The following is a 288,358-nucleotide window of genomic DNA, read 5'->3' as shown; positions in this document are numbered from 1 at the left end:
TAACAGTAGGGGAAGAGGTAGTTGTTTGGGCTAAATTATACATGGGCTATGTACAGGTGCAGTAATCTGTGAGCTGCTCTGACAGCTGGTGCTTAAAGCTTGTGAGGGAGATAAGTGTTTCCAGTTTCAGAGATTTTTTGTAGTTCGTTCCAGTCATTGGCAGCAGAGAACTGGAAGGAGAGACGGGTCCAAAGGAGGAATTGGAGGATATAAAGGAGGATATACCTGCTGGAGCGCGTGCTACAGGTGAGTGCTGCTATGATGACCAGCGAGCTGAGATAAGGGGGGACTTTACCAGGCAGGGTCTTTTAGATGACCTGGAGCCAGTGGGTTTGGCGACGAGTATGAAGCGAGGGCCAGCCAACGAGAGCGTACAGGTCGCAATGGTGGATAGTATATGGGGCTTTGGTGACAAAACGGATGGCACTGTGATAGACTACATCCAATTTATTGAGTAGGGTATTGGAGGCTATTTTGTAAATAACATCGTCAAAGTCGAGGATCGGTAGGATGGTCAGTTTTATGAGGGTATGTTTGGCAGCATGAGTGAAGGATGCTTTGTTGCGAAATAGGAAGCCAATTCTAGATTTAACTTTGGATTGGAGATGTTTGATGTGAGTCTGGAAGGAGAGTTTACAGTCTAACCAGACACCTAGGTATTTGTCGTTGTCCACATATTCTAAGTCAGAACCGTACAGAGTAGTGATGCTGGACGGGCGGGCAGGTGCAGGCAGCGATCGGTTGAAGAGCATGCATTTAGTTTTACTAGCATTTAAGAGCAGTTGGAGGCCACGGAAGGAGAGTTGTATGGCATTGAGGCTAGTCTGGAGGGTTGTTAACGCAGTCTCCAAAGAAGGGCCAGAAGCATACAGAATGGTGTCGTCTGCGTAGAGGTAGATCAGAGACTCACCAGCAGCAAGAGCAATATCATTAATGTATACCGAGGAGAGTCGGCCCAAGAATTTAACCCTGTGGCACCCCCATAGAGACTGCCAGATGCCCGGACAACAGGCCCTCCGATTTGACACACTGAACTCTATCTGAGAAGTAGTTGGTGAATCAGGCGAGGCCATCATTTGAGAAACCAAGGCTATCGAGTCTGCCGATAAGGATGTGGTGATTGACAGAGTCAAAAGCCTTGGCCAGGTCAATGAATATGGCTCCACAGTATTGTTTCTTATCGATGGCGGTTAAGATATTGTTTAGGACCTTGAGCGTGGCTGAGGTGCACCCATGACCAGCTCTGAAACCAGATTGCATAGCAGAGAAGGTGCGATGGGATTCGAAATGGTCGGTAATCTGTTAGTTGAAATGGCTTTCGAAGACCTTAGAAAAGGCAGGGTAGGATAGATATAGGTCTGTAGCAGTTTGGGTCAAGAGTGTCCCCCCCTTTGAAGAGGGGGATGACCGCAGCTGCTTTCCAATCTTTGGGAATCTCAGACGACACGAAAGAGAGGTTGAACAGGGGTTCAATAGGGGTTGCAACAATTTCAGCAGATAATTTTAGAAAGAAAGGGTCCAGATTTTCCAGCCCGGCTGATTTGTAGGGGTCCAGATTTTGCAGCTCTTTCAGAACATCAGCTGACTGGATTTGGGTGAAGGAGAAATGGGGAAGGCTTGGGCGAGTTGCTGTGGGGGTGCAGAGCTGTTGACCGGGGTAGGGGTAGCCAGGTGGAAAGCATGGCCAGCCGTAGAAAAATGCTTTTTGAAATTCTCAATTATAGTGGATTTATCGGTGGTGAAATAGTTTCCTATCCTCAGTGCAGTGGGCAGCTGGGAGGAGGTGCTCTTATTCTCCATGGACTTTACAGTGTCCCAGAACTTTTTTGAGTTTGTGTTGCAGGAAGCAAATTTCTGCTTGAAAAAGCTAGCCTTGGCTTTTCTAACTCTGTGTATATTGGTTTCTAACTTCCCTGACAAAAAGTTGCATATCATGGGGGCTGTTCGATGCTAATGCAGAATGCCATAGGATGTTTTTGTGTTGGTTAAGGGCAGTCAGGTCTGGAGAGAACCAAGGGCTATATCTGTTCCTGGTTATACATTTATTGAATGGGGCATGCTTATTTAAGATGGTGAGGAAGGCATTTAAAAAAAAATAACCAGGCATCCTCTACCGACAGGATGAGATCAATATCCTTTCAGGATATCTGGGCCTGGTCGATTAGAATGGCCTGCTCACTGAAGTGTTTCAGGGGGCATTTGACAGTGATGAGTGGCGGTCGCTTTACCGCAGGCCCATTACGGATGCAGGGACTGAGGCAGTGATTGCTGAGATCTTGGTTGAAAACAGCAGAGGTGTATTTAGAGGGCAAGTTGGTTAGGATGATATCTATGAGGGTGCCCATGTTTACGGCTTTGGGGTGGTACCTGGTAGGTTCATTGATAATTTGTGTGAGATTGAGGGCATCAAGCTTAGATTGTAGGATGGCTGGGGTGTTAAGCATGTTCCAGTTTAGGTCACCTAGCAGCACAAGCTCTGAAAATAGATGGGGGGCAATCAGTTCACATATGGTGTCCAGAGCACAGCTGAGGGCAGAGGGTGGTCTATAGCAGGCGGCAACGTTGAGAGACTTGTTTTTAGAGAGGGATTTTTAAAAGTGGAAGTTCAAATAGTTTGGGTACAGTCCTGGATAGTAGGACAGTAGGACAGATAACACTGCAAGTTATCTCTGCAGTAGATTGCAACACCGCCCCCTTTGGCCGTTCTATCTTGTCTGAAAATGTTGTAGTTAGGGATGGAGATTTCAGAGTTTTTGGTGGTGTTCCTAAGCCAGGATTCAGACACGGCTAAGACATCCGGGTTGGCAGAGTGTGCTAAAGCAGTGAATAAAACAAACTTAGGGAGGAGCCTTCTAATGTTAACATGCATGAAACCAAGGCTATTACGGTTACAGAAGTCATCAAAAGAGAGCGCCTGGGGAATAGGAGTGGAGCTAGGCACTGCAGGGCCTGGATTCACCTCTACATCACCAGAGGAACAGAGGAGGAGTAGGATAAGGGTACGGCTAAAAGCTATGAGAATTGGTCGTCTAGGACGTCCGGAACAGAGAGTAAAGGGAGGTTTCTGGGGGATATAAAATAGCTTCAAGGTACAATGTACAGACAAAGGTATTGTAGGATGTGAATACAGTGGAGGTAAACCTAGGCATTGAGTGATGATGAGAGAGATATTGTCTCTAGAAACATAATTGAAACCAGGTAATGTCATCGCATGTGTGGGTGGTGGAACTGAAAGGTTGGATAAGGTATAATGAGTAGGGCTAGAGGCTCTACAGTGAAATAAGCCAATAAACACCAACCAGAACAGCAATGGACAAGGCATGCTTAGTTGAGTGATTATAAGGGTCCAGTGAGTAGTGAGGTTGGTTGGGGTCACGGCGATTCAGACAGCTAGCCGGGCCATCAGTAGCAAGCTGGCAGAGGATGGAGGTCTGTTTTTAGCCACCTCATGCGTTTCCGTCAGTAGATTAGTGGGGTTCCGTGTGGTAGAGATAAAAAAATAAAAAAATAGATATAGTTATAGTGACCCAAGAAAACTGTCAGATAGACCTATTCAGATAGCAGCCGATAAGACAGCTAACGATTAGCGGGCCGCAGATGGGTGTTCAGGTAACGTCGCGGCGGAGGGGCCAGTTGAATAACTCCCTCGGGCAGACAACGTCGGTAGTCCAGTCGTGAAGGCCCGGTGGGGCTCCGCGTCGGCAGTAAAACGGGTCCGGATAGGTGATTGTAGCCCAGGAGTGGCTGATGGAACTCTTCAGCTGGCTAGCTCCGGAATAACTGATGTTTGATCCAGGACCAACGTAAGCCAGTAGTCACTCGGATAGCAGTTAGCTAGCTGCAAGATCCAGGTGTAAATGTCCAGAGCTTGCGGTAGAAATCCGGGGATATGGAGAGAAAATAGGTCCTGTATGCTCTGGTCTGAGTCTCGTTGTACAAAACTGGCGACAGCTTTTCGAGCTAAAGGATAGCTGATGACCACCAACCGTGGTTAGCTGAATACTAATGTTAGCCAGTAAACAGGCTAGCTTCAGGCTTGCTTCTTTCTAGCTTCTATTGTGGATTTCAGATTTGAGGTGAATAATACTTTTTCTTTTTATTGGTGAGGCGGGTTGCAGGAGAGTGTTTAAGTTTTTTAGAAAGAAAAAATATAAAAAGATATGCGAAGAAAAGATGTAAATATTATATACATGGGACACGACAAGACGAGGACAAAGGACGTCAGACTGCTATGCCATCTTGGGAATCCAATTGTAATAACTTGTTTATTTTATGGATGCTCCATTTTATTTTTGGAAAATATATGCAATAAAGTACATTCACAGTTAATGCAATATCTTTAGTTTATTGGATCTCTCTCTGAATACAATGTATAACCAAAAGGAAGTCGGCAGACCTGCAACTCTTGGAGTGTGTTTTGTCACCTGGAGCTGAGAAATAGAGAGATGGGGAGAGCTAGGGAGGGAGGGAGGGAGGAGTGCACTTAAAAGGTTTATCATTAATAACTGACACAATTATATAATGAATACATATTATAATAATAATAATACATAATTGAGTGACCAATAGTTACTGTGTTATGATTATTTAGTTTTTTATTTACTCAAAAAGTAGTGACCCAAGGAGGGATCAAACCGTGTCTCAAAAGCAGCAGAAAAGGTCAAATAAGCCAACATTTCTGCTACTGCTATACACAACTGGCTGACTGAAACGTGCTGCTTATAGTGTTCGACTTCCCATTCTCATACCGAGTAGAACAGTTCTTTGGATAGTACCCTATAGAAATGTATATCTTTACCAAATAGGGCTATCTTCTGTATACCACCACTACCTTGTCACAACACAACTGATTAGTTCAAATGAAATTCCACAATTGAAATGCATTCCAGGTGACTTCCTCATGAAGCTGGTTGAGAGAATGCCAAGTAATGCCAGAAATACAGTGTGGACATTGTTAATGTTGTAAATGACTATTGTAGCTGGAAATGGCTGATATTTAATGGAATATCTACATAGGCGTACAGAGGCCGACAGAAACGAACATCTTTCTGGTAAGAAGAGGGGCGGGGGCGTATGCCTTATGGCCAACGTGACATGGTGTGATGAAAGAAACATACAGGAACTCAAATCCTTCTGTTCACCTGATTTAGAATTCCTCACAATCAAATGTAGACCGCATTATCTACCAAGAGAATTCCCTTCGATTATAATCACAGCCGTATATATCCCCCCCCAAGCAGACACATCGATGGCTCTGAACGAACTTTATTTAACTCTCTGCAAACTGGAAACGATTTATCCGGAGGCTGCATTCATTGTAGCTGGGGATTTTAACAAGGCTAATCTGAAAACAAGACTCCCTAAATTTTATCAGCATATCGATTGCGCAACCAGGGGTGGAAAGACCCTGGATCATTGTTACTCTAACTTCCGCGACGCATATAAGGCCCTGCCCCGCCCCCTTTCGGAAAAGCTGACCACGACTCCATTTTGTTGATCCCTGCCTACAGACAGAAACTAAAACAAGAAGCTCCCACGCTGAGGTCTGTCCAACGCTGGTCCGACCAAGCTGACTCCACACTCCAAGACTGCTTCCATCACGTGGACTGGGAGATGTTTCGTATTGCGTCAGACAACAACATTGACGAATACGCTGATTCGGTGTGCGAGTTAATTAGAACGTGCGTTGAAGATGTCGTTCCCATAGCAACGATTAAAACATTCCCTAACCAGAAACCGTGGATTGATGGCAGCATTCGTGTGGAACTGAAGGAGCGAACCACTGCTTTTAATCAGGGCAAGGTGTCTGGTGACATGACTGAATACAAACAGTGCAGCTATTCCCTCCGCAAGGCTATCAAACAAGCTAAGCGCCAGTACAGAGACAAAGTAGAATCTCAATTCAACGGCTCAGACACAAGAGGCATGTGGCAGGGTCTACAGTCAATCACGGACTACAGGAAGAAACCCAGCCCAGTCACGGACCAGGATGTCTTGCTCCCAGGCAGACTAAATAACTTTTTTGCCCGCTTTGAGGACAATACAGTGACTGTATTGACACGGCCTGCAACGAAAACATGCGGTCTCTCCTTCACTGCAGCCGAAGTGAGTAAGACATTTAGACGTGTTAACCCTCGCAAGGCTGCAGGCCCAGACGGCATCCCCAGCCGCGCCCTCAGAGCATGCGCAGACCAGCTGGCCGGTGTGTTTACGGACATATTCAATCAATCCCTATACCAGTCTGCTGTTCCCACATGCTTCAAGAGGGCCACCATTGTTCCTGTTCCCAAGAAAGCTAAGGTAACTGAGCTAAACGACTACCGCCCGTAGCACTCACATCCGTCATCATGAAGTGCTTTGAGAGACTAGTCAAGGACCATATCACCTCCACCCTACCTGACACCCTTGACCCACTCCAATTTGCTTACCGCCCAAATAGGTCCACAGACGATGCAATCTCAACCACACTGCACACTGCCCTAACCCATCTGGACAAGAGGAATACCTATGTGAGAATGCTGTTCATCGACTACAGCTCGGCATTCAACACCATAGTACCCTCCAAGCTCGTCATCAAGCTCGAGACCCTGGGTCTCGACCCCGCCCTGTGCAACTGGGTACTGGACTTCCTGACGGGCCGCCCCCAGGTGGTGAGGGTAGGCAACAACATCTCCTCCCCGCTGATCCTCAACACTGGGGCCCCACAAGGGTGCGTTCTGAGCCCTCTCCTGTACTCCCTGTTCACCCACGACTGCGTGGCCATGCACGCCTCCAACTCAATCATCAAGTTTGCGGACGACACAACAGTGGTAGGCTTGATTACCAACAACGACGAGACGGCCTACAGGGAGGAGGTGAGGGCCCTCGGAGTGTGGTGTCAGGAAAATAACCTCACACTCAACGTCAACAAAACTAAGGAGATGATTGTGGACTTCAGGAAACAGCAGAGGGAACACCCCCATCCACATCGATGGAACAGTAGTGGAGAGGGTAGCAAGTTTTAAGTTCCTCGGCATACACATCACAGACAAACTGAATTGGTCCACTCACACAGACAGCATCGTGAGGAAGGCGCAGCAGCGCCTCTTCAACCTCAGGAGGCTGAAGAAATTCGGCTTGTCACCAAAAGCACTCACAAACTTCTACAGATGCACAATCGAGAGCATCCTGGCGGGCTGTATCACCGCCTGGTATGGCAACTGCACCGCCCTCAACCGTAAGGCTCTCCAGAGGGTAGTGAGGTCTGCACAACGCATCACCGGGGGCAAACTACCTGCCCTCCAGGACACCTACACCACCCGATGCTACAGGAAGGCCATAAAGATCATCAAGGACATCAACCACCCGAGCCACTGCCTGTTCACCCCGCTGTCATCCAGAAGGCGAGGTCAGTACAGGTGCATCAAAGCTGGAACCGAGAGACTGAAAAACAGCTTCTATCTCAAGGCCATCAGACTGTTAAACAGCCACCACTAACATTGAGTGGCTACTGCCAACACACTGTCAATGACACTGACTCTACTCCAGCCACTTTAATCATGGGAATTGATGGGAAATGATGTAAATATATCACTAGCCACTTTAAACAATGCTACCTTATATAATGTTACTTACCCTACATTATTCATCTCATATGCATACGTAGATACTGTACTCTATATCATCGACTGCATACTTATGTAATACATGTATCACTAGCCACTTTAACTACGCCACTTGGTTTACATACTCATCTCATATGTATATACTGTACTCGATATCATCTACTGTATCTTGCCTATGCTGCTCTGTACCATCACTCATTCATATATAATCATGTACATATTCTTTATCCCCTTACACTGTGTATAAGACAGTAGTTTTTTTGGAATTGTTAGTTAGATTACTTGTTCGTTATTACTGCATTGTCGGAACTAGAAGCACAAGCATTTCGATACACTCGCATTAACATCTGCTAACCATGTGTATGTGACAAATAAAATTTGATTTGATTTGATTTGCTTCCGCCATCACAACTTCTCCCGATAAGATAGCCAACTTACCTCTATTTTTGTCAGCCACCTTTCACAGTCCCCTTTCATCTCTATGGCCAAGAATCTGGTTAGAGAGCAGTCGAGCCGTGATTGGTCCAAAAACCTGACCAATTGTGTTTCAGTAGACTGCTACAGGCTATGTTCATTGGCTAGAATTTCCCCGTTATAAAATTATAGTAAGCAGTTGCGAGAGCAAAATGGATTTTGATTAGCAAACTGGAAAATTGGTGTGAGAGGGAGAAAGATACATTTGTGCTCACAGCTCCCATCCTCTGCTTGCTCGACCACAGTTCTTCTCTCTTGACTCAAGTGTTTCTTCTCACAATTAAGTTTAATCTTGCTCGAGCCAAAATCAGAATTCACACCACAAAGAATATTTGTTTATCAAATGGCAGTCAAGCATCAATCATGTCAGCAGAATAAGACCTTCGATATTTATCAGAAAAGGCAGCATCAAGCTCATCACACTGCACTTTTACCACCCTGTAAAGTTCATAATTTATTTAATCTGTAGCCTAATAAACTGCATCCTACTGAGCACAGATGTCAATTCAACATTGGTTCTTCAATGTAATTTCATGTAAAAAAAAATATTTTAGTCATTTTGCAGATGCTCTTGTCTAGAGCGACTTACATGAGCAATTGCTCAAGGGCACATTGATAGATTTCGGTTATTGTTGTTACTTGTTTCCCAAGTCGTTATGGGCGGACCACACACCATATTATCGCTTTACTCCAAGTTTACTTCAATATGATGGTTATTATATCAATATTTCAGTATAAAGATGTTTCCACCGCCCTTTCTCGCTTAATGCATTTTACCGACATAAAAAGATCCCGCCATGTCTAACAAACAAATGATCTGTTTGCATTTATAAAATGTACCGACACGTCCTGTTTCCCTCACAGGTGTTTTTTTTTGTATATACGGTACGACTTTACTCACATAAGTGTGGATAGAAAAGTGGTTAGTAACAGACATAATAGATATTTAAACGGGACAATCTGACAGGGCATAGAGAACAATGGAGAAATACTCTGGGGGGAATATCGCATCACTAAAAGTGTCAGGATGCTTCTGTCACGGCTGTCGGCTAGCTGAGCCAAAGAGTACACTCGCATACTCCCTTAAAATACCTTTGCTTGAAAAACAATTGAAATGCAGCATAGGGTATGGTTTGTCAATTTTGAGAAGCCATAGACGGAATGAATCTAACTCAAGAAATCTGTCATTAATTTTAACATTTTTCCCGAGATCTTAGTCGCGCAACTTTACATCCAAGATGTTTGGTGCAGTGTTTCTCAATGAAAAAACATGCATGAAAATGAGTCGTCTCTTGTGGAATGAGAACAAAGACTTTATTGAATATTGAAGAATCCCAACTGTTGGTCAATTACTGACAAAGGGGCATAGACTTCGGCTCCGAACTTCGGAATAAATGTGCGCCCAAACAGCCAATAAAACCCTCACAGAAGTCTGAAACAGCACAAAATGTAGTCATAATATATGCACAAACTCTTCTGAACTGTTTTGGCTGGAAGCTTATGGACACTTTAAGCCTCGACACATTTCTACTTTCTTAAGAAGACATTCCTATCTACATGAGAACATATTCCATTTCACCATTTCCGAATAATTCTCTAAGAAAACATAAGGTAACCTCCCTCTGAAGTTTTCTGTGGAACTTCCAAGTTAGTGAGATGGTAACTTGATTGTTTTCTCCCATACATCAGTCCCAAAATACCAGAACAGTAAACATAGATATCCAAAACCACTATTTGGTCTGATAGCAATGCCGTGGAGTGCAACAGTGCCGGCCTTCACTGGAATAGAACAGGCCTCTTCCATGGAAATGAGAACTGAGATGACAAATAATATCGCCAGCACTTAGAGCAGTAACACACAAATTCTTATCATACTCAAACATCAGTGGTAAGACATTTTGTCACATGTGATAACCATCAGAGAATCTGGGTTGAGGACTCTGGTGGTTGACAAAATGTATTTCCGATTGCTGTTCCTCTGAACTCCAATTAGTGGCTACGTGAGATTTAATTTTGGTAGTAATAGCTTAACAGTGAAAATGTGACAGTGCTGTCAACAGGCCTCTTCCATGCATAATCAGAACAGATGTTGATAGTAACACTAATATAATTCTCCAGAACAGAAGGATGATGGCGACAAATAGGCAGGTTACGTACATATTTTAATCACTGTCCATATGGGCATTCAAGAAGCCATTTTTTCCTACTGCCATTTAAAATCTCCAAGTGGAAGATCTTGTATCTTAATACTAGGATTTGTCAATTATGTTTAAAACACATGGTTATAATGTATGCAGTGGCCACACTTGTGACTTACCTGGCTGCTGGCCTCTGACATGCAAAATGTGTTTGGGTAAGAGTAGGGTACAGTTTCCCCTAGACACTAGGGAAAACTTTACCCTGCAGCAAAGTTTGGAATGACTTCAAATGCTTGACTTGCAGAATTCCATCTGGTAAACAACCCAAAATACAATATTTGTAAACAATGACAAAGACATTTAAATCAGGAAATGGCTTTTATATAACATTTGAACATCAGATACAGAGGATTATGTTTTTCTATATGTATAAAAAAACATACATACAATAAAGGAAGTAAATAAATTAGAAAAAAATTAAAGAGCGAGAGCAGGTGTTCAAGATGGTAGTTGAAATACAAAAGGCACTAAATGTACTACATTCCAGTTAAGACATCGAACAGAAGAAGAAAAATAAAATCATATAGTGCTTGTGGTCTTTGATATGCGGGATATAGTGCAGGTTTTGCAACATACAATATTATATAAACAAGCACCAAATGACACACACTATATTGCTACTTAACAGCTAAAAGTACGACTTCACACTTAAGACACGTAACAGTGGAATGGGTTTTGTAAACTGTACTTATCCAAACTTTGACACCGTCATTTTTTGAGAATCTGAGCGTACTGTAAACAAAACGCTTTTTCATAATGCATAATCAAGGACAATACTACCTTAACTATTACCACACACACACACACGCACTAATACTGCATAAGCACAAGATAAGCTACAGTATTTGATGTATTTTTTTGGAATGTAAATTGTCAATTACTTTTGCTATATTTTGCAGGACTAGTGGATAAGGCAGTTTTGGAATAAAGAAATGACGCTTCCTCTAGCACTCTTACGGTGATCAAAACCATTTTGTCAACAGCGAAAACATAGTTAAAAACACTAAAGACAGATTTTAAGACATGACAGTGGAGGGCTCAGCATCAAGACAGAGCATTTAATAAAAAATGATACACAATTTTAAATTGGAATTCTGAAACACATAATTGATTATTTTGTTAAAACACCAAGAGATACTACCATTGAGCAGAAAGGAATGGATTACAGTAAGGAGCACTATATTTTACGTACATTAAACTATCCATATACATAAATGTTGGTCAGGGTAAGACAACTGCATTTAGAAATCAAGGAAAACATTAAGAGGGGTTGAATGTCCTGATTTAGACTTGGTTTCAATTCTCCTCATTAGGAAATGCGACTGAAAACGAGATTTGGGTTTTGGGGGTGTGTTTCATAAGGATGTATAATGTCAAACCAAATTCAACATGAATAAACATCAATAAAAGCAATGTCAAAAAAAAATGGTCATTGTCCATGTTTCCATTTAACAGTTCAGTTTCTAAGCCAGTGGCAGGTAGGGTTTTAGTCATGGATATATCAATGCAATGTGCCAACCTATAGGACAATACACCAAAGTAATTTCACTATGAGGCTTTCCATGGCTGTGTACCGGCGTGATATATGGAGTTAATCTAAATATGTTACAAGGTAACAATTTTGTTAAGGCAACATGATTGCAGACAAAACACCAATGCATTTCAGTTATCCTATATCTAAACCATTAATTTAACATCCAATGTGTTGGACTGAGCTGATGGTTAACATGTTGTTATCATGGTCCCTGGATTGTAAAACAAAATAACAACCAAAGCCTATGTATTTTATGCTTCCTACGCATGCAGTTAATGCACAGTGCCTTCAGAAAGTATTCACAGCCTGAATTTAAAAAATATTATATTGAGATTTTGTGTCATTGGCCTACACACAATGTCAAAGTGGAATTATGTTGTCATAAATTTTTACAATGAGTTTACTCAACCCCTTTGTTGTGGCAAGCCTAAATAAGTTCAGGTGTAAATAATAAACAGAATAAACAGAATAAACAGAATAGAGCCAAGCACAGGCACAAATCGTAGAGGAAATCCTGGTTCAGTCTGCTTTCCAACAGACACTAGGAGTCAAATTCACTTTTCAGTAGGACAACAACCTAAAACACAAGGCCAAATATACACTGGAGTTGCTTACCAAGACGACATTGAATATTCCTGATTGGCCTAGTTACAGTTTGGACTTAAATGGGCTTGGAAATCTATGGTAAAACTTAGAAATGGCTGTCTAGCAAAGATCAACAACCAACTTGACAGAAATTGAAGAATTTTCAAATAATACATGTGCAAATACTGTACAATTCAGGTGTGTAAAGCTCTTAGAGGCTTACCCAGAACGACTCACAGCTGTGATAACTGCCAAAGGTGATTCTAACATGTATTGACAGAGGGGTGTGAAAACTTTCTGTAACTTTCTCTATTTCTGTATTTCATTTTCAATAAATTTGCTAACAAAAACATGTTTTCACTGTCATGTGGTATTGTGGGTAGCTGGGTAAAACAAAAAAAGCATATCCATTTAGAATTCAGGCTGTAACAGAATAAAATGTGGAGGACATCAAGGGGTATGAATACTTTCTGAAGGCAGTGTTTCTCTAATATCTGTGTTGTATTATTGTATTGAAATCCTTGGTAGCGTAACTGTTTTACCACACACATGAACATGCAATGAATGCTTTCAGCAGACAAAAGGACAAATTAATGACAAAAAAACAATCTTTCAAAACAGCATAAATTCTAACCTTGTATTTAAACAACCCCCACCCACCCATCCCAAAGCAGCGAGCTATGGTGGCCTGTCCATTTTGGTCTCCAGTTCTCTTCAGTTTTTCCTTATGTCAGCGTAGACCACTGGCTCCATCTTGTGGAATGAGTTGGGGTTCTTGGTGCCTGTGTGATCCAACTGGGCGTATATCACCGGTCCCTGTTGTGATGAGCATATGGATGGGTGGGGAGATCAGGAAAAGGGGAGGGGGGAAGGCTGTGTTAGTAAAAATACATGTCAGACTGGTTCAGCTGTTAAGTTCAAATGGCCGACTGCAGATGGAAGCCCCCCCCCCCCGGGGACTAAATCTGGGCTGCTCTTGTCATCTTCAAGGTGAAATTTCTAACTCCCACTGAGCACTAACCTAAGAATCACACACACAAAAACAAAATCATAGGAAACATACAGTGCCTTCAGAAAATAACCATACCCCTTGACTTACAGTATTCAAAATGTTGTTGCGTTAGAGCCTGAATTCAAAATTCTCACCCATCTACACACAATACCCCATAATGGCAACGTGAAACCAATTACATAAGTATTCACACCCGAGTCAATACTTTGTAGAATCACCTTTTGCAGCGATTACAGCTGTGAGTCTTCCTGGGTAAATCTAAGAGCTGTGGCTCCTGAGTGGTGCAGCGGTCTAAGGCACTGCATCAAGTGCTAAAGACTTCACTACAGACAACCTGGTTCGATTCCAGGCTGTATCACAACTGGCCATGATTGGAAGTCCCATAGGGCGGAGCACAATTGGCCCACCGGTGTAGACCGTCATTGTAAATAAGAATTTGTTTTTAACTGACTTGCCTAGTTAAATAAAGGTTAAATGGAGAAAAAAAAAGATTAAAAAAAAGAAGCTTTTTGCCAAGTGTTACGGATACCAGTATCCTGTGTGTGTATCCTGTGTGTGTGTGTATCCTGTGTTCTTTTCTCTCCTTCTCCCCTCACAGGTGAAAATCATCACTCCCCAATCAGTCACCAATCAGAAGACACACCTCCTCCTGTTTCCTACCCAATCACAGTTCCTTTCCCTTGGTTTAAAAACCTTGTCAGTTGTTTGCTCTAGAGCTCAATCTCGCTGTAAATGCCATGTCTGTAGGTCTCTGTGTTTCACTCTATCGTTGTGTATTAACCTCTCTTTTGTTTGAGCACCTCCATAGAACTTTGTCATCACCTGTGAGTATTGTTTTGGTTATGGTGTTTGTTTGATTGCTGGTGGGAAAAGGGGAAACCAAGACAAGTCGCCCATGGGCATACACTACCCGTAGGTAGACTTTGTTAAATACACTAGTTAGAACTGGGCGGACCACCCACTGTATTTTTGTTTAGTTAGTTAGCTGTTAAAGTAGGCTAGTCTAGCTTAAGTTTTTTTTTGAATACTTGTTTCTTTCCTTGGGTCCAGCTCAGCCCCTTTTCCAGCTCCCCCCATTACTGTGTGTTTACAAATAAACCTTGAGTTTGACGGTAGATTTCAGTTGTCCTGGTTATTTCGTTCACACTATTATAATTTGCATGAGTTGTTACGGGTCTCATTACCATCCCCCCCTAGACTGTCGGTCCAAAAGGGATTCGTAACACCAAGTATTTTCTAAATTCTTCAAGCCCTGTCAAATTGGTTGTTGCTCATTGCTAGACAACTATTTAAGTCTTGCCACAGATATAAGTCAAAACCGTAACTCTGCCACATTCACCGTCTTCTTGGTAAGCAATTCCAGTGTATATTTCACCTTGTGTTTTAGGTTATTGTCCTGCTGAAAGGTGAATTTGTGTCTGGTGGAATGCAGACTGAACCATGTTTTCCTCTAGGATTTTGCCTGTGGTTAGCTCCATTTACTTTTTAGCCTAAAAAAAAAAAAAAAAAAAAAAAACTTGGCAGGTCCTTAATGATTACTAGTGTCATGACTCTCCTGGTCAAGGATCCAAGGCCTCAGATTAGCTTGGCAAATGGCTGACAGATAGCCAGACCCCTCTCTCTTACATGAGAGGAGGGCTGAGCCCGTTTTATGACACCTTACGCCAATCGTAAATTGTATGCAGCAGACGACTCCTTTTGGTCTCTAGTATCAAGATTGGAATGTCTTTGTTAAAGACATTTTGCTACCCAAAAACACTAACGACCAAAGAGTGAACTTTGAAACAATATTTCTAAGCTACGAATGTTAAGAATGGTCAGTGAGGATCTAAAGAATAATCATGTCATATTGCTTATTTTGTGATGCTATTAAAAATTGTATAAACTAAAATACTGTAACTTGAGTCAGGTTTACATACTTTACATTGTGTAGGAAATATCAAGAACAATTAAACTATTTTTGTTAAGATTTGAATGTGATTTTAGTTTTCTAACGAGATCATAGTTAACTTCATTGGGATAGTGGGCAGCATTGGGAAGTTTGGATGAAAAGCATGCCCATAGTAAATTGCTTGTTACTCAGGCCCAGAAGCTAGGATATGCATAATTGGTAAATTTGGATAGAAAAACTTAAATAATGTCTTTCTATATCAGAACTCATATGGCAGGCAAAAACCTGAAATCCAACCAGGAAGTGGGAAATCTGATTGTAGTTTAAGTGGTTGTCTGTGGGGTCAGATTGCACTTCCTAACGCTTCCAGTAGATGTCAGTCTTTAGAAGTTGTTTCAGGCTTCTATTGTGAAAGGGGAGAGAATAAGAGCGGTTTCAACAAGCGGTCAAGCTGAAAGACATTAGTTTAGTCTTGCGTGAGGTTCGTTCCCTTTCTAATTAAAACAGTATTGTCCGGTTGAAACATTATTGAATATTTATGATAAACATCCTAAAGATTGATTATATATCATTTGACATGTTTCTATGAACTTTAATGGAACTTGTTTTACTTTTCGTTAGTGCATTTGGATTACTGGACTAAACGCGCGAACAAAACAAACATTTATTGTATAACATGGAGACCTGGGAGTGCCTTCAGATGAAGATTAAAGGTAAGTGATTAACACTATTTCTGACTTGTGACACCTCTCCTTGGTTGGAAAATGGCTGTATGGTTTTCTGTGGCTAGGCGCAGACCTAACATAATCGCATGTTGTGCTTTCGCCGTAAATCCTTTTGAAAATCGGACGCAGCGGCTGGATTAACAAGTTTCTTTAATCCTATGTGTAACACTTGTATCTTTCATCAATGTTTGAGTATTTCTGTTATTTGATGTGGCTCTCTGCAATTTCACCCGGATGTTTGTTTGAGACAATGCATTTCTGAACATAAAGATACTTTATCGAACAAAACGCACATTGTCTAACCTGAAGTCCTGGGAGTGCCATCTGGTGAAGATCATCAAAGGTTTGTGATTCATTTTAACGCTATTTCTGACTTGTGACACCTCTCCTTCTTTGGAAAATGGCTATATGGTTTTCTGTGGCTAGGCGCTGACCTAACACAATCGCATGGTGTGCTTTTGCCGTAAAGCCTTTTTGAAATCTGACACTGGCTGGATTAACAAGAAGTTTCTTTAAAATGGTGTATATGTTTAAGGAATTTTAATTAGATTTTTGTTATTTGAATTTGGCGCCCTGCAATTTCACTGGCTGTTGGCGAGGTGGGACGCTCACGTCCCGAACGACCCCAGAGGTTAATGTGCAACGGACAAACTAAGCCACGCCCAGAATGAGGTCAGTGTGATGAACCGCCCTTTTCGACCAGAGTGCTCTAAAGGACTCGCTAAGGATTAACGGACCAGCAGAAGTGAAGCATGAGCTAAATGTTGAAATGGTTGAAACTCTAAATCCAGAAAACGTGTAGCCAGGCTGAAAATGGTTAGAACTTTAAATCTCCACATGAGGTGAAAAACATTTGACAGCCTGAATCTTTGCATGTAAAAGTGGTCCTAGAACTTTGACTATCTACCCGAGGAAAAGAAGCTCACCTCAGACAATCACTGGTGAATCATTGAAGCGACAGACAACTAAGGACATTGTGACCTCTGATGGACAATCAGAGCCTTACACCCACGGGAGAGCCCACATTCTTCTGACAGGGCTTGGTTCTGACCGAGATAGACGAAAGAAGGCATTCACCACATGAATACATTTGTTACTTGTTCATGTGCAAGGCATATGATTAATGTGAGAATAGTTAAAGGGACATTTATCGTGGATACATATCTATCTCCCTCTGTGTAATAAGCAGTCATCTTGTCAGTCCACTACGGACTTTTGTATGTGTATTCTGTTTTATTTCATTAATTAGTAAGAATACATTTGTGCAGTACTGAATAATCAAAAGGCTGGGGTTCTTGCGGATTCAAGAGGTCTGCGACGTTCAGAATGAGACTGAGGTAATGATTAAGTGACTTGTCAATAAATAACTGATTTATCGTCCGAATTAAACTCAAGATTATAACTCGTTAAACGACTTATTCCGTGGTGCCCTAGTGAGTACATTTTTACACAAGTATTTTAAAATCGAGCAACAATTGATTCGATACATAAATCGGATGAATAGCAGTCACGACACAAGCATAACCAAAACATAATTCAGCCACCACTACACTTATGTACAGTGGTACTCAGTAATATTTATTTTGTATTTACATCAAAAAGTTAATTGCTTTGCCACATTTTAGTTACTTTAGTGCCTTTTGTTGCAAACAGGATGCATGTTTTGGAATATTTTTTTAAATTCTGTACAGGCTTCGTTCTTTTCACAACTCATTTAGGTTAGTATTGTGGAGTAACTAATGTTGATCCATTCTCAGTTATCCTATCACAGCCATTAAACTAACTGCTTTAATATCATAATTGACCTCATGGTGAAATCCCTGAGTTGTTTCCTTCCTCTCCTGCAACTGAGTTAGGAAGGACGCCTGTATCTTTTAATGAATGTGTGTATTGATACACCATGCAAAATGTTATTAATAACTTCACCATGCTCAAGGGGAATTTCAATGTCTGCTTTATTCATTTTTACCAATAGGTGTCCTTTGCGAAGCGTTTGAAAACCTCCTTGGTCTTTGTGGTTGAACGTGTGTTTGAAATTCACTGCTCGACTGATGGACCTTACAGACAATTGTACGTGTGGGGTACAGAGATGAGGTAGTCTTTCAAAAATGATGTTAAACACTATTGCACAAAGAGTGAGTCCATGCAACTTATTATTTGACTTGTTAAGCTCCTGAAGTTATTTAGGCTTGCCATAACAAAAGGGTTGAACATTTCAGCTTTACATAAAAATAGTCTACATTTCTGAAAACATAATTCCACTTCGAACTTATGGGGTATTGTGTGTAGGCCAGTGACAAAAAAAATCTAAATTTAATCAATTTTAAATTCAGGCTGTAACTAAATGTGGACAAAGTCAAGGGGTGTGAATACTTTCTGAAGGCACTGTAGATGGTGAGGAAACAACACCCAAACAACTGAAAAGTACAGTACAGTACACAGGAATGTAGCCACCACAGATCTGCCCCGACACGTCTCTTAATGTAATAAGGGAGAGGCGCCTCATGACGTCCCTCACAAGATCAGCAAACGAAACCAGTCGACTGGCAACGTTGACCGCAAACAAACGCCTCTCAGAGAGACAAAGCATATAAGGTTATTTTTTTCCCCAGGCATAATCCTTCAATATCAGTTTAAATCAGAGGACTCCTATGAACGTTCATAAGCAATGCATAACACCTTCGTAGGCACTAAATGAACATCTATGCATGCTTATGGCAGCAACAGCAGCTTCGCAAAAGGATATGCCGTGACACTCCGGCCTGCTGTTGTTGACATAAGCATTTCGAGTTTAACCTAAATGAGAGGTCTCATAGTACATGAACAAGTATTGTATCTTGTTAATCACCAATCATAGTACTGGAAAGCTACAGGATGTGTGGGCTTTTGTTTCAGTCCAGCACCAAAACACCTCATCAATTCAATAATAATTGATGACTATTTGGATCAGGTGGGTTACTGCTGGGATAGAACAAAAGCCTGCTCCAGGCTCAGGGTTGGTGACCACTGAAGTCAGTCTGTAGTGAAGGGGTATTTACCTACAGTACTTAAAGGCTGCAATGTCTACAGGCCTCCATCTTAGACTTAAAGGGACATTACACTTCAAAATCAAAGCTTTCAAATGTTTTCAGACCTTAAGTAATCCAACTTCAAAATAATCCAAATTAGGGCTGGGCAGTATACCGTATTTTACTATATACACCGGTATTGATGCACGGACCGGTTTGGGTTTTTACTGTACCTTCTATAACGGTATTTGAATGTTTGGTTTGTTAAATGTGAGAGACTGTGTGCAACGTCCATTTTTCTAGTTTACACTGCTACTTGAGTCATCTCTCTCTGCTATATCTCCATGACACATTCCACACTGTGTGCATGGGCTCAGTCTGCATGGTAAATGCAGCACAAGCAGCAATGTTGATGACAATGACACCCTAGGGTAACACACTACTCATAAAGCAAAACTTTTATAGTCATACTGTCAACTTAAAGAAAATACTGTGATTATTATATTTTGTCCACATCCAATGCCAATTGTGTAAATCCATCTACGTGTCAACCCCAAATCAATGGAAAAGATGAGCACCATTTTGCATTGCTTATCTTTTCCATTGATTTTAGTTTGAGGCATATACAGTGGCAAGAAAACGTATGTGAACCCTATGGAATTACCTGGATTTCTGCATAAACTAAACAAGTTCTGATCTTCATCTAAGTCACAACAATAGACAAACATTGTGACCTAGATGAAGATCAGATCAAATGTTATGACCAATTTATGCAGAAATCCATGTATTTTCAAAGGGTTCACACCTTTTCTTGCCACTGTAGCTGGATCTACACAACACAGCCTGGATCATGGATTCATCTCGACATTAGACTACTTTCTGAGGCCTGAAGACAAATTACATTTGAGTGTATTAATACCTGTGATTGGTTAGGGAGTGTGTCCACCTGGGTTGTGTTCAGTAGATAGAATAGTCAACATTGTTACAATGTTCCTGTACAGTGCCTTGCGAAAGTATTCGGCCCCCTTGAACTTTCCGACCCGTTGCCACATTTCAGGCTTCAAACATAAAGATATAAAACTATTTTTTTGTGAAGAATCAACAAGTGGGATGACATTTATTGGATATTTCAACATTTTTTAACAAATCAAAAACTGAAAAATTGTGTGTGCAAAATTATTCAGCCCCTTTACTTTCAGTGCAGCAAACTCTCTCCAGAAGTTCAGTGAGGATCTCTGAATGATCCAATGTTGACCTAAATGACTAATGATGATAAATACAATCCACCTGTGTGTAATCAAGTCTCCGTATAAATGCACCTGCACTGTGATAGTCTCAGAGGTCCGTTAAAAGCGCAGAGAGCATCATGAAGAACAAGGAACACACCAGGCAGGTCCGAGATACTGTTGTGAAGAAGTTTAAAGCCGGATTTGGATACAAAAAGATTTCCCAAGCTTTAAACATCCCAAGGAGCACTGCAAGCGATAATATTGCAATGGAAGGAGTGTCAGACCACTGCAAATCTACCAAGACCTGGCCGTCCCTCAACTTTCAGCTCATACAAGGAGAAGACTGATCAGAGATGCAGCCAAGAGGCCCATGATCACTCTGGATGAACTGCAGAGATCTACAGCTGAGGTGGGAGACTCTGTCCATAGGACAACAATCAGTCGTATATTGCACAAATCTGGCCTTTATGGAAGAGTGGCAAGAAGAAAGCCATTTCTTAAAGATATCCATAAAAAGTGTCATTTAAAGTTTGCCACAAGCCACCTGGGAGACACACCAAACATGTGGAAGAAGGTGCTCTGGTCAGATGAAACCAAAATTGAACTTTTTGGCAACAATGCAAAACGTTATGTTTGGCGTAACAGCAACACAGCTCATCACCCTGAACACACCATCCCCACTGTCAAACATGGTGGTGGCAGCATCATGGTTTGGGCCTGCTTTTCTTCAGCAGGGACAGGGAAGATGGTTAAAATTGATGGGAAGATGGATGGAGCCAAATACAGGACCATTCTGGAAAACCTGATGGAGTCTACCTGAGACTGGGATGGAGATTTGTCTTCCAACAAGACAATGATCCAAAACATAAAGCAAAATCTACAATGGAATGGTTCAAAAATAAACATATCCAGGTGTTAGAATGGCCAAGTCAAAGTCCAGACCTGAATCCAATCGAGAATCTGTGGAAAGAACTGAAAACTGCTGTTCACAAATGCTCTCCATCCAACCTCACTGAGCTCGAGCTGTTTTGCAAGGAGGAATGGGAAAAAATGTCAGTCTCTCGATGTGCAAAACTGATAGAGACATACCCCAAGCGACTTACAGCTGCAATCGCAGCAAAAGGTGGCGCTACAAAGTATTAACTTAAGGGGGCTGAATAATTTTGCACGCCCAATTTTTCAGTTTTTGATTTGTTAAAAAAGTTTGAAATATCCAATAAATGTCGTTCCACTTCATGATTGTGTCCCACTTGTTGTTGATTCTTCACAAAAAAATAGTTTTTATATCTTTATGTTTGAAGCCTGAAATGTGCAAAAGGTCGCAAAGTTCAAGGGGGCCGAATACTTTCGCAAGGCACTGTATTTAACATGACCCTGGTTTTCCAGGTCTGAAATCCGATGTATGAAAAACTAAAGAATAAGCAGACACAGAAGACATCAAGGAGATCAGCTTGAAACACTATGCTGTAGTAGTCAAATGTTGGCTTGACGATAATAGAGTTGGCAAGAGCACAAATAGATCTGGGTGAGGGTAATGTTGTAGTGCAGATGAAATCCTGTGACTAGAGGTTTGGCTGCCAGACAACCTGCCCGCTCGACCCCATTCCCTCCTCCAGACGATCTCTGGAGACCTTCCCATTCCTCATCAACTCATCCCGGGCCGCTGGCTGCATCCCCTCTGACTTCAAAATGGCCCGAGTCACTTTCCTTCTCAAGAAACCAACACTCGACTCATCTGACATCAAACTGTATCAATTCTTTCTAAAACACTTTAGCAGGCGATCTTCTTGACCCAAACCAGTCAGGCATCAAGATGGGTCACTCAACAGACTGCTCTTCTCTGTCACAGAGGCTCTCTGTACTGCCAAAGCCGACTCTCTCTCCTCTGTTCTCATCCTCCTAGATCAATCTGTTGCTTTCGACCTTACCTAAAAACAAGAAGTGGTGCAGGTTCTAATCCAGGCACTTCCAGTCATCTTCCATCTGGACTACTGAAATTTGCTGTTGGCTGGGCTCTGCGCTAGTGCCAATGTCACCCCCCTACTCCAATGTCACCCCACTCCTCCGCACACTCCACTGGCTGCCAGTCAAAGCTTGCATCAACTACAAGACCATGGTGCTTGCCTACGGAGCAGCAAGAGGAACTGCCTCTCCCTACCTTCAGGCTATGCTCAAACCCTACACCCCAACCTGAGCACTCCGTACTGCAACCTCTGGTCTCTTGGCATTCCCACCCCTACGGGAGGCCAGCTCCTAGTCCAAGCTCATACGAAACTTACTATGCCTGTAATATGTGGTTGTCCCACCTAACCATCTTAAGATGGATGCACTAACTGTAAGTTGCTCTGGATAAGCGTGTCGGCTAAATTACAAAACATGTCAAATGTATTGCATCTCAGCTCTAGTTAGTTAGAGAATCCCTCTCCACCCTGTAAGTGTCCCCTGGGCGACAGTGGGTGTGGATGGTTGGTTTGTCACTCACTGTAGCTCCTACCTGGACCGGGGTGGAGTGGCTGCTACACCTGGAGCCCTCCAAGCTGGACTCTGGTTTCTTCCCCCCCGGGCGTGTGGCGTTGGAGCTCACACTCTCCACTGACGTGCAGCTAGTTTTTGCGCCGGGTGAGGGGTTTGCAAACCAGAGGTTTGTGCAGTTCGGGAAGCGTTGGCGCACAGAGAAATAGGCGACATGGACACATACAGACACAGACACACACAGGAGAAGGCTTACGGGACAAAAATGAAAATGAGAAATGGGCAGATTCTGCATGGGTTATGTGGCACATTTTTAAATGACTGCTTCTAGTGGTTGGGAGGAGAGGTTTGCAGGAGTGACAGACATTGGGTAGAGATTAACAAAGCATTTGTATGGGCACCAGGAGCACATTCAAATAAAGATCGTCGTTCATCCTATGGAAGACAATAACTGATCAACTAAGAAAAAGCATCAACTTAATAAAAAAAATGACTTGGAAAAAGAATTAGTTTACATAATAGCCTATACTACAATCAATTGGTCAATAAGATAAGAGAATAAATAAAGTGGATTAGAGAAAAACATTCCCCACCCCAAAGATGTGGTCACCCACTTGAGAGATTATTTGTGTGTACATTCAGATGTGTACATACCAATGTCAATCAGTCGTCCACTAAACACTGAAGAGCAAACATGGCACTCTAAAAGAAACACACATACCATGTATATGTCCCAAATGGCACCCTATGCCCTAAATAGTGCACTGTTTGACAAGAGCCCTATAGGCCCTGGTCAATAGTAGTGCACACAATATAGAAAATAGGGTGCCAATTGAGACGCAACCCCATATCCTCCATTTTGAATAATATGATCAGTTTGTTCACTCTACAAGATCTCTCAGCGCACATCTAACCATGGGATGTATTAAGCGTCTTAGAGTAGGATAAACTATGTACATTTGATTTAAAATACATAAAATATAATATACAGTTAAATGATTCTAGAAATTAATCTGAGGTGGCAGGTAGTCTAGCGATTAGAGTGTTGGTCCTGTAACCGGAAGGTCGCTGGATCGAACCCCTGAGCCGACAAGTTGAAAAATCTTGTGCCCTTGAGCAAGTCACTTAATCCTAATTGCTCCTGTAAGCTAAATGACTAAAAGGTCATCTTGAAACTGTTAGCATTTAGTTTGTGAGACTTGAACATATGCATGTCGTTCAGAAGGTATGTTAGAGGAAACATATCACAGTGAGACAGAAGAGGGAGGGATTAGTGGTTAGTAGTGGATGAGTGACATGTGAGTGGCAGACAACATGAACGTTAGATGACAAGCCAAGCTTAACAATGCACTTTTTATCCTTCACATTGGGCACTGACAGACATGATATCTCATCTTTCTACATCGTTCCACACTCATTACAATTAGGGAGGGGCAACTTTGATGGCAGTGGGGGCCACAAAATCTGAACTTATGAGGAGCCGTAGTTGCTTGCGGGTTTGTGTACCCACATCCATGCATGCAGTCAGAGCTGGCCCTAGCATTTTGGGGGCATTATTGCAATTCTACACATTTTGCCATGGGGCGTAGAGAAAATATTGCAGTTTTAAAGCAAGTTTGCTGAAATTCTACACATTTTACCATGGGGCTGAGGAAAGATTTTGCAATTTGTATAATTAATTTCATACAATTATACGGATTTTTCCATGGGGCGTAGATTTTTTTTCTAGTTTTACAGTGAACTTCCTGAATTCTACAAATTCTGCCATAGGGTGGAGAGCAATGTTTGCAGTTTTTAATATGATGTGAGAGTGACTAACAAAATCAAAAATTTGGTCCCCCTTGAGTAATTTGACCATGATTACTACAAGTTTAGATAGCTGGCAAGACAAACTTACCAATCTTAAAAATATAAGCTGACATGGGCTAATTGAGTGACTGCAAGTGACTGACATGAGAAAACCGCTGATGCACAATCAAATTTTGAACTTGCACCTACTATTCTAACTCTCAACATTAAGTTGAGACCCCTACTGAGTTAGGGGGAAATTGATTCGCGGGCCTACAAAAGGGGAGCTGCCGCCAAATGCCCATTCCGGCATTAAATCATCAGGAGTCCATCTTAGTCTACAACTTTCGCTAAGTTTACGATTCCGTTAGTCAGCACTTGCCCTACTGATTTGGATGTGCGTCAACGAATGCTTTATATTAGGCCTAAGTCATGAAAAAACCTTGACACCAATCATGTGATGCAGAGAGAAAAGAGAAGCGTCTAAACATCTAGACAGAAGTAGCGTGACGTCCTCTACTCATGTCTCTCATCCAGCCGCATCCTTCGAATTAGTTTTCATTTACGTTATGTCGGGCACAAACATTTTTAATCAAACAAACATGTTACTGTATTATTCCAAGAGAGGGCACAAGCGACAATCTACCATAACCCAACCCCCATATCCCATGCAGAGTTAAGGTCTGCTGACTAAGAACGTGCGTGTACTGGGAAGTAGAGAGAAGAGATATTCATGGCATGCCCCACAACCCAACGGGCCATTAAAACATCAGTTTGAAAGTAGACCTCCATTCAATGCAAGGGCCGCTTCCAGAAAAAAAGACAACTATGAACATCTGATGCATAATTTCTGGAGAGATTAAGTTCCTTTAACATGGGCCAGCATCCCTGTGGAATGCCTTTGACACCATGTAGAGTCCATGCCCTGACGAATTGAGGCTGTTCTGAGGGAAAAAGAAGGGGTGCAACTCAATATGAGAAAGGTGTTCCCGAATGTTTGGTATTCTCAGTGTATATCACCAAGCTAAGAGTCCTCTGTGTGATTTCATTTGTTTGATAAAATATTTCATATTTCATTTTTAGATACCTCCTAAAATACTCTACAGATACTGACGGTCAGGTGCAATGATTGATACTGACCAAAGTAAAGTTATTCAAGCTATCTACTACCTTGATGGTAATACAAGGGAGAATGCCTTACCCTTCGTATTCATGGGTGGTTTGATGCCTCTTGATGATCAGGCAGGTAACCACAGAGATGAGAATAAGCCCGATGACGGCGCCACACACGGCGGCCACTACGACGGCCGTGTTGTCTTGAGGGAGAGACTCTGCAAAACAAGACAACGTAAGCATCATCATACAACAACACTTACGTTACAAAGTCACAGCTGTGTAAATACTACTAGGACCCTACACATTTTTTTTAAATTGAACTTAGTAGGGAATCAATTAAATGGATTGAAGTCTATCATAATACATTAACATAATGCATCAGTGAAAATGGAATTTGGGAGAAAAAAAATCAGATTTTAGAAAAACAAATTATAACCATTTTATAGGGCCCTATACTACCAGTTCAATGTTTGAGACGTTAAAAATCAGTGTTCGTGTTAAAATTGTGAATCTCCTGTACGAGTGTTTCTCAGTCCCTGGTTAGTAAGATATGATTAATCGCTCAGTTGGTTTGTTTAGGTGAAATGTATTTTCTGGCTGTTTTATTCCAAGTCATCCTTCAACGTGAGAGACATTGGTCAGGTCCTATTTAAAAGTGAGTTGAGTTTTGCTGTACTGTTGTGAATCTATTTGCAAGTTTACCTTTGATGACGACCTTGAGCTGTGTCTGAGCGGCGGTGCCAGATATGTCAGGCGGGTTAATCACGGCACATGAGTAGGTGCCATTGTCGTTGAACTGCGCCTCAATTAAATGGACTGAGGCATCTTTTTTGTTCAGGTCTCCCGCCCATTTCACCCTGTCTTTGAATTGAGCCACACTCCCTGGGTAGTGGTTTGCAGAAGTGTAATAGAAAATCTAAAAAAACAAATTAAAAAAAGATTTTTTTTTTTATAAGAATGACTGAAGAGAAATAGATTGCGCAAGAATTGCACACAATGTTAGCGTCCCATATGACACCCTATTCCCTTTTGTGCACTTCTGAGTATGCCCATGGGGCTCTGGTCAAAATTAATACACTAGGCTATATAGGGAATAGGTTGCCATTTGAGACAGCCAATGACTAAGGACTCATAACAGGAAATGGGAAAGACAAGCAAACAGGTTTAACCGTTGGGATGCTTATGGCTTACCTACATGACTGGGCACTTTTGCCAAGAAACAGCTAAACTTCCCCTGATACTGTGTGTTATGTTCGTATCTGCTACTGTACCAAACTGTTGGGCAATTTGTTTAGCATTTACATGACAGACAAATATCCTTAATAGTCATTTTGTTTAAAAGTTGAGTGGACAAATAGCCGTTTGCATTAGTGTGGGTGTTGGTGACTCCCTCTCCAACTGCACTCTTACGAGGCCGGATACAAGCACAGCATTATGGGCAAGATGAGCCAGCTAGCTAGATCTCTAGGGGAGGGAAATGGGAATAGGGGGACTAGTTACGCTTGTTCCTGCCATTTCCATTCAAATCCCAGCATTGCAAATGTTAATTAACCTTCAGAAACTACCCTGTCAGGCTGAACACACTTTCCGCATAAACAAGTCAAAGTTACTGCCTCACTCAATGAGTTGTGGGTCGTGTTCATTTGGCCACGCAATATATTTTTTTGAAAGAGGAAACAAAAATCTATATACATATTGCCCTGAACCAGAGGAGGGAAGGAGCACTGAATTCAATGCTTAAGTTTGGAGAAACAAGAAAGGGAAGGACGCAGATGGTCAGGAAGAAGTGGCCTAGAACATAACACAACCCTCCTCAGGCTCCTTTCCTTTCATTGGACCAGTCACAAACACACACGCAAACTGCCTCACTCTTTTCTGTGGCAGTGGGCCTAAATAATAGCAGGAAACATGTTGTGCTAGAACACCCATTGGTGGAAGATCAGAGGAAGCTCTTGGGAGTTTCATGGACCTCAGAAAAAGAAAGGACTCACGGAAACAGCGCTTCCGGCATCGGATCCCGCCGGGGAAAACGACCAGATGACTGTGGCTGCACTGCTGATCACTTCCCTGGACTTGAAGGAACACTTGAGGATCCCCGTGGTGCCATTCTCAACCAGCACTTCCGCCGGGGCGTACAACTCTATAGCGAATGTTAGATTTATACCTGTTGATAAAGAACAAACATTACATTTCTTGCTTAATGTATTCAACGTTGAGAAGCTTGGAGGGATTGGGACTCTATAGGCACTTAAGCTTTGATGCTTTATAGCTGCTTGGCCTAAGTTTGCCTAATACATCAAACTGTTACCTTGGTTACCCCATGTATATTCAGTCTGAAAGTGGTCACAAGAGTCTCAAACCAGAATGTTGAATAAAATTGTTAAAATATACTTCACCGGTTGCCTGTGCTGTTGGTCATTTTGACAGTAGTAAGTGAAGATAAAATGTCCACAAGAAAGTATTATTAACCTGACTTTTTGGGGAGCCGGTCTGTATATGGCTCTGTCGGCTTGTATTTTCAATCTCCTGAAGCATTGCACGCGATGCACAATATGTAAACAATAGCCAAACGTTGTCGACCGAAGCACATTTCCTCACATTCAGCTGGAAGTACCTGCATCTCACTGCAAATTCAAAGTCAGCAACGTTCGATCAGTGGTTTGGTTTCTCTCAGCCATTGTTAACATACTTTGCAAGTGTTTACGTTGTGTGCAAATTGCGCCAGTATTGAAAATACAAACCGACAGAACCATATACAGACCAGCATACTGAAAGTCGGGCTAATAACACTTCCCTGTGGAAATTTTGTCTCAGATGACCTCCAACAAAGACAAAATCAGCAGACAGGTCAAATAAAATCAAATGAAGTTTATTCAACATTCTGACTTGTAATGGGACTGTTTGGAAATGTTGAGCCAACAATGTAAGAGAAGAAAGTGTAAGTCTTCCACTCTTGGATTCTAAAAGGCACTAGGCATAAGTCATTTCCAGCTATCTGGTAAAGAGGATATAAAGACATTCGCTTTGTGTTCTTACAACAATCTGTGTTAGTGTTTTGATACCAGTATCGCGATACTAGGAAGTAAGGAAGCAAAGGAAACAAAACATGAAGTAAAACAGTCCTAATATTTATAAAAAATTAAATAATAAACTGCCTTGTCACCCAGAGTCATATTTGTTTATTTTGCAAGCTATAGCACACAATATTTTACAAGAGTAGGTTTTAAAAGGACCATAGATTTAAGTCTACTTCTGGGTTTTTGCCAAAGAAAATCTGGTATCGCTATACTGCTATTGTAACAACACTAATCTGTGTTTACTAGTTTTTCATAGCTTAAAGCCTATACAGCGAGTTGTTCAACAGATTTCTGTACATATGACATCTTCTCCAGTTAGAGAGAGCCAGGTCAGAGAGGAAGGCATGCAGTGACAAAAACATGCTGACAGTGCAGAATGCAAAAATAAAACAGCTGGACACTTTCCCTGCAAGCCTTTGAATTTCAACCCAACAGACTGTGTGCAAACAACACACATAGAAACCAAATCCATTGGAAGTGATATGATATGGCATCTCAAAAGTGCAGTAGACAACAAATGATGCACTAAAATAACCATGACATTTTTTACACCCCAAAAAAAAAAGCCAGATGTTTCACCGGATGTATAAATCTGAAGCATCCAGTTGGAATTTCCACTACCCACCAAATATGACGAGGAGAGGAAGCCAGTGGCCGAGTACGGAGCGATATGGAGTTGGGCCAACATTCTGCAGATTTTCTCATCGAAGAAAAGCCTGATCTCAATTAGGGACGGACGATAACAATATTGCAATACTCATTAGTATCGTGGCAAGGAAACAATTTTCTGACCATTTTTTGGGCCTTCCTCTGACACCGCCTAGTATATGGATGTCAGGAAGCTTGGCCCCAGTGATGTACTGGGCTGTACGCACTACCCTCTGTAGCACCCTACGGTCAGATGCAGCGCAGTTGCCACACCAGGCAGTGATGCAACCGGTCAGGATGCTCTCGATGGTGCAGCTGTAGAACTTTTTGAGGATCTGGGGACCCATGACAAATCTTTTCAGTCTCCTAGGGGGAAAGGTGTTGTCATGCCTCCTTCACAACTTTCTTGGGGTGTTTGGACCATGATAGTGTGTTGGTGATGTGGACACCAAGGAACTTGAAACTCTCAACCCGCTCCACTTCAGTACTGTCGATGTTAATGGGGGCCTGTTCGGCCCTCCTTTTCCTATAGTCCACGATCAGCTCCTTTTGTCTTGCTCACATTGAGAGAGGTTGTTGTCCTGGCACCACACTGCCAGGTCTGACCCTCCTCCCTATTGGCTGTCTCATCTTTGTCTGTGATCAGGCCTACCACCGTTGTGTTGTCAGCAAACGTAATGGTGTTGGAGTCGTGTGTTTACAAGGAGTTCAAGTGTTTAATGTAGTTATTGCACATGCACACATGCTCCCTGACAGAAATATGCAAATGCATGTTAGAATGCGCCAATAGGATCTCGCTAGTTCGTGCATGGCTTTGCCCACCTCCTTGCTTGTTCTGCCCACTATAATTATTTTTTTTCCCCCATTGAAAAATAAACAAATTAACTATCATAGTTATGAATATCGTTGCTAAAAATGACATGAACTAAGTTAAATCTTTTTAACTTGCTGTAATTTGAATCCGTCATATTTAGTCAATAAGTTGGTAAATTATTAGTTAACACGCCAAAACAATAGATTCAGAAATATTTAGAGGTCATTAAGTCAACAACATGTGTCAAGTGTCACACCAACCGCCACACTCGCGTATCTTGAGATATTATTTGGTTTTGTGCCAACTAGTTACATTACCTAGCAAACAAGTTAAGCTAATCAGACCCCATAAATTAGGAATCTAACCAGCTGGCAAGTACTCTAGTTAAGATCTGCGTCACATGCCTTAATTAGAAATACGACTATCGTACCAAGTCACGCACTAACGTTACTAAATAAAGCCAACTAGTATCGTCGTTTAGCTAGGTACAGTAGCCAGCTAACTAAAGCATATTATGTTAGCGATTATCTAGCATGCAAACTACTGTACTGGCTAGCTCACTAGCTAGCTATCAACTATTGCGATCATATTGTTATCAGCTTAGCTAGAGCAGTACTTACCGAAAATAAGACATAAGGTTATTCCACATAGTAAAACACAATTGCACGCTGGGTTTGTCCGTCTTAACTCCATAATTTAGAATGCATCAATATTGCCCTCCCTGTTTTTATGTCTAACGTTAACCAGCGTCCAGCTGCTCATCCACTGCACCCTCTTCCTGTAAGCAATGTTCGTGGGGCGTATAAGCCCTAAACAGCGCTTGACTGGCGGCACGGTCTCCCAGGCTGCGTGCCGCTCTCCAGACCAGAGCCAACCGATACAAGTATCAACGAGCAACAGAACCAGAAAGCTAACGCCTAATGATGTGGAAACCAAGGATTTCTGAAGCCTTTTGGGCTTTCACCAAATTGTGCTGAAAAATAGTTCATTACTCAAGAGTTTTTAACACAATGACCATTAGGGACCTCTGCTGGTCAACAATGAAAAGCAGCGTTTGATCATATAGAAGGTTATTCCACAATATATCACATATCGTGGTTAGTCGTGGGTCTTAGTGCTATTGTCACTTACAGGTTCCCACCTTCCATCATGCTTCCCTGTTTTGCTGTGAATCCCTATTTTTTTGCTGTCAAAAACGGTGAATCTATGGCATTATTTAGGATAGAAGCTTGGGATGAACGAGTGACGAATTTACGGACAAGGGTGGTCCAATTAAAAATCATTCCTTACGGACATAATTCACATGCTCCTAATAAGACCCTTTTACCCAATTTACCAGGAAAGTACAGGATTTAAGCAACAAATACTCAGAGGGTTTTCTAATTATTTCAGGGGATTTTAATGAAACACCTGATGCATCTGCTGATCGTTTTCCACCTAGAACGAGGCAAAACCCTCAAAATAGTAACTATCATTACACTACGCAAGGATCTCTGTGTTGAGGATGCCTGGCGTTATTTCAATCCGGATGCTAAGGGTTATACCTGGACCAACAAAACTATGTCACGTAAATCTAGAATAGATTTATTCCTAATTTCCCCTTTTTTTGTTACAATTTGTTATAGATGTAGATTATCAGTTGGCTCCCTTTTCTGGTCATCACTTGATTTCCCTGAATTTACAAGCTACTAAAAAATCAAAAGGTACTCGAGGATATTGGAAATTAAAAAACACACTTCTTAAAGATACTACTCTCATTGAAAACATCAAATCATTAGTTAAATATATTTTTGCAAGAAAAGACTTGGGTCAGGGAAGTAGATGGGAATTGTTCAAATATAAAGTCAGAGTGGTAGCCATTAAATGCGCCAAAGAGCTGATGCAATTAAAGAAACTTAGAGAAAAGGAGATGATGAGCAAGCTTGACAGTTTTCTAAAGAAAGATAATTTATCTGAAGAAGAGGAGTCTGTGTTCAAGTCTTTACAACTAGAATTAGAACAGCTTTACACGGATCTGGCAAAGGACGCCTTTGTAAGGTCAAGAGCAAAATGGATTGAAGAGGGGGAACACTAGTTACTATTTTGCACTTGAAAAGAAAAACTACAAAAGAAAACCTATAACTGCACTCAATTAACATGTTTTATGCAAAGATCCCATTACAATATCATAATTTGTCAATTCCTTTCATGAAAACCTTTACAGCTCTTTGACACAATTGAACATTAATTTCACTTTAGGTCTCTTAAACTTTTTTGGGTTTGGTGAAATTTTATTAAAGTAATTTGCATGTTTTACAAAGATAAACAGTTCTGTGCTACTAAACCTTAATAATTCCAAAAGATTCAGTATCAACAGAAGTGTACGACAGGGATGCCCAATTTCGCCATTTTGATTCATTTTGGTTGTGGAACTTCTATCTCCAGATATTCTGAATAATGCAAATTTGTATGGCTTAACCATGTTTAACAAAGAAATCCACATCTCCCAACTGGCTGATGATACTACTCTTTTCTTAAGAGACAAAGACCAGGTCGCCCATGCCCTTAATGCTATAACTGCATTGTCTATTGCATCAGGATTAATGCTGAATGTTTCTAAATGTGAAATCTTATGTTTATTTGACTCTGATGATAAATAAATAGAAAATATTCCTGTAAAGGACTGTGTTAAATATTTAGGAATTCATCTGTCAAAAAAACACTTGTGGACACCAAGGAACTTGAAAATCTCAGCCCCGTCGATGAGAATGGGGGCGTGCTCGGTCCTCCTTTTCCTGTAGTCCACAATCATCTCCTTAGTCTTGGTTACGTTGAGGGATAGGTTGTTATTCTGGCACCACCCGGCCAGGTCTCTGACCTCCTTCCTATAGGCTGTCTCGTCGTTGTCAGTGATCAGGCCTGCCATTGTTGTCATCTGCAAACATAATGATGGTGTTGGAGTCGTGCCTGGCCATGCAGTCATGGGTGAACAGGGAGTACAGGAGGTGACTGAGCACGCACCCCTGGGGGGCTCCAGTGTTGAAGATCAGCGTGGCAGATGTTTTGCTACCTACCCTCACCACTTGGGGGCGGCCCGTCAGGAAGTCCAAGATCCGGTTGCAGAGGGAGGTGTTTAGTCCCAGGACCCTCAGCTTAGTGATGAGCTTTGAGGGTACTATGGTGTTGAACGCTGAGCTGTAGTCAATGAATAGCATTCTCACATAGGTGTTCCTTTTGTTCAGGTGGAAAAGGAAAGTGTGGAGTGCAATAGAGATTGCATCAACAGTGAATCTGTTTGGGTGGTATGCAAATTTGAGTGGGTCTAGGGTTTCTGGGATAATGGTGTTGATGTGAGCCATCACCAGCCTTTCAAAGCACTTCATGGCTACGGACGTGAGTGCTATGGTCTGTAGTCATTTAGGCAGGTTGCCTTTGTGTTCTTGGGCACAGGGACTATGGTGGTCTGCTTGAAACATGTTGGTATTACAGACTCAATCAGGGACATGTTGAAAATGTCAGTGACGACACCTGCCAGTTGGTCAGCACATGCCCGGAGCACACGTCCTGGTAATCCATCTGGCCCCTCAGCCTTGTGAATGTTGACCGTTTAAAGGTCTTACTCACGTTGGCTACGGAGAGCGTGATCACACAGTCATCCAGTACAGGTGATGTTCTCATGCATGCCTCAGTGTTGCTTGCCTCGAAGCGAGCATAGAAGTGATTTCACTCGTCTGGTAGGCTTGTGTCACTGGGCAGCTCGCGGCTGTGCTTCCCTTTGTAGTCTGTAATAGTTTGCAAGCCCTGCCACATAAGGCGAGCATTGGAGCCGGTGTTGTACGATTCAATCTTAGCCCTGTATTGATGCTTTGCCTGATGGATGGTTCGTCGGAGGGCATAGCAGGATTTCTTATAAGCTTCGGGGTTAGAGTCCCGCACCTTGAAAGCGGCAGCTCTACCCTTTAGCTCAGTGCGAATGTTGCCTGTAATCCATGGCTTCTGGTTGGGGTATGTATGTACTAGAGTTCGACCGATTAATCAGAATGGCCAATCAATTAGGGCCGATTTCAAGTTTTCATAACAATCGAAAATCGGCACCATTTGGGCGCCAATTTCCAATTATTATTATACCTTTATTTAACTAGGCAAGTCAGTTAAGAACACATTCTTATTTTCAATGACGGCCTTGGAACGGTGGGTTAATGTAACGGCTCTCTTCTATCTCCTCCTCTGACGAAGAGGTAGAACAAGGATCGGACCAAAATGCAGCGTGATGATGATTCAGGATATATTTTAATGAAGGAAAACCTATACATACAGAAACTACAAAACTAACGAAATGAAATAATGAAAACCGAAACAGCCTATCTGGTGAAATACAAAACACTAAGACAGGAACAATCACCCACGAAAACACTCACAGAATATGGCTGCCTAAATATGGCTCCCAATCAGAGACAACGATAATCACCTGACTCTGATTGAGAACTGCCTCAGGCATCCATAGACTACGTAGACACCCCACAAAACCCCTAAGACAAAAACACACCACAATAACCCATGTCACACCCTGGCCTGACCAAATAATTAAAGAAAACACAAAATACTAAGACCAAGGCGTGACAGTTAACTGCCTTGTTCAGGGGAAGAACGACAGATTTTCACCTTGTCAGCGCAGGGGACCCAATCTTGCAACCATACAGTTAACTAGTCGCTCTAACCATTGCACTCCATGAGGAGCCTGCCTGTTACGCGAATGCAGTAGAAGCCAAGGTAAATTACTAGCTAGCATTAAACTTATCTTATAAAATACAATCAATCATAATCACTTGTTCTAACTACTAATCCAGTTTAGCAGGCAATATTAACCAGGTGAAATTGTGTCATTTCTCTAGCGTTCATTGCACGCAGAGTCAGGGTATATGCAACAGTTTGGGCTACCTGGCTCATTGCGAACTAATTTGACATAACATTGAAGGTTGTGCAATGTAACAAAAATATTTAGACTTAGGGATGCCACCCGGATGCCACCCGTTAGATAAAATACCGAACGGTTCCGTATTTCACTGAAATAATAAACGTTTTGTTTTTCGAAATGATAGTTTCCGGATTCGACCATATTAATGACCAAAGGCTCGTATTTCTGTGTGTTATTATGTTATAATTAAGTCTGATTTGATAGAGCAGTCTGACTGAGCAGCAGCAGGCCCGTAATCATTCATTCAAACAGCACTTTCGTGCATTTTGCCAGGAGCTCTTCGCAAGCACAGCGCTGTTTATGACTTCAAGCCTATCAGCCTAATGGCTGGTGTAACCAATGTGAAATGGCTAGCTAGTTAGTTTGGTGTGCGCTAATACCGTTTCAAAGGTCACTCGCTTTTAGATTTGGAGTAGTTATTCCCCTTGCGTTGCAAGGGCCCCAGCTTTTGTGGAGCGATGGGTAACGCTGCTTCGAGTGTGGCTGCTGTCGATGTCTTCCAGGTTCGAGCCCAGGTAGGGGCGAGGAGAGGGATGGAAGCTATACTGTTACACTGGCAATACTAAAGTGCCTATATGAACATCCAATAGTCAAAGGTATATGAAATACAAATGGTATAGAGAGAACTAGTCCTATAAATACTATATTAACTACAACCTAAAACCTCTTACCTTGGAATATTGAAGTCTCATGTTAAAAGGAACCACCAACTTTCATATGTTCTCATGTTCTGAGCAAGGAACTTAAACGTGAGCTTTTTTACATGGCACATATTTTACATGGCACACATTTTTACATGGCACATATTGCATATTGGCACATATGACTTTCTTCTTCAACACTTAGTTTTTACATTATTTAAACCAAATTGAACATGTTTCATTATTTATTTGAGGCTAAATTGATTTTATTGATGTATTATATTAAGTTAAAATAAGTGTTAATTCAGTATTGTTGTAATTGTCATTATTACAAATACATTTTTTTTTTTAAATCGTCCGATTAATCGGGATCGGCTTTTTTGGGCCTCCAATAATCGGTATCGATGTTGAAAAATCATAATCGGTCGACCTCTAGTACGTACAGTCACTGTGAGGATGACGTCCTCGATGCACTTATTGATAAAGCCAGTGACTGATGTGGTGTACTCCTCAATGCCATCGGAAGAATCCCGAAACATATTCCAGTCTGTGATAGCAAAACTAGTTTTGCATCTGCTTCATCTGACCACTTTTTTATAGACCGAGTCACTGGTGCTTCCTGCTTTAATTTTTGCTTGTAAGCAGAAATCAGCAGAATAGAATTGTAGTCGGATTTACCAAATGGAGGGCGAGGGAGAGCTTTGTACGTGTCCCTGTGTGTCTGTGTCTTTGGTCACAGATAAAATGACAACAAATCACGTTTTATCTACCGTAGCTTTGATTGGACTGATCATGTCAACATCATACTTTCAAAATCTTAGCTTGCAAGCTAGACAAGCAGTCAGCATCATGAATCAAGTCAAAAATCTGCAGCAAATCCTTTTCAATCCTTGTCAAATGAAGAGAAATTATAGGTAAAACGTATCTTTGCTCATCGGCCATTGGACAAAAACATTACTCAACAAGTTGAAAATGGCAAATTGAACAATGAGTGGTTTGGAAGGAATCAGTGGCTACCTGCAAGTGTTGCAAAGCAATCACTTGCCTGTTATTCAGTGGAGTGGGTGTGTGGTCCAAGTCTGGGTTTAAGGGTCTTATTTCCAAGCTTAAATGGATAAACATTCACATGCAACACCATGGACCAGAAAGAGTTGAATACATTGTCCAAGCTGTCAATCCAACATGACATCTGCCACGTTTAAAACCCAGAACTGGTAAATCTCAGACTTAAGTGAGTTCAAGACAACTTGGAACTCAAAAAAAAATTAGCTAGAACGGTCATCCAACTCGGAATTCCAAGTCAGGAACTCGGCCTCTTTCTTGAGCTCCGACCTGAAGATGACTGACGTCATGAATGAATGACAGACGTTAGTGCTACAGGGAAATAGTAATTTGGTTCAGTTACCTTCGCTTTCTTGGGTACAGGAACAATGGTGGAAATCTTGAAACAACTGGGATAGGGAGAGATTCAATAAGTCACACTCCAGCCAGCTGGTTTGCACATACTCTGAGGATGCGGACAGGGATGCAGTGAGCGGTTAACATGCTTAAACGTCTGCATTGTGTTTTCCTCGAAGGGGCAGAGGTGTTTAGCCTGTCCGAGAACAAGGTGTCGGTGTGCGCCATGTGGCTGGTTTTCCCTTTATAATCCGTGATTGCCTGGAGTCCCTGCCACATACATCTAGTGTCTGAGCAGTTGAATTGCGATTCCACTTTTTCTGTACTGATGTTTTGCCTGTTTGCTTGCCTTACAGAGGGCATTGCTGTACTGTTTGTACTCATCCATGTTTGCAGCAGTGGCTCCTCAGAGGAGGAAGGGGAGGACCATCCTCCTCAGTGAAATAAATAGAAATAGTGAAACAATAAAAAAGTTATCCTTTTTAGATAAAACTATACTAAATATATATTCATATGTCACCAAATAATTAATTAAAACACACTGTTTTGCAATGTAGGTCTATAGTAACTTCAACAGCACTCTCTGGGGTAGCACCATGGCGTAGCTGGAGGACAGCTAGCTAATGTCCTCCTCTGGGTACGTTGACTTCAATACAAAACCTTGGAGGCTCACAGACCTCACCCACTTCCATAGACCTACATGGTAATTATGACCACTTCCGGAGGATGACCTCCAACCAATCAAAGCTTTTGCAATATGGTGTCCATCCAATCATAGGATTAGGATCAGAGAATGAACCTAGTGTGTTGTATTGGGGTTGTGCCACAGAGCATTATGGGGGGTGGTGGTTCTATGTGTTGAGAAGCTTGGTAAATTAGTGACATTATTGGATGGAGATTGAAAAGTGATAGTTTAGCATTTTGTTGATATTCAATTCAAATGAGTTTCTTCAAACTACAGGAGAAGAAGGAGGTAGATAAATTGTTTTATTCATTTTAGAACTTAATCTTTGTGTCCAGTTAGTGCAATTTATTTCAATTTGCCTTGCTAACCTCAGTAGCAAGTAGCAGTAGCTCCCATGTGCAATTTTTACCGCCAATGCACCCGCAAATTTAGTTGACTTTTTGTTTAAGAACCCCTTTCATTCTCTGCAGTACATGGAAAAGGTATGAATTAAAACCAAGGAAAATCGCAAATTCTCAGGCAGAGGGTTAACCTCTGCCTGAGATCAGTTTCACGGAAGAAGGATGGAAAGGTGTGGGCATTCAATACCAACTGGTATCGAAAGATTAGCTGGTTAACAGGGAGCCTTTCATCAAGCCGCCTGTATTGCTGGCCTTGCCTGCTTTTTTTTTTTTTCCAAGTTTGAGCCTTGGTCGAAAGGTGGGTACAGTGACCTGAAGAACATTGAGGAGCAGGGAGCATATAATTGCCCACATCAAATTCAAGCATCTGGAAAAAAAGTCGCAGCGATCATGACGACGGTCTGGGTATTAGTGATGGGTCGTTAGCAAACGAGTTGGCTGTCACGATCGTTTGAAGCATACTCAGACCAACGTGCAGTGTGATTTGGGTTCCACATCTTTATTTAGTGAAACACACAAAACAATAAAGAATAACAAAACGTGATGACAATGGAGTGCTGACATACAACTACCCATAAAGAATATCCCACAAAACACAGGTGGAAAAATGCTACTTAAATATAATCCCCAATTAGAGACAATGATAGCCAGCTGCCTCTAATTGGGAATCATACCAAACACCAACATAGAAAATATAAACTAGACGAACCCCCCAGTCAAGCCCTGACCTACTCCACCATAGAAAATAAGGACTCTCTATGGTCAGGACGTGACATTGGCTCTAAGAGCCGGCTCTTGTAGGTGAACGTTGGAAGCTGGGTCGCATATCAGAAGAGTCTAATCTATTTCTAAAAATAAAAAAAATTAAGATATGAATAATCAAAAGATTTAAATTAATAGAATGAACTAATTCAAAGAAGATTTTTTTTTAAATAATATAGGCCTAAATGCTCAAGCGCACACACAATCATTCTAACTGTCTGTTCAGACTAACAGCCTCACCTGTTGTTCAATCAGACACGCAGTGTCAACCAATGAACCAAAGTTGCATAAGGGAGGGCCGAGCCAACTCACTCACAGTCACACACTTAGCAGCTGAGGAGAGAGAGGAAGGACAGCTGTGAAAACAACAGCTGGGAAATTAGTTGGAAGCACAGTAGCATTTGGATGCATTTTAATAATGTAGACAATCTTAGAGCACAGTGTAGAATTTGCAAAACAAAATCTCATATAAAGCCGGTTCTACGCACTTCCTACACCGGCCTATGCGAAATGTGCACCCAACGTGAAGCTAGCTGTAGCGGAGCTTCGAGAAACTAGCGGGCCCGCTAGTGATAGTGGTGGAGCCAGCACCTCCACACGTGGAGATGTATCCACTCAGTCAAGTATGCCTACTCCACGACCCACAGCAACGCAGTCTTCTATGGACCAGTTCTATGGACCAGTCTATGTCTGTAGCAAAACAAGGCCAAATTTATATTGCGTTGGCTAAAATGATTGCCACCGATTTTACAGCCATTTTCGATCGTGGAGGACAGAGGTTTTAGAAATTATAGCAATAGTCTATATCCAATGTACACAATTTCAAGCAGGAAACCCCTTTCAAAATCACTTATTCCACAACTGTACGAGAGCACACAGGCTTCAGTGCATGAAAGAGTCCAAAAACCTACTGCAATTTGCCTTACCACTGACTGCTGGACATCAAGGGTAACCACATCTTACATGTCAGTTATGTCACTTCATTGAAGATTTTTCGATGTCTAGCTGTCTTCTGGACTGCTTTGAGTTCAGCAACAGATACACCTCAGAGAACTTGGCAGAGGAACTGTTGAGAGTGGCCAGAGAATGGCAAGTAGATGGAAAAGTGGTCTGTTGTGTTAGCGACAATGGAGCTAACAACCAAAGTCATGAAAATTTTAAAATGGACTCAATGTCCATGTCTTGCCCACACAATACACCTGATTGTAAGAGATGCTCTGAAGGTGATGAAGCCCATTGTGGACTAAGTGAAAGCAGCTGTGGAACACTTCCACAGGAGCTCAGTAGGTGCTGAAAAACTAAATTCTACACAATGCCAGATGGGGATGCCTGAGCTGAGGCCTAAACAAGACTGCACTACAAGGTGGAATTCAACATTTTATATGTTGAAGCGGTTTCTTGAGTCAAAGGATGCCATCATCACTACCCTGGCCATTGTCAATGCACCTGTTGATGCTCTGACCCAAGAGGAATGGGAGGTGGTGGAGGAGTTGTGCAGGGTCCTAGAACCCTTTGAGCAGGTCACTGTGGAGATCAGTGGAGAGAGGTACAGTAAGCAGTTATTACTACATCATTATTTAATACAGTATTATATATGTATATGAGCAGTAGATGAGAATGTAGTATCAGTAGACAAAACATGAACCTGAACTAATAAGTTACTGTTCTCTCTTTTCAGCTATGTGACAGCCTCAAAAATGATACTCCTGTGTAAGGGTCTGCAGCAAATCCCAGCCAGCAGCCAGAGAGAAGCAAATGTAACCACAGGACATGTGACAGAGTTGATGGACACCCTATGTTCATCAATGGACAGAAAGTTCTACAGAATGGAATATAATCACCTGCTATCAGAAACCGCTTCACTTGACCCCAGGTTTAAGAAGTTAGCCTTCAGTGATGCCAGAGCGATTGATGAGGCTCTTCAAAGAATAACCTCAGCAGCAGGGAGGGACAGCCCCAGCAGTCAGCTGGCTCAGGTACCAGGACAACAGGAAGAAGAGGGATCAGATGGAGGAGAAACACCAGCAGTAGTGCCACAAACGTCTGCTGTTTGGATGCTGTTTGACTAGAGAGCAACTGAGGATGGAGCACGAAGGAATCCCTTAGCAGATGCCATAATGGAGGTCCAATCCTATTTGGAAGAGCCCCTCCTCCAAAGATCTGCAGATCCTCTGAGCAGATGGAAGAACAAGGCCTCGGTCTACCCACGGCGTACTAAAGTCATGACAGGGAGCCTCTGCATAGTGGGCACATCCGTTCCCTCTGAGATGGTCTTCTCGAAAACGGGACAAATAATTACTGAGAGAGGAAACCGCATCAGCCCCTCAAGTAAGTTAGCTTGCATTTCTGAATGCAAATCTCTCATAAAAGAAAAATATGGTCAGCATTGTTGTGTGCTGCTGGTTATAACATGGCAATAAAGAAGAGAGAGAAAAGAGGGACCAGTTTAATGTTTTAAGTGGGATGCTGCAGTTTTGTACATTGTTATTTATTTTTCTTTGATATGGTGCAACATTCTATTATTTTGTTCAGATTGTATTAGTTTTGAATTGTAACATTTATATGCACTTTGTTTATGTACATTACAAAGTTATCCATAATGTATTTAAAAATGTATTGGTTTGTTATGAAAAAGATTGCTATTTGCGTTTAAAGGTTAAGGTAGAGTATGATTTCATTGAATAATTTAATTCTAATTGTTTTAACACCAATCATAGTCAAACTATCGCAAACTGTTTGACTTGAAAAAATACAAAACATTTTTTTTTTTAAAGAGACGTTTTGGAGCCAAAAGAGTCGCTTCTTTTTGGTGAGCTGAGCCGAACGAGCTGGCTCACTGAAAAGAGCCGAATGCCCATCACTACTATTCAAACTGCGCAACACAGTGAGAAAGTTACAGCCTGACCAACGTGACGCGAGCATTGCAAAATACATTTTGAAATCTATGTTATTCAATTATTGCACCCACACTGCTCACGCTCGCCAACGAGCGTCTGCGTTGCCAAGGGCTAAAATAGAATTTCTATTTCTGATGCAGATCGCGCTGCAAGTCCTGCCTCTCTGGTTTATAGAAGCAGGTACCCACGAGCCATCTCATTCGTTATACCCACGTGGGTCACTGAAAGACGAACGAGGTCAGTGACGGTAATGCACCTAATTTATGAAAGTTGCCAATCGCAATATAAAGTCAAGAGAAGAAAAAGCTTGGAAGGAAGAGAGATGACTAGAAACTTTGGTTGAACTTATTATGTGTGGAATTATTGGAGGAGTAGAGGACCTTGTGTATTTCAGGTAAAATAAATCAATGATTATATCCCAGGACAAATGAGCTAGCAACAGCAAGCTTGCTAAATAGGAGAAATGAGCTAGTAAGTGCAAGATAACTAGCTAAATTGCCATACATGTTTAATGCTTTTTGACCTGTCCCCAAATTAATATAATTGGATCAGAGTTTGTTTTGAAATTTCAACCTGCATGTCATGATCGTGTTTGTTGTGGGGGACAAAATAAATGTGTGCACGATGGCGCATGCATCTTTTGTCCAGGTGGGATAGGGCAGTATGCAGTGCAATGGCGATTGCATCGTTTGTGGATTTATTGGGGCGGTAAGCAAATTAAAGTGGGTCTAGGGTGTCAGGTAAGGTAGAGGTGATATGATCCTTAACTAGCCTCTCAAACCACTTAATGATGACAGAAGTGAATGCTATGGGGCGATAGTCATTTAGTTCGGTTACCTTTGCTTTCTTGGGTACAGGAACAATGGGGGACATCTTGAAGAAAGTGGGGACAGCAGACTGGGATAGGGAGAGATTGAATATGTCCGTAAACACTCCAGCCAGCTGGTCTGCACATTCTATGAGGACGCTGCTAGGGATGCCGTCTGGGCCGGCATCCTTGCGTGGGTTTACACTCTTAAATGTCTTACTCACACCGGCCACGGAGAAGGAGAGCCCACAGTCCTTGGGAGTGGGCCGCGTCAATGACCCAACACACCTCCAGGCTGTGTAAGGGCTATTTGACCAAGAAGGAGAGTGATGGAGTGCTTCATCAGATGACCTGGCCCCGAGAATCATCTGACCTCAAACAAATGAGATGGTTTGGGATGAGTTGGATCGCAGAGTGAAGGGAAAGCAGCCAACAAGTGCTCAGCATATGTGGGAAACTCCTTCAAGGTTGTTGGAAAATCATTCCAGGTGAAGCTGGTTGAGAAAATGCCAAGTTTGCAAAGCTGTCATTAAGGCAAACGGTGGCTACTGTGAAGCATCTAAAATATAAAATAGATTTCGATTAGTTTAACACTTTTTTTTGGTTACTACATGATTCTATATGTGTTATTTCATAGTTTTGATGTCTTCACTATTATTCTACAATGTAGAAAATAGTAAAAATAAAGAAAAACCATGGAATGAGTTGGCGTCCAAACTTTTGACTGGTATTGTATATACAATGCATTCGGAAAGTATTCAGAGCCCTTTTCCCACATTTTGTTACGTTACAGCATTATTCTAAAATGGATAAATGTTTTTAAAAATCCTCATCAATCTACACACAATACTCCTAATGATGAAGCGAAAACAGGTTTTTGGGAATGTTTGCAAAGTTATTACAAGTAAAAAACTGAAATACCTTATTTATGTAAGTATTCAGACCCTTTGCTATGAGACTTGAAATTGATCTCAGTTGCATCCTGTTTCAATTGATCATACTTAAGATGCATCTACAACTTGATTGAAGTCCACCTGTGGTAAATTAAATTGATTGGGCATGATTTGGAAAAGCACACACCTGTCTATATAAGGTCCCACAGTTGACAGTGCATGTCAGAGCAAAAACCAAGCCATGAGGTTGAAGGAATTGTCTGTAGAGCTCCGAGACAGGATTGTGTCAATGCACAAATCTGGGGAAGGATACCAAAGAATGCTTGCAGCATTGAAGGTCCCCAAGAACACAGTGGCCTCAATCATTCTTAAATGGAAGACGTTTGGAATCACCAAGACGCTTCCTAGAGCTGGCCACCTGGCCAAACTGAGCAATCGAGGGGGATCGACTTCCTTTGTGGAGATGGGAGAACCTTCCAGAAGAACAACCATCTCTGCAGCACTCCACCATTCAGGCCTTTATGGTAGAGTGGCAAGAAGGAAGCCACTCCTCAGTAAAAAGGCACATGACAGCCCACTTGGAGTTTGCCAAAAGGCACCTAAAGGCACCATCCCTACTGTGAAGCATGGTGGTGGCAGCATCATTCTGTGGGGAGATTTGTCAGGAACTGAGATACTAATCAGGTTTGAGGGAAAGTTGAACGGAGCAAAGTACAGAGCGATCCTTGATGAAAACCTGCCTCGAGCGCTCAGAACCTCAGACTTGGGAGAATTTTCATTTTCGAACAGGACAGCGACCCTAAGCACACAGCCAAGACAACACAGGAGTGACTTCAAAACAAGTCTCTGAATGTCCTAGAGTGACCCAGCCAGAGCCCAGATTTGAGCCCGATCGAACATCTCTGAAGAGACCTGAAATTTGCTGTGCAGCGATGCTCCCCATCCAACCTGAGAGCTTGAGAGGATATGCAGAGAAGAATGGGAGAAATTCCCCAAATACAGGTGTGTCAAGCTTGTAGCATCATACCCAAGAAGACTCGAGGCTGTAATCACTGCCAAAGGTGCTTCAACAAAGTACTGAGTTAAGGGTCTGAATACTTAAGTAAATGTAATATTTCTGTTTTTATTTTTTTAAATAAATGAGCTTTGTCATTATGGGGTATTGTGTGTAGATTGATGAGGGGGAAAAAACAATTTATTCCATTTTAGAATAAGGCTGTAACCTAACAATATGTGGAAAAGTGAAGGCGTCTGAATACTTTCCGAATGTAATTATTATTCATTATACTTTCCGAATTCAATTCTTCTTATTATTTACATGTTTAAGATGTATATCTTTAAGGATACTTTCAGGACTGTTTTCAGTGACTGCATTGGTACTGGCTGGGTATACTGGTTCCCGTAATGTGTTTTTGTCATAGGCAAGGTTCTCCTTTCCGCAAAGATTTGCCAGAAAAATATTTCCCTCTGTTTTGATATGACTTCCAGTTATTTTCTTCTTCTGTACTCTGCTCCAGGGGCACTCTGGAATCTCTGCGCCTGCACCTCCGAGATGAGATGTTTTCATCCTTTTCCTTTTAACTGGAGACTCAACAGTTTTTCAAAGCTTTTTTTAGTACATTAAATAATAACCTTTATTGGATTATATGTGGTAAAATGCTTGGTCTTAATCCTGATTAATTCATTCTATATTATGTGGTTGATTTGTTGCATTATAATATGTGCCCCTTAGCAGATGCTTTTATCCAAAGCAATTTACAGAACAGAGTGCATTTTGAGACGCAGCCCATATCTGTACTGTAAGGTCAGCCTCTAGATGACACCCACTTCCCTATGCGGGCCCTGGTCAAATGTAGTACACTATATAGAGAATAGGGTGCCATTTCAGACACATACACTATCGGCACGGAATGGTGGTGGTGCATGCAGTTTGGGACTGCCCCAAAATGTGTACCACACACAGCTTAAGTTTAACATATTTATTCTTAATCAGAATCGGAAAACATTATTTTAGCCAGAAATTGTCTCTGGGGTATTTTTCTCGGTATCACGCACAAGTGATAAAAAAAAAATTAATACGGAATACATAATGTTTATTTTGCAAGTGTTACATGTGGCGATCACACAATGCACGCAAACTAATTTGATCACCCTGCTGTTGCAGGACATTTCCACGTTAAAATGTCCTGTCCGATTTAATTTGCCCTAACAAAAAAAATTATCAACCACTGCAAAAATGTCAATTAATTATAATTCTCACAATAATTCACATTTCCTGTTGCTGCAGGATTATTTTCCTGCTGTGAGAAACTGCTCATATTAAGATCATACACCACTGCTGCCTGTCAGTGGTAGCACCGATAAGTACAGGGTCTGTATTCATAGTGTTTCAGAGTCTTGATCTTGGTTCAGGTCTGACCTATTCATGCAATGTTATTCATTATGATCTAAAAGGCAGAAGTGATCCTAAATCAGCACTCACACTGACACATTTTATGAATATGGGCCTAGATTAATTGTCTGATTTGTTCTCTACCATCTCTCTCTTTATCTCTCCACATGTAGGGTGTCAATGAGCTGAATCAGTGGCTCCTGGCCCTGAGGAAAGCCTGCAGCCACAACAGACACTCCTTCCACCCAGGGGTTTACACAGGAGAATGATGGAGCTGCTGCCACCAGAAGGACAAAGCAGGTACTGCAGTTTGGCATGCCAATGCAATGCATTAATACAGTAAAGGGGGATACCAAGTCAATTGTACAACTGAATGCATTCAACTGAAATGTGTCTTCTGCATTTAACTCAACCCCCCTGAATCAGAGAGGTGCGGGGGGCTGCCATAATCGACATCAACGGCGCTCGGGGAACAGTGGGTTAACAGCCTTGCTCAGGGGCAGAACGACAGATTTTTACCTTGTCAGTAAGGGGATTCGATCCAGCAACCTTTTGTTTACTGGCCCAATGCTCAAACCACTAGGCTACCTGCCACACAAGGTGCCAGCCCTCCTGGGCAGCTACTTGGTGTGCAGGTTTTTGTACCAGCCCTACTCTTAACACCGACACCAATTTCAGCAAATCGAGCTCCCGGTAACCAGCTGATTACTTAAATCGGGTGTGTTGGAGTAGGGTTGGAACAAAATCCTGCACACATCTTAGTTCAGTTAGGATCACCACTTTTATTTTAAGAATGTGAAATGTCAGAATAATAGTAGAGAATTATTTATTTCAGCTTTTATTTCATTCATCACATTCCCAGAGGGTCAGAAGTTTACATATACTAATTGAGTGTTTGGTAGCATTGCCTTTAAATTGTTTAACTTGGATCAAACATTTTGGGTAGCCTTCCACAAGCTTCCCACAATAAGTTGGGTGAATTTTGGCCCATTCCTCATGACAGAGCTGGGTAGGTTTGTAACTAGGTCAGGTTTGTATGCCTCCTTGCTCGCATATGCTTTTTCAGTTCTGCCCACACATGTTCTATAGGATTGAGGCCAGGGCTTTGTGATGGCCACTATTAAACCTTGACTTTGTTGTCCTTAAGCCATTTTGCCACAACTTTGGAAGTATGCTTAGGGTCATTGTCCATTTGGAAGACCCATTTGAAACCAAGCTTTAACTTCCTGACTGATGTCTTGAGATGTTGCTTCAATATATCCACATCATTTTCCTACCTCATGATGCCATCTATTTTGTGAAGTGCACCAGTCCCTCCTGCAGCAAAGCAAACCCACAACATGTTGCTGCCACACCCATGCTTCACAGGATGGTGTTCTTTGGCTTGCAGGCCTCCCCCTTTTTCCTCCAAACATAACCATGGTCATTATGGCCAAAAAGTTATATTTTTGTTTCATCAGACCAGAGGACATTTCTCCAAAAAGTACGATCTTTGTCCCCATGTGCAGTTGCAAACCGTAGTCTGGCTTTTTTTATGGCGGTTTTGGAGCAGTGGATTCTTCCTTGCTGAGTGGCCTTTCAGGTTATATCGATATAGGACTTGTTTTACTGTGGATATACAGTGGGGCAAAAAAGTATTTAGTCAGCCACCAATTGTGCAAGTTCTCCCACTTAAAAAGATGCGAGAGGCCTGTAATTTTCATCATAGGTACACTTCAACTATAACAGACAAAATGATATTTTTTTTTCCCAGAAAATCACATTGTAGGATTTTTTATGAATTTATTTGCAAATTATGGTGGAAAATAAGTATTTGTTCACCTACAAACAAGCAAGATTTCTGGCTCTCACAGACCTGTAACTTCTTCTTTAAGAGGCTCCTCTGTCCTCCACTCGATACCTGTATTAATGGCACCTGTTTGAACTTGTTATCAGTATTAAAGACACCTGTCCACAACCTCAAACAGTCACACTCCAAACTCCACTATGGCCAAGACCAAAGAGCTGTCAAAGGACACCAGAAACAAAATTGTAGACCTGCACCAGGCTGGGAAGACTGAATCTGCAATAGGTAAGCAGCTTGGTTTGAAGAAATCAACTGTGGGAGCAATTATTAGGAAATGGAAGACATACAAGACCACTGATAATCTCCCTCGATCTGGGGCTCCACGCAAGATCTCACCTTGTGGGGTCAAAATGATCACAAGAACGGTGAGCAAAAATCCCAGAACCACACGGGGGGACCTAGTGAATGACCTGCAGAGAGCTGGGACCAAAGTAACAAAGCCTACTATCAGTAACACACTAAAAAATATAACTTTTTGGTAAACTCAACTCGTTGTGTTTGGAGGACAAAGAATGCTGAGTTGCATCCAAAGAACATCATACCTACTGTGAAGCATGGGGGTGGAAACATCATGCTTTGGGGCTGTTTTTCTGCAAAAGGACCAGGACGACTGATCCGTGTAAAGGAAAGAATGAATGGGGCCATGTATCGTGAGATTTTGAGTGAAAACCCCCTTCCATCAGCAAGGGCATTGAAGATGAAACGTGGCTGGGTCTTTCAGCATGACAATGATCCCAAACACACCGCCCGGGCAACGAAGGAGTGGCTTCGTAAGAAGCATTTCAAGGTCCTGGAGTGGCCTAGCCAGTCTCCAGATCTCAACCCCATAGAAAATCTTTGGAGGGAGTTGAAAGTCCATGTTGCCCAGCAACAGCCCCAAAACATCACTGTTCTAGAGGAGATCTGCATGGAGGAATGGGCCAAAATACCAGCAACAATGTGTGAAAACCTTGTGAAGACTTACAGAAAACGTTTGAACTCTGTCATTGCCAACAAAGGGTATATAAGAAAGTATTGATACACTTTTGTTATTGACCAAATACTTATTTTCCACCATAATTTGCAAATAAATTCATTAAAAATCCTACAATGTGATTTTCTCGATTTTTTTTCTTTTCTTTTTTTTTCTCATTTTGTCTGTCATAGTTGAAGTGTACCTATGATGAAAATTACAGGCCTCATCTTTTTAAGTGGGAGAACTTGCACAATTGGTGGCTGACTAAATACTTTTTTGCCCCACTGTAGATACTTTTGTACCTGATTCCTCCAGCATCTTCACAATGTCCTTTGCTGCTGTTCTGGGATTGATTTGCACTCTTCGCACCAAAGTACATTTGAACTCTAGGAGACAGAACGTGTCTCCTTCCTGAGTGGTATGACGGATGCGTGGTCCCATGGTGTTTATACTTGCGTACTATTGTTTATACAGATGAATGTGGTACCTTCAGGCGCTTGGAAATTGCTCCCAAGGAAGAACCAGACTTGTGGAGGTCTACAATTTTTTTCTGAGGTATTGGCTGATTTCTTTTGATTTTCCCATGATGTCAAGCAAAGAGGCACTGAGTTTGAAGGTTGGCCTTGAAATACATCCACAGGTACACCTCCAATTGACTCAAATTATGTCAATTAGCCTATCACAAGCTTCTAAAGCCATGGCATCATTTTCTGGAATTTTCCAAGCTGTTTAAAGGCACAGTTAACTTAGTGTATGTAAACTTCTGACCCACTGGAATTGTGATACAGTGAATTATAAATGAAAAAATCTGTCTGTAAACAATTGCTGGAAAAATGACTTGTGTCATGCACAAAGTAGATGTCCTAACCGACTTGCCAAAACTATAGTTTGTTAACAAGAAATTTGTGGAGTGGTTGAAAATGAGTTTTAATGACTCCTACCTAAGTGCATGTAAACCTCCGACTTCAGCTGTAGATGGCTATGTAGCCAGCTAGCTTTGTAGCCATGGATTGTGCACCTAACATTGTTTAGCTAAGTAGCCAGCTAGCTATACACCTAGCTCAACCTAGCTCAACCCTCAACCTTTTACCGAAACAGTGACTTTGAGAAAGATTTATTATTGTTTTAACTGTGGATCGCCGCTTTAATACCTAAAAAAAAAAATGCATTGTGCTCCTACATTTCTTTGTGTGCCCCTACATTTTTCAACTTAGGAGCACAAATTCTGAAGGTAGGGTCCTTAAAACTTTTAATGATATACAGTATATAATCAAGTTGCTGGTTATTATTTGTTTGAATGCATATGATTGTAATGAAAGACAACAGGCCAAATTCTGTGTTCTATACCAGTGGTTCCCAACCTTTTTTGGTTACTTTACCACCAACTGAATTTTGCTCTGCCCGGAGTACCCCTGAAGTACCCCTTTTATATGCATTTTACCAGTAGGCCTATGGTCTCATGAGTCTTCTCAAGTACTCCCTGTTGATAGACCTAGTACCCCTGGTTGGGAACCACTGTTCTATACTATCTGCCCTTCTATACCGTTCTACGTGCCTTCCTAGACATTAGAGGGCACGCATTTGTCATGGTAATGATTGCTGTTATGGTTGTGGGCCTGCAGCTATCACGTTGTAGCTTTTTAAGTGCACGTGCAAATACTCTGAGTGCATTGTCGTACATCATGTTCATCTGCAACATCTCCGGTGCTGCTTGTGGCTAAAGTGCGTTTGAAAGATATGTCTCTGTGTATCTCTTGTGCTGGTTGATCCCAGTCTGTAATTTGTTATCTGGCCTCCTGTCCCAGGTGAGAAGAAACTGGACGGGGTCACAAGGTTGTTCAGTGTCCTGCAGGACTCCCACACTGCAGTGGAGGAGGGGAGGTCAAAGAATAGAAACTTTCTCCTGGAGCTGCAAACGTAACAGAACGTCAACTCAACAGGCAGTTTTCAGGCCTAGGATGTCCCAAATGATACTCCCTCATCCCCTCTATAGTGCATACAAAGATATCCCAAAAATGCATACAAAGACAACCCAAACCCAGTCCCCACCTTTATCTTTGGAATGTTTTAGCATTCAGGTCCAAAAAGTAACTTTCTGAGCACTTCTACAATGGGCAAATATGAATGGAAGGTTTCGTTCAAATCAAAAGGTGTACTGTCAGTGATTAAATTCAAATGGATACTATACCCTAGACTTTTTACATGCACTTGTGAATATGATGCTCTGGAACAGTATAAACAATTGTACAGACGAGGAGAAAAATGCATTTCAGAGGACAGATTGTCTGTATATGTATGCAAATTAATTTTTCAAGTATTAAACTTGAGAATGAATGGACCCATGAAAGATTATTCTCAGAAATGTGAAGTGGAAGATATTGTCATCCCTTTATTAATGTTGCCATTCTGTGTAAATTCTAACCTTTTTATGCGTTAGGTTTTTATTATATGTGTGCATATGTTCTTATAAATCTTATACATTTATATTGTACATTTTTATATGCTATTTTCTTTCTGTTTCACCACGTGAATGTAAAATGTTGGACATTGTTATTAACCACTAGGTGGCTCAGTTGCATAAGTATGCTTGTGAAGTGCTGTACAGCCATGCTATACAGTATGGTGTAAAGTGAAGTTTCACCTAGATGCTGATCTTGGGTCAGTTTAGCATTTTCCCCAATAATGGTCAAGGATTGGGGGAGGAGAAGCTGATCCTAGATCTGTACCTAGGCAAAACTACCCTGGAGCTGTACAGTATACAGGGTTGGTGTACTTTCTATTGTATCTTTCCAGGAAGAACCAAATGGTTAACTACTTCCATGTTGCATATAAACACATTTTGTGTAAAGCACCTGCAAGTACAGTTTGAAATTCCAGTTCTCTCTAATAATTTGAGAATTATCTAAATGCAATTCAAACCAGCTATACAGTCGACACCAATATGGTGCTGGCTTGTATAGTGACTGTGTGGATATAGATAGGAAATACTTTATAAAGTTCTTTACACACAAAATGCATTCATTTCAGATTTAATCAAGTGCAATGTATATTACATTATACAAATGGAAAATGTGTTGCTTTACATGTGACCAGAGTACATGCCTAATTAACCGTGTGCAAGGTCATTAAAAATGACTTTTAGTGTATGAAAAAAAAACTCTAAACATCTAGCCAACATTGATATAAAGACATTTGCTTATCAAAAGTTTCAGTCTACACTCTTAGTTCTGTATAGTGCTTTCAGCATGCCTATTTTATTACTCAAATGTGGGTTGACTCACAGTATTACAGTTGACTTACAGTGGCATATCAATATCTGTGTCACTCCTCGTTGAAGGACACAATGCAGTATCCCAAGTCAGACAATTGTTAGCGAAATATTACAGAAACATGCATTTAATAATGGTAATCAAGGCTCATGTAGTATCTGTTTGCATAGTTTGGCTTAAGTCCAGATCTTCAGCAAATACAGAAAGAATGTATTTCCTGTTGTGGCTTCAACCTCTCATGGAAACAAGAAACATCCAAGCCCCTTTGCTCCCCCTCTCCTGACTCAATTTTAAGCAGAGGCGGCTCCAGAGAGGGCCTTGCCGGTTCTGACACACCCTCACTAGACCTAGCACCACCATGAAACAATTGATAAGTACATACATGTACACCATTGATGGCAAGCATCCCTACGCAACGACCAAGCTACCCCAGTGACAATTATTGGCCACTGATTTTAAGACATAACATTCGTTTTTGCCACAACCAACTATGAGTAGGTTGTCCACTTTCCACTTCTGTAAACCTGTGATCTGGATGTTACATTCATTTTGAATTGTTTATATCAATAATGCAGCTTTAGGAATGAGAAAATGTAATTGTATCTTTTCTGTCCATAAGCTTTTTTTTTTATTAATCTGGTTATCAACTATATATCAGCTATATATCAACATTTTTACACTCAGTACAGGGACCTAAGTTAGTGAGACATTTTCATACCGCAAGAGTAATCTAATGTGGAATTATTTCAATGTTTACAATTAGAAAGACCTTCAGATTTTTCATCATGCATGTATAGGGGGGTCTACACCATCTATGGTATGGATTTTAATATGGATTTAGCTCAATTTACCTAATCTACCCATTTGACCTGCTACATTCACAACTCATCATTTACCACCGCTAAGTCTATGTTAATTTGTTGACTAAACATTACTAACCATGAGACATCACGTCAACAATATCTTTCGCCACCCATTGCATCACACCCTATTGGAAATTAGCATTTTTATATAAGCATGTAATAGGCTAATCTCATCCTTGACACTCAGGGCCACAATATAGCTTAGACACTGACAAATTGCCTCAATTTATCAATGTTGTGCCACAGCCATTGAGATGCCTGACGTTGTCACGGCCGTTGAAAGAAGAGGACCAAGGTGCAGCATGGTGAGCGTACATATTCCTTTTATTATTATGACGCCGACAAAAACAAACAATCCAAAAACCACCCGTGAAGGTATAGTGCCAACAAACAAAGACAACTACCCACAAAGACAGGTGGGAAAAAGGGCTACCTAAGTAGGGTTCCCAATCAGAGACAACAATAGACAGCTGTCCCTGATTGAGAACCATACCCGGCCAAAACAAAGAAATACAAAACATAGAAAAATGAACATAGAATGACCACCCAAATCACGCCCTGACCAAACCAAAATAGAGACATAAAAAGCTCTAAGGTCAGGGCGTGCTTGAAGTGATGATTGTTGAGTGCTTCAAAGGGTATTGATGATGGACCAGTGCACATTTAACTTTATTTTTTATTTAATCTTTATTTAACTAGGCAAGTCAGTTAAGAACAAATGCTTATTTACAATGGCGGCCTACCACGACGCTGGGCCAATTGTGCGCCGCCCTATGGGACTCCCAATCACGACCGATATGACCGACTAATCACAATGGCACTAAATCACATTCCATTTATAGGTGTAACTGATTGAGAGTTGTTCAAATGTCTCTGCTTAATATACTTTTTATTTTACCATAAATATTGCAAAATATAAAATAGGGCAAGGCTACTTATAGTTGTCATTTAAAAATATCCAGTAAACTTTCTTTTCAATAAGTTTCCCTTATACAGGTCTGTGTATTTAGCCTGTATGGTATTATAACAGTAGGCAGTGTAATTACAATGTTATTATATTGTCAGTTCATTATCTCAATTGTATGTATATTTGGGAACCCTTAAGTGTCAGTTGCAAAAAAAAGTATATTGTAATTATTGTAAATCGTATTAGGGACAGTGCTATAGCCTATTGCAAAGTGGGATCTAATTTAATGAATTTTCAGGAAGGATAACAATTTCCCAGTGATTCAGCACCAGGTGCACAGAAATTCCTGTAAGCAAGTTGAACAGCTGGAACAAAGAATAATCAGGATAAATTATTATAGTCAATACTACTTTCTCCTACATCTTAAATATACAAAATAGGGAACTATTTATGAATGTCTTCCAAGCCCGCCACAACATTGTTGGCCTTCTTCTATTCACAACTCTCTCAGCAACAGCGTCCACTTCCTTAGCTCTTTGTTTGGTTGAGCCAGCGAAGGGGGAGGCTACAGAGGCCGAAAATCCATTGCGCCCCCAAGCGAAACATTGAAAACCTCCTCACCTTCTGTGTTCAGTACGCCACATGTGCGACTGACTACGTACTGGTCAACGTTTTTAAGAGTCAATTTATGCTTGATCCGAAAATGTGTTCGGATGCGCCGTATGGATGGTGTGACGCACTTGCGGAGGCCAATTTGAGCTCTGTTCCGCATCACGGTGTGCCTCTCATATTGTGTAACAATGTGTAGGGCTCCATATAGCTCCGTATTTACATGATTGGTGGACGGTAAGTGAGAGCGGGAGGTCCTGTATAAACACAAACTCACTTCCTTGACAACATCTCTGCGCTGCTCCGCGAAGCGCAAGAACCATGAATGCCATGACTTCTGTAGAGGCTATCACCGTACCGTAAACGCTGCACGACCAATGCAGACTATAGGTTGACCATACAGCGCCTTTAATAGTCGTGGACGGGGATCGAAGCTGCATGATTGAATGCGAGTTGCTGATGCTGCGTTGCACAACAAAACCGCAAACAAGAAGGGAGACCGAGGACTTGGCATATAGTTACGTTGTTGTTTCTGTTTGCTATGAGAAAACAATCTCATTTTGTTCCTGAAAGTCGCATTTTGAAATTAAACCGGCATCTCAGTCGCATGAAATAGCCAAATGCGGCTCGCATCCTATCACACTCTCCCTTTCAGCTCCAGCTCAGCATCCATATTTTTTGTGCATCCCTGTGTTGGTGTATAGGGAGTGGCAACCTTCTGATAAATCAACCGATCAGCGCACCCCTCTCCTCTAGGAAAAACAAATACGTCTATGCGTAAATTGTACATTTAAAGGTAAGCGTTTCTTTCATGCATATTTATCGGGATTTGTTGAGTTGAAGTAGAAATGCACACCACGCTGTAGTTGGTATAACAATAGGTCAATAGGTTGTATGTGATTGGATGCGCATTCTTTTTCCCTATCACAGAAATATCAATTCGCAATATAATTGTGTAAACAATGTATCCAACAAGCTTAGCAAAGACAATGTGTCACTCAATAGCCTAATGGTCCTTGATGCTTAGAACATCAAATTGTAATATTGTAGCCAAGCCTAGCCCTACTGCACTGTCATATATATATATATATACAAAAGTATGTGGACACACCTTCAAATGAGTGGATTCGGCTATTTCAGTCACACTCTTGCTGTCAGGTGTATAAAATCGAGCACACAGCCATGCAATCTCCATATCTAAACATTGGTAGTAGAATGGCCTTATTGAAGCGCTCAAATCAAATCAAATTGTAATGGTCACATACACATGGTTAGCAGATGTTAATGCGAGTGTTGCGAAATGCTTGTGCTTCCAGTTCCGACCATGCAGTAATATCTAACAAGTAATCTAACAATTTCACAACAACTACCTTATACACACAAGTCTAAAGGAATGAATAAGAATATGTACATATAAATATATGGATGAGCGATGGCCGAACGGCATAGGCAAGAAGCAGTAGATGGTATAGAGTACAGTATATACATATGAGATGAGTAATGTAGGGTATGTAAACATTATATAAAGTGGCATTGTTTAAAGTGACTAGTGATACATTTATTGCATCCAATTTTTTATTATTAAAGTGGCTAGAGATTTGAGTCCGGATGTTGGCAGCAGCTACTCAATGTTAGTGATGGCTGTTTAACAGTCTGATGGCCTTGAGACAGAAGCTGGTTTTCAGTCTCTCGGTCCCAGCTTTGATGCACCTGTACTGACCTCGCCTTTTGGATGATAGTGGGGTGAACAGGCAGTGACTAGGGTAGTTATTGTCCTTGAAGAGGACAACAATGGGGCAGTTGCTGTACCAGGCGGTGATACAGCCCGACAGGATTCTTTCGATTGTGCATCTGTAAAAGTTTGTGAGTGTTTTTGGTGACAAGCCAAATGTCTTCAGCCTCATGAGGTTGAAGAGGCGCTGTTGTGCTGTCTGTGTGGGTGGACCATTTCAGTTTGTCCGTGATGTGTACGCCGAGGAACTTAACTTTCCACCTTATCCACTACTGTCCCATCAATGTGGATAGGGGGGTGCTCCCTCTGCTATTTCCTGAAGTCCACAATCATCTCCTTTGTTTTGTTGACGTTGAGTGTGAGGTTATTTTCCTGACACCACACTCCGAGGGCCCTCACCTCCCCCATGTAGGCTGTCTCGTTGTTGTTGGTAATCAAGCCTACCACTGTAGTGTCGTCTGCAAACTTGATGATTGAGTAGGAGGTGTGCATGGCCACGCAGTCATGGGTGAACAGGGAGTACAGGAGAGGGCTGAGAATGCACCCTTGTGGGGCCCCAGTGTTGAGGATCAGCGGGGTGGAGATGTTGTTTTCTACCCTCACCACCTGGGGGCGTCCCGTCAGAAAGTCCAGGACCCAGTTGCACAGGGCGGGGTTGAGACCCAGGGTCTCGAGCTTAATGACGAGTTTGGAGGGTACTATGGTGCTGATGCTGAGCTGTAATCGATGAACAGCATTCTTACATAGGTATACCTCTTGTCCAGATGGGTTAGGGTAGTGTGCAGTGTGATTGCGATTACATCGTCTGTGGACTTACTGCGGGCGGTAAGCAAATTGGAGTGGGTCTAGGGTGTCGGGTAGGGTGGAGGTGATGTGATCCTTAACTAGTTTCTCAAAGCACTTCATGATGACGGAAGTGAGTGCTACGGGGCGATAGTCATTAATCTCAGTTACCTTAGCTTTCTTGGGAACAGGAACAATGGTGGCTATCTTGAAGCATGTGGGAACAACAGACTGGGATAGGGATTGATTGAATATGTCCGTAAACACACCAGCCAGCTGGTCTGTGCATGCTCTGAGGTAGAGGCTAGGGATGCCGTCTGGGCCGGCAGCCTTGCGGGGGTTAACACGTTCAAATGTTTTATTCATGTTGGCTGCGGTGAAGGAGAGCCCGCAGGGTTTGGTAGCGGGCCGTGTCCGTGGCACTGTATTGTCCTCAAAGCGAGCAAAGAAGATTTTTAGTTTGTCTGGGAGCAAGACGTCAGTGTCCTTGACAGGGCTAGTTTTCTTTTTGTAATCCGTGATTGACTGTAGACCCTGCCACATACGTCTCGTGTCTGAGCCGTTGAATTGCGACTCTACTTTGTCCCTATACTGACGCTTAGCTTGTTTGATTGCCATGCAGAGAGAATAGCTACACTGTTTGTATTCGGTCATTTTTTCCGGTCACCTTGCCATGATTAAAAGCAGTGGTTTGCGCTTTCACTTTTGTGCGAATGCTGCCATCAATCCACGGTTTCTGGTTGGGGAAGGTTTTAATAGTCACCTTGGGTACAACATCACCAATGCACTTGCTCACCGAATCAGCGTATACATCAATGTTGTTGTCTGATGCTATCTGGGAACATATCCCAGTCCACATGATCGAAGCAATCTTGAAGCATGGAGTCAAATTGGTCGGACCAGCATTGAACAGACCTGAGCACGGGCGTTTCCTGTTTTAGTTTCTGTCTATATGCTGGGAGCAACAACATGGAGTCATGGTCAGATTTGCCAAAAGGAGGGCGGGGGAGGGCTTTGTATGCGTTGCGGAAGTTAGAGTAGCAATGATCCAGAATTTTGCCAGCCCGGGTCGCGCATTCGATATGCTGATGAAATTTAGGGAGCCTTGTTTTCAGATTAGCCTTCTTCAAATACCCAGCTACAATAAATGCAGCCTCAGGATATGTGGTTTCCAGTTTACATAGAGTCCAATGAAGATCTTTCAGGGCCGTCGAGGTGTCTGCTTGGCGGGAAATACACGCTTGTGATTATAATCGAAGAGAATTCTCTTGGTAGATAATGTGATCGGCATTTGTTTGTAAGGAACTCTAGGTCAGGTGAACAAAAGGACTTGAGTAACTGTATGTTGTTATGATCACACCACAACTCGTTAATCATAAGGCATACACCCCTGCCCTTCTTCTTACCAGAGAGATGTTTGTTTCTGTCGGCGCGATGCGTGAAGAAACCGGGTGGCTGTACCGACTCTGATAACGTATCCCGAGTGAGAATTGTTTCCGTCAAACAGAGAATGTTACAATCTCTGATGTCTCTCTGGAAGGCAACCCTTGCTCGAATTTCGTCTACCCTGTTGTCAAAAGACTGGACATTGGCGAGTAGTATACTCGGGAGCGGTGAGGGATGTGCCCGTCTACGGAGCCTGAAAAGAAGACCACTCCGTCTGCCCCTTTTGTGGCGCTGTTGTTTTGGGTCGTCTACTGGGATCCGATCCATTTTCCTGGATGGTGGTCCAAACAGAGGATCCGCTTCGGGAAAGTAATTTTCCTGGTTGTAATGTTGGTAAGTTGACGTTGCTCTTCTATCCAATAGTTCTTCCCGGCTGTATGTAATAAGACTTAAGATTTCCTGGGGTAACAGTGTAAGAAATAATTCATAAAAAAACAAAATACTGCATAGTTTCCTAAGAACGCAAAGCGAGGTGACCATCTCTAGTGGCTTTCAACGTGGCACCGTCATAGGATGCCACCTTTCCGACAAGTCAGTTCATCAAATTTCTGCTAGATCTTCCCCGGTCAACTGTGCTGTTATTGTGAAGTGGAAACGGTCAGCACAAAGTGGTAGGCCACACCAGCTCACAGAATGGAATGACAAGCGCTGAAGCATGTTGCGGGTAAAAATAGTCTATCCCCAGTTACAACACTCACTACCGAGTTCCAAACTGCCTCTGGAAGCAACGTCAGCACAAGAACTGTCCTTCGGGAGCTTCATGAAATTAGCTTACATGGCTGAGCAGCCGCACACAAGCCTAAGATCACCATGTGCAATGCCAAGCGTTGGCTGCAGTGGTGTAAAGCTCGCCACCATTAGACTCTGGAGCAGTGGAAACGCGTTCTCAGGATCACACTTCACCATATGGTAATCACACTTCGCCATATGGCAGCACGACGGACGAATCTGGTTTTGGCGGATGCCAGGAGCACGCTACCTGCCCGAATGCATAGTGCCAACTGTAAAGTTTGGTAGAGGAGGGAATAAAGGTCTGAGGCTGTTTTTCATGGTTCGGGCTAGGCCCCTTAGTTTCAGTAATGGGAAATCTTAATGCTACAGCTTACAATGACATTCTAGACGATTCTGTGCTTCGAACTTTGTGGCAAAAGTTTGGGGAAGGCCCGTTCCTGTTTCAGCATGACAATGCCCCCATGCACAAAGCGAAGTCTATACAGAAATGGTTTGTCGAGATCATTTTGGAAGAATTTGACTGGCCTGCACAGAGCCCTGACCTCAACCCCATCAAACACCATTGTGATGAATTGGGACTGCGAGCCAGGCCTAATCGCCCAACGTCAGTGCCCGACCTCACTAATGCTCTTGTGACTTAATGGAAGCAAATCCCCGCAGCAATGTTCCAACATCTAGTGGATAGCTTTCTCAGAAGAGTGGAATCTGTTATAGCAGCAAAGGGGGACTAACTCCATATTAATGCCCATGATTTTGGAATGAGATGCTTGACGAGCATGTGTATGTGTATGTGTATGTGTCCACATACTTTTGGTCATGTAGTGTATATAGGCTACAAAGTTGCTACTTTGTATTGTCAAGAATATAGCCCCCTAGCAGAGCTGTCATAAAACTGCCCCGAGGAAATATTCTGAAAGCATATACAGGACTATTGCATAAAATAACCTATGAAATGATGTTGATACATGAGTCGACTGAATGGTGCTGATGATACTGTAAAAGCATCTTTGCATTTTGTCAGTCGTCTTATCTCGAAACCTGCATAAGTGCGACGTGGTGCTAGAACAGTGATGTAACGCTGTCATGAATTGCATATTATGGTTGGAGAGATGTTGTCTTGTAGGCCATGCATGCAATTGGGAATACAGCTGATCAGATCTCAGAGTGTGTGGGCAGGGCCTAGAGTGCAATGAAGTCTTCTCATAGACATGTGATGCTATGGCACTGGCATAAGGCCACCCTAACCCTAACAGAAGTCTAATAACTACTATTATAACCACAATTCTATAAATAGCCCTAGTATACTCATTTGGAATGAATGCACAACCAAAAACAAGACCAAATGTCTCTTTTTCTGTCAGTGAATATTCTTGAAATACACATTTTAGCATTGAGGCAAAACAGGAAGCTCTTTTTGTGAAAGTGAACACATCTAAGTCCCTGTGCATTAATTCACCAACAACACACTTGAAACTATACATTTAACTTACTAAGGCCCATTGGCCAGAGTTCAGGAGAATCAACAACGATGATTAATAACCCAAATCAGAAATAGAGCCTATTGTTTTCTTATCTATAGTTCATTTTTTATCCAATTGAAAAGGAACCACTCAATTATTTAAATGTGTAGGCCTTTACAGTAGTACAGTATAGGCTATACTTGCTACACCTTGACATGGCTTAAGTTTTTAAATGGCTGGAGTTCTCAACAAGAAACCCAGCTAGCACAGAACGTTCCTGTAATGTTTCTATGAACCAAATTGTCCTTTACAGATGGATAATGCTAGCGTCGTCACTAATACACTTTGATGCTTCCACTCATCTCCACAGCTAAAATGGAGAGAGATTGCCACCATTCCGATTCCTAGTGCCTCAAACCGAAAGCCTTGATAGGGACTTTCTCATCCCTGCACATCTCCCCTGTACATGATGAACATGCTGAAGTCCAGTGGACTGAAGATCCCTGGCAGGGGCCCAAAGCACTCCCCTGGCCCCGTGGGACGAACCTCTGCTGGGGGATCTGCTTCCGGCACTGTGGGCCATAAAGACAGTAAGTCACTTCTTCACACTTCAAGACCTTAAGACTCTCAGGAAGAGAGCAGATTTCCTATTGCTTAGTTATTTATTTTACTAGGCAAGTCAGTTAAGAACAAATTCTTATTTTCAATGACAGCCTAGGAACAGTGGGTTAACTGCCTGTTCAGGGGCAGAATGACAGATTTGTACCATGTCAGCTCAGGGATTTGAACTTGCAACCTTTCAGTAACTAGTCCAACACTCTAACCACTAGGCTAACCTGTCGCCCTAGTTAGCCTATCAATCATTGTGGCATTTCATCATTGGAAGTGACCAGCGATTCCTTGATTGTTGTAATTGTTTGTTTGTTGTCAGGGCCCTGAGTTTTTCCTGGTCAGCTCATGTTGTCAGAAAAAAATCAGGGCACTAGGTACAGTATTATGCTTTAGGTCAGAGTTTAACATGTTTTTTTGGTTACTGTAGTCCCAATCACATTTTCCTTTGTCCGAAGTACCCCTTCATGTGCAACTGATCATTAGGCCTGTGTTCTTATGAGTCTTCTCAAGTACCCCTTGTGGATATGCCAGGTACCCTTAGGGGTATTGGCACCCCAGGTTGAGAATAACTGTTGTAGGTGACTTTGTTGTGATTCACAGAGATGACATCTTAGTACTAAACCATATGTGTCTACCACCATGACAAATCCGAAACTTCTCCATCTACCCAGGTGTTGACAGTGTGCAAAGCCAACAGAAATAGGACACTTACGTTATTCACGGTTTTAGATCACATAACAAGCCCAGACCCTAGGCAGGATGTTGTTTATTGTCATGAGTCTTGTCCTGGGCAGAACTGAGCAATTTCTCCTTAAATAGCCCAGCTGTAAAGTCAAAATTTGCTATGTTGTAAAAATTAGCCGTTTAAAAAAAAAGCTTTTTAGTCTTATTTTAAGGTTAGGGTTAGCCGTGTGGTTAAGGTTAGGGTTAGGTTTACAGTTAGATTTTATGGACTTTGTGGCTGTGCGAGCTACTGACCACTCTGCAGAACTGCCTCCAGAACAAGAGTCATGACGAAAAACGCTAACCTGTGACCCTAACGCCACAGATGCGTATGTAACACTGGCGCAGCTTTCTGCAAAATTACAGCTAGACTCTGCCTCCGAGCTGCACTCGGCTGATATTAGCCTACAGGAGGCCAAACACTGTCTGGGGGAGTCTGGGCTGCTTCTGCTGTCTTGTTATTTGCATTAGCCTGTATGGGAGAGTTCAATCAGAGGCAGCCGTGTCATGGTTTAAGTTGACGGTGGAATGTTGTGAGCAAAGGAAAGGAAAGAGAAAAACACAGGAAGTACAGTCGTGGGTAAATGAGAATCATGCATAGCAGTAAATGCCTTTGACAGTGCATATGTTTTTTATTTATTTTTTGTTCCTCCTTCAAAATGACTATTTTGCAGTGCAGTGTAAGTAGTGTATGTTGTAAGTATAACTACCAATAGATGATGCATAATTACATATCAATAAATAGTTGTTTTAAGGGATATAGGACTAACATTGTTTCAAATTACTAATAGTGTTATTTGAATTCCTTCTCAATTATCCAAATTCACAAAGTCGTGTGAATTATCTTCGTTATTGAATGTTGGTAAAATGCCTCTCTCCATGCACAGTTTTGTAACACAATATGAATATATCTTGTAAGCAATATTAACAATTCTTTATTTATGTAAAAAGGAAGTAAATTTAATCGGTAGAGGTAGGACTTATTATATCGGCCTACTTCAAGTCCCTCTCAGTTACCAGAACGAACAAAACAATGCCACTGAATTATCTTATTTATTGAATGTATTTTTCAAGCCCCCTTACGGAGGAGGCCCCCTTACGCATGCATCCATAAGCCAACATTATAACATCTACAACAGCTACATAGGCCGCAATGTCACCGATTTATCTTTAAGACAGTTTTCAACACCCGGAACCATGGCTCCACAGCAAAAAAAATCCAAACTTAGCCTCTATAATATTTTTCTAGATCAGGGTCATTTCAGGAACAGCTGGTAGTCATAGTAATTTACCTAATCCTACTAACTGACTGTCATCCTTTCCCACATCAGTGTTCATCAACTGCCTGCCTGCAGTGCACACAGAGAATCAGGTTAGGGATATTGTGTGAATAGCTGTTTGGTCATCAAATTTCCATTTGTGTACTAAATGCCCTGCTCTAATTTCCTTTTTAGTTCAAGATCATTGCCATTTTTTTCTGTCGTTGATTGGTGATATAATACATTACATACTCTTCCCTTTGAGGTCCAATTGATTTGATAATAAGTAGGCAGGCCTAGATAATGTCCTCTTGTTGTCCTGTCCCTATGTTCATCCTCCTTGGATTTCAGTACCAAAAGGCTACTTTTTCCATTTAGAAATATATTGTGATTATATATAATGGTGCACCAACATACAGTTGAAGTCGGAAGTTCACATACACCCTAGTCAAATACATTTAAACTCAGTTTAAAAAAAATAATTCCTGACATTTAATCCTAGTAAAAATTCCCTGTCTTAGGTCAGTTAGGATCACTACTTTATTTTAAGAATGTGAAATGTCAGAATAATAGTAGAGTTAATAATTTATTTCAGCTTTTATTTCTTTCATCACATTCCCAGTGGTTCGGAAGTTTACATACACTCAATTAGTATTTGGTAGCATTGCCTTTAAATTGTTTAACTTGGGTCAAACAGTTCGGATAGCCTTCCACAAGCTTCCCACAATATGTTGGGTGAATTTTGGCCCATTCCTCATGACAGAGCTGGTGTACCTGAGTCAGGTTTGTAGGCCTCCTTGCTCACACATGCTTTTTCAGTTCTGCCCACAAATTTTCTATAGGATTGAGGTCAGGGCTTTGTGATGACCACTCCAATACCTTGACTTTGTTGTCCTTAAGCCATTTTGCCACAACTTTGGAAGTATGCTTGGGGTCATTGTCTATTTGGAAGACCCATTTGCGACCAAGCTTTAACTTCCTGACTGATGTCTTGAGATGTTGCTTCAATATATCCACATCATTTTCCTACCTCATGATGCCATCTATTTTGTGAAGTGCACCAGTCCCTCCTGCAGCATAGCACCCCCACAATATGATGCTGCCACCCCCGTGCCTCATTGTTGGGATGGTGTTCTTCGGCTTGCAAGCCTCCCCCTTTTTCCTCCAAACATAACGATGGTGATTATGGCCAGTTTAAACAGTTCTATTTTTGTTTCATCAGACCAGAGGACATTTCTCCAAAAAGTACAATATTTGTCCATATGTTTTATTATTATTATTTTTTTCACCTTTATTTAACCAGGTAGGCTAGTTGAGAACAAGTTCTCATTTGCAACTGCGACCTGGCCAAGATAAAGCATAGCAGTGTGAACAGACAACAGAGTTACACATGGAGTAAACAATTAACAAGTCAATAACACAGTAGGAAAAAAAGAAGGGGAGTCTATATACATTGTGTGCAAAAGGCATGAGGAGGTAGGCGAATAATTACAATTTTGCAGATTAACACTGGAGTGATAAATGATCAGATGGTCATGTACAGGTAGAGATATTGGTGTGCAAAAGAGCAGAAAAGTAAATAAATAAAAACAGTATGGGGATGAGGTAGGTAAAAATGGGTGGGCTATTTACCGATAGACTATGTACAGCTGCAGCGATCGGTTAGCTGCTCAGATAGCAGATGTTTAAAATTGGTGAGGGAGATAAAAGTCTCCAGCTTCAGCAATTTTTGCAATTCGTTCCAGTCACAGGCAGCAGAGAACTGGAACGAAAGGCGGCCAAATGAGGTGTTGGCTTTAGGGATGAAGTGCAGTTGCAAACCGTAGTCTGGCTTTTTTATGGAGGTTTTGGAGCGGTGGCTTCTTCCTTGCTGAGCGGCCTTTCAGGTTATGTCGATATAGGACAAATTTTACTGTGGATAAAGATACATTTGTACCTGTTTCCTCCAGCATCTTCACAAGGTCCTTTGCTGTTCTGGAATTGATTTGCACTTTTCACACCAAAGTACGTTAATCTCTAGGAGACAGAACAAATCTCCTTCCAGAGCAGTATGACAGCTGCGTGGTCCCATGGTGTTTATAATTGCGTACTATTGTTTGTACAGATGAACGTGGTACCTTCAGGCATTTGGAAATTGCTACCAAGGATAGACCAGACTTGTGGAGGTCTACAACCTTTTTCTGAGATCTTGGCTGATTTATTTTGATTTTTCCACTGTTATCAAGCAAAGAGGCACTGAGTTTGAAGGTAGGCCATGAAATATTTCCACAAGTACACCTCCAATTCACTCAATTTATGTCAATTAGCCTATCAGAAGCTTCTAAAGCCATGACATAATTTTCTGGAATTTTCCAAGCTGGTTATTAACGGCACAGTCAACTTAGTGTATGTAAACTTCTGACCCACTGGAATTGTGAAATAATCTGTCTGTAAACAATTTTGGGAAAAATGACTTGTTTCATGCACAAAGTAGATGTCCTAAACGACTTGCCAAAACTATAGTTTGTTAACAATAAATTTGTGGAGTGGTTGAAAAACAAGTTTTAATGACTCCAACCTAAGTGTACTGTATGTAAACTTCCGACTTCAACTGTATTAGGGACAACACATCTGGGTTGTGGTAAATTCAATTTAAATTCAGTCAATTCAGGAAGTAGACTGAAATTCCAATTCAAAAGCTAGGTTTCCATCCAATTGGTGACAGCTTTTATATGAATATTCTAAAATCTGCATAAAAACTATATGCGCATTTTCCCACCAGACATGTGTTTCCATCAAATTAACTTGTTGCAGATAAAAGGCTGTGTGTGATAACATAGTGAACATAAAAATAACTGTGGCGTTTAAATTACCAACTACATATAATAAAATACAAGTTAAATGGGTTTCCATCGCATGTTCAACTCTACTGGAGGTTTTGTCAGCAACAAAAAAAGCATTACGTAGCGAAATTTGTGCCCACTCTGGTCTTGGCAAGTGCGGTCTAGCCAACAACTCGCAGATACAGTGCGGGTAGGATACCTACATGATGAGATTATGGATAAGAGCAAGATTCTTTTTATTTGTCAAACGGCAGCCAAGCATCTATCATCATGTCACCAAAATAAGACCCTCAATATTTATTGGAAAGCAGCATCAAGCTCATAACCTTGCACTTTCACCACCCTTTCAAGTTCATCATTACTTATTTTACTGCATGCTTTCCCGAGTCGTAGTGGGAGGACCACACAACATATCATTGTGCCACTCCAAGTTTACTTCAATATGATGGTTATACTATAAATATTTGCACATAAAGGCATGTCCACCTCCATTTCTTGCATAATATATTTAACAGAAACAAAAAGATCCCTGATTGTCTAGTGTATTTTGTTTTGTCGACATTTGGAAAGTTACAGACAAATTTGCTCTTTCCAACAGGCCTGTCGTGACATTTTACATCCAACGTGTACTTTACAGGATGGAATCTTGGTTATAGAGAAGCATTTAGGAGAATTTCCTTGAAAATGAAATTGACTGAATTGAAATGGAATGACCCAACCCTGCTAAAAATATTTTGTCAATCTCATAAAAGCTTACATGGTATTACCTCATAACTGCTCCCAATGGTTCTATCTTTGGAGGTCATGTCCTTGTAACTGTCGAAACAAAGAATCATAACAGAGAGAAAAGTGTTTAGGTATCGCCCCTAAAAGCGTAGTCCTAGTCTCTCCTTCTCTCACTGTCCTTAAAATCAGCACCACAATCGTGAATGCTACACATTAGCTATAGTATTTTTATGAGGAATAAACATCAGTTTATTATTAGGGAAGCCAAAGAAATGTTCAACTTCACTTATTGGACTTAAGTCTCTCTGAAAGCTTTCAGTTCTCAGTCAGAGAGAGAGAAAGAGAGAGATGAAGAGAAAGAGGCAGAGAGAGAGGGGCAGAGAGAGATAGAGAGGGAAAGAGCAAGGGGAGAGAGAGTGAGTGTGAGGGAGGGAGAGGGAGGGGGTGTTCTAAGGAGTTGTGGTGGGGTGATTGTGTAGGGCTGGTTTGAATAGTTGGATTCAGATGATGGTGGGAGGTGGCTAGGCACAATAGTGAAAGTGAGGCCTGTGTTCTTGCTCTTCCTCCTGCCCGCCTCATTTTCCCCTCGATCTTCCGTTGCCCCGGCAACCCAGCCACTTGGACTAGCACTGCGCCTGTCTTTTTTTGGTGCATGCTTGTTTGTCTGGTGGGACTTGTAGAGGGAGAAGGGGGTGGGTAGGGTTCTTCTCTGTGTTGGCCCAGTGATGTGGCACAGGGCCATGGTGTTGACAAAGCTCACACATGTGATACACACAACATGCCAAGCAGGAGCATGCTCACACACCCATACCCCCTGCTACTGCACATGATATTACATACAGCACCTGCTACTGCACACACTTTATTACTTCACACACATACACATACACACCAACACAAACATACTGCATAGTACACACACATTACCTACGCAAGCACAACACACATGACCTCACAGGACATTGTCCTCATTGTCATGTGGCCGATGTGCAAAGCTTTGTTTGGTAAAAAAAAGTATCTGTTTTGGAGGTATAATAACTTGAAATATGAAGGGTACAAGTGACTTTCATCATGTCATTATAAATCACTTTATTTGGGGTTAAAATTACATTTTAATGTACACTAGCAACTGAAAATCATAGGCTATGCCCTTTTCTATAAGAGTCCCAAATATAGTGGAAGTTCAGATTTAATAGGCCTTTTCAAACACACATTAGTTATGGCCAGAAAGAGTAGCTGTTGGAAGCAGGAGCAGTGTCCCAAATGGCTCCAAATTCTCAAAATAGTGCATTACTTTTGACCAGACCCTATGGGTCCTTGTCAAAAGTAGCACTGCACTACATAGGGAATAGGTTGCCATTTGGGACGTAGACAGAGTTTCATCCAGCATATTCTAGTCTTTGTCAAGAAAGACTAGAGTTTATCAGTGCTGCTTGAATCTCCACACAAGCTAGATACTGACGTTTTTCCTACTTAGGTACCTGCTGAAACACCCATTCCACTTATGATTGACACCCATTACACTTAAAAGTGTGTATTTTGTGTTGGCATCAAAATACAGTTGCCTTAATGACATTGTTTGATTTTGTTTTGTTTAATGTACGACATTATTGTATTCTGTAACCCATCAAGATTTACGTTATAATCACTCTTCATTCATGCAATTACAGTGTATAGATTTCTAATGAATTAACGTAAAACACATTGTACAAAACAAAATGTATTCTAAGTGGTGAATGTTACATTCCTGCGGGGAACATACACTACAGTGCCTTCAGAAAGTATTCACACCCCTTGACTTTTTCCACATTTGACAAAACACTCTAATGTCAAAGTGGAAGAAACATTGTAAAAAAGAAAATAAAAAAAATACTAATATATCTTGATGACATAAGTATTCAACCCCCTGAGTCAATACATGTTAGAATCACCTATGGCAGCGATTATAGCTGTGAGTCTTTCTGTGTCAGTCTCTTAAGAGCTTTGCACACCTGGGTTGTACAATATTTGCACATTATTATTTTTTAACTCTTCAAGATCTGTCAACTTTGTTGTTGATCATTGCTAGACAGCCATTTTCAAGTATTGCCATAGATTTTCAAGCCAATTTAAGTCCAAACTGTAACTAGGCCACTCAGAAACATTCAATGTTGTCTTTGTAAGCAACTTCAGTGTATATTTAGCCTTGTGTTTTAGGTTATTGTCTTGCTGAAAGGTGAATTTGTCTCCCAGTGTCTGTTGGAAAGCAGATTGAACAAGGTTTTTCTCTAGGATGTGCCTGTGCTTGGCTTTATTCTGTTTTATTTTTTTGTGATTTTTTTTACTCCCTAGTCCTTGCCGATGACAAGCATACCCATAACATGATGCAGCCACCACCATGCTTGAAAATATGAAGTGGTACTCAGTGATGTGTTGTGTTGGATATGCCACGATCAAAACATTTTGTATTCAGGACATAAAGTGAATTTCTTTGCATAATGTTTTGCAGTTTTACTTTAGTGCCTTATTGCAAACAGGATGCATGTTTTGGAATATTTAGGTTAGTATTGTGAAGTAACTAAAATGTTGGTCCATCCTCCGTTTTCTATCATAGTAACTGTTTTTTGAGCCGTGTCCTTCCTCTCCGGCAGCTGAGTTAGGAAGGACACCTGTATCTTTGTAGTGACTCCGTGTATTGATACACAATCCAAAGTGTAATTAATATTTTCACCATGCTCAAAGGGAATTTCAATGTCTGCTTTAAAATGTTTTACCCATGTACCAATAGATGCATTGGAAATCCTCCCTGGTCTTTGTGGTTGAATCTGTGTTTGAAATACACATCTCGACTGAGGGACCTTACAGCTAATCATATGTGTGGGGTACAGAGATGAGGTAGTCATTCAAAGTCACGTTAAACATTATTATTGCACTATTATGTCCATGCAACTTATTATGTGACTTGTTAAGTACATTTTTACTCCTGAATTTATTTAGGCTTGCCATAACAAAGGGGTTGAATACTTATTTACTTAAAACATTTCAGATTTATTAATTGGTAAAAATGTATAAAAACATAAATTCCACTTTGACATTATGGGGTATTGTGTGTAGGCCAGTAACACAACATTGAAATGTAATAACTTTAAATTCAGGCAATAACACAACAAAATGTGGAAAAAGTCAAGGGGTGTTAATACTTTCTGAAGGCACTGTACCTTCATAAATGCCATTGTAAGACCCCATTAAGTTTCAAAACTGAATTATCATGCTAAAACCCACATTCTTTTGTTCAATGTAGTACCCATTTTGCAACCAAGTCTATCGGTCTCACAACATATGGGAGCAATTGAGGCATAAAAACAGCCATTGGGCCCCCTCCCCCACTGTTTGGGTTTCAGAGAGACAGTCCACACACCAACCACACACACACACACACACACACACACACACACACACACACACACACACACACACACACACACACACACACACACACAGCTTCTTAGCTTCCTTGCTACAGTTAACAGCTTGTGTCTCTCTCACCAGAATGGATAGTGCTCATCTAAAACATCATGTGTCAAACAGCAAACCACCGGTCAAGTCATCATTACATGAGAGATAATCTCACAGACACAGTTTTCATTATGAAGTAGACTAATGGCCATACTCGCATAAACGCCGTTTTGTGATGTGATATGACGAAATTGGATAAGTAGATGCTTGAGTGACTGGATTTTGAATGCATTGTGTTCTCTTTATTCAACGTGCCCGCCACCCACCCGCTCTTCATCCATTCAATATTTCATGACCCTAAACCCGTCAAACCCACGCATCACTATTATAGATCTTCTACATTTGTATTATGACTGAATTCCTTATTTCAGCAGTTTGTGTCCATGCATGAGAACTGGACTGTAACCTGCATACATCACAATATATTAATCCTATAGACAAGCTACATTGTTTAGTTGATTATTTTTCACATAATTTGTTTGTAGACCTGTATGTATCGCCTTTTCTCTCCCCTCTTCAGCACTTTTGTTCCTATGGCATGCACTGCTCTTCATCATTGTAATTAAAGCCATACTGTAGATCAATGTCTATTTGAATGAATATAGGAATTATCTGATTGTAACCTATACTCTGTCTACAATAGTAATGAATGTAAATAGGAATTCCATGATTGTAGCCAACATGATCTCATACTCTCTCTCTCTACCTCCATAGACTCCCCACACAAGCAGACCTCCCCACTCCCCAGCAGCAATGCCTCGGAGAAGTCGTGCTCCAAAACATCCGAGGTGGGGGACGATGTCCTGGGGGACTACGTAGTTGGCGAATGTGTCTGGGTCAACGGGGTCAAACCGGGCGTCATCGCCTACCTGGGCGAGACCCAGTTCGCCCCGGGACAGTGGGCTGGGGTGGTCCTCAACGACCTGTTGGGCAAAAATGACGGCTCTGTGGGCGGCGTGCGCTACTTTGAGTGCCAGCCACACCAGGGCATCTTCACGCGCCCCTCCAAGCTCACCAGGCAACCGGTGGGCGAAGGGAGCGAAGGCCACTCTGCTGATTCCCTGACGGCTCAGAACCTGACGCTTCATGGCGTCAACGGGGCTTCGCCCGCTGGTCAGCGCGTGGTTATGCCACTCAGGGAAGGCATGCTCAACAGTTCGGTGAAGACGGGTAACGAGTCAGGTTCCAACATGTCCGACAGCGGCTCGGTCAAGAAAGGCGGGGATAAGGACCTTCGAGTGGGAGACCGCGTGCTGGTGAGTCCATGTCACACACACACACACACACACACACACACACACACACACACACACACACAGAGTGTTGGGTTACCAGTATGGTTCAGACATAGTTTCTAGGTCAAGTATACTGAACACAAATATAAACGGAACATGTACATGTTTGTTCCCATGTTTGATGAACTGAAATAAAATTCTCAGACGAGAGTGCTCTGAAATCGGAGTAGATGGCCAGACCGAATTTACGAATGCACCCAAAATGGTTACTTGCATAGTGGAGTCTTTTGTTAAGACATGTAGCTAGTTAGCTAAACAATGAACCATAATCAAAACTTATGACATTACTACCCTGCATGAATCTGTAGGTAGCTATCCAGCATCTATCAACAGTTGTCGTAGTGACATTCTATTGAAATGGATACTTGCATAGTGGAGTCTTTTGTTAAGACATGTAGCTAGCCAGCTAAACAATGAACCAGAATCACAACTCATGACATTACTACCCTGTATGAATCTGCAGATAGCTAACCAATATCTGAAAATGTAGCTAGCTAGACTATCTTACCGTATACATCATGGATGGACGCATCTTTTTGAAAAGAGAGAACTTCTGTGGCCAAATATACATGAGTAATGTCTCATGTTGCTCTAGCTTTGATCTATGTTAAAGGACCACCCAGAGCCTGCATGGGATCGTTTTCTTGTTGTCAGCCATGTTATGTTAGCTTCACTGGAGGGCAGTTCTACAGCTGTAGATTAGGAAGGAGTTCTTTGATTAATTTAGTCTTGACAAGAGTTGTTTGACTTGTATGAAGTACATATTTCAGAAGCATTTTGTGACTTTTAGGGTTGAAGGATTAACATGGTTGTATAAGTTTTGCTCACTGTCACACCCTGACTTAGTTCACCTGTCCTTGTGATTGTCTCCAACCCCTCCAGGTGTTGCTTATTATCCCCAGTGTATATATCCCTGCGTTTTCCGTCTCTCTGTGCCAGTTCGTCTTGTTTGCCAAGTCAACCAGCGTTTTTCCTTGCTCCTATTTTTCTCAGTTTCTGTTTGTTTCTAGTCCTCCTGGTTTTGACCCTTGCCTGTCCTGACTCCAAACTCGCCTGCCTGACCACTCTGTCTGTTCTGACTACCAGCCTGCCTATCCCCTTGTAATATGTTTGGACTCAGATCTGGTTTCTAACTCCTGCCTGACTATAAAGACTGCCTATCGTCTGGTACTGTTTGGACTCTGACCTGGCAATGATTAAAGAATGCAATGGCGTTAAGTAAATTGCGGCTGTCACAGCTTTTGAGAGTCATGATGGCTCTCAGTGATGACATGAAAAATTAACTGATTGAATTAACTATTGATGAACTCAGAAGTAATCAAATTTACTCTCACCATTTGATAATGTATTGCTAAATAAATAACATTAAATATATGAGTTACACAAAGTAGGGAACTTTATTTTGAGAGGGGATGGATTGTGATTCTGTTCAAAGAGAGAGATGAAGGAATATAATGTTACTTTATATAATGTTAATGAACAAAGCATGATAATGATTAGGGTTAATATTATAACTTCCATTAGCACAAGACAAATCATTGTAACTACTTAACGTTAGTAAATGACTGTATAAAGCAACAATATTAATATTAAAAAGAAGTATAACAACTAACAACAGTTGTAACACGAACTTCCATGTGTAATGAATACAATGGGAGACAGACTGGTTTCAAGCGCAGGGCGCAGCAGGTGTTTATTAGTAGAGGACGACAGGAGGAGGCAGGTAGCTGGGTCCAGGGACAGGCAGAAGGTCATACGCAGGGAGTCCAAACAGGTAACAGTACAGGCAGGGGAAAGGCTAATCACGTAGTCCGGGAGATCAGGCAAGAGGTTGATGATAGGAAATCAGATTGGCAAAAGTACAGGCAGGGAATAGGCAAAAATTCATCGTAGGTGAGGATGGCCAAAAACTATGATACACAGGAGGGCTAATACGGAAAAATGATCAGCACTCTGAATAAACCATGTAACAAAAACAAACAATACCTCACGATGATGGAGTGCAAGGAACTGAACTAAATAGTGTGTGTAAATGACCTACAGGTGTGTGAACAGGTGATCAGAATTCCGGTGATTGGGATCTGTAGAGTGAGCAGCGTTCAGGGGATCTGTGTGTTTGTGAGCTGGAAAGTGGTCTGGAAAGTTATCTACGTGTTTGAGAGTGTGAGTTGGAAGCAGATGTTACACCATGAAATATGCAATAACGTTATGTTGGATTATATGGAAATGATATCCACATTTGTGAGTCCATTTCCTATCTTAATAAATTATGTTGCATGAATAAACAATTTTTTTGAAAAACTGCATTTTGACAGGAAAAGCCCAACAACTGCCCAAGAAACGGCGTCGTTTACACTCCCGAAAACAGCTACAGGCTGCTAACGAGGAGGTGATGGCTGAGCGGAGCCTGAGGGAGGTGGCTCATGCCTCCTGTCAGTACCTGTTTAAAGGGAAGCCAATGGTCCAGAAACATTCCACATAGTTAATGACTATTGCAGTATGGTGACATGCTGTAAAAGATCACCGAACTGAGCACCGAACTAGGGAGTCCCGTTCATTTTCTTTACCTGTTGACAATCAAAAGTAGAAAGAGAGGCACGCAGGAATGTCACATTTCAATTTGGGTTAGAGCATGTCATTTGCAAACAAGTTTAATAGATAGCACACGTAAGTTATTTAGGATATGCGTAATTGCCATGCATTATTGTACACATGAGATTTCACAATGATTGAACACATAGCATTCGTGAACAGGTTGGCACAGCAAATAGAGTTGAAGTCGGAAGTTTGCATACACTTAGGTTGGAGTCATTAAAACTAGTTTTTCAACCACTCCACAAATTTCTTGTTAACAAGCTATAGTTTTGGCAAGTCGGTTAGGACATCTACTTTGTGCATGACACAAGTAATTGAAGGTACCACGTTCATCTGCACAAACAATAGTACGCAAGTATTAATACCATGGGAACATGCAGCCGTCATACCGCTCAGGAAGGAGACGCGTTCTGTCTCCTAGAGATGAATGTACTTTGGTGCGAAAGGTGCAAATCAATCCCAGAACAACAGCAAAGGACCTTGTGAAGGTGCTGGAGGAAACAGGTACAAAAGTATCTATATCAACAGTAAAACGAGTCCTATATCAACATAACCTGAAAGGCCGCTCAGCAAGGAAGAAGCTACTGCTCCAAAACCGCCATAAAAAAGCCAGGCTACGGTTTGCAACTGCACATGGGGACAAAGATTGTACATTTTGGAGAAATGTCCTCTGGTCTGATGAAACAAAAATAGAACTGTTTGGCCATAATGACCATTGTTATGCTTGGAGGAAGAAAGGGGAGGCTTGCAAGCCAAGGAACACCATCCCAACTGTGAAGCACGGGGGTGGCAGCATCAAGTTGTGGGAATGCTTTGCTACAGGAGGGACTGGTGCACTTCACAAAATAGATGGCATCATGAGGTAGGAAAATCATGTGGATATATTGAAGCAACATCTCAAAACATCAGTCAGGAAGTTAAAGCTTGGTCACAAATGGGTCTTCCAAATAGACAATGACCCCAAGCATACTTCCAAAGTTGTGGCAAAATGGTTTAAGGACAACAAAGTCAAGGTATTGGAGTGGCCATCACAAGCCCTAACCTCAATCCTATAAAAATGTGTGGGCAGAACTGAAAAAGCGTGTGCGAGCAAGGAGGCCTACAAACCTGACTCAGTTACACCAGCTCTGTCAGAAGGAATGGGCCAAAATTCACCCAACATATTGTGGGGAGCTTGTGGAAGGCTAACCGAAACGTTTGACCCAAGTGAAACAATTTAAAGGCAGTGCTACCAAATACTAATTGAGTGTACGTAAACTTCTGACCCACTGGGAATGTGATAATAGAAATGAAAGCTGAAATAAATCATTCTCTCTACTCTAATTCTGACATTTCACATTCTTAAAATAAAGTGGTGATCCTAACTGGCCTAAGACAGGGATTTTTTTACTAGGATTAAATGTCAGGAATTTTGAAAAACTGAGTTTGAATGTATTTGGCTAAGGTGTATGTAAACTTCCGACTTCAACTGTATACTTCAAAATATGTGAACACAGCAAACGTGAGAGCAAAAAAAAGAAATCTCTTTGTCAGCAGGTGACAGATCAGAGGTTGGCGCGGTGGTATTCTTTTTATGATTCTGCACATCAGTCTTATGCAATTAATTATTTATTGATTCAGTGTGTGTTATTGATGACCACTGCTATTAGCACCATTCTCATGAAAAATGAGTTTAATATTAGCCATTATAGTATTAATACTAAAGCTCATTTAAACAAAAATCATAAATAATTTACATCATTTAGCAGACACTCTTATCCAGAACAACTTACTTATTGGTCTCCCGTGGGAATGAAACCCACAACCCTGGCGTTGAAAGCACCATGCTCTACCAATTGAGCCACACTGGACCATAATAATGAATGTTTCTTACAAGTGTATATGGTTACGCTTGTTTTTAATCTGTGAGAAACACGCTACCCCTGGTGGAAAGAGGCTGTATGGTACACAATGAGTTGCATAATGCATGCTTTACGTTACAGCATCAGAGGGGTCCGTTTTTTTCATATTTTCTCAAATACTATTGGTTTATTTCCATGTCAATCAACGCTTGAATAGAAACGTAGCTAACACCCCGGATTTTGATGCTAACACAGTCGCTACAGTCCCATTAGTTTTCATTGCAGCCTCATTCGAATGCTGCGGTTACGCAGAATGTGAACGCAATACCGTTAGGTAGCAGTAGCCAACTAAAAATATCAAAAGTTTTAGACTTTATTCTCAAAATACTTTATTCTCGAAATTGTATTTCGATTTTATTATGGAAATATTGCGACTTTCACCAAATTTAATTTGGACATTATTCTCAAAATTTCAACTCTCTCAAAGTATTTCGAGTTTAAGTACTATCCGTGCAACAACAAAAAAATCCAAGCATCACCACGCATCACCGTTTATTTTTTATGCATCACCGTTTATTTATTTTATCTTCACTTGGCCTTAATACTCTTCTGTAATACAGTGTATATGTGCAAAATAACCCGTAAAGAACATTTAACCATCTCTATTAATTGTGTTTTATTGATGTATATTTCACTATCTGCATAGCACAATAACACAGTTGCTGGAAGTTATATATTTTTTGAATGCAAGGCAAACTAACGGACTCATAGGACTGGTCTTACACATCCTCAATATGATGTCTTAAAAGAGAGACTAGCCTATGGGTTACACTTCATATCACCTTACTGTATCTTATAGTGCATCTGTCTGACCTCCATTTGAAATCATAGACAAAGATATCACAGCCTAGTGCCCTGGTGTAGCTCTCTGTGTCTTGGCACTAAAACGGAGTTGCTTTGAGTCCCATCTCAGGCTAACTTTCAGATAAACGGGAAGTTAGAGGGGCAGTAGCCAAGAGGAGTCTTACAGAATGTTGCTGACTCGCTGTCTCTGCACTGCCGGCAGGCACACTCAGGCTTTAATCTGTGAATCCTTATGCAGTCATCCATCCAACTGGCATCACAAGCAGCCCACAACTGTGTTTTGCCTCATGGCTTTCACACTACTCCATCACACTTCTCTCTTCCCAGCCCATGAAAATGGACAGGTTAGGGATGGAGGGGAACACTCAGTGAAATAGCAAGATCTCCTATTTTGTCAACCCAGGTCGATGTCTTCTCCTTATGTTTTGACAAGCTAGGTTGTGGTCTATTTCACACAGTATGTTTTCCTTGGTGTGAAAGCTGTTTTGGACATGGTGTGTCATGCTGTGCAGGTTTAAGGAAAGGGGAATACCTAGTTAGTTGTACAACTGAATGAATTCAGCCAAAATGTGTTTTACTTATTTAACCCAACCCCTCTGAATCAGAGAGGTGTGGGGGGCTACCTTAATTGACATCCACATCATTGACACCAGGGGATAAACTGCCTTGCTCAGTGGCAGAATGACAGACAGATTTTGACCTTGTCAGCTCGGGGATTTGATCTCGCAACCTTGAGGTTACTAGTCCAACGCTCTAACCACTAGGCTACCTTCTGTCCCTATAAGTAAACAAAGTGAGTTAGGAAGAGAGGACTCAACATTCTTTGGGAGTGTTTTTGTTATCTCTATGTAGATTCACGGGTGATGAATGTGTCTGACTGTTACGTCAAGCTGGAGCTTCTCTTCTCAGAGGAAGTGAGGATGTGACAGTACTCGTATTTCACGTACAAATGTGCACCATATGTGGATGAGAAGGAGTGGAAGTCGAGATATTTAGCCTTTTTTGACTCACATTGACATTGATGATGACTCATTATTATGATTTATTAATCATTATTATTAATAAATAATTATATAATAAATATTATATTATAATATTTATAATTATTTATATTTATTATAAGAAATAACGTTTATTATTTATTATAAACATGTATTAATCGATCAATTCAATCGATCAATTAATCAATCAACCCTCAACATTCATTGTGCAGTTTTTATCCTCAAACATCAGCAGTAAGTTCTTAAAACACGTCATGACAAGACAACCTACAGCACAACTGATTTGTATGAATTTGTTGAGTACAACATAATAATTCACTGGAAACTGCTCTGTGCTGACAATGCCATGCTATCCATAAGGGCAGTGTGCTGTAAGTAAGTTATGCTCTTTTCTCTTTCCATAAAGGCAATTACTGTAGGTTCTTCTCTCGCCCACTCACAAAAGGCCTCTGTGTCCCGGGATCAGTCTGGAGAAGATGTGACTCAAAACAAGATGGCAGTAGTCATGAGTCAGAGGTTGGGAAGTGAACAAAGCACTATTCTCCACCAACTCATTTCAGTGACAGACATTGTCCATCTCTACTACATTCACACACAACATTTTTTATGATTGTGGATAACACTCTCTATGAATTCCCTCTACCTCATTGTAATGTATTATAACGCTATGAGAATGGTGTGAGGGCATTATAACACTTTGCGTCATAAGGCATTATAGAGCCTTGTCATAATGCTATATGGATATAGTTATAGATGTTAATGAGCAATTATTAATGCCTATTTCATGGATTATAATGCATTATGCGTAGCTCATAGGACTTTAGAAATGTGCTTATAATCCATTATAAAGACAGTATTAATAGGAAGTTTTACCAAGTTGTGAAATGGAGTGCATTTTTTCCAGTAAATAAGCCTTGTGGAGCAATAACATCTCAGTCTTTGTTATTTGCATTTGTGTTGTCATCATACCATTTAGAAAACAATATCTTCTCACAGCCAGAGGTGGAATCAATATGGCTGTCTGTGAAAGAACAGGAGAGTCCTTCGGGGGATTGAAAAGAGAGTGAAAGCTATACCAGGTTTTGCCATCAGATGAATTTAGACTGAATTTCATTGTTCTGCTCCTTGCAGTGCTTTGAGTAAGTGAGACACACTGGCATGGATGATATCATTGTTTGGCCTCTAGGATGATGACCATGATGACATAATGTGTGTTCATCATGTTTATTTAAAAAAAATCCTTTATATTTCTTGTTTATGTGGAAAGAGATATGATATCGAATCGATTGTTGAGAATCTGTATTTATATTGGTTTATTTGTTTATTTTGGTTTAGTGAAGATCAAGGAAAGGTTATTTCACTCATTGGCGATTGGCCTGTTGTTTGTTAGGTTATTGTTTAGGGGTTGGGCGGATGACTTAAACATTTTAATCAGTTGTTGATTGCAGATTACATGGCAATGAAAGTAATAAGTAACATAATACATTGGATTACTCTATTATTACTCTTAAATTAGTTTTAAAAACATTCTGATTACATTTACTTCAATTTCTATCACTCTTTTAATTAAACATGTACCCCTATTATTCAATAGAAAAACAAAGAAACACAATATCAAGTAATCTAAAACTCTTCACATTTCTTGTTGCTGCTGGATAATTTTCCTGCTGTAGCAAACTGGCTCAAATGAAGATCCTACATCTGTATGTGCTAACAGTGGGTTTACATTAAATACACAGAAAAAAGAAAAAAAAAAAAAGGGATGTATTGATGTGCACTTTTTCCCATTGTTTTTCCACGGTTCTAGTGGATGTACTTCTAGCCAACTCGGGCTACGTAAGTACTGTTGCTTATATGTGAATTTGAGTTCGGAGCACGCCAGATGCATGTTGGATATGGTTGGGTCAGATTCTCCCGGAGAATCTGGGTTTCTCGTGACTTTGGCCTCCTTTGACAATAGCAAATCACATGCCAATCATCACGTGGGGCGTTCCAAAAGCATATTGTTGGTGCTGCTTGGCAACAGACAGCGCATCTCAGTATGAAGCGGTCTGCACAGTTCATTTATCTCATCAGCTGGTCATTTTTAGGTAAATGTCATTTAAATTGAAACATTTCAGGTAAATTCGCTGCAGCATAGGTAGCGTATTGCCTAGTGCATGCCATTATGATGCTTGGAAAGTTGTATGTCAATATACATTATACCATGTCTGATCATCTTAGATTTTATATTTATTATTTTGGGGGGTTTGGGAGAGGACACAATATTGTTGTTGTCATGGCATTCCAAAACACTGAGAATTGATCTGTGTTTGCCTCGGTCCACTGTTTGTAGATGATTGAACTTTAGATGGACTACGTTTCTTTATCATCAGTCTGTCTGATCGCATTAGCGTAACCGGCTGTGACCTTTTCAGACATAGAATGTAGGCCATATCAGCTGTTTCAGTCATGCACGATTACACATCAGCTCTGTCGCTCCGTTGTCAACTCCGAGTTGTCAACTCCGAGTTTTCAACTCGGAGTTGTCAACTTCGATGTCTACCCATGCAACACCAAGATGCCTGTCTGATTTCACCCTTATGTGTCTACGTCCTTTAGTGTCACTATGGGATACATGCATAACATCCCAATCCCACCTTCTAAAAAGGCAACACTCCATTGTCACTGAAAGTAGCCCAATGGTTATTGTTACCTTTTTTGGTATACAGTATATACTGTAGCGGTGAAGGCGCCGTGCAGGATTACGCCACACTACATACCTTATTTATAAACATGTAAGAACATCTTTGCACAGTTGGAAAAGGATGTCGCAAACGACATATATTTTTTTCAAGTATGCATATTTTGGGGGCATCTGAAATAACAAAAATACCAAGAAACAAACAAGCAAAAAGAAACAGAAAGACAACCTCATGTCTACCTCAGTTGCAGTTGTTCTATATTTTATCTTACTACGCAAGGTATTTTGGACATGATAATTCCCAAGATGTTGCAGTTGTTCTATATTTTATCTTACTACGCAAGGTATTTTGGATATGATAATTCCCAAGATGTTGCAGTTGTTCTATATTTTATCTTACTACGCAAGGTATTTTGGACATGATAATTCCCAAGATGTTGCAGTTGTTCTATATTTTATCTTACTACGCAAGGTATTTTGGACATGATAATTCCCAAGATGTTGCAGTTGTTCATCATGCTCCTTTGTATTTTCAGGTGGGGGGCACTAAGACAGGAGTGGTGCGCTACGTGGGGGAGACTGACTTTGCCAAGGGTGAGTGGTGCGGCGTGGAGTTGGACGAGCCCCTGGGGAAGAATGACGGTGCAGTGGCTGGAACCAGGTATCTCTCTCTCCCCCTCTCCCCACTTGATCTAACTCCCTCTTTATTTAAATGTTTCTGTCTCTCACTCTCTCTTTCTCACTCTCCTACACACACACACACACACACACACACACACACACACACACACTCGCATGCACGCACACAAAACCCCCACACAGATCTGTCTGGCAGATCTAGCTGTAGGCCTAGTAGTGGCTTAAACAAATCTATCATGTGTGGTTTAGTGTCAGACGAGTCAGCATCATTCTCTTTTAAGCTGCAATCCCACTGTATGTTAAATATTTAGAGCTAGGCCTTCCCCTCTGTAACACAATATTCAACTGAAATATTTCCGAAATGGTGGAAACATAAATCACTGTGCAAGCAGAATATGACTTCACTCTCCAGAATATGACTTCAATCTTCTACCTACAAAATGAATCCCTAAATCAAAAAATAAAAATTGAGATGGAAAGTAGCTGTGCTAACATATACTAGCGGCAACATAGTTTCCTCGACTTACATATTTGATGTTTGAAATATGCCTTAGAAAGCTTTATTTCAATCCACTTAACTAAAAGCATGTTTTCTGCCTCTCAAAGTGATTGATTTCTATTAAAATACCTTTTGATGTGAAGGAATGCTCGACAGCAACTAGTCATGACTTGCATCACATTTTACAGTACTATATTATTAATGACATAATACATACTAGAACATTGATATAACTTTTCCAACATGCCACTAAAATGAATGTAATGTTTCCCAATAGTCTTGAAAGGCTAGTCTTAATTCCTCATTGCCACCTTTCTCTCATAACCTCTGATTAGAAAGGACTTGATTCCACTTGACATGATGGAACCTAGTAGTGAGCACCAATATCGATAAAAAAGTAACAATAAAATAACAATAACGAGGCTATATACAGAGGTACAGAGTCAATGTGCGGGGGTTAGTCGAGGTCATTTGTACATGTAGGTAGGGGTAAAGTGACTATTCAGAGATAATAAACAGCGAGTAGCGGCAGTGTAAAAACAAAAGGTGAGGGGGTCAATGTAAATAGTCCGGGTGGCCATTTTATTAATTGTTCATCAGTCTTATGGCTTGGGGGTAGAAGCTGTTAAGGAGCCTTTTGGACCTAGACTTGGCGCTCCGGTACCATGCTGTAGCAGAGAGAACAGGAAATTCACCATGTATTTACGTGGCCGAGACATAGCATGGGAATCTTTTTCTAAGAGGGCCTCGGTAGAAAATACTAAATGCGCTATGAAACTCTCCAGTTGCTCCTTTACAGACATTGGGATGCATAGGCATGATGTCCGATGTCAATTACTCATTAATTATCCCATCCTTCGATGTATTAACTATGGCCCACTTCCTTGCAAGGTAGAAGCAAAACATTTATTAAAAGAGCTAATTTTACTCAAACATTTTTAAAGGGTATTAGTCATAAGACTTTAAATAATAATAAATCATTTGGTGTGTGCTTATATTTGTCCTATTTCACATATCTTATTAATTGGAAATTAGCTTTTTTGCACATCCCAGCTCCCCCTGAGACACCTTCGGAGAGTGTTCGGCTACTGGCCCAACACTGTAACCGCTCGGCTACCCGCCGCCCTGTGTTTTAGCATGTACAAAGTAACACAAACAAAACAGGTGACATATCATACATTTAAAAAAACAACCTAAAACAATGACATTGACTGAATATTCACATTTAAAAAAATGGGCAAGACAAAAGATTTAAGTGCCTTTGAACTGCAATGCTGCTGGGTTTTTCACACTCAACAGTTTCCCATGTGTTTCAAAATTGGTCCACCACCCAAAGGACCTCCTGTCAACTTGACACAACTGTGGGAATCATTGGAGTCAACATTTATTTTATTTAACTAGGCAAGTCAGTTAAGAACAAATTCTTATTTACAATGACAGCTTATGAACAGTGGGTTAACTGCCTTGTTCAGGGGCAGAACGACAGATTTTTACCTTGTCAGCTCGGGATTTGATCTAGCAACCTATCAGTTACTGGCCCAACACGCTAACCAATAAGCTACCTGCCGCCCCAGCATCCCAGTGGAGTTCATGCCCCGACGAATTGAGGCTGTTCGGAGAGCAAAGGGGGGTTCCAACTCAATATTAGGAAGCTGTTCTTAATGTTTTGTACACTCAGTGAAAAGCCCAAGCGTCCTTCACTCGTCTCATTCATTAGTAGGGGTGAACGGTTTCAGGATTTTTGGAGTCGACTCCGACTCCTGTGGTTGGAGTTAAAAGAGTCAACTCTAGTCCTACTAGGAAGACACATTTTGCATTCTAGGGAGGACTGGTATGAACATGATAATGCCCATTTGCTTATCAACTTATAAAAGGCCTATGTTTGTATATAGAAGGTGATGTGTAGGAACTAGAATATTTCAGTGATATTTCTGCTGTGCGCAGCCTTGACAGATCCAATGGGATGATGCGGTGCACTCTACGCCGATAAACCTATTATTTGCTGTGTTATGAAATTATTATCCAAGCATTTGCTTTATTCCAAAGGACGATTTGCACAGGATTAATTTTTCCAAATGGAAAATTATTATAAACATTTTTTTTATTAAATTGACTCTTATAACAGAAACCTGGGGTAGAAGGTTTTATTCTAGGCGTGAAGATTTCAACGTCATGTCTAGATGATGACAGGCTACACTGATAACTCATGCTTGGCTGACAGATGTATCGGTGTGTCTCCATAATATTTAAATTGAGGAAGTGTGATCATAATCATTATTTTAGTGATCCATGGTAGACGTCCTTCCAATTAAAAATATCCCCCATTATGATTATTTGAGCTGCAACATTTTTGGGGTCTGAAACTTACCTTTCTGGTAATAAAAAAAAAAATTGCTAAGGTGTACTCACTTCTGAGGACACAAGCTCAAATTCATAAAATATTCAGAAAATATGAAAAATCATGTATTACTTTTTTCCTATTCAAAAAAGTGGGGCAATAGGGCATGACATGATTGAAATGCTTTCTAAATATGGTAACAACAGTTTATTAGCACAAGAAACTCTGAGGGCTCGGAATAGGCTACCCAGTGGTCACAGATGTCATTTCAACATCTAGTTTTGATTTACATTTGGTTGAAAAATCACCATGTCAATGGATTTAGGTAAAAAATTACAGGTGATGACTTTTTGCAAATCCAATCCCTTTTCCAGGTTGATTCAATGTCATCATGTAGATTTTATTTGTTGAAATGACGTGGAAACAACGTTGATTCAACCAGTGTTGGCACAGTGGATAGTTGTTACAATGTTGCAAGTTCGCTATAGCAACAGCTTCGGGCCGGACACTGTTGATTGATTTGGCATAATGTTGCAATTCACGAGCGACACTTCAAGTCAAACAGATAGAAGGGGAGGCAGGCAGAGTAGAGAGATGAATGCATTTTTACTTAGTTGACAATGGAAGTTATAGGACTACTGCTCTATTGGCCTATAGGCTATCTCTGAGTTCCATGCGCTCATTTCTTTCGCCACCAACGGCTCACGGTGTATCAATGTGTCCATATGGCAGAAGCTGGTGCTCTTGCATTAGTTGAATTCTTATTCGTATTATTAGAGATAAATGAGAAATGAAAATGTTATTATTGAAATTAAACTGCAGATTGGTAGAAATAGTATAATAAATTGTAAATTTCCCCAAACTTGAAACTCACTCGGCGCCTGTCAGCTACCCAAGTTTATCAGGCATTGTGTTATCTTGGAAAATTCGGTCCGGATTTTCTTCTTAGCCATGATCAGCTCAGAAATTGACGAATAGGCCTACAAACTTGAACTCCCCAATTATCATGGCAATTTAGCCCACTAAGTGGAACTCGCGTACAGCAGTCTGTGTGTTTGATAAAACGTTAATTCATATTCACGTCGAAGCGCATTTGTATTTGATATGGGCCACCATTTGGGCTATTTGATTGGAAACACACATGATGTAAAAAGCGTCTGTTTCATGACATTGTCATACATTTGGTTGCCCTGTAGGCTACACAAAAGGCCAAAGAGGCTATATACTTCTACGTATAGGCTACATGATTTATGTTAGATGACCTTGACAGAGTGTAGCAGTGCACCTCTCCAACTGCACCATGGAGAGGCACGGTGGGCATGGACAAGATACATACACTATACATACAAAAGTATGTGGACACCCCTCCAAATGAGTGGATTTGGCTATTTCAGCCTCAGCCGTTTCTGACAGGGGTATAAAATTGAGCCGGCCACCATGCAATCTCCATCGACAAACATTATTAGTAGAATAGGCTTACTGAAGAGCTCAGTGACTTTCAACATGGCACCGTCATAGGATAACACCTTTTCCAACAAGTCAGTTCGTCAAATTTTGGCCCTGCTACAGCTTCCCCGGTCAACTGTAAGTGTTGTTATTGTGAAGTGGAAACATTTAGGAGCAACAACGGCTCAGCTGCGAAGTGGTAGGCCTAGGGTTGCAAAGGGTCAAAAACTTTCCGGTAAATTTCTGGACATTTTTTGGTTAAACTATCCCCAATTTAATGGAATTGCAACCCTCTGCTGTCACGGATCCACCCCGGGACTGCTGCTCATTCTGTTCACCAGTTCCGGAGGTCGACGTCACCGGCCTTCTAGGCTTCACTGAACTGGATTCATTATCATCAACCCCAGACTTTTTTGATTACGCACACCTGGTTCCCATTTCCCCTGATTAATACAGCATGTTATATATGTGCTCTCTGTTCCCCATTGTCCTTGTCGGGTATTGTTCCCCATTGTCCTTGTTGGGTATTGTTCCCTTGTCCGTTGGTTGTGTGAGTACCATTGCGTTGTTTCAGCTTTTGTGCTGTGTGTTTTGTGCATTGTGTATTACGGGTCTCATCCCATGTCGTTCTTCAAGGTTTACCCTCGCTCTTTTGTTTAGGTACATCCCAGTGTTTTGTATATGTGTTTGTTTTGGGTGTATTAAAAAACGCTATTATGTATCCCTGTGTCTGTCTCCAAATCATTTATACCAGCGTGACATCTGCAAGTACAGTGCAATCTTCCATCAAATGTAAAGCTAATTCTCAAGATCTTACACACTAATGAGATGCTATTGAGCCCACATTACTACACTGTCTGAGCCAAGGACTACATGCTTTCTGGTAAGTTTTGATTACAATACTGGGTGGGGTGAATATATTTTGTGACCTACATAATTTTTTGTTAACAAGTAAATAGCAACCTACAGCAAAGTGTGTTTAAATCACTACTAACTTTTTAACAATTTCTGCTAGTTAGGTTTTGCTACCATGTGGGTTTTATTTTGCTTGAGCCTGCTAACTGAGTGTTAATTCACTTGTTTCCATACGTTTCATTTTAAACCATTTATCTTACAAAGGAGTTGTTTAATCTAACTGCTTAACTATTTATCTGTACATGGATTTTTATTTATTTAAATGTACTCATTGTTTTCTAATATTTACAGAAATGCTACGGGCACTCTCTGATGTGTGGAAACATTTCACTGCAGCTAATGCAGAAGGAAAAGCTGTGTACATTTGCAAATACTGTGCCAAATCATATGCGAAGAATGCAACAAAGATGCAGAACCATCTGGACAAGTGCGTAATGTTCCCGCACAATGTGTGCTCACAACAAGCAACCTCTGACAAAAGTCCCTTTACTTCTATTCGAGGTGAAAATGATGAATCGGACACCTTATTGATAGCAACAGCTCGTGGTCCTCCTTCTCATTCATCAGAGACATGCTGATGAATGTCTTGCTCGAGCTGTGTATGCAACTGGTTCACCTCTGATGCTCACAGGCAATTTGTATTGGAAGGGATCTGAATGTTCTTCGCCCAGCATACACCCCTCCAACCAGACATGCTTTATCTACTAATTTGCTGGATGCAGAGTTCAACAAAGTTCAAGTGAAGGTCAAGCAAATCATATAGAAAGCAGACTGTATTGCAATCATCTCTGATGGGTGGTTGAATGTTCGTGGGCAAAGAATAATTAACTACATAATCTCCACCCCTCAACCAGTATGCTACAAGAGCTCAGACACGGGACAACAGACACACGGGTCTCTACATTGCAGATGAGCTGAAGGCCGTCATCAATGTCCTTGGACCACAGAAGGTATTTGCACAGGTGACAGACAATGCTGTGAACATGAAGGCTGCTTGGTCTAAAGTGGAGGAGTCCTACCCTCACATCACACCCATTGGCTGTGCTGCTCTTCCATTGAATCGGCTCCACAAGGACATCATGTCACTGAAAAAAATTGTTACACTCTGCAAGAGAGCCAAGGAAATGGTTAGGTATGTGAAGGGCCATTAAGTTATAGCAGCAATCCACCTCACCAAGCAAAGTGAGAAGAATAAGAGCACCACATTGAAGCTGCCCAGGAACACCCTTGAGGTGGTGTTGTCATCATGCTTGACAGTCTCCTGGAGGGGAAGGAGTCTCTCCAAGAAATGGCCATATCACAGACTGCTGATATGGACAGCTCTATCAAGAGGATCCTCCTGGATGATGTATTTTGGGAGACCATGGTAAGCAGCTTGAAACTCCTGAAACCTATAGCAGAAGCCATTGCACGGATTGAGGGAGACAATGCCAATCTGTCTGATGTTCAGACTCTGCTTGTAGATGTAAGAGAAACCCATACTGCCCTGCCCACTTCACTGTTGCTCCAAGTGGAGGAAACTGCAGTTCTGAAATACATCAAAAAGCATGAAGACTTCTGCCTGAAGCTCATACACGCCGCAGCGTACATGTTGGACCCCAAGTATGCTGGGAAACGTATCATGTCTGGTGCTGAGATCAACAAGGCCTAGGGTGTCATCACTACTGTGTCTCGCCTCCTTGGCCTTGATGAGGGCAATGTTCTTGGCAGTCTGGCGACGTACACTTCCAAGCAAGGGCTTTGGGATGGAGATGCAATATGGCAGTCGTGCCAACATATCTCATCAGCCACCTGGTGGAGAGGACTTTGTGGATCTGAGGCTCTTTCCCCTGTTGCCTCCATCGTCCTCCAAATCTCACGAACATCATCTGCCTCAGAGCACGACTGGTCCTTGTTTGGAACACACACACCAACGAATGTAACAGGCTGACCAATACAAGGGTTGATAAATTGGTGGCCATCCGGGCAAATATGAGGCTTTTTGAGTCTGACAATGAGCCATCCTCAACAAGGTTGGAAAGTGACAGTGAAGATGAGGCCTCAGAGTCTGATGTTCAAGAGGTGGACATTGAGGAGGTCCAGGGAGAAGACATGGAAGCCTGAGAGGAAGACAACCAGACCTTTAGTTTCTAGACTTTTAGTTTCTAGACTATCATTTTATAAATGTGTGTTGAAAACATTTTTGGGAGATAAGATGGATCATTCAATGTTTCCTTTTTTTTGTTCAGTGAAATCATCCCATGTGAAGAGTCAACTCATTTAATTAAAGTTCAATTCGTAACTAAATAGTGTTTTTTATTTCTATTGGAAGGATTTAATCATTTGCGATTATGTTTACTTATGATAAGATAAATATATCCGGGGCGGCAGGTAGCCTAGTGGTTAGAGCCTTGGACTAGGAGCTGCAAGATCGAGTCCCTGAGCTGACAAGGTAAAACTCTGTCGTTCTGCCCCTGAACAAGACAGTAAACCCACTGTTCCTAGGTCGTCATTGAAAATAAGAATTCGTTCTTAACTGACTTGCCTAGTTAAATAAAGGTAATAAAAATATATCCAATGCAAAAAACAATTAAATGGTATTAATTTGCATATAATTCACAAAGTTTCCACCTCTGAATATTCCCCAAAATGTACAACCCTAGGTAGGCCACACAAGCTCACAAAACAGGACCGTTGAGTGCTGAAGCGCATAGTGGGTAAAAATTGTCTGTCCTCGGTTGCAATACTCGCTACCGAGTTCCAAACTGCCTCTGGACGCAACGGAAGCCTAGCTTGTAGGCCTATGGTCCTAAATGAAAGGGAAACAGATTGCCATTTGTAGCCCAATAGACCACTGAAATCAGTCAAACCGAGCTCAATAACTCAATGCATGCACACAGTCCTATTGAATATGAATTCACCTATATTGTGTGTAGGCCTATACCATCTTGATGTAGCCAGTTTATCAAGAGATTCACCATTCAAATAAATTCTTAACGTTATGTAGTTTGTTTAAAAACAAAGTCAAATTGATTGTATTGATACATGGCTGTCGCTGGGAATTTTTCTCATCAAAAAGTTAACAATTCATTATATTTATTATTGGCATTAAATGTCAACCTCCTTGACCCCCACAAATCATCATTAGCCCTTAAAAACCCATATCGGTCATTCTCTACCTCTGACCCAGGTACTTCCAGTGTCCGCCCAGGTTTGGACTGTTTGCACCCATCCACAAGGTGATCCGTATCGGTTTCCCCTCCACCAGCCCGGCCAAGGCCAAGAAGAGCAAGCGCATGGCCATGGGGGTGTCATCCTTGGCCCACAGCCCCAGCAGCTCGTCCATCAGCTCTGTTAGCTCTGTGGCTTCCTCAGTGGGCGGGCGGCCCAGTCGAACTGGCCTGGTGAGAGATAAACATGCATGCATAGACATAAACCAACCAATGTATTTTCATGACTATAACTGCCAGTCTAATGGGGTGGTATCATTCATGTAAAGTGCCTTCAGAAAGTAGTCATACCCCTTGCCTTTATCGAGTTACAGCCTGAATTTAAAAATTATTAAATATATATATTTTTTTATCTCACCCATCTACACATAATAACCACAATGACAAAGTGAAAACATGTTTTTAGAACTTATTGCAAATGTTTTGAAAATGAAATACAGAAATATGTCATTTACATAAGTATTCACCCTTGAGTCAATACTTTGTAGAAGCACCTTTGGCAGTGATTACATCTGAGTCTTTCTGGGTAAGTCTCTAAGAGCTTTCCATGCCTGGATTGTGCAACATTTGCCCATTATTTTTTCAGTTCTTCAAGCTGTGTCTAATATCCAACGTTTTGACAGACAAGCTGTCTTCATCAGGGTATAATGAAGACAGCTTGTCTGTCGAAACGTTGGATATTAGGTTATTAAATTATTGCATCTGAGCGCCTAGAGTGTGTGGCTCTCCTTTTCTTTTTCAATCATTGCTATACAACCATTTTCAGGTCTTGCCATAGATTTTCAAGTAGATTGAAGTCAAAACTAACTCAGCCACTCCAGAACATTCACTGTCTTCTTGGTAAGCGACTCCAGTGTATATTTGGCCTTGTGTTTTAGATTATTGTCATGCTGAAAGTTGAATTAATCTCTGTGTCTAGTGGAAAGCAGACTGAACCAGGTTTTCCTCTGATTTTGCCTGTATTTAGCTCCACTCTGTTTATTTTTTATCCTGAAGAACTCCCTAGTCCTTAACGATTACAAGCATACCCATAACATGATGCACCCACCAATACGCTTGAAAATATGAAGAGTGGTATTCAGTAATGTGTTGTATTGGATTTGCTACAAACATAAAACTTTGTATTCAGGACAAAAAGTGAATTGCTTTGCCACATTCTTTGCAGTATTACTTTAGTTCCTTGTTGCAAACAGGATGCATGTTTTGGAATATTTTGACAGTTGAAGTCGGAAGTTTACATACACTTAGGTTGGAGTCATTAAAACTCGTTTTCAACCACTCCACAAATTTCTTGTTAACAAACTATAGTTTTGGCAAGTCTGTTAGGACATCTACTTTGTGCATGACACAAGTAATTTTTCCAACAATTGTTTACAGACAGATTATTTCACTTATAATTCACTGTATCACAATTCCAGTGGGTCAGAAGTTTACATACACTAAATTGACTCTGCCTTTAAACAGCTTGGAAAATTCCAGAAAATTATGTCATGGCTTTAGAAGCGTCTGATAGGCTAATTGACATAATTTGAGTCAATTGGAGATGTACCTGTGGATGTAAAAGTCTGTCTGTCAAAATTAGGTTATTAAATTATTGCATCTGAGCTCCTAGAGTGTGCGGTTCTCCTTTTCTTTTTCAATCATTGCCTCTTTGCATGACATCATGGGAAAATCAAAAGAAATCAGCCAAGACCTCAAAAAAAAATTGGAGACCTCCACAAGTCTGGTTCATCCTTGGGAGCAATTTCCAAACGCCTGAAAGTACCACGTTCATCTGTACAAACAATAGTACGCAAGTATAAACACCATGGGACCACGCAGCTGTCATACAGCTCAGGAAGGAGGCGGGTTCTGTCTCCTAGAGATGAACGTAGTTTGGTGTGAAAAGTGCACATCAATCCCAGAACAATAGCAAAGGACCTTGTGAAGAAGCTGGAGGAAACAGTTACAAAAGTATCTATATCCACAGTAAAACGAGTCCAATATCGACACAACCTGAAAGGCCGCTCAGCAAGGAAGAAGCCACTGCTCCAAAACCGCCATAAAAAAGCCAGACTACAGTTTGCAACTGCACATGGGGACAAAGATCGTACTTTTTGGAGAAATGTCCTCTCGTCTGATGAAACAAAAATAGAACTGTTTGGCCATAATGACCATCGCTATATTTGGAGGAAAAAGGGGGAGGCTTGCAAGCCGAAGAACAGCATCCCAACCGTGAAGCACGAGGTGGCAGCATCATACTGTGGGGGTACTTTGCTGCAGGAGGGACTGGTGCACTTCACAAAATAGATAGCATCATGAGGCAGGAAAATGATGTGGATATATTGAAGCAACTTCTCAAGACAACAGTCAGGAAGTTAAAGCTTGGTTGCAAATGGGTCTTCCAAATGGACATTGACCCCAAGAATACTTCCAAACTTGTGGCAAAATGGCTTAAGGACAACAAAGTCAAGGTATTGGTGGGCCATCACAAGCCCTGACCTCAATCCTATAGAAAATGTGTGGGCAGAAGTGAAAAAGCGTGTGCGAGCAAGGAGGCCTACAAACCTGACTCAGTTACACCAGCTCTGTCAGGAGGGATGGGCCAAAATTCACCCAACATATTGTGGGAAGCTTGTGGAAGGCTACCCGACACATTTGACCCACGTGAAACAATTTAAAGGCAACGCTACCAAATACTAATTGAGTGTATGTAAACTTCTGACCCACTGGGAATGTGATGAAAGAAATAAAAGCTGAAAAAAATTATTCTCTCTGCTATTATTCTGACATTTCACATTCTTAAAATAAAATGGTGATCCTAACTGACCTAAGACAGGAATTTTTACTTGGATTAAATGTCAGGAATTGTGAAAAACTGAGTTTGAATGGCTAAGGTATATCTAAACTTCCGACTTCAACTGTATATTGTACAGGTTTCTTCTTTTCACTGTCAATTAGGTTAGTATTGGGGAGTAAATTCAATGTTGTTGATCCAGCCTCGGTTTTCTCCTATTACAGCCACTGCTGGCTTGCCTCTGAAGCTAAGCAGGGTTGGTCCTTGGATGGGAGACCGGATGCTGCTGGAAGTGGTGTTGGAGTGCCCGTAGGAGGCACTTTTTCCTCTGGTCTAAGAAAATATCCCAATTTCCCAGGGCAGTGATTGGGAACATAGAGGGCTGTCTTTCGGATGAGACGTTAAACATGTGTCCTGACTCTCTGTGGTCACTAAAGATCCCATGGCACTTATCGTAAGAGTAGGGGCGTTAACCCCAATGTCCTGGCTAAATTCCCAATCTGGCCCTCATACCATCATGGCCACCTAATCATTCTCAGCTTTCAATTGGCTCATTCATCCCCTTCCTCTCCCCTGTAACTATGACCTAGGTCGTTGCTGTAAATGAGAATGTGTTCTCAGTCAACTTACCTGGTAAAATAAGGGTTAAATAAAGTTAAATTAAAAACTATATAACTATTTTATAGTCACCATTGGCCTCATTGTGAAATCCCTGAGCGGTTTTCATCCTCTAAGGCATCTGAGTAAGGAAGGACGCCTGTATCTTTGTAGTGACTGGGTGTATTGATACACCATCCAAAGTGTAATTGATAACTTCACCATGCACAAACGGATATTCAATGTCTGCTTTTTTGTTTTTTACTACTTATAGGTTTCCTTCTTTGCGAGGCATTGTAAAACCTCCCTGGTCTTTGTGGTTGAATCTGTGTTTGAAATTGCTCGACTGAGGGACCTTACAGATAATTGTATGTGTTTGGTATAGAGGTGACTTTATCAATATATTAGCTTGTATTTACCCCCCCAAAATGAAATGCTAATTAGCTGCTAGTGTGGCTATCATAAAGAACAACAAATGCCATGATGATCTGGACGAGACTGACGAATCGAGAGACAATGGTAAGAATCTCTGGATTAACTGTAATGTTAGCTAAATGAAATAATGATTAAATTGGCTACATTTCTTTAAAAGGACAATTCCGTGATCTATCTTGTGCAAGTTTAAAAATGTACACAATACCTGTTAGCAAAAGTGTCAGCTTGAGATGACGTGCAGGAGCTTGCAGGGATTTTTAGTTTTTCATGATGTCTATTTTGATGCTTAGCATGATTTGAATCTGAGAGTAAATTGAGCTGAATATATTGATAAAAGTCACGTTGTCCAAGAGAGATTTACATGGTTCTCAAAACGTCACACCAGGGTAAGCCTACACGATACACAGCCCTTATTTTATGTTTTTTTTAATGTTTTCCCTATGGGAAAAATAAATGGTGGAAAAACGATTGAAGTCATTTCCCTGTTTAATCTCTAGGTTTTGTGGGTATTATAAAACCTCCACTGTGAGGCTCTGTAGGAATTAATGGATTCTACAGTATTTCAATTAAAGGACAAAATTACATGTATTTAAGTATTGCTTTGTTGTATTGGAGGACAGTAACATTATTTCTTTCCAAAACGTACTCGGAAATGTTTTTATATATTCTATTTTTTATGTTTAGCTCTCATAATATAATTAAAAATATGCATTATTAAGATGTCTGTAATATAATAAATGTGTCAAAAACAAATGTAGACATTAAATGCATTTCTATGGCTTTCAAAATATTTTTTACGACGGTGGGTGAGTGGCAAGATCGAGGCGCGGTGGTTTCAAAACAGCGCCCTCTGTTAGTCATCTAGTGTAGATATAAATAATTGAGCGGTATGCACACACAAAAACTTGTCCCAGGTGCTGGATCAGAGAGGACAACGTAAAACAAAAAGTAAATCTGTACACTGGTATAATGCTCCCAAAGCGTTTAGTTGCATTATACACATTTTTGCAGACCTTTAGATATAAATAATTGAGCGGTATGCACACATCAATTAAAAACGTGCCCCAGGTGCTGGATCAGTGAGGACATGAAAAACAAAAAGTAAAACTGTACACTGGTATAATGCTCCCAAAGCATTTAATTGCATTATACACATTTTTTGCAGACCTGACAGATACAAACAGACTGAAAGATGAGACTGATGGAGAGAGACAGAGGATGGGAGAGAGATTAAGAGAGGGCAGAGAGGGAGACAAAGAAGACATGCAATACAGTGCCTTGCAAAAGTATTCAACCTCCTTGGAATTTTTACTATTTTGTTGCATTACAACCTGTAATTTAAATATATAATATAAATATCTAATTTGAATGTATAATATTCATTTAATAGACATACACAAAATAGTCCAAATTGGTGAAGTGAAATGAAAAAAACAACAACCAAAAAACAGAAAAGTGGTGCGTGAATATGTATTCACCCCTTTGCTATGAAGCTCCTAAATTAGATCTGGTACTACCAATTACCTTCAGAAGTCACATAATTAGTTAGATTGCACACAGGTGGACTTTATTTATCTGTCACATGATCTCCGTATGTATACACCTGTTCTGAAAGGCCGCATAGTCTGCAACACCACTAAGCACAGGGCACCACCAAGCAAGCGGCACCATGAAGAACAAGGAGCTTTCCAAACAGGTCAGGGACAAAGTTGTGGAGAAGTACAGATCAGGGTTGGGTTATAAAAAAATATTAGAAACTTTGAACATCCCGCGGAGCACCATTAAATCCATTAATAAAAAATTTAAAGAATATGGCACCACAACAAACCTGCCAAGAGAGGGCCACCCACCAAAACTCACGGACCAGGCAAGGAGGGCATTAATCAGAGAGGCAACAAAGAGACCAAAGATAACCCTGAAGGAGCTGCAAAGCTCCACAGTGGAGATTGGAGTATCTGTCCATAGGACCACTTTAAGCCGTACACTCCACAGAGCTGGGCTTTACGGAAGAGTGGCCAGAAAAAAGGCATTGCTTAAAGAAAAAAATAAGCAAACACGTTTGGTGTTTGCCAAAAGGCATGTGGGAGACTCCCCAAACATATGGAAGAAGGTACTCTGGTTAGATGAGACTAAAATTTTGATTTTTGGCCATCAAAGAAAACACTATGTCTGGCACAAACCCAACATCTCTCATCACCCCAAGAACAGCAGCCCCACAGTGAAGCATGGTGGTGGCAGCATGCTGTGGGGATGTTTTTCATCGGCAGGGACTGGGAAACTGGTCAGAATTGAAGGAATGATGGCGTTAAATACATGGAAATTCTTGAGGGAAACCTGTTTCAGTCTTCAGATGGCTTTACAAAGTACAGAATTTTTTTTTTTTTTGGGGGGTAGTTATGCACGTTCAAGTTTTCTGTTTTTTTGTCTTATTTTTTGTTTGTTTCGCATTAAAAATATTTTGCATCATCAAAGTGGTAGGTAGGCATGTTGTGTAAATCAAATGATACAACCCCCCCAAAAATCTATTTTAATTCCAGGTTGTAAGGCAACAAAAGAGGAAAAATGCCAAGGGGGGTGAATACTTTCGCAAGCCACTGTACATGAGACAGGACACACACTGTATTTGGCACAATATGAACATTTTAGAGACAAATAACACACAAACACAGTAGTGACACATTACATAGAATAGTTACAACACGTTGGGGACACAATTACTGATTATCATAGCACATAAATATGCAATATTCTTTTAAAGCTAGTATTGATATATTATCAGTATTGATAGAAATGTCTGTCTGTGTATGTCACCCCTCCGCCTCTTATCAGGCAGTCAGGTGACATATTTGGAAGATGTAGCACATTAGGTCAATTAACCTCAGCCAGCATTAGGACACCCTAATTATCACATTCTGGCACATCAGGTGGCCATCTTGGTGCTGGCAGTAGGGCTAAAGTACAGACATACTGTGTATACCCAGAAAACATGACCCCATTGGCCCCATGTGGGTATTCGGTGGCCAAGGTGAGCACGGGCTAGCCCACACCAAGCCAAACACATTCTAGCCTACACCAGCCCAACTCGGGCTAGCCCGACATGGGCCAGCCCACACCAAGCCCAACACTGTCATGGTTCCACCTGTCACGAGAGGGCTGCAGATACCGTCCTAGAGACATTAACATCACTCAGGTGTGTCCTATTTACTCGTTATGATTTCCATGTTAAAAGGGGTGTGTTTTCTGTTGTCCTTTGCAGAAGTTTGAATTGTATACCGTGTGCGGTCATTTACTGGGTGAGGTTTCGAGACTTAGTGTGTGTTGTTTTTATAGTGTACTTTGATCCTAAAGTATTCATGTTTACCCTTAACCGCTGATTCTGCATCTGGTCTCTTCTCTGCACCTGGGTCCAACCTCACTACGTCACAGCAAGCTTCTGCCTCAACATGGACCCAGCAGAGATCACCCAGATCCAGAATGCTATAACCCACCAAGGAGAACTACTGTTGCGGCAGCAAGAACAACTCTCCCAAATATCAGAGACCCTCTGGGCACTTACCGATTTTGTCCAACCACGGCCCAACCCCAACCCCAACCCAGGAGGAGCCAATGCCCAAGTCTCATCACCCAGTGCTACAGGCGTCGCCATAGTTCCTCCAGGGAAGCTGTACCGGGAACCCAAGATCCCAGCCCCCGAGCAGTATGACGGCCACCCTGGAGGATGCAAGGGGTTCCTCACTCAGTGCGCTCTGGTGTTCGAGCTACAGTCCTCCTCGTTCCACACCAATCGGGCCATGATAGCCTATATCATCTCTATACTCTCAGGTAAGGCCCTGGCGTGGGCAATGGAGGTGTGAGAACAGCAGCCACCATCCTGCAGCTCCACATTAGCCTTCACTGCCAAGCTGCGACGAGTCTTCAACCACCCAGTCAGCAGACGAGAAGCGGCAAGCCGACTGTTCAACCTCCGCCAAGGGGCCAGAGCAGTGGCTGACTTCGCCATTGAGTTCCGCACTCTCGCCGCCGGGAGTGGGTGGAATACTGAGGCACTGGTCACCGCTTTCCACCAGGGTCTGTTTAACTCCATCAAGGATGAACTTGCCGCTGGGGACCTGGGAGAGGACCTCGAGTCCCTGATAAAGCTGGCCATCAGGATTTACAACCGCATCTGAGAATGTGAAAGACAGCGCCTTTGACACCACCACCGGTTCCCGGAGCACCCCAAGCCCCCCCCGAGCCCAGAATTAAGGAGCTCAGGCAGCTGGGATGCACACGTCTGAGCCCGCAGGAATGTGACCGGCGCATGAGCAACGGCTGCTGCCTCTACTGCGGAGGTCTCGGCCATCTCCGTTTTACATGCCCAGAGTTGATGGGAAACACCAGGCTCGCCAGGACAAGGGGAGACCCTGACGAGCTGTGCAGTTACATCCCAGGTACCCAGTCACCCTCTGACACTACCCGCAACCCTCCATTGGGACAACCATCAGCACCACATTCAAGCCTTCGTGGACTCTGGGGCTTCACCAGAGAATTGCAAATGTCCCATTCCTCTGCAGGTTCAAGCCCTCAATGGACGCACCATCGGCTCCGGCCAGGTGGAATATCAGACCAAGCTCATTCTACTGCAGGTTGGGGTGAACCACTCAGACTCTTAGTTTTCTTTTGATCACTGCTCCCGAGAACCCCCTTATCCTAGGGTACCCCAGGCTAGTGCTACAACCCACTATTCTCTTGGTCCACAGGACACCTACTAGACTGGGGTAAGAACTTCCAGACTAAATGCCTAAAACCCCCACCAAGTGCCTCGCCGTGTTCCCTGGCATCCACTGAAGACCAAGACTTTTCCGCTCTCCCTCTTGAGTACGTTGACCTCCGGGAGGCCATCAGTAAGAGGCAATCCGCCACCCTCCCTCCTCATCGTCCATACTACTGCGCCATAGAACTCCTACCCGGCTCCACCCCTCCCCAGGGCCGTCTGTACTCCCTCTTGACCCCTGAAGCAGCAGTCATGGACAATTACATCCGGGAGTCGCTGGAGGCAGGTTTCATTCACTCCTCTACATCCTCAGCTAGTGCAGGTTTCTTCTTTGTGGGAATGAAGGATGGAGTTCTGTGTCCCTGCATCAATTACAGAGGGCTGAACAGGATTACAATTAAGAATCGTTGCTCCCTACCTCTGGTGTCGGCCGTCTTGGAGTTTGCCCATTGGGCCCAATTCTTCCCCAAACTGGACCTCCGCAACGCTTACAATCTGGTGAGAATCAGGGAGCGAGATGAATGGAAGACTGCTTGACCCCGGGCGGTCACAGACTGTCCCCCATCCCGCCTCACTTAAACAAGTCCAGTGGTTTTACGGACGTTTTGACGTTTTATATGCAACTTTGGTGCGGGGAAGCACCTCGTGGCCCTAACCCGCATGTCCCAGAACCATTCTTGCTGGACCCGCGAGGCTGACAGGGCATTTGGGAAGCTTAAGGGATGTTTAATCAAAGGACCCATCCTTGTCCATCCGGATCCTACCCGTCACTTCATGGTAGAGGTGAATGCCTCAGACACCGGAGCAGGGGCAATCCTTTTACAGCGGAACGAGGGGGACAAGAACCTGCCTATCTCTCCAAGTGGTTCTCGCCAGCGGAACGCAACAACGATGTAGGCAACCGGGAGCTCTTGGCAGTTAAGTGTGCCCTTGAGGGGTGGAGACACTGGTTGGAGCGACACCTCATCCTTTTGTTATCTGGACGGACCATAAGAACTTGGTATCCATTCAAGAAGCCAAGAGGTTGAAGACTTGCCAGGCTAGGTGGGCTCTGTTCTTTAACAGGTTCAACTTCGCACTAGCCTATCGCCCGGGATAAAATAATTAGAAAGCAGACGCCCTGTCCCGCCAACACAATGTCTCTAATGAGGAGAGGGACTGCGAGCCCATTATCCCCAGCTCCCGCATTGTGGCCCCCATGATATGGAGTATTGATACCACGGTCCGACCAGCCCAGACCCGAGAACCTGACCCCGGCTGGGTCTCACTACAGACTTTATGTTCCGCGATCAGCCCGTTCCCGGGTACTACAATGGAGACACTCCTCTGAAATTAACTGGGCATCCAAGGGTTAATCGGACACTGGAGTTCCTGAGGCGGAGATTCTGTTGGCCCAACATGATTGAGGATGTGAGATCCTTCGTTACAGCCTGCTCCACCTGTGCCCAAAGCAAGTCCTCACGACAGCGACCGGCTGGGTTGCTCCAACCTCTGCCCATCCCCAGCCAGTCCTTATCCCACTTGTCCGTAGACTTTATCACAGAGTTACCCCCATCCCAAGGGCTTACCACTATCCTGATTGTTGTCGATCAGTTTTCCAAGGCTGCCCATTTCATCACCTTACCCAAGTTGCCCTCAGTGAAGGAGACCGCAGATCTCATGATTACCCATGTCTTTCAACTACACAGACTTTCCCAGGACATTGTCTCGGATCGTGGGCCACAGTTCGTCGCACGGTATTTGAAAGCCTTCTGCTCCCTGTTGGGGGCGTCAATGAGTCTTTCCTCTGGGTTTCACCCAGAGTCTAATGGGATAACGGAACGGGCCAACCAGGAGTTGGAGAAGTTCCTCTGCTGTTTCGTCTCCACCCAGGTCAGCAACTGGATCAAGTTCCTCGTCTGGGCAAATATGCTCAAAACACACTGCCGAACTCGTCCACTAGACCGTTCGAGTGTCAGTTCTGGTTTGCCGAACTGTTGTCCTTTGCAGAAGCTTAAATTGTTTACCATGTGTGTTCGTTTCCTGAGTGCGTTTTCGAGACTTAGTGTTTGTTGTTTTTCTAGTGTACTGTGATCCTGCTGCTACCGTTTCTCAGTAAAGTATTTATGTTTATCCTTAACCACTGATTCCTTGTCTGGTCTATTCTCTGCACCTGGGAACAACCTCACCACATCACAAACATAGGCCAGCCCACACCAAACCCGACATGGGCCAGACCACACCAAGCCCAGCACCTAGAGGCTGGGGCTCATTAGAATATTTGGGGGCGTAGTTTGCACACAGTTATTTTTGTGCAACCATGACTGAGTGTCATTCCAGTTGAAGTGTTCTGTTGTGAGATACCCATTTGTTATTTCTTGTACACTGATGACGTCTTTATAAAGACGTCATCTGCCACACCCATTGCTGACCGGTGTATTAAAATCGAGCACACAACCATGCAATCTCCATAGACAAACATTCACAGTTGAATGGCCTTATTGAAGACCTCAGTGACTTTCAATGTGAAAGACGTGAACCTTTCCAAGAAGTCAGTTTGTCAAATTTCTGCTCTGCTAGAGCTACCACAATAACAGCACTTACTGTTGATCGGAAGTGGAAATGCCTAGGAGCAACAACTGATCAGCCACGAAGTGGTAGGCCACACAAGCTCACAGAGCGGGACCGCTGAGTGTTGAAGAACAGAGCCCTGACCTTAACCCCATCGAACGCCTTTGGGATGAATTGGAACGCCGACTGCGAGCCAGGCCTAATCACCCAACATCAGTGCCCGACCTCCTTAATGCTCTTGTGGCTGAATGGAAGCAAGTCCCCGCAGCAATGTTCCAACATCTAGTGGAACACCTTCCCAGAAGAATGGAGGCTATTATAGCAGCAAAGGGGGGACCAACTCCATATTAATGCCTATGATTTTGGAATGAGATGTTCGAAGAGCAGGTGTCAACAAACACTACATTACCAAAAGTATCTTTAGTTTGCTCCTAATTTTTTTTCTAATGCTCCCAGACAAATTTCCTCAATAATAATTCAAATATTATGAAAGCCCCTTATTTCATGCAGCATAGAAATAATTAATTTTTCTTGCATTTTTAAATTGAGTGTGTATAAAAAGAATGTGTAATGCTGCAAGACAAATTTCCTCTAATCTTATTTGTTTCTCTCACCTCCTTCCCCCTCCCCCCAACCACCCTTCCCCCTACACAACCTCCCCCCCCTCCATAGCTCACAGAGACGTCGTCACGCTATGCCCGCAAAATTTCAGGCACTACTGCGCTGCAGGAGGCCCTGAAAGAGAAACAGCAGCACATCGAGCAGCTGCTGGCCGAGAGGGACCTGGAACGGGCTGAGGTGGCAAAAGCCACCAGCCACATCTGTGAGGTGGAGAAGGAGCTCAGTGTCCTCAAGGCCCAGCACCTGCAGGTAGGCAGTAACCTGAGTGGCAGTTTTTGTCATCGTGCCATGAAATTGCAAGCCCTCATTTTGTACTGCTTTGGTCAGTTTTATGCAATAATATTGCGATGATTTCACTGTTTTAGGCTGAAACAGTGAGGTGATTGGTCAAATTCACAATAATTGTTGATTTTGCAAAAAAATATTCTATCGCAGAATCCTGAGGGGACTGGCTTACTAGACTCAAAGCGGGACTAAACTGTAAATAAACCATCTCTAATGCGCTTTGGTTCGCCTGGAGATGTTCATCGTTTATAAACAAATCAGTCAGTAAGCTATTTCTGACGAATCAGAATCTCATGCAAGCTGAGCCTCACATTCATAAAGCCATTCAAAGCTGAATGTTATCTCCCATGGTTATCTCTCTTTTCTAGACAAGGTGCATGCTAGTTTTTGCATTGCCCAGTCCCCTTTTTGGGTGGAGATTTAATTTACGGAGCAATGGAATAATATGAAAAATCCGCCCATCCAGGGCACTGGTGATGCAAAACTAACGTGGCCAAGGAAAGCAAGTCCAGCGCTCTCAACCAATCAGTATTTATAGCGGAAACAGAGAGCGTCTTGGCCTTTGGCTAGCCATACCTACGTTTGTCTCCAACCATGCTGTCAAAGGCACACAGCTAGGAAATAAGCTAGCATTTATTTCACTAGAAAGTTGCTAAATGCATGCCAGACAAAGCTTCTCTTGTGCGTTCTTCACGATTAAACAGTCACCGCGGGTGACTCGGGAATTTAAAGAGCGCCTCAACCAGAAAAAAAACAAGTGTTTAAATCATGTGGCAGTAAAGAGGAAAGGAGGCTACATCAAAATCTTACTACAGCAAAGGGAGGCTTACTGGATATCGTATCTAAAACATTGACCCCTAGTGGTCAGAATATTGACTGATCTCATGCCCTTCTTATGAACAAATCTTTATTTTATGAACAAGTCTTATAAATTGATATATTCTTTCTACAGCTTATTAGCGTACACCAAATATGTTCCCCCTGTTGATGATGCTCATTATACATTAAGGTTGAACCAAAAGATTACATGTAACAAATATGAAATGAAATATGAAACAATTATGTGAAATTGAATTAAACAATAATGCATGTTGATGCTAATATGATGTACAATATTCAATTGTTTCTATATGATAACAATAGCGTAATATATTTAATATGCCATAAACTTTTTATTTATTTTTATTTTCACTAATTCATTTTAATTAACTTAATAATTATGACACACCCCTCATTGTTTGCACTAATTGCCCTGTTTGTCTCCATAACCTGGTTCAAGTATTCATGATATTACCCTGAGAAAGGCACCGTGATGCGAAACGTTGGTAAATACCCATTAAATTGTTGGGAGTTTATACATGGAGTGTATATTTACTCCGTAAATGAAATCTCAAGACTTTATTTATTTTGATAGTTAAAAGTTTATTCGCCGTTAGTCAGCACCTTCAGATAAACACATTTTTCTGGGTGTGCGCCGTCTCATGTTTTTTAAGCTAGTAAAGAGGAAAGGAAAAATGTTCAGAGGAGACTCAAAAGCAAGATCAAGGAGTGCAAGGCAGCCTACAAAGACAAATTAGACAATGTTTTTAAAGACAATGACAGTAGGAAAGTCTGGCAAACCATCACAGGTTACAAACCAAAGATACATTGCATGACTGTTGATAATGACCTTGTCTTTGCAAATGTTTTGAACCATTTCTATTGAAGGTTTGACATGGGTGATTTTACATCGCAGCATAAATGGCCATGGACAGTGTAGACAGCATACGGGGCGGCAGGGTAGCCTAGTAGTTAGAGCGTTGGACTTGTAACCGGAAGTTTGCAAGTTCAAGCCCCCTAGCTGACAAGGTAAAAATCTGTCGTTCTGCCCCTGAACAGGCAGTTAACCCACTGTTCCTAGGCCGTCATTGAAAATAAGAATTTGTTCTTAACTGACTTGCCTAGTTAAATAAAGGTAAAATTTTAAAAAATACCAGCTGTTGATATACAAATCCCTGTGATGACGTCAAGCACTACCGTTCCAGAAGCTGTTCCAGCTGTCACTGGACAGGGGGATAATTCCAGACTTATGGAAAAAGTTGCTGATTGTTCCAGTACCTAAAAACACCAGGCCAAAAGAAAATAACGACTTACGCCCTGTAGCCCTGACATCTGTACCTATGGAAAAAAAACAGTATTTCTGGTGTCTCATCCCAACTAGATCCAAACCAATTTGAATACCGCGCCTCCAGGCGTGTTGATGATGAGTTACTGGACATGCTGAACATCATATACGAACACTTAGAACAGGCAAATAGCCTAGTGAAAATTGTATTCATTGACTTCAGTGGTGGACAAGCTGGTGAATTTGGGTGTCAACTCTCTACTGATCAAGCGGATCAACAGTTTCCTTGTGAATTGTACCTAACAAGTGAAGTTCAACTCTGCCATCCCCACATCTAGAACGGTGAATACGGGAGCATCACAAGGGTGGGTACTTTCACCGATCCTGTACACACTGTGAACGAACGATGGTCAAGCCTCTGAGCCAGCCCACACATTATTTAAATATGTAGATGACACCGCTCTTGTGGGTTTTTTTTTTAGAAGGAATGAAACTGCACTATCCCCTACGAAGTTCAATTGGGAATCCGTCGATAGAGTGACCACGTATAGATATCTGGGAATCGAAATAGACGAACTGAAATTCAATGACTGTATCCTTGCAAAGAGAAAGAAACTGCCACATACAATGTTTTTTTTCATGCAAACTGAACCATTTTAATGTTGATTGCCATATACTACAACTGTTTTATAAATCTGTCCTGCAGAGTGCGCTGTCCTTTGGTCTGACATGCATCTTTGGAAACATACGAGCACAAGACCATGTCAAGCTTCAGCGCTTGATCAAGACGGTGGGAAGGATAATTGATATAGACCAATAATCAGCCACCAGTCTGTACACAAAACCTATTCTCCAAAAACTTGAAAGCATTTTACAGGATCCCCTTCACTCAAAACTCAGTCGCAGCAGCCGTAAAAGTGAAAAGAGACTTCTTTAAGACCACCAGTGGCGCTTTTATAGCTCAATCTAATTTGTGTTGACGGAAAAAAAATCCATAGCTCTAACGGACACATGCTCAAACTCGCACACTTTTGACAGACTTAAACATCTGCAAATTATCGAGATATCAAAGTGTCACCAACATAAACCTAAACAATAGGCCTATAGCAAATGTAGCATATGGCACACATTTTTCAAATGCAAATAGCACTTTTCGGTAGTGCTCAAAGCATGCAAATCCCGAGAGCAGCATTTATTTTTCATCTCAAAGCATTGAGCCCAATCAGTGCTCCATGACAACAAAATCATAATCAACAGTGTAGTAACAGAGTTGACTAGTCCTTCGTTTTTGTGTTATGCTCATGTAAAACAATTTGGCTAATCTATATTTCCATATTTCCTAGTCACAGTGGCAGCATCATGCTGTGGGGATGTTTTTCAGCGGCAGGGACTGGGAGACTAGTTACAATTGAGGCAAAGATGAATGGAGCAAAGTACAGAGAGATCCTTGATAAAAACCTGCTCCAGAGCGCTCACGACTTCAGACAGGGGCGAAGGTTCACCTTCCAACAGGACAACGAACCTAAGCACACATGCAAGACAACACAGGAGTGACTTCGTGACAAGTCTCTGAACTTCCTTGAGTGGCCCAGCCAGAGCCTGGACTTGAACCCGATCGAACATCTCTGGAGAGATGTGAAAATACAAACTTTTTTCTCCTAATAGCAGGAACAGCACCATGTAGTGGTCAGAACCTGGTAACATTAGGATGTTGGATGGGACACATCAAATTCACTGAGAATAGATAACATAGGACGAAGAAACAAAATTCAGCGCCACAGCTCCATACTACTTGTCAGACAGATAGATTTTGAAAATGTGTAACTCATTGTTAGAAAAAGGTTTGGTCCTTTTATAAGAATCCTATAAATTAAAAGTGATGATTTGGGTGCAATCAATTAGCTTAATTCAGAGATCACATTATATTTCATCAAAATAATGTTGCAGGAATGCTAATCATATATGTTCCTAACAACAGAAACGATTTCAGAACAATCTGAGATGGCGGCTGTCGAAAATCTTCTTTCTTGTGCTTTTTATTAAGGTGGAACGACCCTCTGGGAAACTGCCCCTTATTGTGTAATCTACACAAAGAAATCTACTCAACTTGACAAATAAAACATGATTCCTCCATCAATGTTTCTTTTCATTGTACACTTCACTGTACATGTAAACCAGGCCTAAATTAGTATGGGTAAGTGTACTTACTGAGAACTTGTCAAAGCACTCAGTGATCGCATGGTATAGCTCATCCCTGATATGTTTTTTCTCTGATTACAGTATGTCACAGAGACTGAAAGCAACCTCCAGCAAGTCAAAACTCTGTTGGCAAGCACTCAGAAGGACAAAGTAGAGCTGGCCAATCAGCTTGAAGAAGAGAAAAGGTACAGTGTCAGGGATTTCTATGGAATGATTCATTTGTGGCACACAAATATATAAATACTAAATTGCTCAGAGCAATTGAATATATATATATAAGTATCCACTTTCATGACAACAGGATATTACTATTGTCATTTCGGCAATTGAAACCAATGCTAAAACCTCAAGGGTGAAAATCCCCTCTATTATTCCATTTATGGTACTCAGAAGAACATTGCTAGGGCATTGTCATTTTCATATGCCCTGCTTTTAAAATACACATTTTATTAGCTAGCTGCATTAGCCATCTTTGGTAGAATAGAAGTGAATAGCTGTGAATAGAATCTATTGTTCCAGTAAGAGAGATAATATGTGTCCCAATGGCACCCTATTCCCTATATAGTAATACTTTTTTCAATAGGGTAGCCATTTGGAACGGATCCATGGTTGTCGGTGCTGTGATCAGACCTGTGCCAAATACATATGTCAAACACTTTCACATACTTAAAGTGCACTTCATTTAACCTGACCAGTTTTCAGGGTGGGACTTTTGGGATTATTCCATTGCACAGGGCAAGCTCAGTCAAGTGTACCTCAAGTGATTGAATTGACATACTGTATGCAGTTCTTGAAGTGGGAGAATGCTTTCCTATACAGTGTACTAAGTCCGACTCCTCCAATTTTCTACTGCTGGAGTACTGGCACATTTTATGATGAGTATGGTCACCCAAAATGAGTACCCACACCTATTTAATTCTACTTCATGCACTGTCCGTATGTATTTTGAACCAGGTGTGGTACTGTGTAGCTCAGTTAAGAGCATGGCGCTAGATACGCCAAGGTCGGGGGTTCATTCCCCACAGGGCTCAAATACGCATGTCAAAAATGTATGCAGTCACTGTACTGTAAATTGTTTTAGAAACCATTTGTTGGGTCGTGATGCTCTTCTGTGGCACTTCCCTGACACCTTGTGGCCGACGTATTATTACAGGAAAGTGGAAGACCTTCAGTTCAGAGTGGAGGAAGAGTCAATCACCAAAGGAGACCTTGAGGTATTTATCTACTGTTTGGTAAAAAGCTTAGATCAACAATAGTTTGATAAACATGTTTTGAAGTTATGAGAATGTGTGTTTTATAAGATTACTTTAGCAAAAGGGATCGAATTTTGCTCTTTCTATAGTATAATGTGAAAGTTATTGAGTAGTAGGCTGGTAGCGATCGACACTATGATGCTCAGTTAGGTTAGAGTGACCAAAAGCCTGTGCCAAACATATAGTGATTAAAACAAGAAGTGAGAAAGATAGACAGGGACGTTTCACATTTTCAATGTTTAGGGGCGGCAGGTAGCCAAGTGGTTAATAGCCTTGGGCCAGTAACGGAAAAGTCACTGGTTTGAATCCCTGAGCTGACGAGGTGAAAAATCTGACTAATATGCCCTTAAGCAAGGCACTTAATCCTATTGACTAAAATGTAAATGTCTATCCTCCTCCAATCTTTTGACAACTGTTACAGAAAATCCCATGTGATGTGTATTTTTCACACAACCTCTTCAATCTGTACAGGTTTCTGTGTCTTGTCTTTTTTTCTACCTCTGGTCTCTCTCCGTTCTCTTTTCCTCTCTGTAGACTCAGACGAAATTGGAGCATGCCCGTTTTCGGCAGCTTGAGCAGAATCTGTTCCTCGAAAAGTCGAGAGCAGAAAAGCTTCAGAAAGAATTAGAGGTGAATCGGGTAACTGATAGCCCATCCTAGAGCCCCTGCCTGTATCCATTTTCCTTTGCGCTTCTCCCCTGTATCTTTTGTTTCGGTTGCTGTGGGACTTGCAGCACAAATCCTTATCATTCCTGCCCTGCGCCTGTCTCCAAACTCAGTCACTCATACAGAAAATCCTGTCAGTTACGTCATCAAACAGCATAGACTACAATCAGAATTGGATGCCATTGCCCTGATTTATTTACCAATGCCAGGAATGGTCTGTACAGATATTAGGTTTCATGTTGAGAGAAACAAATTTCAAGCCTGACGACTCACACTAAAACTCTTCCGCTATTCTGTCGTTGCGAAATACTTTAGTCTGAGACTGCCATCATTGAAGTTGTTTGTGGTGACGTGGGGCATTGTACAAAACAAAGTAATTTAACCAATCAGAGTATCAAAGCCAATGACGAATTTTCAAACCGCCACTTCACCTACGTGTGTTCTGGCTCTGACCCAACCCATAGGTTTCTGGACCAATCAGAAATCCCCGAATGTGTTCACATTCGGTGATGGGTCAGAGAGGTACTCAGATCCAGACTCATTGCGGATAAGAAACGAATGTCTGTGGACGTGGTGTAGCGTTTGGCCGGAACAAGGAGTCTGAGTAGTCAGGCAAACAAATTGCCCAAGTGTAACCTGAATTGATTATTTCATTAATGAATGAACAATTGGCCTCGCATCCAATAGAAAACCTCTCTATCGCGTCTCAAATGGCACCCTATTGCCTATATCATGCACTACTTCTGACAAGAGCCATATGTGCTCTATGGGGAATAGTGTGCCAGACACAGCCTCTATCTATTTCTCTCTTGGCTCTCAGCTCTATTTCTCTTGGCTCTCTTTCCTCCTTCCTTTTGCCACCCACTCACAAAAATCTTGTTTGAGTTCGCAGGGTGCAATGCTGGAGCGATTGTCAGGTGTAGTCAGCGTCGTTTCCACTGTTGATGTCGTAACTTTGCGTTAGTTTATAAGGAGGTTAAATTGGTGGCATAATATTAGAATTAGCACCAATGTGAAACTTCCATTAAGTTCTGCTGAGGACCAAAATCTTGCCTTATACAGTTATGTACAGATATATACGGTCACACAATCATTTTGTGGTGAAACACACTTAGCACATTTGGGTCATGAATGTTATATAGCGCTACAAATATACTGATTTTACCTACAGGGAAGACGCAGACTTGATGCAGCACCCTTGAGGTTGGGTAAGAGAACCAAGGTGAAACAAAATGGACTCGTCGTTTCGTTCAGCTCTCTAAACTGTTTGATTCCCAGTTGTCTATTTTTGACGACGTTGATCTTGCGAAGTCAATCTTGCCTTTTCCTTGAAACTTAATTATTATCTCAATGCTATTAGGGAACTTTTTGATAACTACTTTTCCTAGAAACCTATCAACTGTAGCGTTGATTTTGCCTCAATGGTCTGTATTAACATACTATGCACTCCGTATCATTATGTCTGCTCTGCCAAACATGGAGTTCTGTCATTTTAATTGGATGTTTGAAAATGTCACATTTTAATTGCTAATTCCTAGTGATTGCCTATCTATGTGTAGTGTTATGTCTGGGGGTTTCTGTGTGGGCTTTGTGCATCTGCCTGGCTTCTTTAGTGACAAAATAGCAAAGAATGGCTTGCTTTATTCTGATTAGGTTGTAATGCACCTGCTGATTTTAAAAGCTCAACTTGTTTTTGATGTCTGCGAGCAAAGCATTTCCTCAAACCAAGGGATTTCCACTGTAATGCTGAGCAGTCTGCTGGCCCAGCTTGTACGCTCATATGATTCTCAATAGGCCTCTTTTCCTGGGTCTGCATGCTGTAATCAAGTATTTTATTTGGACGCTTGGTGCTTGAAAGATGCCATCCTGTTTCAGGCAAGACGTCATCCCCGTTACAGGACTGACACTATCCGGTCATTCTGTTACGGGAACGATACTCCTGACAGTTTCAGTAATGACTCAAACCACATTAAGGCAATGACGGACTCTCTCTCTCTCTCTCTCTCTCTCTCTCTCTCTCACTCTGCCTCCACAGCAAAGCACAGTTGAGGAGCAGAGCCGCGTCATGCAGCTGGAGGATGAACTGGCTCTGCGTCGGGCCGAGATCGGGGAGCTCCAGGTCCGGCTCCGTGATGCGGCCAAGGACGGGGACTCCACCCAGGGGCCGGTGGCCCAGTCGGAAACCATTCTGCTCCGGGAGCAGCTCCTGACGGCAGGCCGGGAGCACCACAAGGAGAGCAGCCAGCTGAGGGAGAAGTACGAGGCTGCAGTGGCAACGGGCCAGGAGGAGACAGACAAACTGAAAGCCACGGTGGACAAACAGAGCCAGGAGATCATTGAGCTGAAGCAGAAAGTCCAGCAGGCCTCTACAGAGAACATGGAGATGATGGACAACTGGAAGGTGAGAGGCACTATTCTCAGAACATAAAGGGAATTAAATTACTCATTTGGAAATGTAGGTCTCTCTCTCTCTCTCTCTCTCTAATCTTGTATCCCTCTCCTCAAGGTCAAGCTGGACACCCTGGTCAACGACCACCAGCGTTCCCTTGAGGACCTGAAGGCCTCGCTGTCCAGCGGCTCGGCCAAAGGCCAGGAGCAGGAGCCCCAGGAGCTGAGGACCACACTGGAGAGCCTGCGCATGGAGCACCAGCTGGAGCTGGAGAATCTCAAGGCCAGGCATGAGATCGAGGCAGCCATGCTGGCCAAGGAGCGTGACGATCTGCGCTCACGCCTGCAGGATGCCAAGGACCAGCTGGTCGAGAACAGCCAGAACTGGAATAGCCAGGCCCAGATGAAGGCCAGGAGTGACCAGCAGGCCCTGGAGCTGAGGGAGGTCTGGGAGAAGTTCCAGAAGGCCCAGCTGAGGGTGGGCGAGCTGGAGAGGCTGCAGGGCGAGCAGGACGGCGCCCGAGACAAGCTCCAGGAGCGCTTGGAGCTGGCTGAGAAGAAGATGGTGGACTACAAGGCCCTGCAGAAGGCTGAGGCCCAGAGTAGACAGGAGCTCTACAGCCTGGAGGAGAAGCTGAGGGTGACTGAGAACCGGCTGCAGGCGGTGCAGGATGACCACCACATGCCACAGGATGCCAATGTGAGTCCTCCGGGGGGATAACTGTGGTAGCATTGGTTGTATATGCTATGCTGCAGATGAGAGTCCTGTGACCCAACTATAAAATGCACAAAGGTTGCGTTTAGAGCGCTAATGTCCTTATTCATGTGATATAATACTAGCTTTCTAGAAACATTCTTTACACAAGTAAGTAAAATACTTCCACATGATATCCATGCTTTTCTAGTTCCTTGCGTGTTTCCATATCTTGTCCATCATCAATAAACAAATAAAGCAATGAGTTGTCATGGATTTTAACTCTCAATTTTGTCTCCCTCTCAGGTTATAGAAAATAATGACATCTTGGAGGAAAAGATGAAGCTAAAACAGAATGTTGAAGGTATCGTAAATGTTAACCTGGCTAATTAAATTGTATTGTTACTGTAAACATATGTTTAGGAAAATGAGGATGGTTTTAAAGACCCTTAATGTCCAACCGCTGTTATAGTAAAGCATTTCAAATGTCAGACCTCTGCAGGCTTTTGATTGTACTTTGAGGACCTTGCATACTGTAAAACTTCAGTTTTTGGAATCATCCGTTTTTATTCCCAGTAAGAAACTGCTAGCCCTTGGCTGCTAACAGCTGAGAACTGCTAGCTAACTGGCATGCACAAAACAGTCAACATCGGGTGTAAAGACAGAAATTGAGAAGGGTCTATCTGCAGACTGTGTTTACTAGATGCTGCACCCACTTACTTTATGCCATGCCAACTGCCATTGAGGCTGTTAGCTATCTAGCAGCCTCCCAAGTGGTGCAGAGGTCTAAGGCACTGCATCTCAGTGCTAGAGGCGTCACTACAGACCCTGGTTCGATTCCAGGCTGTATCACAACCGGCCGTGATTGGGAGTCCCATAGGGCAGAGCACAATTGGCCCAGCGTCGTTAGAGTTTGGCCGGGGTAGGCCATCATTGTAAATAAGAATTTGTTCTTAACTGACTTGCCTAATTAAATAAAGGTTTATAAAAAATAAATCTAGGACACCGGCACACTGTGTCCTTCGCCCCCCGCCTGCTAAACACTGCTTTCCCACAGTTATTTTAACATTACAGCAAAGCTATTCACTACCCAGTAGTGCCACGCAAGAGTTGGGTTGGCTACACTAGCTACGTACTTCCCTCGCTGTAAAGTTAACAGAACTGCTGGCGCAGAATTTAGTGGGTGCGGCATGTAGTAACCACAGTCTGCAGATAGACATTATTGCAGAAATCGTCCGATCGTCCTCGTGGTAAAAGTAAGAACTGCCGAAAATGCACATTCAAAGAGGAGAATAATTATTCTGTCAAGAGGCATACTAAAACAAAACAAACGTGACACAGTGTGAGAAGGATAACACATTAGTGAAGGAAATGAAGTAATTCATTAAAATGCTGGAAGTGAATGCTAGAATTAAACAAAATGTACTATGCAAATGAGCAAAAGCTGTATGCGTTAAGGAAATAGAAGCCTTTCTCTAATAAGCGCCTGTTGTGTTCATTGATTTAAGCAAATAAACGCCCAGGCTTTTAATTGAAGTTTTACGGTAGTTAGATTCCAAGGTTTTTGACCAATGGTGGTTTTACGTTTCTTTCAGAAACCATGGAGAATCTGACCAAAAGAGAAAGAGAGGTCTCTACTCTCACATCACATGTCGATGCCCTCAAATCACAGATAACTGGTAAATGATACTGCTACGACTACGATATGTTGCGTAAAAGGTGAAAAGAGACTCCGCACACTGATGAAGACCTGATTGGTCTTCAGAGACATTGTCAAATAAATTCCCATGGGAGCATAGAATATAGTGTGTGGAGTATATCTCCACCTTTTATTGTACATTCTTTGATATCCAGAACCGATTCAAGTCAATAGATGTGTGTATGTATGTAATCTCTTTTTTTCTATTTATTGTATTTTGCACTCCATGAATGTCTTGACAAATACGACACATTCATTCTCTATCAACTGCATGTACAGTATTTGATTGCCTGAGAACATTTACTCTCAAATATATTGCATGAAAAAAAAAAGTAAAGTAATGAAATGATAAAACTAAATTAATTAATAATAAAACAAATGAATAATAAAAATAAAACATTTCACTGACTGTCGACTGAATATACATATCCTTTTTTTTAAACAAAAATATAAACGCAACATGTAAAGTGTTGGTCTTATGTTTCATGAGCTGAAATAAAAGATCTCAGAAATGTTCCATACGCACAAAAAATGTTTGCCAAGATAATCCATCCACCTGCCACATATGGCATATCAAGAAGCTGATTAAACAGCATGATCATTACACAGGTGCACCTTATGCTGGGGACAATAAAAGGCCACTCTAAAATGTGCAGTTTTGTCACACAACAAAGTGCCACAGTTTTGAGGGAATGTGCAATTGGCATGGTGACTGCAGGAATGTCCAACAAAGCTGTTGACAGAGAATTTAATGTTCTACCATAAGCCTCCTCCAATGTCATTTTAGAGAATTTGGCAGTATGTCCAATCGGCCTCACAACGACAGACCACGTGTATGGAGTCGTGTGGTAGAGCAGTTTGCTGATGTCAACGTTGTGAACAGAGTACCCCATGGTGGCAGTGGGGTTATGGTATGGGCAGGCATAAGCTACGGACGACAAACACAATTGCATTTTATCGATAGCAATTTGAATGCACAGAGATGCCGTGATGAGATCCTGAGGCCCATTGTCGTGCCATTCATCCACCGCCACCACCTCATGTTTCAGCATGATAATGCATAGCCCCATGTCGCAAGGATCTGTACACAATTTCTGGAAGCTGAAAATGTCCCAGTTCTTCCATGGCCTGCATACTTACCGTGTACAACAGTGTGTTCCATTCCAGCCAATATGGAGCACAGCCATTGAAGAGGATTGGGACAACATTTCACAGGCCACAATCAATAGCCTGATCAACTTTATGCAAAGGAGATGTGTAGCGCTGAATGTGGCAAATGGTGGTAACACCAGATACTGACTGGTTTTCTGATACACGCACCTACCTTTTCATAAGATACCTGTGACCAGCAGATGCATATCTGTATTCCCAGTCATGTGAAATCCATAGTTTAGGGCCTAATTCATTTATTTCAAATGACTGATTTCCTTATATGAACTGTAACTCAGTAAAATCTTAGAAATTGTTGCACTTTGCGTTTATATTTTTGTTCAGTGTATATATATTTAAAGCGCCGACATTGCAGTACTTGTTGGTCCAAACCAAACATTTAACTCTAAATCCTTCTCAAACTTCTTTTTGTCCACCAGCCTTGGAGGGCAAAGTTCGCTTGGGTGAGAAGAAGGGCGATGCCCTGGTCAAGGAGAAGATGCGCCTGGAGGCCGACCTCGAGTGCATGACCAAGAAGTCCCATGATGCATCGGGACAGCTGCTTGTCATTAGCCAGGAGCTACTGAAGAAGGAGAGGTCATTTAATGGCGAGAGAAAGAGGGAACACTATTGATTTTACACCACAGCTCAGTATTTTCCCTTTGAAATACGGAATAAAACATGGCAGCCCACCCAAAGCTACAAGATATAGCTTACATTGTATGAAACTGTCCCCCGTCTTTACACATACAGTATTTTGTGCTAGAGTCATGCGTTTTAAAAGACTGACAAAACAGTCGCAACTCGTCTTTGTGATATGAAGTCACTAGACGTATGCTAGACATCTGTTTTATGAGGATCAATCCACTTAGCAGTTAAGGTAATGGAGAATGGAGAAAATTAGCCTGATTTAAAAGTAGGCCTAAAAGGCCTTTTCACCCCTCAAATCATTGCATTGTCATAGCTGAGAATGCTATGTTACTTTAAAGCGTCCCATTACTCAGTCTAAGGCATTTAGGGAGATTACGCACAGCGCTTAGGCCTGGAAATATAAGCAAACATTTATTGAAAGGACAACAGCACAACATTATGTATCTCAGTGACTCTTAGGGCACCTAAGTTTGCAGTATTTGACTGTGTCAACTGCCTTTCATAGAGAAAAACAAATATGCCATGTATCATAGATAGGTTTGGGTCATTGATAGTGAAACAACCCTGAATCTAGCCTGGGTGCCAGTCTCTTTCTGCTCTCTTGCCAACTCTGGGGAATTGTCATGCCAATGACAGCATTGGAGTTGGCAAGAGCACAATCAGGTCTGGGACCAGGCTACCCTGAATCAGGAAGGCAAGGGTAAATCTTAACGGTACACTTTATTGTATCGTCCCCTTGTGTCAGGAGTCTGAACGAGTTAAGGGTGTTACTGCTGGATTCCCCTCGCCACTCGCCCGGCCTGGACCGGGACCTGAGCCGAGAGGTGCACAAGGCTGAGTGGAGGGTGAAGGAGCAGAAACTCCAGGATGACATCAAGACCCTGAGAGACAAACTGCTCCTGCTGGTGAGAGGGGAGGGGCTGGGAGATGTCAATCACAGTGCTGGCTACGCATCACATCGTGTGTCCATCAACTTAGTGTTGTATTCACTAGTAACCAAACGGGAGTAAACAGGCTGAAACGAGGAGGAATGCTTGTTTTCTTTGTTAAACGTTTTGCTATGGTGTGTACTAATCAATGTGACACAGCTTGTTGTGTTCCCACAAAGATGAACTCTGGTCTAGAAGTAGAAAAGCTCTACGTGATTAAGATTATAAATGTTCCATGTTTCTTATTTAAAGTGGATACAGTATTTGGCTATTATTTCATTAATGTCTGTATCCTATATGATTTAAAATATGTTTGACTCTGTGTATTCATATCAAAGGCAGACCTAGCAATGACAGATGTAGCCCTCCACATTTGCCCAGCAATGGATTGAATAACTAAACAGGGTTGTGTTCATTAGGGCCCACAACTATAAAAGTCAAGGTAGTCTATTCCTGTTAAAGTCTGTTTTCTTTATTTTAGTGCCTAATGAACACCCAGTTGATCCCTACGCTTTATGTGTGTGTTCTCAGGGCAGGGAGAGGGGCTCGTCCCCAGATCACAGGCGCTACTCTATGCTGGACCCGTCGACCCTGGACTCGGAGGTGACACTTCTGCGCCAGCGGCTCATGAGCACAGAGGAGGCTCTGAGGGGAGCCCTGGAGCACAACCAGGAAGTGGACCAGCTGGTGCAGGCCATGCGCACGCACCCAGACAAGAGCGAGGTAAACTAGAACAGGACCACCTCTAGCTAGCACTTGTTTTGCCTTTCTGGGACAGATTTAGTTTTATAGTAACTATTTTGAAGTAGGGTCTACTTGCAATGACTGTGATTGTTTTTCCCTATTAAACTTTGTTTTTATCCAGAGCGACTTAGTCACCCTAATTTAATGTAATATAAGCTACAGTTGCAGGCACTAAAAGTTAGGCCGTGTCATGGTTTTGGCAGAACAATTCCCACAATGTGTGTGCAACTAAATGTGGCACTCTATCGTCTCCCAGTGGTGTAAAATATGTATGAAAAAATACATTAAAGTACTACTTAAGTCCGGGTTTTTTTCTCGGTATCTGTACTTTACTATTGACATTTTTGACAACTTTTTTACTCCACTACATTCTGAAAGAAAAAATGTACTTTTTACTCCATACATTTTCCCTAACACCCAAAAGTACTTGTTACATTTCGAATGCTTAGCAGGACAGGGAAATGGTCCAATTCAGAACATCCCTGATCATCCTTACTGCCTCTGATCTCACGGGCTCACTAAATAGAAATGCTTCATTTGTAAATTATGTCTGAGGGTTGGAGTGTTCCCCTGGCTATATGTCAATTTAAAAAACAGGAACATCGTGTCATCTGGTTTGCTTAATATAAGTAATTAGAAATTATTCATATTTTTCCTTTTGATACTTAAGTACATTAAGCAATGACATTTACTTTAAACCCAAGTATTTTACTGGGTGACTTTCCGTTAACTTGAGTCGTTTTCTATTAAGGTAACGTTACTTTTACTCAAGTATGATAATTGGGTACTTTTTCCACTACTGTCGTCTCCTTGCGATAGTTTGTCACAGAAACCTTTACCCACAATGGTAACATGAGTTTGATTGGCAAATGTTTAAAAAAAATGTGTTTCTTGAACGGCAAACAGTGTATGTACCATGTAACAAAGTACTAACAACACTGCAATTACACTGTACTTGCCTTTGTAACAACCACATAAATACATGGTTTCAGTGTAGTTTAATATAAAGTGGTACCGAAGGATGTTCGATACAAAACTCAGGATATATGAGTTTGAATAGTGTAAATGCACGCTTCTTTCATGATTCTCTTTCAGGTGCATGGTGGTGCAAATTCAGCCAATGGAATTCATCAACAGAATTCGTCCTTTACTCAAGATGTAGGTATAAATTCATCATAATAGCACATCAATCACACATGTTGTATGTCATATCAATTACATTTATCTTAACTCTATAGATCAGTTAGTTACTCACTGTCTAGAGATTTACTAAATGCCATTATTGCCATTCCCACAATGAGTTGCATAAATACAACATTAACAGCCGGTTTACCTAACACAGATAAAGACTAGTTCTAGACTTAAAAGCATGCTCAATAGAGAATCTCCATTTAAAATGCTTTTTCTTCTAAAACAAGGCATAATCTGCCCTAGATTAATACTCTGACTGATATGTATTTGGCACATTATTTGAGCTTCTTCAATTTGATGGCTTGCTCCCCAGGAACAACACTGATATAGGAGAAGAAGAGCTCATCTTGAATTGGGGAAATACAGAGGTACATTTTAAAAGAAGAAGTCAGTACGACTTGGGACTAGCACGCCACTGGACTCCAGACAACATTTCCTGTTTACAGTTACTACCAAAACAATGTCTCTCTATCTCAATATGTACATTCATCTGTTGCAAAAAAGAAAAACACCCATTAGCCAAACTTAAGACAGCTTGAAGATACTGTAAAATGGTTGACAGAGGTGAAGAATTATAGGTATGACTTTTGAAAACTGATACATACCCTGCCTACATACCCAAGGATGGTATTGGACATTTGGGCATGAGATAACCTTTTATCTTAGTTTATTAGAGATCGTGACCCTATGAGCCTTGAAGGATGAATTGTGACTCCAGAGAATGAAATGACTCTGGTGTCTGATTGAAAACAAAGATTAAGAATTTGGCCTCAATCCATCACTTTTTGTTTTATTTATTTGCCACACTCCTTTTTTTTAATCCTTCTTAGATTACTGTAGCTGATTTGACCAGTGACGTTCAATTTGCTTCATAGCGAACATGTGAATGAAACGGGGACGCTGCTGGATTTAAGCTGATGTTGTATCTACATATGAATATAGCTGCATTATCTGAAACCTGTGCATACTGTAATTGTGTATTTAGTCAACTGAACCAATGCAACTTGGTGCCGTATGTGCACCAAATAGCTATCAGTTTAATGGTTTACTCATTTGAACTTAAGTAATCCTTAATTCCACTGTGGCTTTACTGGATAGTGGGAAACCATACCACTTTGTAGTGTTTTCATACACGTGAGGGGAAAAAAATGAAAAAAGAAAGTCTTCACTTCCTATTGTTGATCATTTATCTAAAGAAAGTTCAACCTAGATTAATGCCTTGGGATCACTTTGTCCTTTGATTCGAGTAGGCCACTCAACGGCTGTTTGGAGCACAACGCAAACAATGGAACATTCAAAGCTTGTGTCCGAAATGGCACTCTATGACCAATATAGTACACTACTTTTGACCAGAAAAGTAGTGAACTATATCGGGAATAGACTGCCATTAGGGATGGAGGCCTACTGTAACTGCTTCCTCCATTCTGGAAGATCCCTCCCTTCTGGATGTAAACAACTAATCACAATGTACAGAATTGATACGTTACGGTCTTCCAAATGTTATTATCTCCATTGAACAAGCCAACAGGGAGATTCTAAATGCAGTCCATTACTGTATTCTTGGGAGATTAGTTGATATTCTGGTTGCGTCTCGAATGGCACCCTAATTTCCTACGTACAGTGAGCTCCAAAAGTATTGGGACAGTGACAAATGTTTTGTTGTTTTGGCTCTATACTCCAGCACTTTGGATTTGAAATGATACAATAACTATGAGATTAAAGTGAAGACTGTCAGCTTTAATTTGACGGTATTTTCTTTCCTTATCGGGTGAACCATTTAGAAATTACAGCACCTTTTGTACATAGTCCCCCCATTTTAAGGGACCTTAGGTATTGGGACAAATTCACTTATGTGCATTAAAGTAGTAAAATGTTAAGTATTATCGCAGTGCTAGAGGCGTCACTACAGATCCGGGTTCGATCCCGGGCTGTATCACAACCGGCCGTGATCGGGAGTCCCATAGGGTGACACACAATTGGCCCAGCGTCGTCTGGGTTAGGGGAGGGTTTGGCTGGGGGAGCTTTACTTGGCTCATTGCGCTCTAGTGACTCCTTGTGGTGGACCGGGCACCTGCAGGCTGACCTCGGTTATCAATTGAACCTTGTTTCCTCCGACGCATTGGTGCGGCTGGCTCCCGGGTTAAGCGGGCGGGTGTTAAGATTCGTGGTTAGGCGGGCCATGTTTCGGAGGACCCCTGACTGGACCTTCGCCTTCCGAGCCCATAGGGGAGTTGCAGTGATGAGACAATGTCGAAATTGGGGAGAAAGGGGGGTAAAATACAACAACAACAAAACATTATAAGAATAATATTAATAATAAGTTCAGTATTTGGTCCCAAATTCATAGCATGCAATGACTACATCAAGCTTGTGACTCGACAAATTTGTTGGATGCATTTGCTGTTTTATTTTGGTTGTGTTTCAGATTGTATTGTGTCATTTTGGAGTCAATTTGATTGTAAATAAGAATAGAATATGTTTCTAAACACTTCTACATGAATATGGAATAGCTAATCCTGAATTAATTGTGAATAATGATGATGAGTGATAAAGTACAAATATCATACCCCCAAGACATGCTAATGTCTCACCATAACAATAGGGGAGGTTAGCATTTTTGGGGGGTATGATATTTATACCTCTAACTTTTTCCCTCATCATTATTCATGAATCAATCAGGATGATCCGTAATCATGGTAGCATCCAGATTAGTGTAGAAGTGTTTAGAAACATATTCTATTCTTATTTACAATAAAAATGACAATACATTATCTACCATTAATTTCTATTGGGCACAAAATAATCTGAAACACAACTAAAACAAACAGCAAATGCATCCAACAAATGTGTAGAGTCACAAGCTTGATGTAGTGATTGCATGCTATGAATATGGGACCAAATACTAAACTTTTGACTACTTTAATACACATATAGGTCAATTTGTCCCAATTATTTTGGTCTCCTAAAAATCGGTGTTCTATGTACAAAAAGTGCTGTAATTTATAAAAGGTTCACCCGATATGGATGAAAATACCTTCAAATTAAAGCTGACAGTCTGCACTCAAACCCCGTAGACATTGTATAAATTCAAATCCAAAGTGCTGGAGTACAGATACAAAACAACAACAAAAATTGTCCCTGTCCCAATACTTTTGGAGCTCACTGTGTATTGTGCACTACTTTTGACCAGGGCTCTACCCCTGGTCTAAAGTAGTGCACCATTTTGAATGCAGACTCTGTCTTTGGGAGAACATTATTTTGATGTGACTAATGTGGAATGTAAGACTTGGGGATTGACATTTCATGGGCAAAGTGTAGGGCTGGCCTCTGGTCAGTGAAACTGAAGCTACAAATTGTCATTGGATATTGTATATGGCCTTTTTCAGATAGGAAACACTTCGTACCCTTAATGCTGTAATGATTTCTGAGATTGAGTCATTAAATGTTAACAATGTGGGCAAAGGATTATGGTGTTTTATTTCATGTGGACATATTTTCTGATGTGTTAAGCATTTATTAATGTCGTGTGCAGACAACGTAATGAGCAGCTGACCAATTACGCAAGGCTTTAGCTCTGGGTTAACTGAGATTAGGCCTTTATTAAACACCCATTTACAATTTTCTCACTCACAAATAAATCCTGTTTGTAGTTTTCTTACCTGCTGGACATGGGCACACACACACACACACAGCTCCCACTGGTGACTAATGGTGTCACAATAAACATTTGGCTCAGTTGTGGAAGTGATGTATCCTACATGGGAAAATTGCCATGACAGAGGCTGTGAAGCCCAAAACGGTGCAGCAACAAATGTTGGGAAAGTGTTCAGAAATGTACTTCTAAAAGTGGGACCAGACAGAGTACAATACTGTACTCAAACACTAGGGGCAAAGTAGGCTGCTATTCATGATTTATGCACTTGGCCAATGTCACCAAGGATATGAAGTGAGCTAGATCACATGCAAAGGGGCAGTTTGGGCACTGCTCAGGTGGCTGACCAAAATAGTTCACAATTCAACCCCTTGATGATATACAGAGGTAAAGTATTGTTATCATATTACATGTTGAAATTGTATATTTTAGGTGTTCCTTTTTCACTATAGTTGAGTCAATTCTAAAAAGCACTTAAATTAATTTACCAAATAATACATTGTCCATTATATATAATCATCCTTTATAATACATTATATTAGTCCCAATTAGTTTTAAGACCAGTTTTTGTGCAGTCAAGTCTAAATGTTTAGTTATTTAGTTAAATGTTTAATGCGGAGTGTGATATTTGTTTGTTTTTACAACAGGTTTAACTCACGACCCTCTCCATGCGAGTTTCCCCCCATGGTTTCCCAGAGGTTCCTTAATCCTAGCTATATGTAAATTACAGCCAATAGATGCTGTTGTTGAGTTGGACCGGGATTAGTGGAGGCGAATGAGTTTCAATTTTACTGGATTAGCTACAGAACAAAGAAACGGGACACACTCCACTGTTAAAGAAAATAGAAAAATAATCTCGGTGATAACGTTTTGCTAACGCATTTTGTGCAGTAATGCTTCAGATTACAAGGTTTCGAAACCCCGATATTAATGCTAGATTTTAGATGGGAATTCTACCCAGCAATTTCGGTTGGATTAAACGGGGAATAACCATATTCCGGGATTGACAGTGTAAAACAATTTAAACGTTGATGTTGGTAAGGTATGCATCATGTTATTGTAACATTTATCAACATTCAAACATAAAACCGTGTCTTTTGTATACACGTGACTTTTTATGACCGTACAAATTGTGAAATTACAGATTAGAATTCTGGGGGAGGAGATGGGCCAACTCGATTGAACCTTCTCGCTATTTCCATAGCTAGCTAGCTAGCTAGCTAGATGCGGACAATGGTATGGGCTAAACTGTATTTATGTTGCTAAATTGTGTATTTGATATGTATACAGCCAACCGAGCAACATAATTTCGCAGAATGATACGATGTACGACGAGTCTTGGTTGGGTGTTCGCACGGATGGTTTAGCTAACGTTAGCAAGAAAGCGAATTTAGCTAGCTAGCCAGCTATCCGGTCATTGTTTTGTTGCCTGTTAATAGCTAAAACGGGTGGCATATTACATTTTGTGTGTTGAGTATAAATTAAGACATTTTTAAAGAGCACGTCAACCATTTTACTTTAGTGAAAGCTTACTGGTTAGCTACCTAGCCAGTTTAGTTAGCTAATTAAATTAGACTCAAACGTTTTGTTCAATCTTGTCAACGTGATCTAACGAGCTAGCAGGCAGCCCACATAGACATAGGTTGAAAACACTTTCACAACTGTCGTGCACAGTTTTCTCTTCCCAATCTCATCCACTATTTTTGCATTGATACTAACTACTCTTCTGTAGTTAACGTTAGGTAGTTAGACTACATAGCTAGCTAGGTAGCTACAGTCAGGATTCAAAACTCTGGAGTAGGGCGTGTAGCTAGCTAGTGTACTATAGCCAGCAGATTCGGACCCAACTGATGTTATGATTGTTTAAACTGAGCTGCACTGGGGTCGACGGTATTAATTGTTAGATTAAGACAATGCGGAGCAGGCACGAGATATAGGTGAAAACGTACCTGCAGGGATGGGATGTGCCACTGTTATGCAAATTTGACCTATATCCAAACTGATACATTAATAAGATTGAAATACTGCTATTTTACTGGAAAACTGCCCTTGTTCTAGGGCTAGATTGTAGAAGCCACCACTGCCATTCCTGCCAATCAGCTCCTTTGTTGTGGAATGGCACACAATGGCTGCTGTGGGTACTGCTAGCTAGCACGAGGATGAAAAGGCAGCTTTCCAGAAAAAATAGCAGTCGTTCAATCTTCCATGTGTAACAGTTAGGATAATGGGACAAATCGGAGCACAATGCAATTTCTAATCACTGGATTGAGGTATGTTTTCGACCCAGTGCAGCTCAGTGTTAACAAGTGTAACGGTAGGGTCTTAATCTGCTGACTAGCTAGTTTACTATCATGTCATGAACATATCATTGAAGTTCACCTCAAACAAGCTTCACATGCAGTTTACCCAATGCATGCATTACCTGAGACATGATGTAAAAGCAGCTAGATAGGGTAACCTATGCCATGCCACAATTTTCTAAATTATATTAATTTAGTAGACACTCTTATCATACCTCTAATTGCTCCTGTAAATCGCTATGTGCCTGGCAGAGGACTTGTGGTTACTGGCCCAAAGATCTTAACCGCTAGGCTACCTCAGTAAATATACCTCAGTAAATGTTACAAGTAGGGATGTGACAAATGGACAATTTTACTTTAAGGTGCTACACATAGGATATTTAGGAAATTTTGGAGTGTAAATAATATATCTGCATCAATAGTGGAATGATAGTGTTTCACAGTCTTATTTACCCACCAGTGTTGTGATATTCATCTATTGATTTCTCCCGCTGGTCTGGCATCTGAAAATGGGGGAAACTGTTTTGAGTTTGTTGCTGTGTTGTCTAGGGAAATCGGGTCAAGTGGCCAGTGTAGAAAGCGCTCTGTCATTTCCTGGTTGCTAAAACTTCTACACGGTTTGCTCAATTGCCATTTGCGTGAGAAAACATTGCTGTGAAATGTCTTTTCTGTTTCAATAACAAACAATATAGTTTTTACAGCTGTTTGAAGCTGGTGGACCAAAACTGAAAGTAAAAGGCTCGAGTCTCTGCCAAATTGCGGGGGATGAGGGAGATTTGTTTTGAATGCAGCCTAGTGGTGTTGTAATTCCCAGATCTTCTATTTAATGTTGAAACTTTAAAAAAAATCGGTTTCCCTTTTAAACAACAAGAAAATAAACATACAATTCCACATCAATTCACAATGCAGAATAATGGTTATATTACATATGTATTCGAGGTCGACCGATTAATCCGAATGGACGATTAATTCTGGCCGATTTCAAGTTTTCGTAACAATCGGTAATCAGCATTTTTGGACACCGATTATGGGCGATTACATTGCAGTCCATGAGGACACTGCGTGGCAGGCTGACTATCTGTTGTACGAGTGCAGCAAGGAGTCAAGGTAAGTTGCTAGCTAGCATTAAACTTATCTTATAAAAAACTATCAATCTTAACATAATCACTAGTTAACTACACATGGTTGATGATATTACTAGTTTATCTAGCTTGTCCTGCGTTGCATATAATCGATGCGGTGCCTGAATTTATCATTGAATCACAGCCTACTTCACCAAACGGGTGATTAAATTAACGCATTAAGCGCATTTGCGAAAAAAAGTATTGTCGTTGCACCAATGTGTACCTAACCATAAACATCAATGCCTTTCTTAAAATCAATACACAAGTATATATTTGTAAACCTGCATATTTAGTTAATATTGCCTGCTAATATGAATTTCTTTTAACTAGGGAAATTGTGTCACTTCTCTTGCGTTCTGTGCAAGTAGAGTATGGGTATACGCAGCAGTTTGGGCCGCCTGGCTTGTTGTGAACTGTGTGAAGACCATTTCTTCCTAACAAAGACTGTAATTCATTTGCCAGAATTGTACATAATTATGACATAACATTGAAGGTTGTGCAATATTTAGACTTAGGGATGCCACGCATTAGATAAAATATGTTCCGTATCTCACTGAAAGAATAAACATTTTGTTTTCTATATAATAGTTTTCAGAATCTACCATATTAATGTGTGTTATTATATTATAATTAAGTCTATGATTTGATAGAGCAGTCTGACTGAGCGGTGGTAGGTAGCAGCAGGCTCGTAAGCATTCATTCAAACAGCACTTTCCTGCATTTGCCAGCAGCTCTTCACTGTGCTTCAAGCATTGCACTGTTTATTACTTCAAGCCTATCAACTCCCGAGATTAGGCTGGCAATACTAAAGTACCTATTAGAACATCCAATAGTCAAAGGTATATGAAATACAAATGATATAGAGAGAAATAGTCCTATAATAACTACAACCTAAAACCTCTTACCCGGGAATATTGAAGACTCATGTTAAAAGGAACCACCAGCTTTCATATGTTCTGAGCAAGGAACTTAAACGTTAGCTTTTTTACTTGGCACATATTGCACTTTTACTTTCTTCTCCAACACTTTGTTTTTGCATTATTTAAACCAAATTGAACATGTTTCATTATTTATTTGAGACTAAATTGATTTTATTGATGTATTATATTAAGTTAAAATAAGTGTTCATTCAGTATGGTTGTAATTGTCATTATTACAAATATATCTAAAAATCAGCCGATTAATCGGTATCGGCTTTTTTGGTCCTCCAATTATCGGTATCGGCTTTTCTTGGTCCTCCAATTATCGGGATCTGCGATGAAAAATCAAAATCAGTCGACCTCTAATATATATGACCTTCTCAGGAGATAGTTTCGAAGTGCCACTGAACGTGCATATTACTTTTATTTTTGTGTTTTATTTTACCAGGTATGATTGACTAAAGCTGACCAGACAGCTCACATGCGTGAGCGCTGCAAAATACATTTACACATACATGTTATTCAATCATTGCACCCACCCTGACCGCGCGCCTCAACGAGCGTCTGCGTGGCCAAGCACTAAAATAGAAATAGGTTCTATTTGTGACGCTCAACGCGCTGTATGTCCAGCCTCTCCCATCTCCTCATTGGTGTTTAGGAGCATATGCCCATGTGGGTGATTGAAAGATGAACTGACGTCCACACTCCAGTCGGTTGTAGTAATGCATCGTAAAGATGGTTGCCAACCGCCATATAAAGTCCAAAGAAGTAAAAAAGAAGCCTGAGGAAGGAGGAGAGATGACGAGAAAGGAATTCAGTTTACCATTTTATTTGTGGATTAATTGTCGGAATAGAGGACCTTGTGCATTTCAGGTAAAATAACAACCCAATGTTGATATCCCAGGACAAATTAGCCAGCAACAGCAAGCTAGCTAAATTGCCATAAATGTTATTAATGCTTTTCGACCTGTCCCCAAATTAATATAATTGTTTCGGAGTCTTATGATATTTCAATCTGCGTGTTGGTTTCGTGTCTGGTGTGGGTGTACAAAATCAACATGCATGCGTGCGTCTGTTTGGTCAGCATGTAAGAAGCCAACCTTACTAGTTACCACAGTCAGAAAGTCATATACCCAGCTTCTTTCTACAATTTCTCTTCTTAAAATGTGATTTTAAATCTAACCTTAATCACACTGATAACCTTGTGCCTAACATTTAAATGAAGACCAAAGAACACATTTGTACTTTTTATGCATTTTTACGATATAGCCAATATATCGTAAAAATGAACCCTGCTACTCTGACCCTGGCAACCTTGACCTGTCTTTCTCTTGCTGGACACTTTTGATCTCCAGCAATGTGAGTTCCCCTACAGTTAACATGCACAGCTTTCCCCACTAATACTACATATTCCTTTGTCTCATGCCCTCCTGCACACTTCTCACATCTAGGAATCTCCCTCCTACACAATGCTGCATCATGACCATAAGATGAACCTGTGAACTGTGAACCTCAGTTGTTCCGTGTATTTGAACTAATCCAGAACTAGCTGGATCTCCAAACTGCATTCCTCTGCTCAGACGTAGCAATCATCAACCAATGTGTGCAACGTCATCGACTGCAGGTGGGCACCAGACTACTATACCATATGATGTGGTAAGCTGATACGTAAAATACTTATCCAGGTGTTATAAGATCTGGCATGCGTCAGCAACGTCTGAACAGAGGAATGACTCATGGCTATGCCTATCCCACAACCCAGGCATAATAGCCTAGCTGATGCACGTCTACAGCCTCTGGGATCATGCCTGGCATGCCAAAGATCAACATAATTCATTAAAAGTCATTGATCAGCACTGAGCCTAACAATTTAGATACAGTTGTGGTCTTCAAAAGGTCTCCGGGCCGCAATGGCTTGTTAAGGGGTATAAGCAAGTGTTGTGTATCAATGGCAGCGAGTGCCACAAGCCTCTTAGTGTAAAACCAGCTCAGAAAACCCTTATACCCCTTCTGAGTACATTGTAGCCTAATAACTCTGGCTAAATAATGCTTGGGCAATTATTCAACAAGTAAAGGATCAGCTTAGCCCTCTGTAGCCTGCAGAGGTTTACATGACATGAAGGAAATAACAGTGCCGGCTTTCCGGGGGGACTCAAATGGGTTAGGATGTCATTAGCTGGAGCATTTAAGCATGGCAGCTAGAGCAGCATTTTATCATTTTAAGATCAGGGTGTTACTCTCATACCAGGGAAGTGTTCTGAAGTGTAGCCATACTGTTGTGGTTCTTTTTTGTTTCTTAGGTAGAGGCTAGTTTATCTCACAATCAAGGCACAGGCAAAACATTTTAGGTACTGTAGCCTGGTGGTATCATAAATGTTGTAAGACTAAGCTATATTTGGGCTACAGTCTGAAATGATTTGCTGTAAGGCAAGAGAGGCTACAATTGCAAATAGTTGAGTTGTTTTTGTTTTGTCCTTGCCAAAGGTCAAAGATGGCAATGTTTTTTTTTAGAATAGTCCTTTTGTATTCCTATATGTATTATAAATTACCAAAGCAACAAACCTAAAGCTTTTTCAGTCACATGCACCTACATTAATAATTGTGTTTGACATCTACAAGGGAAATTGGAACCGGAACCATATTGGTTCATTTGCATTTTTCCATCTCAACATCAGTGGCTGTGTCAATTTCCATGCTCTTTGTTTTGACATTTGTACTTGTGACATTGCATTTGAAGTAGCCTAACCACTGCCAGCCAGAAAACACTTCATTTGAGTTCACTGGTGGTGGCTTTCTCTGGCTGCGAACAAAATGACGGTGCCCCCCTTCTCAATTTTTCGTGTGCCTCTGTTGCCTTAAAGATGGGATTGAAAGAGGCCATCTATTTCGGTGGTGTAATAGTTTAAGGGGCTTATGTTTGCTGTTGGTTCAGGGGTCGGCCCTATTCAGACAGGCATATTGGTGCAGTTGAGACTCTCTCTCTCTCTCTGCCCTCCCTCACTGTCTATGGTTTGGGGCTGCCCTGAGAGGCTAGGATAATGACTCCCAGTGTCTGGAGAGATTAAAGGCCGGAGCTGCATTGTTCAAATGCCTCGAGATTAGTTTCCAAGGAGCAGATTGCTGTTGCCATGAGAACGCAGTGCCTGGAATTAGGATTGGGGGGGGGGGTTCTTCTTTTTATATGCCCCACTCTTTCCATCCCACTTTTATTTACCCTTTCTTTCCTTGACTTTCTATTGACACTGATTATATTGTTCAGTTAACATGTTTGTGATGAATGTTAGGCCTACTCCCCTGCAAATAGACTAATTGACCCTTTTCTAAGCCCCACCCCCTTGGTTACTGTTGAGCAAGAGCAACGTGAAGTTCATAGGTGCACATCAAATTTGGTGTCAGATGACAGCTGAGTCTATTTATTTTAAGACATACACTGTATACACTTTTAAAAAAAAATGTTCCATCCTACAAATGTGGAATAAGTAAAGGCTTTGATTTCTGTTCAAACAGATGGAAAGGTGGTCTTAGAAAACATCTAGCAAAGAAAGTCTTAAAATGTATTAGAAATACATCAAACCACAATTATGTTAAAAACCCTGGCAACTAATATCAACATTTTATATTGTTTTTCAGAAAATATTTTCCTTCTGTAAGTAAAAAATAATAATATGTAGCCTAGTGTCTTGTCAATGTGTTACCAAAAATCTACATATCTTTAAGGTATTTTATAGTTTCTCTCCTTCATGAGGGAGGATAATGAAAGTTCACAAAAGTAACAAGTAAAGGTAGACCTACCAATTAGTTTGTGTTTTTGTGATAACAATTTGTTTTTCGATTTATTAAGTAATTAAAACGAGTCATTCTGTTACCAAATTGGTAACATAAACCCTTAAAAAATCTGTAACAGAATTACTGCAACTGAATTGGCTACAATGGGAATTTATAGTAGTCACAAACCAGTTGGGTCACCTGCTACTATCCTCCCTTCCGCTAGCATACTGTTATGCTCAGCACAATGTTTTCTTTCTGTTTCTGTCCTGTGGTGGTCAAAACAAGAGTGTGAAAAATGTCTGGACAACCGCTCCCTCTCTCTCTCCCCCTGTCTCTCTTCTATCTCACTCTGTCCAGTTAATGTCAGCTCTCTCGGTCTTTTACTGACACCTACCCATGAGCCCCCTCTCCATACTGTAACCAGCCCTCTCACCCACAGAGCACCGACCGACATCAGACGATGAGAAGTAGTTGAAATTTGATCAGTCAAAATCTGAACCAATCATAAACGACTGTTTCACAAGTTTGGACAGCAGAGTAAAGAAAAGTAGAGTATAGTACTGTACAGTAGAGTTTAGAACAGTACAGTAACTCTACTGTGCTGTACTCTACTGTGCTGTACTGTGACGTTCAAAATTATGAAGCAGACGTCTATGATTGGTACAAATTTGTTCCGGACCAGCCACATTTGGTCTTGTTTGAGGGAGGAGCTCATTAGAATAATAGACAGTGTGTAGAATAATAACCAAACATGCAAAGGAGGCTAGGAAATGTTTCTACCTTCTGTGTACCTATTTAGGATACATCACCATGAAGAGAATGATATTCATAATTATGCATTTCTGTATAGTGTTTCTGTATCAGAGACCCATGATGTCATTCTGTTACCATCATTCTGTACCTGGGTGTTAATCCACTTCAGTTACTGTATTACAATAAACAAAATAGAGGTGTCTTATCATAGCTGACACTCCATTCTTTCTACAGACATCTTTACATTTGGAGTAGATATTTAAGAGTTTTTGGAAAATGTGGTCACATAAACGGAGGGAAATTTTACCATCATTCTGTTAAACTACATCTGCACAGTTTTTCTGAGTAAATGTGTTTGTTACATTTTCAGTGGAAATTGTTAAAAGTAATCAGTGTGAATAGAATTGTATGGTTTGTTTAACTTTGCAATCAATGGTTTTTGTTTGACATTCTTTTAAAGTGAAAAATCGGGAATATCAGCGTCATTGGAACATTGCCCTATGACAACTCGGACAACATTTTTCTGGGAAGCCCAATTCCCCGTTCAAACTAGTGGAGAAAACCCCTCAGAATGATTTCAGACTTTTTTTTTTATTACTCTGTGAAAATAAAACACAAACTAACCTTTGCTAATCAGGAGCCTCTCGGATATGTTGTGGTGGACTGTTATAACAATTGCTTCACTGGAACCTGGTAAAAAAACTAGCCACTGAATGCACTGTGTCAGCATGTAGCTACTAACCACTTTTGGAGCTAATGAATGCTCTCAAATCATATCCTGATGTCGACAGCAGATGAGGGTTAAATACATAATATAGCTAACTTAGCTAGCTAACATACATTTGGTGAAAACAAGGTATAATTAACTGGCTAACTAGCATTAGCAGCATTTTCAATGGTGGCCAGTGCAGCTAGCTAACAGTTTAACAGTTGCCATCCAATGGGGCACTGTGATTGATTGGGTGGGATTTAGCGAAGGGTCAATTATGAGTTCTCTCCTACACGGCTGTCCATTTTCCAAATAACATTGAACATTTAGGGCTGTTATGGTCATGGGATTTTGGGTGACTGTTATTTGTCAGCCAAATGACTGCGGTCATTGCTATAAAATATGCACTTTTTCTCTTTTCCACCGCTCCTGAATGCGGGGTGTAACGGTTTTCTAGTGGTGATGAAGGAGAGTCGGACCAAACTGCAGCGTGTCGATTGCGATCCATATTTATTAAACAAAAAACGTAAACACGACTAAACACTAAACACTACAAAAACAATAAACGTAATGAAAACCGAAAACAGCCTATCTAGTACAAACTAACAGAGAGTACAAGTAAGACACTAAGGACAATCACCCACGACAAACTCAAAGAATATGGCTGCCTAAATATGGTTCCCAATCAGAGACAACGATAAGCACCTGCCTCTGATTGAGAACCACTCCAGACAGCCATAGACCTTGCTAGACAACCCACTAAGCTACCTTCCCAATACCACCACCAAAACCCCAAGACAAACACACCACAATTACAAAAACCCCATGCCACACCCTGGCCTGACCAAATACATAAAGATAAACACAAAATACTTTGACCAGGGCGTGACAGAACCGGTCCGGGTGGGCGTCTGTCCATGGTGGCGGCTCCGGCGCGGGACGTGGACCCCACTCCTTTAATGTCTTAGTCCCCTCTCCCTTCGTCCCTGGATAGTCCACCCTCGCCGCCGACCATGGCCTAGTAGTCCCCACCCAGAACCCCACTGGACTGAGGAGCAGATCGGGACTGAAGGACAGCTCGGGACCGAGGCAGCTCGGGACCGAGGCAGCGGGACTGAGGGGACTGAGGGGAAGCTCAGGAGTGAGAGGAAGCTCAGGAGTGAGAGGAAGCTCAGGAGTGAGAGGAAGCTCAGGAGTGAGAGGAAGCTCAGGAGTGAGAGGAAGCTCAGGAGTGAGAGGAAGCTCAGGCAGGTAGATAGATCTACCAGCTCCTGGCTGGCTGGTGGTTTCAGCAGATCCTGGCTGACTGGCAGATCCTGGCTGACTGGCAGATCTGGAAGAGTCTGGTTGACTGGCAGATCTGGAAGAGTCTGGTTGACTGGCAGATCTGGAAGAGTCTGGCTGACTGGCAGATCTGGAAGAGTCTGGCTGACTGGCAGATCTGGAAGAGTCTGGCTGACTGGCAGATCTGGAAGAGTCTGGCTGACTGGCAGATCTGGAAGAGTCTGGCTGACTGGCAGATCTGGAAGAGTCTGGCTGACTGGCAGATCTGGAAGAGTCTGGCTGACTGGCAGATCTGGAAGAGTCTGGCTGACTGGCAGATCTGGAAGAGTCTGGCTGACTGGCAGATCTGGAAGAGTCTGGCTGACTGGCAGATCTGGAAGAGTCTGGCTGACTGGCAGATCTGGAAGAGTCTGGCTGACTGGCAGATCTGGAAGAGTCTGGCTGACTGGCAGATCTGGAAGAGTCTGGCTGACTGGCAGATCTGGAAGAGTCTGGCTGACTGGCAGATCTGGAAGAGTCTGGCTGACTGGCAGATCTGGAAGAGTCTGGCAGATCTGGAAGAGTCTGGCTGACTGGCAGATCTGGAAGAGTCTGGCTGACTGGCAGATCTGGAAGAGTCTGGCTGACTGGCAGATCTGGAAGAGTCTGGCAGATCTGGAAGAGTCTGGCTGACTGGCAGATCTGGAAGAGTCTGGCTGACTGGCAGATCTGGCGGCGCTGGGCAGACTGGCGCTGGGCAGACTGGCGGCGCTGGGCAGACTGATGACGCTGGGCAGACTGGCGGTGCTGGGCAGACTGGCGGCGCTGGGCAGACTGGCGGCGCTGGGCAGACTGGCGACGCTGGGCAGACTGGGGGCACTGGCAGGCGCTGGGCAGACTGGCGGCACTAGCTGCTCCATATAGGCTGACAGCTCTGGCGGCTTCTTACAGACTGACCGCTCTGGCGGCTCCGTGCTGACTGGCAGCTCCTTGCAGACTGGCAGCTCCTTACAGACTGACAGCTCCGTGCAGACTGACAGCTCCGTGCAGACTGACAGCTCCTTGCAGACTGGCAGCTCCATGCAGACTGGCAGCTCCATGCAGACTGACAGCTCTGGCTGCTTCATGCAGACTCACATCTCTGGCTGCTTCATGCAGACTGGCAGCTCTGGCTGCTCCATGCAGACTGACAGCTCCATGCAGACTGGCAGCTCGGGCTGCTTCATGTAGACTGACAGCTCTGACTGCTCCATGCAGACTGACAGCTCTGGCTGCTCCTTGCAGACTGGCAGCTCTGGCTGCGCTGAACAGGCGGGAGACTCCGGCAGCGTAGGAGAGGAGAAAGGTTCTGGCTGCGCTAAACAGGCGGGAGACTCCGGCAGCGCTGGAGATGAGGAAGGCTCTAACAGCGCTAGATAGGCGGGAGACTCCGGCAGCGCAGGAGAGGAGAAAGGCTCTGGCTGCGCTAAACAGGCGGGAGGCTCCGGCAGCGCTGTAGAGGAGGAAGGCTCTGGCTGCGCTAAACAGGCGAGGCACACTGAAGGCCTGGTGCGTGGTGCTGGAACTGGTGGTACTGGATCGAGGACACGCACAGGAAGCCTGGTGCGGGGAGCTGCTACCGGAGGGCTGGGGTGTGGAGGTGGTACTGGATAGACCGGACCGTGCAGGCGCACTGGGGCTCTTGAGCACCGAGCCTGCCCAACCTTACCTGGTTGAATGCTCTCGGTTGCCCTGCCAGTGTGGTGAGGTGGAATAGCCCGCACTGGGCTATGCAGGCGAACCGGAGACACCGAGCGCAAGGCTGGTGCCATGTAAGCCGGCCCAAGGAGACGCACTGGGGACCAGATGCGTAGAGCCGGCTTCATGGCATTTGGCTCGACGCTCAATCTAGCCCGGCCGATACGCGGAGCTGGAATATACCGAACCGGGCTGTGCACCCGCACTGGAGACACCGTGCGCTCCACAGCATAACACGGTGCCTGCCCGGTCTCTCCAGCCCCCGGTAAGCACAGGGAGTTTGCGCAGGTCTCCTACCTGGCATAGCCATACTCCCTGTAAGCCCCCCAAGAAATTTTTGGGGCTGACTCACGGGCTTCGCTCTGCGCCGCCGTGTTTTCCTTTTCGACTCCATTCGCCTATAGCCTTCTTCGCACTGCTCAAGCGAATCCCATGCGGGCTCCTGCACTCTCTCTGGGTCGGCCGCCCACCTGTCGATCTCTTCCCACGTCGTATACTCCATGCCATTGCTGTCCATAACGTCCTCCTTTCGCTTCTCCTGTTGCACCTTTGGGCGGCTACACTCCCCTGGTTTAGCCCAGGGTCCTCTCCCGTCGAGGATTTCCTCCCATGTCCAGAAATCCTTATTTAGCATCTCCTTTTTCGGCTTCTCCTGCTTGTTGACACGCCGCTTGGTCCGTTGGTGGTGGGTGATTCTGTAACGGTTTTCTAGTGATGATGAAGGAGAGTCGGACCAAACTGCAGCGTGTCGATTGCGATCCATATTTATTAAACAAAAACGTAAACACGACTAAACACTAAACACTAAACACTACAAAAACAATAAACGTAATGAAAACCGAAAACAGCCTATCTAGTGCAAACTAACAGAGAGTACAAGTAAGACACTAAGGACAATCACCCACGACAAACTCAAAGAATATGGCTGCCTAAATATGGTTCCCAATCAGAGACAACGATAAGCACCTGCCTCTGATTGAGAACCACTCCAGACAGCCATAGACCTTGCTAGACAACCCACTAAGCTACAATCCCAATACCACCACCAAAACCCCAAGACAAACACACCACAATTACAAAAACCCCATGCCACACCCTGGCCTGACCAAATACATAAAGATAAACACAAAATACTTTGACCAGGGCGTGACACGGGGGGGCTCAACTGAAGACTTGTTTGCTACAACACCTTGCTTGTTTCCACAAAGAACGAGAAAGTTTCATCACATTGTTACCGTGGAAACGGACTCAACCACAGGAATGCCTGTCTATCCCATCCATAGATATCCACTGAGTACAAAACATTAGGAACTTGTTAAATCCACTTCAATCAGTGTAGATGGAGGAGAGGAGATGGGTTAAAGAAGGATTTTTAAGCCTTGAGACAATTGAGACATGGATTGTGTATGTGTGCCATTCGGAGGGTGAATGTACAAGACAAAATATTTAAGTGCCTTTGAACGGGGTATGGTAGTAGGTGCCAGGTAGACCGGTTTGAATGTGTCAAGAACTGCAGCGCTGTTGGGTTTTTCACGCTGAACAGTTTCGTATGGGTATTAAGAATGGTCCACCACCCAAGGACATCCAGCCAACTTGACACAACTGTGGGAAGCGTTGGAGTCAACATGGGCCAGCATCCCTGTGGAACGCTTTCGACACCTTGTGGAGTCCATGCCCGACGAATTGAGGCTGTTCTGAGGGGGAAAAAGGGGTGCAACTCAATATTAGGAAGGTGTTCCCAATGTTTTGTACACTCAGTGTAGCATGACCATACTATTGTTAAGGTCCCCGTCTTCAGTCAGATGTTCGTTTCACATACACAAAAAAGCATAAAGCATTTATGATGATCTTCATCTATGATCGCATGTTACACGATTATACAATTTCCGTGCCAGCCCTAAATTCGAAATTAGGACTAATCAGGAGCAAACGGAATTTGGGTACATTTTTCTTTCAATTCCTAGACAATTCCAACCTCTACAGTTATTTGCTGAGCTACCTTCTAAGGAGAGCAAATGAAGGATGAAGAGATTCAAATAAATATTCAGAGCTATCTTTAATTGGCTGACAAAGGCTTATCGTAATTAGCTACTTTCGCATGTGTGTGACGGATTTGGGTATTAGCATGTTACATGGAGGGTATTATCGCCACTTTTAAAAGCCTCTTAATGAGAGTAAACTTCCCCCTCCACCCAAATGACCCCCATCCAACTGCCATGTTTTATCACTATTCAAAATGCAGCCAAACCCTGTTGTCAAATCAAATGGGCTTCTTGTTGTTTTATTGGTGCGATGAATGGCAGATCAACGTCGTGTGCATTTGGTTACTGCTCAATCATTTGTAGGCTTTAGCTACCTTAAATGGCAGGACATGACTTTGTCTACCTAGCATATGCCATATACTTAGACCATGTATACACAGCCTCCTTTTCTACAGACGTGGGTAAAACTGAATCATTGTTCAGTGTTTTACTCAGAACCGAGCTCTGGGGTGAAGTTTCCCCAGAGGTACAGAGGTACAGATGTACAGATCTGGGATCACCAATCATAACATCAACCACTAGTGAGTAAAATTCTAAACTGACCCTAGATCAGTGTAGGAGCAACTTCATCCTACTCCCAGAAGTGACTGATTGGAACGAGATACCATCCACATTTATGTAATCTACACAGGCAGACACAAATGACTGTTTTGGTTCATCTTCTTGATAACTTCTTGAAAGCCCTCTATTTTGTGTCCCCTCAGAAGAGGAATGGCACAGATGAGGAAGTCGGGATGTGACGGGATAAGGACTAACTCCCGGACTGAGCTGCGGGTCCCACAGGTGTCGGCCAGACAGGAGATCCTCACCAGTCTAGTGTCTGCGCTGGACTCAGTGGTAGGACCACTAACACACACATAGACATACACATACCTTATTAGTTTTGCCATGGAAAAAATATGAAAGATTGATTTGTCAGGCAGTGTTATTTCAATGACTCCTTACAAAATCAAATTTGGCAATTCCATGGGAGCTGAAAATATTTTTGGTATTTTGGATTGTTCTGGCAATTCTCACATTGGCAGGATGGATATTTGAAATGCTTTTTACATTTGTTTTGCAAACATTAAAAAAATCATGATTAAAGTGGCCATTTTTGGCTATTTTCTTTAGACCTATACATGCCTCCTGTAAGACCCTATGATTTGTGAACTACATGATACAGACAACATCTTGGTGTCATTATACTCCTTATGGTGTTCTCTCAAATATATGTATTGATTCCAAATTAAAATGTCACATTAAATTATTCAACATTAAAAATATATCTCAAAACTACCCATTTTAAGACTTTGTTTAGAACAATATACTCTACAATTACATCAAATTGCCAGAGTGGGCTCTGCTAATTCTGAAGATATGCGACATTTTATGAGCACCACCAACACAGTGAATGGGAAAATAGATTCAAAGGGAACTCCAGCTGCTTGTCACTTGCTGAATGTGCAATCCTAAAGGAGACTGACTGTGGTTAATATTAATTTATATGTATAAAATGGGTCATATCATGAAAGGGTAACTCAACCCCAATTTCAGCCTTTGCCCAACCCCTTCATTTAAAAAATGCAGTCAGGGGAGAAGTTGTGGGTGGGGGAAATTGCTCATAAACATTCATTTTGGGTGTGGATAAACATAGTTGTACCTGATCCCAACACTTTCTCACTAAAGCGTACTTACCAGAAGTCCACTGGCACGCTCTGATAATAAAATGATGTGCAACGCGAGCAGTTAGCTCACCGTGGTAAGGTACCAACCAAGTTTCTGACATTACATTTTCATTTTAGCAGACGCTCTTAACCAGAGCAACTTACAGGAGCAATTATGGTTAGGTGCCTTGCTCAAGGGCACATCGACAGATTTTTCATCTAGTCTGCTGGGGATTCAAACCAGAGACCTTTTAGGTTACTGGCCCACCGCTCTTACCGCTAGGCTAGCTGTCGCCCCATCTATTGCCACTTGCGGTGTAAGTTCGAATACCCCATGGGGCACAAAATACATCTTTTGAAATTTGTATTTTTATGCAGTAGCTATTTAAATTGCAATATTTATGCAGTAGCTATTTTTCCAATGGTCAAATTAACTCAGATTGGTTACTGTATAAAAACCTACAACTGCTGCCGATGTGACCCCTCTCACAGGTATAATTGGACTTTTTAGAAGTGTGTGGGCACTGTATGAATGTTGTAAATAAGGGAGTAGCATTCACAACCATTGAACTATGAGCTAACTCTTCGTGGACTGTGCCACCAATCAGTAATAGTGGTTGGTAAAAAAAGTACAACAATTTAACATGACCACCATTGTCATCTATTTCATTGTTACGATGGATGTAGCTACTAATATAAACGTATAGTCCTCATAGCCTACATTTTTTTTCTTCGTAAAAGCACAGATGTGTATGAAACAGTAAGCAAAAACATTGAATTTGGTCATATGCGGAAATGTTCCTTACATTCCACTTACCAGAACCATTGCCAAATTGGGCGCGCTGTCACCTGCTTTTATAATAAGCCTTGAGGTGTTACCACCCAGAAGAGTTTATTTCATACCGAACCCCTCCCTTGAGATGACATAGAGGGACCTTCTCAAGGTGCCTCTCTACATCATGATTTCAATGGTAGAGTTGAACCGCTAGTGGCAAAAGGAGCTAGATTTACTACTAAAATACCAAAAAAGAGCACTTTCGTAACGAACTGTCAAAATGAAGAACCGAATTGGAATGTTTCACTAGAACGCCAAGAGTGTGCAAAGCTGTCACAAAGGCAAAGGGTGGCAACTTTGAAGAATCTCAAATATATTTGGGCTTGTTTAACACTTTTTGGTTACTAAATGATTCCATATGTGTTAATTCATAGTTTTAATATCTTAACTATTCTACAATGTAGAAAATAGTTTAAAAAAATATATATATACAGTTGAAGTCGGAAGTTTACATACATTTCGATTGGAGTCATTAAAACTTGTTTTTCAACCACTCCACAAATTTCTTGTGAACAAGCTATAGTTTTGGCAAGTCAGATACAACATCAACTTTATGCATGACACAAGTCATTTTTCCAACAATTGTTTACAGACAGATTATTTCACCTATAATTCAATGTATCACAATTCCAGTGGGTCAGACGTTTACATACACTAAGTTGACTGTGCCTTTAAACAGCTTGGAAAATTCCAGAAAATGTCATGGCTTTAGAAGCTTCTGATAGGCTTATTGACATCATTTGTGTCTATTGGAGGTAAACTTGTGGATGTATTTCAAGGCCTACCTTCAAAATCAGTTCCTCTTTGCTTGACATCATGGAAAAATCCAAAGAAATCAGCCAAGACTTCAGAAAAAATGGTAGACCTCCACAAGTCTGGTTCATCCTTGGGAGTAATTTCCAAACGCCTGAAGGTACCATGTTTATCTGTACAAACAATAGTACGCAAGTATAAACACCATTGGACCACGCAGCCGTCATACCGCTCAGGAAGGAGACGCGTTCTGTCTCCTTGAGATGAACGTACTTTGGTGCGAAAAGTGCAAATCAATCACAGAACAACAGCAAAGGACCTTGTGAAGATGCTGGAGGAAATGGGAACAAAAGTATCGATATCCACAGTGAAACGAGTCCTATATCGACTTAAAAGGCCGCTCAGCAAGGAAGAAGCTACTGCTCCAAAACCTCCATTAAAAAAGCCAGACTAAGGCTTGCAACTGCACATGGGGACAAAGATCGTAATTTTTGGAGAAATGTCATTTGGTCTGATTAACCAAAAATTTAACTGTTTGGTCATAATGACCATCGATATGTTTGGAGGTAAAAAGGGGGAAGCTTGCGAGCCGAAGAACACCATCCCAACCGTGAAGCACGGGAGTGGCAGCATCATGTTCTAGGGGGGGGCTTTGCTGCAGGAGAGACTCATGCACTTCATAAAATAGAGGGCGTCATGAGGCAGGAAAATGATGTGGATATATTGAAGCAACATCTCAAAACATCAGTCAGGAAGTTAAACTTTGGTCGCAAATGGGTCTTCCAAATGGACAATGACCCCAAGCATACTTCCAAAGTTGTGGCAAAATGGCTTAAGGACAACAAAGTCAAGGTATTGGAGAGGCCATCACAAAGCCCTGACCTCAATCCTATAGAAAATGTGTGGGCAGAACTGAAAAAGCATGCAAGGAGGCCTACAAACCGTATTCAGTTACACCAGCTCTGTCAGGAGGAATGGGCCAAAATTCACCCAACTTATTGTGGGAAGCTTGTGGAAGGCTACCCAAAACATTTGACCCAAGTGAAACAATTTAAAGGCAATGCTACCGAATAGTAATTGAGTGTATGTAATCTTCTGAACCACTGGGAATGTGATGAGAGAAATAAAAGCTGAAATAAATCATTCTCCCTACTATTATTCTGACATTATTAAAATAAACTGGTGATCCTAACTGACCTAAAACAGGGAAATTTTACAAGGATTAAATGTCAGGAATTGTGAACAACTGAGTTTAAATGTATTTGGCTAAGGTGTATGTAAACTTCCGACTTCAACTGTATATATTGAAATTAGTAGGTGTGTCCAAACTTTTGACTTGTACTGTATATACACTGCTCAAAACAATAAAGGGAACACTAAAATAACACATCCTAGATCTGAATGAATGAAATATTCTTATGAAATACTTTTTTCTTTACATAGTTGAATGTGCTGACAACAAAATCACACAAAAATTTAAAATGGAAATCAAATTTATCAACCCATGGAGGTCTGGATTTGGAGTCACACTCAAAATTAAAGTGGAAAACCACACTACAGGCTGATCCAACTTTGATGTAATGTCCTTAAAACAAGTCAAAATGAGGCTCAGGATGGTCTCCTGAGGGATCTCCTCCCAGACCTGGACTAAAGCATCCGCCAACCCCTGGACAGTCTGTGGTGCAACGTGCCATTTGTGGATGGAGCGAGACATGATGTCCCAGATGTGCTCAATTGGATTCAGGTCTGGGGAATGGGCGGGCCAGTCCATAGCATCAATGCCTTCCTCTTGAAGGAACTGCTGACACACTCCAGCCACATGAGGTCTAGCATTGTCTTGCATTATGAGGAACCCAGGGCCAACCGCACCAGCATCTGGTCTCACAAGGAGTCTGAGGATCTCATCTCGGTACCTAATGGCAGTCAGGCTACCTCTGGCGAGCACATGGAGGGCTGTGCGGCCCCCCAAAAAATGCCACCCCACACCATGACTGACCCACCCCCAAACCGGTCATGCTGGAGGATGTTGCAGGCAGCAGAACGTTCTCCACAGCGTCTCCAGACTCTGTCACGTCTGTCACATGTGCTCAGTGTGAACCTGCTTACATCTGTGAAGAGCACAGGGCGTCGGTGGCGAATTTGCCAATCTTGGTGTTCTCTGGCATATGCCAAACGTCCTGCACGGTGTTGGGCTATCAGCACAACTCCCACCTGTGGACGTCGGGCCCTCATACCACCCTCATGGAGTCTGTTTCTGACCGTTTGAGCAGACACATGCACATTTGTGGCCTGCTGGAGGTCATTTTGCAGGGCTCTGGCAGTGCTCCTCCTGCTCCTCCTTGCACAAAGGCGGAGGTAGCGGTCCTGCTGCTAGGGTGTTGCCCTCCTACGGCCTCCTCCACGTCTCCTGATGTACTGGCCTGTCTCCTGGTAGCGCCTCCATGCTCTGGACACTACGCTGACACACAGCAAACCTTCTTGCCACAGCTCGCATTGATGTGCCATCCTGGATGAGCTGCACTACCTGAGCCACTTGTGTGGGTTGTAGACTCCGTCTCATGCTACCACTAGAGTGAAGGCACCGCCAGCATTCAAAAGTGACCAAAACATCAGCCAGGAAGCATAGGAACTGAGAAGTGGTCTGTGGTCACCACCTGCAGAACCACTCCTTTATTGGGGGTGTCTTGCTAATTGCCTATAATTTCCATGTGAAATTTGTCAATCAGTGTTGATTCCTAAGTGGACAGTTTGATTTCACAGAAGTGTGATTGACTTGGAGTTACATTGTGTTGTTTAAGTGTTCCCTTTATTTTTTGAGCAGTGTATATTTAAAAACAAATTGGCGTCAGAAAACATTGTGAAGTGAACCACTGTAATATAGTTAAATATGTGTACATGCCAATACAACCAAAAGTATTTATACAGCAAAAATGGCTAGGGATTGTAAGAAGTCGGAAGAAGAGTCAATGAATAGAACAATATTCTAAATGTTGATTAAGTGTACTTTGAGCCTCACAGTAACACTAGGAAATGTTTTTCTTTATTCACTCTGAAGCTGTGTTCGAATACTCATACTAACCATTCTATTTGTGATGTAAATTGAGTATGTAGTATGCTTATTGGTCATAGTATGGATGTTAGTAGTATGCCAAAAGATGTACTACATTCGCCAAAATACGAAGTATACAAGGAATGGACACTATTTCCAGGCTCTTAGGGCCCATAATGTAATTATTCAGAAAATGGTTGTGGATTCACAACATTTTCAGATTTGAAGAAAATTTAGGAAAATATACTACCGAAGTCCGACGAGAGCGGATTAAAATTAATTGCTTTAACTAATTATGACAACTGTTGAGCAATGTAATGACTTTTCAAATAAGTTACACGTTATGGTGGCTGACAATTTGTTAGCTACGCTAGCCTTACAAACTACAAAGCATATCATTTCTGCAGTTGCTTGTATATACCGATATGTTAGCTTGCTAACTAACGTTAGTTGGCTACTAACACATCAAACTTGACAGTATATTAACTATATGCTATCTAACGACCCACCATTTATTGACTTGATTATTCACATCATTCTTAGCTTAGTTAAGTGGTATAGTCGTTATGTGTTCTCAATGGACATTGTTATTGAAGTCGTAAGATGTCTAGCTAGTAATTTGTCCGCTATGTTAACAATCTAGCAAGAAGTTGCATAGCAACAGCATCTACTTCCGGTAGAAAGGCGAAGTGCTGGTACACTCAACTGAAATTATACCGTTCATTTACAGTATACTAAATGAACTAATAGTATGTAGTATATACTCATTAAATATGTAGTATACAGTTTGTTAGTACGGGTTTTCGAACACAGCTTTAGTCTTGCTTGAGAAGGTGACCTATGACCTTGTCTTTTAACCTGTGTTCCAGTGTACAGCCATGTCAAAGCTCAATGCCGAAGTGGCTTGCGTCACAGTGCACGAGGACAGCGTGATCGCCGTGGGAACAGAAAAGGGAAGAGCTTTCCTCAACTCACGGAGGGAAATACAAACAGACTTCCACAAGTTTTGCAGTGAGTGCTTCGCTGTGTACTGGGCAAAAAAGCTGAATCGGGTATAATTTGCCCAAATCACATAACACGATATGGCTACATTTTTCACTTAGAGCACAATTGCTACAACATTTTCCTCACAGGTCCTGCTTTTGTCTTGGAGTTTAACTTTTATCTGAGCCTAAAAAGGTTTTGTCTTATTTAAGTAATTCAATCTCTAGTTTTACATTTACATTTGAGTAATTTAGCATTTGCTCTTATCTGGAGTGTAGAACCATTTTTATTGTTTGTATCTCTGTAATGTGTCTCTATCCATGTAACTGTATACTGAATGTATCTATATACTTTTAAAAAATGGGACCACAATGGAAATAAGTCCCTGACTTTATTGTGCAATCCCAGTCAAGTAAAAAAAATAAAAATGCTGTACTGTGTAAATATGTATTTTTTTTTTACTGATAAATAAATCTATCAATCAATTCTAAAACCAATTGAGAACCAGAATAGCCCAACTTTGAGTGAAACTGGCAAGGTGAAAAGTGGCGATGTACAGTGAGGGGAAAAGTATTTGATCCCCTGCTGATTTTGTACGTTTGCCCACTGACAAAGAAATGAGTCTATCATTTTAATGGTAGGTTTATTTGACCAGTGAGAGACAGAATAACAACAACAAAATTCAGAAAAACGCATGTCAAAAATGTTATAAATTGATTTGCATTTTAATGAGGGAAATAATCTTTCTCAATCATAAAGATTTCTGGCTCCCAGGTGTCTTTTATACAGGTAACGAGCTGAGATTAGGAGCACACTCTTAAAGGGAGTGCTCCTAATCTCAGTTTGTTACCTGTATAAAAGACACCTGTCCACAGACACAATCAATCAATCAGATTCCAAACTCTCCACCATGGCCAAGACCAAAGAGCTCTCCAAGGATGTCAGGGACAAGATTGTAGACCTATACAAGGCTGGAATGGGCTACAAGACCATCGCCAAGCAGCTTGGTGAGAAGATGACAACAGTTGGTGCGATTATTCGCAAATGGAAGAAACACAAAAACTGTCAATCTCCCTCGGCCTGGGGCTCCGTGCAAGATCTCACCCCGTGGAGTTGCAATGATCATGAGAACAGTGAGGAATCAGCCCAGAACTACACGGGAGGATCTTGTCAATGATCTCAAGGCAGCTGGGACCATAGTCACCAAGAAAACAATTGGTAACACACTACGCCGTGAAGGACTGAAATCCTGCAGAGCCCGCAAGGTCCCCCTGCTCAAGAAAGCACATATACATGCCCGTCTGAAGTTTGCCAATGAACATCTGAATGATTCAGAGAACAACTGGGTGAAAGTGTTGTGTTCAGATGAGACCAAAATGGAGCTCTTTGGCATCAACTCAACTCGCCGTGTTTGGAGGAGGAAGAATGCTGCCTATGACCCCAAGAACAACATCCCCACCGTCAAACATGGAGGTGGAAACATTATGCTTTGTGGGTGTTTTTCTGCTAAGGGGAAAGGACAACTTCACCACATCAAAGGGGCGATGGACAGGGCCATGTACCGTCAAATCTTCGGTGAGAACCTCCTTCCCTCAGCCAGGGCATTGAAAATGGGTCATGACAATGACCCAAAACTCACGGCCAAGGCAACAAAGGAGTGGCTCAAGAAGAAGCACATTAAGGTCCTGGAGTGGCCTAGCCAGTCTCCAGACCTTAATCCCATAGAAAATCTGTGGAGGGAGCTAAAGGTTTGAGTTGCCAAACATCAGCCTCGAAACCTTAATGACTTGGAGAATATCTGCAAAGAGGAGTGGGACAAAATCCCTCCTGAGATGTGTGCAAACCTGGTGGCCAACTACAAGAAACGTCTGACCTCTGTGATTGCCAACAAGGGTTTTGCCACCAAGTGCTAAGTCATGTTTTGCAGAGGGGTCAAATACTTATTTTTCTCAGTAAAATGCAAATCAATTTCTAACATTTTTTATGTGTTTTTCTGGATTTTTTTGTGTTCTGTCTCACTGTTCAAGTAAACCTACCATTACAATTTATAGACTGATCATTTCTTTGTCAGTGGGCAAACGTACAAAATCAGCAGGGGATCAAATACTTTTTCCCCTCACTGTATGCCTTTAGTTTCTCATGCTTGATTCTTTCAGGGGTGCACTGTCTGCAAGGACTGACCACAGTGAATGCCCATGCCAAAGTCCAGGAGAGTGAATTCAGCAAGCTTGGCAAAGAGGGCGGGCACGGCAAACAAAGGGCGTCAACAGATGCCCACTCTAACATCTTTGTCTTGAGGAAAATGGTGGAGGAAGTCTTCAGTGTGCTTTACAGTAAGGGCTTCAACATACCTCGCCAAACAAAGATATCATTTTTTTAGGCCTGCGCTATCGGAATTATTTCTATTTTCTAATTTAACTTCCTAATTTCTACCTTCTCATGATTGAAATCAAATGTCAAACACATGATTGAATGTTAATATTTACAGTCATTTGACATGCAACGAAGTTTCAGATGAAACGTTCCTTTTCTAATCTCTACCTTCTCATAACTAAAATCCTATTTCTGACACGTGATTGAATGTTTTTCTATTGTCAAATCAAACTTTATTTGTCTCGTGTACAGGGTGCAACCGTTGTAAAACAGTCCAGCGAAATGCTTGCTTACAAGCTGTTTCTCAATAATGCAGCTTGTAAGTAAGCATTTCACTGGACTGTTTTACACATGTTGATTTTTAAATTTTTTATTTCTTGTGCTTAGTAATTCATTTACGTCTGTCCCTCATTTTAAGGTCAACCCTCTTATGTGAACTAAACTCTCATTTATTATTGTGGAACTATTCCTTTAAAAAAAAGAAAAAATCTAAAGAAACATTGAACATCTAATAGTCAAATCATAGTGTAAAATCAGGTGGAGCTTGCATTCAATTGCCACTTCCTGTTGCACACAGCAAGCTTCCATTCCTCCTGCCACAAGGGGGTTTTATGGCTGATTTAAGATGAAATCATCAACCTTGTTACTGTCAACCCTGTAACTTTCTTTGGCACATAATAGGAACTTAATATAGTTTTTTTTTGAGATGGGGATAACTAATAGTTTTATGATGTTGACATAATTTTAAAATTAGGTGAAATCAAAAAAACATTTCAAGACAAGACATGGAATGTTGCCATTTACAGACATTAGACATGCTGTATGTATGTGATAATTTTCCAGGTGAGGCTGTTGGGAAGAGCAATAGCCTAGTCCCTGTGCCTTATGAGTGGATCCTGAAGGACCCCAGCTCTGTGGTGGCCCATGGCCTGCCTGAGGGGATCGCCCTGAGGAAACCTGCTGAGTATAACACCAAGACCTTAATGAAGATCCTGGAGCAGAGCAACCGCATCTACTTCACTGTCAAAAGGTGATCTCACTCCATACAGTACTTCATGACGTACCTGCATAAATGGCAGAAGTAAGGCAGCATAATTAGGATTGATCCAGGGTTGGTCTTGTTATTGACACACAGCTTTATCTTCTCCTGTTTCCTTCTTCTTCATCATCTGTTTATAGGGGAACAGAGGAGCCTTTGCGCGAGGCTAAGTCCAGTGCCGGCAACGTCAGCAACCACAACTCCTTCTCGGACACTACCAAGATCCTAGCCAAACACGGCCCAGCCTCCAAGCCTGCCTCCACCGCCCAGGAATTGTCCACCGCATCAGTCTCGGCCAGCAACTCCATGCTCCACAGCTTCTTGTATGGCATGCCCATGTCCTCCCTGCCGCACCCTGACGGCAAGCTGGACCTCAAGCCCACGTCCCTCCTCAACCTGGACAAAGACCGCCTGGGGGCCTGGGTGGCAGGGGCGGAGAAAGGGACGGCCGCCAAGGACAGTTCCGACAATGGTAAGATGTATAACGTGACCCCACAGGAAGAAGCTGTTGCTGAGGTAGCAGATGATGGACATCCAGGTTACTACTGACAAACCCTTCACCATTTTGAGTCACCGTTCATTTTCTGTTTCTGTAATTTAATTAATTTGGCAGGGTTACTATTCTCCCTGTCATTTTTGCTAGTGGTTATACTACTGGCTGTCATTTCACATAATTTATTTGATCGAGAATCACTTTTGATTATGGACATTTTCATTTTTCAAAATTTGCTTCGCCTTGAAAGCATAATTTAATGGCTTTAAATAGGCTTTAAAATGTGCTTTTGATGCTACGCTTGTATGTTTATCAATGTTTAATTTCTGGCATTTTGCGGATAGTACTCCAGGGGGAGTTGGGCCAGAGTCCTCCCAGCATCCACGTCTCCAAGCGCCTCCTGTTTTCCCTCGTACATGAGAAGTCAGGTAGGCTTGAACTGGAACTGGACACAGACAGTAGGCCACATACTTTTCTCACCAACCCGTTTGTGCTGTCTCAGATATTTTCCATTCACATTGTTGATGGATGTAGCATCTATGGTGGATGTGTAACAGGTACAGCTTAGCTCAGTTTGACTCTGCCCAGTAGTGTGAAACATTTTTTTTTAAAGAGGTCTTTGGGCATCTCACCCCACCCCCCTGCCAGACAATACATATACTTTACATCCGGGTATAGACAATCTCTCAAATGTGGTCTTAGAGAATGACTTGTCGGCTCACTTAATGGCTCTTTTTTTCATGTGAATCCCACATTGCAGTTTATTAAAAACCAATGGTTTTTCCCTCACGCTATAGACTTCTCTCCTTTGTTGTATGACATGATTGAGAATTATAGTTTTTAATTTGTTAAACTTTGATTTCATATTATTTTTTACATTTTACACAGTGGTATGGCATTTCCAAAAGATATTGCAGATTAGAGTGAAGCAAAACAGTGCACTCACACAGAGTATCTGCACATGTGCACAGTTGTGCTTCATGCTGCTGGAACATGATAGCTGCCAGACCAAAACAGTGTGAAGTTTATGCTAGCGTGTCATACTCTAAGTTGTTGCGGAAGTCTGATTTGAATTATTTTCTCATTCAACTTTGTCAGAGTTTATTCTACATAGTAAATTATTGGGTGGGCCGTCTAAGGCCATACAGTATATTTTTAGAAAGACATTTTGGGGTTGGTAAAACGCATTCAGTGTTAACTTTAAGGGATATTTTGGCACTTAGGTCCTTTATCTACTTTCCCAGAGCCACAAATTATATTCTAATTTAATTCCTTATACCTGTAAATTCCATTCCAATGTTTAGGTAAAATGTAATTCCAAATTCAATATTATTCCACAAATTCAATTCCGTCAGGCTGATAATGTAATTGTTCAGATAGCCTAGCTAAACTGGAAATATAGGAATAGCAGTTAAAATGATCTAAAACAAATCCTGTAGTCAGTTGTTGATACTAAGTGCATTATTTCCATTAACTGGGAAATATACAAATATTGAATTCAAATTCAATTCCAAAGATTTCATTTTTTACAATTCAAATAGAATTTCAATTCCATAACTTGACCATTTTTGAAATTTGAATTGATTTCCACATAAATGTTCCACTTCATGATTGAATTCAATAATTGAATAGGAATTTCAAATTGATTTGGATTTGACCCCAACCTTGATAACCACCACCAAAGCCCCTTTTTGATTTAGAAAAAAACCCTCAGTGTACATGTGGAAAGTAGACATACAGATTGAAGAACTTTTATTTTTCTTCACCTATTTCTTTTAATGTTTACGTTATTCTCTTTTGCGCTCAACAGAAAAATGGGATTCGTTCATTCGAGAGACAGAGGACATCAACACGCTGAGAGAATGTGTGCAGATCCTGTTCAACAGTCGCTATGGTGAGATGGTCAACCACAATTTCTCAGCATGGTTTCCTATTGTAGGGCATTAGCAACAAACACTTTTAGGGTTTTAACAACTTTCCAGTTTCCCGGACCCAGATTAAGGTTAGACCCAGTCCAAAAAGTACTTTCAGTGGAGATTCTCTGTGAAAACGTCCCTTATACAATTTAGAAAAAAATGTTTTGCTATAGAATGCTTGTGTTTAGTCAGTTTCCAGCTGTCATTACTGCATATAAATCTATCCATACGTTATACCCTTATTAAGACCGCATTGTAGGGCCTCATGATTGAAATCCGTCAATGATTTCTGACAACCCCCTTATTTTCAGCGGAGGCCCTGGGCTTGGACCACATGGTTCCAGTGCCGTACCGGAAGATAGCCTGCGACCCAGAGGCTATGGAGATAATTGGCATCCCAGACAAAATCCCCTTCAAGAGGCCCTGTACCTACGGAGTACCCAAACTCAAACGCATCCTTGAGGAGCGCCACGGGGTCCGCTTTGTAGTGAAAAGGTAAACACTGATCTGAGATCAGTCTGGAAAAGTCTGTCATTTTTCTCTCTCATTCTTCCCTCCAAAAATAAGAGATTGCACTGTAGTGTGTAGTGCACCCATATAAGGGCTGCATAACACATAATTCCTGGGTTGTGTTCAATTAGGCTCCCAATCTTTTATTTTTTTTACTGAAACAGGGAAGAACTACAACTAATGCAGTTGTCCAATAAGAAACATGCCCTAATGAAAACAATCCTTTTTGAGGACCACAAAAGAAGGCACAGCATCTCATCTATCTCTAATTTCCTATTTGGAAAACTGAATCAATGAAGGCAGAAGTGTCAAACCAGGCCATCTGTCGGTTAAATACCCTGCCCTCCTCTAATAGACAATGCCCCGCTGACTGGTAACCACCACCACACAGCATGGTGCCTCCTGCTTTCTGGCATATTGAGCCAAAGTCTCGCTGTCATTCAACCCATTTGATGAAATAAATGTAGATTGGGCAACAGGCTTAGTTTGAGTTAACACCGGTATCAGCGCATGGCCCATGCACAAGGCGAGATGGGCATGCCATTAATGTTAATACAATTAGAGCAGATTGAAGATCATATTTTTATCCAGGAGAGATACACTCCTGACTTTGTTTTTGATATTTGTTGTTGTTACTGTTGTTTATTCAAGATGGCCCAGATATAGACCGTGTAGAGATGTCTGTTTAATCTCGTGACATGTTGTCTGTTCAGTTCCCTTGTTGACATGTGCACTGTTGTTCACCAACAGTTTACTACAGGGTGCCCTCCTTACTTGACTGTTATCAATGATCAATAATCACATTTATAAACAATAACAACCCTCTGTTCTCATTCCAGAATGTTTGACGAAAGGATTTTCACAGGTAATACTGAGTATATTTTCATCTTGCATTGTTGATTTCTAAAGAAGCCCTTAGCATGCCTTTTAGCAATGGCATGTCCTTATTTTTCTTCTGATACCATGGATGTTTAGCTGTAATAGCTTGTAGTCCATCATGGCTGATCTGATTGATTCTGTTATGTTGTGTCACAAAGCTGCTGGTAAGGTGGCCAAGGAGGAGGGGAAGCATGACATAAACTCCACCTTTGAGAACGGTTTCCCTGACAACCTCCAGGTCCCGTCGGCTGCACTGGAGCTGGTCACCAATCCTCACAGCAGCAGGTCTGTACGCAAATCCTAGGACTTAGCCAGTAATGTAGAGGGTGTAGTGACGCAAGATGTTATTTGGAATCATCAGAAAAATCTGTTCCGCACCTGATTTAGCCAATCTGCATCCAGAGCTATAACGGACAATTAGATCAGAAGACAATACAAACAAACCTTTCAACCCGTTGTAATATATTGATAGAGCCATTCAGTGAATGCTACATGTCTATCACTTGGTAATGGAAGGCCATACCCTGACACACAATAATTTATCTATGCTAATGAATTTATGTTATAATTCGAAATTGTGCATTTGTTTTCCTTTTCAGATCTACAAGCTCTTGTGTGAGTCCATTGGCTGACTGCGAAGCAGGTTAGTGACAAGGCAATGCTATAGCATACTATAGTAATACTTTCATGCAAACCCAATAGGTGAACACAGGTTAGCACTCCTTTTTACAGTAGTCTAATACGTTTCATTTTGCATATCCACTCTTTAACTGTCCCTTGGGATTCGCAAATGAAAAGTTAAGCCATCTGATACAGAACATACTTACTTAAAGCATTTGAAACACATCTATGAAAATCCAATGTCACACATTCTGGGAGAAAGATCTAGCTTTACCTCAGATCGAACCATATTCCCTATATAGTGCACTACTTTTGACCAGAGCCCCTTGGTCCCAGGTCAAAGTAATGCACTATATAGTGTGCCATTTGGGAGGCAGCACTGCTATATGAACTGTTTTTACTGTTACTCTTTAAGGGCCTTCAGGAGATTGTATTCCCTTGAAAAAGATTAAAACGGAACCCCCAGATGGAGAAATCATCCAGGTGACTGTACCAGGTAAGTGGTGCGCCTCCGTCATTATAGTACCTTTTGAAATAGCTTTAGCTGTTAAACCAGATAGCATCTGGGGAGCAGCATGTCAATATAGCGTAGAAATGCAGTACCAGTCAAAAAGTTTGGACACACTTACTCATTCCAGATTATTTTTATTTTTACTATTTTCTACATTGTAGAATAATAGTGAAGACATCAAAACTATGAAATGACACATGGAATCATGTAGTAACCAAAAAAGTGTTACACAAATCAAAATATTTTTTTATATTTGAGATTCTTCAAAGTATGACAGCTTTGCACACTCTTGGCATTCTCTCAACAAGCTTCATGAGGTAGTCACCTGGAATTATTATTATTTTTTTCACTTTTATTTAACCAGGTAGGCTAGTTGAGAACAAGTTCTCATTTGCGACCTGGACAAGATAAAACAAAGCAGTGTGACACAGACAACAACACAGTTCCACATGGAGTAAACAATAAACAAGCCAATAACACAGTAAACAAATCAATGTCACAGTAGAAAAAATTAAGTTTATATACAGTGTGTGCAAAAGGCATGAGGAGGTAGGCAATATATACGCCATAGGAGCGAATAGATCTGGAAGGAAAGGCGGCCAAATGAGGTGTTGGCTTTGGGGATGATCAGTGAGATATACCTGCTGGACCGTGTGTTACGGATGGGTGTTGTTATCGTGACCAGTGAACTGAGATAAGGCAGAGCTTTACCTAGCATATACTTATAGATGACCTGGAGCCAGTGGGTTTGGCGACGAATATGTAGCGAGGGCCAGCCGACTAGAGCATACAGGTTGCAGTGGTGGGTGGTATAAGGTGATTTGGTAACAAAACGGATGGCACTGTGAAAGACTGCATCCAGTTTGCTGAGTAGAGTGTTAGAAGCTATTTTGTAGATGACATCGCCGAAGTCGAGGATAGGTAGGATAGTCAGTTTTACTAGGGTAAGTTTGGCGGCATGAGTAAAGGAGGCTTTGTTGCGAAATAGGAAGCCTATTCTAGATTTGATTTTTGATTGGAGATGTTTAATATGAGTCTGGAAGGAGAGTTTACAGTCTAGCCAGACACCTAGGTATTGCATTTCAATTAACAGGTGTTAATTTGTGGAATTTATTTCATTAATGAGTTTGAGCCAAACAGTTGTCTGGTGACAAGGTAGAGGTAGTATACAGAAGATAGCCCTATTCCATATAAGTCCATATTATGACAAGAACAGCTCAAATAAGCAAAGAGAAACGACAGTCCATCAATACTTTGAAGGTCAGTCGATCTGGAAAATGTCACAAACTTTGAAAGTTTCTTCAAGTGCAGTTGTAAAAAAACATCATTAAAAAATGGAAGACCCAGAGTTACCTCTGCTGCAGAGGATACATTCATTAGAGTTACCAGCCTCAGAAATTGTAGCCCAAATAAATGCTTCAGAGTTCAAGTAACTGAAACATCTCAACATCAACTGTTCAGAAGAGACTGCGTGAATCAGGCCTTCATGGTCGAGTTGCTGCAAAGAAACCACTACTAAAGGACACCAATAAGAAGAGACTAGTTTGGGCCAAGAAACACGAGCAATGGACATTAGACCGGTGGAAATCTGTCCTTTGGTCTGACGAGTCCAAATTTGAGATTTTTGGTTTCAACCGCTGTCTTTGTGAGACGCAGAGTAGATGAACGGATTATCTCCGCATGTGTGGTTCCCACCGTGAAGCATGGATGAGGATGTGTGGGGGTGCTTTTCTGGTGACACGGTCTGTGATTTATTTTGAATTCAAGGCACACTTAACCAGCATGGCTACCACAGCATTCTGCCATCCCACCTGGTGGGTGCTCATTTGTTTTTCAATGACCATCAGGCTGTGTAAGGGCTATTTGACCAAGAAGGAGAGTGATTGAGTGCTGCAGATAACCTGGCCGCTACAATCACCTGACCTCAACACAATTGAGATGGTTTAGGATGAGTTTGACCGCAGAGTGAAGGAAAGCAGCCAACAAGTGCTCAGCATATGTGGGAACTCCTTCATGACTGTTGGTAAAGCATTCCAGGTGAAGCTGGTTGAGAGAATGCCAAGAATGTGCAGAGCTGTCAAGGCAATGAGTGGCTGCTTTGAAGAATCTAAAATAAAACATATTTTGATTTGTTTAACACTTTTTTTGGATACTACATGATTCTATGTATTATTTCACAGTTTTGATGTCTTCACTATTATTCTACAATGTAGAAAAAAGTAAAAATAAAGAAAAACCCTTGAATGTAGTCTGTCCAAACTTTTGACTGGTACTGTATGTAAAAGGGGGTCTTGGAAAATGTTTTCTGTGTTTTAAGCGATCTGTCTTTTTCAGCCATATTTTTTTTTAAACAAATTCTTATTTACAATGACTGCCTAGGAACAGTTGGTTAGCTGCCTTGTTCAGGGGCAGAACAACAGATTTTTATCTTGTCAGCTCAGGGATTTAATCTAGCAACCTTTTGGTTACTGGCCCAATGCTCTAACCACTAGGCTAACTGCCGCCCCATTTTTGAGGGGTGCAAAATCCATTTGTCACCTAAATATCGCTGGATTGCTACTCTTTCATACTATTGCTTTTGCCTTTCATACTATTGCTTTTCCGTTACCGCTTTAACAATGTTGTGAAATTGGGAAAAGTTATATTTTAATGCAGTTGAAATGTTTACAAATTAGATGCGCTGAAATGAAAGCAACTTCCCGAAAACAAACATTTGGATTATAGTGATGTTATGTCTGATCTAGCTAGCAATGTAAAGTATGAATAGATGGGTGCAATATAGAGCCAAGCGTGTTGAATTTTTTTATCCAAGGGTATCCTGTTATTGACACACCTGTTGAATTATGCAAGAGAACGTGACAACAACAGTAATTAATGAGTTAGTCTAGACAGTGCAGGTAGGCCTAGACAGAACAAGTCTTTGGTGGTTGCAGCCCTGTTGCAGCCCTGTTCCACCCCTTTGTTAATGTATTCTGTTAAATAAAGGTTACATTTTTTATTTTTTTATACAAATGTATTCATGTCTGCGAATACACTGTGTGTTTATGCAAAGGAGGCACATGAAATTGTATTGGTTTTAACACAAAATATAAAAACAATGCCTGTTACCATTAGAAAATGTGCATATGAGTACATTCTAAGGAGAGAGAAAAAGTGACATTTGACAATAAATGTAATACCCGAGTTCCCATCCCTGAACTCCTCCAGTAAAACATTGTATGCGCTATAATTTTGTGAATAATTTTGTGAGCACCCTAACACTGCTGTCTGTCCCTAACTTACCCAGTACCCTAACACTGTGCCGCATGTCTTTATTAAGTACCCTAACCATGTGCCGTCTCTCCTCCCCCAGATGCCAGTGTTTCAGTGGAGGAGCCAAGTGAGCCTCGGGCTGACCCAGTTGCAGCAGCATTGTTGGCAGTGGCCACCCCGGCGCAGGCTGCTCCCTGCCGCCCTTTGGAGACCCACGCAGGTAACTGCAGCCTCGCCTTCCTTCTCCACCTCACGGCTGCACCAGGACAGCCCAGACCCGGCGCCAATGGGCCTACTACCGCCAACACAGTCTCTCCCTCTGTTAGGGAGCTAGATTACCAGCACACGTATGGGATCACTTTTCACAGATACTCCCTGCCTCCTTTCCCCCCCTCTCACACTTCCTACCCCACCCAGAGTCACTAGTACCCAGTATCATCTCTTACACCCCACCTACTCTCTGCCAAACCTGTAACACACTAAGGAAGTACACACACTGTCCATCAGTTTTTTTATTTTTTTTATCCCATTTTTTTTTATGGTATCGATTAATTTGGCTATCGTCTTTGGAAATCAGACCTTTTAAGAATGTTTTCATTTTAGAATCTGATGGATGGTGCGGAGATCTATTATCCATAAGCAATACCTCAGATTAAACACAGTTTTCACAGTAAAGCCTGTGTTCCCACAAAACATATTCAAAGAAAGATTGGTCAACAAATGACAACATTTTTGCAAACATCCAGATTAGAGGTCGACCGATTATAATTTTTCAAAGCCGATACCGATTATTGAGGGCCCCCCGAAAAAAAAAAAACCCGATACCGATTAATCGGCCGATTTTAAAATAAACATGTATTTTTAATTATGACAATTACAACAATACTGAATGAACACTTATTTTAACTTAATATAATACATCAATAAAATCAATTTAGCCTCATAAATAATGAAACACGTTCAATTTGGTTTAAATAATGCAAAAACAAAGTGTTGGAGAAGAAAGTAAAAGTGCAATATTTGCCATGTAAGAAAGCTAACGTTTAAGTTCCTTGCTCAGAACATGAGAACATATGAAAGCTGGTGGTTCCTTTTAACATGAGTCTTCAATATTCCCAGGTAAGAAGTTTTAGGTTGTAGTTATTATCAGAATTATAGGACTATTTCTCTACACGATTTGTATTTCATATACCTTTCACTATTGGATGTTCTTATAGGCACTTTTTAGTATTGCCAGTGTAACATAGCTTCCGTCCCTCTCCTCGCTCCTACCTGGGCTCGAACCAGGAACACATCGCTCCACAAAAGCCGCGGCCCTTGCAGAGCAAGGGGAACAACTGCTCCAAGTCTCAGAGCGTGTGACGTTTGAAACGCTATTAGCGCGCACCCCGCTAACTAGCAGATAGGCTTCAAGTCATAAACAGCGCAATGCTTGAAGCACAGCGAAGAGCTGCTGGCAAAACGCACGAAGGTGCTGTTTGAATGAATGCTTACGAGCCTGCTGGTGCCTACCATCGCTCAGTCAGACTGCTCTATCAATTCCTAGACTTAATTATTATAACATAATAACACACATAAATACGAGCCTTAATCCGGAAACTATCATCTCGAAAACAAAAAGTTTATTCTTTCAGTGAAATACGGAACCGTTCCGTATTTTATCTAACGGGTGGCATCCATCAGTCTAAATATTCCTGTTACATTGCACAACCTTCAATGTTATGTCATAATTACGTAAAATTCTGGCAAATTAGTTCGCAACGAGCCAGGCAGCCCAAACTGTTGCATATACCCTGACTCTGCGTGCAATGAACGCAAGAGAAGTGACACAATTTCACCTGGTTAATATTGCCTGCTAACCTGGATTTCTTTTAGCTAAATATGCAGCTTTAAAAATATATACTTCTCTGTATTGATTTTAAGAAAGGCATTGATGTTTATGGCTCGGTACAGTCGTGCAACGATTGTGCTTTTTTCGCAAATGCGCTTTTGTTAAATTATCCCCCGTTTGGCGAAGTTGGCCTTCTTTGTTAGGAAGAAATAGTCTTCACACAGTTTGCAACGAGCCAGGCGGCCCAAACTGCTGCATATACCCTGACTCTGTTGCAAGAGAAGTGACACCATTTCCCTAGTTAAAATAAATTCATTTTAGCAGGCAATATTAACTAAATATGCAGGTTTAAAAATATATACTTGTGTATTGATTTTAAGAAAGGCCTTGATGTTTATGGTTAGGTACACATTGGAGCAACGACAGTCCTTTTTCACGAATGCGCACCACATCTATTATATGCAACACAGGACACGCTAGATAAACTAGTAATATCATCAACCATGTAGTTTTAACTAGTGATTTATGATTGACTGTTTTTTATAAGATAAGTTTAATGCTAGCTAGCAACTGACCTTGACTTCTTACTGCATTCGCGTAACAGGCAGGCTCCTCGTTGAGCAGGTGGTTAGAGCGTTGGACTAGTTAACTGTAAGGATGCAAGATTGAATCCCCGAGCTGACAAGGTAAAAAATCTGTCGTTCTGCCCCTGAACAAGGCTGTTTTGTTCAGAAATCCACAGGCTCGTGCAGGTCTTGACGGGCAGACGAAAATTCCAAATTGTATCCGTAAATTCGTAGAAACATGTCAAACGTTTTTTATAATCAATCCTCTGGTTGTTTTTACAATAAATAATCAATCATATTTCAACCGGACAGTAGCTTTTTCAATAGGAGAGAGAGAGAAAATGTCTGCTCCAAGCTGTTGCGCATGCAAAACTCTGCTGGCACCCAGCCATCTACTGACGCGAAGTGATCATTCTCGCTCATTTTTCAGAATAAAAGGCTCAAACTAAAGACTGTTCACACCATGTGGAAGCCATAGGGAAAGGAATTATGTTGATATCCCTTTAAATGGAGGGAAGGTATGCAATGGAACAGAGAGGTTTCAAAATAAGAGGCAATTCTTAGTTGGATTTTCCTCAGGTTTTTACCTGCAATACCAGTTCTGTTATACTCACAGACAATATTTTGACTATTTTGGAAACATTAGTGTTTTCTATCCTAATCTGACAATTCTATTATATTCTAGTTTCATTTGGGTATGTATTTCATCCAAACATCAAAATACTGCCCCCTACACTCAACAGGTTAACTGACTTGCCTAGTTAAATAAAGGTGTACAACAACAAAATCGGCCAAATTGGTGTCCAATTAATACCGATTTCCGATTGTTATGAAAACTTGAAATCGGCCCTAATTAATCGGCCCATTCCGATTAATCGGTCGACCTCTAATCCAGATCGGTTTCAGTTTCCTAATATAATAACTGCAATAGAAAACCTCTATTTATAAACAAATGTAATTTGAGAATTGACCAAAACTGGGTTTATTTTGTCCAGTTTGTGAGTTTCACTGAAGATATGTGTTTTTAATTTGGATTCTGTCTCAGGTTTGACGGTACAGTTCATGCACCCTACACAAATTCTTGTCTCAACCCCTGCCAACTTCCCCTGCAGCCCAACCCCCTACCCTAGTCACCCACGCCCTAGGCCTAAACATCCATCCCCAAGCCCTGATTGTAGTCGAGTAGCACGAGGTAACTAAGGACACTTGAGTACACTACATTCTCTTTCTGAACCTCAATTCTAAGTTGTGCTATACTTGTGGAGCTATACTAGCCTGAGTGCCAGTCTGTTTGTGCTATCATATCACTCATTGTCATGTTTGGCTCATTATTTGAACATTCGTAGAGAAGAGGAAAGAAAAGGAATTGTACTCAAGTGTCCATGCTAACCTCTTGTCTAGATCCTTAGACATTTTGTTTGTTTTATTTGGTTGCTGTGATGTTATGTTCAAGTTTTTTCTTTTCCAACGATGATCATGAAGGGAAAAAACACAGGTAAGTGCAGAAAAATATCATGCAATTGTTTTCAACATATTACCAGATTAACGAATTATGTACAACAATATCTTTGCCTTATGATCAATGGTGAGACACAATGTCAGGTTTTTTTCTGAATCAAAAGGTGGCATAGGTGGTGGGCGTGGCAGGGGGTGCATTCAGCCTGTCTGCACAGTTGAATTTTAGAGGGAAACGTTTTTTGCTGCAATTCTCCATGGAGTTGAGAGGACATGTTGCAGTTTTAAAGCTAATTTCCTGCAATTCTATGCATGTTGAGGTGTCTGTTACTTGAATTCTGTGAAGCATTTATTTGGGCTGCAATTTCTGAGGCTGGTAACTCTAATGCGCTTATCCTCTGCAGCAAAGGTAACTCTGGGTCTTCCTTTCCAGTGGCGTTCCACTGGAATGAGAGCCAGTTTCATCATAGCTCTTGATGGCTTTTACGACTGCACTCAAAGAAACTTTCAAAGTTCTTGACATTTTCCGGATTGACTGTTCTTCATGTCTTCAAGTAATGCTGGACTGTCGTTTCTCTTTGCTTTTTGAGCTGTTCTTGTCATAAAATGGACTTGGTCTTTTCCCAAATAGGGCTATCTTCTGTATACCACCCCTACATTGTCACAACACAATGCGCTCAAACACATTAAGAAGGAAATCAATTCCACAAATGGACTTTTTAACAAAGCACAACTGTTAATTGAAATGCATTCCAGGTGACTCCCTCATGATGCTGGTTGAGAGAATGCCAAAAGTGTGCAAAGCTGTCATTAAGGCAAATGGCGGCTACTTTGAAGAATCTCAAATATAAAATATATTTTGATTTGTTTAACTTTTTTTTTTTTTTTTGTTACTACATGATTCCATATTTGTTTTTTCATAGTTTTGATGTCTTCCTTATTATTCTACAATGTAGAAAATAGTGTAGATTATAAGGATAAACCTTTGAATGAATAGGCGTGTCCAAACTTTTGACTGGTTTTGTGTGTGTGTGTGTGTGTGTGTGTGTGTGTGTGTGTATATAAAATATTTTTTAATGTCATAGTAAATATTTGTGTTTTTAGCAAATGTAAGCAATATGTTTCGGTTGACCGGTCAGTCTGTATTTCTGAGGTTTGTATCTTTGAGGTTCTACTGTTTGAGCTTTGTCATTTTTTAAACAGTATATCTTGGCTTGACAAACAGTAGCATGAGTTGTAAGTACCAATGTGAAACCTTTTTAACTAGACTTGCCAACCCTGCTCACCCCTTTGCCGTCTTCCTTTCAGCTGAAGCACTTTCATCTAAACCAGCTTCTCAAGGCCTCAGAAGATCTTCTGAAGGTAAAATAGGATGGACAACCTGTCTCTAAGATATTTCAGCTGTATGCACTGTATTCTTACATTGGACAAAGCCTAACAAATCCATTTCAAATGATTGATTGTTAAAGGTGTAATCTGGGATTTTTCACTTTTGCACTTTTAAATTGATTCTGGATTAATATAATGTATAAATGCCTCATGAGTTTAGTTCAACTGTTTTATCACTTCAGGCCATTGTTGATTCAGACTGCAGTTTTAATGCATTGGAATCTGTTGTAACTTTTACATGTATCACATTCTTCTTCACTAATCAGGTCGTTTTCTACAGCTCTGAATAAAACACTCGAACATTTTTCTTCATTTGCTTTTTTTCCGGAAAGGAAATCTAGCTGAGGACATAGGTGAAATTATCCTCCAGCTTCGGAGGCAAGTGGAAAGCCTATTCAGCACTAAGTATGGTAAGCTGCCTAATACACTTACCTGCACACTCAATGTTCAGACTCTGGCCAAGCGAGAGCAACTGACTCGAGCAATAAATCATAAATTATAGACTTCATCAACTGTTTCTACACAGCCTCATAATTTTCTATCCTTGTTAAGATGCCACAGAGAAAGCAATGATTCTCTTTTTAAATTTTTTTTTTTAACAATCCTGGGAATAATTCCAGTTGGTGCTGTATATGAACTAATATACATGGGTTCTAACTTGAACAATTATTTGTTAGTTTACAATTGTACAATTTATGCTCTGTGCATGTAAAAACCACTGCCGGAAAGCCCCGAACACAAGATTGTAATTTCTGACTCACACAGTGGAGGAATATATTGCTGGTAGACTCCTCTACATGGTTATATGGCACGCACCAAGTGGCACTTCACTTTTGAGTATGAGTAACATTCCAGTTTAGCTCGCACTCAGCGGGCCATATATAAAACTCCCCTAGAGCTACAGAACAGACTAATTACCGCAACGCGCAGCCCCCACATATTCCGTTCCTAAAATCTGCCATCAGTACAGTGTAGGGAATATCTTCGAGTAGCCCATAGAAGATGGTAGAATTAAATTCTGCTGCAGGTGATGCATCAACCTGCGTGGATCCATAAGACAAGCCATCCACACACACAGTTTCAGCCCCAGCCATAGGACTCTATACAGTAACCATGACCTCCGTAGCGGCCAAACCTACTCTTTCCCATAGGCTTGTACTATCTATAGTAGGACAGTACCAGCAGTTAGCTACCAACAGCTGGCAGACATGTTTACATTTGGTTAGTTTTATCAGTGTTATTTAGATGGAAGATGTGAACTACATGTGGTAGCTCTATAGCTAGTAAATGTTAGCATAGAGGTAGAAAGCTAGCTCTTTCACTTCCATGCTCACTGAAGCCTGTGATAATGCTCAGTCTGCTGATGCTGCTGGCTGTTTGAGATGCTTTAGAAGTCACATTGATGGTAGGGACATTATTCACTTTGAGAAGCAAGTTCTTGCTGATGCCCTCCTTCTATTGTTGATAGCTGTGGAAGTTCCCAGAGATTAAATATGACATGCAGATTGACCATAGACACCCAATTCGCCCGCCTCATTCTCACCAATGTATCCCACTTTGTGACGCTGATCGAGGGTCGTTATGGGACTGTTTCTGAAGTTAGAGCTGACTTGGAGAAAACCTCAAACCCAACTTTAGGAAAACATTACAATATTATTACTGATTTAAGAGTTTGTAATATGGGTATGTTTTCTTTTGGTTCTCTAAGCTATTATTATATGTGTTTCTGACATTGAGAAGTAGGTGCTACACTGCCTTTAAAAATGTCTTCCAGCGATTTGTTTTTATTTATTTAAAAAAAAAACTACGTATACGGTTGAAAAGTGATATCCCAAGTGTAAACACAGTAAAGTACAAACACTAAAGGGTAAACACACATGTTTTGAGTTAGTCTGATCGGAATCTGGGATGTCATCAGCCTCCCCCTTGCTTGAGGAACAATAGAGGGGAAATAGAGAACAAAAGAGGAAAGGTCCACCCTCCCACTTGTGCTATGTCATGATTTACCTGGACCACCTATTGAGATGTGCCTTTTGTTAAGTAAATCTGGTGTTTAATGAGGTGAAAAGGAGCCTGGAGTGCCACTTTAAATATTGAACAGCATAGGGCTTTTGCATAAAATGAATCACCCATATTCCTCTCCATTTCCCACCCCCCTCTCTTTCTGTAGCCGAGGCCCTTGGACTACCTGAGTCTGCAAAGGTGCCCTATTCCAAGTTTCAGATGTACCCAGAGGAGCTGTGTGTCACAGGGCTCCCAGAGGGCATGACTTTCCGTAGGCCCAACTGTTTCGGAGCGGCCAAGCTGCGAAAGATCCTGGCTGTTGGCAGCCAGATCCACTTTGTTATCAAAAGGTCAGAGGCCGTACATTGTCACGGGGGCAGGGTCCATCCCAATAATATCTCCTTTCTCCAGAAGTTTGCAGTTCACATCCCTTCATTGATTTGAAAGGAAATGACTGGTATATGGAAACCCTCTAGCCCTACACCAATCTAATTATTTTGTGGGGAGTAGTGAACAAGTGCACACTTCAATAGGATTATTGGAACGCAACTAAGGTCTTGGTCGCATTCCAGGCTGATTACATTGCAGATGTTGCATTACATCAACCAACGGTTGCATCATCGACTGCCCAGTCGGGCATCAGACTGCTATATCATATGATGTGGTTAACTGATGTGTGAAACAGTTATCCAGGCGTTGCGAGATATAGAAGGCATCTGCAATGTAGTCAGCCTGGAACACAATCCTTGTTTATATATTATTATTATTGTTGTATGAAGAGGATATAGGTAAAACGTTGTATAAGTTGGTGCAGGAATTAAACACAAAAGCATTATTTGTGTGCAAGCTTCTCTTTATGAAGTTCTAACCATGTTTTGTTGTGGTATACTATCCAGGCCAGAACTGTTAACAGATCTTGTCAAGCTAGAACCGCCTCCACTCCCAGCCTGTGATTCAGGTGACTACATCTTCATCCTAAATGCCAGCTGATTTAATGATTGTATCACAGTTGATTTGAACAATTTTAACATTCAAAAACACAAAGTAAGTTTACAAACTAGATTAAACATCCCCACTGAATATAATGGCCAATATCTCAATAGTTTGAACCAAAATTCTAATTTATTTCAATGTCAATTCATTACTGAATTGATTGAGTGAAAATGGGCCCAGCCCTCTTATAATGTTCTCCCCTGTGTCCTTTACCATTAGGCCCTTTTAAAGCAACTATTATTCTACACATGATCAGTTCAAAATGTTGAGCCCATAAATTAGAATTAACTCTGTAATTAATTAAAATGAGCTGGTAATTACACATTTAAGGCAGTGGTTTGGATCCATATTTCCAAATAGGTCTGGTGAACTGGTTGTATTCACTGCAAGTTTAGACTTTTTTTCCACAGACCTGGACTCCAAAGATGCTTTGTCAGAAGACGTAGGGGCTGCAATGCAGAGACCAAGCTTCCCAGGTGATAAGGAGACCAAATACTTGATTCAATATCGGTACATTAATTTACCCTCCTATACTTTGAGTAATACATAGTGGATATCATTTGGAGCCTGGTTGGGATTGTTTTTTTCCTCTTGCCTTGTTCACTTTTTCTCTAAAATGAGAAGCACTATTTATATGCTGCAAAGGTGTATATGAAATAAATTAAACTACTCCATTCATCTGATGTTGTCATATGGTTCTGTTGACAGATAGCTTAGAGGCCAAGCTGTCTAGGATCGACCTGGCCAACACCCTGAGAGAGCAGGTCCAGGACCTATTCAACCGGAAGTATGGGGAGGCACTTGGCATCAAATACCCCGTCCAAGTGCCTTACAAGAGGATCAAGAGCAACCCGGGCTCGGTGATCATCGAGGGCCTGCCCCCTGGCATCCCCTTCAGGAAACCCTGTACCTTTGGCTCGCAGAACCTGGAGAGGATCCTGGCAGTTGCAGACAAGATCTGCTTCACCATCACCAGGTGGGTAGTTCTCCTTCACGTTTTCATGGGGTTGTGGAAATAAGACATATGGCAGGGATGTTCAGCTACTGGCCCTTGGGACAAACTATTGCTACTTTTCTTTTCTCACTGGTAGTTGGTTGGTTGATGTTAAGATTCCATCTTTGTTTATCTCTTGCAGACCTTTCCAAGGACTCATCCCTAAACCAGGTAACTTTCCATATATTTTATGAGGCAGATTAGAGGTCGGCCGATTAATCGGAATGGCCGATTTAATTAGGGCCGATTTCATGTTTTTATAACAATCGGAAATCGGTATTTTTGGACGCCGATTTAAAAAGAAATGTATTTGTTATTTAAAAAAATGTTTTTAATAACCTTATTTAACTAGGCAAGTCAGTTAAGAACACATTCTTATTTTCAATGACGGCCTAGGAATAGTGGGTAAAACCGCTTTTTTTAGGGGCAGTAGGACAGATTTTCACCTTGTCAGCTCGGGGGATCCAATCTTGCAATCTTAGTTAACTCGTCCAACGCAATAACGACCTGCCTCTCTCTCGTTGCACTCCACAAGGAGACTGCCTGTTACGCGAATGCAGTAAGCCAAGTTAAGTTGCTAGCTAGCATTAAACTTACTATTATAAAAAACAATCAATCATAATCACTAGTTAACTACACATGGGTGATGCTAGATAATATCTAGTAATATCGTGTCCTGCGTTGCATATAATCTGACTGAGCATACAAGTATCTAAGTATCTGACTGAGAGGTGGTATGCAGAAGCAGGCGCGTAAACATTCATTCAAACAGCACTTTCGTGCGTTTTGCCAGCAGCTCTTCGTTGTGCGTCAAGCATTTAGCTGTTTATGACTTCAAGCCTATCAACTCCCGAGCTGAGGCTGGTGTAACCGAAGTGAAATGGCTAGCTAGTTAGTGCGCGCTAATAGCGTTTCAAATGTCACTCACTCTGAGCCTTCTAGTAGTTGTTCCCCTTGATCTGCATGGGTAACACTGCTTTGATGGTGGCTGTTGTCGTTGTGTTGCTGGTTCGAGCCCAGGGAGGAGCGAGGAGAGGGACTGAAGCTATACTGTTACACTGGCAATACTAAAGTGCCTATAAGAACATCCAATTGTAAAGGTTAATGAAATACAAATGGTATAGAGGGAAATACTCATATGTTTTCATGTTCTGTGCAAGGAACTGAAACGTTAGCTTTCTTACATAGCACATATTGCTCTTTTACTTTCTTCTCCAACACTTTGTTTTTGCATTATTTAAACCAAATTGAACATTTCATTATTTACTTGAGGCTAAATTGATTTTATTGATGTATTATATTAAGTTAAAATAAGTGTTCATTCAGTATTGTTGTAATTGTCATTATTACAAATAAACAAATACAAATCGGACGATTAATCGGTATCGCCTTTTTTGGTCCTCCAGTAATCGTTATCGGCCTTGAAAAATCATAATCGGTCGACCTCTAAAGCCGATATTCAATTCATATTTCTGAATTTTCAAATCAAATTTTATTCGTCACCTACCTACACATGATTAGCAGATGTTAATGCGAGTGTAGCGAAATGCTTGTGCTTCTAGTTCCGACCATGCAGTAATATCTAACAAGTAATCTAACAATTTCACAACTACCTTTTACACAGGTGTAAAGGAATGAATAAGTACATATAAATAATATTTACATATAGATATACATAATATATGGATGAGCAATGGCCGAACGGCATAGGCAAGATGCAGTAGATAGTTTAGAGTACAGTATATACATATGAGATGAGTAATGTAGGGTATGTAAACATTATATAAAGTTGATTGTGTAAAGTGACAAGTGATACATTTATTACATCCATTTTTTTATTATTAAAGTGGCTAGAGATTTGAGTCAGTATGTTGGCAGCAGCCACTCAATGTTAGTGATGGCTATTTAACAGTCTGATGGCCTTGAGATAGAAGATGTTTTTTAGTCTGTCGGTCCCAGCTTTGATGCACCTGTACTGACCTCGCCTTTTGGATGATAGTGAGGTGAACAGGCAGTGGCTCGGGTGGTTGTTGTCCTTGATGATCTTTTTGGCCTTCCTGTGACATTGGGTGGTGTAGGTGTCCTGGAGGGCAAGTATTTTCCCCCTGGTGATGCGTTGTGCAGACCTCACTGCCCTCTGGAGAGCCTTACGGTTGTGGGTGGAGCAGTTGCCGTACCAGGCGGCGATACCGCCCAACAGGATTCTTTCGATTGTGCATCTGTAGAAGTTTGAGTGTTTTTGGTGACAAGCCAAAGTTCTTCAGCCTCCTGTTGCGCCTTCTTCACCACGCTGTCTGTGTGGGTGGTCCATTTCAGTTTGTCCTTGATGTGTATGCCGAGGAACTTAAAACTTTCCACCTTCTCCACTACTGTCCTGTCGATGTGGATAGGGGGCTGCTCCCTCTGCTGTTTCCTGAAGTCCATGATCATCTCCTTTGTTTTGTTTACGTTGAGTGTGAGGTTATTTTCCTGACACCACACTCCGAGGGCCGTCTCGTCGTTATTGGTAATCAAGCCTACCACTGTAGTGTCGTCTGCAAACTTGATGATTGAGTTGGAGGTGTGCATGGCCACGCAGTCATGGGTGAACAGGGAGTACAGGAGAGGGCTGAGAACGCACCCTTGTGGGGCCCCAGTGTTGAGGATCAGCGGGGTGGAGATTTTGTTTCCTACCCTCACCACCTGGGGGCGTCCCGTCAGAAAGTCCAGGACCAAGTTGCATAGGGCAGGTTCGAGACCCAGGGTCTCGCGCTTAATGATGAGTTTGGAGGGTAATATGGTGTTAAATGCTGAGCTGTAGTCGATGAACAGCATTCTTACGTAGGTATTCCTCTTGTCCAGATGGGTGAGGGCAGTGTGATTGCGTCGTCTGTGGACCTATTGGGGCGGTAAGCACATTTCCTAACAAGTGCATGACTTGTTAAGAAATGTCCCGTGTCAACTGTGAACTAATAGATAGTGTAGTAGTTATAAACACTGAGTGTACAAAGCATTAGGGACACATTCCTAATATTGAGTTGCATCTCCTTTTGCTTCACACAGGAAACTGTTGTGTAGAAAACCCATCAGTGTTGCAGTTCTTGACACACTCAAACCGGTGTGCCTGGCACCTACTACCATACCCAATTCAAAGGCACTTAAATATTTTGTCTTGGCCATTCACCCTCTGAATGGCGCACGTACACAATCCATGTCTCAATTATCTCAAGGCTTAAAAATCCTTCTTCCCCTTCCTCTACACTGATTTGAAGTGTATTTAACAAGTGACATCAATAAGGGATCATAGCTTTCACCTGGTCAGTCTATGTCAGGGAAAGAGCATGAGCAAGAATGTTTTGTACACTCGGTTGTATAATGACATTACATTTGTCTCCCTCTTAGCACCTCGTCGGATCACTTTATTGAAGAAGGCCTATGCCTCAATAAGCGGTGAGCATTATAGTTGTGTTGCATATTCATTTTGATGCAGTAAGAACACTTCATTTGAAACTGTCATGAATGCATGCACTAAATATGAGCATTCAGATACCCAGAGCAAGCAAAAACAAAGTAAACAGTGCACTTATCAGAGTCAACTGCATACATATATTTATTTTATTTTCCCACCAATTCTGTTTGACTCTCCTCCTGAAATGACAGATGAGGAAGAGGTCAACTGTATCGGTGAGAAAGTCATACTTCGCGAGCAAGTGAAAGAACTCTTCAACCAGAAATATGGTCAGTGTATATCCTTCATTCATACTGTATGCTTTATCTATACAAGCCTTAGTGAAAAAGATTATTCTAACTTATATTTAAGTTTAATATTCACTTAGTCTCTCATGATATCCATGCATGACTTAGTGAAAATTCAACCTAAGTTGAAGTTAAGATCTGCCCAAAACTGACTGAAAAGATTCTTGTTAAGGTGATGCTTTGGGCCTGGACCACTCTGTCCTGGTCCCATACAAGCTGATCCGTGCCAGTCCCGAGTCTGTGGAGGTTAATGGCCTTCCGGACGATATTCGCTTCAGAAATCCCAACACTTACGACTTAGTCCGCCTGGAAAAGATTCTTCAAGCCCGAGATGAGATCAACATCAACATCAAAAGCCAGCTACAGTGAGTGTCTGTGTAATTGTGATGATAGTGTCAATCTGAAGTTTGTGGAAATATCCCAGATTATGGATACAAAGTCTAAAATGTGAAAGAAGGACATGAAAGAGCTGTACACGTTGAAATTATAGTAGAGACTCACTCTTAGGCAATGCCAGGCTCACCTCTGGTCATTTACAGAAATGAAATTCATATTTAATGAATTTTCTTTTTTACAGGCCTTTTGCAGAAATATGCACCCAAGCATGTAACACAGGTAAGGATTGTTCTATAGTAACCTATTTATAAAAAAAATGTAAAAAAGCAATGCAGTCTATAACGACATGTGCTTTAGCAGTATGTTCAAAATGGCATTATTGTTTTTGTGTTTTAAGAAGGGAAAGAGGTTTCTACCAATCGACGCAAACGCAAAAGAGTCCTGGAGAGCAGCCGGGTGTCCTTACCCTCCGAGTCAGTGGTATCAACCAATCAGATTCCAGTGATGGTACGTGGTAATAACAAAGCTATATAATAACAGTTTGTTGTATTTACGTGATCATTCTCAATCATTATCAAAAATACTGAAATACTCTGATTTGATACTTTGATGCAGATTACATTATATTTATAAATGTATATTATATTTGTAGGTATTAAAGGCATTTGTGAAAGGCACTAATGGTTGTGTAATTGGACAGGAATTTGCTTCTGCAACAGCATAACTAGTCTCCCTCATGCTCACTCTAATGATCCTTCTATTGCTTTGCCTTTTTCTGCTTGTAGCAATGGCCCATGTACATGGTGGACTACAGTGGAGTGAATGTGCAAGTCCATGGGAAGGTGAAATACTAGTAGAGGAAAAATATGCTATGCTACAGGAAGAGAATAGACATGAGAGGACTTTATCAAAGCTGTACTTATAACCACATCTCCAAGTTTCAGCTTTGCGCGTGTGCTGTTGCTTAAATACTCTTCTGACTGAAAATATAGGTTTGGATGTGTGTTTTGGAATGGTGGCGATTGCCAATATTAGGTGGCTTGGGTGGAAAGGTGAGGAGGAACTATAGAATCTGTGCATCATTTGTTGCAGGATGCTTTCTTTTATTTTGTCTTCCCCCACAAGTCCTGATGGGCTTTCTTGATACACCTATTTCAAAAGTGCTTAAAAAAAACGCTATTCAAACCGACTGGGGTTATGTTATGGCACTAAGCTTATGGAACTCACAATTACTGAAGTACTCACCCTTTTAGATAATTTTTATCAGATCCAACATGGAGACTTTCGTTACGGGGTGTAACTACGGCACAGATGTATTGGATCAATCTGGTTTTACAACATTCAGATATTTGTGTTTATTTATTTATTTATTTTGAAGATGGGAAGAAAAAAAACATGTGCAGGGATGTAAATTACAATGTTCAGTAATCTAAGTACTGAATCAAATGTCTCTACAATGCTAACTACTACTGTATGTAACTCAAAAAGTATATCAATTGAAATATGTTTGCCTTCAGGTGTGCGTACCGGTATTCTCCGTGGTAGGAATAACCCAAGGTGATAGCACTATATCTAAGAACAATTTTCATATTTTGTATAACTACATGGCTTTTCTTTTATCACAGTACTTGTACATGGAGTTGAGATTTCTCAACTCGGCTTTTCTTATGTTTGTTCCACATCTGCGCTAAGTTGAAATGTCTCATTATGTCAACATGAATGTAACGTGTGTAAAAGAAAAAATGGTCTGTGTTATCCTGTAACGATTGTCTCTGGATTCACCAGTATTTATATGCTGTACCTTAATGCCATTTAGGCCTTTGAAATAAAATGTGTTGCCTTGCACTTTCATTGGACTGCAGTGACTTTGTGTGTGATGAATATATTATTATTTGACTTCAGACACTTAAGATGAGTTTTCATTTTCGGTTTCATTCACATGTCCTCATTTGCCAAGCAACTATTGTTGTTCAGACACAGAAATAGAATGAACATGGAAGCTCTTGGGTGCACTCAAAATGTCTGACTGGTATTGTGGTGCAATAACTTCCCTGGTAATTTGAAAGGTTCTATCAACCAATGCAGAATGTTCATTCAAAAGATGCCGATGTGGGCTATGCAATGGAATGTATTTTTTTTGTAATGTCAGTTGAGTTGACTCAACAATTCACAGCACATATTGAAAGGTACACGTCCTGCTTTAACTCTAGGTTGAAGACAACGGCATCACAATAATGCAGAGCTTCTACCGCCCCGAATCAACTATAGGACCAGCTCAAGCGTTGTAGCTACGCTGACTAGGCAGAAGGCAAGCTGTCTGAAGCATATACGGTTGGTGAAACAAGAACCATCTCGCCAGCTAGCTAACATCTTGGTTGAAGATTACGACAACAGGGTTCTAATATTCCATAACTCCTTGCAATCAATGGCGTTAGTCCCATGAATTTGTTTATTTTCAAATGCTTCCGCATGGAATTATTGCGTTGTCTTAACCTTATTTTTTAAAATTTTTTTACCTAGGTTTTACTTCTTGGCATGGATACACTCAATGTCTGCCAGTCCATCCATTATACCATAGATACACAGCGAGGCATGCACCCGAGGAGGGTACAGCCATAGCGTACTCCCGTTACTCACATGTTAAATTGCCAACTTAACTCATAACCCGACAACTGCTGTATTCTTTTTTTTTATCAACAAACTACCTATCATCTAAAAAAAAAACGTAAACATTTTAGCATTAAAACCCTTGAGTCTAAGCGGCTGGGGGAATTGATTTAAGATGGTCATAACAAGTACCATTTAGCTATTTAATTTAGAGTTTTAGGACCCCTTAATTAAGGTATCAAAAAAAAAAGTATTGAAACGCATTGAATACAGCAGATAGTAAAAAAGGGGTCCGTCATGGTCTGGAGCAGTGCGTCAGCATCATCGGACTGAGTTTGTTGTCATTGCAGGCAATCTCAACGCTGTGCGTTGCAGGGAAGACATCCTCCTCCCTCATGTGGTATCCTTCCTGCAGGCTCATCCTGACATGACCCTCCAGCATGACAATGCCACCAGCCATACTGCTCGTTTTGTGCGTGATTTCCTGCAAGACAGGAGGTGTTCTGCCATGGCCAGCGAAGAGCCCGTATCTCAATCACATTGAGCACGCCTGGGACCTGTTGGATCGGAGGGTGAGGGCTAGGGCCATTCCCCCCAGAAATGTCTGGGAACATCTCACAGCAAGAACTGGCAAATCTGGTGCAGTCCATGTGGAGATGCACTGCAGTACTTAATGCAGCTGGTGGCCACACCAGATACTGACTGTTACTTTTGATTTTGACCCCTCCTTTGTTCAGGGACTCATTATTCCATTTCTGTTAGTCACATGTCTGTGGAACTTATTCAGTATATGTCTGTTGTTGAATCTTTTTATGTTCATTCAAATATTTACATGTTAAGTTTGCTGAATATAAACGCAGCTGACAGTGAGAGGACGTTTCTTTTTTTGCTGAGTTTATAAAACATTTTATATAAAAAAAAAATTAATGTATTTAACCGCTTATTTTGGCACTAACCTATCTCTATATACAGTATACAACATTTTTTTAAAAACTGGTCTGAAGGTCCCCCATACAAGTCCTTGTGAGGCTTGTAGGCATCCTAGAGCAAAACAGAGACTTGTTCACCTTTCCAAAAAGGGGTCATATTAGTGTGTAGCCCAAACTGTTTGTACGCTACAGACATAAATTGGCAGATCGGCTGTACCAAATTCAGACAAGTCCCAAGATGCTTGTGGGGTTCATAGAGAAAAATGGAGGACACCATACTGTTCGTGAGTCTCGCCTTTCCATAGAAGGGTCATAATAGTTAGGCCAAACCGTTCGGACGCTACAGACGACTTTGTGAGAATATCTCCAGCTTAAACTGACAGATTTTGATGGGGAGTTTTGTATTATGTCAATTTGTTTTCCACAGGTGCACGGAAATCGATTTTAGGAGTATTTAACAGATCGAGCTATCCGCATGGATCAGCCAAAGAGCCGATTCCAATTGACTTTCTTCAACTATGAGTTATAGTTCATAATAAGGAAATCAATGCATTGGCCCTAATTTATGGATTTCTCATGACTGGGAATACAGATATGCATCTGTTGGTCACAGATACCTTTAAAAAAATAATAAAAGAGGTAGGGGTGGGGATCAGAAAACCTGTCAGTATCTGGTGTGACCACCATTTGCGTCATGTTGCGCAACACATTTCTTTCACATAGAGTAGATCAGGCTATTGATTGTGGCCTGTAGAATGGAGTGCATCCCAAACATGTCTGGTGAGTATGCAGGCCATGGAAGAACTGGAACATTTTCAGCTTCCAGGGGCTATGCATTATCATGCTGAAACATGAGGTGATAGTGGAGGATGAATGGCATGACAATGGGCCTCAAGATCTCATCGCGGTATCTCTGTGCATTCAAAATTGCCATTAATAAAATGCAATTGTGTTTGTTGTCCGTAGCTTATTCCTGCCCATACCATAGCTCCACCGCCACCATGGGGCATTCAATCCATTCACAACGTTGACATCAGCAAACTGCTCACCCACACAATTGCCATCTGCCTGGTACAGTTGAAACCGGGTATCATCTGTGAAGAGCACACTTCTCCAGTGTGCCTGTGGCCATATATGGGCTCCTGAATGGCACTGCAACTCAGTGCTAGAGGCATCACTACAGACACCCTGGTTCAAATCCAGGCTGTATCACAACCGGCTGTGATTGGGAGTCCCATAGGGAGGTGCACAATTGGCCCAGCGTCGTCCGGGTTTGGCCATTGTAAATAAGAATTTGTTCTTAACTGACTTGGCTAGTTAAATAAAGGTTACATTAAAAAAATATATAAATATTTTTTTTTTAAATCGAAGGTGAGCATTTGCCAAGTTGGTTATGACGCCAAACTGCAGTCAGGTCAAGACCCTGGGGAGGGTTACGAGGAAGCAGATGAGCTCTCAGACGGTCCCGTAGGTGAAGCCGGATGTGGAGGTCCTGGGCTGGCGTGTTTACATGTGGTCTGCGGTTGTGAGGGTAGTTGGATGTACTGCCAAATTCTCTAAAACAACTTTGGTTGAAGTTTATGGTAGAGAAATTAACATTTAATTATCTGGTGAATATTCCTGTAGTCAGCATACCAATTGCACACTCCCTCAAAACTTGAGACATCTGTAGAGTTGCCTTTTATTGTCCACGGCACAGGGTGCACCTGTGTAATGATCATGCCTGTTTAATCAGCTTCGTGATATGCCACACCTGTCAGGGGGATGGATTATCTTGGCAAAGCAGAAACGCTCACTAACAGAGATGTAAACAAATTTGTTCACAAAATGTGAGAGAAATAAGCTTTTTTGTGTATATGTAAAATTTCTGGGATCTTTTATTTCAGCTCATGAAACCAACACTTAACATGTTTATTTTTTATCAGTATAGATAACTAACCCTGCTTTTAAGATGCCGAAAAGCTGTTACATACCGATTTGTTTGAACAATAGTAGGAGAAAAGGCCACTAAATTAAATTATATCAACTGCCCAAGGACCAGATTAGGCTAAACTCATGGTTAGGCTATTATGCCACGATGATGATGTAAAACTGTGGGCTCCGATTACTCGACACATTTATGTGTTCGAACAACTTCATCACTTGTTTGTATCGAACTAGCTATGTGTATTGCGCAACGTTTGCTCGTTAGCTTGTAGTAAGGACTAGTGAGCTGTATCGGTCATAATAACAGCTATAATTTTCCTCTGCATTTGGATATTTATGCAAAACTGCAGATTCCACCAAGTAGGTGTAGTTATCGCCATAGGCTACTTTGGGCCATTTGGTAGGGTGTCTCCCCAGCTTTTCGGTCTCTGTTGAAAGGACATAATATATATAGGCAAGCTAACAATAATCAACTTTTCTAAATACCTCGACATTTCCAAGGCAAGCAAAAACATGGAAGTAGTTACACAACATATCTAAGACTAGCGAATTAGATCTAGATTAATTTATCTTGATAGCCAGCCAGCTAACAGGCGAAAAAGATAGACGTAAACAAACGGTGACATAAGTATAACGCGACGGCTTTACCTTCAGCGTTAGAAGGTGGGATAACAAATTAGTGGCTGAATAATAATTTGTGGCAGCTGAAAATGTTTATTGAAACGACAAAAAAAGTGTCAGTAGTTCATTTAGGATGACGACCAAGTTAGGCTAATTACAGTAATGGGAGTACAATACAGTACCCGTAATCGGGGGCGTGGTCATGTAAAGCTATGCCTCGCCGTATGTATCTATGATTGGGTTTGAATGGGGAAGGCTCTTCTATTCATTCTATTTCTGTGGTTCAGACAGATTGGTGGCTAGCCAGTTTGGGTTGGTATGCAATGTATGATTAGCATAGATACATACATTTCCGAATCGAAGGATTCATTGCTTCGCCAAAATGTTTTTTATACGTTTGCTTGAACGTTTACCGCCTGACCTGGAATCAGTCGTATTGTAAAAATGAGGCATTTTAAGAATCCAAGCTAGATGGCTAGCTAGCTTTCCATCTTGTAAACTCAATATGCTTTGCTAGCGTAACGTTAGCCAATTTGCTAGCTAACCGTTAGCGGACTAATCGTGTAAACGTTAGTTATTTTGGTTTGCTAGCTAACGTTACATTTTATTGATGGGATAACGTTAGCTGGCAAGGTGTCCTGTAGTTTGTCCATCTGACTTCCTAAACCTATCTAACGTTAGTTTACCAGCCTCCGCTTTATTCCCTTAACTATCGTTTCGTTTACTGGATTTGACGTAACATTAGCTGGCACTGGCTAGTAGCTGCAAGATATGGCCACTGCCTCTAGCTCCTGTGTGGGGAGAAATGTGTCTAGAAATGGACCCTCTGTCTCGACCCCGACCTCGGGAGCACCTGGACAATCACAGCCTATGGTCGTTGTATGGGAATGGCAGGATGATCTTGGCGTCTGGCTACCGTACAGCGGCCAGGTGAGCGGCTACATAGAACAATGTTTCTCTTCTCCGCGGGGACACAAGAGTGGGGGTCCTGGCTCCACCAGTATCTGGCTCGGACAATCAGATCCCAGTTTGTCGCCTTATCTTATAGACATACCAAGCTTGAAGCAGTTCCGCCAAGATACAGGTAAGGAAATTAAGCTACTGCACTATGTATGCTTTACATTTCAACTCAACTGAAGCCTTCGAGCTTTAGTTTTAATGCCCTAACTAGCGCAGCGCTATATAGCTAGCTGTTGTTGTGATCATGTGTTAGCCACCATAAGCCAAACATAATCGCATTGCTAAACTTGATAACAGCTATAGCGAAGAGTCAGCTACTTGTCTATTTCCCAGCGATGGCAACGCTTTCTTTGGCTAACTAGTTAGCTGTCTAACTGTAAATGCAATGTCACAGAGATTATATTAGCCAGAGTTTTGGTCACGTAGTGTATATCCATGTGGATACTTAAGTTACTCATCGAACATCTAATTCCAAAATGAAGTGCATTAATATGCAGTTGGTCCCCCTTCGCTGCTATAACAGCCTCCACTCCTCAAATCCAACTTTATTGGTCACATACACATGGTTAGCAGATGTTATTGTGAGTAAAATGTTTGTGAAATGCTTGTGCTTCTGGGAAGGCTTTCCACTAGATGTTGGATCATTGCGGGGACTTGCTTCCTTTCTGCCACGAGCATTCGTGAGGTCGGGCACTGATGTCAGAGTATCAATTCATCCCAAAGGTGTTCGATGGGGTTGAGGTCAGGGCTTCCACATTGATCTCAACAAACCATTTCTATATGGACCTTGCTTTGTGCACGGAGGTATTGTCATGCTGAAACAGGAAAGGGCCTTCCCCAAACTCTTGCCACAATGTTGGAAGCACAGAATCATTTACAATGTCATTGTATGTTGTAACATTAAGATTTCCCTTCACTGGAACTAAGGGGCCTAGCGCTTCTTAATCAAAGCATTTACAGTTGACTGGGGCAGCTCTAGTAGGGCTGAAATTTGGCGAACTGAGTTGTTGGAAAGGTGGCGTCCTATGACGGTGCCACGTTGAAAGTCACTGAGCTCTTCAGTAAGGCCATTCTACTGCCAATGTTTGTCTATGGAGATTGCATGACTGTGTGCTCAATTTTATACAACTGTCAGCAACAGGTGTGGCTAAAATAGCAGAGTCCACTAATTTGAAGGGGTGTCCACATACAATATATATGTATACACAAAAGTATATAAAATGGACAATCCATTTTAATGCAGACTAGATCTAAACATTAATAATTGAAAATGACAAAAACCCCAATGGCTCATGATCATTTTCTGGTTAAAAAAGTGGGGGTGCAGATGCTCTGTTGCTCAGGCGTTCATGGATGTTCAGTGTACTTAGTTGACATCATGAACCACACTACTACTAGACTAAGACTATAATTAATAAATAGTTTGGCATTCACTGATGTCTATTGCATAATCTTCTGTGCATAGCACTTTTGCCTCATGAGTACATTATTAATTCTGTGTTCTTTTCTCTCTAGGAAAAACGCGGTCTGTACGCCGTCAATTGTTTGCCCAGTCCTCAGGCTTGGGTAGCGGAGTATATTGGGAGTGGGTGAATGACGAAGGAGGATGGACTCCATACGAGACTCGCATTTCTATCCTACTAGAACACAGCTACCAGGCACGGCAGGCCACGGCGGACATTGTCTCACACGGCTATAACTACATAGTGGACCTCACGGCGCTGGACCAGGTCAACAAGGCCACGGGCTACCGGCGACAGGTACGACGGCAGGGTAACCTCCCCTACCCACTGGCATCTGGTGCATCTGTCATACACTCGGGCCCGGCCTGCTCCTGCCAGCAGTGTCTGAGCCACAGCAGCACTGGCCCCATGTCCAGCCGCTCGCGCCATTCCTTCTCGTCGGGGCAGCTGAGCCGGCCTAGCCTCCAGGTCCCTAGCAGGGCGACTGGAGCTCACCCCACCTCAGTGTACTCACCCTACACCAGGAGGCCTCTTTCTGTGGGGGGAATGGCGTGGGGAGGCCCCTGGCCACTGGCACCCTCCGCTAGTCAACTCCCTGGAGCTCAACTGGCCTTGTCCACCAGTGCCAATGGCTTAAGGTGGGTCCTCAGGTCCATCTTATGGCCTTTTCAACCGGCTTTGTTGACATTGTTTGAAAAGTAATTGTCGACTCATTTAGGAGCTTATCCATTTAGACTAATAATCTTTGAGTTGAGTAAGGCATAGCCAACTGATAGAGGGTCTGATTGACATTTAGGCAGAGTTTACACAGGCAGCCCAATTCTGATCTTTTTCCCAATTATCGGCAAATTATCAGATCTGATTGCTCAAAAGACCAATTAGTGGCAAAAGATCCGAATTGGACTGTCTGTAAACACCACCTTAGACCCAATTTGTTGTTTTGAACCAATTTATTTCTATTAACTATAATTTCATCTTGAGCTGAGTGACATATTGTTATGATTTGGGGTTAAACTGCAGTATGTCATAGAGTGCTGAATCTGAAAGATTCACAAACACTGTGCGAAAACACCAGGATAAGCTGTTTTGTTGACCTCCACTAAAAAGGAAGTGGTGTTACGCAGGATAGGAAACAAGATTTGTGACCCAAAGCTCTGCTTGCTCAATACGCCGCTGATGTTTTTAAAGGGTTACATTACATCAACTGCTGCGTGTCACACACACTTCCTCCCATTGTTGTCACCATGTGCTCCCTGGTTGTAGTAGGCCTAGGCTAATGTCACACCATGTGACGAACAAAGCACCAGGACGAAAGCTTTTGACGGTCATATAGCATTTTTGTTTTCAATAATACCTTAGTGGCACTATTTCTGACTGTTTTGAAGCAGACTTGATGCCACACAGCGCCTGCCAAATATTCTTAAAATAATTTGAGTGAAAAGTGGCAGCATTAAGCAATGTTGAACATAAACATTCACATTACTCCAGATCCTTATCAACTTGGAGAGAAAGCACACAAAGTACAGTGCATTCAGAAAGTATACAGACCCCTTTTTTCACAATTTATGTTACAGCCTTATTCTAAAAATATATATATTTTTTTTTTTACATTTTTGCCCAAAAAAACAACAGATACCTTATTTACATAAGTATTCAGACCCTTTGATATGAGACTCGACATTGAGCTCATCCTTGATGTTTCTACAATTTGATTGGAGTCCACCTAGGGCTGGGCGATATGGCAAATCAATTATCACGATATCTATATATTTTTTTCATTCTATAACGATAATTATCATGATATTAATCAAATAATGTTTAAAAGGTACATATCTGCTTCAGACTCAATTAATGCCTAATGCCTTAACAAACTACTAGGCAGGTAGCCTAGTGGTTAGAGCGTTGGGCCAGTAACCAAAAGGTTGCTAGATCGAATCCCCAAGGTAAAAATATGTCATTCTACCCCTGAAAAAGGCAGTTAAACCACTGTTCCCTGATAGGCCATCATTGTAAATAAGAAGTTGTTCTTAACCGACTTGGCTAGTTAAGTAAAGGTTCCATAAAATAAAAATTGTGAGCTACACATAAAATGATACTTTAAGGAAAATGATTCCATGTTTGCGGCCAGGGAGCACGTACCTGGGGTCAATAAAACTGATAAGCCTCTTGAAACCTTCCTTTTTGACTGTGCTAATTGGTAGCATGTCCTTAGTAATGCAATGCATAATAGCATTTGTGATGTCTTTGTGATGTTTGCTTGTAGGGCATAAACTCTGTCAGTGTTGACTGCTTCAGGCAAACATTCCTAGATTGGCTGGTGCTTGAGGGGCATTCATCAATACTCAAACTTCCTGCATGTTCCAAAGAGTGATTTTGCTTCAGATGTTGGAAAAGGTTTGTCGTATTACCAGACTTCGTAGCCACCTGTCTACGGCACAATTTGCACCGAACATTGCTCTGCTCTTTGTCGGACTTCAAAAATCCAAACCACTTCCAAATTACTGAAACAGTTTAACCCTTTTTATCAATAATTTCTTCATTGGAAGCTGCTCCTTCTCCATGGGGATAACTGTTTTTGCCTACATCACTCATTTTTCGTGGCTAATCCACCAAGTGGTGTTGGAGGGCCAGTAGGAGGCACTCTTTCCTCTGGTCTAAACAATATCCCAATGCCCCAGGGCAGTGATTGGGGACACTGCCCTGTGTAGGGTGCCGTCTTTCGGATGGGACGTTAAACGGGTGTCCTGACTCTCTGAGGTCATTAAAGATCCCATGGCACTTATCGTAAGAGTAGGGGTGTTAACCCCGGTGTCCTGGCTAAATTCCCAATCTGGCCCTCAAACCATCACGGTCACCTAATAATCCCCAGTTTACAATTGGTTCATTCATCCCCCTCCTCTCCCCTGTAACTATTCCCCAGGTTGTTGCTGCAAATGAGAACGTGTTCTCAGTCAACTTACCTTGTAAAATAACGGATAAATAAATAAATAAACTTGAGGTGCTAACTGTTTTTTGGTGGGCGTATACCCCGCCACGTGCATATTGTCACTTCTCCGCACGTTCCTGCTGTGTCAGAGGTGAAATGGACTGCTGTACCTAATTATTCAATATAGACCCTATCGGAAATGAATCTAAACGTTTTTATATCGTTATTGATGGAAGTAATTACCTCTAATTATTGCTTTATCGCCCAGCCCTAAGTCCACCTGTGGTAAATTCAATTGATTGGACATGATTTGGAACTGCACACACCTGTCTGTATAAGGTCCCACAATTGACAGTGCATGTCAGGGCAAAAACAAAGCCATGAGGTCGAAGGAATTGTTTGTTGGGCTCCGAGACAGGATTGTGTCGAGGCACAGATCTGGGGAAGGGTAACAAAAAATGTATGCAGCATAGTGGCCTCCATTCTTAAATGGAAAAAGTTTGGAACCACCAAGACGCTTCCTAGAGTTATGCGCTCGGACAAGCTGAGCAATGGGGAAAGAAGGGCCTTGGTCAGAGAGGTGACAAGAACCCAATGCTCTCTCTGACAGAGCTCCAGAGTTCCTCTGTGGAGATGGGCAGACCTTCTAGAAACACAACCATCTCTGCAGCACTCCACCAATCAGGCCTTTATGGTAGTGGCGAGATGGATGCCACTCCTCAGTAGAAGGCACATGACAGCCCACTTGGCGTTTGCCAAAAGGCACCTAAAGACACTGACCATGAGAAACAAGATTCGATGGTCTGATGAAACCAAGTTTGACCTCTGGCCTGAATGCCAAGCATCATGTCTGGAGGAAACCTGGAACCATCCCAAAGGTGATGTATGGTGGTGGCAGCACAATGCTGTGGGGAGGTTTTTCAGAGGCAGAGACTGGCAGACTAGTCAGGATCAAGGAAAAAAAGATGAAAACCTGCTACAGAGTGCTCAGGACCTCAAACTGGAGCAACGATGTATGTACCTTCCAACAGGACGACGACCCTAAGCACACAGCCAAGACAACGTAGAAGTCGCTTTGGGACATATCTCTGAATGTCTTTGAGTGGCTCAGCCAGAAGCCGGACTTGAACCCGATCGAACATCTCTGGAGAGACCTGAAAATAGCAGTGCAGCAACGCTCCCCATCCTTGAGAGGATTTGCACAGAAGAATGGGAGAAATTCCCCAAATATAGGTGTGCCAAGCTTATAGGGTCATACCCAAGAAGACTCAAGGCTGTAATCGCTGCCAAAGGTGCTTCTACAAAGTACTGAGTAAAGGGTCTGAAAAGTTATGTAAATATATCAGTTTTTATTATTGATACATTTCTAAACTTGTTTTTGCTTTGTCATTATGGGGTATTGTGTGTATATTGATGAAGGGGGTGAGAACAATTTAATCCATTTTAGAATAAGTCTGTAACGTAACAAAATGTGGAAAAGGTTCAAGGGGTCACAATACTTTCCAAAGGCACTGTATCTGACGCACTGGATTAGGGCTGGGAATTGCCAAGGACCTCACAATACGATATTATCGCAATACATAGGCTTGTATTGCAATTCTCAGGGTTCTATATGTATTGCTATTTGATGCTGCAAATATTGCTCACTATATATCTGCTGCAGGGAGGTGAGAAAACGTGTTTTAATCAGTCAGGAAAATAAAAGTGCTGAAAACATGTTAGCTCACTATTTAATAAGATGCCGAACAAAATTTATAGGATGAAAAATACTGGCTTTTTGGAGCAGGTACAGATGACTACTGGTAGCTAATGCTACCTACAGTATTAAAACTATATACACTGCTCAAAAAAATAAAGGGAACACTAAAATAACACATCCTAGATCTGAATGAATTAAATATTCTTATTAAATACTTTTTTCTTTACATAGTTGAATGTGCTGACAACAAAATCACACAAACATTATCAATGGAAATCAAATGTATCAACCCATGGAGGTCTGAATTTGGAGTCTCACTCAAAATTAGTGGAAAACCACACTACAGGCTGATACAACTTTGATGTAATGTCCTTAAAACAAGCCAAAATGAGACTCAGTAGTGTGTGTGTGGCCTCCACGTGCCTGTATGACCTCCCGACAACGCCTGGGCATGCTCCTGATGAGGTGGCGGATGGTCTCCTGAGGGATCTCCTCCCAGACCTGGACTAAAGCATCCGCCCACTCCTGGACAGTCTGTGGTGCAACGTGGCGTTGGTGGATGGAGCGAGACATGATGTCCCAGATGTGCTCAATTGGATTCAGGTCTGGGGAACGGGCGGGCCAGTCCATAGCATCAATGCCTTCCTCTTGCAGGAACTGCTGACACACTCCAGCCACATGAGGTCTAGCATTGTCTTGCATTAGTATGAACCCAGGGCCAACCGCACCAGCATATGGTCTCACAAGGGGTCCGAGGATCTCATCTCGGTACCTAATAGCAGTCAGGCTACCTCTGGCGAGCACATGGAGGGCTGTGCGGCCCCCCAAAGAAATGCCACCCCACACCATGACTGACCCACCGCCAAACCGGTCATTCTGGAGGATGCTGCAGGCAGCAGAACGTTCTCCACGGCGTCTCCAGACTGTCACGTCTGTCACGTGCTCAGTGTGAACCTGCTTTCATCTGTGAAGAGCACAGGGCGCCAGTGGCGAATTTGCCAATCTTGGTGTTCTCTGGCAAATGCCAAACGTCCTGCACGGTGTTGGGCTGTAAGCACAACCCCCACCTGTGGACGTCGGGCCCTCATACCGCCCTCATACCACCCTCATGGAGTCTGTTTCTGACCGTTTGAGCAGACACATGCACATTTGTGGCCTGCTGGAGGTCATTTTGCAGGGCTCTGGCAGTGCTCCTCCTGCTCCTCCTTGCACAAAGGCGGAGGTAGCGGTCCTGCTGCTGGGTTGTTGCCCTCCTACGGCCTCCTCCACATCTCCTGATGTATTGGCCTGTTTCCTGGTAGCGCCTCCAAGCTCTGGACACTACGCTGACAGACACAGCAAACCTTCTTACCACAGCTCGCATTGATGTGCCATCCTGGATGAGCTGCACTACCTGAGCCACTTGTGTGAGTTGTAGACTCCGTCTCATGCTACCACTAGAGTGAAAGCACCACCAGCATTGAAAAGTGAACATCAGCCAGGAAGCATGGGAACTGAGAAGAGGTCTGTGGTCACCACCTGTAGAACCACTCCTTTATTGGGGGTGTCTTGCTAATTGCCTATAATTTCCACCTGCTGTCTATTCCATTTGCACAACAGCATGTGAAATTTGTCAATCAGTGTTGATTCCTAAGTGGACAGTTTGATTTCACAGAAGTGTGATTGACTTGGAGTTACATTATGTTGTTTAAGTGTTCCCTTTATTTTTGAGCACTGTATATTACAGTTGAAGTCGGAAGTTTACATACACCTTAGGCAAATACTCAACGTCAACAAAACTAAGGAGATGATTGTGGACTTCAGGAAACAGCAGAGGGAACACCCCCCCATCCACATCGATGGAACAGTAGTGGAGAGGGTAGCAAGTTTTAAGTTCCTCGGCATACACATCACAGACAAACTGAATTGGTCCACTCACACAGACAGCATCGTGAGGAAGGCGCAGCAGCGCCTCTTCAACCTCAGGAGGCTGAAGAAATTCGGCTTGTCACCAAAAGCACTCACAAACTTCTACAGATGCACAATCGAGAGCATCCTGGCGGGCTGTATCACCGCCTGGTATGGCAACTGCACCGCCCTCAACCGTAAGGCTCTCCAGAGGGTAGTGAGGTCTGCACAACGCATCACCGGGGCAAACTACCTGCCCTCCAGGACACCTACACCACCCGATGCTACAGGAAGGCCATAAAGATCATCAAGGACATCAACCACCCGAGCCACTGCCTGTTCACCCCGCTGTCATCCAGAAGGCGAGGTCAGTACAGGTGCATCAAAGCTGGGACCGAGAGACTGAAAAACAGCTTCTATCTCAAGGCCATCAGACTGTTAAACAGCCACCACTAACATTGAGTGGCTACTGCCAACACACTGTCAATGACACTGACTCTACTCCAGCCACTTTAATCATGGGAATTGATGGGAAATGATGTAAATATATCACTAGCCACTTTAAACAATGCTACCTTATATAATGTTACTTACCCTACATTATTCATCTCATATGCATACGTAGATACTGTACTCTATCATCGACTGCATCCTTATGTAATACATGTATCACTAGCCACTTTAACTATGCCACTTGGTTTACATACTCATCTCATATGTATATACTGTACTCGATATCATCTACTGTATCTTGCCTATGCTGCTCTGTACCATCACTCATTCATATATCCTTATGTACATATTCTTTATCCCCTTACACTGCGTATAAGACAGTAGTTTTTTGGAATTGTTAGTTAGATTACTTGTTCGTTATTACTGCATTGTCGGAACTAGAAGCACAAGCATTTCGCTACACTCGCATTAACATCTGCTAACCATGTGTATGTGACAAATAAAATTTGATTTGATTTTTAAACTCAGTTTTTCACAATTCCTGACATTTAATCCTAATAAAATTGTCAGTTAGCATCACCACTTTATTTTAAGAATGTGTAATGTCAGAATAAAATATTTCTTTCAGATTTGATTTCTTTCATCACACTCTGTGGGTCAGACCTTGACATACACTCAATTAGTTTTTGGTAGCATTGCCTTTAAATCGCTTAACTTGGGTCAAGTGTTTTGGGTAGCCTTCCATAAGCTTCCCACAATAAGTTGGGTGAATTTTGTCCCATTCCTCCTGACAGAGCTGGTGTAACTGAGTCAGATTTGTTGGCCCCCTTGCACACTTTCAGTTCTGCTCAAATGTTTTCTATAGGACTGAGGTCAGGGCTTTGTGATGGCCACTCCAAAACCTTGACTTTGTCCTTAAGCCATTTTGCCACAACTTTGGAAGTATGCTTGGGGTCATTGTCCATTTGGAAGACCCATGTGTGACCAAGCTTTAACTTCCTGACTGATGTCTTGATGTTGCTTTAATATATCCAGAATTCTCCTACCTCGTGATGCCATCTATTTTGTCAAGTGCACCTCCTGCAGTAAAGCACCCCCACATCATTATGCTGTCACCCCCGTGCTTCACGGTTGGGATGGTGTTCTTCGGCTTGCAAGTATCCCCCTTTTTCCTCCAAACATAACGATGGTTATTATGGTCAACCAGTTCTATTTTTGTTTCATCAGACCAGAGGACATTTCTCCAAAAAGTACAATCTTTGTCCCCATGTGCAGTTACAAAACGTAGTCTGTTTTTTTATGCCGGTTTTGGAGCAGTGGCTTCTTCCTTGCTGAGCGGCCTTTCAGGTTATGTCGATATAGGACATGTTTTACTGTGGATATAGATACTTTTCTACCTGTTTCCTCCAGCATCGTCACAATGTTCTTTGCTGCTGTTCTGGGATTGATTTGCACTTTTCGCACTAAAGTACGTTAATCTCTAGGAGACAGAACGTGTCTCCTTCCTCAGAGGTATGACGGCTGTGTGGTCCCATGGTGTTTATTATTGCGTACTATTGTTTGTACAGATGGACGTGATACCTTTTAGGCGTTTGGAAATTGCTCCCAAGGATGAACCAGACTTGTGGAGGTCTACAATTTTGTTTCTGACGTCTTGACTGATTTAGTTTGATTTTCCCATGATGTCAAGCAAAGAAGCACCACGTTTGAAGGTAGACCTTGAAATACATCCACAGGTACACCTCCAATTGACTCAAATTATGTCAATTAGCCTATCAGAAGCATCTAAAGCCATGACATCGTTTTCTGGAATTTTCCAAGATGTTTAAAGGCACAGTCAACTTAGTGTATGTAAACTTCTGACCCACTAATATTGTGATAGTGAAATAATCTGTCTGTAAACAATTGTTGGAAAAATGACTTGTCATGCACAAAGTAGATGTCCTAACCGACTTGCCAAAACTATAGTTTGTTATCAAGAAATGTGTGGAGTGGTTGAAAAAGAGTTTTAATGACACCAAACTTAGTGTATGTAAACTTCTGACTTCAGTTGTATATACAGTACCACACACATGTTTCTGCATTTGTACTATTGTCTACTTTGTAGAATAAGAGCGCAGAAATCAAAACTATGAAATAACATATGGAAACATGTAGGATGCAAAAATGTTTTAAAACAAATTAATATATTTTCTAATCTTTAAAAGAGCCTCCCTTTGCCTTGATGACAGCTTTGCACACTCTTTGCATTCTCCCAACAGTCTTGAAGGAGTTCCCATATATGTTGTGCTCCTTACTGGCGCAGCGGTCTAAGGCAATGCCTTGCAGTGCTAGAGGCATCACCACATACAGCCCGTGATCGAACCAAGGTATCACATCTGGCCGTGATCGAGAGTCCCATAGGGCTGCGCACAATTGGACAAGCGCTGTCCGGGTTAGAGGAGGGTTTGGCTGGGCTTTTCCGCCTTTGTAAAATACGAATTTTTCATAGCTGACTTGCCAAGTTAAATAAATTAAAATATATGTTGCACATTTGTTGGCTGCTTTTCCTTCCAACTCATCTCAAACCATCTCAATTGGCTTCAGATCGGGTGGTTGTGGAGTCCAGGTCTTATGCGGCACTCCTTCACTCTCTCCTTGGAGTCACTCCATCACTCTCCTTACACAGCCTGGTAGGTGTGTTGGGCCATTTTCATGTTGAAAAACAAATACACCTACTAAGCACAAACCAGATGGGATGGTGTATCGCTGCAGAATGCTGTGGTAGTCATGCTGGTTAAGTGTGCCTTCAATTCTAAATAAATCACTAACTGTCACCAGCAAAGCACCATTACACCACCACCTCCATGCTTCACAGTGGGAACCACACATCTTACAAAGACATGGTGGTTTGAACTAATAATGTCACATTTAGACTCGTCAGACCAAGGACAGATTTAGCCTAGTCTGATGGCCATTGCTTGTGTTTCTTGGCCCAAGCAAGTCTCTTCTTATTATTGATGTCCTTTAGTAGTGGTTTCTTTGCAGTAATCGAGCATGAAGGCCTGATTCACGCCGTCTCCTCTGAACAGTTGATGTTGAGATGTCTGTTACTTGAACTCTGAAGCATTTATTTGGGCTGCAATTTCTGAGGCTGGTAACTCTCTAATGAATGTATTCTCTGCAGCAGAGGTAACTCAGGGTCTTCCTTTCCTGTGCTGTTCCTCATGAGAGCCCTCAATGGTTTTTGCGACTGCACTTGCAGAAACTTTCAAAGTTCTTGACATTTTCCGGATTGACTGACCTACATGTCTTCAAGTAATGATGGGCTGTCGTTTCTCTTTGCTTATTTGAGCTGTTCTTGCCGTAATATGGACTTGGTATTTTACCAAATAGGACTGTCTTCTGTATACCACCCCTACCTTGTCACAACATAACTGTTTGTTGGCTCAAACGTATTAAGAATTACTATTTTATTTACATGGGCAAGTCAGTTAAGAACAAATTCTTATTTACAGTGACGGCCTAGGAACAGTGGGTTAACTGCCTTGTTCATGGGCAGAACGACAGATTCTTTACCTTGTCAGCTCGAGGATTCGATCTAGCAACCTTTCGGTTACTGACCCAACGCTCTAACCACTATGCTAAATAAATTCCACAAATTAACTTTTAACAAGGCACATCTGTTAAATGAAATGCTTTCCAGGTGAGTACCTCACAAAGCTGGTTGAGAGTGCCTAGAGTGTGCAAAGCTGTTATCAAGGCAAATGGTGGCTACTTTGAAGAATCTAAAATATACACTTTTTTTTGGTTACTACATGATTCCATATGTGTTATTATATAGTTTCATGTCTACACTATTATTCTACAATGTAGAAAAATTAAAAAATCCTGGAATGAGTGTGTCCAAACTTTTGACTGCTACTGTATACATATACACACTGTAGGTATCGGTTCACTAGATATGCATAACTGTGGTAGGCTCTCTCTGCATGTGTTCTGGAATACTTGCAGCAGGACTTCTCTGCTTTTGCTCTGCTCTCTCTTGGGCACCACTGAACACATGCCTCAGTGGAACAACATGACAGTTTTGGAAACAAGGAGGAAATACTGCACAGTGCACCGTAGTACCCCTGGCCTTTGTCTGACGTGGAGCAGGAAAGCCGGCTTTTTGGGGGTCCATTGTTCTCCTCCTCATGGGGGCAGGTTCAACTCTGAACACAGGCAGGCATGTTTTAGCAAGGCCACGCTAGCTCCCCATCCATCATTAATCAGAGGAAGGACATTTATCTTCTGTGGATTTCCTAGCTTTTTAGTTTAGAATGTCAAAAGTTGAGAAATTCAAATTGTAACCTTTTTAGTATTGATATAATTGTTAACCTGCAGTGACAGACCGCAGAACTATTCAATATAGATGATATCGTGGATGGATTCTGCAGTGTCTAGAGCTCTTTTTTTGTTGTTGTTGAGAAACCACCACATCAGTTCTTCATTTGATTGCTCATGCAATGGTGTGTACGGATTCGTATGTGTGCCTTTTGGCCTTCACCATGCTCCGTTAATGTCTGTTTTCCTGTTTCTTCTGCCACAGTATCCCCGCCATCCCTGTGCAACTGAATGGATCAACCAGTGTGAGCTCAGCCCTGGCAGGTAAAGAGGTCCCAAGTAATTCATCCAATTTTCATGTCCCCAATGGTGGTACTACCTGTATTCTTAGTCCCCATCCATGTGAATTCTAGCGTCTTCGGTAAAGCATTGTTTTTCTTGGTGACGATGGCAGAACCTTCTGCTCCATGAGGTTACGTCTCAGTGTGAAAGTAAGAGGGTGAAAAAGTGTTGCGTTTTCACACTCAAGTTTTAAAATCGATGTTCGTTGACATACTTTGTTTCAGCCAAATGTGTAGCCTATGGCAAGCTAATGACTTAACAAAGATGGCTGATACACCAGAAATAGGCTACACATTTGACAGCACTGTCCAGCAATTGTGTGCTTTAGTAAGCTTATCTGATAGACCTGACAGATTTTAGAGGCACAGCTTTTGTTGACCAGTCATTAAAGCAGTGATACAGAGAACTCCTTTGTGATTTCATGGCAATGGCCTGTCACTGTCTATGGTGTGAAAGCCATTGTGTCTCTCTAGACAACTAGCCTAGCACCTCAGTTTATCGCTGTGCACAATCTCCACAGACCAGGCCCTGTTATGCACCAACCAGGCTTGGTTCTTGTCAGTTGCCCGTGATGTAATTTATTTTCCAGGGTATTCTCAGGGGTTTGTGGTCTTAATGAAAAGGAATAGTTAAAGCAATAGTTCACTTTTTTTCTTTCTCGTTACATTTTCCTTTACACTGTCCTAGCTAGCAGTTAATCTTTTTACGCAAAATAAAATCTCATTCCTGTTGAGCCAGCAGATAGGCCACCAGAGAGACAGACTGAGCATATATACAGTGGGGCAAAAAAGTATTTAGTCAGCCACCAATTGTGCAAGTTCTCTCACTTAAAAAGATGAGGCCTGTAATTTTCATCATAGGTACACTTCAACTATGGCAGACAAAATGAGAGAGAAAAATCCAGAAATTCACATTGTAGGATTTTAAATGTATTTATTTGCAAATTATGGTGGAAAATAAGTTTTTGGTCACCTACAAACAAGCAAGATTTCTGGCTCTCACAGACCTGTAACTTCTTCTTTAAGAGGCTCCTCTGTCCTCCACTCATTACCTGTATTAATGGCACCTGTTTGAACTTGTTATCGGTATAAAAGACGCCTGTCCACAACCTCAGTCACACTCCAAACTCCACTATGGCCAAGACCAAAGAGCTGTCAAAGGACACCAGAAACAAAATTGTAGACCTGCACCAGGCTGGGAAGACTGAATCTGCAATAGGTAAGCAGCTTGGTTTGAAGAAATCAACTGTGGGAGCAATTATTAGGAAATGGAAGACATACAAGACCACTGATAATCTCCCTCGATCTGGGGCGCCACGCAAGAACTCACCCCTTGGGGTCAAAATGATCACAAGAACGGTGAGCAAAAATCCCAGAACCACACGGGGGGACCTAGTGAATGACCTGCAGAGAGCTGGGACAAAAGTAACAAAGCCTACCATCAGTAACACACTACGCCGCCAGGGACTCAAATCCTGCACTGTCAGATGTGTCCCCCAGCTTAAGCCAGTACATGTCCAGGCCCGTCTGAAGTTTGCTAGAGAGCATTTGGATGATCCAGAAGAAGATTGAGAGAATGTCATATGGTCAGATGAAACCAAAATATAACTTTTTGGTAAAAACTCATCTCGTCGTGTTTGGAGGACAAAGAATGCTGAGTTGCATCCAAAGAACACCATACCTACTGTGAAGCATGGGGGTGGAAACATCATGCTTTGGGGCTGTTTTTCTGCAAAGGGACCAGGACGACTGATCCGTGTAAAGGAAAGAATGAATGGGGCCATGTATCGTGAGATTTTGAGTGAAAACCCCCTTCCATCAGCAAGGTAATTGAAGATGAAACGTGGTTGGGTCTTTCAGCATGACAATGATCCCAAACACACCGCCCGAGCAACGGAGTGGCTTCTTAAGAAGCATTTCAAGGTCCTGGAGTGGCCTAGCCAGTCTCCAGATCTCAACCCCATAGAAAATCTTTGGAGGGAGTTGAAAGTCTGTGTTGCCCTACAACAGCCCCAAAACATCACTGCTCTAGAGGAGATCTGCATGGAGGAATGGGCCAAAATACCAGCAACAGTGTGTGAGAACCTTGTGAAGATTTACAGAAAACGTTTGACCTCTGTCATTGCCAACAAAGGGTATATAACAAAGTATCGAAACTTTTGTTATTGACCAAATACTTATTTTCCACCATAATTTGCAAATAAAATCATTAAAAATCCTACAATGTGATTTTCTGGATTTTTCTCTCTCATTTTGTCTGTCATAGTTGAAGTGTACCTATGATGAAAATTACAGGCCTCTCTCATATTTTTAAGTGGGAGAACTTGCACAATTGGTGGCTGACTAAATACTTTTTTGCCCCACTGTATATGCATGTGTGACCAACAGCAATTCAGCTTATTTTGCATGTGAACACTTTTGGTCCAGTTGGACTTAAGCTAAAATGTTTTGTAGAGTGCATTTTTGAAGATTTTCTTTGTCGTCACATTCTGTAAATATTTGTTTGTGTGCTCTTTAAAACATACCCTTAATGAAATAACAGATTTTTTTCCCACATAGTTGGTTCAGGGATTTGACTCGGCAACCATTCAGTTACTGGTCCATCGCTTATAACCACTAGGCTAAATTCTGTCCAGAATCGAGGCAGAACCTTACAATATGGCTTTAAATAGGAAATCGGTGCATTGATCACATCAGCCCACATTTATAACTGCTGAATGTTAGTCAAACACATTTTCTTTACTGTACAATCATTGAATCCAAATTACTTCTTATTCCTGAATCCAATGTTCTCTATTTTGACCAAGCAGAATTGGTCTGGAAGCTTCCCAAACTTCCCAATACACGCCCTCTTTTCCCACCAGTCAGTCACTGCTTTATCCACCATGTCGCATCCCTTTGGTCCCGATCCCCTTCCAACCCCCCCGTCCCCCACCCCATCTGCATGTCTTCACCGGTCCTCCCCTGGCCACCCACTCCAGGCATGGCCTCCATTTTGATGTCAGCAGTGGGACTCGGCGTGCGCTTCATGAGTGCCCCCTCCTCCGCTCCTCCTCCCCCAGCAGCAGCAGCAGGCCCGCGGGCTCCAAAAGTCGCAGCTCGGTTAGGAGGGAAAAGAGGCAGCACAGGACAGGTAGCTACGCCACCCCCCACTCCTACCCCCCCATTATGGGCCTGCATCCAGCTCTGTGCCTTGTCACATCCAATGCTTTCCATTGTGTTGTCATCTTGAGTTATCCCAAACAAGTTGTAATACATGTTCAAATATGAAAAAAATGTATTCCTTGTGTTTTTGTGGTGGGAAACTAATATGCCTGCCTGGTGAAACATTTGCGATATCTGAGCTAGGAATTCCTATTCTCACTCAGTTTTAGGATCTCAATAGTCACTACACAAGACTTACAATCAATGGGAGTGATGGGGGCAACTGAAATCAACTCATTGATTTGGTTTGACTTGACTTAAAGGTGATTTGGCCCAAAATATATCATGGTTGCCCCTATCACTCCCATAGATTTTTCACTTGAGGTGGCTAAAGTTAGCTCAAGTTAGTAGTGGCTTTTTAAATAAACCTGAACCATGGATTACATTTCCCCTGGCTGATATACTACTATCAGTGTAAGGAACCATTTATCATTAAGTTGTTTGTGTATTTTAGATTATATATACACATTTCAAAATGTAACCTGAAAAGGCATCTCAGGCAGTGTGTTTTGATTATCTGCAGGCTAGTATAGTGTCCTTTTATCTTACATGTGCTCACTCTTATCTCATTCCATCGCCTACTTGTCTCTGTACGAATCATTTGCCCTCCCGTGACTCTCATTCATATCCACAAATCAGTGTTGTGATGTTGCTTGGCGGTCAACACCGTATTCATTAGCTAACAAACATTGGTGTGTTTCCTTCAGAACTAATCGTGTTCCTGCTTTTTGGATCCAGCTTATCTTCATATAATGCCTTTATTTACGAAGGTGTTATATAAAGATGGCAGAGCGAACTGACATTCACAAATCTAACTCTGAGGAAGCATCCCAAATTGGCACCATATTCCCTACATAGTGCACTACTTTTGACCAATGTAGGGAATAGGGTGGCATTTGTGATGCATACCCTGACTGACGAAGGAAGAGCAAGAGGGTGCGTTTGGCACATTAGTAGATTAGTGTCAATATCTTACCCTCTTCTCTCATTCAGCCGTAACTGTCAAACATTAATACTGTGTGCCTCAAACTCATGTTACATTTTCGAGCAGTGCTCTTGCATGGTACAGATTTTTCAACGAAGCCTGCCTAAAGTCTGAGCTGCAGCGAAGTAGACTACTTCTGCAGAATGAGTTGGAAATTTTTGCTTTAGGCTTTCAGAAGGCAGAAATATAAAATACAGCGAAAAGTGAAGTGTCAGTTAAATGTTTTTGGATTTGACTATAGGCTATAAAATCTAGGCTATTATTTCTGTGAACATAATTTGTTCGCAAACTGCAAAACAACTAGGCAACCACTGTAGTTTCAACCACTGAAAGCCATGGATTAAAAAAACAAATGTCTATACAATTTCTGTCATGATAATACCACCTGTGTCCTGTGTATGTGGTTGGCTTCTCCCCAACTCTGTTCATTGTGTCCACTATCCTCTCAGTCCCGGCCCAGAAACCAGAGGATGTCATTCACCGCTACATGGAGGAAGTGGCCTCTGCTCAAGACGAGGTACGCATGTCAATGTCAATCTCCCTCCTCCTCCCTTGCATCTTATTTGTTTTTTTTTGTATAGGGTGAAGTTGCCCCTAGACGCTGATCTTGGGTCAGTTTAGCATTTTCCCCTCTAATGGTTAAGGTTAGGATTGGGGGAAGGGAATCTTATCCTAGATCTGTACCTATGGGGAAATTCTCCCTGGGGCCGTCTTTTTACGCAGCACTCGCACACTGGAACTCATTGTAAACATGCAATTAATTACACCTGCTTTAGTTTGCATGAAGTCTCTCAGACTTAAACTATTTTTGTAAAAAAATTATACATTCATGTGAAGATTATGTGATTTTTTTTTATTTATACAAAGCAAATAATTGTATTTGTATTGAAGAAAGAAATGTTATTTTGCAAAGAATTTGCAGTATGCAGGTTGAAAGCAATATGATTTCTCTAAAATGAACACAGGCTTGGCCTATTTCTAAAGCAGTATGAGCAAACCAACTGCTGTTTTGTATACAATACCCATCTGTATCCCTAAGTTATCACAACCACAATTTATAGACTTGCAATATAATATCATAGAGATCCTGTAATACTTGTTCTCATGTAATTTTATTATAACATTCTCCCTGTGGTTTCAGGACTGCATCATCTGTATGGACCGGCTGTCTTGTCCGTCGGATTATGACGTGGCGTCTGAGGGAGCCCAGTCCATCCAGCCTGGCGCCGTGGGCAAGTTCAAGTGTGGACACACCCTCCACATGCTCTGCATGCTGGCCATGTACAACAATGGTACCAAGGTGGGTGCCGCAGAGATCCTAAATGTAATTCAGTTGGTTGCCTGGAAGACACGAGCCCACATATTGTCCTACATAGAGGCATTAACATATTATAAGCCTTATAAGGCATTATAATGGCTTGTACATGCTTATAACAAGTAATGAAGCGTTGTACTTGCAGGCTAAAAGTTAAGGGTTACCCACAACGTGTCATATTACAGTGCCTTCAGAAAGTATTCACACCCCTTGACTTTTTCCACATTTTGTTGTTACAGCCTGGATTGAAAATGTATTAAATTTAGATTTTTTTGGGGGGGTCACTGGCCTACACACAATACCCCATAATATCATAGCGGAATTCTATTTTTATTTTTTTTTATTAAATAAAAATGAGAAGCTAATACGTCGTGAAGGGCTGTGGCGGTCATGATTTTGTTGGCCGGTGATTTGTCAAGCAAATAACTGCCGGTCTCACGGTAATTGACTGTTATTAAACACATGTAGCATCTCCTGGCTTCCGCTGATGTAGACCATAGGAACATTTTAAAAAGTCTAATAAATCCATGTAATATAGCCTACACCATCACAGTAAATCCATGATGGATTTTAGACCGGTCTAAAGAAATATGATATGAAGATGTACCGTAATTGCTGGACTATTAAGCGTACCTGAATATAAACCGCACCCACTGAATTATTAAAAAATATGTATTTTGTACATAAATAAGCCGCACATGTCTATAAGCCGCAGGTGCCTACCGGTACATTGAAACACATGAACTTGGTCACCATCTTCCTCCTGTGCACTGAAACCACTGAAGTCATCTCCTTTGGTGTCGGAGTTGAATAGCCTCAGAATTGCTTCATCCGATGTTGGATCGTTTTCATTGTCGCTCTCGTCACTTTCATCCGGAGGCAAATACCCCGCTGAGCTCATGCTGCCCCTTCAACACGCAGCAGTCCAGCCTTTCGAAACCCGTTGATGATAGTGGATTTTTTGACAATGCTCCACGCTGTCAGGACCCACTGGCAGACTTGACCATAAGTTCCTCTTCGCATGCGACCCGTTTTTAGTGGAGGATTTCTCCCCACTTGTCATCCAAGCCTCCCACTGAACAAGGAGCGCCACCTTAAATGCACGATTTACACTGATGTCGAGTGGCTGCAAATACTTTGGGCCATCTGCTTTTCTTCCCTCTGAAAGCTTTTGTTGACTTTTTGCACTGAGTCAGTTCCTCACGCTGCTGTTTCCAACGTCTTATCGACTCATTAAGGCCAAGCTCCCGTGCAGCAGCTCTATTTCCTTTTCCAACAGCCAGATCGATTGCCTTCAACTTGAAAGCTGCATCATATGCATTTCTCCGTGTCTTTGCCATGATGAGGGTGACAAAATTACTACCGTAATCAGAATGATGGGAAGTTTGAGCGCGCTCGATTTACGTCACATGATGTGACGGTGCTCAGTTTTTTGGCGGCATGAATCTTGTGAAAGTGGGAAAAATCCATAAATTAGCCGCGTCATTGTATAAACCGCGAGGTTCAAAGCGTGGGAATAAAGTAGCGGCTTATAGTCCGGAAATTACGGTAGTCTATTTCAAAAGTATAGAATAGCATACTCTGAGTCCATATGTTAGGCCCTGATCAGGCTATGCCATATGGCTGTGGGCTACGCTGTGGGTTACACTAGTTAATTTAGCCTACAAGATTTGCTTAGAATTCCGTGCCAATATTTTATAGTTTGAAGAATACAATTGAAAATGGCTGAATAAAATAAAGGATATTTTCTCAGATTTGAGTTGCGCACATGTGGCTATTCTGTGTTGATCGGTTAACAAAGAAACAGGTATATTTGTAACTTTTGTTGTGATACAAATGTTGGGCTATATGTTTTGATTTTGGATACATTCTAAGGCTCCATGATGCGACTCCAATGATTTGAGAAAAAGTCACATGAAAGGCACGAGCTCTGCTTTGTTTTTTTTTTGCGCAGGCTGTATATTATCAGTCTCTCATTCACAATTTGACAAGCACTTGACAATGCCTCAAATTTCCCGGCCAACCCCCCCCCTTTTGTGGCCGTAATGCCCCCTAAAAAAATCCATGCCTCTTGCGGCCGTTGTGCCCTTGGGCTGAACATAATAATTACAATTCCCTTCTCCCCGCTGCGTGTCGAAGCACCTCACTCACATGATCGGGTCTTTCTCTTTCGACACATTGGGGACGCAACGGTGTGCGTCCTTATCCAATTCCAAAGTGCATATTGAAGATATTGGAAGAACTGTCCACATTTACTTTGTCAGCCAACGAGATGAGTAGGCCTAACAAACAGCAAAAGCACTAGCCTGTCAATCTACTATCCCCCACAGTACAAAAGTTGACTCATGTCTCTACACCTGTTGTAAAGCGTATTAATGTGCTTCATTTTAAGAAGTTAATTGGCCACTTTTTAGTTGTGAAACAAACATATAGGCCTATGGGCTAGGCTACATGAGGTGTGTGACTGATTTTAAAGTTGAGAGAAAAAAAGAAGCATTCTCTTTCTTCCATCATTCACAAGTGATAGGCTAATATTGTCAGCCAGCGTACTATTCTTAATTTAATCTAGTCTTTACATATACTAAATAATCTGTGTGAAATTTGATTTAGAATGAACCATTATCATGCACCTGTCTTGAAACGGGCAGCTAAAAAAAATACATGTCCTACTTTCGCTAGCCTGTAGAAAGCTGATGAGATCCTCCAAATGTTTAATAGAGGCCATCAATCTGTTTTCTCACGCAGTTGCATAGCCTATAGAAATGTTGCACAACATGGGCTCTCATGAAGGGTTTGATTACATTTGCATTGATGTCAGTGATTAGAGGGACAATGTAGTGTTGAATACCAGGCAGTTAGCAAGTTTGGTAGACTACTAATGAGCACCATCAGCATCGGAGCTTGGAGAAGCTTAATTACTGTGACTAAACGGTCACATGGAATTTGACTGCCGGTGTGGAGGTAATATGGTCATGGTAACAGCCATAGATTTGAGTTTAAGTATTCAACTGCTTTGTTATGGCAAGCCTAAATAAGTTAATGAGTAAAAATTTGCTTAACTCGCATAAGTTGCATGGACTCACTCAGTGTGCAATAATAGTATTTAACATGATTACCTCACCTCTGTATTCCACACATGAAATTCTGTAAGGTCACTCAGTTGAGCAGTGAATTTCAAACACAGATTCGACCACAAAGACCAGGGAGGTTTTGCAAAGCAGGGTACCTATTGGTAAAAATAAAGCAGACATTGAATATCCCTTTGAGAATGGTGAAATTATTTATTACACTTTGTAGTGACTGGGTGTATTGATACACCATCCTAAGATACAGGTGTACTTCCTAACTCAGTTGCCGAAGAGGAAGAAAACCGCTCAGAGATTTCACCATGAGGCCAATGGTGACTTTAAAACAGTTACAGAGTTGAACGGCTGTGATAGGAGAAAACAACTGAGGATGGATCAACAACATTGTAGTTACTCCACAATACTAACCTAAATGACAGAGTGAGAAGGAAGCCTGTACAAAATATATATATATATATATATATAATATATATATAATTCATTCCTGTTTGCAACAAGGCAGTAAAGTAAAGCAAAAAAATTGTCAAAGCGGTTAACCTTTTGTCCTGAATACAAAGTTTTATGTTTGGGGCAAATCCAATGCAACACATTGAGTACCACTCCATATACAGTACCAGTCAAAAGTTTGGACACACCTACTCATTCAAGGGTTTTTCTTTATTTGAACTATTTTCTACATTGTAGAATAATAGTGAAATATGAAATATTTATATGAAATAACACATATGGAATCATGTAGTAACCAAAAAAGTCTGTTTTAGATTCTTCAAAGTCTTGATGACAGCTTTGCACACTCTTGGCATTCTCTCAACCAGCTTCACCTGGAATGCTTTTCCAACAGTCATGAAGGAGTTCTCACATATAAGCACTTGTTGGCTGCTTTTCCTTCACACTGTGGTTCAACTCATCCCACATCACCTCAATTGGGTTGAGGTTGGGTGATTGTAGAGGCCAGGTCAGCTGATGCAGTACTCCATCTTTCTCCTTCTTGGTCAAATAGCCTGTAGCGCTATTTATTAGAGAGGGGTAAAGATTTTGTTCGATAGAGGAGAGAGCAAGAGAGCTCTTAGCTGTGGTCTTCAGGCTTGCAGTTGTCCCGTCTGACTGTGCAATGGTTTGTATGTCAAAGCTTCGCAACAATGTTGCTACTAATCCATGCGATCCATAACAGATGCGGTTCCAAACGATCACGACCTAGAGCGGTCACACCGATGATTGAGTTAAATACTTTATAAACTACACACGCTGAAAATAAACAAGGACATCTGCAGCATAGCATTCACAACCAACTGTCGCGCCAACCAAGAGCCCCTCCCCAGAGAACTGAAAGAGCTGTGTCTTTATTTTCCCCTTCCTTACTGCTGATGCGCTCTTAAAGTGGCAGCGCACGGTGAAGGCTCCGTGCAGGATTTCGCCACAAGCCCTTACATAGCCTGGAGGTGTGTTTTGTGTCATTGTCCTGTTGAAAAACAAATTATTTTTTATATTTTAATTAGGCAAAGTCAGTTAGGAACATTGTTATTTACAATGTCGGCCTACCGAGGAACAGTGGGTTAACTGCCTTGTTCAGGGGTAGAACTACAGATTTTTACTTTGTCAGCTCGGGGATTCGATCCAGCAAACCCCTGAGCTGACAAGGTACAAATCTGTTCTGCCCCTGAACAGGCAGTTAACCCACTGTTCCTAGGCCGTCATTGAAAATAAGAATTTGTTCTTATCTGACTTGCCTAGTTAAATAAAGGTAAACACAATATATTTTATATTTGAGATTTGTTTTTTTACTACATGATTCCATATGTATTTCATAGTGTTGATGTCTTCACAATTATTCTACAATGTAAAAAATAGTAAAATCATAGAAAAACCCAGGAATGAGTAATGGCAGCGCACAGTGATCTATGTCAACTTTTGACTGGTACTGTATGTAAATTACATATTTCTGTATTTCATTTTCACTTTGTCATTATGGGTTATGTGTGAGAAATATAATCCATTTTGAATTCAGGCTGTAGCACAACAATGTGCCTTCAAAAAGTACAGTGTATTCGGACCTCTTGACTCTTTCCATGTTTTGTTACAGATTTTACTCATATTCTTTATTCTAACCTCCCTTCTTCCACATTGTCTCATCGCTGCAAGTCCCCAACGGGCTCGGGAAAGGCGACGGTAGAGTCATTTTATTTATTTTTATTCGTTTTACCTTTTATTGAACTAGGCAAGTCAGTTAAGAACAAATTCTTATTTTCAATGACAGCCTAGGAACAGTAGGTTAACTGCCTTTCAGCTCATGGATTTGAACTTGCAACCTTTCGGTTACTAGCCCAACACTCTAACCACTAGACTACTCTGCCACACCCCAAAACATGCTCCTTAACACCCGCACCAATGTGTCGGCGGAGACACTTTCCAACTGTAGTAACACCTCTACCACTGCGATGCAGTGCCTTAGACCACAGCGCCACCCGGGAGGCACATTACAGCCTTACTCTAAAAATGGATTTAAAAAATATTTCTCATCAATCTACACACAAATGACAAAGCGAAAAAAGTTTTCAAAATGTTTGCAAATTCATGAAAAAATAAAAAAGATACCTTATTTACATAAGTATTCAGACCCTTTTGCTTTGAGATTCAAAATTGAGCTCCGGTGCATCCTGTTTTCGTTGATCATTCTTTAGATGTTTATACAACTTAATTGGAGTCCACCTGTGGTAAATTCAATTGATTGGACATGATTTTGAAAGGCACACACCTGTCTATATAAGGTCCCACAGTTGACAGTGCATGTCAGAGCAAAGAACCAAGCCATGAGGTTGGAGAAATTGCCCGAGAGCTCCTGAGACAGGATTGGTTTGAGGCACAGATCTGGGGAAGTTACCCAATCATTTCTGCAGTGTTGAAGGTCCCCAAGAACACAGTGGCCTCCATCATTCTTAAATGGAAGACATTTGGAACCACCAAGACTTCCTAGAGTATTCAGACCCTTTAACCTTTACTTTGTTGTAGCACCTTTGGCAGCGATTACAGCCTCAAGTCTTCTTGGGTATGATGCTACAAGCTTGGCTCACTTGTATTTGCAGAGTTTCTCCCATTTCTTCTCTGCAGAGTCTCTCAAGCTCTGTCAGGTTTGATGGGGAGTTTCGCTGCACAGCTATTTTCAGGTCTCTCCAGATTAGTTTGATCGGTTTTAAGTCTGGGCTCTGGCTGGGCCACTCAAGGACATTCAGAGACTTGTCCCGAAGCTACTTCTGCGTTGTCTTGGCTGTGTGCTTAGGGTCGTTGTCCTTTGCCCCAGTTTGAGGTCCTGAGCGCTCTGGAGCAGGTTTTCATCAAGGATCTCTTTCCCCTGATCCTGACTAGTATCCCAGTCCCTGCCACTGAAAAACAACCCACAGCATGATGCTGCCACCCATGCTTCACCGTAGGGATTGTGCCAGGTTTCCTCCAGACGTGACGCTTGGCATTCAGGCCAAAGAGTTCAATATTGGTTTCATCAGACCAGAGAATCTTGTTTCTCGTGGTCTGAGAGTCTTTAGGTGCCTTTTGGCAAACTTCCAGCAGGCTGTCATGTGCCTTTTACTGAGGAGTGGCTTCCGTCTTGCCACTCTACCATAAAGGCCTGATTGGTGGAGTACTGCAGAGATGGTTGTTCTTCTGGAAGCTTCTCCCATCTCCACAGAGGAACTCTGGAGATCTGTCAGAGTGACCATTAGGCTCTCGTTCACCTCCCTGGCCAAGGCCCTTTCCCCCCCAATTGCTCAGTTTGGCAAGGCGGCCAGCTCTTGGAAGAGTCTTGGTGGTTCCAGACTTCTTCCATTTAATAATGTTGGAGGCCACTGTGTTCTTGGGGACCTTCAGTGCCACAATTTTTTTGCCTCGACACAATCCTGTTTCGGAGGTCTACAGACAATTCCTTCGACCTCATGGCTTGGTTTTTGCTAAGACATTCACTGACAACTGTGGGACCTTGTAGTATAGAAAGGTGTGTGTGCCTTTCCAAATCATGTCCAATCAATTGAATTTTCCACAGATGGACTCTCATCAAGTTGTAGAAACATATCAAGGATTATCAATTTTGTCTCATAGCAAAAGGTCAGAATTCTTATGTAAATAAGGTATTTCTGTTTTTTATTTTTAGTAAATTTGATACCATTTCTAAAAACCTGTTTTCGCTTTGTCGTTGTGGGGTATTGTGTGTAGATTGAGGAAACATATATTTTAATCAATTTTAGAATAAGGCTGGAACAAAATGTGGAAAAAGTCGAGGGGTCTGAATATTTTCCGAATGCACTGTACATGTGCCTTTTGGTATTTTGTAAAGAAAGTCTGCCTCCTTTGGGTGTCTTCTAAGGTGGTTGACTGTCTGTTCTCTGTTCCAGGATGGCAGCCTCCAGTGCCCCTCATGCAAGACCATCTATGGGGAGAAGACTGGGACCCAGCCCAAGGGGAAGATGGAGATCTATAGTATCTCCCAGTCCCTCCCTGGCCACCCTGACTGTGGAACTATCCAGATCATATACAACATCACCCATGGGATACAGGTACACACACAAGACACACACAAGACACACATGAGACACACTCACTCACTCACTCACTTCCTCACTCTCTCCAGGGTCCAGAGCACCCTAATCCCGGGCAGTCGTATACCTCTAGAGGCTTCCCTCGCTTCTGCTTCCTCCCAGACAACAAAAAGGGCAGAAAGGTAAGTAGCTAACACTGCATCTATCTTACATGAACCAACACACCAAACAGTTGACCACACCCTGGATGTGCTCATAAGGGCACGCAACAGAAAATTAACAGTTCTCATTGGACAAGTCCACGTAGTTCCTCCCTGTTTTTTTTCCAGTTTGCTCCCTAATGAACACAACCTTTTTGACTCTGTTCTGATCATGTAACCGGTGCTGTACTGCACCGCCGTAGTTCCGGTGTGTGTGTGTGTGTGTGTGTGTGTGTGTGTGTGTGTGTGTGATCCTTTTGTAGCTCCGTTGGTAGAAGACGTGGACTTCGGTGATCAGGCTGTTTTCAGTGTAATGAGTTTCTTCTGCTTCCATAAGAAAATATAAAAACATTTGTAGAGCACATATGTTCTGCCAATCAGTTCCTCTCTCTACAACAGACACAATACAAAAGGACGTTGATCCGTCAAGGAGCTAGCCATCATTCACACATACAACACACTAGCTAGCTAACAACCACATATTGAATTCGAAATGTTATTATCATAAAAAGTAATACTTACAATACCATCCCTTTATGAGTAAACACTAAATGTACACAATTATTTATGAACAAAACAGTGTGTCTTGTGCTTATTACATGTAACATTTCTGAAGATGACAGAAAAAGCGTGTCTACCTCTATACGTCCAAATTATTTGAGCATGCAGGGCAAACCGTAAGTACGCGCTCCCCTATTTCCCAGGATTCAGGCAAGCATAATTACTCAACATGCTATATGAATATACGAACCTGGTGAAATTCACAAAATATTTGAACAATTGTTACACTCACACATTCCTCGTATGCTCCGCTACTCTGTTGGCTATATTTAATAAATGCTTATTTTACTATACAGTGTGAGGTAATTGTTTTATTGATAATTCATCCAAATGTTCTTGCCAAAGAAATCCATTTCTATATCTGATTTCCTGTCGATGTGAAATCAAATGGGCATACCTCTACCATAACCTAGAGACAATGCAGACCACCTTAAAAGGGACATGCAGTAATTTATAACTTAATGTTAGAAGGTTCCTCACCCTGAAACTAGTCTATGGGCCAGGAGAAACTTTAAAGGCGGCTGAACTGACAGATTTTGTCTCGGTTTTCCTCATTTAAGAACACAAGATTGGGGTCTTGGAGGTGTGCGTGTGTGTGTGTGTTTCACACGTGGGAAGTGTTAGTTAATGTACAATGGCAAAACAGTACCACAGTCACTTACTCATCTAAATAACTTCAAAACATTCTAACCTGCTCTGCTAGGGGGAGTAAAATGGTTAGAGTGAGGTGTGAAAGTCACTGTAAATTAGCTCATACTCTTTTAGTTCTATGTTCACTATTTATTTTGTAAATAATATACAGTATTTACATTGTTTAAATTCCTCTCTGTATTGTCTCTATATTACATTTCTATATGTCTTGCTAGCAGCACCATTTTACCAAGTCAGATTCTAGGTATGTGTAAATTGACTTTACGAATAAAGATGATTCTGAAGTACAGTACATAGCACTTTTGCTAGCCAGTGTGCGACCGTGGCAGTTAGGTCGCTGTTGGGGATTATCCAATTACACAATGTATGTGGGACAATATTTTCTAGTTCTCTCATTAAATGTGAAAGTGTACTTTCAAAGTATTTGTTTATTTTTAAATTATCCAGAAATTAATGTAAAATGTTATTAATCTAAACACAAATCATATTTCAGACCACACGGTAAGGTTTCAAATGACACCAAGACTGTCTTTAGCATCTACAGACTCATCGTTGTAGTGTCTTTAAAGAAGGCCTGGGTAAGGCCAAAATGTCACATTTTTTAATTTCAATCAATTATTTCTCAATAATAATTTTGGGTAGACTTCAAAGGTATGCCAAACATCCTTACCCCAAAGGACATTTCAATGCATTTAATTTCAGGAATATCATAGATTTGGGCCAATCTCGTATGGAGTTGCCCACAACAAACTTCCAGTAACTTTGGCCACCGCTAGCTAAAAGTCCATGATAGTGATGGGGGCATGTCATCTCTAATTTCATGTCTAATTTCATGTCAGGTGCTGGAGCTGCTGAAGGTGGCATGGACACGGCGCCTCATTTTTACGGTGGGAACGTCCAGCACCACGGGCGAGCCCGATACGGTGGTGTGGAACGAGATCCACCACAAGACGGAGATGATGTCCAACGTGTCTGGTCATGGCTACCCGGACCCCAACTACCTGGACAACGTGCTGTCCGAGCTGGCCTCCCAGGGGGTGAGCGATGACTGCCTCCACAGACAGGAGGACCCCAGCCAGGGAGGAGCGTCAAACTCTAGACTGTGAAAACTGGTTATGGCTAGGGAGCATCTGACTGTGAAACTGACCGTGAATCACTTTCCTCGTAATGTCGCAACTTCAACATAGAGAACATAAGGGATAAACCAAGTATTCACATTCCCACCTGGATATGTTTTTATTAAGTATTCAAATGCAAAGCGTATGTCTGAGTGCAGTGTGCCGAATACTACACATACTGATAATGTGGGATTTGACTTGGACTTTATTAGCTGCAGTAGTGCTCCATTAGCTCTTGGTTTAGTCACCTAGGCTGTGTCTCAAACTGCACCCTGTATACATCCCTATATTTGTAGTGCTATATATATTTATATATGTACACACACACAGTGGGGCAAAAAAGTATTTAGTCAGCCACCAATTGTGCAAGTTCTCCCACTTAAAAAGATGAGAGGCCTGTAATTTTCATCATAGGTACACTTCAACTATGACAGACAAAATGAGAAGAAAAAAATCCAGAAAATCACATTGTAGGATTTTTAATGAATTTATTTGCAAATTATTTTGAAAAATAAGTATTTAGTCAATAACAAAAGTTTATCTCAATACTTTATATACCCTTTGTTGACAATGACAGAGGTCAAAAGTCTTCAAGGTTTTCACTCACTGTTGCTGGTATTTTGGCCCATTCCTCCATGCAGATCTCCTCTAGAGCAGTGATGCTTTGGGACTGTTGCTGGGCAACACGGACTTTCAACTCCCTCAAAAGCTTTTCTATGGGGTTGAGATCTGGAGACTGGCTAGGCCACTCCAGGACCTTGAAATGCTTCTTACGAAGCCACTCCTTCGTTGCCCGGGCGGTGTGTTTGATATCATTGTCACGCTGAAAGACCCAGCCACGTTTCATCTTCAATGCCATTGCTGATTGAAGGAGGTTTTCACTCAAAATCTCACAATACATGGCCCCATTCATTCTTTCCTTTACACGGATTAGTCGTCCTGGTCCCTTTGCAGAAAAACAGCCCCAAAGCATGATGTTTCCACCCCCATGCTTCACAGTAGGTATGGTGGTCTTTGGATGCAACTCAGCATTCTTTGTCCTCCAAACACGACGAGTTGAGTTTACCAAAAAGTTATATTTTGGTTTCATCTGACCATATGACATTCTCCCAATCTTCTTCTGGATCATCCAAATGCTCTCTAGCAAACTTCAGACGGGCCTGGACATGTACTGGCTTAAGCAGGGGGACACGTCTGGCACTGCAGGATTTGAGTCCCTGGCGGCGTAGTGTGTTATTGATGGTAGGCTTTTACTTTGGTCCCAGCTCTCTGCAGGTCATTCACTAGGTCCCCCTGTGTGGTTCTGGGATTTTTGCTCACCGTTCTTGTGATCGTTTTGACCCCACGGGGTGAGATCTTGCATGGAGCCCCAGATTGAGTGAGATTATCAGTGGTCTTATATGTCTTCCATTTCCTAATAATTGCTCCCACAGTTGATTTCTTCAAACCAAGCTGCTTACCTATTGCAGGTTCAGTCTTCCCATCCTGGTGCAGGTCTACAATTTTGTTTCTGGTGTCCTTTGACAGCTCTTTGGTCTTGGCCATAGTGGAGTTTGGAGTGTGACTTTTTGAGGTTGTGGACAGGTGTCTTTTATACTGATAACAAGTTCAAACAGGTGCCATTAATACAGGTAACGAGTGGAGGACAGAGGAGCCTCTTAAAGAAGTTGTTAAAGGTCTGTGAGAGACAGAAATCTTGCTTGTTTGTAGGTGACCAAATACTTATTTTCCACCATAATTTGCAAATAAATTCATTAAAAATCCTACAATGTGATTTTCTGGATTTTTCTCATTTTGTCTGTCATAGTTGAAGTGTACCTATGATGAAAATTACAGGCCTCATCTTTTTAAGTGGGAGAACTTGCACAATTGGTGGCTGACTAAATACCTTTTTGACCCACTGTGTGTGTGTGTATAGCACTACAAAAGTCATTTTGTCAAAGATAAGGGCGCTCCACTATATATATTGCTCAAAAAAATAAAGGGAACACTAAAATAACACATCGTAGATCTGAATGAATGAAATATTCTTATTAAATACTTTTCTTTACATAGTTGAATGTGCTGACAACAAAATCACACAAATTATCAATGGAAATCAAATGTATCAACCCATGGAGGTCTGGATTTGGAGTCACACTCAAAATGAAAGTAGAAAACCACACTACAGGCTGATCCAACTTTGATGTAATGTCCTTAAAACAAGTCAAAATGAGGCTCAGTAGTGTGTGTGGCCTCCACGTGCCTGTATGACCTCTCTACAACGCCTGGGCATGCTCCTGATGAGGTGGCGGATGGTCTCCTGAGGGATCTCCCAAACCTGGACTAAAGACTAAACCAACTCCTGCACAGTCTGTGGTGCAACGTGGCGTTGGTGGATGGAGAGGTACATGATGTCCCAGATGTGCTCAATTGGATTCAGGTTTGGGAAACGGGTGGGCCAGTCCATAGCATCAATCCCTTCCTCTTGCAGGAACTGCTGACACACTCCAGCCACATGAGGTCTAGCATTGTCTTGCATTAGGAGGAACCCAGGGCCAACCGCACCAGCGTCTGGTCTCACAAGGGGTCTGAGGATCTCATCTCGGGACCTAATGGCAGCCAGGCTACCTCTGGCGAACACATGGAGGGCTGGGCGGCCCCCAAAGAAATGCCACCCCACACCATGACTGACCCACCGCCAAACCGGTCATGCTGGAGGATGTTGCAGGCAGCAGAACGTTCTCCACGGCGTCTCCAGACTGTCACGTCTGTCACATGTGCTCAGTGTGAACCTGCTTTCATCTGTGAAGAGCACAGGGCGCCAGTGGCAAATTTGCCAATCTTGGTGTTCTCTGGCAAATGCCAAACGTCTTGCACGGTGTTGGGCTGTAAGCACAACCCCCACCTGTGGACGTCGGACCCTCATACCACCCTCATGGAGTCTGTTTCTGACCGTTTGAGCAGACACATGCACATTTTGTGGCCTGCTGGAGGTCATTTTGCAGGGCTCTGGCAGTGCTCCTCCTGCTCCTCTTTGCACAAAGGCAGAGGTAGCGGTCCTGCTGCTGGGTTGTTGCCCTCCTACGGCCTCCTCCACATCCTGATGTACTGGTGTACTGGCCTGTCTCCTGGTAGCGCCTCCATGCTCTGGACACTACGCTGACAGACACTACAAACCTTCTTGCCACAGCTCGCATTGATGTGCCATCCTGGATGAGCTGACTTGTGTGGGTTGTAGACTCCGTCTCATGCTACCACTAGAGTGAAAGCACCGCCAGCATTCAAAAGTGACCAAAACATCAGCCAGGAAGCATAGGATCTGAGCAGTGGTCTGTGGTCACCACCTGCAGAACCACTCCTTTATTGGGGGTGTCTTGCTAATTGCCTATAATTTCCACCTGTTGTCTATTCCATTTGCACAACAGCATGTGAAATTTGTCAATCAGTGTTGCTTCCAAAGTGGACAGTTTGATTTCACAGAAGTGTGATTGACTTGGAGTTACATTGTGTTGTTTAAGTGTTCCCTTTTATTTTTTTGAGCAGTATATATATATATATATATATAGCGGCGCGCTCTTATCTTTGACTAAAGGACTTGTTTGTTTTTTTGGAACAGCCTTGTGTGTCGCACCCCTTTTGACATACTCCATGGAATGTGCCAGCTCTCGTGGGGAATATAGAACATCAGTAGCACTTTTAGTTTTGACAGTGCATTTAATTAACACGTATGGTAATTACCAGGTTCTGTGGTTGATAGTTAAAACATTTTTTAAAGTAAATTATGCAATTACTTTTTTGTTTTTGTTTCTGTTGAGCAATGTACTTACTCACCAAATACACAGGCATATAACAAAAACAAAATGGTAGCAAAGTGAGTACTTGTTTGTTATAATGGAAGATTTTTGGCTGTAATGAAAGCACTGTAAAGGAACAGATTTGCCAGTAAATGCCAGTTAATTTAGAAGCATAACCCAGAAGAGAAACTTCTCACTTTGCCTTTTGTTTCAGTTGTATTTTTTTTAAATTTTTAATGCATTATAATTGAAAGGTGGAATCCTTAGTTGCTACATCCATGTTTTACTTAAATTAATATTATGTACCCATTGATTCTTGAATAATATAACTTATAAATGCCTCATGCGCTTAGTTCAGTTGTCATACCCCAACAGAACCCAAAATAGAACCTTGCTACTCCAATGTTTAAACAATGTACATTTAAACAAACTCTGTATAGCCTCAACATGGTTAAAACTATACATTTGAATATAATGGATGGTCAGTCCTTGTATCTATGAATTTGAGAGTGGTTATGTTTCTCCAGGCCCATCCCTCAGCTTTTTACCAAAGCACAGACGGGGTGATTGCTTTGTTTCAATTAAGGATTTTATCTTTAACCATTTAAAATGGGGAAACAAACAGATTTGTAATTTAGTCACTTGTAATGCAAACAAAGCCGGACCCATGTTCATAAAGCATCTCAAAGAAGCAGTGCTGATTTAGGATCAGGTCCTCCCTGCCTATGTAACCTTATTCATTATGATCAAAAACAAAAAACTGACCTTGGATCAGTACTAGGGTCCTACTCTGAGACGCTTTATGAATACGGGCCCTGATGCTTTGCTACACCCACTTACAGTGCATTCTAGGCAGTCATTGAAAATAAGAATTTGTTCTTAACTGACTTGCCTGGTTAAATAAAGGTCAAATTAAAAAATAGAATTTGGAAAGTATTCAGACCCTTTGACCTTTTTCCACATTTTATGTGACAGCCTTATTAAATATTTGTTTCCCTCATCAAACTACACACAATACCCCATAATGACAAAGCATAAACAGGTTTTAAACATTTTTGCAAATGCATAAAAAATAACTGAAATATTACATTTACATAAGTATTCACACCCTTTACTCAGTACTTTGTTTGAAGCACCTTTGGCAGCGATTATAGCCTTGAGTCTTCTTGGGTATGATGCTACAAGCTTGGCACACCTGTATTTGGGGAGTTTCTCCCATTTCTTTTCTGTAGATCCTATCAAGATTTGTTAGTGACCATTGGGTTCTTGGTCACCTCCCTGACCAAGGCCCTTCTCCCTCTTAAGAATGATGGAGGCCATTGTGTTCTTGGGGACCTTCAATGATGCAGAAATGTCTTCGTACCCTTCCCCAGATCTGTGCCTCGACACAATCCTGTCTGAGCGCTCCAAACAATTCCTTTGACCTCATGGCTTGGTTTTCGTCTGACATGCACTGTCAACTGTGGGCCTTTTATATAGACAGGTGTGTGGCTTTCCAAATCATGTCCAATCTATTGAATTTACCACAGGTGGATTCCAAGTTGTAGAAACATCTCAAGGATGATCATTGGAAACCGGATGCACCTGAGCTCAATTTCAAGTCTCATAGCAAAGGGACTGAATACTTATGTAAATAAGGTATTTAAAAAATGTTAAGTATAAATGTGCAAACATGTAAATCTGTTTTCATTTTGTTGTTATGGGGTATTGTGTGTAGATTGAAGAAAGTGTTATTTAATCTGTCATGGAAAATACCACCAAGGACACCTGAAGTCATTCTTAAATGAATCATGCTTTATTAACAGAAATTTGGAGGTCACAGTCAAACTTGGATGCATAAAGTACCAGTCTGAAGTGAGCTCTCCCGAGGCAGTTACGTTAGTTCTCTCATATTCCGCTTACACAGACAAGTTTATATTTGCATGATTTAGCTTATTCATAATTAAGTCATCATTAATGCTTGGTTCATGTATGTGACCGACCAGTAGCTCACAAGGCTTCTTTCCAAGCGGAGACATCCCTTTCGGTTCTCAAAACAATGTTCTGGGCGTACTGCCAAATTGCAGATACTGATAGTGAGGATTCCCCCCAGGCACAGTCAATCAGAGGCACAGTCAATCAGAGGCACAGTCAATCAGTCACTTGTATGAACCTAGTCAAATTGGTTATTAGAAAAGCACAAACCATAAAATGTTTCTTCACATAAAATGTTTATCACTTTTGTGACAATTGTTCAATTTCAATGTAAGCATAGCTTCTATCAAAAGGTTCTATACTTGTATTAAAGTAAGAGAAATCAACACAACCAGATTCTTCAGCATTTCAAACCCTTCGATTTGCGTTTATAAGTTCTCTTGCCGATACTTGCCATACATATAAAATAACACCTTGTGCGCAATAACATCTCGTGCTATTTGTAGTGGCTGTAAAAACCACATGGACACTTCAATAAATGCCTACAGACACCTGTCAGCTGGGCTTTCCATGTTATCGTTACTCACCCTCGCTCTAGTCTTCTCACCATAAGACTAGTCAGTAGCCTTCTCGTAAGACTATGGGTACCTTTTTTACATTATAAAGTTTATTTTAATTTTATATAGATTCATTTAAATTGACTTACTGAAATTCAGTCGCCGTGTCCCTCAATTCTAAAGACTGTAGCCATCTAGTGGAAGCCCTAGGAACTGCAATCTGGGAGGCCTTCACCTTTTTTGGGGGGATGGTTTGTCCTCTGGGTTTTGCCTGCCATATCAGTTCTGTTATACTCACATACATTGTTTTAACAGTTTTGGAACTTTAGAGTGTTTTTCTATCCAAATCTACCAATTAAATGCATATCCTTGCTTCTGGGCCTGAGTATTGGCAGTTTACTTTGGGCACGCTTTTCATCCGGACGTGAAAATACTGCCCCCTACCCAAGAGAGGTTCCGCTAGCGGCACCCCTTGACAACATTCCCCTGAAAAGGCAGAGCGCGAAATTCAATTATTTTTTGTTGAAATATGTAATTTTTACAAGTGCAATACACCAAATGAAATATTGACATCTTGTTAATATAACCATCGTGTCCGATTTCAAAAAGGCTTTACAGCAAAAGCACAACATATGATTATGTTAGGTCAGAGCCAAGTCACAAAAACACACACAGCCATTTTTCCAGCCAAAGAGAGGAGTCACAAAAAGCAGAAATATAGATACAATTTATCACTAACCTTTGATGATCTTCATCAGATGACTCTCATAGGACATCATGTTACACAAAATCTCAGTTTACATTGGTGCGTTACGTTCAGTAATGTTTTGCTTCCAAAACATTCGGTGATTTTGCAGAGAGCCACATCAATTTCCAGAAATACTCATAATAAACATTGATAAAAGATACAAGTGTTATTCACAGAATTAAAGATAGACTTCTCCTTAATGCAACCGCTGTGTCAGATTTCAACAACACCAAAACACTACGGAAAAAGCACACCATGCAATAATCTGAGTACGGCGCTCAGAGACCAAACCAGCCAAAGAAATATCTGCCATGTGGTGGAGTCAACATTAGTCAGAAATAGCATTATAAATATTCACTTACCTTTGATGATCTTCATCAGAATGCACTCCCAGTTTGATTTGTTCGATAAAGTTCATCATTTATGTCCAAATTCCTCATCTTCCTGAGGCGCGAGCACTAGGTCCAGACAATGTCCAAAAGTTCCGTTAGTCCGTAGAAACGTGCCAAACGATGTATAGAATCAATAAATCTTCAATAACGTTCCAACCGGAGAATTCCTTTGTCTGTAGAAAAGCAATGGAACGCGAGGTAACTCTCACATGAACGAGCGTCACGAGGTTGTGGCACTCTGCCAGACCACTGACTCAAAGAGCCCTTATGAGCCCCTCCTTTACAGTAGAAGCACCCAAGTGGCTTGAATTTTCCAGCTCTCCTTGTAGATTTTGTGGTGACGTAGTGTCCCCATGAGTGACAGAACACTGAGCCAATCACAGTGCAACTAGAGACCATTACCAACCCCTACGCTCTGTATCTTACGCTGGCTGCCCCACCACCACAGAAAGCACTGGGCTAGGCTAACACACCTGCATGTTGGAGCTGCCTTACTCAAGAAAAGAGACCATGTTTTTTTATGTAGCTTTAATAACTCCAGTTATTTTATTTTTTATTGTTTGCTAACTGATGTGACACGTATTCATGCCAACATAACATGCAAAATAGGCAACAACAAAACATTTGTTTATTTTTTGTAAAATTATTTGTTTTTGCTAAACATGACAGGTTCCCACTAATCACAGCAAGTACAACTACCATCTAGCTACACTACACAACTGACTTGTGCACAAACTGACCTTTTGGCTTTTTGTTAGGTTCAGGCGGACCAGTGGAGGCTCCTCAGAGGAGGAAGGGGAGGATCATCCTCCTCAGTGAATTTCATAATAGAAATGGTAAAACATTTTAAAAGTTAATATTTTTAGATTAAACTATAGTACATATATGCACATCCCCAAATAATTGATAAAAACAAACTATTTTGCAATGAAGGTCTACAGTAGCCTCAACGGCACTCTGTAGAGTAGCACCATGGTGTAGCCGGAGGACATCTAGGTTCCGTCCTCCTCTGGGTACATTGGCTTCAATTGAAAACCTAGGAGGCTCATGGTTCTCACCTCCTTCCATAGACTTACACAGTAATTATGACAGATTGGAGGACATCCTCCAGAGGTTATCAGAACTCTTGCAGCATAACCTGATATGTTGTCCACCCAATCAAAGGATCAGATAATGAATCTATTACTGAATGCGTAAGCTACAGCTAGCTAGCAGTGCAATGCATACAAAGGTGGTGGGTAGTTGACTCAAAGAGAAAGACAACAGTTTTGAGCAAATGAATTTCTTCCAAAATGAAGGAGAAGCAAGACAGAGATGGATGGAGTGTCATTTTTAGTTTGATTCACTTGGCTAACACGTGCATCTAGCTAGTTTAGCCTACTCAAAAACCCTGCTCAAACAGGGATGCTGTGTTAGCTAGCTGGCTATGACTATCCAACACAACACAGGAACTCAAGTCAAGGTAAGCTTTTGTTTTTACTAGTTTATTGCTACCGAGGCCCGCCGGTGTAAGTGCTAAATTAATAACGCATTAGCTATGTTGACTATGACTTTACTTTCGCTAATATGGTGACAATGATGTAGGCTGTGTGTAGTGGTTATGATATGGTTTGGCTTGGAAAGGTTTTTTCGCCTGTTCACATTCAGCTGATGTGTTGTGCATGGAAGGGCTCCCGAGTGGTGCAGCGGTCTAAGGCACTGCATCTTTTCCGTTGTAAACACAACTATTGCTGCGACAATTGGCCTACTTCTCTGGTGTACGATCTTAATTTAATCACCCTGATGTTACAGGAACTTTCCATTCATGTGCTAGATTGTAGCAACCTCATGATGGGTATAGGGAAAATTTGAGTATTATGTAGTAGCCTAAACCTATCTCTTATGTTGAACTGGGTTAATGGAATATGAATGACAGTCATCCAATATGCTGTAATATAAATAAGTCATGCTCATGAGAAAATAAATGATGTCCTCCCTCATCTTAAACGGCACCAACCGCCACTGAGGCGGACATATGGTTCAGCGGCATAGTTCTCTTTGATGAGTGTACATTCTAAGTTTAGGTTTAAACCAAACATCAACTGTCCATTTTTCCTTGTGGATCAGAAAAAGCTAGTCCTTGATTTGGTTAACACCACATGGTAATTTGTTCCTGAATATACAGTTGAAGTCGGAAGTTTACAAACACTTAGGTTGGAGTCATTAAAACTAGTTTTTCAACCACTCCACAAATGTATTTGTGCAAACTACCGTTTGCAACTGCACATGGGGACAAAGATCATACTTTTTGGAGAAATGTCCTCTGGTCTGATGAAACAATAATAGAACTGTTTGGCCATAATGACCATTGTTATGTTTGGAGGAAAAGGGGCAAGCCGAAGAACACCACCCCAACCATGCTGCCACCCCGGCGCTTCATCATGATGTGGGGGTGCTTTACTGCAGGAGGTACAGAAAATAGATGGCATCATGAGGATGGAAAATTATGTGGATATATTGAAGCAACATCTCAAGACATCAGTCAGGAAGTTAAAGCTTGGTCGCAAATGGGTCTTCCAAATGGACAATGACCACAAGCATACTTCCAACGTTGTGGCAAAATGGCTTAAGGACAACAGAGTCAAGGTATTGGAGTGGCCATCACAAAGCCCTGACCTCAATCCTACAGAGAATTTGTAGACAGAACTGAAAAAGTGTGTGTGAGCAAGGACGGCTACAAACCTGACTCAGTTACACCAGCTCTGTCAGGAGGAATAGGCCAAAATTCACCCAACCTATTGTATGTAAACTTCCAAAGTCAACTGTATGCTGCAAATAAGTTTCACAAGAAATGTATAACAATTCTCTAGCCCACAGATAGTTATGAGTCGAACACATTTGTTTTTTGTGATTCTGTTCTGACATATTTATCAGTCTGTTCCTAGATATGTCTGGTTGTGATTCAGTCACATGCAAAGTTAAAGTATTATACAAAGTGTGGAATGTTGAGTCCCCCAATTACTGTCTGTCACTTGCTCCAATAAATATCTTAAACATATACAGATGAAGGTGTGGTCTGTACTTTGTGAATGTTCCATTTTGATATCACAAATATTCCCATTTGTTCTCTCTGCTGTAAAATAAAGATGTGTTTTAGAATTACTGCCACAGACAGTGGGGCAAAAAAATATTTAGTCAGCCACCAATTGTGCAAGTTTTCCCATTTAAAAAGATGAGAGAGGCCTGTAATTTTCATCATAGGTACACTTCAACTATGACAGACAAAATGAGAATTAATTTATTTGCAAATTATGGTGGAAAATAAGTATTTGCACAATTGGTGGCTGACTAAATACTTTTTTGCCCCACTGTATGTTAAATACTCATGCACTTTCTCATTGAAAGAGAGGGGAGGGTTCAGAAAATAAAGAGGCAAAGGCCTGAGGCTACAGTCCATTAACAAATGACCAGCCATGCCACCACACTCACCTGCAGTACATTCCTCTCCCCATCCCCACCTACTTACACACATGCAATTCAAGGAAGATCTAAGTCTGTATTCACAAAGTGTCTCAGGGTAGCATTGCTGATCTAGGATCATTGATCAGGTCCCTCTATGTAGTCTGCAGATGCAGCTGCTGTTTCAGCACGGAGTGCCGGGCCCAATTATAGGAAAAGTCGCATGTAATAAGTAATTGTGGAGATGACACAATTTTCTTAATTTTGAATTGTCTTTTGATGACATTTTATTTTATTATCCAGCACCACCCCAACATCAATATGTGAAAATGGTGTGTTTTCTATGTTTTGTATTAAAAAAATATAAAGATAATTGTTTCCATTGACATCAACTAATTAGTAGGCAATTAGTTGTCAGTGCCTACTTGTAATTGGTTAAATGCCCACGAGGCACACCGATGATGTCATTGGAAACACTTATCTTCCTCTGTCTTTTAGAAACAGGCCATTTTCACTTATATGTTGATGTTGGGGTGGTGCTGCAGATGATGAATATAAAATATTTTGAAATGTCCCTTTAAGTTATATGCATGTAGTAACTTTTCAAGTCCTCTGGATGGCAGTAGAGATCAGTAATTAACCCTTGAGTCCATAGGGTAGCCGCCCCAGTAGCCTAGTGGTTAGAGCATTGGACTAGTAACCGAAGGGTTGCAAGTTCATATCCCCAACCTGACAAGGTACAAATCTGTCATTCTGCCCCTGAACAGGCAGTTAACCCACTGTTCCTAGGCCGTCATTGAAAATAAGAATTTGTTCTTAACTGACTTGCCTAGTTAAATAAAAAAGACCCCCAGGCCCTTCAAAGAGGAAGAAAGAGACCACTGCAAAATCACAATTACATTTTCATGTTAAATGTACAGTATATTGGCAAAGCAATTAAAGTTATGTGGATGTGACTACCCTATTAAAAGGCTAAATCAAAGTTTGTCGCAACAGTTGTAGTAACTTGTGAATTTGGAATTTAATTAGGAACTTCACTAACTAATTAGGATACAAACAATACAGTTTATAAGTATATGCAAAGCTATAAGATCCGTATCATCGTAAGATAAAACAATTTGGTATAATTAAACACTTTGATGCCAAATTGTTCTCTTCCCAAAGAGACTACGAGGAGGTGGTCCAGGTCTGTAATTGGGTTGGATGCAGTGAGAACCACCATACAAGAACTCTCTGAGCTGCAGCAGGTCTCCAAGCCAAAAGACTCATTCATCTGCCTTGTGTGCAGAGGTAAGATATATGAAGAGCATTTAACAATATATCCTCAAGTGAACACTGTTTGAACAGTTCAGATTGTATTATTGGAAGCTTGGGCAAGAGTGAGTTTCCATCATATTTCTTCTACTAGTCATTCTTTCAAATAAGTGAAATGTGACCAAGCGCACATTTTGGGACGAAGGAGAGAGAACTGTGACATAGCGTATAGATTGCAGACTAGCGTCCTGGCCAAGGGGTGTACTTGTACATCAAGCTGCCTCACACTACACAGACAGGAGGTTGAGGGCCCTTAACTTTATTGTCTGATATACCTTTCCATTTTATACAAATCACATCCTTGTTACATATTTGATTGGCACATTATAGTTGCCAAATCTATCCAACTATTTTGGGATAGGGGGCAACATTTTCACTTTTGGATGAATAGCGTGCCCAGAGTGAACTGCCTCCTACTCTGTCCCAGATGCTAATATATGCATATTATTATTAGTATTTAATAGAAAACACTCTGACGTTTCTAAAACTGTTTGAATGATGTCTGTGAGTATAAAAGAACTCATATGGCAGGCGAAAACCTGAGAAAAATCCAACCAGGAAGTGGGACATCTGAGGTTTGTAGTTTTTCACAGCTTGGCCTACCGAATACACATTGAGATATGGATAAAGTTGCACTTCCTACGGCTTCCACTAGATGTCAACCGTCTTTAGAAACTTGAATGAGGATTCTACTATAAAGGAGGGGCTCATGAGACCTCTGAGTCAGTGGTCTGTCAGAGTGTCTCAGTCTCGTGATGCGCGCTCCCGACAGAGTTACCTCTCGTTCCAGTGCTTTTCTTCAGACATAGGAATTCTCTGGTTGGAACATTATTGATGTTTTATGTTAAAAACATCCTAAAGATTGAACTTTTTGAGTTTTTGTCTGGACAAATACTTGTGCCTCATGAAGATGGATTACTGGGCTGAACACGCTAACAACAAGTGGCCATTTGGACATAAACTATGGACTTTATGGAACTTTATGGAACAAATCAGTAATTTCTTGTCGAACTGGGATTCCTGGGAGTGCCTTCTGATGAAGATCATCAAAGGTAAGTACATATTTATGGTGTTATTTCCAGCTTCTGTTGACTCCAAAATGACGGATATTCCTCTGGCTGTTTTGGGCTCTGAGCGTCGTTCTCAGATTATGCTTTTTCCGTAAAGTTTTTTTAAAAATCTGACACAGCGGTTGCATTAACCCAGTGTTTACCCTGGTCCTTGAGTACCCCCAACAGTACACGTTTTTGCTATAGTACCGGACAAATGCTGTGGAGGAATTTTTAAAATTAGCATTACTTTAAATGATAGGTATGTACAATCCTGTTACTTTGGTTGTGTAAATTGCTGTTTTCACCTAAACTCTGTACCTAATCCACCACGGCTGTGCACATCTCGTGTTCTTACCTCGTTCCGAACATGCAAGTTTCAGAGTACAGAGGGTGGGGGTATCTTTGTTCCGAACAAAGTTTCTCATTATCCTCTATTCTAAGAACAAACAGTTTTTAGGATATGCAGGAGAACACAGAGGACAGAGGATATTAGACCACCTCATCCAGTAGATATTGGTTGGTGCGACACATTGAGACAGTTGTGGTGGATCAAGGAAATGAAACAAGGTTGGGCTATATAAGGCAAGCCCCAACTCAGAATCATTGAGCTCTCACTCTATTCACTCGTGTGTGTGGTGTGACCTGCTCCCCTATTAATATGTTTTGAATAAAGAATATAACCTGATTGTTAATGGTTCATCTCTCTTCTCATTATTGATTAGAATTTCCACGACAGTATTTGGTGACGAGGATGGGATGTGCAACTTCACTTGCTGACCACTCCTGAAGACCTGGGTAAACTGTGCACAGGGGATTCCAAATTGGAATTTCATGGAAGCCACACTCCTGAAGGAGCAGCCTGAAACCCGCCTAAGGATCTGAAGGGAAGCAGGGTGGGTGGATACCACATCCTGAACATAAAAACATTGAGAGAGGGGAGCTTGAATATTTTCAATAGGTTGAAGCTCCTGTTGAGGGTACGCTCAGAGCATGACTCTCTGAGAAAGAGAGGCAACAGCTGGGGTAACTAGGAGGACTGGGCTAGGTTGATTGGGTGTTTGTAAGTGAGTTAATCCTTAGACAACTGCACAGTTGAGGGCTAAACCAAAAGTCCAGGGCCTGTCTGGTTTGATCACAGCAGGACTGGTGAGGTTGTGTAAGAACAAAAGTCCAGGGTGCAAGTAAACTTCTCGCGAGAGTTTCTTTGCCTGGTGATTTCAATTTATAACGTGCATTTGTTTTATAGTGTTCTTAGAGGGCAAACCAAGTCTGCCATTTTAAAGTGGAAATTACAAACTTTAGAATCCTTTTAAACCTGAAATGCACTACAAGTGTGCAGGAAAGTTCCTGTAACATCAGGGGGATTAAATTAAGATCCTATACCAGAGAAGTAGGCCAATTGTCAAAGCAATAGTCATGTTTACAACTAAAAAGTATAGCCTAACTCTGTCTTTCAGTGAGCAGTAAAGGTTGTTGATGAAGTATACCCATACCAATAAAAAGGCTTATTTTAATTGGCTGATGTAACTACATGAAGTTCATGATGATCATCCAGAACTCACAGATAGATAGACACACACACACACACTGACTTTAACTTAATTGGATATTGTTGTATGTGTAATCAATAGCTAAGTTATGCAAAGTGGCAGACCGGTAACCATTTACAGTAACTACATTAATTAATTTACTCTGTCAATAAACACCACCAGCCATCAGAAGATCTAGCTAAATTAGCTACAGAAAGTAATGGAGAAATCTAATGGGCAGCTTCATCTTGTAGCAGGTTGAGGGACTAACTTATTTCCTACTTCTAACTACTTCTAGCTAGCATGACTATAGCCATTAAGCATATAGGGCGGGCTAGCCAGCCTGCTAGCTAGCTCGCCTGCCAGCTAGCTCACCAGCTAGTGCAATCAAACTTTGTTCAGTTTGTTCTATTGGCATGATAACTTCATAATAAGTTCTGCATGTATGCAGAAAGCATTACCTTTATTTAACCAGGCAAGTCAGTTAAGAACAAATTCTTATTTTCAATGACGGCCTAGGAACAGTGGGTTAACTGCCTGTTCAGGGGCAGAACGACAGATTAGTACTTTGTCAGCTCGGGGGTTTGAACTTGCAACCTTCCGGTTCCTAGTCCAACTCTCTAACCACTAGGCTACCCTGCCGCCCCATGAATATTTTTATCTTCCAGTTTATCTCACAGTCTAATCCTTTCTTTTTTAATGCCAACAGGCTTTAAACACACCCCCTAAGCCCATGAATATTGTATTAGGGGGCATGTAATTCCGGGTATGGAAAAGAAAATAAAATGTTTTTTTTTTTCTGTTATTCCATTTCAAATTTTGACACTAGAAATGAGAAAACAAGTCGATTTCCATTTTTCCATTCGACTCTGAAATCAAGGTAACAAAACGTACACGGACCTTGTAGGGGCAATGGGGTGGTTTGGGATTCACTAACAATTTTTGCAAGAGGGAGGGTATCTGGTTTCATTGGTCCTCATCTCGAGACACTTCATTCATGATAAATGGATTTAGCAGTGAGTTAGCCTGCCCTAGAGCAGGTTAGTTCTGAAGTATTCGTTGCCATAGAAATTTACCTGGCTAAAAGATGAGCCACTTTCTTGGTACTGGTTAAACTCAGAGTTAACTTCTCAAACCAGGTCCATAGTATAGCCCTCTGATCCGCTTGCTATTTCCATGTTCAATGAATACATTCAGCCAGGTTATGGAACAGCTAATCAGATATAGAACTCCTAGACATGGTGAGTTGACTTATTCGTAGGAAGACTAGTTTGTTTAGTAAGGACACACAAAACCTACCACAGTAGTTATTTTATGGCTGGTTATGACACCTACATAAGACTGTCAAAACCTAGCACACAAGGCAAAACATATTGCGTTATACTATAGCCTACTTGTTTATGTTATATAACATTTTCAGAAATGTACCATATTAAATTATCATTGTAATTGCTCACACATTGATGTCAGGCATGCACCACTCCAGTGCTATGTTTCTGATGAATGTAGGAGCAGATTTCAGGAGCAGGACAAGACACCCTCTTTTTGACTGATGACTGACATAAGGGCATGTACGTGAAATGCCTACAATATCTGTCTTGTATGATTGTGATGCTCATAATGCTTTATGACATTTTCATAAAGTATATTTTTCCAGAAGTTGTTTAAAATATGACAGAACAAAAATGACTGTAAAGAATTCACTACAACAACAACAAAGGACTTTAAGGAACTTTAAGATGAAAGGAAACTTCTTGGCAGGGAAAAGACATTTGAACAAATGTGGGGTTTGACACTCTTATGTACTGTAGGTGTCATAACCAGCCATAAAATAACATAATAAATGTTACAACAGGTGTAAATATATGGGTCATGACAGTGTTATGACCATATTATGACAAGCTGTTATGACAAATTATATGGTTATGACCGTGTCATAACAGGTTTAATGACGCTGGGTGTCAAGTAAAGTGTTATCGAATCCTTTCTCTCGATGAAATGAAACACTGTAGTATGTGATGTGGTGCTACTTCTCCTGTAGAGGGCAGCATTGTATCATCAAATTTAGAAACCAGCAATGAGACACGTTCACTCTCCCTTACATCAAAGATGCCACATGCTGCTCAGATATTCATGGGTACCTTTCCATGTTGTTGCCAATACACCTGTATGAAATATAGATCAGTCAGTTGTTGAATATTATCAGAATATCTTCCCTTTTGGTTGAGTCATCCTGGCAAGTCTTGAATATTTCTTCTGAGAATCTGTAAGTGGTTTTTCTCACTTGAAATTAATCATGTTTCTATTTTTTTTTTTTTTTTTTTTAGTTGACTCCATTCTTGTTTGTTATGCTAATTAATTATGCTCCCTCCTTGATGCCACCCTTTCGTCATAGCCCCAAACTCTCTAGATAGACATTAATACTAATCAGTTTTATTTTGAAATTGCACCTACTCTACTAACATAACTCTCAACAGCAAGTTGAGACCTAACTGAGTTTAAAAAAATATATCTATATATTTTTTTAGGGGAAATGTATGGATGAGTAACTGACGGCCCGCTGCCCCCCTTTTGTAGGCATGCAGGCTGCCAGTTGCACATCCCTGCAGTAGGGGGTGGAAGCTATAGTGAGCTTTGATTGGTCAATAGTGCTGCAATGTCATGGAGTATTTGCATAAAGTTCAGCTTTCCCCAACTTTGGTTCCGCTCCGTTCACACTCCCTCACCCATGCTCGCATCGTCCAATGGTCCCCCATCCACCCACTTCACTTCCATCCTTTGAAAATGAATCGGGCTCTGTTATTTCATCGCCCCCCCAACGTGTTACGTGGAAATGCACTGTAAGCGATTCAAGTCGTTGCCTTCGCTGAGGGAAGGACACTCCATTACAACTGCACTGACCCAAGTCTGGACAAATTACTATCTACTTCACTGGCTAGGTTGAGGTTTTTCCATGGGTGAACGACCTCATTGCTGAATGGATAGATAAAGTTATATTTGAAAGACAATTTTTCCTATTTGAAAGACTGTTGCAGTAAATATTGGACAACATCATCAGCAATCTCTCAGGGTTGAGGATGATCTCTTTTTCACAGGTTTTGCTTGTAGTGGGTCCTGTTGTGGCTGAGCAGACCGATCCTGCAGCCACAGACACGTCCAAAGACAATGTAGGTCAGGTTGGAGGGAAGGGAGTGTCGGTTTTGTTGGTGGGTTGAGGGTCCTTTCATTTCTGCCTTTTTTTCATTGGCCAGAGTGATGCGGGAGGGCATTAAAATGTGAATGGGAACAATTGTGTGGGGTATCTGTAATAAATTGAGTGTCTTAACAATCAAGCAGTCCCTTAACCTCAATGAAATACGGTACATTTAGTTTGTCTCATAATATTTTACACACAAGTTAATGGATTAAGTCCGTTTTTTTGTGTTTTTTTTTGCAATAACATCTTAAACTTTCATCTTGAAAAATAAAAGCTTTTCAAGCATCAACTTCTAATCTATTGGTTGCTCTTTGAAATATTTACATTTGATCAGTATAGACCAGTAATGCTGCACATGCACCATTTTACATTCAGAATTATAAAGCCTCTCTGATCAAGCTTCATAGAGTCTTATTAAGTATGCCATTACTTCTGATGTTAAAAGCATATTAGAAGTGAGATCAAAACTCGTGCCTCTCCCTCGGCAAGGCTTTACATTGCTTAAATAGTCTGACTCTCCAACTCCTACAGTACAGAGAAAGAGAGATGCCGCAGCCCATAAGACAGGATCTACTCAGCTCCCGCATTCCCATTTCAATTTCCAGGGGATGAGAACCTCGCTGACTATCTTTATTAGGAAACATCTATGCTGTTTGTTGTCTGTAATTAAAATGAAGCTTAGGGATGATGATAACTTCGCTTGGACCTGAGGCACATATCTTCCTTAGATGGGATCTCAGCACTGACTCAAGAGGATTTTCCCTCCCCTGTCTCTCTATATTTCCTCTTTAAAAAATATATTTTAATAGATATGAATGAAGAATGGTTTGCTTTTCTCCCATTTCATACAGTATAAGAGTAAATGACTGATGTAAATATAATAAAGAAACTTCATATAACAAAAACTCATGTCAGAGGATTAATTGGGCTTTCCATTCAATTTTTGTATAATCATTGTATAATGTACAATAATGTCCATATTAATGCAATAGCATAAATATTTACTGCATTACAACACTGATGTCTTAAAGCTAAAGACTAGCATTCGAAAAACAACAAATCAGCTGCCCTACCACTTATTTAGGCATACAGCTGAGAGATGGGCTAATTAAATTGAACCCCTCTCAACTTTCAAAGACAGTACTCTAGATGCAAGGACTGACAGTCCACAACCTCCACATGATAGTTGTAACCATGTTATGAAGCTATACATTGTTTGTTTAAATGACAATGTTTAAAAACAATGGTGAAACACAAGCTTATATTTTGGGTTCTGATGAGGTAAGACTGTTGTACAAAGCAGTTGTACTAGACAGTTGCACTATCATGAGGTCACAGGAGGTTGGTGTCACCTTAATTGGGGAAGACGGGCTCGTGGTAATGGCTGGAGCAGAGTAGGTGGAATGGTATCAAACACATGGTTTGATGCCATTCCATTTGCTCCGTTCCAGCCATTATTATGAGCTGTTCTCCCCTCGGCAACCTCCACTGCATAAGGTATTTATAAGTGATATTCTTCAAGACTCAATGGCTATATGTCATTCATTTAAAAGTCCCAAAATGGATGTACTATATTTATTTAAACTTTATTTAACTAGGCAAGTAAGTTAAGAACAAATTCTTATTTACAATGACCGCCTACCCCGGCCAAACCCTGTGCGCCGCCCTACTAATCCCAGACTGTAGCTTTAATGCCAGTACCATCCATTCCAAGTGGTTGGGCTAAGGCAGACAGGAGTCTGCACTGTATACAAAGTCTGTGAGAGCTCTGGAATAGACATCCTAGCTGGAGGCCACAAAAGCACACTAATGTATCTTCTCTCTCCATATTTTATGAAACCAATCATTTGGAGCTTCTGCTTCTCTTTTTGACTTAAATTTTCCCGTCTAAACAGAGAAAAAATGTAAATGCAACATGTAAAGTGTTGGTCCCATGTTTCATGAGCTGAAATAAAATATCCCAGAAATGTTCCATGAGCACAAAAAGCTTATTTCTCTCAAATTCTGCGCACAAATTTGTTTACATCCCTGTTAGTGAGCATTTCTCCTTTGCCAAGCTAATTCATCCATCTGACAGGTGTGGCATATCAAGAAGCTGATTAAACAGCATGATCATTACACAGGTGCACCTTGTGTACCGTTAGGTCACACAACACAATGCCATAGATGTCTGATGTTTTTAGGGAGCATGCAATTGGCATGCTGACTGCAGGAATTTCCACCAGAGCTGTTGCCAGGGAATTGAATTTGGCAGTACGTCCAACCGTTCTCACAACTGCAGACCACATGTAACCACACCTCCACATCCAGCTTCTTCATCTGCAGGATCGTCTGAGACCAGCCACCCAGACAGCTGATGAAACCGTGAATAAAATCTACACAAACTGTCAGAAACATTGTGAGTGAAGCTCATCGTCCTCACCAAGGTCTTGATATGAATGCAGTTTGGCATACTAACCGAATTCAGTAGGCAAAGGCTCACCTTTGATGGCCACTAGCATGCTGGAGAAGATGGCATTGTGTTGGTGAGCGGTTTGCTGAAGTCAACATTGTGAACAGATAGTATGTGGTATGGGCAGGCATAAGTTATGGACCATGAACACAATTGCATTTTATCAATGGCAATTTGAATGCACATAGATACCGTGACGAGATAATGAGGCCCATTGTAGTGCCATTAATCCCCCACCATCACCTCATGTTTCAGCATGATACCGCACAGCCCCATGTCGCAAGGATCTGTAAACAATTCCTGGAGGCTGAAATTGTCCCAGCTCTTCCATGGCCTGCATACTCACCAGACATGTCACCCATGTTTGGGATGTTCTGGATCGACATGTACGACAGCGTGTTCCAGTTCCCGCCAATATTCAGCAACTTTGCACAGCCATTGAAGAGGAGTGAGACAACATTCCACAGGCCACAATCAACAGCCTGATCAACTCTATGAAAAAGGAGATGTGTCGCACTGCATGAGGCAAATGGTGGTCACATCAGATACTGACGGCCCTACTTTTTTTTTTAAAGCTATCTGACCAAAAGATGCACATCTGTATTCCCAGTCATATGAAATCCATAGATTAGGGCCTCATGAATTTATTTAAATTGACTGAATTGTAGCTCAGTAAAATCTTAGAAATTATTGTTTTGTTTAAATTTTTCTCAAGAATTGATGACTACCATCGATGAGTCAAGGTAAAAAGCTTAGAAGGCAACTCCCATAACCATATTAAGACTGCCATTGATAAATAGTCTAAGCATTCCGTTGTAATATTTTTATGTCAAGTCAACGAATCTAAAGACCTTCCCGCATGAGTAAGTGTTTCTTTCTGGCTGGGCCACTTTGCATTATCCACCACAGTGTCATGTTTCATTTCTATAAGTGTTGACTCACTACTCAACAAAATGGGCAAGCAGTGTTCACAACTCTCTCAGGCTACAGTAGGTGCAACAGCCTGTCTCAAACACAAAATGGAATCAATTTGCCTCTCATTGCCGCCACTATCAGCTCATTACTACAGCCAGATGCGTCGGGTCTCGGCTACTCCTTTGAGTGCGGCTGAGAAAAATTCATTACATTTGCACAGTAGAAAAAAGTGACGTGTACGCCTTAGGTGAAAGCCTTGTGTATTGTTTACCTGTCTTTCCATAATATGTCTCACATTTCCCGAGATACTACATTTTGGTGCCTTATTTACACGTATAAAATGGGTAGTTTGGATCCTGGATGCTGCTTTTTTTGATAGGCGTTAGTTATTCACGATAATCCACGGGTAATGCCTGCAGAGCCTTCCTGACCTGGGTTCAAATACAGTGTCAAATAATTAACCTGGGCTTGATTGAGCTATTGTGGAGAAATGGACCAAAACAGTAGCCGTAAAAGTGCAAACCTCGCCCCTTTTTTCATATGCTTCATAAACCGTGAAATTCTTACTTAACAATGCAGTGAGAAAAAATATAAAATGAATTATAACACAAGGAATAAATACACAATGAGTAATGTTATCTTTGCTATATACATGGGGTACTAGTACCAAGTCGATGTGCATGGGTAAGAGGTAATTGAGGTAAATATGTACATATACATTACCTTTGGAAAGTATTCAGACCCCTTGACTTTTTCCACATTTTGTTACATTACAGCCTTATTCTAAAATGTATTAAATCGTTTCTTTCCTCATCAATTCAAACACAATTCCCCATAATGACAAAGCAAAAACAGGTTTATAGATATTTTTGCTAATTTATCATTAAAAAAACTGAAATATTACATTTACATAAGTATTCAGACCCTTTACTCAGTACTTTGTTGAAGCACCTTAGGCAGCGATTACAGCCTTGAGTCTTCTTGGGTATGACGCTGCAAATTTGGCACACCTGAATTTAGGGAGTTTCTCCCATTCTTCTCTGCAGATCATCTTAAGCTCAGTCAGGTTGGATGGGGAGCATCGCTGCACAGCTATTTTCAGGTCTTTCCAGAGATGTTTTATCAGGTTCAAGTCTGGGCCACTCAAGGAAATTCAGCCATTCCTGTGTTGTCTTGGCTGTGTGCTTAGGGTCGTTGTCCTGTTGGAAGGTGAACCATCTGAGGTCCTGAGTGCTCTGGAGCAGGTTTTCATCATGGACCTCTGTACTTTGCTCCGTTCATCTTTGCCTAGATCCTGACAAGTCTTCCAGTCCCTGCCGCTGAAAAACATCCCCATAGCATGATGCTGCCACCACCATGCTTCACTGTAGAGATGGTGCCAGGTTTCCTCCAGGCGTGAAGCTTGGCATTCAGGCCAAAGAGTTCAATCTAGGTTTCATCAGACCAGAGAATCTTGTTTCTCATGGTCTGAGAGTCATTAGGTGCCTTTTGGCAAACTCCAAGCAGGCTGTTATGTGCCTTAACTGGGAAGTGGCTTCTATCTGGCAACTTTACCATAAAGACCTGATTGGTGGTGTGCTGCAAAGATAGTTGTCCTTCTGGAAGGTTCTTCCATCTCCACAGAATAACTCTAGAGCTCTGTCAGTGACCATTGGGTTCTTGGTCACTTCCCTGACCAAGGCCCTTCTCCCCTGATTGCTCAGTTTGACCGGGTGGCAAGCTCCAGGAAGGGTCTTGGTGGTTCCAAACTTCTTCCATTTAAGAATGAGGGAGGCAACTTCAATGCTGCAGAAGTGTTTTGGTACCCTTCCCCAAATCTGTGCCTCGACACAATCCTGTCTCGGAACTCTACAGACAATTCCTTTGACGTCAAAGCTTAGATTTTGCTCTGACATACATGGTCAACTGTGGGACCTTATATAGACAGGCGTGTGTGTGCTTTTCCAAATCATGTCCAATCAATTGAATTTACCACAAGTGGACTCCAATCAAGTTGTAGAAACATCTGAAGAATGATCAACGTAAACAGGATGCACCTGAGCTCAATTTCGAGTCTCATAGCAAAGGATCTGAATACTGATATAAAAAAGGTATTTCTGTTTTTTATTTTTTATGTGCAAAAACATTCTAAAAACCTGATTTTGCTTTGTCATTATGGGGTATTGTGTGTAGATGGCTGAGGAATTTTTTTTATTTAATCCATTTTAGAATAAGGCAGTAACCTAACAAAATGTGAAAAAGTCAAGGGGTCTGAATACTTTCCGAAGGCACTGTAGATAGGGGTAAAGTGACTAGACAACAGGATACATAATAAACAGTAGCAGCAGCATATGCGATGAGTCAAAAGAGTGAGTACAAAAAAGTCCTGGTAGCTATTTGGATAACTATTTAGCAGTCTTATGGCTTGGTGTTAGAAGCTGTTCAGGGTCTTGTTGATTCCAGACTTGGTACATCGGTACCACTTGCCGTGCGGTAGCAGAGAGAACAGCCTATGACTTGGGTGTCTTGAGTCAACACATCCAAGGTTACTGTAAACAGAAAAGTTGCAAATCTGATGTTGAAGAGAGATCTCATTAAACATATTTTACTAATGTAAATCCACCCTTAGTATTTGGACACCAGTGAGCCATTACAGACCATTATGTCAAAGAGCCCAAGACCCTTTGACTGGCTAGTAGGTGGGGAACATAGAGAAAGCCTGGCTCTAAAGCAGTATACACCTTTGGCCCTCATTATACTTAATTTCCCAAGAGCAGAAGCATAAACTTAACCAGGCTGTTAGCAAGCACCGGCTCTATGAAGCAGCTCCACCACAGGCATACTAACCAGGTGTAATTTCAAATGTTCAGTGAAGTACATCACAAATGTTATGTATGACATAGACATATGCAAAGAAGAAGGACATTTTTATGATTTTATCCATGTCATTAACTTGAACATTTTGGGCCAGTTTCCCAGATCCATCAATTTGATTTTGGTATAAAAATAATGCTCAATTGAGAACCTACAGGAAACTGGTGTCACACCCTGATCTGTTTCACCTGTCTTTATGCTTGTCTCCACCCCTCTTCAGGTGTCACCCATCTTTCCCCATTATCCACAGTGTACTTATACCTGTGTTCTCTTTTTGTCTGTTGCCAGTTCGTTTTGTTCGTCAAGGCTACCAGCGTTTTCCTCCTTGCACCTGTCTTTTTCTAGTTCCTGTTATCTAGTTTTCCCAGTTTTTATCATTTCTGCCTGCCTGCCTGCCGTTCTGTAGCTTCTCACACCACCCTGGATTATTGACCTCTACCTGCCCTGACCCCGAGACCGCCTGCCCTTCTCTACCTTGTGGACTGATCTGGATTACTGACCTCTGCCTGCCCTTTACCTGTCATTTTGCCTGTCCACTGTTCTAGTAATACACTTTTGTTACTTCGACACTGTCTGCATCTGGGTCTTCTCCTGAAAAGTGATAGCATGAACCGGCCCCTTCGCTTCCGCTGCACGGACCCTGTAACTGTGGGATTGACATTCTCCCAGGCACCACTCCGCCCTGTGGACGACACACTTTCTGTCATGTCCGGAGACCAAGACTATGGAGACCTACATTGAGGACTCCCTAGTTGCAGTGTTCATCCGTCCTTCTGCCTCCCCCGCCTGTGCATTGACTTCCGGGGCCTCAACGTCATCACAGTGAAGAACCGCTACCCACTACTTCTCATCTCCTTGGCCTTCGAGCCACTCCAGGGGGCCACCGGTGTCTCCAAGCTGGAGCGACGGAATGCCTACCATGGTGCGGATACAGGAAGGGGACGAGTGGAAGACTGCCTTCAACACGACCCAGTGGTCACTATGAGTATCCTTGATCTGGTCATGGTCACCTCGATGACATCCTCGTTTTCTCCCGCTCCACCCAAGAACATGTGCTTCACGTCCGACAGGTTCTCCAACACCTGCTAGCGAAACAGATTTGTGACAGCAGAGAAGTGCGAATTCAATCGCTCCATGATGCCCTCCATTGTTTACATCATCGCTGCAGGGAGTGTACAGATGGATCCCAGGAAGGTGAGAGCAGTGGTGGATTGGCCCCAGCCTATGTCCACAGTGCAACTGCTACATTTCCTAGGATTCAGCAACTTTTATTGCCGCTTTATCCGGGGTTACAGCACCCTGGCTTCCCCCCTGTCTGCACTCACCTCTCCCAAGGTTCCGTTCACGTGGTCCCCAGCTGCTGACCAGGTGTTCTGGGATCTCACACACATTTTCACCACAGCTCCCATCTTGGTTCATCCTGACTCGTCCCGCCATTCTGTGATGGAGGCCGATGCTTCGGATGTCGGAGTGGGGGCTGTCCTGTCCCAGCGTTCTGCCCTGGACCTCAAGTTACATCCCTGCACCTTCTTCTCCCATCGCCTCAATGCCACGGAGAGGAACTACAATGTTGGAAATCGTGAGATTCTTGCGTTGGAGGAGCGGAGGCACTGGCTGGAGGGGGAGGAACATCCGTTCATTGTGTGGATAGACCACAAGAACCTGGAACATCTCCGAACCACCAATAATCTCAATTTCAGGCAAGCTAGGTGGGCCCTGCTTTTCACCCGGTTCAACTTTGTTGACGCATGCAAGATCTGTGTGCAGAACAAGACTCCCCGGCAAGCTCCGGCTGGTCTCCTTCAACCTCTACCTGTTCCTCACCGTCCCATGTCTCACATATCCCTGGACTTTGTCATTTGTCTCCCCCCATCTGATGGCAACACCGCCATCCTGACTGTAGTGGACTGGTTTTCCAAAGCTGCCCACTTCATTCCTCTCCCAAAGCTACCCTCTGCCAAAGAGATGCCCAGCTCATGGTGCAGCATGTCTTCCGGATCCATGGACTCCTATTGGACATAGTCTCCGAACAGGGTCCTCAGTTCTCGCCCCAGTTCTGGAAGGCTTTCTACACACTCATTGGGTCGTCGGCCAGCCTGTCCTCCGGTCGGATTCTACCCCCAGTCCAAAGGCCAGTTGGAGTGAGCCAACCAAGACCTGGAGATGACTCTACGCTGCCTGGTCTCTGCCAACCCCACCACCTGGAGCCATCAACTAGTGTGGGTCGAATATACCCGCCTCACCCTTCCTTTCTCTAACACGGTTCTCTCGTCCTTTGAGTGTTCTCTGGGTTATCAGCCCCCACTCTTCCCGGAGAAAGAGGAAGAGGTCGGCGTAACCTCGGCCCGGTTGTTTGTCTGCTGCTGTCGTCGTACCTGGAACCCGGGTCCCCGGTATTGTCTCAGGCACAGGGTAAGGCTTTCCACCCGAGATCTGCCCATCTGGGTGGAGTCCCTCAAACTTTCCCCTCGGTTTATTTAGCCCTACTACTGTTCGTCTTCTGTTGCCCCGTACCCTCCATATCCATGTCTCATAGCCATTTGTCTCCTGTTTCCACATTAGAGTATCTAGCTGGTGGTTGTAAAATTAGATTTGATTGCCTCAGAAGACATACATTAAAAACAAGATTAAAACCCTCATCAAACATGATGGAGTAACTGACATCAGACTAGGACTGCATCAAAACATAGTGGTTAAAAATCTCATTGCTGACGGCAGAAATTCCCGTCTGCAGTTTGCAGCATTATGGTTCCTCAGTCATAGGTTACATCCCAAATGGCACCCTATTCCCTATGTAGTGAACTACTTTTGACCAGGGCCTAAAGGGTAGTAGTGAACTACATAGGGAATAGTGTGCAATTTGGAATGCAGACATTGTGTGCTTAAAAAGTCTCATTGCTAATGGCATAAATTCCCATCTGAGGCTTTCAGCATTATGTAATGAAAATCTCTTGCGAAAAAGTGCAAAGATATGTATGTAAATACAGAAAATATGCAAATACGAGAGGCTTTAGGGTTTCTGCCCATTTAAAAATAGACATGGTGCATCAGTGAGTCAAACTTAAGTCAAATCGACTGCCATCCACAGACGATGGACTGTCTTCCCTGAAAGTACAATTTAATGTTGTTGTTGGCAATTACGAAAGGTTTGTTGGATCAATACGTCTCGGGAACAATGAACAATGTGTGAAGATCAGAGTCTTACAAGGTCTAGCTAGCTGTATTCCTTTGACTGAGATGTTTAATCATGCTTGATAAGTAAGTGCTATAAAAATCAGAACCAGCGAGTAAGTATGAATTTTAAAGGTAGATTCAATTATTTCAAAATAATGCTTTATTTTGATAATCGTGGTTAGGCATTACCACAAAAATAGCTTCTTTACAAAAAACTATTCCTAAAGCAAGAATTTTGCTTGGACTGTCTGGGAGTGGTCTGAGTGAGGGGCCTAATTGGCCTTATGGCAGGGATATGTAACCTGAAAACTAGCTGTTATTGGCAGGGAGGTTTGAAATTCTCTTTATTGGTCTATTAACTTACACCGCCAGCCCCCATCCCACCAAAACAGGCTGACATTTCAGGCTTTTCAAACAGCTTTTACACTAAAAGCGCAATATCATGAAAATGACATTCCAAAATGTCAGTTTTATTCTAACCTCACAGTGTGGACAAAGTGTGGACAAAAATTACATTTTTGACTGCACTGGGCATTTAACCCCACTGACTCAAGAGCTATGACATTAACTAAAGAATTAAAACTGGTAATATGTCCTTGAAAAAAAGGCTGCATTAGTTATTATGTACAATAAGGAATGGGATAGGGGTACAGATAAGGCATAGTGGTTTGGTCACTACTGGGCTTGGGTCAATTACCCTCTTGATAGAATTTGGTATTGATATCTGCCCAACTCTGAATAACCCTGCCTGTTCAGTCACTTAACCCTGTGTATATTTTACCTCTTGCTCATAGTAGCAAAGATAATAACCTACAGCGCCTTCAGAAAGTATTCATACCCCTTGAAATATTCCACATTTTGTTGTGTTACAGCCTGAATTCAAAATGGATTAAATAGATTTTTTTCTCTCACCCATATACAGTGCATTCGGAAAGGATTCAGACCCCTTGACTTTTTCCACATTATTTTACGTTACAACCTTATTCTAAAATGGATTAAACAAATTTTTTTCTCATCAATCTTCACACAATGCCCCACAATAACAAAACAAAAACATCATATTTACACAAGTATTCAGTACTTTGTTGAAGCACCTTCGGCAGCGATTACAGCCTCGAGTCTTCTTGGGTATGACGCTACAAGCTTGGCACACTTGTATTTGGGGAGTTTCTCCCATTCTTCTCTGCAGATTTTCTCAAGCTCTGTCAGGTTGGATGGGGAGCGTTGTTGCACAGCTACTTTTAGGTCTCTCCAGAGATGTTTGATCTGGTTCAATTCCGGGCTCTGGCTGGGCCACTTAAGGACATTCAGAGACATATCCTGAAGCCACTTCTGTATTGTCTTAGCTGTGTGCTTAGGGACGTTGTCCTGTTAGAAGGTGAACCTTCGCCTGAGTCTGAGGTCCTGAGCGCTCTGGAGCAGGTTTTCATCAAGGATCTCTCTGTACTTTGCTCCGTTCATCTTTCAATCGATCCTGACTAGTCTCCCAGTCCCTGCCAATGAAAACAATACCCACAGCATGATGCTGCCACCACCATGCTTCACCGTAGGGATGGTGGCAGGTTTCCTCCAGATGTGAAGTTTAATTTTCAAGCCAAAGAATTCAATCTTGGTTTCATCAGACCAGATAATCTTGTTTTTCATGGTCTGAGAGTCCTTTAAGTTCATTTTGACAAACTCCAAGCAGGCTGTCATGTGCCTTTTTACTGAGGACTGGCTTCTGTCTGTCAACAAAATACCTGATTGGTGGTATGCTGCAAAGATGGTTGTCCTTCTGGAAGGTTCTCCTATCTCCACAGAGGAACTCTAGAGCTCTGTCAGAGTGACCATCGTGTTCTTGGTCACCTCCCTGACCAAGGCTCTTCTACCCTGATTGCTCAGTTTGGCCGGGCGGACAGCTCTAGGATTAGTCTTCGTGGTCCCAAACCTCTTCCATTTAAGAATGATGGAGGCCATTGTGTTCTTGGGGACTTTAAAGCCTGCAGACATTTTTTGGTACCCTTTCCCAGATCTGTACTTCAACACAAGCTCTATGGACAATCGGAGCTCTATGGACAATTCCTTTGATCTCATGGCTTGGTTTTTGCTTTGACATGCATTGTCAACTGTGGGACCTTATATAGACAATCCTGTCTCGGAGCTCTACGGATGATCAATGAAAACAGGATACAAATTAGCTAAATTTCGAGTCTCATAGCAAAGGGTGTGAATAGTTATGTAAAGAAGGTATTTCTGTTTTTAATTTTTAATACATTTTCAAACATCTCTAAAAACCTGTTTTTGCTTTGTCATTGTGTGTAGATTGATGAGGAAAAATATCAATATAATCCATTTTAGAATAAGGCTGTGCATCAAGGGGTCTGAATACTTTCGAATGCACTGACACACAATACCCCATAATGACAGTGAAAACCTGTTTGTTTTTTTTTTGTTTTTTTGCTAATTTATTGAAAATGAAATACAGAAATATCTCATTTACAAAAGTATTCACACTCCTGAGTCAATACATGTTAGAATCACCTTTGGCAGCGATTACAACTTTCTGGGTAAGTCTCTAAGAGTTTTTCACATTATTCTTTAAAGAAATATTCAAGCTCTGTCAATTTGGTTGTTGATTATTGTTATACAGCCATTTTCAAGTATTTCTATATATTTTGAAGCCAATTTTAAGTCAAAACTGTAACTAGGCCACTCAGGAACATTCAATGTTGTCTTGGTAAGCAATTCCAGCATAGATTTGGCCTAATGTTTTAGGTTATTGTCCTTATGAAAGGTGTATTGATCTTCCAGTGTCTGGTGGAAAGCAGACTGAAATAGTTTTTCCTCTACTAAGCTAGAATTGTTTTAATATGGTCATACCATGGATCATTTAGCTATTTGATTTGGAATTTTAGGACCCTTTAGATATAAAGAAATATATATATATATTACATTTGGCCTTTACTACTATAACCCATAGAAACGCATTTAATAACTCATGAATAACTGATGAATGGCAAAACAAATAAATCATAAGAAATAACATTTTGAAGTGTTTGTCCAATATCTAGGAGATATAAGAAAGCTCAATAAATATTTTAGTTTTTTGGACACATTTAACCCTTTCTTTTGTTGGCACACAACTACGTACTTCCATTAATTTGTATTCGTTACCTTCAGATGAGTCCCGTGACATGTTTGGGGGTCATAGAGCAAAACGGAGAACACCATCGTGTTCATGAGAGTCTCATTGTAAATTCAGACTGTAACACAACAAAATGTGTAAAAAGTCAAGGGTTGTGACTACTTTCTGAAAGCACTGTAAGTGGCTCTGTACTACTATAGCTAGGTAATCTCTTCAGTGAGATGTGTGCCGGACATTTTTAGCCCCAGTTGTCTAACATCCACAAATAGAACGATACAACCATACAAAGCAACATTTAAGAAAACCTGAAATACAGGAAAAATCTCCGTATTGCACACTTTGTTTCTCCTGCTCGGATGTGGCCATGACCTTTCCTGCAGATGCCGCCTTGCTTCTCTCTCCACACAGCAAAGGAAAGAGACATATTCAGACTCCTTGCTAATAGTCAGTGCTGCTTCCAAGAGACAGCAAATCAACAGTGGACACTGAGGCAGGACCGTTGCATCTCCAGGCAAAGCGACTGTGAGTCTCTCCGGCTCGACCACACACAGGGTCACAGCGGGACAGAGCCAATATGGCTGACAAGCTTCAACCGAGGACCCGAAAATATACTGCTCCTTGGGGGCACGCTTGGCTTTTTTCTTTTTTTTTTACCATGCAAAGACAAGATTCTTCTTCCAATTCCATTAGAGGAAGGAAAATAGTATTAATAAAAGATCAGTCAATCAAACATCAAACTCTTGGGCATTCCCACATGCCTATTGAGTTGACATATTAGAGCGCTGCTGTGTGAATTTGCGTTTTTTCCTATGTTATAGAGTGGGTTGCTGAGTGTATTGTGTGATTTATTCCACATATTCCAGCAGTGGCAAAAATCCAATCATGCCTGGTGAGGAAGAACTCTGACTCTCCTCCTTTCCCATCAGCCTCCTCTATTTACCCGTGTTTTACTCACGGGCGGAACGCTATTTGTGTTTGAGCGGTTCATTAATGGCATACCTGCGGTGACAAACGAGTTACCCAAAATGTTTACCCATTTGGTTGTTAGGAGGGTATTGATTTTAGAACCTCATCTCTCCGTCCCGGGACACACAGCGATGAATCAGTGGCGAGCAATATAGTTCACCCATTTATCATCACAAATCAAACACCTCGGTTGCATGTTCATTAACCGAATGGCATGCAAATACATAGCTTTCCCACACATAATGCTGATTACTTGGATTCGCAAGGATATTCATGGATTTTTGTGCTTCATTTCCATCTATTGAAAATGTACTTTGCTCTCTCCCTACACATCACTATCACCTTTAACTTTAAAAGAATAGTACATTCATCGCAGTGAAAAGAAGAAATCAGAGTGGTGCAAAATGAACTCCTATGGACAAACTGACTTCTCTCTCTTATTACACTGAACAAAAATATAAATGCAAAATGTAAAGTGTTGGTCCCATGTTTCATGAGCTGAAATAAAATATCCCATTTTCCATACGCACAAAAAGCTTATTTCTTTCAAATATTGTGCACAAATTTGTTTATATCCCTGTTTGTGATCATTTCTCCTTTGCCAAGATAATCCATTCACCTGACAGGTGTGACATATCAAGAAGCTGATTAAACAGCATGATCATTACAGAGGTGCACCATGTGCTGGGGACAACAAAAGGCCACTCTAAAATGTGCAGTTGTCACACAACACAATGCCACAGATGTCTGAGGGATCCTGCCATTGGTATGCTTTCTGTATAAATGTCCACCATAGCTGTTGCCAGAGAATTTAATGTTCATTTCTTCAATGTTGTTTTAGAGAATTTGGCAGTACATCCAACCGGTCTCACAACTGCAGATCACATGTATGGCGTTGTGTGGGTGAGCTGTTTGCTGATGTCAATGTTGTAAACAGAATGCTGATGGTGGCGGTGGGTTTATGGTATGGGCAGGCATAAGTTATGGACAACGAACACAATTGCATTTTTTAGATGGCAATTTGAAAGCACAGAGATACCATGACGAGATCCTGAGGCCCATTGTAGTGCCATTCATCCGCCGGCATCACCTCATGTTTCAGCATTGTAATGCACAGCCCCATGTCGCAAGGATCTGTACTCAATTCCTGGATGCTGAAAATGTCCCTATGGGCCATGCTCAAAAGTAGTGCACTAAATAGGGAACAGGGTGCCATTTGAAAATCAACCATGCTGAAAGTTTTTTAGTAAGCTGGGCTAAAAGGCAATACTGAATTCAATCTCTCTCCAACACATAATTATGATTCCCATTTAGACCTGAAGCAACCTCCTGTGCACCCTCTCTCCAAACAATTATGTAGACTCAAGCTCAATAAAGAAGAAGTAAACTCATTTCACAAAACCATTAAGCATTTTCAATCTGGCTACACTCTATTTAATTATCCAAACTCAGAGAATTAGGTGAGCGATGTCTCTGCCAACTCCAATGTCTCCACATAGATAAACTAATGTCACCATGGTTACAGAGACCAGAGCTCTTCAACAGGCACTCAATATTTTCTTTATAGAGAAGTTCACTATCCTCCCTAACAACTGCTAGGCCTACAGTGCATTCGGAAAATTTGCAAACCCCTCGGCTTTTTCCACATTTTGTTACATTACAGCCTTATTTAAAATGGATGAAATAGTTTTTCAATCTACACACAATACTCCATAATGACAAAGACATTTTAGATTTTTTTTGCAAAAAAAAGTATTCAGACCCTTTACTCAGTACTTTGTTAAAGCACCTTTGGCAGTGATTACAGCCTCGAGTCTTCTTGGGTATGACACTACATGCTTGGCACACATGTATTTGGGGAGTTTCTCCCATTCTTCTCTGAAGATTCTCTCAAGCTCTGTCAGGTTGGATGGGGAGCATCGCTGCACAACTATTTTCAGGTCTTTCCAGAGATGTTTGATCAGGTTCAAGTCCGGTCTTTGGCTGGGTCACTCAAAGACATTCAGAGACTTGTCCCGAAGCCACATCTGCATTGTCTTAGCTGTGTGTTTAGGGTCGTTGTCCTATTGGAAGGAGAAACTTTGCCCAGTCTGAGGTGACAGTGATATATATTGCATCCGGCTGCTGCTTTTTAAATTTTTAATAAATTTGCAAACATTTCAAAAAAACTGTTTTTGCTTTGTCATTATGGGGTATTGTGTGCAGATTGATGAGGGGAACAAATGGTTTAATCAATTTTAGAATAAGGCTGTAACGTAATAAAATGTACATATTATGTGCATCCCATGTGGCTTTAGCCATTTCAGATGTTAATGTTCTGCAGAGTCAAGTATATTTCACTTGGAGATGCAGTACTTGTCAGTCTGGCACGTAACGTTGGCTAATCTTAATATCCTGTCATGACAGGCATTATCTTGAGACAGATTTGGTCTACAGACGGTCCGTATGTACACACTAGGATAGCTCTGTAGAAATTTCAAGGGCAAGACAATCTCCCCTGTCTGACAAGTGCCATTATTCTTTGAACGTGATTGGAGCTGATTGCATTGCATATGACCTGTAATATTAGATATGGTCAATTGCGACTCCTTCAGTCTATTCTCCTCAGTCTTTGCTTTCTAGATTGATGTCTTTGAGTCCTAGCCCACAGATACATTAAGTCCCTCGTTTGAGTTAATTCGTATCTGTGTCTGATGCAAAATCATTCTCTCTACTATTATTCTGACATTTCACATTCTTAAAATAAAGTGGGGATTCTAACTGACCTAAAACAGGGAATTTCTACTAGGATTAAATGTCAGGAATTGTGAAAAACTGAGTTTAAATGTATTTGGCTAAGGTGTATGTAAACTTCCGACTTCAACTGTATAGTGCAAAAAGGTTTCACAAACAATTGATAACAAAAATGCCCTGTTTTAGGTCAGTTAGGATCACCACTAAAGTCATGACATAATTTTCTGGAATTTTCCAAGCTGTTTAAAGGCACAGTCAACTTAGTGTATGTAAACATCTGACCCACTGGAATTGTGATCAAATCAAATCAAATTTTATTTGTCACATACACATGGTTAGCAGATGTTAATGCGAGTGTAGCGAAATGCTTGTGCTTCTAGTTCCGACAATGCAGTAATAACGAGCAAGTAATCTAACTAACAATTCCAAAAAAAAAACTACTGTCATACACAGTGTAAGGGGATAAAGAATATGTACATAAGGATATATGAATGAGTGATGGTACAGAGCAGCATAGGCAAGATACAGTAGATGATATCGAGTACAGTATATACATATGAGATAAGTATGTAAACCAAGTGGCATAGTTAAAGTGGCTAGTGATACATGTATTACATAAGGATGCAGTCGATGATATAGAGTACAGTATCAACGTATGCATATGAGATGAACAATGTAGGGTAAGTAACATTACATAAGGTAGCATTGTTTAAAGTGGCTAGTGATATATTTACATCATTTCCCATCAATTCCCATGATTAAAGTGGCTGGAGTAGAGTCAGTGTCATTGACAGTGTGTTGGCAGTAGCCACTCAATGTTAGTGGTGGCTGTTTAACAGTCTGATGGCCTTGAGATAGAAGCTGTTTTTCAGTCTCTCGGTCCCAGCTTTGATGCACCTGTACTGACCTCGCCTTCTGGATGGCAGCGGGGTGAACAGGCAGTGGCTCGGGTGGTTGATGTCCTTGATGATCTTTATGGCCTTCCTGTAGCATCGGGTGGTGTAGGTGTCCTGGAGGGCAGGTAGTTTGCCCCCGGTGATGCGTTGTGCAGACCTCACTACCCTCTGGAGAGCCTTACGGTTGAGGGCGGTGCAGTTGCCATACCAGGCGGTGATACAGCCCGCCAGGATGCTCTCGATTGTGCATCTGTAGAAGTTTGTGAGTGCTTTTGGTGACAAGCCGAATTTCTTCAGCCTCCTGAGGTTGAAGAGGCGCTGCTGCGCCTTCCTCACGATGCTGTCTGTGTGAGTGGACCAATTCAGTTTGTCTGTGATGTGTATGCCGAGGAACTTAAAACTTGCTACCCTCTCCACTACTGTTCCATCGATGTGGATGGGGGTGTTCCCTCTGCTGTTTCCTGAAGTCCACTATCATCTCCTTAGTTTTGTTGACGTTGAGTGTGAGGTTATTTTCCTGACACCACACTCCGAGGGCCCTCACTCCTCCCTGTAGGCCGTCTCGTCGTTGTTGGTAATCAAGCCTACCACTGTTGTGTCGTCCCAAACTTGATGATTGAGTTGGAGGCGCGCATGGCCGCGCAGTCGTGGGTGAACAGGGAGTACAGGAGAGGGCTCAGAACGCACCCTTGTGGGGCCCCAGTGTTGAGGATCAGCGGGGAGGAGATGTTGTTGCCTACCCTCACCACCTGGGGGCGGCCCGTCAGGAAGTCAGTACCCAGTTGCACAGGGCGGGGTCGAGACCCAGGGTCTCGAGCTTGATGACGAGCTTGGAGGGTACTATGGTGTTGAATGCCGAGCTGTAGTCGATGAACAGCATTCTCACATAGGTATTCCTCTTGTCCAGATGGGTTAGGGCAGTGTGCAGTGTGGTTGAGATTGCATCGTCTGTGGACCTATTTGGGCGGTAAGCAAATTGGAGTGGGTCAAGGGTGTCAGGTAGGGTGGAGGTGATATGGTCCTTGACTAGTCTCTCAAAGCACTTCATGATGACGGATGTGAGTGCTACGGGGCGGTAGTCGTTTAGCTCAGTTACCTTAGCTTTCTTGGGAACAGGAACAATGGTGGCCCTCTTGAAGCATGTGGGAACAGCAGACTGGTATAGGGATTGATTGAATATGTCCGTAAACACACCGGCCAGCTGGTCTGCGCATGCTCTGAGGGCGCGGCTGGGGATGCCGTCTGGGCCTGCAGCCTTGCGAGGGTTAACACGTTTAAATGTCTTACTCACTTCGGCTGCAGTGAAGGAGAGACCGCATGTTTCCGTTGCAGGCCGTGTCAGTGGCACTGTATTGTCCTCAAAGCGGGCAAAAAAGTTATTTAGTCTGCCTGGGAGCAAGACATCCTGGTCCGTGACTGGGCTGGGTTTCTTCCTGTAGTCCGTGATTGACTGTAGACCCTGCCACATACCTCTTGTGTCTGAGCCGTTGAATTGAGATTCTACTTTGTCCCTGTACTGGCGCTTAGCTTGTTTGATAGCCTTGCGGATGGAATAGCTGCACTGTTTGTATTCAGTCATGTTACCAGACACCTTGCCCTGATTAAAAGCAGTGGTTCGTGCCTTCAGTTTCACACGAATGCTGCCATCAATCCACGGTTTCTGGTTAGGGAATGTTTTAATCGTTTTAATCGTTGCTATGGGAACGACATCTTCATACAGTGAATTATAAGTGAAATAATTGTCACGACTTCCGCCCGAAGTCGGTCCCTCTCCTTGTTCGGGGGGCATTCGGCGGTCGATGCCACCGGCTTTCTTGCCACCGATGATCCACTTTTCATTTTCCATTTGTTCTGTCTTTGTCTTATCACACCTGGCTTCACTCACCAATAACTTGTTTATTATTTAACCCTTTGTTCCCCATGTTGTGTTTGTCAGTGATTGTTATTTGTTACGTGGATGATTGTCAGGTGTTGCACTTTTGTTTTAGACCATGTTTTGGCACTTGTATGTGTTATGTGCTGTTGTTTGGTAACCGGTATTAAAGTGCGCCTGTTTGTTATACTCCGCTCTCCTGCACTTGACTTCGCCTCCCATATACACACATTACAATAATATGTCTGTAAACAATTGTTGGAAGAATTACTTGTGTCATGCACAAAGTAGATGTCCTAACTGATTTGCAATAACTGTCGTTTGTTAACAAGACATTTGTGGAATGGTTGAAAAACGACTATTAATGACTCCAACCTAAGTGTATGTAAACTTCCGACTTCAACTGTACATACAACTACCTCCTTTTTTAGGATATACCTTTATTATTCCCCGCAAACCCTACCACCCTTCCCCCAATTGGAGTAAACTAATAAACAATAACACTTATGCTTCTACCTTCAGTGTGAACATAAGAAGAAGATCGTATCCCCATATATATAACATTCTATTGGTTGCAAGAATTTTGTATAATAATTTAAATTGAAAAATGAGAAGTTTTGAATCCGGCGTTGTTTTGCGTGTCAATTCATAAACCATGTGCCATGGAATGGGTACATCGACATTCTCTACCCAACTATTTTGCAATTAAATGGCACAGGTGTTAATTTTTTGGTCCTTAAATGAAATTGGTATATGTTTTTATTTATCAAAATTTTCTTTAACCATTTATTGTCTTTAATTAATGAAGGGCCAACAGACAAGTTCCTTACTTTTTCCCCCTTCTACTTGCCTCTTCCATTTTTTTGTGGTAATGCTGCAATTAGTTGGTTGTAATTTTGGGTAGAGCAGACATTTCCATATGTCTGTGTTGCATTTGTGACATAACTCCACCAGTCCGATGTATGATACAATTTACAAAAATTATACCTTTTATTAAAAGTTTTATCAAAAAATAATGTTTTTTTTAATCAATTAGTATATTTGAATTTAACCACAATATTTGTTGTATTATCTATTCTGTCTTTTCAGGTGGATTTAACTGAAATTGCAACCAACTTTATGACGCTTGTTTAAAAAATAACAATATTTTCGAGATTATTTAGTTTTCAAACAAGCAGTTGTAATCTGAATAAAGGGAAAAAGGCCATTCTTGAACATGGGGTGAGACATTCCTACCTATTTACCAGAGAACCAGGTCTAATGCTTTAATATTTAATCATTTATGCCCCATTTATGCCCTTTTAATTTTGTCTGGCTTGCCATTCCAAATAAAATTGAATATTTCTTGTTCATATAATCTAAAAAGCAGGTCACTAGATGTAGGCAAAATCATAAGCAAGTAGGTAAACTGTGATATGACTAAAAAGTTAATCAGAGTGATTTTTCCACAAATAGACAGGTATTTTCCTTTCCATGGTAGGAAGATCTTATCTATTTTTGTTACATTTCTATAAAAATGTATTGGAGTGAGATACTTTCTTTCTTCCAGGATTTGTATATCGAGTGTGTCCACATCCCCGTCAGACCATTTTATTGGTAAACTACACGGTAATGTAAAAGTTGCATTTTTTAGTGATTCAATATGTATTATAGTACACTTTGGTTTTAATCCAGAGATGTTAGCGAAAGTATCTAGATCCTCCATGAGGGTTTGGAGGGATTCTAATTGTGGTTTAAAAAAACATGAATCATCAGCATACAATGACACCTTTGTTTTTAAGCCACGCATTTCTAATCCCTTAATATTATTGTTGGATCTAATTTTAACAGCTAACAATTCGATTGCAATAATAAATAGATATGCCGATAGTGGACAACCTTGTTTTACTCCTCTTGACAGTTTAAAACTTTCTGAAATGTAGCCATTATTTACTATTTTACACCTAGGGTTACTATACATAACTTTAACCCATTTTATAAGAGATTTTCCAAAATTGAAATATTCAAGGCATTTATATATAAACTCCAGTCGTACTTTATCAAAAGCCTTTTCAAAATCAGCTATGAAAACCAGGCCTGGTGTCCCTGATATTTCATAGTATTCTATTGTTTCCAGTACTTACTTGTCTTATATTATCTCCAATGTATCGTCCATGTAAAAAACTTGTCTGATTAGGATGAATAATATCTGACAATACCTTTTTAATTCTATGCGCCAAGCATTTTGCTAGAATGTTTGCATCACAACACTATAGTGTAAGAGGCCTCCAATTTTTTTAATGGATTGGAACTTTATATATACCACTTGGATCCTGTTTCAGTCAATTTTTTTATGGACTGGATCTTTATATTTCCCACTTGTATCCTGTTTCAGAAATAATTAAATCAGACCTTGTTGAGTGTCCGATAATCTACCATTAACATAGGAGTGGTTAAAACACGCTAATAATGGTCCTCTGAGTATACCAAAAAAAGTTTGGTATACTTTCACTGGTATGCAATCCAGCCCTGGAGTTTAGTGTCATGCTCTGACCATAGAGAGCCTTTTATTCTCTATGTTGGTTAGGTCAGGGTGTGATTAGGGTGGGTTATCTAGGTTGTTGTATGTCTCTGTTGGCCTGGTATGGTTCCCAATCAGAGGCAGCTGTTTATCGTTGTCTCTGATTGGGGATCATATTTAGGCAGCCATTTCTCCGCTGTGTTTTGTGGGATCTTGTTTGGAGTTAGTGCATGTTGCACCGCTTATGTTACGGTTCGTTGTTTGTTTGTTTTTTAAATTTAATTTTCATGAAATCACAAGTGCAATCTAGCAAAACACAGCTTAGCTTGTTGTTAATCCACCTGGCGTGTCAGATTGCAATACATCTTTTCGGCAAAAGCATAACAAGCGTTTATGTAAGAACATCTCTCTCAGTAGACAAAATATTACAAACACGAGCAGCCAAGTAGATTGGTCACGAAAGTCAGAAAAGCAATAGATTTAATCGCTTACCTTTGATGATCTTCGGATGTTTGCACTCACGAGACTCCCAGTTACACAATAAATGTTCCTTTTGTTCCATAAAGATTATTTTTATATCCAAAATACCTCCATTTGTTTGGCGCGTTATGTTCAGAAATCCAGCGGTCATGACATCGCAGACAAAAATTCCAAATAGTATCCGTAATGTCCACAGAAACATGTCAAACGTTTTTTATAATCAACCCTCAGGTTTAAAAAATATATATAATCGATAATATATCAACCGGGACTGTCACTTTTTCAATAGGAGAGGGAGAGACAATGGCTGCCCCACTCTGTTGCGCAAGCAAAACTCTGCGAACACCCAGCTATCCACTGACGCAATGTTATCTTTCTCGCTAATTTTTCAAAATAAAAGCCTGAAACTATGTCTAAAGACTGTTGACACCTTATTTTGTCTACTGAGAGAGATGTTCGTACATAAACGCTTGTTATGCTTTCGCGGGGGAAAGGATTTGGGTTGATATCCCTTTAAAAGGAGGCAAGGCATCCAATGGAACAGAGAGCTTTCAGGAAAAACAGCACTTGCTGGTTTGATTTTCCTCAGGTTTTTGCCTGCAATATCAGTTCTGTTATACTCACAGACAATATTTTGACAGTTTTGGAAATTTTAGAGTGTTTTCTATCCCAATCTGACAATTATATGCATATTCTAGTTTCTAGGCCTGAGAAATAGGCAGTTTCAAATGGGTACGTTTCTTAGCTAAAACGAAAATCCTGCCCCCTACACTCAAGAAGTTAACGATTACAAGTGTCATGACATTGCCCTCTTTGGGTACAGCAAGCCCCATCCCCCTCTCTCTGTCTCACACACTCAGGCTGCTGCGACCTCAGGTCGTAAATTCCTGGAGGAGATTATCTCCTCATGGCCACAGTATAGAGACAGTGAGTTTTCATAGAGAGAACAAAGGAATTTCTTCCACCTCACAGAACTCGAGGTCCGATCAACATTTATGTGCTGGAGCAGGTATGAAAGATCGGTGAAGAATCCAGCTAAAAACTGGTCCATTTGGTACAATTTTGTGAAACTCATGGGAGACAATACAGCCACATTACCATAACGCTGTTTATATAATAGCCTCAGATATGAGGCTTATGTCTAATTGTTGTACAGGATGAATGAGGAAAAATAAAACTATTTCTGAAATTATAGGATGCTATGTATTGATGTAATGTGAGAGAATTGTATTTCTGTGTAAAGTTTCACTTAAGTCACTGGCACGCCCCCATGAACACAGCCAGGATTTGTCGCCATGAGACAGCCTTTTTCTGCTCTTCCGAATAAATCCCCCACCTTGAGAATTTCTCAACAGACCATGTTTCTCTCAATTACGAGAGGACAAAGGTTGCAGACCAGCTTACCTCGATGACGAGAGGGCCAAGGTTTGAGACCAGACTGCTGAATCTTTTAACCATCTCACGTGGTTAAACTCTTAGACTATCGATACCGACAGAATAAGAACAAGTCTTTGATATTAATTACTAGTCTGCAGCTAGGAATTCGGTATCATTGAACTGGAGACCGACAACCGCCGAAACAGCTATTCTATAACGACATGAATGAATGTCACTGAACTATTCATTCTAACCACGACAGAGAGCGAGAGGAGAGCGGACAGACTCTCCAACAGAAACAAACTTTTCAACAGAGATCCCGATGACACACTGAGCGTAAATATATATATTGATTGCAATTGTTCCCGAATGAGTGAGCGTTCATGTGCAAAGGATTAGCATTTCAATTGTTATAATTATCAGTTGTGTGTTGTCTTATCTCAGTCGACGCCCACTTCCCTTTTCGTACTGCAAGCCGCGATGCCGGTTTAGCCCACTAGGGCACATCCGCTATCATTTCCTTGTAACTATCTACTGTTTGTTTATGCATTTCTGTGAATTACTTAGTTAGTAAATAAATGATTTAAGACAATTGATGTATGGATGACTCATAGTGAAGACGGGGTTCGTGCAGATAACCAACAATTTACGACGTTTGGAATGAGACTAACGTGAGGTAAAATAAAGAATAAGTCATTAATCAGAAGACTAATTGATCAGATATTAAAATATCTGAAAAGTTATATTAGGAAAATTATAACTTTGTAATCTGAATATTTTCCTTGGTGCCCCGACTTCCTAGTTAATTATAGTTACGTGATTGAGTAGTTTAATCACGTAATCATAATTAGAGAATTTTTTATAAAGTTGAATCTTCAGTTTAATAATGCCAAAGACACGACACAAGCATGATGCAGCCACCGCTATGCTTGAACATATGGAGAGTGGTACTCAGTAACGTATTGTATTGGATTTGCCCTAAAAATAACACTTTGTATTCAGGACAAAAAGTTAATTGGTGTACAATATTTTTGGTAGTTTTACTTTACTGAAATGTTGCAAACAGGATGCATGTTTGGAATATATTTACTCTTTGCAAGTTTCCTTCTTTTCACTCTGGTAGGTTAGTATTGTGGAGTACAAGTAACTACAATGTTGTTGATCTATCCTCAGTTTTCTCCTATCACAGCCATTGAACTGTAACTGTTTTAAAGTTGCCATTGGCCTCATGGTGAAATCCATGAGTGGTTTCCTTCCTCTCTGGCCAACTGAGTTAGGAAGGATGCCTGTATCTTTGTAGTGACTGAATCTATTGATTCACCATCCAAAGTGTATCAATATTGAGGAGTATTTCTGTCTATAATAAAGCCCTTTTCTGGGGAAAAACTCATTCTGATTGGTTGGGCCTGGCTCCCCAGTGGGTATGCCCTCCGAGACCCACCCATGGCTGCCCCCCCCAGCCTAGTCATGTGAAATCCATAGATTAGGGCCTAATAAATGTATTTCAATTGGCTGATTTCCATATATGAACTGTACTTCAGTAAAATCTTTGAAATTGTTGCATGTTGCATTTATATTTTTGTTCAGTATATTTAAAACGACTTATGACAGCTTATGATGTCATAATATGTTATATAGACATTATAAAGGCTTTATGAATGCATGCATAAGAACACCTACAATAAAGTAAATCTACGACTTTGGACATTTTCACTCATCCTACAGGGAAACTGCACTGCTGGAATAGCATTTGTTTATTTTCATATATTCTCAAAGGCTTCCGTTTTTAAAATAGGGAGCTCTTCTTCCTCCTGTATTTGCATAGCCTCAACGTACATGCATCATGGCATGAAATGTGATTTGCTTTGCCCCCATGGAGCATGTATTTCATGTCACCTATGCAGATGTGTTTGAAGAAAATATGTAAAACTTAAAGTATTTAAAATTAGACATACAGTGGGGTCCAGAATTATTGGATCCCTTGATAAAGATAAACGAAAAAACGGAATAAAATAAATTCTACAAATACTGAGCTATACTGTATGCTCCAAAAAAATACAAATTAATATTATTTTACACTAATACACTTGGTCAGAGAAAGATGTCGTTTAACATGTCATAAAAAATACTGTATTTCCTGTTTTCAATACTCCAACACCTTCTACTTGCAAGGTTAATGACACTGAGCCTTTTTCAAAAATATTTTATGAGATTCGAGAACACATTGGAAGGGATCTTAGACCATTCCTCCAAACAAATTTAAAGTCTGGAGACTGAGATGGCCATTGCAAAAATGTTGTGGTCAATTAACCATTTCTTTGTGGATTTTTATGTTTGCTTGGGGTTATAGTCTTGCCGGAAGATTCACTTGTGGCCAAGTTTCAGTCTCCTGGCAGAGGCATCCAGGTTTTTGGCTAAAATGTCCTGATACTTGGTAAAGTTTATGATGCCGTTGACCTTAACAAGGGCTCCAGAACCAGTGGAAGCAAAATAACCCCATAACATAAAATATCCACCACCATATTTTACAGTAGGGATGAGGTATTTTCTGCCTATGCATTGTTGTATCGAAGGCCAAACCCACCATTGTTGACTATATGACACAAATAAATTGGTATTTGGCTACGCACATCAGCAGTGGGTTTGGCCCTCAAAAGAACAATGCATATAGTGTGAATGTAAAAACCTTCATTAACATAAGCATTATAATTCATTAGCATTTCTGAGCATTTATAAGGGTTTATTCAAGAAAGTTATTATCAAGTGTAAGAGGTCAGATGCACAAACTACTCACACATAGAAGCCCAAATGAAGTGAGTTCTTTGGGAGTTTGTAACTTCACCAGCTTTAAAATGGAGCATACCAAACCAGGGACGCTTTCCAATGAGCCAATGTGCACCACAAACAACTAAAGTCACTGAATCTCTGGTGACTGGCGCCACATCTGTCCCTGTCTGAACACATTACGCTGTGACAGCCGAGTTTCATCTCATCCGAGCCTAGTCGTGCCTCACTCTGACAGCTCCAAGACCTTGACACAGATCCTCTCGTCACATCCTGTCTTGAGGCCCCGGCTCCTTCAGCACAGTTTCAAGTCAATCTACTTCTTGAGAGGGTCAAAGAGGCCATATCTCCATCAAAGTGTTCTCTCTCTCCCTCTGTATTCCCTCTCTCTTATCTTCTCCGACAATCTGTGTTTATGCAGCCTTCTCAGAAATGTATGGCCAACACAGACTTTAGCTCTCTCTTTTGCTCTCTCTCTCTCTCTCTGAGAAGGCTAGGTAACATAGTTAACCCATTACCCCCAGCACGCCACTCAAATCCCTCTGTCCTTGGAACTCCATCTCCCCTGTGAGCAGCTAATAAGGCACAACAATAGGTTAGCAAAGATGGGGTGACAGAATGCTATAAGTTCACATACTGTAAATTAGACCTAGATCAGCTTTAACCCGACACACACGAGCGATGCTACAGAAAGGTGAGCAAGGTCTGTAATTCATATGTGTTTTGGAAAGAGGAGAAAGTTTGAATAGCTGTTGGATTGGATTTCAAACATCTCTGCAAACAGATTAGGTCTGGGAGCCCAGACAATTGGTCTCCCTCCAAATATAAGAGCATTGATCTCATTTTCACAGATATTTACCTCAGTGATGTTGGAATGAATTACATTACAGGGCTGTGACCTGAGGTGACAGCCATTTAGATATGTTTGCAATTGCTCATCTCATTTGCCCCTCTTCCCCAGACAAAGATGAAAATCTACTTAGCCTGCTTGAATGGGTGTAGTTAGATAAATGGAGGTTATTTTTACATCATTCTGACATCTATTTGGATGTTTGAGAAATTAATGTTAAAGGGGAAATCTGCGTTTCGAAAAACAACAAAACGGCTGCCCCGCCACTTATTTTGATAACAGCAGAGACCAAATATGGTGTACTAATCACAGACTGTAGCTTTAAGGGTTATGGACTGGTTTGAGTTAGAATGATAAAAAAACAATGTTATACATGTCATGTCTGTCGATTCTTCTAATGACATGGACCAATTTAATCGTCAAATTGGAATGAGTTTGTGAGGGATCACCCTTAGGTTACATTTCAGTCGGTCACTCGGTATAGGATACCTGGATATAATACATTTTTCAAACTTTTCAAGTACACAAAGGGTACAAGATTTGGCTCCAACTTAAATGTACAGTGCCTTGCGAAAGTATTCGGCCCCCTTGAACTTTGCGACCTTTTGCCACATTTCAGGCTTCAAACATAAAGATATAAAACTGTATTTTTTTGTGAAGAATCAACAACAAGTGGGACACAATCATGAAGTCGAACGACATTTATTGGACATTTCAAACTTTTTTAACAAATCAAAAACTGAAAGATTGGGCGTGCAAAATTATTCAGCCCCCTTAAGTTAATACTTTGTAGCGCCACCTTTTGCTGCGATTACAGCTGTAAGTCGCTTGGGGTATGTCTCTATCAGTTTTGCACATCGAGAGACTGAAATTTTTTCCCATTCCTCCTTGCAAAACAGCTCGAGCTCAGTGAGGTTGGATGGAGAGCATTTGTGAACAGCAGTTTTCAGTTCTTTCCACAGATTCTCGATTGGATTCAGTTCTGGACTTTGACTTGGCCATTCTAACACCTGGATATGTTTATTTTTGAACCATTCCATTGTAGATTTTGCTTTATGTTTTGGATCATTGTCTTGTTGGAAGACAAATCTCCGTCCCAGTCTCAGGTCTTTTGCAGACTCCATCAGGTTTTCTTCCAGAATGGTCCTGTATTTGGCTCCATCCATCTTCCCATCAATTTTAACCATCTTCCCTGTCCCTGCTGAAGAAAAGCAGGCCCAAACCATGATGCTGCCACCACCATGTTTGACAGTGGGGATGGTGCGTTCAGGGTGATGAGCTGTGTTGCTTTTACGCCAAACATAACATTTTGCATTGTTGCCAAAAAGTTCAATTTTGGTTTCATCTGACCAGAGCACCTTCTTCCACATGTTTGGTGTGTCTCCCAGGTGGCTTGTGGCAAACTTTAAACGACACTTTTTATGGATATCTTTAAGAAATGGCTTTCTTCTTGCCACTCTTCCATAAAGGCCAGATTTGTGCAATATACGACTGATTGTTGTCCTATGGACAGAGTCTCCCACCTCAGCTGTAGATCTCTGCAGTTCATCCAGAGTGATCATGGGCCTCTTGGCTGCATCTCTGATCAGTCTTCTCCTTGTATGAGCTGAAAGTTTAGAGGGACGGCCAGGTCTTGGTAGATTTGCAGTGGTCTGACACTCCTTCCATTGCAATATTATCGCTTGCACAGTGCTCCTTGGGATGTTTAAAGCTTGGGAAATCGTTTTGTATCCAAATCCGGCTTTAAACTTCTTCACAACAGTATCTCAGACCTGCCTGGTGTGTTCCTTGTTCTTCATGATGCTCTCTGCGCTTTTAACGGACCTCTGAGACTATCACAGTGCAGGTGCATTTATACGGAGACTTGATTACACACAGATGGATTGTATTTATCATCATTAGTCATTTAGGTCAACATTGGATCATTCAGAGATCCTCCCTGAACTTCTGGAGTGAGTTTGCTGCACTGAAAGTAAAGGGGCTGAATAATTTTGCACGCCCAATTTTTCAGTTTTTGAATTGTTAAAAAAGTTTGAAATATCCAATAAATGTCGTTCCACTTCATGATTGTGTCCCACTTGTTGTTGATTCTTCACAAAAAAATACAGTTTTATATCTTTATGTTTGAAGCCTGAAATGTGGCAAAAGGTCGCAAAGTTCAAGGGGGCCGAATACTTTCGCAAGGCACTGTACCAGATCTACTGGTAGTACTGCTACTACCAGCAGTACTACACCTGCACCAGTCGACGACTCAAGTTGTTCTGCTTCCACGAGCACATCGAATGCTAGCATCAGTAATTCTACATATGTTGTTAGCCCAGCTAGCATGGACACTGACAGTTATGAATCTGATGCAGCAGGAGAGCTACTTCCCCCTTACCCGGGAAAGCACCGAACATCAGACAGGGACGTTGGACTATCAAAGAGCCGAAAATATGATGAGAACTACATTGATTTGGGGTTCACTTATATTGGGAGTAGTGCCTTTTCTCAGCCACAGTGTGTTATACAGTAGGGCAAAAAAGTATTTAGTCAGCCACCAATTGTGCAAGTTCTCCCACTTAAAAAGATGAGAGGCCTGTAATTTTCATCATAGGTACACTTCAACTATGACAGACAAAATTAGAAAAAAAATGCAGAAAATCACATTGTAGGATTTTTTATGAATTTATTTGCAAATTATGGTGGAAAATAAGTATTTGGTCAATAACAAAAGTGTATCTCAATACTTTGTTATATACCCTTTGTTGGCAATGACAGAGGTCAAATGTTTTCTGTAAGTCTTCACAAGTTTTTCACACACTGTTGCTGGTATTTTGGCCCATTCCTCCATGCAGATCTCCTCTAGAGCAGTGATGTTTTGGGGCTGTTGCTGGGCAACACGGACTTTCAACTCCCTCCAAAGATTTTCTATGGGGTTGAGATCTGGAGACTGGCTAGGCCACTCCAGGACCTTGAAATGCTTCTTACGAAGCCACTCCTTCATTGCCCGGGCAGTGAGTTTGGGATCATTGTCATGCTGAAAGACCCAGCCACGTTTCATCTTCAATGCCCTTGCTGATGGAAGGAGATTTTCACTCAAAATCTCACAATACATGGCCCCATTCATTCTTTCCTTTACACGGATCAGTCCTGGTGCCTTTGCAGAAAAACAGCCCCAAAGCATGATGTTTCCACCCCCATGCTTCACAGTAGGTATGGTGTTCTTTGGATGCAACTCAGCATTCTTTGTCCTCCAAACACAACGAGTTGAGTTTTTACCAAAAAGTTCTATTTTGGTTTCATCTGACCATATGACATTCTCCCAATCTTCTTCTGGATCATCCAAATGCTCTCTAGCAAACTTCAGCCTGGCCTGGACATGTACTGGCTTAAGCAGGGGGACACGTCTGGCACTGCAGGATTTGAGTCCCTGGTGGCGTAGTGTGTTACTGATGTTAGGCTTTGTTACTTTGGTCCCAGCTCTCTGCAGGTCATTCACTAGGTCCCCCTGTGTGGTTCTGGGATTTTTGCTCACCGTTCTTGTGACCATTTTGACCCCACAGGGTGAGATTTTGCGTGGAGCCCCAGATCGAGGGAGATTATCAGTGGTCTTGTATGTCTTCCATTTCCTAATAATTGCTCCCACAGTTGATTTCTTCAAACCAAGCTGCTTACCTATTGCAGATTCAGTCTTCCCAGCCTGGTGCAGGTCTACAATTTTGTGTCTTGTATCCTTTGACAGCTCTTTGGTCTTGGCCATAGTGGAGTTTGGAGTGTGACTGTTTGAGGTTGTGGACAGGTGTCTTTTATACTGATAACAATTTCAAACTGGTGCCATTAATACAAGTAATGAGTGGAGGACAGAGGAGCCTCTTAAAGAAGAAGTTACAGGTCTGTGAGAGCCAGAAATCTTGCTTGTTATAATTTGCAAATATATTCATAAAAAATCCTACAATGTGATGCAGAAGTGGCTTTGAAACAAGTCTCTGAATGTCCTTGAGTGGCCCAGCCAGAGACCGGACCTGAACTCGATCAAACATCCCTGGAGAGATGTGAAAATAGTTTGCAGTAATGCTCCCCATCCAAACTGACAGAGCTTGAGAGGATCTGCAGAGAAGAATGGGAGAAAGTCCCCAAATACAGGTGTACAAAGCTTGTAGCATCATAGCAAAGAAGACTCAAGGCTGTGATTGCTGCCAAAGGTGCATCAACAAAGCACTGATTAAAGGGTCTGAATACTTATGTAATTGTGATATTTATATATATATATATTTTAATTAATTTGCAAAAATGTCCAAAAAACTGTTTTGGGTTCGTCATTATGGGATATTGTTTCTAGATTGATGAGGGACCAAAAACATTTTAATCAATTTTAGAATAAGGCTGTAACCTAACAAAATGTATGACAAGTCAAGGGGTCTGAATACTTTCCAAAGGCACTGTACATACATGTATAAATGGAGCACGTTTGAGGGTTGGTGTCAGGTTAAAGGATTTTCTCTTTTTCATAATTCTTTGGTGGATTTGTTGATGTTCTTGCAAGAGCTTTTTGAGCAGGGCCTTCCTTTTTCCACATTAAGGTTTATGTGACAGCCATCTCTGAAAGTCATGCGTCGGCTCAGACCAGTGTCTAAGCTTATGGCACTGACCTGGGACCTGGCTTTGGTCCTGGACGCTCTGTGTGAGCTGCCGTTTGAACCATTGGAGTCTGTGGACCTGAAGGTCCTTTCTTGCAAGACTGAACTGCTCATGGCCTTTACGTCGGCCAAGCGTGTTGTGGAACCCTACATGCTATCAGTACACCTTCCTGTTTAGAGTTTGAGCCTGGCGACTCTAAAGTGATGTTACATCCTATTACATCTTTTGCTGTCAAGGTTATGCTTATGCCTTACAGGTCGCTGACTTTTGAGCCGTTCCCTTTCTCACACCCTCCATTTGCTTCCAGTGAACAACAGAGATTGCATGGCCTGTGTCCGGTATGTACTTTACACGCACATACGGATAGGACCAAGGGTGTCTGCTTTTGTCTGTTTCGCTAATCCGGCTTGGGGAATGGCGTTTTCTAAGCAGCGTCTTTCTCAGTGGATAGTGGAGGATCTCCCTGGCATATGACAGCAAAGGACAAGGGTTGCCTAGCGGTGTGCGTGTTCAACCATTAGGGTTGTAGCGGCTACTTGAGCATTGTTCAGGAGCATGATGATTGGTGAAATATGTACTACAGCGAGTTGGGGTTCCCCACATACCTTTGTGAGGTTTTATCGCTTGGATGTAACTGCTCCCAGTGTGGCTCGCAGTGTTCTTAGGGCTGGGTCCAGGAGCGGGTGTTAGGTAGAGCACGAGTTGCGCATTTATCCGGGATATCACAGTTCTTCTGTGGGATTGAGTCTTTGGCTGCCTTGGTGTCCGTTAGTGCGCAGATTGCGCATTCATCTGGGTTACCACAGTTTCCCTGTTGTTTGAGCCAGTGGATGCTGTGGTTAGTTTATGAGGTGACACGTGAATGCGATTTATCAAGTCACAGCAGGTGCCCTGTTGTTTTGGACATACATTTTCTTGTGCGAGTTCTGACATTCCAGATTACTCAAGTCTCGGTCTGAGCATTTTTGGAACAGTTAGGGTCTATGGACTTGGGCCAATGTTAGGTGGTTGATGTAGGCAGCATTTTGTACAGGTTACCACAGTTTCCCTGTGGGTTTGAGCCTCGGGTTTCCTTGGGGCGAGGCAGCGTATAAATCAAATCAAACTTTATTTGTCACATGCGCCGAATACAACAAGTGTAGACTTTACCGTGAAATGCTTACTTACAAGCCCTTAACCAACAGTGCAGTTCAAGAAGAGGTAAGAAAATGTTTACCAAGTAGACTAAAATAAAAAGTAACACATTAAGAATAACGATAACGAGGCTATATATGGGGGGCACAGGTACCGAGTAAGTGTGCGGGGGTACAGGCTAGTTGAGGTAATCTGTACATGTAGTTGGGGTGAAGTGACAATGCATAGATAACAAACAAACAGCGAGTAGCAGTAGTGGACAAAATGGAGGGGGGTGGGGGGTCAATGTAAATTGTCCAGAGCGAATTTATGAATTGTTCAGCAGTCTTATGGCTTGGGGGTAGAAGCTGTTGAGGAGCCTGTTGGTCCCAGACTTTGGGCTCCGGCACGGCTTGCCGTACGGTAGCAGATAAAACAGTCTATATCTTGGGTAACTGGAGTTTCTGACAATTTTATGGGCTTTCCTCTGACACCGCCTATTAAGCTCAGCAAAAAAAGAAACAGCCCTTTTTCAGGACCCTGTCTTTCAAAGATATTTCATAAAAATCCAAATAACTTCACAGATCTTCATTGTAAAGGGTTTAAACACTGTTTCCCATGCTTGTTCAATGAACCATAAACAATGAATGAACATGCACCTGTGGAACGGTCGTTAAGACACTAACAGCTTACAGACGGTAGGCAATTAAGGTCACAGTTATGAAAACCTAGGACACTAAAGAGGCCTTTCTACTGACTCACACCAAACACCAAAAAAAAAAGATGCCCAGGGTCCCTGCTCATCTGTGTGAACGTGCCTTAGGCATGCTGCAAAGAGGCATGAGGACTGCAGATGTGGCCAGGGCAATAAATTGCCATGAACACACTGTGAAACTCCTAAGACAGCGCTACAGGATTGACAGCTGATCATCCTCACAGTGGCAGACTGTGGCAGACTCAGACTGTTCGTCGCTGGACTCACAAACCCACCGTCGCTGGAACAGACAGGACTTGCAGAAAGTGCTCTTCACTGACGAGTCGCGGTCTTGTCTCACCAGGGGTGATGGTCAGATTCGCGGAGGAGGTATGAGAGTAACACAGAGGCATGTACTCTGGAGTGGGTTCAATTTGGAGGTGGAGGGTCCGTCATGGTCTGGGGCAGTGTGTCACAGCATCATCGGACTGAGCTTGTTGTCATTGCAGGCAATGAAGAACTGGCAAATCTGGTGCGGTCTATGAGGAGGAGATGCACTGCAGTACTTAATGCAGCTGGTGGCCACACCAGATACTGACTATTACTTTACTGACTGTTACTGACTCATACCCTCTTTGTTCAGGGACACATTATTCCACTTCTGTTAGTCACATGTCTGTGGAACTTGTTCAGTTTATGTCTCAGTTGTTGAATCTTATTAGGTTCATACAAATATTTACACGTGTTAAGTTTGCTGAAAATAAACGCAGTTGACAGTGAGAGGACGTTTCTTTTTTGGTGAGTTTATATAGGTCCTGGATGGCAGGAAGCTTGTCCCCAGTGATGTACTGGGCCGTTCGCAGTACCCTATGTATGGCCTTACGGTCAGATACTGAGCAGTTTCCATACAAGGCAGTGATGCAACCAGTGGTGCAGCTGTAGAACCTTTTGAGGATCTGCGGACCCATGCCAAATATTTTCAGTCTACTGTGGGGGAAAAGGTTTTGTCATGCCCTCTTCAAAACTGTCTTGGTATGTTTGGACCATGATAGTTCGTTGGTGATGTGGACACCAAGGAACTTGAAACTCTCGACCCGCTCCACCACAGCCCCGTCATTGTTAATGGGAGCCTGTTCGGCCTGCCTTTTCCTGTAGTCCATGATCAGCTCTTTTGTCTTGCTCACATGTGAGGGAGAGGTCAGTTCTCTGACCTCCTCCCTATAGACCAAACATGACTCCAACACCATCATTAAGTTTTCCGACGACAAAACAGTGGTAGGCCTGATCACTGACAATGATGACACCAACAATGAATCATCATTGTCGGTGATCAGGCTACAACACTGTTTTGTCATCAGAAAACTTAATGATGGTGTTGGAGTCATGTTTGGCCACACAGTCGTGGGTGAACAGGGAATACAGCAGGGGATTAAGTACACACCCTGAGGGGCCCTAGTCTTAAGGATCAGCGTGCAGGTGTGTTGTTGCCTACTCTTACCACCTGGGGATGGCCCGTCAGGAAGTCCAGTATCCAGTTGCAGAGGGAGGTGTTTAGTCCAAGAGTCTTTAACTTAGTGATGAGCTTAGTGGGCACTATGGTGTTGAATACTGAGCTGTAGTCGATGAACAGCATTCTCACATAAGTGTTCCTTTTGTCCAGGTGAGAAAGGGCAGTGTGGAGTGCGATTGAGATTGCATCATCTGTGGATCTGTTGGGGCGGTATACGAATTGGAGTGGGTCTAGGGTGTCCGGGAGGATGCTGTTGATGTGAGCCATGACCAGCCTTTCAAAGCAACTCATGGCTACTGACGTGAGTGCCTCGGGGCGGTAGTCATTTCAGCAGGTTACCTTCACTTCCTTGGGCACAGGGACTATGATCGACTGCTTGAGACATGTAGGTATTACAGACTCGGTCAGGGAGAGGTTCACTGACAATTGACAGGTAATCCATCAGGCCCAGCAGCTTTGTGAATGTTGACCTGTTTAAAGGTTAGTTCACATCGGCTACCGAGAGCGTTATCACACAGTCATCCAGAACAGCTGGTGCTCTCATGCGTGCTTCAGTGTTGCTTGCCTCGAAGCGAGTGTAAAAGGCATTTAGCTCGTCTGGTAGGCAGCTCGCGTCTGGGTTTCCCATTGTAGTCCATAATAGTTTTCAAGCCCTTGCCCCATCCGACGAGCATCAGAGCCGGTGTAGTAGGATTCAATCTTAATCCTGTATTGACGCTTTGATTGTTTGATTGTTCATCTGAAGGCATTTAACACACTGGAATGTTTAATAAGTGTTTCCAGTTTCAGTTATTTTTGTAGTTCGTTCCAGTCATTGGCAGCAGAGAACTGGAAGAAGAGGCGGCCAAAGGAGGAATGGGCTTTGGGGGTGACCAGGGAGATATACCTGCTGGAGCACGTGCTACAGGTGGGTGCTTTTATGGTGACCATAAGATAAGGGGGGACTTTACCTAGCAGGGTCTTGTAGGTGACCTGGAGCAAGTGGGTTTGGTGACGAGTATTTTTAATTTTACTTTACTAGGCAAGTCAGTTAAGAACAAATTCTTATTTTCAATGACGGCCTAGGAACAGTGGGTTATCTGCCTGTTCAGGGGCAGAACGACAGATTTGTACCTTGCCAGCTCGGGGATTCGATCTTGCAACCTTTCGACTACTAGTCCAACGCTCTAACCACTAGGCTACCCTGCCGCCCCAAGTATGAAGCAAGGGCAAGCCAACAAGAGCATACAGGTTGCAGTGGTGGGTAGTATATGGAGCTTTGGTGACGAAACGGATGACACTGTGATAGACTGCATCCAAGTTATTGAGTATGATATTGGATGCCATTTTTTAAATGACATCACCGAATTCGAGGATCGGTAGGATGGTCAGTTTTACGAGGGTATGTTTGGCAGCATGAGTAAAGGATGATTTGTTACGAAATAGGAAGCCAATTCTAGATTTAACTTTGGATTGGAGATGTTTGATGTGTGTCTGGAAGGAGAGTTTCCAGTCTAACCAGACACCTAGGTATTTGTAGTTGTCCACATATTCTAAGTCAGAACCAGAGTAGTGATGCTGGACGGGCGGGCAGGTGCAGCGATCGGTTGAAGAGCACGCATTTAGTTTTAATTGTATTTAAGAGCAGTTGGAGGCCACGGAAGGAGAGTAGTATGGCATTGAAGCTTGTCTGGAGGGTTGTTAACACAATGTCCAAATAAGGGCCAGAAGTATACAGAATGGTGTCGTCTGCGTAGAGGTGGATCAGAGACTCACCAGCAGCAAGAGCGACATCATTGATGTATACAGAGAAGAGAGTCGGCCTGAGAATTGAACCCTGTGGCACCCCCATAGAGACTGCCAGAGGCCCGGACAACAGGCCCTCCGATTTGACACACTGAACTCTATCAGAGAAGTAGCAATCATTTGGTGAGGCAATCATTTGAGAACCCAAGGCTGCCGATGAAGATGTGATGCGAAAGTCGAAAGCCTTGGCCAGGTCAATGAATATGGCTGCACAGTATTATTTCTTATCAATGGCGGTTAAGATATCGTTTAGGACCTTGAGCATGGCGGAGGTGCACCCATGACCAGCTCTGAAACCAGATTGCATAGCGGAGAAGGTGCGGTGGGATTTGAAATGGTCTGTTTTTTGCCTTGGCTTCAAAGACCTTAGAAAGGCAGGGTAGGATAGACATAGGTCTGTAGCAGTTTGGGTCAAGAGTGTCCCCCCCTTTGAAGAGGGCATGACCGCAGCTGTTTTCCAATCTTTGGGAATCTCAGATGACACGAAAGAGAGGTTGAACAGGCTAGTAATAGGGGTTGCAACAATTTTGGTGGATAATGTTTTAGAAAGAAATGCTCCAGATTGTCTAGCCCGGCTGATTTGTAAGAGTCCAGATATTGCAGCTCTTTCAGAACATCAGCTGACTGGATTTGCTGTGAGGGGTGCAGTGCTGTTGACTGGGGTAGGGGTAGCCAGGTGGAAAGCATGGCCAGCCGTAGAAAAATGCTTATTGAAATTCTCAATTATCGGATTATGGATTTATCGGTGGTGACAGTTTCCTATCCTCAGTGCAGTGGGTAGCTGGGCGGAGGTGCTCTTATTCTCCATCCCTAAATAGACGGCTACAAATAATACAGATGGGAACTCCACCCCACTGATCCTCAACACTGGGGCCCCACAATCATCAAGTTTGCGGACGACACAACAGTGGTAGGCTTGATTACCAACAACGACGAGACGGCCTACAGGGAGGAGGTGAGGGCCCTCGGAGTGTGGTGTCAGGAAAACAACCTCACACTCAACGTCAACAAAACTAAGGAGATGATTGTGGACTTCAGGAAACAGCAGAGGGAACACCCCCCTATCCACATCGATGGAACAGTAGTGGAGAGGGTAGTAAGTTTTAAGTTCCTCGGCGTACACATCACAGACAAACTGAATTGGTCCACCCACACAGACAGCATCGTGAAGAAGGCGCAGCAGCGCCTCTTCAACCTCAGGAGGCTGAAGAAATTCGGCTTGTCACCAAAAGCACTCACAAACTTCTACAGATGCACAATCGAGAGCATCCTGTCGGGCTGTATCACCGCCTGGTACGGCAACTGCTCCGCCCACAACCGTAAGGCTCTCCAGAGGGGAGTGAGGTCTGCACAATGCATCACCGGGGGCAAACTACCTGCCCTCCAGGACACCTACACCACCCGATGTCACAGGAAGGCCATAAAGATCATCAAGGACAACAGCCACCCGAGCCACTGCCTGTTCACCCCGCTATCATCCAGAAGGCGAGGTCTGTACAGGTGCATCAAAGCTGGGACCGAGAGACTGAAAAACAGCTTCTATCTCAAGGCCATCAGACTGTTAAACAGCCACCACTAACATTGAGTGGCTGCTGCCAACACACTGACTCAACTCCAGCCACTTTAATAATGGGAATTGATGGGAATTGATGTCAAATATATCACTAGCCACTTTAAACAATGCTACTTAATATAATGTTTACATACCCGACATTATTTATCTCATATGTATACGTATATACTGTACTCTATATCATCTACTGCATCTTTATGTAATACATGTATCACTAGCCACTTTAAACTATGCCACTTTGTTTACATACTCATTTCATATGTATATACTGTACTCGATACCATCTACTGCATCTTGCCTATGCCGCTCTGTACCATAACTCATATATCTTTATGTACATATTCTTTATCCCTTTACACTTGTGTGTATAAGGTAGTAGTTTTGGAATTGTTAGCTAGATTACTCGTTGGTTATTACTGCATTGTCGGAACTAGAAGCACAAGCATTTCGCTACACTCGCATTAACATCTTCTAACCATGTGTATGTGACAAATAAAATTTGATTTGATTTGATATTGACCGTATCTTCGTTCAGCCACGTCTTGGTGAAACATAAGATGTTACAGTTTGTAATGTCCCGTTGATAAGATAATCTTAACAGTAGGTCATCAATTTTATTTTCCAATGATTGCACGTTAGCAAGAAGAACGGATGGCAGTGAGAGATTACTTCCTTGCCTCCGGATTCTCAGAAGGCTGCCCGACCTGCGGCCCCTTTTCCAGCGTCTTTTCTTCACACAAAAGGCGTGGTAATCGTTTTTCTGATGTTCAGAAGTTATTTTTGGTCCTAAGAGACGGTAGCAGCAACATTATGTACACAATAAGTTAAAAAAACAAGCTACACAAAACGCAAAAAAAAGTGTACATTATCAGGGTTACCACAGTTTTGTGTGGGTTTGATTCCTGGGATTCCTTGGAAACGCACAATTACACAGTGCCCAGGTTACTGCAGGTTTCCTGTGGGCTTGACTATGGTCGATGCTATGCAGCGTGCGTGTGTGCGCTTTACCAAGTCACAACTGGTTTTCTGTTTTTTTTACTTGCAGTTCCTTGTACGAGTTCTGACATTTTAGGCTTGCAAGGTAAGTTTTGTTCTTGGAACCGTGGGGTCTATGGACTTGGGCTGCAGAGGCAGGCTGTCAGTGCACATAGCCATGATGCAGCAGGTTCTGGTTCCCTATATGAGGCTCTGACAGTTCAGGCTTCTTAGGGAAAAAGGTGGCTTCTGTAATTCCTTTTTGGAACCGCTGGAACCTGTGTGTGCTTGGGCTTCCGTTGGCCTCCTAGTTAGGTACCATCTGAGCTAGCTTGGGGTGTGATTGTGTGTCCCCCTAGTATGTTATACCGACTGAAAGGGGATGTACAGTTATGAATATAACACATTTTCCTGAAGCATGGAATCAGGTTTAACATATTTTGTCTCCACACCATCAGTCGATTTGCGCTTGCTGAAGAGTGGTACTGAATTGAGGAATTAGATGCGAGGCCCAGTATTATAGCCAGGAAGGTGGGGCTTCAGAGATGGGACTCAGCATCCATTGGCCCGTTGGGAGTGATTTCAGTTATCTTCAGGTGAATATGATTGGTTGTTGACTCCCAATAGTATGTTATACCTCATTCCCTCAAACAGGGAATAGTAGTTATATTCATAACTGTAGGTTACATCTCTATATTCAATTAATTAATATTATAACTTTATTATGACTAATTATTCCACAGGCATAATTCTCCTTTATACCCTCCTCATCTGCTGTTTTCACTGGGTTTGATATGTTGTCTATGAAATTGTGTTTGGCTAAACCGACAGTTGGCTCTCTCCCTTTATTGATTACTGTCTAGCCTGGCTTAAAATCATTTTTTATTGGACAGACATGGGGGACTATGAATCAGTGTCAGCCGTGTCAGGGAAAACTCAGAAGCTGCCAGCTTTTGTTCTAAGTAGCTTGTATATTTCAACTGTATAGCCTAGTAGCTGTAGTTGGAATTGTGTCTTTTAGAAAGTTGGTCTCTCTCCGCTGTCTTTCCCTCCTGTATTTGACCAAGCTACTCTTTCCAAGATGCCATGAAAGTATGCACATTCCTTCAATATTCACAAGTATTCTGGATGCCAAAATCATGCCCCCCAGCTACAGAATAAACCCAGACTGCTTCTTCTGCTACTGGGTCATCACACACAGTTGACAAGTGCTAGCTGTTCATAATAAGAGGCCAAATGCAATCTACCCTCACTCACCTGCTAAATCACAGAGCATCATCAGACTGAGCAGTGTTTGATTTTGCATAATTGTGGGAACCCGAACCCATTGTGGGGAAAGGGGTGTTACCCTTTGACCAGGGCTAAGCAGACTGGTTAGACTCTCTAAAACAGCTGCTCCGGTCATAGGCCAGACTAAGCCATTAATGCATCTAGCTGTGTGCAGTGAATGAAATTAACTTATTAATCCTTGCTTTTAATATTTCGTATTTATTAGGATCCACATTAGAGCAGCTATCTGAAGTCCAAACAGGAATAAAACAATACATCATAATAAAACAATAGCCTACATCATAAATAAAACAATCATACAAGACATTTAGCATTATACACATTTACATTTCTCCATTATTACACATTATATGCAATATAAAATATACAATACTACAATATAAAAATATTTAAATGTGTGTGTTAGTGTGTGTGTGTGTTTCTTCATAGTCTGTTGTTCTGTGAGGTCATGTTTTATCTGTTTTTTTTAATCTGATTTTTCTGTCAGCTTGAGTTTTGGAAGAGAGTTCCATGTACACTCTTAAAAGCGGGTTCCAAAAGTGTTCTTTGGCTGTCGCCTTAGAATAACCCTTTTTGGTTCCAGTTAGAACCATTTTGGATAGAACCCAAAATGGTTCTTCTTGGAACCAAAAGGGTTCGTCAAAGTGTTCTCCTATGGGGACAGCTGAATGACCTTTTTAGGTCCGAGATAGCCACTTTTTTCCAAAGAGTGCAGTCATGACTCTATACAGTATATGAATGTGCATTTCCTAGCTTCTATTCTTGACTTGTGAAGAGACCCCTGGTGGCATATCTTGTTGTGTACTTAGTGGTGTCTGAGCTGTGTGTTAGCTGTTTGTTTGAACAAACAGTTCTGTGCTTTCAACACATCAATACCTCTCACCAAGACAAGTAGTGATGCAGTCACTCTCTCTACAGTGCATTAGGAAGGCATTTAGACCTTTTTTCTTTTTCCACATTTTGTTATGTTACAGCCTTATTCTAAAATGGCAACAATCTAGACACAATACCCCATAATGACAAAGCAAAAACAGATTTTTTGAAATATTTGCAAATATATACAGTGCCTGGCGAAAGTATTCGGCCCCCTTGAACTTTGCGACCTTTTGCCACATCTCATGCTTCAAACATAAAGATATAAAACTGTATTTTTTTGTGAAGAATCAACAACAAGTGGGACACAATCATGAAGTGGAACGACATTCATTGGATATTTCAAACTTTTTTAACAAATCAAAAACTGAAACATTGGGCGTGCAAAATTATTCAGCCCCTTTACTTTCAGTGCAGCAAACTCTCTCCAGAAGTTCAGTGAGGATCTCTGAATGATCCAATGTTGACCTAAATGACTAATGATGATAAATACAATCCACCTGTGTGTAATCAAGTCTCCGTATAAATGCACCTGCACTGTGATAGTCTCAGAGGTCCGTTAAAAGCGCAGAGAGCATCATGAAGAACAAGGAACACACCAGGCAGGTCCGAGATACTGTTGTGAAGAAATTTAAAGCCGGATTTGGATACAAAAAGATTTCCCAAGCTTTAAACATCCCAAGGAGCACTGTGCAAGCGATAATATTGAAATGGAAGGAGTATCAGACCACTGCAAATCTACCAAGACCTGGCCGTCCCTCTAAACTTTCAGCTCATACAAGGAGAAGACTGATCAGAGATGCACCCAGGAGGCCCATGATCACTCTGGATGAACTGCAGAGATCTACAGCTGAGGTGGGAGACTCTGTCCATAGGACAACAATCAGTCGTATATTGCACAAATCTGGCCTTTATGGAAGAGTGGCAAGAAGAAAGCCATTTCTTAAAGATATCCATAAAAAGTGTTGTTTAAAGTTTGCCACAAGCCACCTGGGAGACACACCAAACATGTGGAAGAAGGTGCTCTGGTCAGATGAAACCAAAATTGAACTTTTTGGCAACAATGCAAAATGTTATGTTTGGCGTAAAAGCAACACAGCTCATCACCCTGACCACACCATCCCCACTGTCAAACATGGTGGTGGCAGCATCATGGTTTGGGCCTGCTTTTCTTCAGCAGGGACAGGGAAGATGGTTAAAATTGATGGGAAGATGGATGGAGCCAAATACAGGACCATTCTGGAAGAAAACCTGATGGAGTCTGCAAAAGACCTGAGACTGGGACGGAGATTTGTCTTCCAACAAGACAATGATCCAAAACATAAAGCAAAATCTACAATGGAATGGTTCAAAAATAAACATATCCAGGTGTTAGAATGGCCAAGTCAAAGTCCAGACCTGAATCCAATCGAGAATCTGTGGAAAGAACTGAAAACTGCTGTTCACAAATGCTCTCCATCCAACCTCACTGAGCTCAAGCTGTTTTAAAAGGAGGAATGGGAAAGAATTTCAGTCTCTCGATGTGCAAAACTGATAGAGACATACCCCAAGCGACTTCCAGCTGTAATCGCAGCAAAAGGTGGCGCTACAAAGTATTAACTTAAGGGGGCTGAATAATTTTGCACGCCCAATTTTTCAGTTTTTGATTTGTTAAGAAAGTTTGAAATATCCAATAAATGTCATTCCACTTCATGATTGTGTCCCACTGGTTGTTGATTCTTCACAAAAAAATACAGTTTTATATCTTTATGTTTGAAGCCTGAAATGTGGCAAAAGGTCGCAAAGTTCAAGGGGGCCGAATACTTTCGCAAGGCACTGTATAAAAAAAACTGAAATCATATTTACATAAGTATTCAGAGCCTTTACTTAGTACCTTGTTGAAGCACCTTTGGCAGTGATTACAGCCTCGAGTCTTCTTTGGTATGACACTACAAGTTTGGCACACCTGTATTTGGGGAGTTTCTCCCATTCTTCTCTGTAGATCCTATCAACTCTGTCAGGTTGGATGGGGATCATCTCTGCACAGCTATTTTCAGGTCTCTCCAGAGATGTTAGATCGGGTTCAAGTCTGGGCTCTGGCTGGGCCACTCAAGGACATTCAAAGACTTGTCCCGAAGCCACTCCTGTGTTGTCTTGGCTTTGTGCTTAAGGTCGTTGTCCTGTTGGAAGGTGAACCTTTGCCTGAGTCTGAGGTCTTGAGCGCTCTGGAGCAGGTTATCATCAAGGATCTCCCTGTACTTTGCGCCGTTCATCTTTCCCTTAATCCTGACTAGTCTCCCAGTCCCTGCCGCTGAAAAACATCCCCACAACATGATGCTGCTACCACCATGCTTCACCATAGGGATGGTGCCAGATAGGTCATGTGCCTTTTACTGAGGAGTGGCTTCCGTCTGGCCACTCTATCATAAAGGCCTGATTGAGGGATTGTTGCAGAGATGGTTGTCCTTCTAGAATGTTATCCCATCTCCACAGAGGAACTCTGGAGCTCTGTCAGAGTGACCATTGGGTTCTTGGTCACCTTCCTGACCAAGGCCCTTCTCCCCCGATTGCTCAGTTTGGCCGAGCGGCCAGCTCTAGGAAGAGTCTTGGTGGTTCCAAACTTCTTCCATTTAAGAATGATGGAGGCCACTGTGTTCTTGGGGACCTTCAATGCTGCAGGTATTTTTTTTACCCTGACCCAGATCTGTGCCTCAACACAATCCTGTCTCGGAGCTCTACGGACAATTCCTTCAACCTCATGTCTTAGTTTTTGCTGTGACATGAACTGTCAGCTGTGGGACCTTATATAGGCAGGTGTGTGCCTTTCCAAATCATCCAATCAATATAATTTTCCACAGGTGGACTCCAATCAAGTTGTAGAAACAGCTCAAGGATGATCAATGGAAACAGGATTAAACTGATAGCAAAGGGTTTGAATGCTTATGCTTAAGTTGGCTGCTGCCAACATACTGACTCAACTCCAGCCACTTTAACAATGTAAAAATGGATGAAAAAATGTATCTTTAGCCACTTTAAACAATGCCACTTCATATAATGTTTACATACCCTACATTACTCATCTCATATGTATATACTGTACTCGTTACCATCTACTGCATCTTGCCTATGCCGTTGTGTACCATCACTCATTCATATATTTTATGTACATCTTCTTCATTCCTTTACACTTGTGTGTATAAGGTAGTTGTTGTGAAATTGTCAGGTTAGATTACTCGTTGGTTATTACTGCATTGTCGGAACTAGAAGCACAATCAGTTCGCTACACTCGCATTAACATCTGCTAACCATGTGTATGTGACAAATAAAATTTGATTTGATTTATGTAAATAAGTTATTTACATTTCTATATGTAATAAATTTACAAAAATGTCTGAACCTATTTTCACTTTGTCATTGTGGGGTATTGTGTTTAGATTGATGGGGAAATGTTTTTATTTATCAATTTCATAATTTGGCTGTAACGTAACAAAATGTGTAAAAATTCAAGGGGTCTGAATACTTTCTGAATGCACTGTACAGCTTGACCGGGGCTAATGAGACACTTCCTTGTGGAGGGAATCTTTAACTTTTAAGAACTGGCATTTTCAGTTATAGTGGTGGTGGTGGTGCCTTGACCTACTGTTTATTTTGGACATGGTTTTGTATCATGCATTTATCAAAGCACTGCCATGTTCAGAACAGCTTTTTGTAATTGAGAGAACTTGGCTTCTCCACCCTTAATTCAGAAGTGTGTTACTTGTTCGCTCCCCCTTTTACTAGAAGACTTTGTTTGTTGCCAGCATGGCTGAAGGATTTTTTTCACCATATTACACCATTTTATGCATTTTCAACCAATCCCAAGTCGTCCCTTAAACCCTACGCCCTATGCACTTGTAGAGATCTGAGAGGATTTGATTGTTATAAGTAATATGGTGTAACTTCCACCTAGGGAGGCAAGGTAGAGCTATTACCAGATTGATTACACCTGCAAATCATCTCAGATCTCCTCAAGCGCATATGGTTTAGGGGATGATTTGGCGTTAAGCCACAGTGTGCCTGTGTGTAAATATGTGTGTTTGAGATTGTGAAATGCTGACTTTGGGGCAGTTTTGGACAGGTTTTCATGTGTTAAATGTTGCACTGGTTTTGTATCATGTTTTTCTCAAAGCACCTGTTCAGAACAGATTTTTTATAATTAAGAGATCTCAGCTTCTCCATCCTTAACTCGCAAGGCTGCAGGCCCAGACGGCATCCCCAGCCGCGCCCTCAGAGCATGCGCAGACCAGCTGGCCGGTGTGTTTACGGACATATTCAATCAATCCCTATTACCAGTCTGCTGTTCCCACATGCTTCAAGAGGGCCACCATTGTTCCTGTTCCCAAGAAAGCTAAGGTAACTGAGCTAAACGACTACCGCCCCGTAGCACTCACATCCGTCATCATGAAGTGCTTTGAGAGACTAGTCAAGGACCACATCACCTCCACCCTACCTGACACCCTTGACCCACTCCAATTTGCTTACCGCCCAAATAGGTCCACAGACGATGCAATCTCAACCACACTGCACACTGCCCTAACCCATCTGGACAAGAGGAATACCTATGTGAGAATGCTGTTCATCGACTACAGCTCGGCATTCAACACCATAGTACCCTCCAAGCTCGTCATCAAGCTCGAGACCCTGGGTCTCGACCCCGCCCTGTGCAACTGGGTACTGGACTTCCTAACGGGCCGCCCCCCAGGTGGTGAGGGTAGGCAACAACATCTCCACCCCGCTGATCCTCAACACTGGGGCCCCACAAGGGTGCGTTCTGAGCCCTCTCCTGTACTCCCTGTTCACCCACGACTGCGTGGCCACGCACGCCTCCAACTCAATCATCAAGTTTGCGGACGACACAACAGTGGTAGGCTTGATTACCAATAACGACGAGACGGCCTACAGGGAGGAGGTGAGGGCCCTCGGAGTGTGGTGTCAGGAAAATAACCTCACATTCAACGTCAACAAAACTAAGGAGATGATTGTGGACTTCAGGAAACAGCAGAGGGAACCCCCATCCACATCGATGGAACAGTAGTGGAGAGGGTAGCAAGTTTTAAGTTCCTCGGCATACACATCACAGACAAACTGAATTGGTCCACTCACACAGACAGCATCATGAGGAAGGCGCAGCAGCGCCTCTTCAACCTCAGGAGGCTGAAGAAATTCGGCTTGTCACCAAAAGCACTCACAAACTTCTACAGATGCACAATCGAGAGCATCCTGGCGGGCTGTATCACCGCCTGGTATGGCAACTGCACCGCCCTCAACCGTAAGGCTCTCCAGAGGGTAGTGAGGTCTGCACAACTCATCACCGGGGGCAAACTACCTGCCCTCCAGGACACCTACACCACCCGATGCTACAGGAAGGCCATAAAGATCATCAAGGACATCAACCACCCGAGCCACTGCCTGTTCACCCCGCTGTCATCCAGAAGGCGAGGTCAGTACAGGTGCATCAAAGCTGGGACCGAGAGACTGAAAAACAGCTTCTATCTCAAGGCCATCAGACTGTTAAACAGCCACCACTAACATTGAGTGGCTACTGCCAACACACTGTCAATGACACTGACTCTACTCCAGCCACTTTAATCATGGGAATTGATGGGAAATGATGTAAATATATCACTAGCCACTTTAAACAATGCTACCTTATATAATGTTACTTACCCTACATTATTCATCTCATATGCATACGTAGATACTGTACTCTATATCATCGACTGCATCCTTATGTAATACATGTATCACTAGCCACTTTAACTACGCCACTTGGTTTACATACTCATCTCATATGTATATACTGTACTCGATATCATCTACTGTATCTTGCCTATGCTGCTCTGTACCATCACTCATTCATATATCCTTATGTACATATTCTTTATCCCCTTACACTGTGTATAAGACAGTAGTTTTTTTGGAATTGTTAGTTAGATTACTTGTTCGTTATTACTGCATTGTCGGAACTAGAAGCACAAGCATTTCGCTACACTCGCATTAACATCTGCTAACCATGTGTATGTGACAAATAAAATTTGATTTGATTTGATTTGATAACTCAGAAGTGTGCACTTGTTCACTCCCCCTGTTGCTAGAAGCATTTGATTGTTGTACCATTTTGTGCATTTTCAACCCATGAGTGTGTCTGTGTATGCCTGTATGTGAGAGATTATGAAATGAATTTGCCATCAAAATGCAACTTTTTGACATAATGTATTCATTTTGGAGCTATTTTATTCAGTTGTGTTTGATAAACATTTTGATAATCATTTTGAAATATTATTTCTAAATTCAATACGGTTTGAATAACAAGTCAATTAAGTAAATCTGTAATAATAATTTCATGAAAAATAACCTGTTTCCATTAGGTGTAACTATTTTCCAAAATTGAATTAAGTTGATCAAAATACTTTTTTTGTGTAGGGGGCTGGCCCACAGGAAGGAAATGTAGGGAAAATGGCGCAGCACAGCTTCAAGAAAAGAGTTGCTTTCAAACTAGGGATTTCGTGGCTAATGAAACAGTAATTCTGCTCATTGATTATGCATGTATGCTTGACACATCCAGCCAAAAGCGGGAGGTTTAAAAAATACTCTCTTAGTTGCCAAAGTACCGGAGCATGTCTTTAATTTTAGTGCAATAAAAAAACATTTTTTAAAAACCTATATATTTTTTAAACCTACTCCATTTCATAGGACCTCATACAAATGGCAGAATAAAAATGTGACCCCATTTGGTACGACCCCAAATGTGACCCCATTTGGTGCATTTGGTGTAGATTTCAACACTTCTTCGAGATAGGGGGCGCTCTTTTAATTTTTGGATAAAAAACGTTCCCGTTTTAAACAAGATATTTTGTCACGAAAAGATGCTCGAATATGCATGTAATTGACAGCTTTGGAAAGAAAAAACTCTGACGTTTCCAAAACTGCAAAGATATTATCTATGAGTGCCCCAGAACTAATGCTACAGGTGAAACCAAGATGAAATTTCATACAGGAAAAGGTCCAGATTTTGAATGCCCTGTGTTCCAATGTCTCCTTATATGGCTGTGAATGCGCCAGGAATGAGCCTGCACTTTCTGTCGTTTCCCCAAGGTGTCTGCAGCATTGTGACGTATTTGTAGGCATATCATTGGAAGATTGACCATAAGAGACTACATTTACCAGGTGTCCGCCCGGTGTCCTCCGTCGAAATTATTGCGTAATCTCCAGCTCCATGCGCGTTCCATTTTCTTCAGAGGAGAAAGTCAACTGCCACGAATGATTTATCATCGATAGATATGTGAAAAACACCTTGAGGATTGATTCTAAACAACGTTTTCCATGTTTCTGTCGATATTATGGAGTTAATTTGGAAAAAAGTTCACGTTGTAATGACTTAATTTTCATTTTTTTTCTTACCCAAACGTGATGAACAAAAAAAACGGTGTTGTTAACAAAAGGCTAAGCTTGAGAGCTAATATATTTATTTCATATCATTTGCGATTTTCATGAATAGTTAACGTTGCGTTATGCTAATGAGCTTGCGGCGATAATTACACTCCTGGATACAGGTTTTTTTCGTAGCCAAACGTGATGAACAAAACGGAGCGATTTGTCCTACACAAATAATATTTTTGGAAAAACTGAACATTTGCTATCTAACTGAGAGTCTCCTCATTGAAAACATCTGATGTTCTTCAAAGGTAAATGATTTTATTTGAATGCTTTTCTTGTTTTTGTGAAAATGTTGCATGCTGAATGCTAGGCTTAATGCTATGCTAGCTATCAATACTCTTACACAAATGCTTGTTTAGCTATGGTTCAAAAGCATATTTTGAAAATCTGAGATGACAGTGTTAACAAAAGGCTACGCTTGAGAGCTAATATATTTATTTAATTTCATTTGCAATTTTCATGAATAGTTAATGTTGCGTTATGGATACGGGATTGCTCGTCGCAACAGGTTAAGGAGTTGATGAAAAGTATAGCAAATTTTCAGCGCTATCTATTTTCACTTGCATTGTTCTTTAGTGGAGAAGAATGACTTGTGTGTGAGTGAGATCTTGTAAGCAAAAATATGTCACTCTGCATCCCAAATGGCATCTTACTCCCTATAGGCCCCCATACGGCACTGGTCAAAAGTAGTGCACTGTATAGGGATTAGGTTGCAATTTGAGACTGAGACACTAGCTACTAGAAATAACGCTTCTGGAATCCACTGGGTAAAGATGTTGTGGAGAATTAGAGAAGCTGCCAGTGCTGGTGACAGTTAAGTGGCTGGAAAAAGCTGTCAGAGCGATGGCGCTTTCATGACACATCAGTAAGGTTGTGCACCATGTTATATAGAAAAGTCCCCATTGTTTGTTCTTTGGACCCAAGGGCTGATTTGTGTGCGTGCATACAGGCGTTCGTTCGTGCCTATGTGTATTTGTCTGCCCGCTTTCATGTGTGCTCATCTGTGTGGGTGCATGTGTACGTGCGTGTACACATGTGTGTGTGATTATGCTGTCGATAGTGTAATCTTCTGCATTAGGGAGCTCAGAGAATGAATAATTTATCAATATGCCAGCACATCCATATCCAATGTGTTGCAGCACGTGTGCTTAGCTATGCTGATTAGGTGACATGGGCATGTATTGCATCACCACCAAAGCAGTGAAGTGCTTCACATTAGCATATGTCTCAGAGGCATGTATTGGATGATGTAAAATAATTAATTATTTACCTTCATGGGAGGCAGAGTTAAATGGATTCAATTATGTGAGCGCAGACTCCGAGCAGAGTGTTTAGAGGCATGGATGAAAAATAAATCGTTATGATGAGTTAAGCGCAGCCACAACGTCTCGTGTTGTCCCCGTCAGGTTAAATCACAGAATGGACAATGTCATTTTCATGTGTGCATTACACACTGAACAAAATTATGAATTAAAAATCTAAAGTATTGTGGTCCCATGTTTTATGCCAGACATTTTCCATACGCACAAAAAGCTAACAGTGTGTTAGCAGACCACTTTAAAATGTGCAGTTTTGACACAATGCCAAGTATGTCTCAAGCTTTGAGGGTGCATGTAATTGGCATGCTGACTGCAGGAATGTCCACCAGAGCTGTTGCCAGATAATTGAATGTTAATTTCTCTACCATAAACTGCCTCCAACATCGTTTTAGAGAATTTGTCGGTATGTCCAACCGGCCTCACAACCGCACACCATGTGTAACCACACCTGCCCAGGACCTCTATATCCGTTGTTTTCACCTTTGTCATATAAGGGGGGTGGGGGGGTTGCTAAGGACTATTTCTGTCTGTAAAAAATACATTTTGTGCAGGAAAACTAATTCTGATTGGCTGGGCCTGGTTCCCCATTGGGTGGGCCTATGCCCTCTCAAACCCACCTATGGATGCACCCCTGCCCAGTCATGTGAAATCCATAGATTAGGGCCTAATGAAATAATGTTAAATTTACTGATTTCCTTATACGTATGAACTGTAACTCAGTAAAATCTTTGAAATAGTTTTTTTTCTGTATAAAAATGTCTATTGGACAGTATGAGCTGCATTTAGTTGTTTTAGATTGATCATATCTACATTGGTCAGATATTGCATAACTGACATCAATGTCTTATCATGACTGGCAACTAACACAATTTGTAAGGACAGACACAGGGAGACGAGAAGCAAGTACAGGGATGAACATTTAAGAAACAATGGACATGAAACAGAACACAGACAGCGTCTGGAAAGGGGAAAAAAACAACATTCATGCTAATACGGGGAACAACCTGAGGAACAGACAGATATAGAGGAGGCAATCAACAAAGTGAAGGAGTCCCAGTACCCCCACCTCTAGGAGCGCCATCCGGCGTCCCACCTGGGCGAGCCTGATGGGCCGGCCAAGGCGTGGGAGCCGGATGAGCCGGCTGAGGCATGGAAGCACGATGAGCCGGCCAAGGCGCGGGAGCCCGACGAGCCGGCTGAGGTGTGGGAGCCCGAAGTGGTGGTCGTGCCATTTAAATGTGGGTGGATTTTTATTTTATTTAGGAGAATGCCGTTATTTCTATATTACTGCATATTGGATGACTATCATTCATATTCCATTCACCTAGTACAATGTAACTGCGATAGGTTTAGGCTACTACGTGATACTCAAAATTTGTCTATACACATGAGGTTGCTACAACCTAGCCTATGAATGTATGTTTACAACGTAGGTGCACACATGTTGCAAATGGCTTGAGGGTACATGGCTTGGGGGTAAATGGCTTGGGGTGTAGAAGCTGTTAACTTTGGGATCGGTGTCCCGCTTGCGTTCCACCTCGACAACATCCTGTGAAATTGCAGAGAGCCTAATTCAAAATGCATAATTGTAATTTTAAACATGCATGAAAATACAAGTGTCATACATCATTCTTTAGTTAAGAATTTTGGAAATCGAGCCGCTTTGTCCGATTTACTACAATAGGCTCTACGGCGAAAGCATAGCATTTGATTGTGTGAGGAAAGCGCCCCGCATACACACCGCATAAAAATATTTTTCAAACCAGCAGATGTGTCACAAAAATTACAAATAGCGATAAAATAAATCACTTACCTTTGACGATCTTCCTCTGTTTGCAATCCCAAGCGTCCCAGCTACACAACAAGTGGTCGTTTTGTTCGATAAAGTCCTTTATATCCCAAAAAGGTCAGTTTAGTTGGCACGTTGGATTCAGTAATCCACCGGTACCACTCGTTCAACATGCAGACAAAGGAATCCCAAAAGTTACTGGTGAACTTCGTCCAAACAAGTCAAACAATGTTTCTAATCAATCCTCAGGTACCCTAATATGTAAATGAACTATACAATTTAAGACATAATGTAGTATGTTCAATACCGTAGATAAATAACGAAGTGCACGCCCTCATTCACGTGCGCCACAAGACCAGAGTCCTAATGAGGGACACCTTGAAAAACGACCTGTTCATTTTTCAAAAATCAAGCCTGAATCCCTTTCTAAAGACTGTTGACATCCAGTGGAAGCCATAGGTACTGCAATCTGGGCAGTTGTTGGTTGGAAATTCAATAGGCCACATAGGAATGGCCTGGGAGCTCAAAAAACACATTTTCCGGATGGATTTTCCTCAGGTTTTTGTCTGCCATATCAGTTCTGTTATACTCACAGACATTATTTTAACAGTTTTAGAAACCTCTGAGTGTTTTCTATCCAATGCTACCAATTATATGCATATCCTATCCCACCAAGTCTTTTCAGTCTCCTGAGGGGGAAAAGGTCGTTGTTGTGCCCTCTTCACTGTCTAAAATTGTCTAAAATGGTACTAGAAGAAATGGCAGCAGTTTTACGTGAGTCTAACCAATTGTGCTATTATGTGGATTTTTTTTGCGTTATTTGTAACTTTTTTTGTACATAATGTTTCTGCCACCATATCTTACAGAAAAAAATAGCTTCTGGATATTAGGACAGCGATCACTCACCTCGGATTAGATGAAGATTTTTTCTTCATCAAGCAGGAAGCACAGGATATACTGCGAACACCCGACAAGGCCGACATCCCCGTTATTGGCAAGAGACAAAGATGCAGGTACAGAGGACACAGAGCGGGGTGCCTCGTAAGAATCCGGGGAAGACAAGTGGGAAAGCTGCCGTTACGTCAATATTACTAGCCAATGTACAATCATTGGACTATAAATTAGACGAGGTATGATCACGAATATTCTATCAACGCGACACAAAAACTGTAACATCTTATGTTTCACGGAATCGAGGCTGAAATGATGACATGGATATTCAACTTTTTTCATTTTCAAGATGGTGTAGCAGTCAGATGTCTGTTTTGTTTGTCTTGTTCCATCCCGTGTATATATCGTTTTTCTTCGTATATATTTCATATGTACTTCGTATACATTCTTGTTGACAGACTCGACAGCCTTGGTTTCTCAAATGATTGCCTCGCCTGGTTTACCAACTACTTCTCTTATAGAGTTCAGTGTGTCAAATTGGAAGGCCTGTTGTCCGGACCTCTGACAGTCTCTGTGGGTGTGCCACAGGTTTCAATTCTCGGGCCGACTCTCTTTTCTGTATACATCAATGATGTTGCTCTTCTCTGATCCACCTCTATGCAGACGACACCATTCTGTATACTTCTGGCCCCTCTTTGGACACTGTGTTAACTAACCTCCAGATGAGCTTCAGCCATACAACTCTCCTTCCGTGGCCTCCAACTGCTCTTAAACGCAAGTAAAACTAAATGCATGCTATTCAATCGATCACAGCCCGCACCTGCTCGACCGTCCAGCATCACTACTCTGGACAGCTCTGACTTAGAATACATGGACAACTACAAATACCTGGGTGTCTGGTTAGACTGTAAACTCTCCTTCCAGACTCACATTAAGCATCTCCAATCCAAAATGAAATCTAGAATTGGCTTCCTTGCAAAATAGCATCCTTCACTCATGCTGCCAAACATACCCACGTAAAACTGACCATCCTACCGATCCTTGACTTCGGCGATGTCATCTATAAAATAGCCTCCAACACTCTACTCAACAAACTGGATGCAGCCTATCACAGTGTCATCTGTTTTGTCACCAAAGCCCCATACACTTACCCACCATTGCGACATGTACGCTCTCGTTGGTTGGCCCTCGCTTCATACTCGTCGCCAAACCCACTGGCTACAGGTATCTACAAGTCTCTACTAGGTAAAGCCCCGCCTTATCTCAGCTCACTGGTCACCATAGCAGCACCCACTCATAGCACGTGCTCCAGCAGCTATATCTCACTGGTCACCCCCAAAGCCAATTCCTCCTTTGGTCGTCTTTCCTTCCAGTTCTCTGCTGCCAATGACTGGAACAAATAGCAAAAATCATTGAAGCTGGAGTCTTATTTCTCCCTCTTTAACTTTAAGCATCAGCTGTCAGAGCAGCTCACTGTACCTGTACACAGCCAATCTGTAAATGGCACACCCAACTACCTCAACCCCAAATTATTACTTACCCTTTTGCTCTTTTTACCCCAGTATCTCCACTTCACATCATCATCTGCACATCTATCACTCCAGTATTAATGCTAGATTCTAATTATTTAGCCTATTTACGCCTTACCTCCCTACTCTTCTACATTTGGACACAATGTACATATATTTTTCTATTTTTCTTTTCTGTTGTGTTATTGACTGTAAGTTTGTTTATGTTTAACTCTGTGTTGTTTTTGTCGTACTGGTTTGCTTTATCTATGCCAGGTCGCAGTTGTAAATGAGAACTTGTTCTCAACTGGCCTACCGGGTAAAATAAAGGTGAAATAAATAAAATAGCAGGATATAAGCTGTACCAGCTAGATAGAACAGCATACTCCAGTAAGACTGTGCAAATTTGTAAACAGCTGGTGTACGAAATCTAAGGAAGTCTCTAGATTTTGTTCGCCTGAAGTAGAGCATCTTATGATTAACTGTAGACCACACTATTTGCCAAGAGAGTTTTCATTTATACTTTTCGTGGCCGTTTATTTTCCACCACAGACGGACGCTGGCACTAAGACAGCACTCAGTCAGCTGTGTAAGGGAATAAGCAAACAGGAAACCGTTCACCCAGAGGCAGCACTCCCAGTGGCCGGGGACTTTAATGCAGGGAAATTTAAATCAGTTTTACCTCATTTCTATCAACATGTTAAATGAGCAACCAGATTCCAGATCACCTGTACTCCACACACAGAGACGAGTACAAAGCTCTCCCTCGCCCTCCTTTTGGTAAATCTGACCACAATTCCATCCTCCTGATTCCTGCTTACAAGCTAAAATTAAAGCAGGAAGCACCAGTGTCTCTAAAAAATTGGTCAAATGAAGCAGATGCTAAATTATAGGACTGTTTTGCTATCACAGACTGGAACATGTTCCGGGATTTTTCCATTTGCATTGAGGAGTACACCACATAAGTCACTGGCTTTATCAATAAGTGCATCGAGAACATTGTCCCCACAGTGACTGTGCGTACATACCCCAACCAGAAGTCATGGGTTACAGGCAACATTCGCACTGAGCTAAATGGTAGAGCTGCGAATTTCAAGGTGCGGGACTCTAACCCGGAAGCTTATAAGAAATCCTGCTATTCCCTCTGACAAACCATCAAACAGGCAAAACGCCAATACAGGGCTAAGATTGAATCGTACTACACCGGCTCAGACGCTCGCCTTATGTGGCAGGACTTGCAAGCTATTACAGACTACAAAGGGAAGCACAGCCGCGAGCTGCCCAGTGACACTAGCCTACCAGACGAGCTAAATCACGTCTATGCTCACTTTGAGGCAAGCAACACTGAGGCATGCATGAGAGCATCAGCTGTTCCGGATGACTGTGTGATCACACTCTCCGTAGCCGATGTGAGTAAGACCTTTTAACAGATCAACATTCACAAGGCTGCGGGCCAGATGGATTTCCAGGACGTGTGCTCCGGGCATGTGCTGACCAACTGGCAGGTGTTTTCACTGACATTTTCAACATGTCCCTGATTGAGTCTGTAATACCAACATGTTTCAAGCAGACCACCATAGTCCCTGTGCCCAAGAATGCTCAGGCAACCTGCCTAAATGACTACAGACCCATAGCACTCACGCCTGTAGCCATGAAGTGCTTTGAAAGGCTGGTAATGGCTCACATCAACACCATTATCCCAGAAACCATAGACCCACTCTAATTTGCATACCGCCCAAACAGATCCACAGATGATGCAATCTCTATTTCACTCCACACTGTCCTTTCCCACCTTAATTGACTACAGCTCAGTTTTCAACACCCTACTACCCTCAAAGCTCATCACTAAGCTAAGGATCCTGGGACTAAACACCTCCTTCTGCAAGTGGATCCTGGACTTCCTAACGGGCCGCCCCAGGTGGTGAGGGTAGGTAACAACACATCTGCCACGCTGATCCTCAACACAGTCCTCAACGCGGATCCTTATCCCACTCTGCTGTTCCCACATGCTTCAAGAGGTCCACCATTGTTCCTGTTCCCAAGGAAGCTAACGTAACTGAGCGAAACGACTACCGCCCTGTAGCACTCACTTCCGTCATCATGAAGTGCATTGAGAGACTAGTCAAGGAACATATCACCTCCACCCTACCTGACACCCTAGACCCACTCCAATTTGCTTACTGCCCAAATAGGTCCACAGACAATGCAATCTCAACCACACTGCACACTGCCCTAACCCATCTGGACAAGAGGAATACCTATGTGAGAATGCTGTTCATCGACTACAGCTCAGCATTTAACACCATAGTACCCTCCAAACTCGTCATCAAGCTCGACACCCTGGGTCTCAACCCCGCCCTGTGCAACTGGGTACTGGACTTCCTGACGGGCCACCCCCATGGGGTGAGGGTAGGTAACAACATCTCCACCCCGCTGATCCTCAACACTGGGGCCCCACAAGGGTGCGTTCTGAGCCCTCTCCTGTACTCCCTGTTCACCCACGACTGCGTGGCCACGCACACCTCCAACTCAATCATCAAGTTTGCGGACGACATTACAGTGGTAGGCTTGATTACCAACAACGACGAGACGGTGTACAGGGAGGAGTTGAGGGCCCTCGGAGTGTGATGTCAGGAAAATAACCTCACACTCAACGTCAACAAAACTAAGGAGATGATTGTGGACTTCAGGAAACAGCAGAGGGAGCACCCCCCTATCTACATCGATGGGACAGTAGTGGAGAGGGTGGTAAGTTTTAAGTTCCTCTGCGTACACATCACAGACAAACTGAATTGGTCCACCCACACAGACAGCATCGTGAAGAAGGCGCAGCAGCGCCTCTTCAACCTCAGGAGGCTGAAGAAATTAGTCTTGTCACCAAAAACACTCACAAACTTCTACAGATGCACAATCGAGAGCATCCTGTCGGGCTGTATCACTGCCTGGTACGGCAACTGCTCCGCCCACAACCGTAAGGCTCTCCAGAGGGTAGTGGCGTCTGCACAACGCATCACCGGGGGCAAACTACCTGCCCTCCAGGACACCTACACCACCCGATGTCACAGGAAGGCCATAAAGATTATCAAGGACAACAGCCACCCGAGCCACTGCCTGTTCACCCCGCTATCATCCAGAAGGCGAGGTCAGTACAGGTGCATCAAAGCTGGGACCGAGAGACTGAAAAACAGCTTCTATCTCAAGGCCATCAGACTGTTAAACAGCCACCACTAACATTGAGTGGCTGCTGCCAACACACGGACTCATCTCCAGCCACTTTAATAATGGGAAATGATGGAAATTGATGTAAAATACATCACTAGCCACTTTAAACAATGCTACTTAATATAATGTTTACATACCCGACATTATTCATCTCATATGTAAATGTATATACTGTACTCTATCATCTACTGCATCTTTATGTAATACATGTATCACTAGCCACTTTAAACTATGCCACTTTGTTTACATACATTACATTACTCATCTCATATGTATATACTGTACTCGATACCATCTACTGCATCTTGCCTATGCCGTTCTGTACCATCACTCATTCATATATCTTTATGCACATATTCTTTATCCCTTTACACTTGTGTGTATAAGGTAGTAGTTTTGGAATTGCTAGGTTAGATTACTCGTTGGTTATTACTGCATTGTCGGAACTAGAGGCACAAGCATTTCGCTACACTCGCATTAACATCTGATAACCATGTGTATGTGACAAATACATTTGATTTGATTTTTGCTTTGTCCCTTCCTGTACTCCCTGTTCACCCACGACTGCATGAACTGGCACGACTCCAACACCATCATTAAGTTTGCAGATGACACAACAGTGGTAGGCCTGATCACCGACAATGAGGAGGTCAGAGATCTGGCTGAGTGGTACCAGAATAACAACCTATCCCTCAACAATCTATCCTACCTATCCCTCAAAACTAAGGAGATGATTGTGGACTACAGGAAAAGGAGGACCAAGCACACATTCTCATCAACAGGACTGTAGTGGAGCAGGTTGAGAGCTTCAAGTTCCTTGGTGTCCACATCACCAACAAACTAGAATGGCCCAAACACACCAAGACAGCCTTAAAAATGTATTATGGCTGCAGGGGCAGTATTGAGTAGCTTGGATGAAAGGTGCCCAGAGGTGCCCAGAGTAAACGGCCTGCTCCTCAGTCTCAGTTGCTAATATATGCATATTAGTATTGGATATAAAACACTCTGAAGTTTCTAAAACTGTTTGAATGATGTCTGTGAGTATAACAGAACTCATATGGCAGGCAAAAACCTGAGAAGAAATCCAAACAGGAAGTGAGAAATCTGAGGTTGGTATATTTTCAACCCAGGCCCTATTGAATTCACATTGGGATATGAATGAAGTTGCACTTCCTAGGGCTTCCACTAGATGTCAACCGTCTTTAGAAACTTGAATGAGGCTTCTACTGTGTTGTGGGACTGAATAAGAGCTGAATGAGTCAGGTTCAGGTTCAGAGAGCCATTTCCTGGTCACGCGCATTCCACATGATATCGACTTGCATACCGTTGCACCTCTAGACACAAAGGAATTCTCCAGTTGGAACTTTATTGAAGATTTATGATAAAAACACCCTAATGATTGATTCTGTACTTAGTTTGAAATGTTTCTTTGACTTGTAATATAACTTTTTGAAGTTTTTGTACAAAGTAATGCACAACAAAAATACTCATCATAAATGTAGATGATAATACAAGTTATACATGTAGAATTATAGATATACCTCTCCTTAATGCAACCGCTGTGTCAGATTTCAAAAAAAGCTTTACGGAAAAAGCAAACCATGCAATAATCTGAGACGGAAAAATGATCAAATTAGCCGCCATGTTGGAGTCAACAGAAACCAGAAACACATTATAAATATTCCCTTACCTTTAATGATCTTCATCAGAATTCACTCCCAGGAATCGCAGTTCCACAATAAATGCTTGATTTGTTCGATAATGTCTGTTTTTTATGTCCAAGTAGCTACTTTTGTTAGCGTTAAGATACATGTATGTTTGAGGAATTTTAATTATGAGATTTCTGTTTTGAATTTGGCGCCCTGCACTTGCACTGGCTGTTATCATATATCATCCGGTTAACGGGATTGCAGCCCTAAGAAGTTTTAACGACGGCACGACAGAGCCTATTCCCCCTCAGGAAACTAAAAAGATTTCTCATGGGTCCTCAGATCCTCAAAAGGTTCTACAGGAGAAACATCGAGAGCATCCTGACTGATTGCATCACTGCCTGGTACGGCAACTGTTCGGCCTCCGACCGCATGGCACTACAGAGGGTAGTGCGTACTGCCCAGTACATCACCGGGGCTAAGCTGCCTGCCATCCAGAACCTCTACACCAGGCGGTGTCAGAGGAAGGCCCTAACAATTGTCAAAGACTCCAACCCCCCCATCATAGACTGGTCTCTCTACTACCACATGGCAAGTGGTACCTGATCGCCAAGTCTAGGACCAAAAGGCTTCTCAACAGCTTTTACACCCAAGCCATAAGATTCATGGACAGGTAATCAAATGGCTACCCAGACTATTTGCAATGTGACCCCCCAACCCCTCTTTACACTGCTGCTACTCTCTGTTTACCACATATGCATAGTCACTTTAATTATACATTCATGTACATTCTACCTCAATTAGCCCAACTAACCGGAGCCCGCACACATTAGCTAACCGGACTATCTGCATTGTGTCCCACCACCCGCCTCCCACCACCCACTGAACCCCTCATTTACGCTACTGCTACTCTCTGTTTTATCATATATGCATAGTCACTTTAACCATACCTACATGTACATACTACCTCAGTTAGCCTGACTAACCAGTGTATATAGTCTCGCTACTGTATATTACTGTATATGTTATTATTCACTGTCTTTTTACTGTAAAAATTGCACTGTTGGTTAGGGCCTGTAAGTAAGCATTTCACTGCATGGTCTACACCTGTTGTATTAAGCGCACGTGACTTTGATTTGATTCACAACTTTCTTGGTGTGTTTGGACCATGATAGTTTGTTGGCGATGTGGACACCAAGTAATTGAAACTCTCGACCCAATCCACTACAGCCCCGTCAATGTGAATGGTGGCATATTCGGTCCTCCTTTTCTTGTAGTCCACGATCATTTCATTTCTCTTGCTCACTTTGAGGGAGAGGTTGTTGTCCTGGCACTGCACTGACATGTTGAGGGTCAGTGTGGCAGATGTGTTGTTGCCTACCCTTACTACCTGGGGGGAGCCTGTCAGGAAGTCCAGGATCCAGTTGTAGAGGGAGGTGTTTCGTCCCAAGGTCCTTAGCTTAGGAATGAGCTTTGTGGACACTATGGTGTTGAACGCTGAGCTGTAGTCAATGAACAGTATTCTCACATATGTGTTCCTTTTGTCCAGGTGGGAAAGGGCCGTGTGGAGTGCGATTGAGATTGCACCATCTGTGGATCTGTTGGGGCAGTATGCAAATTGTAGTAGGTCTAGGGTTTCCGGGATGTTGCTGATGTGAGCTATGACCTGCCTTTCAAGGCACTACATGGCTACTGACGTGAGTGGAGATAATGGAAATAATCAGAATTAAAGTCAGAATTAGTAAGTTATGCCTTTCTTTGCTGTTGCATTGGACACAATCCATCAAGTCTGGTCATTTAGTTGAATGAAAATGATTATTGAGCAACAAACAGTTAATTTAGATACTTTTGTTTCATCATTAATAATTATTATCTTAAAAGGTGATGAAATGTCCTGTAATTGCAATCATAAACTCGGATGCAAACAATGGTGACAGGACATTTTTCAGTTGTAAAGAAAACAAAATCAAGCATGCTGCGAAACTACTTGACTTCATGGCTCCAAGATCATGCGCTTTTGCATTCTCATTTGCACTCCATCACACTCTGGACTATCAATACTGAGGCAGAGTCTGACTGCAGAGGCACACCCACATGCTTCCTGATAATCCCCCTCCACTCCTCATGCAGAGTCTGATGAAGATTGGTGTCAGTCGAGGGAAAGAGTGATCAATTCTGTACGAGAACAATCGTGCCGGGTATGCTCAGCGTTCAACAGCAACTGACTAGGTATCCCCTTCCCTTTCCCCTCCAAGCTCGTCACCAAGCTTAGCACCTCCCTCTTCAACTGGATCCTGCAATTGGTGAGGGTAAGCAACATCAACTCTTCCACACTGACCCTCAACACATGGGCCTCACAGGGGTGTGTGCTTAGTCCCCTCCTATACTCCCTGTTCAACCACGATTGCATGGCCACGCATGACTCCCAACACCATCATCAAGTTTGCTGATGACACGACGGTGGTAAGCCTGATCACCGGCGACGATGAGACAGCCTACAGGGAGGAGGTCAGTGACATGGCAGTTTGTTCCGAAACAACAACCTCTCCCTCAATGTCAGAAAGTCCACACACACTCACACAGTCGTGAAGAAGGCATGACAGCATCTGTTCCCACTTAGGATGTTGAAATTGTTTGGCATGGGCCCTCAAATCCACAAAAAGTTCTACAGCTGTACTATTGAGAGCATCTTGACTGGCTGCATCACTGTTTGATATGGTAATAGTACTGCCCTCGATCGCATGGAGCTACAGAGGGTGGAGTGGACAGCCCAGTATATCCCTGGGGCTGTGCTCCTTGCCATCCAGGACCTCTATATCGGGCGGGGTGAAAGGAAGCCATAAGATTGCTAAATAGCTATCTAAATAGCTAACAAAATGGCTACAATCTGAGTTGAACCTTGTATTTTATTTTTGCTTGGTCTCTGCACGCTCACAGAGCCCTACACCCACGCACACTGACACTTCAACACATATACAAACACTCACTTCATCATTTGCTCACACATAATATGCACATACACTACCATTTAAAAGTTTGGGGTTACTTAGAAATGTCCTTGTTTTTGAAAGAAAAGCAATTTTTTTGTCCATTCAAATAACATCAAATTGATCAGAAATACAGTGTAGACATTGTTAATGTTGTAAATGACTATTGTAGCTGTAAAGGGCTGATTTTTAATAGAATACCTACATAGGTGTACAGAGGCCCATTATCAACACCCATCACTCCTGTGTTCCAATGTCACGTTGTGTTAGCTAATCCAAGTTTATTATTTTAAAAGGCTAATTGATCATTAGAAAACCCTTTTGCAATTGTTAGCACAGCTGAAAACTACTTGTCCTGATTAAAGAATCTTGCTTTATCTTGGCCAGGTCACAGTTGTAAATGAGAACTTGTTCTCAACTTGCCTACCTGGTTAAATAAAGGTGAAATATAATTTTAAAAAGCAATATAACCTTCTTTAGACTCGTTGAGTATCTGGAGCATCTGTCACGTTCTGACCTTTATTTCCTTTGTTTTGTCATTATTTAGTATGATCTGGGGCGTGAGTTGGGGTGGGCAGTCTGTCTGTTTTTCTATGATTTGGGTATTTCTATGTTACGGCCTAGTATGGTTCTCAATCAGAGGCAGGTGTCATTAGTTGTCTCTGATTGAGAATCATACTTAGGTAGCCTGGGTTGCACTGTTTGTTTGTGGGTGATTGTCTATGTTGATGGCTTGTTTCAGGGCAGCTCGCATTAGCTTCTCGGTTGTTATTTTGTTTACTGTTTTGTATAGTGTTTCTGTGTTCAGTGTTTTCTTTATTAAAATTCATGATGAACACATACCACGCCGCATTTTGGTCCTCTGATCCTTCTCGCCTTTCCTCTTCAGATGAAGAGGAGGACGACCTTGACAGCATCAGCATCTGTGGGTTTGATTACAGGCTCAAAATGGCCAGAAAAAGACTTTCTTCTGAAACTTGTCAGTCTATTCTTGTTCTGGAGAAATTAAGGCTATTCCATGTGAGAAATTGCCAAGAAACTGAAGATCTCGTACAACACACTATCCTACTCCCTTCACAGAAAACTGGTTATAACCAGAGTAGAAAGAGGAGTGGGAGGCCCCAGTGCACAAATGAGAAAGAGGACAAGTACATTAGTGTCTAGTTTGAGAAACAGATGCCTCACAAGTCCTCAACTGGCAGCTTCATTAAATAGTACCCACAAAACACCCGTCTCAACGTCAACAGTGAAGAGGCGACTCCGGGATACTGGCCTTCTAGGCAGAGTTGCAAAGATAAAGCCAAATGGGCAAAAGAACACAGACACTGGACAAAGGACTTGTTGTCCTTGCCCCACACAGTCAGGTCTCTGACCTCCTCCCTATAGGCTGTCTCATTGTTATCGGTGATCAGGCCTACCACTGTTGTGTCATTGGCAAACATAATGATGGTGTTGGAGTCGTGCCTGGCCGTGCAGTCATGAGTGAACAGGGAGTGCAGGAGGGTACTGAGCACACACCCCTGAGGGGACCCGTGTTGAGGATCAGCGTGGTGGATGTGTTGTTACCGTCAGGAAGTCCAGGATCCACTTGGAGAGGGAGGTGTTTAGTCCTTAGCTTAGTGATGAGCTTTGAGGGCACTATGGTGTTATACACTGAACTGTAGTCAATGAATAACATTCTCACATAGGTGTTCCTTTAGTCCAGCTGTGAAAGGGATCTGTGGATTTGTTGGGGCGGTATGCAAATTGGAGTGGGTCTAGTGTTTCTGGGATAATGGTGTTGATGTGAGCCATTACCAGCCTTTCAAAGCCCTTCATGGCTACAGACGTGAGTGCTATGGGTTGGTAGTCATTTTGGAAGGTTACCTTAGTGTTCTGGGGCACAGGCTATAGTGGTCTGCTTGAAACATGTTGGACTCTGACAGGAAGTGGTTGAACATGTCAGTGAAGACACTTGCCAGTTGGTCAGCGCCTGTTCGGAGTACACGTCCTAGTAATCCATCTGGCCCGCGGCCTTGTGAATGTTGACCTGCTTAAAGGTCTTACTTACATCGGCTGCGGAGAGCGTGATCACACAGTTGTCCGGAACAAATGATGCTCTCATGCATGTTTCAGTGTTACTTGCCCCGAAGCGAGCATAGAAGTCATTTAGCTTGTCTGGTAGGCTTGTGTCACTTGACAACTCTCGGCTGTGCTTCCCTTTGTAGTCTGTAATAGTTTGCAAGCCCTGACACATCTGATGAGCGTCAGAGCGGGTGTAGTATGATTCGATCTTAGTCCTGTATTGGCGTTTTGCCTGTTTGATGTTGCCTGTAATCTATGGCTTCTGGTCGGGGTATATATGTTCAGTCAATGTGGGGACCACGTCATTGATGCACTTATTGATGAAGCCAGTGACTGACGTGGTGTACTCCTCAATGCCATCGGAAAAATCCCGGAACATATTCCAGTCTGTGCTAGCAAAACAGTCCTGTAGCTTAGCAACTGCTTCATCTCACTGGTGCTTCCTGCTTAATTTTTGCTTGAAAGCAGGAATCAGGAGGATAGAATTATGGTCAGATTTGCCAAATGGAGGGTGAGGGAGAGCTTTGAACGTGTCTCTCTTTGTGGAGTAAAGGTGGTCTATAGTTTTTTTCCCTCTGGTTGCACATTCCACATGGTAATAGAAATTAGGTAAAACTGACTTAAGTTTCCCTGTATTAAAGTCCATGTCTGGATGAGCATTTTTCTGTTTGTTTATGGAGGTATACAGCTCATTGAGTGCGGTCTTAGTACCAGATTTGGTATGTGGTGGTATGTAGACAGCTACGAAAAATACAGATGAAAACTCTCTAGGTAGATAGTGTGGCCTACAGATTATGTTTCGTAGCTGCCTACATACCACCACCGACCGATGCTCCCAAGTGGCACAGCGGTCTAAGGCACTGCATCTCAGTGCAAGAGGTGTCACTACAGTCCCTGGTTTGAATTTTTACTTTTTAAAATTTCACCTTTATTTAACCAGGAAGGCTTGTTGATAACAAGTTCTCATTTACAACTGTGACCTGGCCAAGATAAAGCAATGCAGTGCAAGAAATAACAACACAGAGTTACACATTGAATAAACAAGACATACAGTCAATAATACAATAGAAAAAGTATATATTAAGTGTGTGCAAATGAGGTAGAATAAGTGATGTAAGGAAAAAATAGGCCATAGTTGCGAAATAATTACAATATAGCTATTAAACACTGGCATTATAGATGTGCAGAAGATGAATGTGCAAGTAGAGATACTGGGGTGGCTGGATGCTCATTCTAGCCCTGCAAATGCGAGGAGCTGGAATTGAGCGCACCGGGCTATGAATGCGAACTGGAGACACCGTGCGCATCACTGCATAACACGGTGTCTGACCAGTCACACGTTCCCCACATTAAGCACAAGGAGTTGGCTCAGGTCTCCAACCTGACTCAGCCAATCTCCCCGTGTGCCTCCCCCCTTTTTATGGGGGTGCCTCATGCTTGTCTCGTTGGTACAAATCCTCATAATATCGCCATTCCGCTTTTGCTCCCTCTATCTCCTCCTTAGGATGGCGATACTCCCCACCCTGCGTCCAGGGTTCTGCTCCATCCAGAATTTCCTCCCAGGTCCATTCCACCTGAACACGCTGCTTGGTCCATTTTTGGTGGGATCTTCTGTCACGTTCATCATACAAATGAGACCAAGGCGCAGAGTCATGCGTACATTCTAATTTATTAAAACCTCTTAAAGCTAGGGGGCAGAATTTTAACTTTTGGATAAATAGCGTGCCCAATTTCAACTTCCTGCTACTCATGCCAAGAATATAAGATATGCATATTATTCATATTCATTTGGATAGAAAACACTCTGAAGTTTCTAAAACTGTTTGAATCATGTCTGTGAGTATAATAGAACTTATGTAGCAGGCAAAACCCTGAGGACTAACTGTTCAGATTTTTTCCCCCCTCTCTGTTCCCTATATTGTCTTTGCCATTCTATATTTAATAGCAACCTATTTTCAGTTCCTACCGCTTTCACTGGATGTCGCCATTCTTTGGAATATGGTTGAGGTTATTCCTTTGTGCTATGAAGAAGTAGGCCAACTCGGAACTGGGGACACTTTTGTGAGTTGCGCAAGACGTGAAAAGCAGTGCTGGTTTCTTTTCTTTCCTGTATTGAATACAGATTGCCCCGTCTACAGTTTGATTGATTATTAACGTTTAAAAAATACCTAACGTTGTATTACAAAAGTAGTTTGAAATATTTTGTCAAAGTTTATAGGCAACTTTTGAAATATTTTGTAGTGACATTGCATTTTTGTAAGCTGTTTTTTTCTGGATCAAACACGCTTTATAAATGGACATTTTCGATATATATGGACGGAATTAATCGAACAAAAGGACCAATTGTGATGTTTATGGGACATATTGGAGTGCCAACAAAAAGCTTGTCAAAGGTAATGCATATTTTATATTTTATTTCAGCGTTTTGTGTAGCGCCTGCTATGCTAGCTCCTTTGTTTACTGCTGGTGCAGATGGTGCAGGCAATCAGATAATAGCTTCTTATGCTTTCGCCGAAAAACATTTTTTAAATCTGACATGTTAGCTGGATTCACAACGAGTGTAGCTGTAATTGAGTATCTTACATGTGTGATTTAATGAAAGTTGACATTTTATAGCATTTTATTTGAATCTGGCGCTCTGCATTTCCCCCAGCAATTGGCCAGTTGAGACGCTAGCGTCTCCCCTATCCATAAGAGGAATG

At 41.9% G+C, this 288,358-nt stretch overlaps 4 protein-coding genes across 13 annotated transcripts; 3 read left to right on the top strand and 1 right to left on the bottom strand.

Annotated features, from left to right (window-relative positions):
• Window positions 1–11,681: 11,681 nt before the first annotated feature.
• LOC112258069 (myelin protein zero-like protein 1) lies at window positions 11,682–31,185 on the bottom strand. Of its 3 annotated transcripts, none has more exons than XM_024432160.2 (6): window positions 30,796–31,183; window positions 27,628–27,800; window positions 26,339–26,552; window positions 25,722–25,851; window positions 22,743–22,863; window positions 11,682–13,211 (listed from the first exon to the last, which is right to left on the bottom strand). In XM_024432160.2, the coding sequence occupies exons 1-6, from the start codon at window positions 30,866–30,868 to the stop codon at window positions 13,110–13,112; spliced, it is 813 nt and encodes a 270-aa protein (XP_024287928.1). In that variant the 5' UTR covers window positions 30,869–31,183; the 3' UTR covers window positions 11,682–13,109. The 3 variants fall into 3 exon arrangements, with proteins under 3 accessions (XP_024287928.1, XP_024287929.1, XP_024287930.1); XM_024432161.2 differs by having other exon boundaries at window positions 22,755–22,863; window positions 30,796–31,182; XM_024432162.2 differs by lacking the exons at window positions 11,682–13,211; window positions 22,743–22,863 and adding an exon at window positions 23,034–25,464 and having other exon boundaries at window positions 30,796–31,185.
• A 23,527-nt stretch (window positions 31,186–54,712) lies between these two features.
• Window positions 54,713–119,118, top strand: LOC112258068 (CAP-Gly domain-containing linker protein 2-like). 3 transcript variants are annotated; one of them, XM_042326977.1, is made up of 18 exons: window positions 54,713–55,251; window positions 60,979–61,198; window positions 70,960–71,501; window positions 81,061–81,185; window positions 89,531–89,744; window positions 101,354–101,551; window positions 105,972–106,075; window positions 107,044–107,104; window positions 107,678–107,773; window positions 109,845–110,210; window positions 110,316–110,897; window positions 111,198–111,255; window positions 112,487–112,570; window positions 114,180–114,336; window positions 115,136–115,295; window positions 115,851–116,042; window positions 117,159–117,221; window positions 117,568–119,118. In XM_042326977.1, the coding sequence occupies exons 2-18, from the start codon at window positions 61,075–61,077 to the stop codon at window positions 117,577–117,579; spliced, it is 3,138 nt and encodes a 1,045-aa protein (XP_042182911.1). In that variant the 5' UTR covers window positions 54,713–55,251; window positions 60,979–61,074; the 3' UTR covers window positions 117,580–119,118. The 3 variants fall into 3 exon arrangements, with proteins under 3 accessions (XP_042182911.1, XP_042182912.1, XP_042182913.1); XM_042326978.1 differs by lacking the exon at window positions 107,678–107,773 and adding an exon at window positions 108,981–109,031 and having other exon boundaries at window positions 54,714–55,251; XM_042326979.1 differs by lacking the exon at window positions 107,678–107,773 and having other exon boundaries at window positions 54,714–55,251.
• Window positions 119,119–121,182: 2,064 nt separating this feature from the next.
• LOC112258067 (general transcription factor II-I repeat domain-containing protein 1-like) lies at window positions 121,183–169,537 on the top strand. Of its 5 annotated transcripts, none has more exons than XM_024432158.2 (27): window positions 121,183–121,293; window positions 136,227–136,359; window positions 142,675–142,816; window positions 144,946–145,122; window positions 146,006–146,192; window positions 146,342–146,673; window positions 147,039–147,122; window positions 148,505–148,588; window positions 148,922–149,105; window positions 149,960–149,985; window positions 150,158–150,284; window positions 150,599–150,642; window positions 151,036–151,116; window positions 154,484–154,603; window positions 159,544–159,597; window positions 159,957–160,034; window positions 161,795–161,978; window positions 162,525–162,586; window positions 163,017–163,097; window positions 163,330–163,597; window positions 163,758–163,786; window positions 166,997–167,044; window positions 167,255–167,332; window positions 167,523–167,715; window positions 167,928–167,965; window positions 168,084–168,193; window positions 168,472–169,537. In XM_024432158.2, exons 2-27 carry the CDS (start codon window positions 136,234–136,236, stop codon window positions 168,538–168,540), a joined length of 3,006 nt encoding a protein of 1,001 aa, XP_024287926.1. In that variant the 5' UTR covers window positions 121,183–121,293; window positions 136,227–136,233; the 3' UTR covers window positions 168,541–169,537. The 5 variants fall into 5 exon arrangements, with proteins under 5 accessions (XP_024287926.1, XP_024287927.1, XP_024287923.1 ...); XM_024432159.1 differs by lacking the exon at window positions 121,183–121,293 and adding an exon at window positions 121,642–121,943; XM_024432155.1 differs by lacking the exon at window positions 121,183–121,293 and adding an exon at window positions 121,642–121,948 and having other exon boundaries at window positions 163,032–163,097.
• A 4,372-nt stretch (window positions 169,538–173,909) lies between these two features.
• LOC112258066 (probable E3 ubiquitin-protein ligase DTX2) lies at window positions 173,910–203,820 on the top strand. Of its 2 annotated transcripts, XM_042326976.1 has the most exons (9): window positions 173,910–174,853; window positions 176,245–176,830; window positions 187,728–187,786; window positions 190,785–190,936; window positions 192,442–192,509; window positions 193,134–193,292; window positions 200,773–200,934; window positions 201,009–201,098; window positions 203,168–203,820. In XM_042326976.1, exons 1-9 carry the CDS (start codon window positions 174,541–174,543, stop codon window positions 203,181–203,183), a joined length of 1,605 nt encoding a protein of 534 aa, XP_042182910.1. In that variant the 5' UTR covers window positions 173,910–174,540; the 3' UTR covers window positions 203,184–203,820. The 2 variants fall into 2 exon arrangements, with proteins under 2 accessions (XP_042182910.1, XP_024287921.1); XM_024432153.2 differs by lacking the exon at window positions 190,785–190,936 and having other exon boundaries at window positions 173,921–174,853.
• Window positions 203,821–288,358: the final 84,538 nt, after the last annotated feature.

This window comes from Oncorhynchus tshawytscha, linkage group LG09 (genome assembly GCF_018296145.1).
Source record: "Oncorhynchus tshawytscha isolate Ot180627B linkage group LG09, Otsh_v2.0, whole genome shotgun sequence".
In the NCBI taxonomy this organism is placed as follows: Eukaryota; Metazoa; Chordata; class Actinopteri; order Salmoniformes; family Salmonidae; genus Oncorhynchus; species Oncorhynchus tshawytscha.
The sequence above is the reverse complement of the archived record's forward strand: the minus strand, read 5'-3'. Positions and strand labels throughout refer to the sequence as shown.

Bases quoted from the DNA above. Each gene is read 5' to 3' on its own strand.
- LOC112258067 (XM_024432154.1), top strand. The intron at 142,817-144,945 runs GTGAGTGCTTCG...TGATTCTTTCAG, and splicing joins AGACTTCCACAAGTTTTGCA to GGGTGCACTGTCTGCAAGGA. The intron at 148,589-148,921 runs GTGAGATGGTCA...CCTTATTTTCAG, and splicing joins CCTGTTCAACAGTCGCTATG to CGGAGGCCCTGGGCTTGGAC.
- LOC112258069 (XM_024432160.2), bottom strand. From the start codon at position 30,868: ATGGAGTTAAGACGGACAAACCCAGCGTGCAATTGTGTTTTACTATGT. The intron at 22,864-25,721 runs GTAAGGCATTCT...CGCAAAAACTAG, and splicing joins ACCACCCATGAATACGAAGG to CTGCACGTCAGTGGAGAGTG. The intron at 13,212-22,742 runs GTGAGTGACAAA...TCATCACAACAG, and splicing joins CGGTCCAGGTAGGAGCTACA to GGACCGGTGATATACGCCCA.
- LOC112258066 (XM_024432153.2), top strand. From the start codon at position 174,541: ATGGCCACTGCCTCTAGCTCCTGTGTGGGGAGAAATGTGTCTAGAAAT. The intron at 176,831-187,727 runs GTGGGTCCTCAG...CTTCTGCCACAG, and splicing joins ACCAGTGCCAATGGCTTAAG to TATCCCCGCCATCCCTGTGC. The intron at 192,510-193,133 runs GTACGCATGTCA...CTGTGGTTTCAG, and splicing joins TGGCCTCTGCTCAAGACGAG to GACTGCATCATCTGTATGGA.
- LOC112258068 (XM_042326977.1), top strand. From the start codon at position 61,075: ATGATGAACATGCTGAAGTCCAGTGGACTGAAGATCCCTGGCAGGGGC. The intron at 111,256-112,486 runs GTATCGTAAATG...CGTTTCTTTCAG, and splicing joins GCTAAAACAGAATGTTGAAG to AAACCATGGAGAATCTGACC. The intron at 115,296-115,850 runs GTGAGAGGGGAG...GTGTGTTCTCAG, and splicing joins GAGACAAACTGCTCCTGCTG to GGCAGGGAGAGGGGCTCGTC.